The sequence below is a fragment of the Drosophila serrata genome, unplaced genomic scaffold (genome assembly GCF_035046125.1).
Source record: "Drosophila serrata isolate PLE 108 unplaced genomic scaffold, ASM3504612v1 contig_334, whole genome shotgun sequence".
Lineage (NCBI taxonomy): Eukaryota > Metazoa > Arthropoda > Insecta > Diptera > Drosophilidae > Drosophila > Drosophila serrata.
The window spans coordinates 1,375,683-1,653,932 of NW_028257232.1; the positions used below are offsets into that span (position 1 = coordinate 1,375,683).

The following is a 278,250-nucleotide window of genomic DNA, read 5'->3' on the forward strand; positions in this document are numbered from 1 at the left end:
GTGACCTGGTATTTTTATTAACCCTCTGAGGCGGCACTTGGGCAGGGAAGATGACTCGTCCAGGCCATGATGAGGGCATCACTTTCATCTCCAAAAATGTTGGTAATAGCTTTTGAAATGAGGTTTGGAGGGAGGTTTATTAATCCAAAAAAAATAGCAATACAATTAAGAGGGAGCGTTATATAGATATTTAGAGGTTGTAGAGCAACTTATATGCGTTTTGTTTATGTTAAAAATCTAAATTTGACGAGATATATAAATACATTTTGTAACCCTACCAAGCATCGATTAAATTTCTCTCTAACAAAACCTTATATAGGTTAAAAATAAATAAATAAAATAGGTGACAAATATGACCAGTAAGTAACTATGATCAGTAATTAACTCTGATCAGTAAGCATCAATAAACATTAAGTAACTATGATCAGTAAGTATCTATAACCAGTGAGTATGTATAATCAGTTCCTAACTTTGAACACTTATGAACAATGACTTGCAACTTTTGTAACACAACACATATCTGATACTGGGCCGGCAGCAGTCACTTCGTTCCGGGGATGTTTGAACCAGTTGGGAATCATATGTACAGAGAGAGATTTGTTTTGGAACAAATTCAAGAGAAAGCTATTTGAATAAAGCTATGGAGTTATTCTTCTATATAATTTTATTATTATATAGATCGGAGCCTGGCGAATCAGTGGTCTATATATATACATATATATAGCTGCCATAGGAACAATCGGACGATTTATAGATCTATAATCAGTAATCAACTATGATCAGTAATTAACAATGAGCAGTAAGTAACTCTGAACAGTGAGTATCTATGACCAGTAATTAACTCTGATCAGTAAGCATCAATAAACATTAAGTTACTATGATCAGTAAGTATCTATAACCAGTGAGTATGTATAATCAGTTCCTAACTTTGAACACTTATAAACAATGACTTGCAACTTTTGTAACACAACACATATCTGATACTGGGCCGGCAGCAGTCACTTCGTTCCGGGGATGTTTGAACCAGTTGGGAATCATATGTACAGAGAGAGATTTGTTTTGGAACAAATTCAAGAGAAAGCTATTTTATTATTATATAGATCGGAGCATGGCGAATCGGTGGTCTATATATATACAAATATATAGCTGCCATAGGAACAATCGGACGATTTATAGATCTATAATCAGTAATCAACTATGATCAGTAATTAACAATGAGCAGTAAGTAACTCTGAACAGTGAGTATCTAGGACCAGTAATTAACTCTGATCAGTAAGCATCAATAAACATTAAGTAACTATGATCAGTAAGTATCTATAACCAGTGAGTATGTATAATCAGTTCCTAACTTTGAACACTTATAAACAATGACTTGCAACTTTTGTAACACAACACATATCTGATACTGGGCCGGCAGCAGTCACTTCGTTCCGGGGATGTTTGAACCAGTTGGGAATCATATGTACAGAGAGAGATTTGTTTTGGAACAAATGCAAGAGAAGGCTATTTGAATAAAGCTATGGAGTTATTCTTCTATATAATTTTATTATTATATAGATCGGAGCCTGGCGAATCGGTGGTCTATATATATACATATATATAGCTGCCATAGGAACAATCGGACGATTTATAGATCTATGGTTAGTAATCAACTATGATCAATAATTACCTATGAGCAGTAAGTAACTCTGAACAGTGAGTATCTATGGCCGGTCATTAACTATGATCAGTAATTAACTATGAGCAGTAAGTAACTCTGAACAGTGAGTATCAATGACCAGTAGGTAATTATGAACACTAATAAACAATGACTTGCAACTTTTGTAACACAACACTTTACTTTGACTTGGCTGGCAGAAGGCACTTCGTTCCGGGGATGTTAGAACCAGTTGAGAATCATATGTACAGGGAGAGATTTGTTTTGGATCAAAGCTATTTAAAGGAAACTATTCAGTTATTCTTCTATATAATCGAATCGGTGGACTATATATATATACATATATATAGCTGCCATAGGAACGATCGGAAAAGTTTTGAACAGATTTTCATCAAATTTGGTATATAGCTATAATAGAATAATAGAATTTTGCATACAATTTAATGGAAATCGGACTACTATAGTATATAGCTGCCATACAAACGATCGTTTTAAGTAGAGAAAAATGCAAAACAATAAGAGTAAAATAAAATGAAATGAAAGCAGGTATTACTTCATTGTTTTTTAACATAAATATATATAATTTATATTGCATTAATTCTTGGTGATCGAATTTCAATCTGCAGGGGTATATAAACTTTGGCGTTCCGAAGCTATCTTCCTTTCCTATTTACGATTGATATTTATAATATTGTCGGGTATTGAATGTTTCTTAGAATACCCTTTAAGCATATATATTATTGGTCAGCATCATCAGCCGAGTCAATCTTAACACATTGAGCTTGATATGTATTTCCCACATACCCAATGTACGCAATTTCCCAACATGAAACTTATTTTGCCTGCTAAATCTTAAGAAGTGAACATCAAAAGCAGTTGACAGCAGGTCTAATTGATATAAAATCAATATATGCCCCGAGCAGCCGTCCAAGCAAATACAAAATCCAATAATAGCAGATATTTCCCCAACACTCTCTCTGCCTCCCAAGTCCGGAATCGGGGAATTGATTGCCCATCAGGAGGTTAAATTGAATGGGTAAATGCGGTCGTTAGTGCGGGATGAGAGTGGGGAGATGGAAGATGCCAGGATGCCGGGATGCCAGCAAGTTCATAAAGCACCGAAGGCAACTTTAACGATTAGCTAATATACATAACTTATGGTCAGTTGAATCCTTATGTATAAATAATATGTGAAATTTAGCGTGAGGCGCCGCGTCGTTGCGACAAAAGACACCGAAACTCATTCAAGTGTCATCAGCGCATTTAAGCTGGCAGCAGGCTGCCATCGTCGGGATGGTTCAGTTTTTGGTTGCCATATAGAAGCTGGACACGGATCCGGGATAAGTTGTGTGGTTACTCCATTGATTTGCCATTAGAGGAGATGGCAGAATAAAGCAAAATTTTAAGTGTGATAATAGATACTCTATTTTCTATTACCAGATATTATAAAAAAATGTATAACATAAAACTAATGGCTCTTTGATTGATATTTTTCGATACATAGTATATCGAATTATCAAAATATTTTCGATATTTCAGTCGATATATTTCGATATTTCCCCTCGATATGTACTTCCTACTCGTGGACACAGCACTCTCCTTTTGCCCCCTGGGGGGCACTCAACCGGAAGTGATGCTCACACACGCAGAGTGTCGTTCTGCGTCGATGCCTGGGATCCTTATCCTTGACTTTCACCTACGCACTCCACATCATACCTCCACATCTTGGCCTGGCTGCTGGCTCTGCTAATGGTGTTTAGACGGCTTAATGATGTAGAAATGCATCAATGTAATCAAGGTAAGACAGCAGCAGCAGGCAACAGATTTCCCCAAATATGTGTATATGTAGAAGAGTGTACAGTATGCCTGTCTGCAGGCCTTTTTAGCCACACAATTTTGGTTTGTGTGTCGTCGGGTTAACCGAAACTGATGTCCAAATAAATTGCTTACTTCCCTCATCGATAATGGCTTCATGTGTAAAATTATCCATTAGCATTCCCTGACTTTGATTGCCGCCCTGTCCTTTTGTCCTTCCTCCCAAAGTCCTGCTAATTGTTGTCCTTAGATTCGGTTAGTGATTTGTGAGAATGTAAAGGAGAGACACCTGGTAATGCCTTTAAATTAAATTAGTATCTCTAATTGGTAAAATTTTCCTTCTCTTAATTGGATTTGCACTTTTTCATTGTTGAGCCAAATAGACTTTGATATTGAATTACAATTGTATGTTTTCTAGAAGAATTCATTAAAAACTAATGACTTTTAATTGTAATATGATAACATGAAGCTACTGAAAAAGATATGAGTATTTATTTAATAAGAAAGATGCAAATGTTATTCTTCTTTAAACTGATAATATAGTATTCTTTATTTTAAACCTAAAGCTTTCTATTTCTATCTATTTAAATATTTCATAAACCACTTTAAATTTATTATGTTCCACCTTTAATATTCATGCGCCTGCAACAGTGTCTAAAAATGTCTCTATCGCACATTTTCTATTTAACCCATTTATTTTGTGATAAATCTATTATTGCTGTATATACATATCTATATATTTTATCCCCGATCCCTTGCAAATATTTTTAAGCTCTCGACTTAGTCACTATCGACATCGATTTGATCCCAATTTATACATGCAGATTTATGTTTGTTTTTAATTCCGCCCAAAATACGTATCTACACATATATGTTCACTTAGTTAGGCGTCAATTGGGGGGGGGGGGGCATTGCAATGCCATATTTTTATAGGGAGCCATGCATATAAATCGAATTACACGTCATGTTGGCATATTTACGACCCTCCCCTCTCCACACAAAACGTACATATATTTTGTTGGGGAGCGTTAGAATGTCAAATCTACTAAAGTTCTCAATGCCACATAAATTGCTAGAACACACACACACACATGCACCTACACAAATCAAGTATGCAAACGAAGGAGTGTTGGGTGAGAGAAGGGTATTCCCCCCTTTTACTCCAACATCCTGCCGTATCCGTTGCCATTGAATCCTGCCACGCTGGTCATGCAAATAATTTTGAATATTTATCAAGCGCCTCGGCTTGGGGCTTCACTACGTTCACGCTTCTGATGCATACTTTATGGCGTTCTCTATGCGAGTTGCGAGTGTGTGTGTGAGTGTCAGTGTGTGAGTGTGTGTGTGTGTGTGGGTGGAAACTATAGTTGGCATTGTTAGAGAGTCAGCTGAACTTCCACTGACCTGCACAGCAAATACATCATGTGTGAGCGGCATTTAAGCACACGATTCGAATTTATGCACAGAGAAAACAAGGTTTTTGAAGCTTAAAACAATGCATTTCAAAATATTACAAAAAATCGATTTAGATCAATTTAGTGTTTTATATTAAAAGGGTTAAGACAATCCCTTCTTTTGTTTTTTTCAGGACTATGTTTTAGTTGCTTGTCTACAACAAGCACCTAGTTTATTTTTCATTAATTAACATAAATATTTAATATATGTTATTGATTTCTTCTTGTGCACTTTTCTATGTACATTTTATTTTTGTCGAAAATTGTCGCTTTCATACCGACAAATTGATTTTGCCCACAACATTATTTGCGCTATCAAGGATCAGAAAAACTTGAAATCAAATTTTCAGAACACGAAATCAAAGTGATTTGCCTGAGGAGAATACATTTTTGTGTGTAGTTATTCCCCCTTTCATATTTTTCCTAAAATTCAATTTGGAACTGAATGTGTGTTGTTTGCCAAAGAAAATAAAAGATAAAGAGAGCTGAAAAAAGGTGTGTACCATTTTGTCAATTAATTAAATTAAGAGTCTTTCACCTGAAACCGGCAATCGAAAGGCGTTGCATGCTGCTGGCAAACAGGCGTTAAAGGCAAACAGACAAGGCGAATTTATTCTTGGAAATTCCTTAAATGCCAAGTTCTTGGTCTGACTTGAATGTTGGTCGCAGCCAGATGCTGAAAGCAATGCAGCGACATGGAAAATACCACAGCGACGAATGCATAGACACGCACACAGACGCCGGATGCCAGGATGCCAGGGCGAAGGACGAAGGACGAAGGCTGCAGAGTGCAGGACGAGCTGAAAGGCTGGCTGCTGCTGCTGCTGGGGATACTGAGGCTGAAGATGATGGCGCTGCGGGCAAGTCGTTTGTGTGGAGTGTCCTCGTTGCGTCCCAAGCTCAAATCCCGAATGCACAGACAGCTGCTGCTTTTGCTACTCACTGAACAGGATGCACTGGGATATGTCTTGATAATTTTTTGGGTCCTTCATTAGCATATTATTTAAATAATTTGGGAATAAGTAAGCTCTTAAGGATAAGGATTAGTATTTCAAAATATTGAAACTTATTAGTACATCAAGAAAGGATGTTTTCCTACCTATCTAAAGATACACCATAAAATTTTGCTCTATTATATTTCTTATACACTAACTACTAATGGATAATATTTAAACATATTTATTTTATTATATAAATCGAAATATATTCCTAAATTTCTGTCAGTGCATTAGCTACTGCCTGGTGTTTGGACAAAAAAGGCAATTCCAGCCAAGGGAAAGTGGCATGTCGAGGGATTGGTAGAAAGTGGTAAGGGGCCTGGCTTAGACTCTGGCAAGACAAGGCAATCCAAATGCAATTTAGTCTCATTTTAATTGAGCCGCCAGTGGCCAGTGGCCCGAGAACCGCCCCCCCTGAATGCAGTTCCCCGAAAAGGAACTAAACTAATGCATTTCCACCGAGTTATTTATGGTCACTAAATGAAAAGCTATTCGATTTGCATTTAATTTAATAAGTGCCACAAAATTGCCAATTGAAATGCAATTGTTTGGCCATAAATTTGGTCTTGAAATCCGAAAAACAATAAAGGAGAGTTTTCACTGCAGCAAGAAGATTTTCACAACAAATAATGGAAATGGAGTTGCTGTTTCGTGTGGAATTTTCCTAGCTCAAATTGAGTTGGGTGCTGCGGTCGCGGGTTCGTCTATGAGTCTATTTATCATAATTTGCCTGCAAATTACTTTTTAGCCCACACAGACGATGATGATGATGCTGCCAACTCATGTTGCCAATTTCGGGGATCCAGGTAGGAGCAGTCGAGCACAAATATGGCAGCCATTAAAGAGATAAACCCCTGGCACATGCACACACACGGAGGAGCTCCAAGGACGAACTTGGTGTGCGTGCGTGTGGCAGGCATAAGGACACAATTTGTCTAGACAAACTCCAGCAGCATGGCTTTGTTTTTCTTATATATATTTATATTATATATATTTTTTATGCTCCAACTATACCCTGCAATCATTAGCATAGCATCTTTCAGGATTTTGGGCCGGAGATTGAAAGAGAAAGAAAAATAATGTTGTCAAAGGAATATATTTGAATATATTTGGTTTAAGCAACTTAATAACAGGATTTTAAATTCCTCGTTTGTATATATTTTTTATAAACTTAATTATCTCTTGTTGTTTTTAATGGTTATTTCAGATATCATAACCGATAAATGGACTGCTCAATAGAGAGCTTTTTTTAATTGAATTCCCAGTGCTTGTTTATATTTAAATAAAGTGTTTTATTTACCTCTCTCTCTTTATGCATTCATGCAAGTGGAATGTTTGTACATTGCTTTTATTTTGTTTTATAAATTTGATTTAATTGTGGGGATTTTTTTCGTTGAGCAATTTGTTGAATAATTTCGGTTAATTAAATGGGCTTAAGCTGCAGGGTATTCTATGATGGGGGATCCATGATCCATGCCGCCCGCCCTGTTATATGCTGTCATAAAAATTGTGAGATGTCACTGTCATATTCGAGTGTGTTTTGCGCCATTTTTCTGGTGCTTTTGGCCAAATGTGTGATGCCAACCAACCAACACTTTTGTGTATTTGGCCCTGTCACCTTCTATGTCCTGTCGCTCTCCTCTCTTTTCGTCCTTTCAGCGCCATTTGCCATTTTTAATTGTTTACCTGGGAAACAATAGAGAAAGGGACAAAGCCTTTGTTTTCCCCTCCCAATTCAATTCAATGCGAGCGATTCGACGAGAGTGCTTTCCACTCTCAATATAAAAAATGTAAAAAAATTAAACAAAAATCGAAAGTGAACATAAGAATTGGATGGGCAACAGGTTCGAGGACGAAATGGAATTAAAACGAGTCCGACTTTAAGTTTTTTGGGGTGCAAGGAGGCCAAGGACTCTCGGCCTCTTGGAATTTTCGAGTTCGCTGATTTCGGGACGCACATCATTTGTCTGCTGACTGGACAACCATGAATCTGCATTTATTTCTCGCATTTTTTTCGATTCGATTCGCAAAGGAGTCCCTGGGAGGCCATGTGTGCATGAATATAATTTCGGGTTATGGCCTGTTTGTCCATCAGCTTGTAAGGGTAAAATATATGTACATATATATGGTATAAATATATGTACATATATATCGTTGGACATGAAGGAGCTATTAAAAGCGATGCCACCTTCTTCCCCCCCGAACCCCACTCAAAGACCGAGAGCAAACAGTGGCCTGGAGCTGCCTTTGTCTTTGTTTTCAGACTTAATGGTAATCCCAGGAGGAGAGGAGGCTGGTACTTGAAATCCAGATGCTCCTGCTGCTCCTGCCGCTGTCCAGTGGGCGGTGCTGACGTTTGACATTGACTGGCTGATAATATAAATATCATTGTTGCTTGCACATAATTAAGTCGGACAGCCGACGAAGCTCTGCGGCATGTTTACAGTGGAGCAAAATTAATCATGGATAAAACCTAATTGGTTTTCAACGGCCTCATAAATAAATAAATAGAGTTACCTAGCAGTTGTTAGGAGAGCCCCACACAGAGTAGAAGTGATATACATGTGGTTTTAATTAGTACTATTTATAAATAAATAAATAAGTAATTATTATAGTTACTCATTTTAGCTAATAAGTTAATTTTTAAGAATGTATGAGATTTATGAAAAGCCTTGACAGTTATAAATTATATGCTTACACTGCGTATGAGTGATATTTCTTAGAAGCAACAAGCATAATATCACTCATACGCAGTGTTGACTTGGCATTTTCATGTGTATACTTTTTTATACCAAGAAAGTCAGCATAATAAGTTTATAAAAATGCTTAAAATAAACTCTTCGGCAAAAATTAAACAAAAAACTCACTATTTAAAAATTAAAAGTGACAAAAACATTTTAGTTATTCACAAACAACCATGTAGTAAATTATTCCGAAGAATTTATTTATAATTTATTTTACAAAGATTTAAATAAAAAAAAGATTTCAGCAATTGTTTTTCCCCAATTTAAATGACTTAAGTTAATTATGTATTAATAGTTTCCTATTTCCTGTGCTAGTTTCTCTAGGAACCACTGTATACTACTTGATTGTGTTTTTAGTCCTTCTGCCACTGGCCTTAACTTTATTTGTGTGTGTGTTGGTCTTGGTTATAATGCGCCTAGTGCCATTTCCAGTTGGCAGTCTGTTGGCTTTCGGCTTTTGGTCGCTAATTAAGCCTGTTTATCGAAGTAAGTTAGCTGTTCAACTTTCGCAAGCAGCCTTCATCCTATAGGACTCTCTGGCTCTATCTTTTTCCCCGAAAATGTTTAGCTCCAGTTTAGTTTTATCAGCCAACTAAATTTAATGTCACCAGAATGTGTGGCATGAGGTGGTGTATATTTACGAGTATGTATGAACATAGATGTGTGCCTGTGTTGCCACAGCAGAATTCGTGGCACTCTTAAGTGCAATAATAAAGCGATTCTCGTTAATGCCGCAAAAGCCTTAGAGTTCGAGTCCCTAATTGAGTAAATTATCGAGGGAAATGAAAATGGTTAGCCAAATGCGAGCACACACAAACACACACACACACACACAGGATGGTAAGGACACTGTGGAAAAAGAAAAGCCAAGAGTATGCTAATAATACAATAAATGTCTGGAAAATATTAGTAAATAGCATCGTTCCCTTTTAGGAAAGTTATAAAACACAAATAGATAATTATTCAGAAGTAATCATAAAGAAAATCATATCAGTTGGAGGTATGCTTGATAATAATCATAATATATTTGGAATTATTTACATTTTTAAATCATATCTATCACTATTATTAATAGAGCTTTTCACCTTGATAGGATTCTCCGCTCTATAAGCCAAAGCTATGGTATTCATTCAGCACTTAAATTAATAACTCTTTATCTTAATTATTTTATATAAAGTAAATATGATTTTCCCCCTTTTGATTTTCTCCCAGTGTCTTTATTAATTTCCCGTTATGCATTGTGTCTGTGACAGAAATCAGAAATGGGAATCAGTATAAAAAGTGACTTGCGGTTAGATTTGTCCCTGACAATTTATTAGCCACCGCAAGTTAACTTTAGATGGCAACCAGCATTCACAGAAGAAGCCGCAATCAAAGGCAGAGAGATAGAGATAAACCACAAATTTTAGGGGAAAAGATACTTTGGATAAAGTGCTTCTCACAGGTAAGTTAAGGTTATCAGGCATCCAACAGTCAACCTTTTCACCAGTTTTATGGGCACATGTGATGATGCTATATCCTCCCTCGCTCTCCTAAAATGCAGACAAACTTTACAAACATTTTTAACCTCCTTTGGCAACCAATCAGGAACAACTTTTTGCCCTGCATGTGCAGTTTATGTGCTTCGGTTAAATCGAATTTAATCTTTGAACTGCAAAACTATTTTATTCTGTGAAATAAATCGCCGATTGGGCTTAAGTGGAGGAAAGCTTAACTGCAAACTGTGGGAAATTCGAACAAAATCATTTAGTTTGCGCAAAAAATTGTCCTCCATGCTTTATTTTCCATGAATGTTTTTCAAGTATGCATTTTTCCTCATTTTCCCAAAATTTGCAATTTAATCGTAAACAAGAAATAAGGCGAAACAAATAAAAATATATAGAGAGGAGATGCCTGAATAAAACTATTTCCGCTTCATTGACTGGCAAATATTTTCGGGAAAAGATGAGGCAAAGACACACCGAAACTCATGACAAATAGATAAATATGCGTGAGTTCAGCGAAGCAAATGATTATTATTAATAATAAAACAAAGGAATTTTTCAGTTTTTACATTCCCTTGTGCATTTGCGAAAACTCATTCGGACCATTGAACCCAAGCAAAAGTGCTGCCAAGTTCAACTGGAAACTGAAACTGACACTGAATCTCCTTCTTCTCCATCACTGAAATCCTGCCCATGAATCATGCTGAAAACCCAGGGCAAACAAGGACAAATTGGACATTGGACAACGGACTTGGGACATCCCTTCACACATGTGTCCTTCCGCCCACTCCTGATCTCTCTCACTGAAAGTGATTTGCACTCTCGGCCCAGTTGTGGGTCCTGTGGATAAATGTTTGGCCCAGTCCTGACGAACTTGTTGGCCAAAATCCTCCTTCTGTCCCTTCCCATGCTCCTCACCTGTCAGTATCAACTAATAAAGGGAAGAGGGGATAATTCTTCCTCTCATTGCACACATGAACGAAAAGGAGGGGGATGAGGAGGAGCAGCATCAGGTGCATAAGTCATAAGGCATTGGGCTGTGCCCACCTTCACTAATTAGTAACTAATGAAGCGCACAGCAACACGAAGATTATCGGGCAGGTCCTGAAATTATAATCCCTATGCACGACCAATTAAATGAGCACTGAAAGAAAAAATACTAATCATAATTATTACAAATTGATCTGTAGTAAATTTATAAATTTAAATTTTCAAATACTAAACAAGAGAAACCTAAATATACTACAAATCATTGCAGAATAGTCTTTGCTTATTTAAAAATATTTAAAGAGAGATGTTTTATTTAAGATGATATTTCTTTATATGCTTCAATTACGAATTAAATTTGCTCTTTAAGTTAAAGAATGAAAATGATTATTGAAAAACTTAATTCATTTTCTATCCATGGGTACTATATATTATAAAAATAATTTTTGTACAGAAAATTAACTCAAATTATGTCTTACAATAAAGAAAATGTTTCTGACAACATATCGAAAGATAGATTTTCTGGAGTACAAAAACACTTAAGGAAAAAGCTACAAGAATGTAAAACAACCTAAACATTTTCTGTACAATATTTTCCTGCCTTTTTTCCTTATTTTTTTTTTTATCACAACTTGTAGACTTTATACCCAAGTTCCTACACAATGGACTTAACTTGTATGTAGAAAAACGTACATTTCCCTCTGTAAATAAATATTTAGTGCAAAACTTAAGTGGTTGTTTTTTACAGTATTTACAGAAAAAAAAAAAACAGAAAATAGAAAAGAGCTTGTAAAATCAAGCAAAACATTTCCGGTTGTCTGTGTTTATTTTCCGATTCTTTTATTGCGATGTAGAAATGTAATTTATTTATTTATATTTGTATTTTTAAATATCAAACTATTGAGTAAAGCAAAGAAAACATTTCAAAAGAAAGAGAAATGATACCGGTGTAAGTATTTTTAATAACTCCCCGAACAATATGTTTTATTTGCTGTCCGTCTTTATCTTGGCGCTTGTCATTTTTTTAATTTTCCCTCAGCATGTGGGAAGACTTCGATGTTATTCCGGGAAATTTCTCCCCTGCAGGGGGATGTCTTCTCTTTGGCCTGATAAGCGGCATAAGTTGTCCGGACAAATTACGCTAATTGGCAAGTCGATAAGCAAAGTGTCCGGAGCAAAAGGCCTGCATAAAAGCGACTGTTCCCACATGGTTTCAGTCAAATCATCAGTCGAATCACACCCAGACCCGGAAGATGAGGAACTTGAAGACACTCGCCCTCTTGGCCGTAATTTTGGGCATCTTTGCCTGCCATTCCCTGGCCCATCTACCGGTGGCTCAGCCCGACGACTGTCCGCCGAATAACAATAATCATACAAATGGCACTAATGGAGATCGCGAGGATGATGGCCATTTGTGTGCCAACTTCCAGCACATTCGGGATCTTATCGATCAGGAGAAGCTAAGGACCCTGATCCAGCTGCACTATAATTGCGATGCCAAGTTCCGGCGTGCTATGCGTTACTACAAGACCGCCGGATTTGTCAAGGTCACCACCGAACTGACGGAGACGGATGCCTATCAGACCATCTTGAGGGAACTGCGTGCATCCCATGTGGACACGGCGGAGATTGATAATGTGGCCGAGATCTTTTACTGCATTGTCCTGCCTGTGGAGCAACCGGATCGTGAGTGTGACTGCAAGAAGGTCAAGGGTCATACCTTCGTCAACGACCTGCTGTACATAATGCCGCGCGAGGAGATCCATGACTATGTGGCCGAGTCAAAGGAGAATCTAACCAACTTTGGCAACTTTACAATCGCCGTCACCTCGCCGGCATTCCAGGCGACCCTTAAGGCCAGCATTGTGAGTACACAGAGCTTTAACTTTACTGTTTCAATTACAACTCCCTTTAAATCCTCACAGAAAAAGAAGGATGTGGCCAAACCTTTGCGCACTCTGCGCCGCAATGGCTGGGACATCCCGGAGCTTCTACGCGCCATGCTGGTGATTTTGAACTGGTAATTACAAGGGGAATACTTCCTCTGTAAAAGCATATCCTCTGTATATTTTGTATGTAAACCAAATATAGCAACAAGTGAAACGAAACAAAGGCTACCACACTCATTCACTCACTCTGGGACACGCACCGTTGACACCTGTCCTTTTGGGGGAGTGTGAGCAAGTGTCCTCCTGCTGGGCGCGGCAGGACATCAAAAGTTTTCCAGCAGGACCTTTCCGGTTCTCTCTCCCTCTTTGTCTCTGGTGCTGATAATTGCCTTCAATTTGTAACTGCAACGGTGTAGGAGGAAGTGTCGAAGGAAGGAAGGACTCGTGTTGAAGATAATCAATCAACGATGATGTCCTTGGCCTTTGTTCGAGCTCTTCAGCTAATTTTCAATTCAGTTCCAGGAAAATGTATCTGTCAAAGCATTATTTTCGTGAGATTTCCAGAAGCAGAAGCTGGTCTACATTAATTAGGAAAATCGAAAGTAGATAATGAATTTCTAGGAAGTTCAGGTGAAAATGGAAATTTAAAGAGCAGGTAAGAGATACAGAGAAAAAGAAGGAAATTTTCCTATTTAATAATTGAAAATAGTCTATCTAGAAATTCCTCAATAAATTAGGTCAAAAATAATCTTTCTTTGCTTAAACCTACTCGAATGCTCAGTTTTCCCTAAGCTTTATTTAGCTATTCTAATATTTCCTATTCTTTTTAGGTTGTTTAAATCCCCAGTGTGCTGTAATTGAACTTCACTTTCACATTACATAGAGCTCTCATCCGAGAGAGTGAGTGCTAGTCCCAGCTGGGTATTTGATTTGCCATCCATCTTGGCAAACGTATTTTTAGGCATCGATTGAAAGTTGCTTATCGGATGGTTATCAGGATACTCGTTTGGCAAACGAATTAAGACTCGTTACGCTTTCATTGCCTGAGCTCAATTTACGAGTTGCCAGCTGTTGTGGGGATTCATTTCTCCCTCTATGTTATCCTTCCAGGACTACTCCTTCTCGGCAGCCTTACCTATGCAGTCGTGCAATTTGAGCGGCACAAATGCCTGCTCATAGCAATTGATTTATGCCTGCGACGTGACTTCATTTCGGCTTTGGAACCTGGCATCCTGGCATCCTGGCATCGTTGCTCCTGGCTTCTGGTTGGGGTGCAGCACCTGTTGTCGCCATCGTTGTAGTGAGTCCTTCCTCTTATTAAATTAACAAAGTAACAACCTCACTGCTGTGTGTGTGTGTGCAGGCGTGCTTATCCTGGGGCAGGCCAAATCCGATGCCATTATGCATTATAACTGTATAAACAAATCGTGTGCGTGCCACGCCCCTCCGTCTCCCGTGGCAAGTACGTGCCAAAAAAACAAAAACAGTAGAAAAAAATACTCGAGCTGGAGTCCTGCAGGACTCCCTCCAATCTCTGGCTCGTGTGTCAATCAAGTTAAATGTTAATGAATTACTCGGCCTCGGTGTGCCAGGACATGCTGACAGGAGCAAAGCCGACAAGTAGGAGCAGTAGGTTTCTGTTCCTGTTTTGCGGTTGCTTCCTGAGATCCTTTCTGGAGTATTGGGATTTAAGGTAGCTTTAGGTTAAGGTAATAAATTATTATATACTTTACTTTACTGTCTAAACTATAAACTTGAAATATATACAGGAACTGCTTTAAGGGAAAATATATTACAAAAAAAGGAACTTAGTAAATTGAGTCCTTTAGGTAACTACCAAGTCGAAACTTTCACTGCCATTGCCATGGTCAAGGACTGAAGGACCTTTCGCCTATCTGCTTGTGAATCGCCCTTCGCCTTCGTCCCTTCGTCCTGCCTGTCCGTTCGTCCTTCTGACTGTCAGCGAACAGGGGCGAAATAAATCGTTGCATACTTACGTGAGCAAACAATTTTCGCTCCTGCTGCTTACGCTTACGTGGAAATGGAGGAACGCGGGCATTACGTGTCATTGAATTCATTACGCTGTCAGCTCGCTTTCTGGGGCGTGTGCAGTAGATTAAACCCACAAAAAAATACAATAACAATAATGCCAAAGAAAAAATAAAATGGTATATATACATATATATAGAAGAAAAAATCAAATGAAGGCAAGGAAGCAATTTGCATGCTGAAATGAAATAATTAATTAACGCTGTCATTGCCGGAATCGTGATTTGGTTTCCCAAACAAACAAAGAATGCCATATGTGAAGCAAAAGCATTGACCATCAGTCATAAGGTCAAAGAGCATCATGTTAACTTGATTGTTTTTGGCCGCCAATTATGTGAGGCTTAAATCAGGAGAGCGTTAAAAACTAACCAATGTAATTAGGCTTTTTGGCAGTTATCCAATTATAATGGCATTTTAATTAATTATTGATTCCAGCAAGAGCGACAAAAAGTAGTAAATAATTATTGTTAAGACTAACCAGTAATTAATTTTAATAGGATTTCGAATATTATTTCATTGGGAATTGGGTTTTTGTTCAATTTTATGTGAAAGTAGAGATGTATTTAGGCCACAGACCGTACAGATATCTCCCATTATCAAGGCAAGGGTGTAATTGAAGGGGGAATTTGCTACAAATTGTTGGCTTGATTTGTTCGGAAATTTTATTATGGTAACGAATGCGGCTTCTTGTCTTTCTCTCTCTCCCTCTCTCTGCTGCAACGAATGCCATTTGAGTCGATTGATTTCCACTAACGGTTCGATTGCCAAGTGCAATATGCTCGGCTTTCTTCCATTCGAAGGACTCTTCTTGCCAACAAATCGAGTTTTGTTTTGCTTCTTCTGATTTTATTTTTTTGTATTCTACAGAATGGCAATATAATGGCAAGTATTTTGTATTATAAGGGGAGACAAGTATGTGTAATAGTTTAAAAGTACTTTAAGAATGATAAATTACTGAATTATTTCAGTACATAAAATCTACTAGATATTGTAAAAAGGCAATAATAATACCTTAACAAAGTAATTGAAATATCTTAAATATCATAAATTAAATCCATGATATTATTTGCTAACTTGTGCTCCTGGTTTCCTTACAAACCTTGACCTCCTCTTCTGTACGAATCCTATTACCAACTTCTACTCTGCTCTCTCTTTGACTTGCACTATTGGGAATTCGAGCTGTGCTAAAGAAATGTGCTAAAATAATGTGTTTCGTTGATAAAAGTTTTCCCACTCAATGCTCTCATAACACTTCAGATTTATGGTCCATGCTATCGGAGATAGCAGCAGCTCCCTTCGGCAAGTCCTGGACAGGATTCGTTAAGTGAAACCGCTGCAAGGGCCAATGGCCATAAATAAATGAGGAGTATCAGCTAGCAAATCTCATTACTCGGACAACGGTCATCCTTCGGCTCCTTCGCGAGATTGAGATTGTCCAGCTGGGGAAACCGAATCCGCTCCAGAAGCGGCTTATTCATCGGTCGTCAATTGGCCCCCGAAAAGTGCATATATACAAATGAACATATATCTCTGAGATAAATAATACATTTTCCAGCAAAAGATTTCAATGTGGCAATTGGATCGGCTTCGGCTGCGGCACTCTTAGCCGAGCGAGCTTTAAGTGAATTTTGTGGTTTCCAATAATGCATAAATTAATGGCCTCCATGCCGGAAAAAGGACAAGGATGCGAACACAGACAGGATACAGCCATACAGCCATCGTTGGAATTACTTGTCGTTGTCGCCGCCATTGAACAAAGCTGGCCAAATGTTTTCAGTTTAATGAGAATGAAGCTCGAAGAATGGATTTCAGAAGTGTAAAAGAAACCAGAGCGAAGTATGAATGCTCTTGGACATTTTTTGATATTTAAAACTAATATTTTAAAATTACATATATTTTATATACCATATAGAGGCTATTAACCGTATTTAATAATATTTATACTCACTTAATTCTACATTTCCTCTTAATTACCACTTAACCTATGCTGAATTGCATCTCCCATTTAGTCATTCAATTTATTAAAAAATAATTATTTTAAAGGTTGATTCGCACATTAAACCGCTGCTTTACCGTCTTTTTTTTAATGACAATTTATATTAATTAAAGCCTTTAGACGGCAGGACAATAGCTGCGGGCGAAATGCCATCAGTTATTTGCGCAGACCATGCAAAATTGCAGGGCTTAAATTTCCAGCCAAACTTAATGGCCGAGTTAAATTCCATAAATGTTTTACAAGTGAAACAGCAAATAATTGGCAGCACGCCAAACGCGCTTTCCCCAAAAAGAGAGCAGCGGGGAAAAGCGTCGGGGGAAAAGGGAAAAGCTCAGAAACAATGGCTGAAAATAGCTGGTTGTGAGGAAACTATAAGTCCGTTTTTGAACTTGTTCGCAAGGACGCGCGTGCATAAGTAATTATAATGGAATTGGAATCTTTGGCAAATATTCTAATTATCAAAAAATAATAAAAATGAAGTAGAGAGAAAAGCGGGAATACACTTGCTGAACCCATTTGGGGCACTGAAATAGTTTCTGCCCCGGCGCAGTTGTAAGATGAGCTCAAGTTTTGCCAACTCTGGCCACCAGGAATATTATTACAATTTTCTTTTCCTATTTTTTTATTTTTTCTGTTTACTCTTATCTCAGTTCCCAACTATTTCCCCCCCAAAACCTGCCCTCGCCTGTGGCCTCTAAAGTAGTCATGCGGGCGTTGCTTTCCTAACCAGCGCAAATATTTTAACCTACACACAGGACGAGGGACAGGACAGGACAGGACACAGCCAGGACAAAAAACCGGGCTACCAGATACAGGCCAGGCCAGGCCACCACCGAGGATTCCCGGGGTTGGCCAAGTAAATAAATGTTCTCGAGATAAACTGGCGCTTTGTGTGTCGTTTTTCGGGTGATGCTCCCTGCCTGCGACCACTTAAAGTCATCCTTAAAGTGTTCTGAATACACATATTTTTTTGTGCACTCTGCATGCAAATGTTAAAAAGTCCGGCGCAATATGGCAAACTCCGTGGCGGACGGGTCCGGCCCCCGTTTATATGTCGGTACGTGACTTTGGCACGCGTCGCGTTCCGTCTGCCACCGCCGACCCACGGACCCACGGTCATTTTCCATTGTTGGTCATTAATTTGAAGGCAAGTGTGTTTGGGGTTTAACTAGTGAATGCGCGCTCCTTTCGTCACCAAAACCGCACACGTACATCCCTTTTGGGTGGGACACAGGGTGTCCTTAGTGAAGGATTACTTAGTTGGTTGAGAAAGTAAATGAACAAGAATTTAGCAAGATATCTTAATATCTAGGAATACAAAAGAAGTTGATAAAAATCTCTGTTAAGTTAGAACTGGGAATATCTATAATTGTGAACTCTATAGTATATGTAAAGTTCAAGCTACTTATCCTGTAATATTACCCTAGCATAATGGGACTTTTATTGCTTTTAGTACCCAGATAATTTATACATTTGGAAGACTCCAAGGAAGTCAACTAACCACACAAAATCCTCCACCATTTCCCTCTCAAATTGTGAGTTTGTATAAATCATCTGAAGAATGGAGATGGAGACAGGGACTATCGGCTTCACCCTGTATATGTGCATATGCTGCGACCACTTTGTCATCCGACTCACGTACGTGGCTCACGTATGCCGCCCCGAAAAGGATTGTCCATGCTTTCGGTCAAGTTTGGACCCCAACCAGGCCCTTGGTCCTTGGTCCTTGGTCCTTGGCCATCAGCTCGATTAGATGTTGTGGCCTGGCTCCGCCCTTGCGGTCATGTTTTGTGGATTCAACCTAGCTGACCGTCTGGACGGGTTCGGTTTGTTCTGGCCTCTAGTTGAGGGGGAGGAGGATATGGTGGGATATGCTAGGATATGGCAGGATATGGTTGCGAGGTGTCGGGAGAGCCAGCGAGCGTTAAAAAATGTTTTAGCAGCGCATTTTTTGAGGTTAACAGCGTGCACGTGCTTTGGGGGGAAAGGACTTGGCCAAAAGGTGGCGACAATGGTTGGCGCTGAGTGGCGAAAGGACGAAGGACACCGAAAAAGAGATTTATCTAGACTCGCCTCCGTACGTGATGGCAGCAATCGTGTCAACTACTACTGTCCGCCTGCCATGAATTATGACGAATATGTTCGAGGATGGTGCCATATCCTCCGCTTCGAAGGATTTCTTGTAAATCTCGGTTAAATCTGAGGCGTGTGTGTGTGTGTGCTCCTAAGAAAGACAAATAAACTGCAATTGTTGAGGCATAAATCCTAATTCAAGTTTGATTATCTGCCCTTTGGGGAAGACTAAGAGAGAGAGTGGCTTTAAGGCAAGTGCTGCCGTTGCAGCTGCTGTGCTTCTGGCTCTGGCTCTGGCTTTGGGGGCCAAAACAATGGCTTAGTGCCCCATGCCAGGATGGAGGAAGGAGGCCCCAAATTCAAATTCAAATCCCTGGACTGGGGAGCCTAGGTATCCCCAAGTCCCAATTCCCAGGCGAGCATTAACGAATGTTGCCTTTAGAGGCAGAGAGAGAAATATATGTCCTTAAACTATAAATCGAAAGGGGAAAAGCTAAGGAAAAGCTAAAGAGATTAAAAGAGGCTTTTAGTTACAGATATTTAAAGTTATAAATGAAGAGGAATAAGTGTGTAGGAGAGTTTCAAAGTATAACAAATGACTCTCTTCTATGCTTTCTATATATTTAAAATATAATAGTGATTTACTTTAGAACAACTCATAATCCATCAAATAAATTTTCCCCCAGTGCATATACCACTTCGATTCATTCCCAAAACCCTTTGAATACCCCAAAAGTTAAGGCAAGGCAAGGCAATGGCTGCTAGGAGGACATTAAATCCGTGCAGCCATTAACATTTACGATTCGCATCCGGGGGTCAACCACTCACCCGCATGGCAGATGTTTGACTCCGTTGGGGGATTGGGTTTGGGTTTTGGATTGGGATTGGATGTAGCCCGACAGGCTGTCCAAGGAATCCGGATTGGTGGGCGTTTAATGGGCCGACAGCCACTGTCCGGGTGATACATATACAGATGTGTCGAGTGGATGCAATTCTGGGAAAGGGAAATACCAACATGAGGCTGCAAGGACGACCAGGTTGCCCTCTCTATTTGTTTGCAGTTTATCTTGGACTTGGACCGGTTGCATGTGAGTGTGTGTTCGGTGGACCGGAAACTGGCCCAAGATTTGCATCAAGCTTCGAAGTGAACCCCATGACCTAAAGTTTTGCATTTTAATAGCCTCTTAACAGCCGACCATTTGGACAGGGTTTTGTTTACGTTTTCCACAGGAGAAGGAGCAAGAGCAGGAGAAACTAGTTCCTGTTTCCTGGTTCCTGGGGGTTGCGGCTTCCCATTTCCCCACAGAGATTTGCATGGCGATTGCGATTGCGTTGCGATGCGATTTTCAACTTGGGCAATTTTCGGTCCAGTTGCTGGCAATTAAATGCGTTCCAAGTTGCTCGATGAATGCAAATTCACTGCTCCCATTTAAGCTGGAAATTCTTGGTTTAGACCCAACAGCAATTGGGCTAATTGTTTCTGGCCATTAGACGATTATGTTGAAAATGTGCCTGAGTTTTGTGCACCAGCAGGTAAAGTTGAATCCTTGCCAAGTTTTGGCAGACTGTTGGGTAATCAATCGCACTCAATCGAAAGAGATTTAACCAAAGGAGTCGGGCCGGTGTTTGCTTAAAAGTCCATAGCTTGGACGGGGAAGCAATCAAAGCAGATAATCTGTTAAAAATCTTTGTGAAATGAGTGAAAGTTTTAAATGAATTCCATGGAATTCTTTGCAGCTTAAAGTTTAAGAGAAGGTAAAAGTATTTTCCAACCGGATAAACCTGAGTAAATTATTTTAATAATTTTTCAATAAATTTATAATTGAATTTGATTGAGTTCACAGTTTATCTCATTGATATCTTTTAACTCTTTTGACCCCAATCTCTCTCTCTCTATTTGGTTAAATTTTAATGACTCAGCCATTTGGCTTGATGTGTGGCCATCAGCATCACGAGGAGTACCATCATCATCACCATCATCATCAGGGGCACAATGCCAGCGCCAAGTCACGTTCTCGTTCTCTCGGCTTTCCTCGTTTTCTTTTTCCCCTCTGTGTTTTTTTCTTTTTCGTTTGTACCCTGGAAAAGCGAGGGCTCTTTGTTTCGCTGGAGAATCCGTGACGTGACGAGTTGCCACGCTAATGCACTCCCTGCAAAGTATGCAATAAATTTGACGCATGTGTCCGTGTGCGGGCACCTGGATGTCTGTCTGTGTGTGTGTTTTGGGGAGAGAATGGAAGGGAGAAAGGATCCCCTGTCAGCTCAGCCATAAACATTAACAGCTTTCACTTACTTGCTGCACTACGAAAATTAACCCTAGCTTCTGTTGCGGAAAATCCCAGTATTTAAAAAAAAAAAACAATACAAAAAAGGAAACTAACTTTGAGAAGCCGAAGTGTGTATACCCTTGCAGTCACGCCTAGGATCATGGGTTCGAATGGGAAATCGACCGTAGGTAATACAAAGATGCACTAATATAAACGTTGTTTGAAAATTCACTTAAATATTTTGTCGAATTTGCATTCCAAATGCTTTATTTTTTATTGATTACGATTTTAAAGCAAATATAAATATTTTAATATATGACTTTTTGCTTGTAGCCTACAAGAAAAACTAAAAATATTTAAAGTATATTAAGGAAACATTTGTATGTGCACATTTTTGGGTAAAACATTTTTTTCCAAGATCATAATCATAACTAAGCCAAAAATGCATAAATTTCAATTCGGAAAGCTGTTTTGTGCTAGTTTTCATAGGGTTAACAAATCTGCATATTCAGTTTTAAGACTTTATAAATTTCTAATTTTGTCAAATTTAAAATTTTTGATTAATGTAAAACTTGGTCTAAAAAATTATAAAAATATTGAAAAAAATAAATTTCTTCCGAATATAGCTAGATCGACTCGGCTGTTCGTGCTGATCAAGAATATATATGATTTATAGGGTCGGAAATGACTCTTTCACTGTGTATTAAGCTTCCGACTTTAAATATAATACCATTTTTACATATATATCTTATATTTTTATATGACAATTTTTTCAACAAATCAAAGCTTAAAAAACTCATAACTAAGCCAAAAATGCATTAATTTCAATTCGGAAAGCTGTTTTGTGCTAGTTTTCATAGGGTTAACAAATCTGCATATTCAGTTTTAAGACTTTATAAATTTCAAATTTTGTCAAATTTTAAATTTTTGATTAATGTAAAATTTGGCCTAAAAAATTATAAAAATATTGAAAAAAATAAATTTCTTCCGGATATATCTTGATCGACTCGGCTGTTCGTGCTGATCAAGAATATATATGATTTATAGGGTCGGAAATGACTCTTTCACTGTGTATTAAGCCTCCGACTTAAAATATAATACCATTTTTACATATATATCTTATATTTTTATATGACAATTTTATCAACAAATCAAAGCTTAAAAAACTCATAACTAAGCAAAATATCCATTAATTTTAATTTGGAAAGCTGTTTTGAGCTAGTTTTCATAGGGTTAACAAATCTGCATATTCAGTTTTAAAACTTTATAAATTTCAAATTTTGTCAAATTTTAAATATTTGGCCTAAAAAATTATAAAAATATTGAAAAAAATAAATTTCTTCCGGATATATCTTGATCGACTCGGCTGTTCGTGCTGATCAAGAATATATATGATTTATAGGGTCGGAAATGACTCTTTCACTGTGTATTAAGCCTCCGACTTAAAATATAATACCATTTTTACATATATATCTTATATTTTTATATGACAATTTTATCAACAAATCAAAGCTTAAAAAACTCATAGCTAAGCCAAAAATGCATTAATTTCAATTCGGAAAGCTGTTTTGTGCTAGTTTTCATAGGGTTAACAAATCTGCATATTCAGTTTTAAAACTTTATAAATTTCAAATTTTGTCAAATTTTAAATATTTGGCCTAAAAAATTATAAAAATATTGAAAAAAATAAATTTCTTCCGGATATATCTTGATCGACTCGGCTGTTCGTGCTGATCTAGAATATATATGATTTATAGGGTCGGAAATGACTCTTTCACTGTGTATTAAGCCTCCGACTTAAAATATAATACCATTTTTACATATATATCTTATATTTTTATATGACAATTTTATCAACAAATCAAAGCTTAAAAAACTCATAGCTAAGCCAAAAATGCATTAATTTCAATTCGGAAAGCTGTTTTGTGCTAGTTTTCATAGGGTTAACAAATCGGCATATTCAGTTTTAAAACTTTATAAATTTCAAATTTTAAATTTTTGATTAATGTAAAATTTGGCCTACAAAAATATAAAAATATTGAAAAAAATTAATTTCTTCCGAATATAGCTAGATCGACTCGGCTGTTCGTGCTGATCAAGAATATATATGGTTTATAGGGTCAAAAACGACTCCTTCCCTACTTTTTAAGTTCTTGACTGAAATTATAACACCCTGCGAGGGAAGACTATTTCATTAGATGGCACAACTGATTTAAGGCCTCCCTCCTATAGAATCTATATAGATAGTTATCCAGATATGTTGCCCTAAAGGGCAATCACTATCACTTTCACTCTCACCATCACTAAAGATGTATACAGCACGAAGGCCGCGAACCGAATGAGGCCACAGCGATGGCAGTGCCCGTATTTATAGTCTCCGAGTAAAGAGAACAGAGAAAGTGAGAGCGAGAGAGCACGGGAGATCTCTAGAGAAAGGCTGTGGGAGAGAGAGGAAGTGCATCTAGAGATGCACAGAGAAAGATGGACATACCAAAAAAGAGAGAGAGAGACAGAGCTAATAATTATAATGTATATTTTTTCATTAAGAAAAACTTTGAAAAGAAAAGTGGTTTAATGATTTTGCGAGTGTTGGAGTCGCACTTGCACTCACCACAATGGCAAATACGGACATCTAGGCTATAGGGCATGCATGCGATTTTTCATGCGACCCGCGGTGGCACTTGAGGCCTGCGACAAACTGTTTGCTTAATAAGTTCCTGCCGCACACTTTCTGTTTGTTCCCACGCTTCAAGCATCTGGCCTCCGGTAACCAGTTACCAGCTCCGAGCTGCCTGCTATCAACTCCCAACTCCTCCTGGCTATTGCAACCACATGAAAGCCTCCGGGTGGCAAGCAAACAATGAGGCAGCCACTGCCGTCGGCAGTCAGGGGTCAGAGCCGGGTCGCTTTGCAGCTCTTCTGCGGTCACTGGTCCACTCCTTGGGCATGCCTGGCACGTCTCGATTCGTTTAAAAGTTGAACCCAGCACCGGCCGGGGGTAAAAATCAAATTCAATTAGCCCGGACACCGCATGTGCGATGGCAGCGGAAAAAAATGGTTTTTGAATGGGAGTCCTGGGCGTCAGGTAATTCACTTTTTCCCATGACTAAGCTTCAGAGAGGGTGAAAGGAAGAGGTTCTTTAAAAGGAGTATCTATATCCCCTTGGGCACCTAACTTTAATTAATTGAATCAATAGGCTAAGACAAAAATATATTATATCTCAGCTTTTCTTTTAAAAATATATATCCTATACTTTCGATTTATGCAAAGATATTTCTCGGCTATCAACTTTTAGCCATTAAGCTCGAGGAAATTTGCATATATTTATGTCGACAGCGTGGAGAGGTATCTGTATCCGTAACCGGTGGAATTCAATAAATATGAAACTCATTCATCACTGTCAGCTTAAGCTGCACATGGGCTGGATCGGCCTTTAATGCCACCTTAAACGCATTGCCCAGGAAAATGTCAAGTGTTTTTGGGAGTTTTCGTCATGTGTGTTGTCTACTTTTCTGTATGATAATGACATATATAATTCTATAATGATATTCAACATTAAATAACCCTTCTTTAAAATCATAAATTTCAGCCAAAAGTAACATATCTATATGGTATGCCTTGTTCTTTTGTTATAGGTCCTATTAAAAATATTTAAAACCCAATTTTACCATTAATTTTCCTATAGACCACCTCCCTTCCACATCTCCCTAAATATTGCGTATACGCACTGATGGCTCGTGCTAAGTGCGTGGCATCTACTTTTCGATGCTGTCAATGAATTTTCGTAGGCGAGTGTGTGCCTTAAATGAAATTTTCCCGTCGGCCAATTGCAGGCGCCGCCAGTCGTTCACGGTTCAAAATTCAAATTTTTCAGAAGCAATTACGCAGGAGGCTTTGATGTGGCTGCTTAGATGCTTTGAACTCCATTCCACAAGCAAATAAAATATAAAGAAAGAGCAAATAACAAAGCCGGAATGTCTAGAATGCAGGCGAGTCCTTAAAGAAGGATATTTCAAATTTACATATATACCAAATACATACAGACATTGATACCACATTGCCACGAGGCAGTAAACAGTGGCGACAAGGAGCCGGAGCCGGTTTTGCCCCTTTTTAAGCGCCTTTATGGCTAATTAAATGAAATTGAACAGGTCCGCGCTTAATTGCCAGCACAAGCAGGTGTATTAAAAATTAATAAAAATACAACAACAACAGGAAAAATAAAAGAATTTAAGAGGAAAATGCAGAGTGCGGCAGTGTTTTTTATTGACTTTTTTCCCATTTGATTAACTTTGGCAAAAAGGGATTTTATGGCAGAGCTTAGAGACAGAGGAGACATGATAGCTTTTAAAGCGATGAAATTTAAAATTCCTCTCTATTTGTTTTGGGCGCACCACATGGCGTATGATTAATGCGTCGCTCTCTGTGCACATTTCATTAAATAAATTGTAATTTATCAAAAGCAGCGAGGAGACGTCGAGTGAAAGCAAATCAAATAAATTACAGACAAGTTGAAAAACTTTGACCATTAAATGCCCTAAACCAAATACGGCCAATGACGAGGACTTGTTGTTTTTTCTGCTCCCGCTCCTTGTTGTTTTTATTTGCCCAGCATTTCATTGCAATTGATTTTTGGTGTCAGCTGCACGCTCACCCGGAGACAGACATGTCCGAGCTAAAGCCTGGCCCCCGTCCCCCACCGACTTTCCCCCATTGACTTTCTCTTTGGCCACCAAACCCGACAAATGCTGTGGTTGCGGCTTAAGTTTGTCGGCAAATTGAAAACTTTGTTGGTTAACTTGCCAGCGGAACTGAGGGCGCAGGAGCGGGAGCAGCTTGGAGGGCACAAAAAATAGCCGAAAGCCCGTTCACATCAATACCACATTCCTTCGTCGTCATCCCCACAATCATTCCCCCCAAAAAAATAAACATCCCGCCGAAACCAGAAGGCCTGGGTTCGCCAGTTGTGGCTGATTTTCTGGCTGTTGTGCTGATTGCATTAACCCAACCGAGTTGGCGTCGAACAATGTACAGAATCAGAGAAGAATCAATATAGGAATCGACATTCCATATGCTCTGATAACAGTCTTATGAAAATAATTAGTATCCCCCTTAAATTGGATTTAAAATGGAATATATTATAAGTTTAAGATAATATAAGGTGGTCTATATGTATAATAGTTATAAAAATAATAAGTATCCCCCTTAAATTGGATTTAAAAGGCCATATATATAGAAATCAAAGGGGTATAACCTATAGGCTCCTATATATTATGCTAGCTAAGTAAATTATTATAGTTAGCAGAGTATCTCAAATATATAGTTTCTTCACTTTCCAGCTATTCCTAGACCCTTTTTCCCCAACTAAAAACTAAAAATAACTACCTAAGCTTTTAATATAAATAAATAAACAGGACGGCTGACCCAAAATCAAGCCCAATCGAAGCTTGGGATTCAATCTGTTAATGGAAAATACTTGGAAACTTGGAGCTAAGGAAAGCCGCTTAAGGGAACTCAGACACCCAGGCGACAGACGGAACTACACAAGGACGGTGTGAGGAAGCCTCGATGCACCTGGGCCACCGTTATGATCTCATCCTCCAGCTGGACATCGGTGCTGGAGAAGGGCGAGGCTCCGGTGATCTGATTATAGCCCGACTGCATCACCCGAATGGAGGCCACTCGCTCGCGCCAGGTGTGCCAGTAGTGTTGCTTGTAACGATGTCCACCGAACTCAAATATCATGGGCTGCTCCTTGGACATCACAGGCTGACCCGATGGCTGGACAGCGGTGACCATCATGAGGTAACGATTGCTCTTGCGGTAGAAGTGGAAGCGAAGGAACTGCAGCGGCAGGATGCAGGCCAGCTCGAAGGACTCGATCTCATAGTCCAGACCCTTGGCCAGGAGCCAAGACCACCTTCTGCTAGACTCTACAATTTTGTCGCAGCCAAAGAGCAGATGGTTGCAGGTGAGTCCCATTTGGTATTGGCGCAGGCCAATGCCATGGACATCCACCAGGACAATGGGATTCTCCACCAGCAGCGGCTCGTAGATCTCCTCGTACTCGGCCAGCAAGAGTTTCTGCAGGCGAAACATCTCGGCAACGAGTTTGGCTATAATTTAATTGAAATGTCAATCAAAGTTTGCTTGTTTTGTGCGAGACTTGTCGCCGCTCTCTGACGCCTGACAAGTTATCGAAAACTAACCGGCCAAGTCGACCAGATCAGAGTCAGAACTTAGTCACAGCTATAGTCATTGCCGAATGCAAATCACTGGCCATCCGCTGTCATTCCGCAGACTTCAGCTTGGAGTCTGCATTTGAATTTAAATTGGTATTTGCGCGTTAGCAACTGGGGGGCACCGAGTCCTCCAGCATGAAGCGTTGATGAGCGTAATGATGAAGTTGGTCTCATGGAATGCAGTTTGCTCTTCGTTTAAAACCAAAACTTTGAATATTTAACATGAAAAAGGGGATAGCATTGTATCCTCTTAAAATTCACCTTAAATAAGGTTAAATAAAGTTATATATATAGCAGTTTTACATTTCAGGAAAGTGCACGAAATTCCTGGTAATGAATGTTGGTTGGTTTTATCATTTAAACTTGAGCTTTTTCTTAAATTCTCTCTTTAATTTTCAAAGAGAGCCAGCTTTTTCCTGTAACGCTTATCATAGTTTGTTTTTGGGTTGGATTGTTGGGTATTTCCAGGAAATTTAATTTTGATTTTCTATAGTAAAACCTTTTTCAATTTTCCTGTGAATTTATTTTATGGTCTATGGATTTATTAGTGACAATAAATTGTCCAGTTTGTTGAATAAATTTAAATGGATTCTGGGAATTTCTTGAGCTTTTTTTTTAATATATATATAATTAAGTAAAGAGAAATTGCATTGTTTTAACCTATAACCTATATTAAGTACTTTTTTTTAATTATTTGTGTATATTCATATTTTTATATGCTTAAAGAAACCCCAGAAAGTTGGGATCACTTGAATTCAGAATTAAAAGAAACAGGAATAGGCTTTTGTTTATCTTTTTTCCAGCTCTAATATTTGACAATCGACAATCGAGGACTATGAGTTGTACAAACTTTATCAATCGCCGATTTTAATATAATTTTATTTCAATGTTTATTTTCACCCCCTGCCCCTCCTGAGAGAGGGCCGAGAAAGTTCGTTTCCTGCGACATTCTGTGGCATTTTTGTGCTCGCTGTTCGACATGGCTACAAGTTCGCAGCCATAATCTTGGCTTATGACTGCCACAGTTCACCATTTGTGTGTTTTTTTGCTCCTCCTTCTTGTTCTGTCACAGAGCAAACACTTTTAAAATATTCTGATTTATGACAAACTTTCACCGCCCCCCTTCACCACTTTCGAGTTGCCATTTGGCACTTTCTACTTTCCACTTTCCACTTTCGCGTCCATGTCCTGGCCATGTCCTTGCGTTCGTTTCCAGCACAGTTTCACTCGGCTGCCGGTGGCAATTGGTGACAAAATATAAAAGAAAACTCTGGTCCTAGCGGGATGCGGGCTGATGCTGATGCTGCTCACTTTGTCAGCCATTTAATTTAGCCACGTTTGCAATGGCAATGGCAACGGCAACGAGTAGTTGCAGTTTCTGCTTTTCCTTTTACTTTTGCCTCTCCTTGGGGCGGAGGGGAAAAAAAGAGTTACCGCGCCAAGTACTGTGTCAAGTGGCATCTTTACAGTTTTCAAAGCAATTAGTTCCGAGCAAAATTACGAGAACAGACATGGATCCGGATACAGAGATATCCAAAGAGAGATAGAGTTCCACAGACAAATAGTTAAGCATAACTTATGGTTCGCATTATCCGCTTTTCCTGCATTTTCCCTTTCTTGCTAATTTGGGCCAATTCACTTGGCCATATCTGAGGTCCTGGTCCTACATCTGGCAAATCCCCCATTGATTAACTCCGGTGCAAGTTGGAGCTGTCACAAATCACACACACAAAATACAAGATACATGGCAGGCGACATAATGAAATCCCATCCGCATCCGTAATCGTATACAAATGCCGTCTAGAGGGCGAAGGGCAGAGTCCTGCAATTGGGGAATTAATTAAAATTTTCTCGTTTGGCATGTTTATGATGGCACTCTCAATTAATTTCAGGCCTCGTTGAGCAGAGAGCAAAATGTGCTGAGGTTCCTTTTCGAAGGAGCCTCGAATAAGGGGGTTGCACGGTAAATAGGTTACGAATTAATGAATATATATATACTCTACATTATACATATCTCAATTTGTTTGCTTGCAAAGTTCCTTGATATTTAAATTAGTTGCTTATTAAATAAAATAGTATAAATGAGGTCTTGAAGTAGCAATCTAATGCGTTTTAAATCATTATAAAACTCAAGTTGATTGCTAAATAGCTTAGCTAAGAGAATATATATTACAGGAATATAATAATAATAAAACAATAAAATGATTTAGAATCCAAATTTAATCATAGTTTCACCCCGCATAAACCGTGTAATGTGCGAGACAATTAATTTAGTTTCGTGTGAATTGCTCAAGTTGCTTTTCATGTCGGTTTTTGGGGGGCAATTAATGCCGCTTAATGTATTTCATTGTCTCGATCATGGAGTTTTCTGCCAAAACTGTTGCCAACAATTTGCTCATCCAATTTAAGTGCCAACATTTACGGGCTAATGGTCATTGGCTAAAACATTGACCGCCAACTGCATTTCCCCTTGATTTGAATAGTCCTCACACACCTGTGCTCTGCTGTGCTTGAGTGCAGCAATTAGCCAGGAGAAACAAAAGTGTATAAATACGTGTGCACCGAAAGAAAGGAATTATTCAAAACAATAACGAATGAAGCTGCTTTGTGACAGTACTTAATACCCATTCTTTCCCCTACTTTTTCCTCAGTGTAAGCACTAGTCGAGAGTGTGTGTGCTAGGCTTGTTTGCTCACTTTATTACAGCCTTTGCTCTTTTCATTGCAAACGTTTCACGTTTTTATTGTTAAATGCGGCGCAACATAAAACATAAAACACGGCAGAGCTGCTGCTCGCATGCCCGGTGGAAACGGAAGTGGCTACCAATTGTAGTGCGGATGTCGGATTTGGATGTGGGATGTGGAATGTCGGTGGGCTATGAAACAGTATCCTCATCCGGATTCGTAGGCCTCTCCTCTCCTTGTGTAGTGGCTAGGGCCTTTGTGATGTGTGTTTACTTTGTGGCTTAAATTGTAATATCATGCGGTGCCATTACGTTTCTATTCGTTTTTACTTTTTATACATTTGCAGTAAAAGCGCTGCATGACAAAAAATTAAGTATACGCACTTGAAGTGACTTAATTTAATGACTTCATCCCGCTGAGAGGCTTGGTCTTATGCTGATGGGAAAGAAATAAAAGCCAAACTACTTATTACAAAGGCTCATCTCTGGCAGAGACTCATTTGGATTTAAGCCAGAGCCAGGAACAGAGCTCAAAGGTAAGTGGGAAGCGGTAATTGCCACTCTTACTCTGCTTTCTCCCAGGTGCTTTGAATGTTAGTTAAACTTTCACTTACACCGGCACAACCTTTTAGCAGAAGCCCCTCAAAATGGGGGTTTTCTGCATGCTCAGATTTGCTCCTCCAACGACAGGATATAGAGATAAAGCCAAGAATGAAAGTTAACTAATCAGAAAATACTTTATACCTAACAGAATACTGCAATTAAATTATGAATCTATTTTAATCACTCCTGAAACTCCTAATTATCTGGTTTACCTTTCATAATATCTTTTGTCTAGTTTGGTACAGTATTCTTCCTCTTGATTTTGAAAATTTTAGAACTGGCAGCCAAGATGAAGCAATAACTAATTCCCTTCAATCCCCCTGAGTACCTGAGGCACAATTTAGCCTGATTGAACTACTACACATACGTTTGTCTCCCACAAGTTTTGATGTCAGCAAACTTTCGCCTCTTTATCTCACTAGCCATCTCTATAGCCATCTTCATTTCCATCTCCCTCTGTACCTGCAGCTGCAAGGACTCATTCCCATCTCCATTGCCATTCCAGGAGCTTGTGCGCAATTCGAGCATTTGGCGCTTATCGCACATCTCATCCTAAAAATGGTAACCGACACATTTGCACAATTGCTCCTTGTAACTGACACGTCAACCACGTCCAAAAATCCGAACGTAAACGTAAGTTAGAGCAGGAACTGAAGCCGAAGGAAGTGCTGTACTTCCGGCTAGAGATGAGCGACATCCGGTATCTAGGATCCCTTGAGATGCAATAAATCCCATTGTGTTGCATGCTTAGTCAAAGTTTTAGCTTTTCATTTTTAAAACAAGAATATAATGTCTTTACTTTAAAGCTTTAAAACCTTTGTTCTAAAGAGTATTTCCCATCACGAGCTCATCTCTAATGCAAATGTCCTGCCTCAAGTTGCTGTCGCTTTCAGTTCCGGTTCCTGTCAGCCGTGAGTCTGGGATCCTGGCACTGCAGGCAGATTTAGTTTATGTCCTGGCAACTATCTAATGCAATTCACGTGTGCGAATAAATGCAGTTGTGGGTGTGTGTGTGCGTGTGTGGCTGCGTGCGTGGCTCCAAGTGTCGGAGAGCACATTACACACACACACTCACATAAGCGACTTAAAGGTCCTTTCCCACTGGGGCATAAAATTCAATGTCCGTATGAAGTCCATTTGCATTGAATAGGTGAGTAGATAGAAGGTGTCTGCCAGCCCGTTTAGAACCGAAGCTCTCCGTCGAGTTTTGCCCGTGTTTTATATGCACAATAAAAATATTTTCACAAGCTCTGTAGTTGCAGTCTGAAATACCCGCCAGACACCACACACGCACACATTTTGTGTAACAATCCTTGAAATCCTTGATCTGTGCAACATATGCCAAGCTCTCATTCTTTTTCAAAATTCTCCAGCAGCAGGTGAAAGGCTGCTTCACCCTGTTCAAACAATGGAAAGCAATTAAAGTCCATGTTTTAAGTCAACGAATTTGCTGTGAATAGGCTCAACACATCTATATGAATGAATTTGAATTTAAATTAGATTTTTTATTTTGTAGCTGAGGACTTGATTTTGAAAAAGGTCCCATACGTATTCATATTCAATCAAGGGTTTTCAGAGATTTCTTGTGTGTGTAAATAGGTCTTTTAAAGTATTTAATTATATATTTAGGAAGTAACTCTAAAGTGTCAATTTCTTGGGAGAAACGTATTGTTTTTAATTCAGAAAATAAATTCTCATATCAAATAATGGTTTATTTTTGTATACTTAGTATTGAAAAAATAATTGTTTTAATGTTAAAATGCTTAAAAATGTACCATTTTCTTTAGGTATCATTTATGTAGGTTTATCTTGCGGAAAAACCTATTTTTATTAGACCTAAAATTCTAATAACTGCATTTAAATAGTTGTTTCTTGAAAGAAAAACGACTTAAAACTGAAATATTATTAATAAATATGCCAAATAGTCTCATTTCTCTGCTATTAAGTTGCCTAAAAATACAAATGTTTGACAAATCTCTAGGCCCCTATATGTTACCAAAATGGATTCGTCCTTCAGGAGCATATTGTTAGCTCCATGGAGCAAAATAGAAGCAAGTTGTATGCCCATTTAGCCTGCTTTCTGCCGAGGCAGCTGCTGTTAATAAGGTGTTGGCAATTTTATTTTATTGGTTTCTGGCTAACACAAACACATACGCAGAGGCATACCCATACACACCCACATGCCCGTAGGAGGCTCCTTTAATTTTAATTGGCTCCACGCCCAGGAGCACGTGAGCCAACAAGCTGTGTCCTTGCCAGCACAGCCTGCTGCTTGATCGGCAAAGGAAAAGGGACTTCCCCAATTGTTTTTTGGGGGCATGTGTGCTAGATTCCTTTTTTTTATATACAATTTGAAGGCTTGGCAGGTCGTTAACATGTTCTTATTTAATGCCAAAGAAATTGCCATTGGCATTTATTGCCGTAATTAAGAGATGGAAAAAATCCTTGAAATACGCCGTAACGCACTGGCTTTAAACCGGGTTCAAAACAAAGCAAGCTGGCCATCAAAGACCAGCAGCAGCAGTATCGACATGGAAATAAATTTGTGCTGAAGATTTTGCAATTGCCAGACGGCAAGGGAAAAAAAGAGAGCAAAAAGCAATTTGTGTTTTCTGGTAAGTGCCATTTTCTTTGTTTGGAAAACGGCCCGAGCCGGAACTTTGCCTCACCTCGCATCCTGGCATCGCCGCCACATCCTGCCTTCCCTTCAGCAGCGTCACTCAATTCGCTTTGAAATTTATGACCCAGTTTTGGGAGGAGAAAGGAGAAAGTCCTTGCCATCTTCTCCGGCTTTTCGGTGGCCCGGCTTCTGCAACAGGCGTTTAATTAAACGATCCTAATGCCACCCTCGATGGAGTACAAGGCAGCACCGGCCCTTGGTCATTAAATTTTATGAAATTTTCCAGGAATTTCGATCAAAGTTTCCTTAAAGGGGGATTTATTGCCTAAATATTTTTAAATGCAATTTCCCAAGCACTTAATTAAACTAATTTAGATAGTTTTCTGCTGTTTTTTCTGCTTTAAAATATCAAGTTTAAGTACTGAATTGAAATATTTTTAATTGAGAACAGTTTTTCAATTGCTTGTCATCAGGATTTCTTTTATATATTTTACTTTTTTTTGCAGAGCAATTAAATGGAAAGTGGTGAAAGTTGAATGGAAAATATAGCGATTTACAATTGCGCCAATAAATGGCCATTTTTTTCGGACTTTAGTGCCGGGGAAAATAAAAATAAATATAAATCTGTATCACCCTCCAAGCGTAAACAGGCGCGATTACATTGGAGGCAGCCCCATGTCCATCAAGTTGCATTATAATTGCAGTTAATTATTAAAAAAATGTAAGTTCAATTTTGCATCTTATATTTTTAAGTCCCGCTAAGTTAATACCAATTTTAAATGTATTTAAATTTAAATCGGCATTCACTTTAAAAATCGTTAAATCTTCTAGGCCAAACAATACAATATTTGCATTTTGAGTAAAAGGATATCGAAATACATTCAATATAAAAATATAATTAATTTTTCACTTACCCATTTTCTCATTTTTGTTTCTTCTTCGTCTTTTTTTTTTGAATTGGGATTTAAATTACAAAACGATTTTGTCTCTTTCCTTCCTTTCTTTTTGATTTTTGGTGGCTATTAGTAATGTATTAATTTCTTTAAACACTTAAAAAACAAAACAAAAAATTAAAGAAATGGAAGGAACTATTAAATGACACGCACGAAAACACACCTGCGTTTTTGGTATTTTTAAAGCACTTCAATCACTTTCAATTTACATTAGTAGCTTTTAAAACAGTTAATTCAAAAAGCACAGCGAGAAAAAGTTCCTTTGCATTCCCTTTCGCGGTGAGGTTATTGCCGTGCCTGTACACACAAATACCAACATACATACGTACATGTATGCATATTGGCGGCTGCAGCTCCACTTGTTGTCTGCTGGTGTCTCTGTTGTTTTTGTTGCTGGGTTAGTGGATTTAATTCGATATTCACTTGCTAAATAATTTTATAACGTCTACTGTTTATCACTTGTGTAGTTATTAATATAGTTTACTTCGGCACTTGCACAACATACGTTTTTTTCACATTCCCTTTTCCTTTGTCACGCCACCAGTTGGATGCAGAACAGCGCTCACTTCACATTTACATTTTATCTAAAAAACTTTGCTTGTTTTATGTTATTCAACAGTCCCTGCATAAAATGCAGTTGGTTTATTTGATTTAACTGTTTGGTTGGTATTATTAAGCGTTTTATCGAATTAAACAACACTTTTTAGCAGCAGCACATCTTTTACACTTGCAATTTCGATTCTTGTTTTCCTCTTCTATTTGGTAAGTTCGAGCTTTGCGCTCTCCCAAACCTTTCTCTCTCGCTCTCTCGCCACTCTAAAAGCACGGCCAGATCGTTTACCATTCCAGAGCGAGAGAGAGCAGAGCAAAAGAAAAAGGGGAGGAAGAAAAGGTAAATAAAACCGCCGAAGTGAAAAATTTTGCCGCGCTGCTGCTAAAAAAATGTTTTTCGTCTGATAAAATGCTTAATAATACCAACAAAATAATTAAATCAGTTGAACTAAGTGAGTGTTATGCGGGGACACCTAAATTAAACATCAAGCTAGTGAATTTATAAAGATTTGATGCAAAAGTGAAGTGAGCGCTGGTTCCCCCTCCACCAAAAGTTGGGGCAGCTGAAAACGGATTGACAAATACTTGTAAATTGTGCAAATCCCGACTTCAACTTAATAAATAACAACATACGTGATAAAAACAAGACATTTGCAAGGGATTTGGCAAATAAAAGTGTAATTTAAGTATGTAAACTGCAACAAAAACACTTGGGACTCCCGCGGACATATGTTTATGTATGTATGCGTGTGTGGCAGTCACTGCATGTTTGTGTGCTTGTGCATGGCAAAGAACATCTCCATATAAGGAAATGCAAAGTAACTAGCATTCTCGCTCTGTGCTTTGAGTTAACCGTTTTTAAAGCGGTAAATGTAAATAAAAAGCGAATATAAAAGTGGCGCGCTGAATAAAGTGTTTTCGTGTGTGTTATTTTAGAGCTCCTTCCTCTCTTCTAGTCTTTTTTTTAAGTGTAATTTTTGTTTTGTTTTTTAAGTGTTTAACGAAATTAATACGTAAATAATTGTGTGAGTGAAACAAATGAGCCACCAAAATCAAAGAGAAAGGAAGGAAAGAGACCAAATTAGAGCTTTGCGAGACTTTGATGCGTTCCGTTAATTTCAAATTCAACAAAAAAACAGACGAAGAAGAAGAAAAAACAAAAATGACAAAATCGGTAAGTGAGAAATTATATTTTATTTGATATATTTTTATTATATATTTTATATTGAATTATATATTTTTATTGAATTTATTTCGATGTCCTTTTACTTAAAATGCATAAATTTTATTGTTTGGACTACGATATTTCGCGATTTTTAAAGTTGTTTACAGCAAATTTAGTAGGTGAATGGCGATTTCAATATATTATCCAAATCGTGTTGAATTATTCAATAATTTAAAAATATAATATTATAACAATATATATATATTTATTACCAAACAAGAAATTGAAATATAACAGCATTTCAAATTTTAATTAATGCTGTTAACTTAAAATGGCCTAATTTAGTTTCTCGGATAATTAACACAAATTTTGATATTTTAAAGTTTAAAAGATGTGTTCTGTGTGTAATTTACTTTCCAACTCAACAAAAAAACAAACACAAAGAAGAAGAAAAAAGTTAACTAAAAAACAAGTAAGTGAAACATTTAATTTTATTTAATTTTATATTGTTTTTATTTCGATATTCTTTTACTCAAATTCAAAAACTGTATTCTTTGGGGATGTTTTAATTTTTTAAGTTGTTTATAAGAACTTAGAAGAGCTTTCCGAATATGAATTACTGCTATTAACTTAATATTAACTTAGAAAAAGATACAAATAATTAAGTAAATTTGACCGACAATTTTTTTCGCGTATAATTAAAGCATAATTTACGCAAATTGTGGGGCAATGAAAATGTTGATTTTTAAACCTTATGACTTTTTGGCCATAGCGACCCCGCCCGCCCTTAGTTACGCACCTTACCCCCCCCCCATATTTTCCATTTTCCAAGCGCTGGGACATGCGGCTGACACGCATATGCTGAAAGTTTAATTAATGTTGTCACGTGCTGGAACTGCGAAGATGAAATTCGGTTGTAAATTACTCTCAGCAAGGCAGATATATATATATTATATATTTTATATTCCGAAATATTTGGCGTGGTGTAATGATTGAGATTCAATTTAAAGAAAACTCCCAGGACGTGCGGCTCACTTCACTTTCACTTTTCCAAAGCGAGTGCTTAAAATTCAATACACACACGCACACCGCACGCATCCTGGATGTCCTTCGAGCGCCTGATAACACTAATGTCGTCTGCCTGACTGCTGAAGTTTAATTTGATACACAAACAGAAGACAAAACAAAGCAAAATGTAAGGAAAACAAAACAAGTAAGAGGAAAGGATATGGGAAAAGATGCTCGACTAAGGGATACCTGGTACTTAAAAAAGGGATAACGTATAAATACAAAATATACACAATTTTATCTTGCAACCATAATATCAATGTTTACTATCAGATTCTATTCAAATTTATATAGTCAGTAGAAATATATTTATTATATTATATATTTAATGATTAATCAACTCCTTTTGAATTTTTTAAAAGTCAGATTTTGTTGAAAAACTTACTTGTAGATCTGTTGTTTCATAGGTTTATAAATACCCTTCCATTTCTCTGATTACTGGGTAGAAAAACAAACAAAACAACACATCCGATGAGGCCGTAAAACATTTAAATTAACGTCTCCTTCAAAAAGCGGCAACATTCTCGTGTCGAGTTGAAAAGGCATTCCCGGAATGGCAGGCATAAATGGCAAAAAAGGGTCACACGCAGGCATGTCCATAAAGATAAAAACCATAACGTGCTCATAAAGCGCAAAAAGGCGCCAAAACACTTCACACAGGATACACAGGACACAGCAGATACATATGAATAGATACTAGGAGATACTCACCCGAAATGCATGCTTGTACCCCGCTGCGTATACTTAATGAAGTCGTTAGAGAACAACGCAGTCCTTTGTGCTGCTGAAATTTGTAATCAACAAAAGTCGGCGGGTACTCGGTATATAATTCAGTAGATTCGCCATTTATTGGATTGCTTTAAACAAACTTTTTCTCTTGCTTTTTGCCGCACACACGCACAGAGATGTGTGTTTTTCCCAACTCGATAACAGCAACGCTTAACTACATTACATAAATACATCGTACATCATCTGATTTCTCCAAAATTAAATTACAATTCGCATGGGGTGGGCAATTGTTAGCATTGAATCGATGGTGGAGATTATTCATTGTTTTTCTTTATTTGCAGCTCTAAGTGTAGGACAGCTAATTAATGTAGTAGTTAATTGTAGCTATAATTAGGGCTAAACATTATTCACTCACTATATATTTAGGGTTGGAAGGTATAGTGTGAGTTTTTAAAGAGATATGTGTATTTTACAGTTCACATCAACTTTTATTTAATATATATTTTACAGCGTCTCTCTGTGTGTTTTTTGGTGTGTGGTTGGGCTTCCATTTTCAATAGTTCGGCACTTAAACATGACTTAATAAATATAACAGCAAATGCATTTTACCACCATCATTATGAGTATTATCTAAATCATTTTCATGGGAAATGACTCGCTGCAGTTTTCAATTAGTAAGCAATTTAGATTTAATTATCTACATACATACATGGAAATGTAAATTTAATTTAATTCCGGCCGAAAACAAATGACTTTCAGGCAGAATGTTGTTGACTTTAGCCAGTGGGCTGGCGAGCTGCTCTCTGCATGTTTGCCAAATGCAAAATATATTCACAACATATATTCACGGGGCTCATTATAGTTGCAAATGATGATTTCGCTTAGCAATGCAAATTGCAAATCACATTGCACACAGCTCCCCCACTCTTTATTGCCTCAAAACCAGGTGTTTTGGGCCCTAAACTTATACCTATAGTTAGCTAAATCAATCAGTTTATCTATAAATACAATTTAATAAAGTCTTTGGTGATTTTCAACTGGCCTCCTAAGCATAATAAAACTCTTCTCTGGTGAAAATTGTTTAACGATTTTTGTAATTTTAAAGCCGAAACCGAATGGAGAAACTTGGTTTGTCTGTATTTAAAGGTATAAATTCGGGTTGCATTGGGAAACTCATTTCCAAAATTATACCCTTCAACAATGCATATACATATATATATGATATTTGCAAAATTATAAATTCAAGCCTTATACAAATGGGAAATGTGGAAAATTATTGAAAGTATTTACAGTTCTCTGGTTACTTAGAGCTCTTTTAGTTACAGGTTTCCAGCATAATTAATTAACTTAAAGGCTTCGGCACTATTCACTTATTTATTCCGCCTGAAAACAATTTTAAAAATTGAATAACTTTACCTATGAACATCTCCCCTTCCTTACACGGAAACCTCCTTGGTGTATTTGGACCGATCGTTCAGATCCAGGACTAGCTTATCTGGTCTCTTTGGTCTGGAGTTTCCGCCACTGCCACTGGTCTTGTCCGTCTGACTCGTAGAGTTGTTGGAAGCCACAGAAACGTTCCCCAGGGAGGGAGCCGGCACAGGCTCCTCCTCCAGCTGGGATTGGTCCCTCACAGCCTCCTTCAACTCCTTCTCCGAACTGGAGTAAAGAACAATGTCGTCGGTGGAGTGAGCTGCCTTGGTTCGCGACTCCGTCTCCACATCGCTGGCTATGGCTGTACGATCCAGGATCTCGCTGGATCGGGACTGGATCGCCGGTACTCCTGGCAACTGCTGCTGGCAGAGCTGGGCATTCGCCTGGGCCTGGGAGTAGCTGCCGCTTCGCCTTCGACCCGTCAGCTTGTACTTACTTCTACAATTATCACAAATTTGATACGAAATGCTGAGCTCCGTCTCGAGGAGATTCCGTGGAGCCCGCTTGCAGCTGGTTGGGGGAGTATTGGTGGCCGCAGTCCTTACCGTAGGCCTCCTCTGCCGCTGGTCCCCCCGATCCCGATCCTGGTCCAGATCCTCCGACTGGGAGCACATGCACTCCAGCTTAATGTTGGCAAAGCTTAGACTGCCTCCAGCCTCCTGTTGCGGCGACCCCAAGTGGTCGCAGACACTCCTCGGCGGGCAGCAGTAGTAGTGCTCCTTGGACGCATCCAAGCACCTGCTGCAGATGATGTGCCCATCGGCAGTTCGCCTCAGGAGCTGCTCCCGGAAGTCATCTCCACTCAGCTCCGTGTTCATGGCCCGCTCCTCAAAGGCCGTCGACGGCGGTGTCGAGCTTGGAGGCGTTTCCAGCACCATGGTCGGTATACTGGCGCGGGCACTGCTCCTGCCATTCGCATTGTTATTCTGCTGGCTGTACTTTTGCATCTCGGCATTGAGGGCCAGGAGGGGCAAAGCACTCTGACGGCTGGCTGCTGCGGTGGCCGAGTGGCCAGCACCAGCGGCTGCTGCCACCACCATGAGGCCACCAGGTGTCTTCAAGCCATCCAGCAGGCTGGATATGGTCATTACGGCCACACCTTTGGGTGGAGCCATCTCCTGGATGCGCTGCAGCTGCATGCTAAGCTGACGTATCTCCTCCAAAGCCTCCTGATCGGAGAGCTTGTTTTCTGTGGATAAAGAGAGAGTATTTAAGGGAAAAGGTTTATGTTAATTTTTTAAGCAAGATATGGTTATGAGTTTAAAGAGAGAGTAGGAGGTAAATTCTACTGTAATCCAAAGACTTAAGTTTTAGTTTATCTTTTTTTGTATGTTGTAAATGAAAAGGTTAACCAAATGTCGCTAAAAATGCAGGCGAAATAGGATCCCTTTTTCGTTGTACCAAAACTCAACTGAAAGCATCGTTTTTGCTGCCTGTTTTCCGCTGGCCAACTTTTGCACTAAAAAAGTTGCCCGTCCGTGTCAAAAGTTTCGCACTTTCCCTTTCCCTTTCCCCTGCCTGCCTGTCTGTCAGTCCTTAAAAAAAAGGACCTCAAATTTAAATGCGTAATGTTTGTAGCGGCTGTGGATGTGTGGCCAGGAAAGTTGTGGCTTTTAAGACTTCAGATTCGAGACTGGAGACGACTTCCTCGGAATGATAAATGGCCGTTCAATTCGGCTGAAAGCCTGTCGGTATGATTTAAGCCACGTCCACTCAAAGGCAACAGCAACTCACGCTATCAACTTTCAAATAATAAAGAGAGAAAAACAAATAAATTTACAATGAAAAATCGCACACTGAAAGGATGTACACATACATACTGCATGCTTTTGTGTGAAATCTTGACTTGCTCTGAGGGAAATTTCTTCCTGGGGTTCCCCATTTCCGCTCAGTGTATTAGCCGCACAAAGCTTTCTTCCTGTTGTCCGTTGAATTTAGATTTATGGCTGTGAAATTAAGCGGAGCCAAGTGGACCGGAGAGTCGTCGGTGGCCAAAATTGAATTTATTATGTGTGCCCCTCTTAGTATGCAACACAATATTCCTTTTGCGCTTGGGAAATATTTTAAATTCGCCACACAGACGCACAATCGGCATGCGTGTGTGTGTGTGTGTGTGTGTGTGTGTGGGAGTGTTGAGTGTTTGCTACTTTGTGATTGTTCAATTTAAATATGCAAATTGAGAGCCGCTTAAAAAACTGGCCCAGCGACAAGGACGCCGCGCAGCACACAAAAAATGTAAATTTAACGCACAATTTACGCAGCCACAAAAACGCGTTACGTTTTTCTTTTTTTTTGTGTTTTAAAATAGAAATACGAGTAATAAAAATTAAATAAAAAATGAGGGAGCGTCTATAAAGCATTAAAACATAAAGCGTCGCCTTTATGCCATAAACTTCCAAAGGGGAGGCAGAAAATTAAAAAGGTTCGCGAATAGAAAACATTGCGATAACAATGGAAGGTAAAGGCAAAAAAGGATCCACATTTTAGGGAGGTTATAGGGAAGACTGCAGGCCATAATGCTGGCAATTTACTTCCATTCGAAATATATATTTTAATAGCTAATTTTTTTGTGAAGGTGTTTCTGGTTTTTGCCTTAAAAAAGGTACTGCAATTATCTTTTTTATAATGAACACTTTTTATTTATTTATTTCAAGAGAGCCTAAAAAATAGGAAGGCGTTATGCATTTTTTTTTGTATATTTTTTTTAGGTTTCTTTACACACAAAAAATACAAATACAACACTTCCTTAAATTCCACAAATATCCAGTATTTAAATAACAAAATCCTGACTTATTTCATACCTGTGATTTGAAATACTTTCCCATCTCTTTATAAATTGGTTTAGCATTTCTGTGTATACACACATTATTAGCTTTAGCCTTTAGCTAATATTATATTCTCTTTCATGTTCTTGTCTCAATAGAATTTATTATTAGTAATGGTAATGAGGCGAACAATTTTCCGGCATAAGGAAGCGCTGTCCGGGAAACTTTGAGCAATTAGTGGTACTTGAAGCCCGAGCTTCGGCTTGGAATTCTAATCAAAATTGATTGGCCCAACGGTTGCCGTGGCATTTGCGTGAATCTGTAGTTCAATTACAGACTCGGCGCCACTTTAAAGTCAACCGCCCACACCCAATGTAATCCACATTCCTTCTGGGTGGTGTAAGGGCCAAAGGGCAACGCCACCCACCTGACCCCGCAACCCACAACCATCTCTTCACCTCCACCGATGCCCTGGCTTTGGTCTATTTGGATCCTTCGGGGAGTTCGCATAGTTGTTTATTCATCAAAGCCAGCGAAGCGATAAACAAATATGGCGTCGGCGGCAACTTGGCGGAAGTTTGTGCTTTGTAGCTGCTTCCTGCCGTGAAAGCACACTCGCACACACATCCACACACATTTGCTCTCCAAGGTACTCCAAGCCAACCGCAGCCCAGATTGTTTTGGAGCACATAAATCAGCATCCGGTGCTGTCAACCAGATAGGATAGGATGCCATCCGCGGCTCATGTCTAGACAACAGCGATAAGCGTGCCACTGACGCCGCCTGTCCCGCTCATTTTTTAATTTGCCAAATAATACGCCATAAATAAAAGTCAGAGCGGCGAAGAAGACTTAATCGTCAAAGGGCACTGGGAGAAAAAGAAATCTAAATTAAATTCAAGAAAGTCTGGAAATTCAAGACTAAAACAAAGCATATATTTCATACATAAAGAAGGAATTTGTATTATCAAGAATAATCCAAGCAAACTATAGTCTAGTTCATTTGCTTATCCTTAGCATTTCAATTGATTTTCTATACAAATTATTCTATATTTGTCAAATGCTAAACCATTAATAAGAATCAACCATAGTGGGAAAATTTATATGCAGTGCACTGTGAAATAAGAATGGGCTCAAAGTTCTATAAAAGTTCTAAATCATAAACCAACATATGCTCAATGGAAATATTTAAACAATATTCTATAAGGAACTTCATTCTTTTTTCGATTAGAATGGTTCGAAGCAATCTCTGAATTTAATTTGTATGTGTATAAAACATAATATAGATTTATCACAAATGTATAACAACGTTAATGTATCCATTTATATATCAAAGCATTGAATATTGCTATTATCCATGAAAAATCATTCTTAATTATACCTAATTGTTCAAGATTGCTAATATTCTGAAATATATAGCACATAGTTTTCCGCTCAGTGCATTCCAAGGAGAGTTTTTCCTTTTTCTATCTGCCCCCACACCACAGATCATTTGTCAAGTGGACACTGTCGTTTGTCATAAACGTCGATTCGCTGCGACCCATTAGGGCAAATGGACCAATTGCCGGTTTTGGCTATCGCTGGAGGAGCACTCCGCTGGCTAGTCTGTCCTCTACAACACTCACCTGCTGACGTTGTGCCCGCCACTGGGACCGTGGAGGTGGTCACCGAACTGGGATTCGCAAAGGTGCGCACTTGAGGACGAAAATTGAATTTGGCCCCCGATGCCTTGGTGCCCAGGCCGATGTTCTCCTGATGCGATTTGCCACTCCTTAGAACGATGTACACCTGATGTCACAGAGAGAGAAAAATAGAGAGATAATGGTGGAAATGGGAAAAACCAACTAAATGGTGAGGGGGGGAAAGAGGAGAAAGCGGCACTTACCTTGCTGCCAAAGATTAAAGCCAGCAGCAGGGTCACCGTCAACTGGGTGTGGCAGAAGAAGATGATGTAAAGCAAATCTGGATTGGCGGGGGACTGCAGAAAGAGCCTGCAAGGGAAGGGATAAATATAATGATATAATAATTAAGATAACTTTCTCTACATTAAGATATTTCCCATACTTACATAGACACATTGAGGAAGCAGGTGAGGAGGAACTCATTGTAGATGGCCATCGATATGAAGCGGCTCTCGTTGAATTCCGATGGTGCCTTTCGCACCATGATGCACAGGCGAACGCCCCAGGCCAGGAACAGGACCTCCACTGGAAAAGAGCAAAAAAAAGGGGGAAAAAATAAGACAAGGCCAGGGATTACTTCCTTTGTGTGCATTTCGTTGGCTGCCGCAGCTTCACTTTGAAGTTGAATTAACAAACTGGTTGTAATTACATTATGATTTAGTTTCCCAGTCTTTTGGCAAAAATACAAAATGAACTAGTTGCTAGTGGTAGCTTCATTTCAAAAACTTTTATTTTGGCAGCGAAATGAAAATGCATGTACAATATTATTATTTCCTTTTTTTTTGGGTAGGAAAAGTGTTCAGGGTTGCAATTATAAATGTAATACGAGCTCTGGCTTGTTGCAAAGTCAAATGAAGTTATTTAGCATCTGGCAGCTGCAGCGAGAGTGCGTGATGAACGGCGATAATTGTTGTGCAGGATAGAAGGACTCGCAGGAGCACTCGCGATTGCCTCAACTTTTTTAATTAAACGAGCTAGCAAGTGGAACGCAGCGATTCCTTGGAAAAGCCACTCTTCCATGGCTCGAACATGGATTTTGGCACGGACCAATATCTCTGGTAAAGCAGGAAAAAGGCGGGGAAAATCTTTCAATTGTATATATTTGAGAGGACCAAACATTAAGGTGTTTTATAAAGATTTAAAGAGCACTTTACTTTACACTTTAAATATAAGAATATTTACCAGACTTGTATATTTAATATATAATGCAATTTTAAAAGAAAATATCCTCAATTAAACTCTTAAAGGTCCACCCTAAGCGAAAAGATACCTTCAAAACGCAACAGTGGATTTTACTACCCAAAAAAAAGGTGGAAAAAAAGTGAAAATCAAGGAAAAGCTAGTGAAAAGCTAGTGAAAACCACTTGAAGCAGCAGGTGTTCCTTCTCCTTGGTGGTTGGCCAGGCAACGTTTATTTCCCATTGCACTTTTGCATTTCGCCTTTTGGCTCCCTCGAAATTCATATTTTCCCGGCCAACAATGCGTATACGTTACGAGGGTATTGTATTTCGGGCTGCTCTCTCTTTCTTTTGAAAAGGACCCCTGCGGAGGCCAATCAAGCGCCAGACCAGCGATATTGAATTAGATATTTCCCCCAACTTACTCGAGGTGAATGTGTAGTCCCACCAGTCGGTTTTGCAAAGAAACGCCTTCAGGTCATCGGCAGTGCGTCCCACGACCACGTCCGGCGGCGAGACCAGAGTCCTGACCAGCAGACAGGTGCCAATGGCCCCGCAGATGATGCCCAGTCTCTTGAGGAGAGCGGCATCTGTGATTTTCACAGCCTTGGCAGAGCGGACACGGAAAATTACGGATATCCTAGGGGGGAAAATTAGGTAAATTAGGGAAAAATACAGGTATTTAATGGTGTTTTAATGGGTTAACTACAACTCACCGCCAGGTTTTGAGCATCAGAGCTCCATAGGTCAGGGAGAAACCTATTTCGCGGAGCCAAATGCGAGCAGTGCAGGTGTAGAGATTTGGATTGGGATACATCACAATGTTCTGGAAGTAATAAATATATTTATAAATATTTAAAGAGAAAAAATATACCAGAAATATATTTAAGAGAGGGTTCTTATTTAATTTAAAAAGTGTCTTTGTTGTATTTTTGAATACCTAGAGATTATTATTGAGTATTCTCTTCCGTTTTCATTAAATTTCAAACCAATTCTTGTTCTGTGAATGTAAGGCTTCCTTTGACTTAACTTCAATCAAGAATATATACTGAAATCATTGGAAGCCCCTCCTTTTCATATATATTCTTTCTTCAATATATTGCAAGCTTAATACTTTTAAAATATGCTATATTGATATATATAGAACACATTGAAGTACTGTATTTATGACTCATTCTAAGGGAAATAATAGGCATTGGGTAATGATATGGATGATGGCAGACAATCGGGTTCAATGGAATCCAGCCACATGTTTCGTGACAATAGGAGTCGACCTCCTCCTCCCTTCCTCCCTTTCCTTAAATCCTTCATACATATATTGCAGCCTGTCAAGGACAATAGGAAGTGTGGGTTTTGAGGATTTGGCTTCTATTTTTGGAGCTTTCTTTCTTTTCACGCCTTGCACATATTAAAAAATCATAAGGCAAACTCTGCAGACAGCAGGACCCTCGTCGTGTGTGCAGGCAGGATATACTGAATAAATCTGCCACAAATAAATATATGTTATATAGTACATAAATAATCCCCGCCCTCCCCCCTGTAGATTCTCCTAAAGTTGTTTGTTTATTTGGCATCCAGCATCCGCCATGGCAGCCCATTAGTTTGCATTCTCTCTTGGTCTGCGTCTGGGGCCATAAATCAATCAAATTAAATTGTGTAGAAATTGATGGGAATTGGGTTCGAGAGTTCTGTTTGGCAAGCGGTTTGCTATCTCATTTTTCACCGCATGCAAATTGTGCGGCGATTTATGGCTTCAAATGAATGAATGAATCTCACTCACTCCCCGCAGCATGCCATTGAGTTGTAATAATGTTCAACAGACTCTTTGGACTGCCAAAATGTTTCAGTTTTCGGTTTGCATCTATGCGAATGCTCTTAATTAATTCGGCATTGCATTGAAAGCTATCGATTATGCCACTCAATTGGTATCAAATGACTGAAATTACACTGGATAGCAAGTATTATTGTGCAATTTCCTTAAATTTCTTTATACTTCTCCATTAAAATTTAGTTAAGTCAATTTCATTAAACTGTTTTCTATTTCTCTGATAAATCGAAATCCTTAAACACTTATTGAATGCTTATCCTTAAAGATTTACTTACCGTGCAGTAGATAAAGAAGGCGCCCAATGCAATGACCCTTAACAAGGCAGGACTGGCGGCCCTTACAACCTGTAAGAAAATTTCAAAACAAAACAAAACATTTCCAATTAGTTCGTGGACGAAAAAGTTTGTAAATTTAAATTGAAATCGTTTAATCCGCACAATTTCACAGGGTTGAAGAAGGAAGAAAATCACTACAGGACTCTGTTACAAAGTTGGACGTGGACATACACACACACACTCTTGGCAGGATGTCGGGCGGCATGTTTAGCGCCATTTAATTAGTTTGGGCACATACACACATACACATACACACACCAGCAAGGACATTGAAGGGAGGAGAGACACAAATGCGACAGAATCGCATTACGAATGAAAACAGTTTAGTTGGCCAGTTGCCTTGGGACGCGAGAAGCGGGCAAGTGGAACAGGATATAGGATGTGGCTGGGGCCTGAGGATAGGGACAGTAGACAGAACACAAATGTCAGACAGCGACAAGAGAATAGAATAACTCCCTTCCTGCACACTCAAGCTTAGGGACACAGCACAGAGGGAAATTAGAGAGAATTTAGTAAATTAGCAGAGAAAGGAAGTATAAATAAAATTTATTTTTATTAATAGTTTTAAGCGAAAACCGTCCTAGTTAAATTTCTATGAATTTTAATATGGAAAAATGTGTAGTAATATGAATTAGGCACACATTTTAGTTGGTTAATTTTCTCTCAGTGTCTCGCAGTGCACGACAAAGTTGCGAATGGTTTAAATCCCGAGTGCCAGAGACAATTGGACGCCGCCAGCTTGCAGGACTCGCTGCTCTCGTCCTCCTAATGAGCGACTGACACCCTCTGCATGAAGTCAGGACCTGGGACCTTTCCACATGCATCCTGGCGACAGGAAGTTGGCGTGGGTGTGGGTGTGGGCAAGCTGTGCGAATGTTTGCACTTCCGTTTATGCGCGACAACATCCGCTGCCCGCCTGTCATCGGACAGGATGTCCTGTCCGAGCCACGTACAAAATTAACTCGATTCTAACAATGCTAAGCCGCTTAGCGGCTCAATGATGACAACAGCTTAGGTTTTGGCCCGGCCCCAGGATCAGCGGAATTTGACAGAGCCATGAACAAACACGGAAAACAACAAAAAAATGGAATGGAATAAGCAATAAAAAATATACACTGAAAAATAACAAGAGAGCAAGCTGACCGGAGATAATGCCATTATAATGGCTTAACAATTTCGGTTGCCACTGACGGTGATTTATCAGAGCTTTTAATTCCACAACTGTGATTCGGAACTCGTCCTGGCAGTGTGTGGCTTTTCCCAAAGCGGATTAGGATGCCTTTACCTAGACAGACAAGCTCCAACAACATTTTGGCTCTAAAAATAAGTTTTTTTTTAGCCAACGAAATAGTTAAACTTTGGCTTTATTTAGAATAGACCATTAATCGAAATGAACTCAATTTTCTTTGTAAATGTCATTTTATACTCTTGCAAGGAATTAAAATTTAGTCAGAAGCTTAAAAGAAAGTGAAGGAGTCATTTCCGACCCTATAATACATATATTTTCTTGATCAGCATCGAAAGCCGAATCGATCTAGCAGTGTCCGGATGAAATTTATTTTTTCGAATTTTTTTCAATTTTTTTAGTCAAAATTTTATATAAATCAAATATTTAAAATTTGACAAAATTTGAAATTTGTAAACTTTAAAAACTGAATATGCAGATTTATTAACTCTATGAAAACTAGCTCAAAACAGCTTTTCGAATTAAAATTAATGCATTTTTGGCTTAGTTATGAAATTTTTAAAATTTGATCTGTTGAAAAAACGTCATAAAAAAATATAGATAAATATTGGCTAAAAATGGTATTATCATTTTAGTCAGAAGTTTAAAACGCAGTGAAGGAACCATTTCCGACCCTATAAACCATATATATTCTTTATCAGCACTAACAGCCGAATCGATCTAGCTGTGTCCGGAAGAAATTTCATTTTTCAAAATATTTTTCAATTTTTTTAGTCCAAATTGTACACTAATCAAATATTTAAAATTTGACAAAAATTGAAATTTGTAAACTTTAAAAACTGAATATGTAGATTTGTTAACATTATGAATACTAGCACAGAACAGCTTTCCGAATTAAAATAAATGCATTTTTCGCTTAGTAATGAATTTTTTAAACTTTGAATAGTCGAACAAATTTGTACATAAAAAAATATCAAAGTTCGAATTAGTTATTATGGATTTCCGATTCGATCCTATAATATAATATAATTCAATTGCAAAGTGCAATGGTTTGTAAACTTGGGATGCGGAAGCCAATTTCCTTTCTTGTTTTATAAATAAATTTTAAAAGAAAGCACACCTTTTAAACAAACCTTAAGTGAAAATGAACCCAATTTTCGCAGTTTTCTTCCTCGTCAGCAAAAAAATAAAAAGAGAAGCACTGAGCTCTGCTCTAAGCAAATGCTGACTTGATTTCTCGCCCAGATTTCTATCGGGGTGTTGAAATACTTATGGCTCCCCGGGGGGATATTTTCCCGGCGGTACTCACCTTAACCTGCTGGTAGCGGAAGGTGAACCAGGCCGCCGGCGGCAGGAGGCCAATCACGATGCAGGCCAGTGCCAGGATGCTGGTCCGCATCGGCCAGTTGAGGGCGGCTATGCAGGGCGAGGAGTCCTCGCAGGAGTCACATCCTTCGGCGCACGGCAGGCACTCGTACTCGCTGTTGCTATTATACGTCGAGTTCTTGCCCTAATACATATTTAATGAGAATAAGGCTCTTACAGGGGCCACTTGGCTCTGGAGCTGCGACGGAGACTCACCAGCATCAGTTTCTCGTACTCCTCCTCCAGCAGGCTCCCGTTGAAGAACTTGTGCAGCGAGACCACGTCGGGAAAGTAGAATCCCTTGCGGCACAGGCATTTGTAGGAGCCGCGCCGAAAACCCAATCCCATGATGGCCTCGCACTTTGAAAGGAAAGTTGGGGGGGAAAATGTGAAATGAGAGATGAAAATTAAGTGCTGACTGCGGCAGAATTTGAGGGTTTGCACCGCAGAAAAGTTCTGTTTATTTCCTATGATAATCTTTTAAAAAAAAATCCTTGTTATTCTTATATTTCTATGTTATTTTACTTTCATTTTTATTTTCTTTCTTTCTTATTTAAACATTCGCTGAAGCTTGTAGATGCCCAGTATTTTCATGGGTTTTGTGTTCAAATTTTCTACCAACATGCATTCACATATTCTTATAAAATTTATAGATAATCTGTGTAATTTTTCTCTGTGTATTCCCTTACCATTGTGGTCCTCTGCTTGCACTTGTCGGTGCCAGCAAAGATGTTCAGCGGTCGCTTGGTGCCCGGCGTGTGGCGCTGGGGGCACTGGTCGATGTCCACGCGCCGCAAGTCAATATCGATGCCAGATGTGCCCCTGCAACAACAAATACAATACAAATACAAATACAAATACAAAAACAAAACACAGAGTCAGCAGAAGGCGTTAAAAATTTATGTTATTAATTTGTCAGGCCAACAATCAACTGGGCGGCACTTAAGCCAAATGGCGCCATTTATAAGCCCGATTCAATAAAACCTGTGTACCGTCCGAGGGGAATATTTATGGACCCGGGTTCTACAGTCTACAGTCTAGTGTTTAGCTCCACCACTCTTTATTTTCCCCAGTTCCCGGCGATAACAAACAATAAATTCTTACTCTGATTGTGCATATCATATGTCTGAGAGATGGAAGGAGAAAAAAAGGGATAAACTAACATGCGTGCTTGGTTCCGGTTTCCCTTCTCCATTTTGAAAACGAGCTCCGGAAGAAGGCAAAAAAATATATAGGAGAAAATTATTTTCTGGCTATTGCTGATGGGTATAGGAATGGGTAGGGCGTTAAGGTTGGCCTTGTCGTCTTACAAAGACATAAAGCCATGAAAAGGGTGCACTAAGCTGTCGCTGGGGCACCTCCTTCGTCAGGATATACATACATACATAGTTGAAACCCAATATGCCTCCGCAAAGGTCCTGCCAATGGGCAGCCACCCAATTACACGCATACCTAAGCAGAATCCAGAGGAGTCCTGCGGCCAAACAGCTGCCGGTCCTTGCCCGTCCGGAACACATGTAGAATTTTACGCATAATCTCAGCCTGCCCGCTTGTCCGCATTTTCACGCCTCGTCCTTTCGCCAGCTTTCGTCAGCTTTTCCCCCACGCTTTTCTTGTTTTCCTCTTGGTTTTCCTCTTGGTTCTTTTTCATTTTTCCCAGAAGTTAGGGCAAGTTTTGTTGTGCCATGATCCCTTTGGCAGTTGGTTTTGGTGTTTGTTTTGCGTTTCTCTAGTTGCCTTTAAGCCTTTCTAAAGGCAAAAACTATATGCAAAGGAATTTCTCTTTGAGATGATTTTTTACTAGTTTGGTTATATGTATTTTTTAAGAGTTTAAATTTCTGGGTTCTTTAAATTTGAATACATTTCCCTATAAAGGGAAATGAATATGCCATAATTCTGCTACAATCGGTATAGTTTCTTAGGGAAAATCATATAAATTATTATAAACAATCTTTTAAAGTTCAAAATTTCACAGGAAAAATCAATTTCACAAACCCTTTTTGTAATATTTAAAAGTTCAACCTAAAGTGTATATAAAATATTATTGAGAATGGAATAGGATGTAGATTGATTTTCATTTCATTTCTTCAAAGGGACATTCCATTTTCCCTTCCTTGCTTCCTTCCTTCCCTTCCTTTCAATGGCCACCCATGGCGGGGCCTAATGGGTTTGTCCCGGCGATATCCGGTGGCCAATGCCTTGGATTTCGGTTAAGGAATCGAGTTGGGAGTCGAATTCGGGTTCGGAATAATGGTGCATGTGAGAGGGGCGGCTGTCAGTTAATATTGACATATCAGTTTGTATTTATTTGATTGTTTCTGACAACTTATTGATTGCGATTCGGGAAAAAAGGGACTTCGGCCTGGGAAATGCACAGCGACGGGACTGCACAATGGCCATATTACATTATCGTAATGATTATGTTAATTCCCGGCCAGTTGATCCCAACGCCTTTATGTCCGGGACCCGAATGGCCTTTTTTCTTTGCGTCCTTTTGCCCAGGATATACATACATGTGTATATGTGTTTGCTTGTATGTTATTGCCTCATTCTTATTTGGCATTTCTATTTGCTGTGGTTTCAGTTTTCCCAGCTCATGTCTTCATTTTGGCCTTTGTCCGTGTCTGGCTTTGTTGTTGTTGACAGTTTTTGAAGATAATTTGTAAACGGATATTAGAAAATAAGCTGATTGAGCCCCGGACAGAATGAGTTTTGTATACAAACAGAGGGACGTGTGCATATTGATTTATTAGTTTGAGCGCAAAGCCACAAGGATATATGTTCCTTTGCGATGTGACAATGTTTGCCTATCGTCTGGCCGTCACTTGATTTAGATATGATGACAAACGCCTTTTTCTTTGAGGGAGATGGAAGAACTCTGCCTAATGCCTACAAATGAGCCTTAAATGAAGTTAGTTTTTCCCTTAGCCTCGACCTCAGTCCAAAGCCTGTTGAATTCCAATTATGGCCGACATCGTCAAAGGAGAATTTGTAATTTATGGCACTCGTAAGTAAGTAAGTGAAGTGTTCTAACTAAATTTCGAGTGGAATTTAAAGCTTAGTGTTTGCAGCTTGGCATTCGGTGCACGTGCAACAAACACGCACTACGTGAATAAGTGAAATGCATCTTTGAGTAGCTTTTGTTGTGGGAAAGGATTCTCAGGATTTCTGCACACCATATAATACCCGATGCACGTGCCAGCTATTTAAAATTGGTGACACTAGCAGCTACATCAGTGTTCCTCCTCCACCATTTTCGAGGGGGGATTCCCCCTGGTTTAGTGCTGCGTAACCAAAATATGGCAACAACTTTATTGCAACGAGTGGCAACGTAATAGGATGTACCATCCTGAAAACCAAAACCGCCATCACGCACACAGTTTGTAAACAACTCGCTCATATGCGCTGTGCCACATTACGTATACGCCGTGCGTGCCACAATTTTCGGTCGTGGCAGCTAATGCACGTAATCAGTTTTGTAGGTTTTGCACCTCGCAGCAGCAAAGTGAACGGTGGCCAACACACTTCATCTGCCACATTTTAAGGCCTACACGGTACACGGTGCGAAAAATGAGCCATAAAATAATAGTAATGAGCTATATAAAAGAAAGTAATTGCAGGAGAGTATGAAAATGATTCTTAATTTGAAAATTAAAATATAAAAAGATCTGTTTAGTTTCCTTTCTGAATACTTTCTTTCAAAGTTGGTTTATTTCTTATTTTGAGTCAGGTCTCTTTTAAATCTTTGTCCCCACAGTGTAACTGTGTAATTTCCAAACTAATTTCAAATATGTTTCGATGACAGGCCCCGAAATGGATGTCAAACCTTTTTTGGAAGTTTTGGGCGCAATCAGGACTTACTGGGGAGGCCACATTAAAGCAAATATTCAACATTTTCACTTTAATGTTTAGTTAGAGGGAACTTAAAGTAGAGTGTGAGTGAAGTTTGGCAGGTATTCAGCTGCAGGAGATTTGAAATTCATTCGAATGGGGATTTGTTAGAGTAAATGTTTGGTTTTTGCCCGAATACCTATTCTATGCAGGATATAATATACATGTATCTCTGAGGGGGCCGACATGTTGCACATGCAAACTCATAATCAAGCACACATTCAGACCGCTGCAGCAGTTGGGGCCCACAAAGGCTGGCTTATTGCCTGATATTTGAGATTTCCGCTTCCGTTTGCATCATTATGCTGCCGGGACTCCAAGGATACGGGCTTGGGCTTGAGTGGGGCTGAGTGAGCAGCAGCATATTGCAGCTGAAATACTCGTACAATACTCGTAAGTCAAGTAAATACAATGCCGGGATTACGGTTCGCATTTACAGTCGCCCTGCGGCCCGTTTAATATTGAAACTTGCGAACGCAACCCGCAGAGTTGTGAGCGCTAAGCGAAACCTAAATGAAATCAAATAAAATTATTGCCCCAGCAGGAGGTCCTTTTCTGCGCGACGCCGCAGTTCGTCCTTTCGCAGCGGGTGGGTGCCTAATGTGATTTGCTGCCCAGTCTCCTTGGGCCTCCTTGGGCCTGGCCAAATAATTTATAATAAAATTAACTTTAACTTAATGTGAATGCTTATTGTTTCGGCTTGGTAGCTTGATAGCTTGGTAGCTTGATGGCCTTCCCTGCCTGCATATTTCATGCAATTAAGAAAAATGAGGCAGCTACACACACCGCATGGCAAATGAAATTAATTAGCAAGTTTCCGCCACGCTCCGCCGCACCACCGACTCGCTTAGTACCCTCTCTGGCCAGTTTTTTTTCGCTCCTCCGCTTCCGCCACAACGTAAACAAATTAATTTTGCCAACTAATGGGAAACTGATAGCAGCACATTATTAACACGAACCGGACACGGACATGGTCCAGTCTGGTGCGGCATGTGGCCACCAGTTAGCAGCCGGGCGAGAGCAAACTTTCCCGGAAAAATGTTGCCGGAGCTGGATCCAGCCCAACTTGGGCCATTTCTACCCTCGTCCTCCGTCCCCTGTATCCTGCCGTAAGCCGGTGAAACAAATGAGCTTTGTTTGACGTGGTCCTGCTGCCGGAGTGCATTCTATACTGAATATTCTCCACTGTTCCGGTGGCTGAACTAACGAACTTTTAACATTTCCACATTAATTCTACTCGCCAGTCGAGATGAGAAAAGGGGTATCTCAATTAGGCAGCGGGGGCAACTTTTAAAATGAACAGCGAAAAGTTTTAAATATATTCAAGGGATAGCAACTAGGGAATATATAAATGTTTATATATAAATATCTTATTTTTTTAAAGGGTTATTAAGGAAGTCATTACATTTTAAATGTTGCTAATTGTACAATTACCTTACCTTACATATTATTTTGTATTCGCAGTTTTTAGAAAAACTCTGCCTCCCTGACGGAATTTTCAAAACCATACAATAGCTACATTTTCCGCTCAAACCAAGCCCTGGCCTAGACCAAATTTATGTTGCAACTAATTGCAGGCCGAACGAAGCCAGGCAGTCAGTTGGCTTTTTCCCAGAAGGTCCTGCCTCAGATCCTGCCCCCTTTTTGCTCCTCCGCTTCCCACTGGCTGCGTGTGAAATTTATTGAGCGTGGAAAGTCATCGAACGCGTAAGTAGGCATGTGTGAGTGAGGAGGCAGCGGCTGTTTTATAATTGATTGCTTTAATTAAATTTTGAAAACACGATGTCGGGAGCAGAAGAGAGCCCAGACAGCCCACCTGCGATAGAGCATCGCATCGCCTGCCTTTGTGCCTTTCGCGTGTAATTAAATTTTAAACGCTTACTTAGGCTGAAGCGAACTGCTTGCAATAATTACGGAAGCCATTAGGCAGGGCTTTTCCACGGCTCGTAGCAGTTTTCCACACACACAGAGAGATGTTCCTACCCGTGGTACATTTGTTATTCTTTGGCCTGGCCGCCACGTGGGCTTTTCAATGGCAGGACGATTGGCCCCACAGGAACTTGACCTGGTACCAGAGGCAATATTACCAAAGCAGATGTGAGTTCGTAACACGACATTATAAATAAATTAAATAATTATGAATTGTACACTAGAAGTATAGGACCTTAAAATATTCGTATTCTTTGAATATGACAATTTTTGATACAAAACAATTTTTTTAAGAATCATAACTAAGCCAAAAATGCAATAATTTTAATTCGGATAGCTGTTCTGTGCTAGTTTTTTTAATATTAAAAAATCTGCATACTCAGTTTTTAAAGTTTACAAGTTTCAAATTTAGTCAAATTTTAAGAATTTTTTCAATGTAAAATTTGGCCTAAAAAAATTGAACAATTTTTGAAAAAAATAAATTTCTTCCGGACACAGCTAGATCGATTCGATTTTTCATGCTGATCAAGAATATATATGATTTATAGGGTCGGAAATGACTCCTTCACTTTCTTTTAAGCTTCAGACTAATATGATAATACCATTTTGTAAGCCTATATTTATCAATATTTTTATATGACCATTTTTTCAATAAATCAAAGATTATAAAACTCATAAATAAGCAAAAAATCCATTAATTTTAATTCGGATAGTTGAAGTTTACAAATTTCAAATTTTGTCAAATTTTTAAAAATTGATTAATATAAAATTTGGCCTAAAAAAATTGAATAACTTTTGAAAAAAATAAATTTCTTTCGGATATAGCTAGATCGATTCGGCTGTTTGTGCTGATCAAGAATATATATGATTTATAGGGCCGGAAATGATTTCTTCACTGAGTTTTAAGCTTCTGACTGAAAATGATAATACAATTTTTAGCTTATATTTATCAATATTTTTATATGACAATGTTTGCAACAAATCAAAGTTTAAAAAACTCATAACTAAGCAAAAAATCCATTAATTTTAATTTGGAAAGCTGTTTTGAGCTAGTTTTCATAGAGTTAACAAATCTGCATACTCAGTTTTCAAAGTTTACAAATTTCAAATTTTGTCAAATTTTTAAAATTTGATAAATATAAAATTTAGCCTAAGAAAATATAAAAATATTAAAAAAAAATATTTTTTCTGGATATAGCTATATCGACTCGGCTGTTCGTGCTGATCAAGAATATATATGATTTATAAGGTCGGAAATGACTCCTTCACTGCGATTTAAGCTTCTGATTAGAATAATAATACTCGGAGAGTATACAAATTTTAAAAGTGCTTTATAAATGTAGAAAATATTTTCTGAATTGAATATTTGAATTATTTAGAAAACTTGCGATAGAATTATCATCAGATTAATAATAGTGTATTAATATTTTAAATATACTATATTAAACATATAAAAACTAAAAAAAATAGCTAAATGAATATGGTTTTAAAATGTATAGGGTATCAGAGACTACGGTTTACCACAACCCCCAGACCAGGAGCCACTCCTGAACCCTCGGAGGCCCGTATGGTGTATCCTTGCTATTGCTTCAAGCCTAAAGTGGACGGCATGGTTGAACCCTTTGAAAAAAGGATGATAGAGCCCAAGGAACTATTCTTTCTAAATTAAATTATAGTGCGAAATGATCATCAAATGTCTCTAAAATTTAAATTAAGTTAATTTATGGTTTATAGAGCAATTACAATTGTGTTGGATAATTCGTTAAGCGATCTTATATTTTAAAACAATAAATAAAGCTAGTGTCAAGAATATATATTATATCCTAAGGCGTTGCAAACTTTTAACTATAATTATATTTGTAAGAGAAGCTTCACTTCTTTAACAAAATAACTATAAAGTGGTTGTAAAATTTTATAAAATTTAAGGAATAGTTTTAAATCTGTTTTAAGATGAATTTGAAATTTTAAATATTTTTGACTGACTTAATCTGCTAAAAAGCAGGGCTTCAAATCATAGTTACAGCCACTCATTTTAATCTCTGATGATTTTTTAGGGATAACAGACATATAAACATCAGGCTGGCTTTGAAAAACAAGAGCCACGTAATCCTGGCCATCGCCCAACCAGGACACCAACACTCACTGCCTCTCTTAGCCACTAAGTGAAAATAGTTTGTTGGCCAAAACGATGTTCTTGCTATTGCAATCTGCTGTCTGTTCCCTGCTCCTTGTTCCCTGCTCCTTGGTCCTTGGTCCTTGCTGATGTTCAGCTGTTGTCTGCTGCCAGCCAAGTGATAATTGCGAATTATGGATGAAGTAGAGTGGAAGTGCAGACAACAACGATGACAGACTGGCTATGGCATTTTGTGTCATAAATATCAAAGTGGTTTTCAATTAGCTACTATCGTCATCAAGCGAAAGGTACTTAGTACATCGATGCATAAAAGCTTGAATTAATCACAAAACTATAGCTTTAATGGGCTAAAGCATTGCTCTGGTAATTACGCATTCAGAGTGCGAATTAATTAAATATGTTTTCTCGAAATTATGACTCCCCCCGGAAGCAACATCAATGGAGTTCAACTCAAACTACTTAATTGGCTCGCCTCGTTTCCAATTCACTTTTAGAGCTCAACCGAAATTTCAATTGGAAAAGTTCCCGGAAACAGAAAAACTATTTGGGTCAGACAGAGAAAAAAAAAAACATATTTAAAGTGGAGTGAAAAAAATACAGTTGACTGGGGAAAATGGAGATGAAAAGACAGCAGCACGTTATAAAGTTTCATAAGAATGTTTTGCTCTTTTAACGCACTCTCCTTTTTGGCCCGATGCGTGAGCGGAATTTGGTAGCATTCGGTCCTTTCCTTCTCCATCTTCTTGGCCAAAAGTTCGATGGCTGGGAAGTCCTAAAACTAAAACTCAGTCGGTGGCACATTGCACGTGCCGCACCAGAGCCATTCAGCTATTCAATTACTTTTCCCATTCCCATTCCCAGACAAAAGCCAAAAACTGCCACTCGCTCAGTTTTTCCGGCTTTTCCAGCGAGCAGCAGTGGTGCTATAGCAGGAAAACTGCTTCGTTGGCACTTAGCACAGCGCGGCGTCATTGCAGTTTTCTTACAAAATTTCCCAAGCTGCAAATTATTTATAGAATGCTCATCCAATGGCATCCGTCATGTGCATGTTTTCTCATATGCGCCTTTTGTTCCAAATACACAAAGAAAATGAGCACTAAAGTCATTAAAAATGTATTGCTTAAAGAATACTCAACCTTGAAAGGGAAGTAAAAGTCAAAACATTTTATAGAAATATTTGAATATTGAGATTTAAAAAGAAAGAGAGTAGTTCTTGGAGCCTTTATCCCTTTTCTATGGTTTCTATGTTCTAAAGATCTACAATTCTTTTAGTAACCTTTCCTTGTTGGTAATACTTAGGTAATATAGACTTAACATTTTCTTACTTGAAGTGATAGGTTCCATTTTCGTATCCAAAGAATGGCACCGTGTAGGTCAGCATCCAAATGTTGCCGCCACCGCAATCGTAGTAGGGTTTTGACCATCTGCCGTCCTCGTACTTCACAGCCAGCGTGTCGTCCTCGATGCGCTCCTCGGTGCGGTTCGAGTAGAGATGAAAGGCTGCAAGGACAAGGGAGGCAAGGAAAGGGTGTTCAATATCGTAATCCATTATGCAGAATGTAATTAGAGGAACCAGAAATCGATAAGCCAGTAAAGGGATGCACTGCGAGGAAAAAACTGAAGCTTAGAGTTTAGGGATAATTTATTTATACATAGAGAAACCCAGAAAACCCCAGTAAGCTCTTTAAACTAAAACTCTTAACTGTAGAGACTTTGATCCCGACACTCCACACAACAGTTTAGTAATTCATCTGGTAAACAAGTCGAAAATTCAGTAATATATATATTTTATTTACTCTTGAATTTATAAATCCACCTGAAAACTTCTCGAAGCGAGAAAATGAATCCAGATCGGAATCCGAGCCTTAGGAAGATGGAGCCGCTGATGGAACCCGTTTCCGCGGTGCAACGCATGTCCTCCGCTGGCTTCCGTGAGCGCCGCGCCGTTGTGGAAGCCTATCGTGGCCCACAGGTGGCTCCGGATGATGCCATGCTCCCCATGCCGCCACACAATAAGGTCCACGATTTTGGGAAGATGCTGCAGAATTTTCGAGAGCAATTGGCCATGCCGGGACTCTGGCAACGCACATTGCGACTTCTGAAGAAGCGGTTTTAGTACGTTTTAATTGTTATTAATCTTTGGTAGATGATACTCTTCACAAGTCCCCACCACAAAATCATAGGAAACATGTAGTGTGCTCGATTTTAGGCTACGCAAGTAAGGTTGTTTACAAATTGTTTTCTTTTATTGTTCGAACAAAATATATATTAAGAATTAAGGTAGATTATTTCCCAGTGTTTCACTTTCATTGCCTAAGCCAATCCTGCAACTAATGACTTTATAAGTGCAAACACGCGGCCTTCAAGGACTCTTCCTCCCTGATGAATAAACCAAAAATGACAAGGCATTAAAAAGAGATCAGGAAATGCATTCTCGTCCATATAAAAACCCAGCTCGAGTTACGCAGTCACTCTAAAAGTACTTTATCTCCCTCCTTGGAATGAGTAAGCTGCTTTTCGAGCGCCTGGCAGTGGCTCCTCTTGACCAGCGGGTCACATCCTTGGATGCCTGCGCCTACTTCTATCGCTTTGCCACCTGCCTGGGATGGATACCGCCGGTGGAGAGGGGTTGGCTTAGGTGGACATACGCCTTGTGGACAATAACCACCATGCTGATGGGTGTGGTCTATCTGCCCCTGGGCTTGTCCCTCACCTATGTGGTGCACTTTGACCGCTTCACGCCGATGGAGTTCCTCACCTCGCTGCAGGTGGATCTCAATTGTGTGGGAAATGTGATCAAGACGTGTGTGACCTACTCGCAGATGTGGCGGATGCGGCGGATGAATGAGCTGATAGCTCCTCTCGATGACAGATGCCGCACTCCCAGCCAGAGGGAGATCCTACACAAAGTGGTGGCCAGAGTGAATCGTGTGATTATATTCTTCATGTGCACATACTTTTCCTTCAGCATCTTGACGCTCTTCACGAGCATTGCTGTCGGCAAGGCTCCATGGCAGCTGTATAATCCCTTTGTGGATTGGATGATAGGCACCTGGCAACTGTGGGTTGCCTCAATTGTGGAGTTCTTTATGGTTTGGACTGGGGAATCACAGGAGTTGCTAGCGGATACATTCCCCATAGTCTTCATCTCTCTATTTCGTGCACATCTGGCTATACTCAAGGATCGCATAGAGAATTTGCGAAAGGATGAGGAGCTCACTGAGGAGGAGCATTACGAGGAGCTGGTGGCCTGCATTCAGGATCATCGCACAATTATAGAGTGAGCATTAGTTGGGGGATTTCAAATCACAAGTAGCTAATATTATTATATTATTCAGATGCTCCAACATCATCCGTCCCATGTTGTCCTACACCATCTTTGCCCAGTTTATGTTGGTTGGCATCGTCCTGGGCCTGGCAGGCTTTAATATCCTGTTTTTCCCCAACACCATCTGGACGATCCTCTCGAATATCGCCTTCATCATGGCCATTTGCACCGAGACCTTTCCCTGCTGCCTGCTCTGTGAATTCCTCATCGAGGATTGCTCCAAGCTCAGCGATGCCGTCTTCCATTCCAACTGGCTGACGGCCACAAAGCGATATAAATCGGCAGTTATATATTTCCTGCATCGAACTCAGCAGGTCATTGAGTTCAAGGCTGGCTCTATTTTTCCCATTTCCGTGCAGAGCAATATTGCAGTGGCCAAGTTTGCTTTCACCATCATCACAATTGTCAATCAGATGAATCTGGGGGAGAAGTTTAAGAGAAATAGAGAAATGGCAGGAGACCTAGATAGAGTCCTGATGGAGGATAACTAGTGAGAGATTTTCGGAAACAATATTTGCACGAAGGCACTCTAAATAGTTGTACACTCACTAAACTTGCATCCTCAAAAAGTATCCTTCGGGAAATATAATACTAGAGATTTAGAATTGTAGAGCAGATTTCAAATCAATTATCAAATGTTCTCCTAATTGTTGCCCCATTAATTATTGCTATATATAAATATAGTTCACAGGGTTTTCTCACCCCGAATTGAGTTATTAGGAAAATCCATTTAACAATTAATCGTCTAATTGACAGTTGACAGAGCTGCCTGCCTGCCTTCGCCTAAATAAATAAATCCCAGTTCGCACTTTGCCCGATGGTTAACTCTAATTACAGGCCACAAAGCGATGGGGCGTGGCTTTTGGCCGGAAATCGAGCACCTGTCCAATTATCGGTGGGTGACAGTTCGTTCATATATAAAGCCAGTAGTCAGAGCTCTTTGCATAGACGTAGGCCATGGTGCTGTTCCAACTGATTAATCCGGCTCCGCTGGAGCAGAAAGTGCAGTCCCGTGAGGCGAATATATATCTTTATCGGGCCATGTGGCTCATAGGATGGACTCCGCCGAAGGAGGGTCTACTGCGGTATGTGTATCTCTTCTGGACATGTGTACCCTTCGCCTTTGGAGTGTTCTACCTACCCGTGGGCTTCATCATTAGTTATGTGAATGAGTTCAAGAACTTTACGCCTGGGGAGTTCCTCACCTCCCTGCAGGTGTGCATTAATGTGTATGGAGCGTCTGTGAAGTCCACGATTACGTATATATTCCTCTGGAGGCTGAGGAAGACGGAGATGCTGCTGGACAATCTGGACAGGAGGCTGCAGGGTGATGGAGATCGGAAGAAGATCCATGACATGGTGGCCCGCTGCAACTATGCGTTCCTCATCTACAGCTTCATCTACTGCGGCTATGCGGGATCCACTTTCCTCTCTTATGCCCTCAGTGGTCGTCCTCCCTGGTCGGTTTACAATCCTTTTGTGGACTGGCGCGATGGCCTGGGCAGTTTGTGGATTCAGGCCATCTTTGAGTACATAACCATGTCCTTTGCGGTGCTGCAGGATCAGCTATCGGACACGTATCCCCTGATGTTTACTATTATCTTTCGGGCGCACATGGATGTGCTCAAGGATCATGTGAGGAATTTGCGAATGGATCCGGAAAGGAGCGAGGCTGACAACTACCAGGATCTAGTTAATTGTGTGATTGATCACAAGATGATTATACGGCAAGTTTGTGTATTTGTTTAGAAACTAAAAGTAATTTGTATTCTCCAGATGCTGCGATATGATCCGTCCCATGATATCCCGCACCATCTTTGTGCAATTCCTCCTCATTGGTTCTGTGCTGGGTTTGACTTTGATCAATGTGTTCTTCTTTTCGAACTTTTGGAAGGGTGTGGCATCCTTTCTCTTTGTCATCACCATTCTGCTGCAGACATTCCCCTTTTGCTATACCTGCAATCTCCTTCTGGACGATGCCCAGGATTTGGCCAACACCATTTTTCAATCGAATTGGGTCGATGCAGAGCCTCGATACAAGGCCACCCTCGTGCACTTTATGCATCATGTCCAGCAGCCTATAATATTCATTGCAGGGGGAATTTTTCCCATCTCCATGAACAGCAACATAAGCGTGAGTCTGGGATTTATCACAAAAAAGAAAACTCATGTCTCTCCACTCTATTTTAGGTGGCCAAGTTTGCCTTCAGCATCATCACAATAGTGCGGCAAATGAATCTGGCCGATCAGTTTCAGTAAAATTAGCTCAGTTATCCCAAATTATCCTGCCTGCACTCGCCACGAGCACAACTGCGATTCTTTATGTCCGTGATTTGCATAAAATCTGTATATGTTGTGGCTTATCTCATAAGATTTTGGCTGATTTAGTTGGTAAATGGTAATGGCGTTGCCAAAGGATGTGAAAGTCTGACTGAATTTGCAAATTGTGTTAACAGACGGAAATTACAACGGCCGACTCAGGGCTCTGGGAAAATATTTCTGTGGCAAGGAGCAGAGGGAAGAGGCAGCCACAGGAAGTACATATAACCGTTTACATATTGTATGCGATTTTTATTTAAATTTTATGTTAAACACGTGACTTGTAACCAGCGCAAAAGGCAGAGGCGGAAAATAGCACACAGTAAGCTCTTTAAACTAAAACTCTAAACTGTAGAGACTTTGATCCCAACAGTCCACACAACAGTTTAGTAATTCATCTGGTAAACAAGTCGAAAATTCAGTAATATATATATTTTATTAACCCTTGAATTTATAAATCCCCCTGAAAACTTCTCGAAGCAAGAAAATGAATCCAGATCGGAATCCGAGCCTTAGGAAGATGGAGCCGCTGATGGAACCCGTTTCCGCGGTGCAACGCATGTCCTCCGCTGGCTTCCGTGAGCGTCGCGCCGTTGTGGAAGCCTATCGTGGCCCACAGGTGGCTCCGGATGATGCCATGCTCCCCATGCCGCCACACAATAAGGTCCACGATTTCGGCAAGATGCTGCAGAATTTTCGAGAGCAATTGGCCATGCCGGGACTCTGGCAACGCACATTGCGACTTCTGAAGAAGCGGTTTTAGTACGTTTTAATTGTTATTAATCTTTGGTAGAAAATACTCTTCACAAGTCCCCACCACAAAATCATAGGAAACATGTAGTGTGCTCGATTTTAGGCTACGCAAGTAAGGTTGTTTATAAATTGTTTTCTTTTATTGTTTGAACAAAATATATATTAAGAATTAAGGTAGATTATTTCCCAGTGTTTCACTTGCATTGCCTAAGCCAATCCTGCAACTAATGACTTTATAAGTGCAAACACGCGGCCTTCAAGGACTCTTCCTCCCTGATGAATAAACCAAAAATGACAAGGCATTAAAAACAGATCAGGAAATGCATTCTCGTCCATATAAAAACCCAGCTCGAGTTACGCAGTCACTTTAAAAGTACTTTCTCTCCTTGGAAAAGATGAGTAAGCAGCTTTTCGAGCGCCTGGCAGTGGCTCCTCTTGACCAGCGGGTCACATCCTTGGATGCCTGCGCCTACTTCTATCGCTTTGCCACCTGCCTGGGATGGATACCGCCGGTGGAGAGGGGTTGGCTTAGGTGGACATACGCCTTGTGGACAATAACCACCATGCTGATGGGTGTGGTCTATCTGCCCCTGGGCTTGTCCCTCACCTATGTGGTGCACTTTGACCGCTTCACGCCGATGGAGTTCCTCACCTCGCTGCAGGTAGATCTCAATTGTGTGGGAAATGTGATCAAGACGTGTGTGACCTACTCGCAGATGTGGCGGATGCGGCGGATGAATGAGCTGATAGCTCCTCTCGATGACAGATGCCGCACTCCCAGCCAGAGAGAGATCCTACACAAAGTGGTGGCCCGGGTGAATCGTGTCATTATATTCTTCATCACAATTGTCAATCAGATGAATCTCGGGGAGAAGTTTAAGAGAAATAGAGAAATGGCAGGAGGCCTAGATAGAGTCCTCATGGAGGATAACTAGTGAGAGATTTTCGGAACTAATATTTGCACGACGGCACTTTAAGTAGTTTTACACTCACTAAACTTGCATCCTCAAGCAGATTACAAGTATCCTTCGAGGATTATAATACTAGAGATTGTTTCTCCCATTAATTATTTGCTATATATAAAAATAATTCACAGGGCTTTCTCACCCTAAATTGAGTTATTAGGAATATCCATTTAACAATTAATCGTCTAATTGACAGTTGACAGAGCTGCCTGCCTGCCTTCGCCTAAATAAATAAATAATAATTTTGGCCGGAAATCGAGCACCTGTCCAATTATCGGTGGGTGACAGTTCGTTCATATATAAAGCCAGTAGTCAGAGCTCTTTGCATAGACATAGGCCATGGTGCTGTTCCAACTGATTAATCCGGCTCCGCTGGAGCAGAAAGTGCAGTCCCGTGAGGCGAATATATATCTTTATCGGGCCATGTGGCTCATAGGATGGACTCCGCCGAAGGAGGGTCTACTGCGGTATGTGTATCTCTTCTGGACATGTGTACCCTTCGCCTTTGGAGTGTTCTACCTACCCGTGGGCTTCATCATTAGTTATGTGAATGAGTTCAAGAACTTTACGCCTGGGGAGTTCCTCACCTCCCTGCCGGTGTGCATTAATGTGTATGGAGCGTCTGTGAAGTCCACGATTACGTATATATTCCTCTGGAGGCTGAGGAAGACGGAGATGCTGCTGGACAATCTAGACAGGAGGCTGCAGGGTGATGGAGATCGGAAGAAGATCCATGACATGGTGGCCCGCTGCAACTATGCGTTCCTCATCTACAGCTTCATCTACTGCGGCTTTACGGGATCCACTTTCCTCTCTCATGCCCTCAGTGGTCGTCCTCCCTGGTCGGTGTACAATCCTTTTGTGGATTGGCGCGATGGCCTGGGCAGTTTGTGGATTCAGGCCATCTTTGAGTACATAACCATGTCCTTTGCGGTGCTGCAGGATCAGCTATCGGACACGTATCCCCTGATGTTTACTATTATCTTTCGGGCGCACATGGATGTGCTCAAGGATCATGTGAGGAATTTGCGAATGGATCCGGAAAGGAGCGAGGCTGACAACTACCAGGATCTAGTTAATTGTGTGATTGATCACAAGATGATTATACGGCAAGTTTGTGTATTTGTTTAGAAACTAAAAGTAATTTGTATTCTCCAGATGCTGCGATATGATCCGTCCCATGATATCCCGCACCATCTTTGTGCAATTTCTCCTCATTGGTTCTGTGCTGGGTTTGACTCTGATCAATGTGTTCTTCTTTTCGAACTTTTGGAAGGGTGTGGCATCCTTTCTGCTTGTTATCACCATTCTGATGCAGACATTCCCCTTTTGCTATACCTGCAATCTCCTTCTGGACGATGCCCAGGATTTGGCCAACACCATTTTTCAATCGAATTGGGTCGACGCTGAGCCTCGATACAAGGCCACCCTCGTGCACTTTATGCATCATGTCCAGCAGCCTATAATATTCATTGCAGGTGGAATTTTTCCCATCTCTATGAACAGCAACATAAGCGTGAGTCTGGGATCTATCACAAAAAAGAAAACTCATGTCTCTCCACTCCATTTTAGGTGGCCAAGATTGCCTTCAGCATCATCACAATAGTGCGGCAAATGAATCTGGCCGATCACTTTCAGTAAAATTAGCTCAGAGCTCAGTTATCCCAAATTATCCTGCCTGCACTCGCCACGAGCACAACAACTGCGATTCTTTATGTCCGTGATTTGCATAAAATCTGTATATGTTGTGGCTTATCTCATAAGATTTTGGCTGATTTAGTTGGTAAATGGTAATGGCGATGCCAAAGGATGTGAAATTCTGACTGAATTTGCAAATTGTGTTAACAGACGGAAATTACAACGGCCGACTCAGGGCTCTGGAAGAATATTTCTGTGGCAAGGAGCAGAGGGAAGAGGCAACCACAGGAAGTACATATAACCGTTTACATATTGTATGCGATTTTTATTTAAATTTTATGTTAAACACGTGACTTGTAACCAGCGCAAAAGGCAGAGGCGGAATATAATAATATAAAACGGATCGCCCAGTCTGTCTGCCTAGGGAGCTGGAAAAGCTGGAAAAACTGGGGAAACTGGGGAAAGCTGGAAAAACAGGCAACTGGGGGAGGAACTCAGAGGGAAAGCAAATATTATGACATATTTTTGCGGTTTACTTGCCGCACACGCGTCTCCATATGAGTGCTGAGGAGTGTGGGTATGAGTATGAGTATGAGTACGAGTATGAGTGTGAGTTCGAGTACGAGTACATAAACATGTAAAGTGGTTAGTATGAGCCAGAAAAGATGGACACTGATATATGATTTTGCTGGCCGTATGGCAATGTATACCCAAAGCATCGATAGAATCTAACAATAGCAGGAAATAAGAAAAAGAAAAGAATCCTTTGTCATTTTTATCTTGGTCAATCGAGGGGAAAAACTAATATTTTACTAGCAATTTAGTTTAATTTTATATGAATGAAGCTTTAAGCAAACATTTAGCAAGTTAGTTGACAGCTGAAAAGGTTCTCCAAGCATTTAAATAAGAATTTAACTTTGTAGTAAGCAATTTATTTATTTTATTGAATTAAAATGACTATATAATATGTCTTTTTTAAACGTACTCCCCTAAAAACTCATTAAATGTTAATTTCCCACTGGTAAAAGTGCCTCTAAACAATTCACTGCGCATTCGAGTAGCCACAAAAGCCCAAATGATTCCTCCCCCCGAAAAAATCAACAATTAGGCCAAATCATTATATATTGAGTGCACTTAAATCGACATTATTAATCATTTTTTGAATATTACAACCAATAAACCGAACAGGCTATTAAATGCACTCGCATTTCCATTGATTGCTCCATTTGGCGAAATCGGCGAGCAAAAAAATATTATTAATTATGCCATGAAAAGGTAATCACTTCGCGAATTGGCTTTTTCGGCCAAATAAAAAGACACAACATTTGCATTGTGCACCGCAAACATATAATCAAATTAATTGCGCCCGAATTGGCCGCAAATTGGTTGTGGCGTGAAAAGTGTTCGGCAAGGCTTAAACGTTGTCCTTGCGAAAAGTGTGGCAATAATTTAATAAGGCTGCAATGCCACGATTTATGACTCTCTGGGGGAAACTCTTTCCCATAAAAGTTTTTTCCGCTGCGGCAGGACGAACTTTAAAGCCAGGAGCAAATATGCAAATGCAGTTTCAGTTTCAGCACATCGTAAATCATGGTTCGCTGGGGCTTAGGGCGACTTTGGGCCAGTAGATAAATGAGACTTGATGTCAGGACACGAACCCAGCTTTCGTTTATTGTTTGAGCCACAAATATAATTTGGCAACTTGGTTTTTTTATTTGTTTTCCAGTCGTCTTTTCAATTTTGGCGGCCATGGCAAACAAAACGGATGTCCAAAACGGACCTTTATCTATGGCAAATAGTTGGCTCCCAGCCTGCAATCAACTCTTGGCCGGATGCGGCTCCCCCCTGGCCAACGCTCCCAAAAAACGCTATTAGTATGCATGGGCGTCCCAACCCCCCTTTACCGAACAGCTTGTTTGCTTTCGATTCCATTTGTTTTCCCTCGGCATGTCGCGGTGATGGGTGTGTGTTAGTGTGTGTGTACGAGTGTGTGTGGTTGAGTGTCGCAGCCAAAGTCACAGAGTACAATCAAACGCCGCGGCGTATACGTAATATGGCAGTGCGGCCGTTTACGTTACGTATACGTACTGTGCACATTTTTCAACGGCATCTCTCATGCAATTTCCCACATGCAATTTGCAGGCGGCACCAGAGCCTGTGGCCGGTTACAAGGGAGTTGTCACACTGAGAGAAACATATGGTAAAAGTAATAGTTAGTGTAAACTTAAAACCCCTTCTCTCAAACGATTAAGAGCTCTATGCTTTTTATTTAGCGTTGGTCACACTAATTTATAAACCCACTCTCCAGGGGAAAACTGTTATTAGTGTAACCAATGCTTGCTAACCCAAAAAAACCGATTAAAATAATCAATTTTCTTTGCAACATTAAAACACTCTTACATTTTGGTTATCAAAAACTCATCAGAAAATAAAATCTATATCTGAATTGAAATCACCCGAGTATATAATATTTTTTGCTCAGTGTAAATGCCGTGGGAATACCGAAAAAACCCTTGTTCCACGTTTAGTATTAGTTGTAGGCAGGCAAACAAATAATTTGCATGCCAACGTTGCACACGCAAGCCGTCGGACCCGGCATACACGAAGGACACGGAGGAGTCCTGCGGCCAGGGGGTATCCTGCGACGTGGTGTAACCGTAACCTTTAATTTGCAAATTATTTTGAAATGTTGCGGCATGGTCGTGTCAAGTGCATTTGTTCCCGCCGCGGAAAACTATGCAAACAGCCGGTCAAAATCATGTAAGGTTGCTGCCAAAATAAGTTTACATCATTAAAATTAATTTCATGCAACTTAAATTTAGCGAGGGACTAGGACATCAGGAAAAGCAGGGATCAAAGGACACTCGACACAGCTTTGCCAGTAAGTCCTCGAGCTCCACCGGATGTCGAGTCTTGCATAAAATTAGCTCACACGCATCGTTCTTAGGGGAGAAAACGGAAGTCCGGCTAATTACGAACGGAATTGGTAAATTTGCACCAGGTTCAGGTAATTTCCATTTAAAGTGGAGTTCGCTGGGATCCTTAGATTCTGTTTATTTATTATTGCTTAATTGTGGCGCTGTCAGGGGGACATTTTCGGTCATTTGGTCCTTGATAAATCTGGGTAAAATATGCGACTCTCTTTCGCAATTAGGCGAGATGCCCCAACTCTGATTTTTGCCGTCGTCTGGGCGGTGACTAATGAAGTCGCAGATTAAAGCTTGCAAAAATAAATATTTAATGTCCTTTGTATAGTATATGTACAGTTCAGGGTAAAATATAGCAGCAAAGATAGAATGAATACATTAAATATATATTTCTTTAATTAAAGAACCTTAAAGTTAAGGTAATGGGAGAAAAAGAATGAATTTGAACGAATATAATAGGTATTATTTATATTTTACAATTCCTTTCTTAAATTACAATATTTATTAGCAAACTTTTAAGGACATTTTATCTACTTGGAACTGTTATATTGACTGCCACTGTACTGTGTACGTATATGTGGGTCCTGCTATCGGGTCGCCATAAATAAGGAGAGGAGCTTCTGCTTACCCCAGCCGAGAAATAAATCAAGGACATTCCCGAATCCCAAACACAGATTTCAGACGACGAACGTAAGAGCTACCCCGGGATACTTACACTTGAGATACTGCTCATTCCGGGCTATCACCTTCTCGGCGTTCTTGCGGGCCAGAAAGAACCATTCGGAGGTATTGCCCAGATAGTGATACTCCATGGCCAGATCCTTGGCAAAGACCGCGCCCAGATTCGGCGGCGGCAGGCGGTAGGCGAAGGGACAAAAGAGTCCTGGCTGGGCGGGATGCTCGTTCCAGTCGAAGCAATTTCCGGCCGCGAATATATCATCGTCGAACTCCACCATGGACAGGACGGAGGCGTGCAGCAGGTTGACATCCTCCTGCACCGAGCGTCCTGTGGTCTTAAAGATTCTGTTAGAGAGGGGAAAACAGAGAGAGAAGAGGGAAGCATATATCGGATATTAGTTAAAGGTCCTTTGAGCGCACCAAAAAAATATATGTATTTCAATTGAATTTATGATGATGGCCAGTCAGGAAATTGCCTGAAATTGCATTTGAAATGCAGAAAGGAAAAGGTATTGGGGTAAATTTATTAGAAAGATAAAGTCTTTTTTAAATTTACCTATTCAAAATAATATTTTCTATTATTTTTTCAACAATTTCTAGAGATTAAACGAGGTCGTTAACCAATGTCCTTATTATTATGTAAGTGACACGAATATTCTGCTAAAGCTTTAAGTGGCCACACCCCTTTTAATATATACTATGTATTATATATTAATATAATAAAATATAATACAAGAAACTTGGTTGCAACTCAAGCAGAGACCCGAAAGTGGCTCAGTGGACCAGCAAGAGAGCTTCTTTTCTATGTTTTATACTATATATTATATATATACATATATCCCCGAACAGAATCAGGGGGCGGAATACGGTCACAAGTGCATACTTATAGGCGCGGCGCATTCAAGCCTCAGCCTCAAACTGTGCTCAAGTGCGCTCCTGCCTTCCTATTGTCTGCCAGGATGCCAGGATACTAAGGATACTAGGATGCCTTGCCCCTTAGACCTCTTCGCCCCAAAAAAAAAAAAACGAGTAAACGAGAAAATTACATTGAAGATTTCAGAGCAGAGCAGAGAGTGGGGGCCCTGAGATTACCACCTTGTTTTGTCTGTGTAATATTAATTAAATTGTTGCTTTAAGGAGAGGGAGGGTACAACGAAAAAAGAATAGAGAGTGAGAATAAAAGAAAGTCGCAGACATTGGCTTCAATTTCATTTTCCAATACATTAGCCAGGAGCAGAGACATCAGGATAATGGGAGCCTTTTTGGCGGGGGATCCTTGCAACGCTCGAAGCTCTCGCTCATGTGACGCGCTCGCTAATTGGGCGTGGCTCATTAATTCGCTGGCGGGCCTCATTTGTAAATGTCAACGGCATTTTGTCAGCTGAGAGCCAACAGCTAACACACACCACCCACATACCCACAACCAAACACAAATCCCCCTCAGCCTTTGCCAAAACCAAACCAAACCAAAGCAAATCCATGCGAGTGTCCAAGGCCGTGTCAGGGCTCAAAAGTCGCCTAATGATGATGATGACGCCGCCGCCATTCGCCGGCGATAATGCTGACTTAGCTGGGAGCCCGACATGGAGTTGACAGCGTTTCTTTCCAACCAACCAGCCTCCTCATTATTTATGGTAAATGGTTCCGAGTTGAGAGCAAATATATCCATCTCTTTGCTGCATTTAAACAGAAAAAATAGGTCTTTAAAATGTGCTACAAGTTCACTTATAAGATATTTCTCCCAGTGCCTTTTTTCTTCAACTTTTCCCTCGACTTTACCACCCCAAAATTAACATTCTCCTTAGACAACTTGAACTGTTTGCGTGCTTATATAGTTTCGGGATGCCTACAGTTGCAGTCCTCCTCCCGAAACCCTTCCTTTTCCCTGCTAGTCTTCCCTAAAGTGTGTTAAAAACACTTTTCACCACTTGAGTGCTGAAAAAGAGGGGGGGGGGGGGAAGGAGGTGGAAAACAAGCGCCAAACAAGCTTCAGGTGTGCCAGTGGCCAGGACGAGAGGGAGCCAGGAGTAAGTAACTCACTAAGTACTCGAGAGTGCTATCTCACTACCTTTTGTCCTTTGTCTGCTTACATATTGCCTCTTCGAGGGTTAACACTGAGTCTCTGCTGTAAGCAAAAATAAAATACATTTTCTTAAATTCTAGAATTAATTCTATCTGAAATAAGTACTAAACCCATAGGTCATCATGGCGTATACTTAATTTTATTTTTATTCCTAGTTCAGCTATGAACTTCCTTGACAACCCTCGTTGCTGCTGTGGTTACTTGGGAATTTAAGGTAATAAACACCTATGTGTGTTGTGTGTTGTGTGTGCTGAGTATACTATAGGTGTAATTACACAGAAAATGCATTGAAAGTTTTGAGAGCGCGAATCTTTTCTGACATTTAATTAAAATCATGTTTTTTGGCGCCCATCACTGACCGACCGACGGAACGGACAAAAGTTCATTCTGAGACCTTGGCAATTTATATCCGGTGCTTTGTCAAATGCCCATCACAAGGCAGGAAAATCCCACCCACGGCGAGCTGGGCCAGATCCGGGGAAAAATCTCCATGGAGGAGGACTTAAGTCGGCTGTTTCGCTTATTTGTTTAGCACATGATGCCAGTCTTGGCCGTATTAGAAACTCAAGGCGGCCGCCCGCTGGCACTTAAGCCGCTTTTTTCTGTTATTTGACTTGAGAAGGTCGTTGCATGACGAGGATGAGGTCTCTGCCTGCCTCGTCCTGCCCCCCGGGCTCCTTGTTAGCCTCATATTTGCATTCAAGTCGCTGCCAAGGCTGCGATTTATTGATTTCAAAGGCAGAGCAGCGGAGGCGAGAGGCGGAAATCAAGCACGCGAAGAAATCATTTAATTGGCCAGCCATAAACAAGGAAATTAAATTCCATTATAACGCGCAGTGTGAACAAAAAATTAATTATGCAGACTGAAAGTAAAATGAAATTTGTTGAAATTTTAAGGCAAGCACCTGGGTGGGCGCCAAAGGACCCTCAGTATCCTCTGTATCCTCTGGGGAGGCCTCAAGCATCCTGATGCCTGCGTGTCGACATCTTAATTGAAAGCGAAATGCTCCGGTTTAATTATTCAAAGCCAAGACACTTGGCCATACTACTCCTTCATGTCCTGGCCAAACGAAAGAACGAATGAATGAATGAATGGATGAATGGATGGCCATCATGATGGGACAGAATGATGATGCTTTTTGGGGCTGCCTTCGGTCCCTTTTGTGTGTCCCTTATTTTTTGTTTTGTTTGTCGACTGCGCCTTTTAATGGCCCATAACGGTCAAGGCTTTTTGCCAATTTTAATTAGGCCATAATTAAATGATCAAACGGTGAGGCAAAGGCATAACTAACTGGCCAAAATGAAACGAAATTTACAAGATATATATTTAGATATGATTCGTGCTAATTGACTTCTGTGAATTAGGTTTCATGTCAGACGTGGGGGCAGGATATCTCCAAGAAGAAATCCGGTTTTGATGGACAGTTAAATCAGGAAAGGAAGAAGATTTTTTATATATTAAGGAGCCTGCTAATTGACATTTACGAATGGTTTTGAGGGAAATTGTGCGAAAGAAGCTTATCTTAAAGGAGAAATCATTTTCAGGCCTGTTTTGATATATTAATTTTTCAACTTTTGGTTGTCTATAATTTTCCCTTACTTCATTATCAACTTTCCCACTGATTGCTTAACTCTCTATAAATATACAACATATGCTGGCTTAACTTGTTTAATATTTGCAACCTTGTGAAGCAAACAAAACTAAAAAGTTACCAACTTTTAACCAGCCAAGATGTATAAATTAAAAAGTTACCGAGGGAAATTGTGTAACCAAGTTGGCTTATGTCAGAGAAAATTGCCTGACATGACACGCGGCACAAGATCAAAGGGGGGCCGGGAAAATCAATGGCAGAGTTTCCACTCTCCCAGGAAGCTGGAAAAGAGGAGTTCAATTAATTACCAATTCCCTGGCTTCAGCTTGCGGCTAATTGAACCCCCGACACTTGTTGTTGTGTTGACATGCAGCAACTGCCCCGCTCGCTTATTGTTCAAAAAATGCTTTTTGATTTAGTCCATTAATTGCTTTCAACTTGCTAACTTCTTGGCAACGCACTTTGCCAGCCCGATGATTATTATTGCAGGCAGAAGAACAGAGAACCAAGAGCCGAGTCCGCGAGGCTAAAAGTTGCCAAACATTTTCGTGGCCCAAAAAGTTTCCCTTTTGATTTCCTGCCATGGAGCATAATGAGTCGAGAGTCGTGGAAGCCTCGCGCCTTTGGGCCTCCTTGCAAGGACAAACTTTGGCCGCTGCTGTCTGCGGCTCTGGGTCCTGATCCGAATGCTTTTTTTATTGCGCAAAAATAGACTGCGAGTCCGTGGCGAAAAAAGCTGCGGCTGAGGTCGGTTTAAACGTTACGCATACGCCAAGTGGGCCGCCGTCAGCCACTTGAGAGCAGGACGAAAAGGACGAGCAGGAGGAGACCCCCGGGGAGGGGAGCCGGCCTCCTCGTTTTCGGGTATACTCGACAAGTTTGTTAAGCTGTTAAGTTATGGCAACATGTGTTGCACAAAGCGCGCCACAGCAGCAGCAGCAGCAGCAGCAGCAGCAGCAATGCAGCAAATGTGGCAATGTGTAGTTTGTAAAGCCGTTCAAAAGTGCTGGGGAGAGCTGCCACCGCAAAACATTCACAGTCGATCTAACCTAAGCCAAATTTTTCTCTGTTACTCCAAATAGAATTGAGTTGAAAAGGCATTTAGCCACTGAGGTTTTACAGTTGAACTACGAAAATAGGAGGAGAATTCAAAGGATTTGTGAATAAGTATAACAGCGAAGGTGGCGAGGTGCTATTGAAATTAGCAGGCTATCTAAATCCCTTGAAAAGTATTACAAAATTATGCCAAAACATTGTACATATGTTAATACTCTAGACAGTAAAAAAGTGCTTTAGAAATTAATAATAGATTTTAAACCTTTGAAAGAGTGATTAGAATTATGCTATAACATTTCAGATTATAAAGCAATATAATTTTTAACATTTAGAGATGTTTTTTTTTGGGTTTTAGTGATATTTTGAGTACTTTGAAATACATTTGGACTTCTTTATAAGATATAATATGTGTTATAAGAATTCCTACTTCTACTTTCTACTTTTTTAAGTAGTTTTGTTATCCATTGTTTGTGAGGCTTGACTGTACTTTCTGTAAAAACCTGAACTGAAAGGGCGGAGGTAGAACCATATGGAGCAGCCACGAGCAGAACTTGAACTGGAGAACCCCGAGCAGGAACATTTACATCCAACAACGCCAGCAAGCAGGCTGCAGACAAGGGCAGGATACAGCATTCAGGATTCAACATTCAGGATTCTGGCATTCAGCATTCAGGAGTCGTTGGGCACAGGAGTCAAGCCCAGATGTGAGAATCTGAAATAAACCAGCTGGAAAAAAGGTCCGCGGCCGAGTGCTTCCACACATACGGACTCTGTGTGGGGCCTTATGCATGTCCGTGTCAGTTGCAGTTTTCCAGTTGCGGGAAAAGCGGTGCAAAATCCTGTGGCAGCCGAGGGGAAAAGCGTGGCAAATGCGGGGGAAAAATGCACATTAGGATTGCCTCGCTCAGAAATGAAAACAATTTCCATTTCGGGGCTAGACAACTTGCTAGTTGCATTCTGCAGCAACCAAATAAAAACAGCAACAATAAAAATAGCGCAAAGCAAGGGCGTGGTCGGGGCTTGGTGGGCGTGGCAGGGGGCGGTGGGTGGTAGGGAAAAGAGGTGGAAATAGGTTGAAGGGGGCAGCGTTATTAGCACCGCCCGCCGGGCAAAAGTCGAGTCGAGTAAATCAAGCGGCACAAAGTCCCAAAGCCAGAAGCACACATTCAAACACTGAGAGAAATCAAGTGAAAGGCAAGCCACAGAGGGTGGGGAAATGCATTGATTTTCATGGCCTTGTTGGATACACTGAGAAAAATTAATGTGATTTTGGGGATAAATCAAAAGAAGAACAGGTTCTTACTTGAGAAATTCATGTTTTTTGAATACGTTTTGGGTTTCTTTGAGTTTGGGTAAATCAAATTTAAAAACAAACTTGAAAATCTTTAGTTTTTCGTAGGGAAATTTATTTGAAATTTATTTTAAGGCCCTAGCAACCTTTTAAAATGTATTTTTTGTTCGTGGAAATTGTTTATTCATAAAGAACTATACATGAAAATTAAAAATAAGAATTATTTTGCTATAAATTGCTATACGTGAAGCCTGAAAAGATCTTTATATATTCTTTTCTATTTATTTCTGTGTGAAACTATTGCCTGAACATTGACTTGCATATATGGATGTATATATATTTTGTTTGCTTCCTCCGTTTGGAGGAGAACTTTTGAAGGATGTTGACAATGACAACGAGCAGGGTCTGGGAGGCACCTCCTTTGGGAGCGGCAAGTAGTGTCCTTGCCGCTGTCGCGTTTTATTGCCGTTGGCAATTGGAAACTGCATCGCTTATGCAGATTTCAATTTCGATTTGTTGTTTGAACTGAAACCAAACGCAGCAGCAGCAGCAGCAGCAGCAACATCAACAGTAACAGCAGTAAAATTGAAACAAGCAACGGGAGAGGCAATAAATTATTTGCCAAGTTTATCGCCGAGCTTCCGCAGAAAAACAAAATCATTGCCTGGCAAATACCAGCGATGTGCACTCGAAGTTAGCCAGGAAACAAAAGAGTTTGGAAAAGCCGGAAACTCAATTTCGGGGAAAAGCCAAAAAGAGCAGAGCTCGATATTTCTCTCCCTCTTCAACCGCTCTCGACGACAACACATTTAAGTACTTAAAAGTTTTCCGATTCCATCCGCCATGTTGCCACACTCTGGTACTCTGTATGTAGAGTGTGTGTGGAGGGTGTGTAGAGGGTGTGAAAGGAGTCGTCGTCCTTTTTGTTTGCTGTCTACACTTTGGCAACATGGCGTGAACGGAAACTAACGAAAAGTGGCCAAGGCAAGAAAACAATTGAAGCTCGTAATTTCAAGTTGAATTGATATTGTTTTCCTGCCAAGCAAAACCATCCCTTTTTCCACTCACCTCTATAGCAGCCAGCTTTCCCTTTTTCCCCCCAATCCAGAAACCCAGCTCTTTGTTATCCTTAAATGTTATTCTTGTTTTGTTTTGTTTTTGCTTACAAAGTAAACGGGAAATGCCCAAACAAAAAAAAGAAGAGAAAAGTGAGCAGGAACAAGGAGCAGACGCCGCCGGAATCACAGGGAAAGCGATAACAATGTATCACAAAACAATAACTTCAATTAGTATCTATCTTGAGAGGAAACCCTAGCTCCTGCTCCTGCTCCTGCTCCTGCTCCTGCTCCTGCTCCTGCTCCTTGTTAATTTCCTCCCCCTTCGGATAACGCAAAAAGGGAAAAGTTTTTCCCGGCCAGCCTTGATTATGTTAACACAAGCAAAACTGATTAAAACAGGCGCTGTGATTAGCTGTTGGAAATTATGAAGCAGTGAGGCGAGGACTTGCTCCTCTCCCTTGAATTTATGGCTGAGGAGGGAGTGAATAAATCAGTAGGACAGGACCAGGCTTTAGAGCCAGGAAAGTCCCTGTCCCAGGAGTCACATTCGCCCGTATTGAACAAATAATGAAAACAAATGTCTGGCATATGACACTAAATGCAATAATGTTGATCCCAAAACCAGATCCAGAGGCCAGGCGCAATTTAATTTATTGACATTTGACGTTAACAGCTCTGTGTGTTGTGCGACTTTGACATTTTATTGCTCCCCAGGCCAAGTTACACCATCAGCTGCTCCTATTCCTTGTTTTTTGGGGGGGGGGTTTTCGCTGTTTTCCGGCTTTTCCATTTCACCAAATTTCCCCTCCGTCACTTAATTTGTCAAGCTGCTTTCTTCCTCTCTCCCTCTCGGCTGGGTTAATTGTTTATTTGTGCGTTTTATTGACAAGCGGCATTTGTTCATTAGATTTGTCAGCTTGTATTCATGTCCTTGCTTCCTCACTCTCTTACACTTCCTTTATTTTTTGTGGCTTTTAACAAATGAGTTTTCCGTGGACAAATGTCCTTGATTTCCTGCTCACCAATCAGTGCCCCAAAGTTGTTATCTTCTGTTCTTGAAAATTATGTCCAGGGACTAAATCACATCCTTGGCCTGTTGCACGGATCCCACAGCCACACCCAAGCCAGGACTCTAATGTATATATAGAAAATCACCTTCTTTTTGCTCCTCGTTTTTTGTGCTTCGACCAAAACGGAGACGCAGAGAGAGGCATTAAAGAAAAACTGAAAGACATAAATTCCTGCCCTAATGTCTGCGTGAAAGTCCCAAAGACACGGACATTGACATATAGGATGCGTGTATGCAGGCAAGGACATTCGGACCAAGAACAGGACTCTGTGCCCACATATGCGACATCTGATGAAACTTGGTGTTTATTGTTTGTGCTGGGGGGAAAAGCAAAGAACTGAAAGAATGCTGGAACAGATACTGGGTAGATTGCAGCTCCTCGAATGTCCTGGCGATTGTCACTTAGGTCGATGCGATACACTGCCCAAATCGATGAAGGGACGCTCAGCATGGCAGCGGGGAAAACAAAAGACACACATCACATCACATCACACACATCGACGTCGTAGCTGGTGGGAAAAAAGTTTTTCCTTTCCCTCAACAGCCTGAACAGCTGGGAAATTCCAAGAAAAAAAAAGAGAAAACAGAGAAGAGACCCAAATGAATTGCCAGGTAAATCAATGTCCTCTGCTCCTCGTTTTGGCCACAGGAATGCCGCAAACTTTTTGTCCTGGCCAGGCTAAGTAATTGAACTTTTATCAAAAAATTGCACGCAGCCAAGCAGACGCGAAGGGAAATTGGCGGCGGGATGGGAGGGAGGGGGAAAGCCGGAGCCGGAGGAGGAAAATCGTGGCACAAGCTAGTTTTGCCGCAACAAGAAAAGCACATTACGCTCGTTGCCATCGAAGGCCACTTTGCCAGCCAATCTGTATGGCCAGAAATTGGCGACTAACTACTGAAACGTGAGCGATGACCGATGGAGAATGAAAAGTCTTGGTCAAGTCCTGGCCAAGTCCTGGACTCCTCGATGATTGCCTTTGCCATTTTCCAGATGAGAAAATTTATAGAAAATAACCTGAGTTTTCTACTCACATTGCTTTGGTATTATTCTATGAAAATTGTAAGTGAAATGTACTTTCAAAGGGAGCTATGGTAGTTTCGTTTACTTTAATAGAGAGACTATACCTGTCTATAATTGGAATAGTTTGTTTCATTTAAATAGAGATTTTTAAGAAATAAGTTTGAAGGTTTCCTCTGTATTTAAATAATAGAAAATATTATATCTCATAAGTGTTGCTTTCATAAGGTTTATCATAAGTTTAAATAGGATTAATAATATAAACAAATGTGTTCATAGTTAGATTTCACTCTTTCCTCTGCAATATCTATCATTTTCCTTTTGAAATTGTCAAAAATTTCCTTTTTCATATTTACAATTTTGGTATTTGTGGAAATTACTCTTTCAGAGCAGAGGTGGCTAGTAGCAACCATGTCGGTTATCAAGTTGCAATCCTCCGATGGCGAAGTTTTCGAAACTGATGCGGAGACGGCAAAGTGCTCGAAGACCATCAGGGCTTTGCTGGAGGATTGCTGTTTGGAGGCAGAGTCGGCAGAGAATCCGATTATTCCCCTGCCCAATGTGAACTCGATGATACTGAACAAAGTCTTAATTTGGGCCAACCACCACAAGGCCGACCTTGACTTGGACGATGACAATGAGGAGGAGGAGGATGAGCTCAATCCCCTCACAGTGCTGAGTCCCTGGGACGTGGAGTTTCTGGCCGTCGATCAGGGGACACTCTTTGAGCTGATCCTGGCGGCCAACTACCTGGACATCCAAAAGCTGCTGAATGCCACCTGCCAGACAGTGGCCAATATGATCAAGGGACACACGGTCGAGGAGATTCGCCAGACCTTTCACATAGCCAACGATTTCTCGCCCTCCGAGGAGGATCTCCTGCCCAGGGAGGAGTTGGGAGCTGAAGAGGTGGACTTGGTGTCCCTAGATCCATGAACAAGAACCATAAATTACTAAATAAAGTTTGTCCGCAAAAAAAACAAGATTACATTACAAATACAAGGAGATTTTTTCATCCTGTCATCGAAACTTAACTTATTGGGGAACTACTCTCTCAAGGCATTTAAATAAAAATAATTAGTGGGAGTTATAGATCACAAGCAGCTCGAATATATTTATCTCAAAGATATCAATTTATTTTCCTTCACTATTAACCTAACCCCGATTGTGTACATGTATTTCTGAATCCATTTCCATTTCCACTTGCATGTCTGGCCAAAACTTTCGATTGGAAAACTTTTTGCGTGTGAATGAATATGATGTAAAGAAGGCAGATGGAAAGTTGGCCAAGGCAACTCACCTGGTCAGCATATTGGCGCGATTGACGGCCACCTCGGCCTCCACCCGGAACCGGTCCTGGGCATACCGGTCCACCACACCCTCGCCCAGATTCAGCGATGTGCCGGCCACACAGTTGGAGCCCATCAGATGCTGCTGCTCAATGTACTGCAGGAACTTGGACACCAGATCGATCTTGCTATCCCGAGCATTGATCACATCGGCAGTGATCTGGCTGGACTCCATGTTGTCCGCATCCGAATCACTGCCCTCCACATCGCCAATGACCAGCTGCTTGGTCTTGTCATCGATTTGGGCATCTGGAGGATACCCATCGTCCATGGTCACCTCGGATGTGTCCAGCCCGGCATCGGTATCCGAATCCGAATCCGCATCAGAGTCGCTGTCAAAGCTTATCTGCTTGATTTCCATGCTGGCTGCCTGGGATCTGGCCTCCGCTTCGGGCTCTCTCTGGGGGTTCCCCTCCGACCACTCGGTGTCATTGAGTTGCTGCAGATGGTTGAGCGTCTGTTGGCTATCTTCCTCCACATCCAGGTCATTGTTTTCATAGTCTGAGGAGGAATCGCGGAGTGTCTTGCCAGCTCTCTCCCAAGTGCCATTCACGGGCAGCAGGCGGGTTCTGGGTCTGGCTGTGGTGGATAGCTGCTCCTCCTGCTCCTGCTCCTCATCATCATCATCATCATCATCATCGTCATCGTCATCCTCTGGCATTACCTGCCTCTCATGGGTTTGGGTTTCCTCCTGATCCTGGTCCTGGTCCTGGTCCTGGTAATTGGTTTCATCAGCACTGGCACGCACAAATTGACGTGCCTGCTGGACACCGATACTGGGATCGGGGGGCGTGGTCAGTGAGCTCTCCAGCTCCAGTTCATCCGCCAGCTGCATGACCTCACTGAGGGCCCGGTCCTCGCCGGTATCCTCGCTGGCCGGACGCCCCTGCAGGTGCTCGGCCTCGGCCAGGCTGCGATGGTTCTTCGACGGATGCAGCAGGCCCAGGCTCTTGTCCACGCTCTTGCGAATGCTCTCGTTGATTTTCTTCTTGTGCAATTTGCGGATTTTGTGCGTCACCGGTGCGGGGGAGGTGCCGCTCGGCAGCTGGGTGGGAGTGGGCGGCACCAGGAGGAGGCGGGTACTGATGGCATTCCCATTCCCAGTCGCTGTGCCACTGCCATTGCCATGGAGGAGGAAATGCGAGCGAGAGCGCCCGTGGCGTATGTTGAAGCTGTCGCCCGTCATCAGGGTTTCCGTTTCCGCCTTGATGCGACTCCGTGGGGATCCCACTGATGGCTCCTCTGCCTGTGCCAGCACACCCAAGCCCATCCCCAGCAGCAGCCACACCATGCCCCAGCCCAGTTGCATCCGCATCCTCGGGCTGAGGGTCTCTGTGGCCCCCCTTGAGTTCACCCCTGTATCGCCGAGTAACTTGCTCCTCGCCTTGATTGGCTGATCAGCACTTTGTGCCGCCGCGTGTGCTGTGGTTATCGATTTAGTTCTCCGGCTCCCTGCCCGATGCTACCTTTTGGCATTTTCAGTTGTCAAAGGCCGCGGCGAGAACATCACGCATCCGCACCGTGGCCGGCCGCCGATTTGAGGGGAGAAACTGGGGAGCTCCTCCGCTTTCCATTTCCCTTCGTGTCACCCAATGGCCGGACGAAAGTCGTCGTCTCCTGAAAAATAGAGGATACAAAAATCCAATGATTAGTCTTTGAATCACGCTGCATGACGAAAAGAGCTTGGTTGATGGACTCACAGCGAGATGGATTTTTTTAAAAGGCAAAGAAAATGAAGAGTCTTTGGGCCGTCACTTACGACTGGATAAACAAGGCAAAAAAATTGGGGGTTATATACACACGGGAAAATGTTTATAACTTTTTTTTATAAATTTTACTTAAGCTTCGTTAATCTAAGGGTATTTTGATGAATATTTTTAAGAACTCCTTGCTCTAAAATTGGTTTTAAAATGAATTTCCAAGGCCAAGTAATATTAATAATACTGAATCCTTGTACACAGAAATGAATCACTCAGACAGACATTTTCTTATTGTGCATAAATTGAGTTACAAAATAAATATCTAATTTAGAATCTCAGCCGTCGATAGTCGTCCTCCTGTCCTTCTTCACCATAAATTTCCGCTTTTCATCAAATTTTCCCCACTATTTTCCGTAGCTTCTTTCATTACTTTCCCCATTTTCCCTTATGCCCTTTGCTGTGCTCGCTTTTCCGGAATGTAAGCAAAATGTTTTCTTTGAATTATACGATTTTTGTGTTATGGCGACGAAGGTCGCTCGCTTCAAAAAATATAATAATTCAGCATTCGCTCCGGCGACGCCGAGTTAGTGTAATCAGACCAAGACTTTCTTCTGGACTTTCTCTTTCTGCCACTTTCTGCTGGACTCGAAAAGGCACTCACTGAAATTCGCGTTAAGGCGGCAATTAAAAATTTCCGCATTTACGCAGCGGAAAAACAACACAAATAAATAATTGTTTCCCCCAGAGTCGTCGTAGTCGTTGGAAAAGCCAGTGAAAAATTGCGCATACGCCGCGTGGCGCGGCTGCATTGTGCGAAGCGAGACGCAAATTAAACGCAATTCCTTAGAAGTGCGCTTTGATTGTCAGCTGGGGATCGCGCCCCTCCGTAGTCCCATTTCAAGTCCCCTCTTCCAAGGCAGCCAAGTGAACATAAATAAAAGTGTACGGCCACAAGTCGCATAAATATTATGGCGCTAACAAATTATATGCCATTTAAATGTAATACTAATTCTGAAAAGAAAATCCACTTGGCGGCACCAGATTTCCAAATGCTCTCAGGCCCGCATAAACATTTTATACTCAAGGCACAGGCACAAACACATATATATCCTGTGTATCCTGTGTATCTGAGGCACAGGCAGGACCAGTTCTAATTTCGAGTTTTATGAGCCATAAAAATTGCTCCAAGGCGAGACCAAACATCAGCTCAGACAAACACAAACAGCGAGAGAGAAAGCACAATGCCATGGAAGTTGTTGCTAGGACATTCACGCAAGGACACTTCACAGGGGCGGCATCAGGATGTAGTTATAGTAGTAGAACGGCACAATGGCCCTGGTACCCAGTAAGAGTAATTGACACTCCAGTCGCACACCGAGAAGAGGTGCGAGATGCGACTAACTTTTGAGCTCGGGATCATGCGGCACTATATGCGATTAGCCCAGATTCAATTGCAAGTTTATGCCGGGATTTTGAGAGCTTTGCCTTAGGATTTATTATATATATTTATTTATTCCCCCTTTTTGTTCGTGGTGCAACTGAGGTTTAAGTTGTAGGAGTTACAAGTTATCAGAAATTACTTTGAGGTTACATACAACTTGGGATGGGGAAAGGGTTTTTTTATAGAAATATTTATTATGTTTAAGATACATTTTCAAAGCTTCTTATACAAAATAATAGTTAGTTTGGGTTGCATTTAATCACGTCTTATAATATATAAAAAAAAATATTTTAAGTATATGAAATAAAGTGTCCCCTGCTGCTAAATAAAATAAAATAATCTTCAACTTCCTTAACAATTTTTATACCCTCGCTGGGTATTAATTGTAGTCAGACACTTGAAACATAGTGAAGGAGTCATTTCCGACCCTATAATTTATATATATTCTTGATCAGCACGAACAGCCGAATCGATCTAGCAGTGTCCGGAAGAAATTTATTTTTTTCAATATTTTTATAATTTTTTTAAGCCAAATTTTACATGAATCAAATTTTTAAAATTTGACAAAATTTGAAATTAATAAACTTTTAAAACTGAATATGCAGATTTGTTTACCCCATGAAAACTTGCACAAAACAGCTTTCCGAATCAAAATAAATGCATTTTTGGCTTAGTTATGAGTTTTTTAAACTTTGATTTGTTGAAAAAACTGTTATATAAAAATATAAAAAATATATGAAAAGAATGGTATTATAAATTAAGTCAGAAGCTTAAAACGCAGTGAAGGAGTCATTTCCGACCCTATAAATCATATATATTCTTGATCAGCACGAACAGCCGAATCGATCTAGCTATGTCTGACCGAAATCTATTTTTTTCAAAATTTGCACATTTTTATAATCGTTAAAAGAGTCACAAAAAAAGACAATAAATTTAATATTTTTACATTATAAATTAAGTATGAAAACTTATTAATCTATTAAAAACTATCACAGGACTGTTTTCAGAATTAAAATTAATCCTTTTTTGGCTTAGTTATGAGTTTTTTAAATTTTGATTTATCGAAAGAAATCGTAAGTAAAAGTATCGATTAAAATCGGAATCAAGAAATTCAACTATTTGAGGTTTCTTTAAGATCGAATTCCGATTCGATGCTATAATTTAATTACAAACTGCATATATAATATATACACTTAAGCATCCCGAAATTAGTTTCCTTTCTTGTGTGAAATATGAAAGTAGGTTTCCTGTGCCTGCTAAAACCTTGTATGAATTACATTTTCATTCAAGTAATTCCTCGAATTTTTCCGCAAAGTTCCCTAACGCATAAACCCCCGCTTGAAATTTGTATTTTTACTGCTCACAAAACGCAGTGCAAACGCCGATGAATTCTTTATGTGCAAGTGTCGCGGCCTCGGCGGTGGGGACAATCCAATCAGACAATAAATAAACAATTGACATCCGTGGGTGCGAGTAAGGCGTTATCCATTATTCATAAATGCCACGGCAAGTCAACCGGGGGGAGGGAGAGTGCCAAGGCAGAAATAAAAAGGACAACTAAACCCACGGGGTCCTCTGGGGCTCTCGGACAATTGGAAATGGGGAGAGGAGAGCAGCGGAAAAGGGCCACAGTTTTGATTCCGGTTCCGGGTCTCCTCTGACACAGCTAATGCATTACGACAAACGACCCCGGGCAGCAGGGGGTTAAAACGGGATAGTGGCATTCCCGTGCACTTAACCCCGTGACACTCAACCCATTTCCCCACCCAGAACTAGCCCAGCCCAGCCCAGCATGCGGGCTGATGTAAACTCTCTGACAGCTCAACTTTCTCCCTTTTACCAGGTGCCCTGTCGTCACAGGTGAGTGGCTGGTGATGCAGGTAACCCGACCTGTGACCTGCCACCTGCCACCTCCCATCCCTCCCCTTATTCCACACACGTGTCCAGGATGTTTGAAAACTAACAATCCAATTTGAAGCGAAGAGCAATTGCATCTGCGAGTCGTTGGAGCAGGCGAATGTGCTTAGCCTGATTAATGCCAGACAACTTTAAGCTACAACTAGAAGATGGACTCTAGCACTAAAGTACAAGGATATAGAATACTTTTAATACAAATACATATTATTATTTAAACTCCTCACAGAGTTTTCTTTTGCTCCAAGCTAAACCCAAGAAAATGTCTCCTATAATCATATCCTATTTGCTGTTTTCAGTTCCTCCTTCTGTTTTTTTCTTCCTTGAAATTTATGCAAACACATTAACAAACTCAGTACATTTACTTTGCATGTTCGAGACACACACACACAGAGTGTGTTTGTTGTGTCCTTGTTGCTGCCAGTGACAAAGTTCCAGCGTTAAATGAAATTCGGGTAATTTTTCTGTCGTTGCCGGTGAAAAGAATGAAATGTCTTCTGACAGAAGAAGAAGAAACGGAAGCGGAAACGGAAAACCGTCAAACAGGGATTCAGGTAGAGAGGGTTTTGAGTTTTTTACAAGGTTGAAATAAGGAATGCTCTATGAAATGGTATTTAAATTAAAGAATTTATATTACAATAAGGTTTATTAATATGTGTTTTATGTTTTATTATTAAATTCTCTTTTTTTCATATATTCATTTCAATGCAAATGTAAGAGAGAAGCGGAATATGTTATCAAGTTTGACTTTAAATAAATTTTTATATGCGGTCTTACTACTTTTTTGTTTCAAATGTAAAGAGTTTCATTTTAATGCAACCTAAAAACATTTTCCATGAATTTTAAATGATTCTTGAATTTTGTAATATTTGTGAGTTATTTTACTACCTCATGTGGGGAATTCCCAGAAAGCAAACTACCATATATATTTTTTCCTAAAGTAAAGCTACCAAATATATTTCTTCCAAGAATGACACATTTCCCCAACAGATGTATATTTTTCCTTCCCAGAAGGAAAAACCAGCATAGTTTCCACACTTTTTTTTCTTGGCAAGAGCATCCCAAGAGGCTGGAATGAATATGGCGGCGCGACACCTTTTGCCACTTTTTTTCTTGTCCTGAAAGCTAAGTCCTTCGTCTTCGTCCTCGTCGTCGTCCTCGTCGTCAACTCATCAGCAGCACCACCTTTGTTAGGTAATTCACATTATGTGTCGGAAAAGAAAAAATTCACACAGAAGCAACAAACAAAAAGGCATGCCAGGAAAAAAAGAAGGAAGAAGAAATGCGAAAAAATGACATTTGACTTTTAAATTGGATAATTTTTTGTGACTACCTTTGGATGGCTGGTTGCCAATCAACGAAGAAAAAAAGGGAGAGTGTGACGGAGAGTTCTTTTGTCTTTAAAATCATTAAATTTAATTGATTTTGGGTCAAATGTTGACAAACATTAGCGACAAAGATTGATTAAAATTTCAATTTTCAAGCGCTGCAATCGAGTATTCGCGGCGCGCTGAAAAGTATGCTACGAACAAGACGCTTTCAATTTGCATAGAAATGATGCAGAAAGTAAACACACACGCGACACACACACACACACTGTCACTGTCTCATCTGGGGTGTGTTTTTTACCGCCACTAATACTAGCTACAAAAATCACATAAAACGCTAGCAAATTGCTCAGATTATGAGCCACTTGGGCATGGCTTTCCCGGCTTTTCCTCGAAGTGGAAAAGCCAAGCAAAAAACAGGGGCGGCATGGCATGTGCGCTGCGTTTTTATGAGCAGGCAAAACATGCTTTTGAGAATTTATGAAAAATAAAAATTGCAAAAGGCAGCCAGCGGAAGCTCTGTTTTTTAGCCGTTTTTCTTGCTATTTTTTCGCTCCCCTTCTGCGGCTTGCAAATGTTTCCTTCATTAGCTTCTATTTGTGGACTGCACCCGTAGGTCCTGGCCTGCCACGAGTTGAGTTCGGATGTATTTATTTATTTATTTGTTTGTTTGTCTATCTGTCTGTCTGATATTTTGTCGGGTTTCGTGTGTTATTTAAGCATTGGATATTTAATGAGGCGCCGCCTACACATGTTTTTCCAGTGACTAGGATTATCGCAGGCAGCTAAGGGATTTCGGATTCATATACATATTTTTGCTGAAGGTATTTTTAAGCAAAGATTAGTTTCTTAGAAAAAAAACTATTTCTATAAGCTTTCCGGGGTATTTTTATAATCAGAAGCTAGTAATTCTGTGAAGGAGTCATTTCCGACCCTATAAATCATATATATTCTTGATCAGCATGAACAGCCGAATCGATCTAGCTGGGTCCGGAAGAAATTTATTTTTTTCAAAATTTTTATATTATTTTAGGATAAATTTTACATTTATTAAATTTTTAAAATTTGATAAAATTTTAAATTTGTTAACTTCAAAAACGGAGTATGCAGATTTGTTAACCGTATAAAAACTAGCACAGAACAACTTTCAGAATTAAAATTAATGCATTTTTAGCTTAGTTATGAGTTTTTGAAACATTAATTTGTTAAAAAAAATTTTTCTATAAAAATATTGATAAATATAGGCTTAAAAAATGCTATTATCATATAAGTCAGAAGCTTAAAAGAAAGTGAAGGAGTCATTTCCGACCCTATGAATCATATATATTCTTGATCAGCACGAACAGCCGAGTCGATCTGGCTATATCCGGAAGAACATTTTTTTTTCAATATTTTTACAATTTTTTTAGGCCAAATTTTTCATTAATCAAAAGTTTTAAAATTTGTCAAAATTTGAAATTTGTAAACTTTAAAAACTGAGTATGCAGATTTGTTAACCCTATGAAAACTAGCACATAACAGCTTTCCGAATTAAAATTAATGCATTTTTAGCTTAGTTATGAGTTTTGAAACTTTGATTTGTTAGAACTTATTATTGTTATAATTTGTATTCTTTAAACCTTTTTTAATTGCGTTTCCTACCTAAAAAACCACAAAACTCAGCTAAAGTTGTTTTTATAAATTTACTCATATTTTTGTATATTTTATTTCATACACAAAATACCCACAAATAAAATTTTCACCTAAAAATGATATAAGAACCTGCTAACTTTAAATACATTTTCTAGTTTTCACCATTTTTTTGTTTAACTTTTTTCTCAAGCCTTGCTAAGTTGGTTACTTAAATATTATAACCATTTTTCACAATTTTTATATTGGTCTTTAATACTTTGCTTTTGGCTTTAACCAGAATTGTTCTACTTGGAAAATGAATAAATTTTTAAAAACATTTAACGAAACTTTCGGAAACTCAAACTTTAACGTGTTCCTCGAATTTCCTACTAAGTAGTCTTGGTTTTATAACTTTTACTGTAGCTTCTCCACCTGTTAGTAGGAAAAGTGTGAAAAAGATTACAGATTCATGGAAAATAGCGCAATATTCGATGGAAGAAAACTGATTATTGTTTACGAAACACGCGTCGAGAGGATATATACCCCAGGGATTAATTTCGCCCTTTTAATCAGATTCAAGTATAAAAAACGAAAATAAACCCAACAAAAACAACAGAAAACCAATGTAGAATAGTAGCAAGAACAAATGTTTTAACGTGTTATTCCAACATAATTGTTTTTTGTTTTTTGCTCCTTTTTTTTCGCTGAATTCAAGTACTTGCTATATATTGCATATATCCTTGTTGTGTGTACTTTCCCATTGTTTACCCAAGTTTCCTCTCGCATAATGGAATCCCCATGAAAATGGATTCGGATTTGCACGCAGCTTAAAGACACGGCGATAAGGATATGTGAGGCAAAAGGATCTGCAGGAGTGAGGAACCTCGCGTACGTGATGGCAGGGAAGCGAGTGCCAAATGGCAGATTATGTCGCCAGACATTAAATCACCGGCAGCAGGTAAAATATATATGCGATGCTTAAGCAAAATCAATTCTATTTATACGTGAGCGCATAAATTGCACAGTAACAGACTCGGCAAAACTCTGACGTGTGCCAGATGCCCGAAGCAATAGTCCGAGAGTGATGCGAAAGTGTCCTTTTTTTAGGGGGAAATTCAGTTCGATTGTATATTTAAGGAAATTCTTTAATAAATAGATTACTTTTTAAATACGATTTTAACCAGAAAGTAGTACAATATTAAATTAAATGGCTCAGAAAACCATAGATAATACGAAATGCATTGCATTCATATTCTTTTATTTATTTATTTATTTTTGTAACAGCATATTATTACATATTTATGCTATATATTTATATATAATAATATGTATCCCTTCTAATTTTGTTATATTTTGTTAAACTATCATTTAAAAAACATTATATTGATTGAAAATAGTCTAATGTTCTTCGTTTTAGAACATCTTCTCTGATTTGTAAAACCCAAACCCAAAATCCAACTTATTGCCATCACTTATAGCCAGGGCATTCAGCAATCGGGGCAGACAAACGCTACCATAATAAAATGGAGCTGTAGTCCTAATCCTGGCTTACAGGAGCAAAAGAATACACCTTGGGAACGGGACTAATACAGAGACCCATGGCGCAACTGTTTATTTCGAGGAGAATTTATAACCGGAATTATGTGCTCAGGAGGCGAATGCAAACAAAACTTTACACACACACACAACACATGGCAAATCAAAGTGAGTTTGTGTGTGTATGGAAAATGGGAAATTGCCAACACATTAGCTTGGTTTTGCATATATATATATACATATATACATATGTATATTAGAGCCTGGCAGGACATTTATAAATTTAATAAGCCCCCAAGCCTTTCCCAGAACGACTTATCCCAGGATTATGCTAATTATGAGTTTCGATTCCTTTGAAATGCATATTTAATGTGTGGAAACATATCCTCGGGGACTCGGGGGCAAAAAATAAAGCTATATTAATTGGGTTTTTGGAAATTTTTATGCGGTTGAAAATTAATTAAATGTAAAGCTAAATTTTAAAGCGCGAATTGAGGGTGAAAATAATCAACTTTAAAGCCTAGTTTTGTTTGGATTAATGCCCAAAGTTAAGCCCAACTAATTCCTTGGCTTAATATTCCAAACAATTCGCATTGACCTTGGCTCGATTTGGTCAATAAATTCGAAAGCCAGACTATGTCTAGCCAAAGGGAAAATGCCATATAACTCATACGCCCCGTGGAACGCTGCTTTAACTTGTGCCTATTGTTAATGGACTGCCTTGAAAGTTTGGCCTTTAAACCGAATCCTAATGGACAAAGTGTGTAGCCATAAATTGGCCAAAAGGAACTTTTTGTGCCGAATAAAAATAAAGAGCGCATAAAATATAAATATAAAATAAATACAAAAAAAAAAATGCAAAATAAACGAAGAAAGGCAAATGGCAGCGTGGCCCAAAGTGAAAGCCAAAGCTCAGTCAAATGGAATTTGCCCTAATTTATGGGCCTCGAAAAACATGAGAGCCAATATAAAACATGACGTTGCCCTTTTATTGACCAAACAGACGGCCAGAAAGGCAAATCGTCAGCATCAGGCCTAAAGAGGAGATTTCCTCAAATCCCATTTCCATCCGTCCCCATTCAAAGCAATTCGCTGGCGTTGCCAAAATAAAGTATATATATATAGAAAGAGCGGAATTGTACTAAAACTATTAACTAAATTATCGACAAGCGAAAAAAAGGGGGTTCGAAGTCAAGTATCGTAAAGATACCCAAGGATGACGCCATCGTTGGCCAAAAGTTTAAAGCCAACGCTGAGCGGAAATAACAAATGTTAAAAGCTCATCAATAACACTTCCTCTCTCTCTGGCGGGGATTTCCCTTTTTTGTATCGCCACCGAATTCTTTGGTATTTGTTCTCGTCTCTCGTTGTGTGTAATGTGATTTATGACATCGTTCTTTTTTCTTCTTTTATTTTTTGTGGCCGATCACGCTGCTTCCTCATGTATAAATAATCAAATCCAATTTTGTTAATGGCTCCGGGGACTGCTATCTGTTTAACCGAAAGAAAATTCACTTGATTTGGTCGCCGGGAATGGGAAACTTAAAGCCTTATAGGTACCCCGTAGCGTACCTATTTTAATTTCCTGCCCATGTCAATCAATTTGCGCCAGGACCTTGAACATGAAATGTCTCCTGTCTGGCGATGAAAGGAGTAAAGTGATGCTACACGTGCTGGTTTCCCAGAAAGACAGAGAGAGAAAGGCAGGTGAAAGGCAGCAGGGGAAGGACTTGTTTCCATCTGTTACATAACTTTCGGTTAACGCACTACCATCTACCATCTACCATCTAGATCAAGTGTCCTTCAGGCCTTTTTCCAAGGGTCATTTTCATTTGGTTTCGCTTTTATCGCAGCTCGTAAATTAATAAAAGCGGCGAACAAGTGAAGCAGCAATCAACGCATCAGGACAGGAGCAGAACAGAGCAGACGAACTGACGACAATGGCCACATTAAATAATACAGGCGAAAGGATACGAGTGTCCTTAAGCAGATGTGCCTGTGTGTGAGTACTTGAGCAGAAATAAACACAGACAGGCAGGACGCAAGACTTAAGAAAGAATGCAGAGAAAAAAGTCCTTCCAAAATAAAGGATAGTCTTTAATAGCTCTATTTATATCTAAAGAAAAAAGGTATAATTATTCACCAGAGCATTTTCTACAAGATATATATCTTATATATATACATACCTCTGAAACTAAAAGATTTCTTTCATAAATAATTTTTCCTTCAACTCTTCTCGATTGTCGTTTCCAGGAATACAATTCCGGCACCCACACACACACACTGTGTGTCTCCTGAAATAACCGTTGCTAAAGGTGGCAAGGATATTGGGGCGGGGGCGGTGGCGGTGGCGGGACCACGCCCACACGCACGACTTGTCAGTCAAGTGACGGTAAAACGCTTGTCTTTGCAGCCGCCTCCATGGCATTGTCCTTTGTGCCAGGACAATACGGCACTGTGACTGCGGGTGACTCTGGGTCACACACAAATGACAATTTAAGAGGACAATTTTCGCGCTCGCGCGTGTCCTTGGTGGGTAGAAAGTCTGCCTTCAGCCATCAACCTTGACACCTGACTTGACTGTTGCCGAGCCGAGCTTCAATTGGAGCCAAAGTTACGCCAAGCCAAGGAAGTTGCCAGTTGGTGGGGGGTCAGGTTTTAAAACCTGACAAATGATACGCCTGGCAGTGAAAGTTTTGCACTTTACCAGTTTTCCACTGGCCCAGGTTCCCCCGTTTTCCACATTTCCCTCCCATGTAACTAAGTGCAGCCTTGCCTCTTGCCTTTGTCTTGGCCGCTTCATAGGCAGCTTAAAAGTTGCCGCTGACAACTGTCGCCATAATTCACTTTTACAGGACCACCGAGCAACCCTTTTTGCCACAGGACCACAGGGAATAAAAACTAGTGACAGTGCTGCACTTTAAATAAATCGATCAATTTAAAGGGATTTCGTTTCCTAAAATATATCTACAACTCTTTGAAAAGCCTTGCCAAAAGTATCGGGGATATTTTCACTCTCAAATTTGTAGAAGAAGATTAATCACCATCTCCACCACTATCGATGTTAACACTAGGTACCCCTAGGACAGACTGAGGTCGCGGCGATCGGAGCACCTCTATTTATACTTCCCCATCAATGATACCAGAGAAAGAGAGCGAGAGGGAAAGAGCTACCTCTGCAGCTGCAACAGAGAGAGATAGAGCGTAAGCGCCATCTCTAGAGCTGCAACAGAGGGAGGCAGACATACCAAGTGTTACTGTGAGTAAGAAAGAGAGCGAGAGGCAGAGGCTTACAGAGGCATATAAAAAGAGAAGGCGAGAGTAAGCTATTCACTGCCAGTACAATATTATATTATTATAATTAATTTATTATTATTTTATAAAATATTAATATACATATTCTTGAAATCGAAATTTTTATATGTTATTATTAATTATTATTATAATTATATATGATAATATATATACAAATTTCGATTGCAGAGGAATATGTAATTTGTATCAATGAAGGAGCCGTTTCCTATAGGGTCGGAAATAGAAATTCATATTTATTCTTGATCAGCATTAACTGGCGAATCTTTCCAATTTTCGAATTTGTGGAATTTAAAATCTCTTCAAAATCAGGAAATTGTTGATTTAGACCTTTTCTTAAATCAACTTGCAATTGTCGAGAGATTTTCCCTGTCAAGATACAAAATATTTCTAGTAAGCCGAGTTCCGCTTTGGAATATTTGTTCTTAACTTTTCCTTCTCGGTGTGTAGGGCTGGAGAAAGTTGGTAACGACACTTGGCCAAACAAGTTCTTGGGAAAACGTCTGGGGAGGTGAGCAATAAAACTTTCCCCTCTCCGCCTTCATCCTGCCTTTTGGCCATTTGTTATTTAGAGAGACCGCAGCAATTGTTGCCATTTGCAAGCGTTTCAATCACGGCCAGGCAAAAAGGGAAACCTTGGCTCAAAGCACCTGCTGCCTATGGCCAGAACAAAAAAAAAGAACATGAAAGGAGAGAAAAATATAGCAGAGAAAGGCGCTGAAAGAAAGGCACAAATCATCTGCAGGGACAGCAGGAAAACTGGCTGGGAAAGCCTCGACTCAACTTTGGCATTCGATGGCAATTAATCTGTCATTCGAATGTTGTTTTTTGTTCGTTTTTACTTCTCCCTTTGTTGTTAACTTGCCCCCAAAGGATTGGCATTCTTGTGGCCCAAATCATATATCGAGATATCTATTGACCAATCCTGGCACTGGGTCAAAGGATACTCAATCAGAGTCGGAGCTAAATAACCTTTTACCTACGAATTCAGAGACCTTAATTGGTGCTCAAAGCAAAGGCAAATCGTAAAAGCTAAATGCCATTAATGAGTTGACCTGTGTCTGTGTGGAGGCGTGATTTTCAGGCATTTAAAATCGCTTAAATAATTGATTTGTAATGGGCACACCGCAATCAAGGCCATTTAATTAATGCTTAACACGCCACAATCATAACTAATTTAATGGAAACGTCGGTGGAAGTCAAAAACAACAAGAATAACAAGAATTACAACTAAGTTGTTTAACAATTGGGCGTGCTGCTGGTGTCAACGCCTAGTTTAGTAGGCCTAAAAGATCAACATTTTGCGGGCCATTTTAATTGGTTCGCTGTCTGGTCAATTAGATTGATTGCCCCAGGGTTTGAGCTTAATTAATTGGTTGCATGTCACAAACACAATTGGAAACTAAATACTATTGGAGTAGTTTTCCCGAAAAGTATGCGCTTAAGTTTCCACACAACACACGTTGCCAGTGCATAATTAATAATTTCTACCCAGTTTGGCCAAAAGCCACTGACTGATTTAAGCCGATTTGGCGAGGCTTGCGAAAACACACACAAATCTGTATGCTTTAGGCTTAAATGCGAGTTTAGTCCATCAAATGAAGGCTTAAAGACAGACAGCTTAGGGTTCTTTTCCCATCCCTTCTCCCTCCCTCCGCAGTTGAGTTAATTTAATTTTTAATTACATTCTCGACAGCTTCTGTAACTGGTCAAATGCATCATCTGTGGGGTGAGATTAGGTGAAATCATAATTAAATAATATGTACACAGCCTCGGAGCTAAATGTATTGGCTGGCAACGCACGACGCATTTATAATTATAATGCCGAAAGGGGGATTAAGTCGGCGAATCGCAGAAATTATGCAAACTCAGTCGACTCACACACTCAGTCGACTCAGTTGACTCAGTCGACTCACTCACTCGCCGTTTGACCAATGTGGGAAGCCACAAGGATGTTTGCCCCATGGGAATTTTGTTTAAACGAATCTCTTCTATGTAACTTGAGCCCCGACACGTGTTTGCCTTTTTGATCAAAGTTTTTTTGTAGGCCATATTTTTATATCCTTTGCAGCTTGCTGGCTCTGCCTTATTTACATTAAATTCGTTGTCCGCGTCTGGAATATCTTGTAACTCCTAGAAGGGACTCAAAATACCAAGGAAAGCAAAAGGAAGCGTTAAATAAAAGCCGAATAAGTGGAGGCCAAAACAGCTGCCAACGGCCAACAGTGGGTGTAACTATTTGCCAGATGCTTTTGTTTTTGTTTGCCATTGTTGACAAGTACGCACTGGGAGAAAGGATACTGAAAGGATACCGAAATCTTTCAAATTCTGTGTTCTTTAAATTATATTTTTCAAACCTTTACTGAAAGTATAAAATATGCCTGCATAAATAGTTGTAATTCTCTTCCAAATAGATAGCAAACTTTTCTAAAAAACTTCAAAGTCTGTTAAGTTATCTGCCATAATGCACACACAGAGGAGCCACAGAGAAAGCAGAAATAATTCAAGTTACTCGCCTGAGGCCAAACTCAAACTGCTCTTTTTTCACATAGTTTTCAACCAGATGAGGGTATAGTTTTCTCCGACTGTATGCAAATAGGTTGGAGTAACTGAAACTGGCAGGGACACCCCTGGCAGGAGCACAGTATCCAGATCCGGAGTCGCATCCTTCGCAGCATGGGTCAATGGCAAACTGCAGGCATCAGCAGGAGGCTGGGCAAATTTGCATTCATAAAGCAGAAGCGCCCAGTTAGCCCATTTGTATGCAAAGTGAAGTCTAAACGGATGAACTGAGCTGGGGCAAGTAAACAGCAAGTGCCACAACCTGCCACGAATTAAAACAATGTCCTGGAAAAGGATTCTCGGGAATTAACTCGAACGAAGAAGCGTTTCATCTGAATCTGCTGACAGCAGCAGCAAAGGAGGTATAATTTCTTCATTTGTGGCAAAAAGGGGAACCAAAATTAATTGGTGCCACCATCAAAAAAGAACTTTTTTCTGGATTGAAGCCTTGGAAATACAATTTCACACTTGGCCTGGCAGCGAGCACACGGCGTATGAGTGATATGGAAGGCCTCCTAATTAATTGACTTCTGTGTGTGTATGAACTCGCAGTGCCCAGTGCCCAGTGCCCAGTAGGATGTGGAAAGAATGGAATTCATTATTTACTTTCACTCTCACACAGCACCCGTGGAGTCCTTTGTTATTGGTCCTTTTCGTTGCATCCCAAGGCAGCAGTATTTTTCAAGCTGAAAGCGCTCTCACTGCAGGCAGATGATAATTTTATTTTATTTTATTTTATTTTATATACTATATTTTTTTGGGCTCGTCTACCCAACACATGTCCTGGCATTTAAGCCCTTAACGCCGCCATGAATGCAGGCGGACAATTGAATGGAACTGCAAAGGGGATTGGCATAAGCTGTTGTCTGGACAATGGCATTACGTATACGCCCCGTCGGCAGGCATTCGCTTAAACAATTAGCCAAGCATTTAAAGTCAAGCTCTGAATGCATTTGGAATTTGAATTCAATTTGAATTTCATGTGGTTTCCAAAGTAATTATTAGTTTTTGGAACAGCTGTTATTATCAAAAGCATATGATAACAATGAAGAAATCACCAAAAATATTCCATGGAATAGCACATTTATTCAAAGGTATTTCCACTTACCCTTGGGGTGTAGTCCAAATATTATTCTTTGTGCCAAACCGAACTGGTTTCTGAGTATTATTTTTTCTGGGTTTTTTTTGGTAAGCTCTCACGGTTGTATTGATTTATTTTCTGCAAATTGTCACTGCTGTCATTTTGCACAGATTTTTCGGTTTCGCAAAGATTCACTTCGCTCGCGATCTGTAACTCGAAGATGGATTCAAACCGGAATGTGGTCCTCAAGAGTATATTCCTGGTTTATCTCGGATGGGCAGACACAACCACAACCACGCCGCGACGCGATTCAGAACGAACTGCGGCTCCGAAGCGCAGATCCTACGTCAACTTCGGCCATTCGGAAACTCACCTCAATACGACCCGAAGTCCGAATCCGAAGTCCGAATCCGAAATCCGAATCCGAATCCGAGTTTGATTCCAAGTCCGAGGCGTGGCGATGCTCGGCGTGCCCCTTTGTGGGTCTGTGGAGCAGCAGGGAAAAGTGAAAGCTGTTGAGGCAGGTTAGTGTTCCGCTCTCTCCGTGGAAAAGAGAGAGAGAGAGAGACAGAGAGAGAGAGAGAGCATTGTGTCGCCTTCCAGCGATGTTTCTGATTAGACTGGAAGCGGCGGTTGATAAGCCTCAAAGGCAAAGGATAACTGTTGCATGTAACTTCGAGGGAAGAGAGTATATTGAGTTTGAAGTTGGAATTGAGAGTTGTGATAAGAAAATCATAAATAAAGGGGAAATATAAGCCTTATGATATATGATTAATGATTATGATGAGTCAAAGAACCCAATTTTAAAGGAAAATAAATAAATAAACATTTTACATTGAAAGCTAAATGAAAAGAATTATAAGCAATAAAAATGTATAATGTATTTTCTAATAATTTTATAATTTATTTTAGAATTTATTTTATAATTATATAAAAAAAAGTTATATAAAAACAATTTTAATACAATTTGTGTACTTGCGGGGTATTATATAGTCAAAAGCTTAAAACTCAGTGAAGGACTCATTTCTGACCCTATAAATCATATATATTCTTGGTCAGCACGAGCAGCCGAATTGATCTAGCCATATTCGGAAGAAATTTATTTTTTTTCGAGAATTTTATAATTTTTTTAGGTCAAATTTTACATTAATAAAATTTTTAAAATTTGTCAAAAATTGAAATTTGTAAACTTTTAAAACTGAAGATGCAGATTTGTTAACCTCGTAAAAACTAGCACAGAACAGCAATCCGAATTGAAATTAATGCAGTTTTGGCTGTTATCGAGTTTTTTAAACTTTAATTTGTTGAAAAATTTGTCATATAATAAAATAACAAATATATGCAAAGAATGGTATTATCATTTTAGTCTGAAGCTTAAAATGCAGTGAAGGAATCATTTCCGACCCTATAAATCATATATTTTATTGATCAGCACGAACAGTCGAGTAGATCTAGATATATCCGAAAGAAATTTATTTATTTTCAAAATTTTCACATTTAGTTACTGGCTGCTCATAGTCAATTACTGGTCATAGTTAATTACTGATCATAGTTCTATAAATCGTCCGATTGTTCCTATGGCAGTTATATATGTGTATATATATATAGTCAACCGATTCGCCATTCTTCGACTTATATACTAGTAAAATTATGAAGAAGAATAACTCCATAGTTTTAGTTAAATAGCTTAAATTTGTTCCAAAACAAATCTCGCACATCTGTGCATAAAATTCCCAACTGGTTCTAACATCCCCGGAACGAAGTGACTTCTACCAGCCAGGTCCCAGATATGTGTTGTGTTACAAAAGTTGCAAGTCATTGTTTATTAGTGTTCAAAGTGAGTAACTGATCATACAGTCTTACTAGTCAAAGATACTTACTGATTAGAGTTACTTATGATACTTGCTAGATAAAGTAAAAATAGTCTTCGATTGAAGAACAATCTAGCATACATGGCGTATACTTAACGTGAAAACCCTTAAATTAAGTATACGCAATGTGTGCCTTAAGGAAGAATAGATTAGAAACTTATAAAGATGACTAAATTCTGTTAAAAAACAGGTTTAGCAATTAAACTATAGTTATAATTATAATTATAAGATCGAAAAATTGGTCGAAACGTTGAACAAAATTTAAAATTTTTACTTGTTAAACTGAGTACGTATTAATCTAATAAAAACTACCATAAGGCTGCTTTCCGAATTAAAACTAATGCTTTTTTGGCAAAGTTGTGATCGATTCTGTCCTCTGATCCAATTATTATAAACTGGAAGAGTATACAAGCTTCGGCTTTCCAAAGTTTGCTGCTATGCTTAAAGTAAAATAATGTAAATTAATTGTTTATTGCTTTTATAAATGTGCTTTTTAATACAATAAATACCAATTTCTTTTTTGCTTGAATTAAAATTGAATCAAATTGATTACTTGTTACTTCCACACTTAAATTATTTAAATTCCAATCTAGTTAATTTTCCATTCAATATAAACTTTAAAAAATCTTTATAAATTAAAACTCTAGTTTGTATTTTTTTGAAATGTATTTATTAAATTCAATTCCTGTCAAATTTCGATGTTTTCTTCGTCCAAGCAAGGACATGCGCACTAGCACAAAGGACTCTCCTCTGTGTCACAGCTGTTCAACAGTGTCCGGCATTCCGGTGAAATCGTGGTGAGTTCGGCTTCTGGAATTGCCACTGATAAGAATCGCTGATAAGAATGCATTACGGCAACTGAAGCCGCAACAAAAGCAACACGTTTCTTTTGCCATTGCAATTGCATAAGGGTTCTGTCATCATTATCATCTTGTGGTCTCTGCGGATGGAGGATGCTGCAGGAAGGGAAGGGACGGATGGGAAAACTAGTAAATCCAATGGAGACGTTCGTACGTAGTTAAACCACAAAATGAGCAACGCTGCAGACGCAATTAATGCGCAACGTTTTACAATTAGCGAACTGGCCCAATTATGCAGCTTTTCCCCGGCATTAACCCCTTGGATGCAACCTGCACAGCCGCCGTCGTCGTGAATCTTGCTTGATGCTTTTTCGCACACTTTTGCCACGGGGGAATGGGATTTTAATAGGAAATTCATGGCCGTCGTGACCGCTTGTGGAACCTGAATGCTGGGATGCTGGGATGCTGTGGTACTGGGGTGCCTTTTAATTATGATAATTACATTGTTGTCGTTCTCATTTGCTGACAGCAGCTGGGCCTCCGCCGCAGCGCTGCGATCTCAGTCGTTAGACAAGAGCGGTCCCCCGAAAATACATTTCCCGGAAAGAGTGCATGTTTAATGAAAACTGCACATGATGGTCGCCGTCAGGCTAAAACATAAATTATGGAGTCAGTTTTAGGGGAGGACAAATCTAAAAATGCTCAATTTGGAACACATTTTGGGTCTTTAGAAAGTTGTTAAAGGTTTAGTTGCATTTAAAACCTTACTCTTTGAGTCATTTCGATTCATGACAATGCTAAAAATATTGTTGATTTCTTTTGATTTTAAATATTGAACAAGTTGTACAACTTCCTTTAATTATTCAAAAATAATAATAATAATAACAATAATAATATATCTGACAATTTTGTAGGTAATGATAATTATTATTTTTAATATTTTTTTCAATTATTGTCAACTGAAAAATTTCTTGTCTCCATTTATTTTTATATTATAAAATTCATTTTGTTTTTATACCCTTACGGGGTAAAAGTATTAATTTTGATCAGAAGCTTGTAACGCAGTGAAGGAACCATTTCCGACCCTATAAATCATATATATTCTTGATCAGCACGAACAGCCAAATCGATCTAGCTGGGTCCGGAAGAAAATTTAATTTTTCAAAATATTTTTCAATTTTTTAGTCCAAATTTTACATTAATCAAATATTTGAAATTTGACAAAATTTGAAATTTGTAAACTTTAAAAATTGAATATGCAGATTTGTTAACCCTATGAAAACTAGCTCAAAACAGCTTTCCGAATTAAAATTAATGCATTTTTTGGCTTAGTTATGAAATTTTTAAAATTTGATTTGTTGAAAAAATTGTCATATAAAAATATAGGCTAAAAAATGGTATTATCATTTTAGTCAGAAGCTTAAAACGCAGTGAAGAAACCATTTTCGACCCTATAAATCATATATATTCTTGATCAGCACGAACAGCCGAATCGATCTAGCTGGGTCCGGAAGAAAATTTAATTTTTCAAAATATTTTCCAATTTTTTAGTCCAAATCTTACATTAATCAAAGATTTGAAATTTGACAAAATTTGAAATTTGTAAACTTTAAAAACTGAGTATGCAGATTTGTTAACCCTATGAAAACTAGCACAGAACAACTTTCCGAATTAAAATAAACGCATTTTTGGTTTAGTTATGAAATTTTTAAAATTTGATTTGTTGAAATAACTGTCATATAAAAATATTGATAAATAGGCTAAAAAATGGTATTGTAATTTTAGTCAAATTTGAAACACAGTGAAGGAACCAATTAAATAACTTTAAAACAATACGCAAGTGTATAAAAACTTCTACTACTTCTACTACTTTAGTTTCCTTTCTGTCTTTTCAAATAAACAAAAGCTAGTTTCCCCCGACTGCCGTCATGGCATTATTTTCCCACTAAATCAACTTTGTCGCGTTGAGTGGTAATTATGTTTCCGCTGAATTTCGGATCTAAATCTCTCAACATTAATTAAGTTATGGCAACCAAAATTCGAATACATTCTAGAGGGAAAGGACGAATTTCGTGGCGAAAAATAAAATGTGGAAATATTCAGCAATTAAGACTTTAGCGAGCTGTGCGATGCGTTTAGATGCGTTTTGCGCATGTTTGCAAATATTTGCAATGCCAGCGGCAGCGTTGAGTTTGTTTTGGCCCCATTTTAGCGTCGGATTTTTCCGGAATTTCCCTGCCATTTGGATGCCGTCGACATCGTCGCATGCAACAATTTATGGGGCTGTCAACAATATGGCAACATGTTTTTTGCCCAGCGCCTGGACATGCTAATTGCATGCACCATGTGGAAATATCAAGTGAGTCGCGTTGAAATTTTTACGAAGCGAATAATTTAATGCGCCATAAATTCGCATGGAGTGTGTGTTAGTGTTAGTGTGAGTGTAAGTGTGTGTCTGTGTAGGCTTGTAAAATTGACAGCGAGTGAGCCATAAATTCTGTAGCATACTTTTTAGCACACAAATTTTGACAGAAAAACCGCTGACAAAAGCAGACAGAGGACACAGAGCAAATGCAAATGCAAAATGAGCCATGAGACGAGGACCATACAGATTTTTGTGTGTCAGTTTTATTAATTATAAAACCAGCGGCCGCGTAACATGAGAGCTTTGCTCAAAAGTATAGAATGACATCTGCATTACTTTGCAATTCATTTGCACATTTTTCGCTGAAATTCACGGGTAGTGAAAATTGTTGGTCAACAAAAGTAGTGAATGTGAGCTGGGAAAATTATCCATTTTTGCAGAATTATTATTCACTTTTTGTTCTTTACCTTAAACAGTTTTAGTACATACTTTTGGGAAATATTAATTTCATTTGAAATTTTCTTTAACAATATTGGGTCTGATTCAATGAGCTTTTCCCACGAATTCTACGTTTGACGAGTGCTTGCTTTGACTACCCATTGAAGAGTGTTCGTCTGACCTCAAATTGAGTTCAATTTTAATTGAAATTTCACGAAGCTCGAAGTGGGAAGCCCCTTTGGTACCTTTGGCAGGTGGTTGTCATAATTCCTAATTGTTGTGACCACGCAAGCCTAATTATATAATTAAACAATCAGCCGCAATTAGGGTAACACCAAGGAGGACTATTTAAGGGGCAGCCCCCATAAGTTTGAAAGGTAACAAGTCAAGGAGACATGGCCGAGGTCACAGTCAACAGTCTAGAGTTCTTTGGCAGCCACTGGACAGCCTGGCGGGTCCTGGGAGTGGCCCCGCACCGCATCGGGTCCTGGAGGAACCTCTACCTCTGCTACAGTGTCCTGCTCAACCTGCTGGTCACCCTGTGCTATCCCCTGCACCTGGGCATGTCGCTCTTTCGGAACAGAACCCTCACCGAGGACATCCTCAACCTGACCACTTTTGCCACCTGCACGGCCTGTTCGGTGAAGTGTTTGATCTACGCCTGGAACATCAAGGATGTGGCGGAAATGGAGCGCCTGCTGCTGCTGCTGGACAATAGGGTTGCGGGTCCAGAGCAGAAGCGGGTCTACGGAGAGGTCAGAGTGCAGCTCCGCAATGTCCTGTACGTCTTCATTGGCATCTACCTGCCCTGCGCCCTCTTTGCGGAGCTCTCGTTCGTGTTCAAGGAGGAGCGGGGTCTGATGTATCCTGCGTGGTTTCCCTTCGATTGGCTGAACTCCACGCGGAATTACTATATAGCAAATGTGTATCAGATTGTGGGCATATCCTACCAGCTTTTGCAGAACTATGTCAGCGACTGCTTTCCGGCTGTCGTCCTTTGCCTGATTTCCTCGCACATTAAGATGCTGTACAAACGATTCGAGGAGGTTGGCATGGATCCGGAAAGGAATTCAGAGAAGGATCTGGAGGAATGCATCACGGATCACAAGCGATTGCTAGAGTGAGCTGAATAGGGAAAACTTTTTATAATTAATACTATATAGTTTGTTGTACATTTCCCAGACTTTTTCGTCGTATTGAGACCTTCATATCCTTGCCCATGTTCATTCAGTTCGCGGTAACCGCCTTGAATGTCTGCATTGGCATTGCCGGTTTGGTTTTCTTCGTAACTGAACCCATGGCCAGGATGTATTTTATCTTTTACTCCATGGCCATGCCCCTACAGATATTCCCATCATGCTACTTTGGCACAGACAATGAATATTGGTTCGGAAAACTTCATTATGCAGCTTTTAGTTGCAATTGGCATACTCAGAACCGAAGTTTTAAGAGGAAAATGATGCTTTTTGTGGAGCAATCCTTGAAGAAAAGCACAGCCGTGGCTGGTGGCATGTTTCGCATCCATCTGGACACATTTTTCTCGACCCTAAAGGGAGCATACTCCTTGTTCACCATTATTATAAGGATGCGGAAGTAAGGATGCTTATTGCCATATTTAAATTTGGTATCAATAGAAGATCAATAAATGTTTACCATACTTAAATTTAAAGTACCTCTAACCTATATTCTCAATATAAAAATAGAGTGAAATTAATTACTAGAACCACGCACACTCATTTCTAAAATTGGCAACTAAAAAATAGTATTTAAGCAAAGAACCCGGCAATGTTAGAGCTGAGAAATCGACGAAACATGGCCGAGGAGACAGTCAACAGTCTGATATTCCTAAGAAGCCACTGGACAGCCTGGCGGGTCCTTGGAGTAGCCCATCAACGCATCGAGTCCTGGAGGAACCTGTACATCGGCTATGGGATCATTCTGAACCTGCTGGTCACTCTGTGCTATCCCTTTCACCTGGGCATGTCGCTCTTTCAAAACCGTACCCTCACCGAAGACATCCTCAATTTGACCACCTTTGTGACCTGCACTGCCTGCTCATTAAAGTGCTTGATCTATGCCTATAATCTCAAGGATGTGATGGAAATGGAACGACTCTTAAGTCTCCTGGATGAACGGGTAAAAGGTCCTGGACAGAGAGCGATTTATGGCAAGGTCAAGGTGCAACTACGCAATGTCCTGTACATTTTCATTGGCATTTACCTGCCCATCGCCTTTTTCGCCGAACTCTCCTTTCTCCGCAAGGAGGAGCGGGGATTGATGTATCCCGCCTGGTTTCCCTTCGACTGGATGAACTCCACGAGGAACTTTTGCATAGCAAATGTGTATCAAATTGTGGGGATATCCTTTCAGCTTTTACAGAATTATGTCAGCGATTGCTTTCCGGCTGTGGTCCTTTGCCTGATTTCCTCGCACATTAAAATGTTGTATAAGAGACTCGAAGACGTTGGCATGGATCCCGAGGAAGACCCTGAAAAGGAGCTGGAAGCGTGCATCACGGATCACAAGAGATTAATTAAGTAAGTGACATTTTGTGGAGCTTTTGAACGAATGTGAACATTCTGAAATATTTCCCAGACTCTTTCGGTGCCTTGAGGCCTTCATATCCTTGCCCATGTTCATTCAGTTTACGGTGACAGCTTTGAATGTCTGCATTGGCATTGCAGCTTTGGTTTTCTTTGTCTCCGAACCCATGGCCAGGATTTATCTTATATTCTACTCGATGGCCATGCCCCTTCAGATATTCCCATCCTGCTATTTTGGCACAGACAATGAATATTGGTTCGGAAAACTCCATTATGCAGCTTTTAGTTGCAATTGGCACTCTCAGAATCGGAGTTTCAAGAGGAAAATGATGCTCTTCGTTGAGCAATCGCTGAGAAAGATCACAGCTATGGCTGGGGGCATGCTTCGCGTTCATCTAGACACATTTTTCTCGACCCTCAAAGGAGCTTACTCTCTATTTACACTCATTATTCGGTTGAGGAAGTAGTAAACTCTTCCTATGAAGACTTTAAGATCCCATTCCGAGATGCTGTATTGCTGGATATAAATATAAAATATATATATAAATGCTTTACTTTACAGGATGAGTAAATATATATCCTTCAGTCGCTTAGGAAACTGTATTAAGTGTAACTACCATGATCTTTCCAAACAAACTTCCCCTCCCCAAGACTCTAATGGACTGTCTTTGTAACCGTAAGCCATTTGTCATATTTTCCTTCAAAATGGCGGCCTTGCTACTTCCGTTGTAGCACTCAAAACGGAAGTCACAGAATTGACCGTAATGGGAGTTAATAGAACGTTTATTGGTAATTGATTTTAGGACAGAAATGCTACAGATTTTTACTAAAATTCTCTTCTCCTCGTTACGTATACGCCACGTGTGCCAGATGGACCGACCTACTAACTGGTCTCCGTCGCTAATTGAATCACTCTGAGAAAATTTACATAAGACAGTCGTCAGTCGACAAGTAAATCAATTGCTCAACCAGGATAACAAGACTTGAGCCGAACGCCATTGCCCGCTTATTTATTTGCACAAGCGATAAGACATTAAAAGACTTTTGCCTTTGCCTTTGCCTTTCGAATCGCAGGAAATCGTAGCCAGAGTCGGTAATGCGCTTAAGTCCAGGCAAAGACCGTCTTGGATCTGCTGTAAAATGGACCCAGGAAGAGTCCAATGCAAAGGAGAAAAAGGGAACCAGAATTTATAGCTGGCAAAAAGGAACTAAAGAGCAGCCTGGGTGTGACTTTGTATTCCAATCGATTTGATGACCATGTAGTTGGGGCCGCATCTAAAGTTGATTTGAATTTATTACGGAACGCATTTTCCTCTGTTTGCCGCCTAATTCCCCAAGCCGAGCACGTACTGTATTCCCAGGATTCTCGGGATGGCTAAGCCCAAACCCAAACCCAAACCCTAAACTCCTGCTCATGCTTAATTTTTAATCAAAACAAGCAACAACTCAAACTGCCAAAGCCGTTTTGTGTTCCAGTTTTAGCCTCACTCTCTTGGCCAGCATTTAGCAGACTCAGCTGTTTGCCGACAGCCGGAAATTGTATTTGGTCACTTGGCTCATTTCGTGAGGACCTCGTCACCGCCATCATCATTATCATCATCATTTCCCGTACTTATCATCTCCCCCTAGCTGAGTCCATTGCACTTGGCGGGGGGAAGGAAAGATGACTTAAGTTAGTTGGAAAAGCAGACCTGTGCACTTGGAAAAAGAGAAAAGAAGTCTCTGTGGAAAAGCAGGACTATTATTCTAAGAAACTAATGAATGTGTTCAGCTGAAACTACATCTTCTCCCTGTGTAACCGAAACCCAAATTCAAATGTATTCATATCTACCAGAAAAACCAGTATTTTCCCCGCCGTGCAGAGCACTCAGCTGGAGTGGCTCATTGGCCACTTTCCCGGCAACCGAATGTAATTTGTTGTTAAGCAGAATGTAATACGGTTGCAATGGCAGTTCCTGCTCCTCCACATTCGTTGCCCTGACATCCTTAAGTAGTCAAAGGATGAGCATGGCTCATGACCATGGCTTCGTCCTTGAGCGAGAAGTGGTTACATACGTGAGGCACTCGTGTTGAGGAACCACAGAGCCCAACAGGTGCGGCAAATCAATTTCCTTCGACTAAACCTATTGGTTGGCAAACTTTTCATTTAATTAGCAACAATCGGTGGACGGACGGAGGAGGCAGTAACTAAATCCCAACTTCAGTGGCTTTGACTCGAAATTAATAGTTGGCACACTCGAAAGTCTGTCTGTGGGCCTCTCCTCCAAGTTTCAAATTCTGCAAAGTAAATCAAAAGAAAAATTGCCCGAAAACTTTTGTCAATGGCTTAACTTGGCCAACAGCCACATGCGACCGTAGGATGGAGTGGCGCAGGGGAAAGTGGGGGCAACAGGACATCTGCAGCACGGTGTACTCAAGTAAATTACAAGCTTTCATAGTCCTGGCATATTTAACCACAGCTATGTATGTCGTAGTAGTGTTGTTCTCTCACACATGGGCCTGCACTGGGGGAAATCGGGGAAAAATACTATTTGATTATTATTTAGAGTTTAGGATTTGCTAACTTTTTAAGAATATATAAAACATATTGAATATATTAATGCAGGAAATGAAATATTTGTTGAAAAAACTTTAGGTTACTTCCAGGATATTATAATTTTAGTCAGAAGCTTGTAAAAATGTGAAGGAATCATTTCCGACCCTATAATTCATATATATTATTGATCAGCATCAACAGCCAAATCGATCTAGCTATGTCCGACAAAAATTTAATTTTTTCAAAATTTTCACATTTTTATAAAATGAAAATTGTCAACAAAAAATTTAAGAAAAATATAAATTTTTTACATTTTAAATTGGGTATGCAGTTTTAATAATCGATTAAAACCTAGCATAATGCTGCTTTCCGAAATAAAATTAATGCATTTTTGGCTTAGTTATGAGTTTTTTAAACTTTGATTTGTTGCAAAAATTGTCATATAAAAATATAAATAAATAACAGGTTAAAAAAATGGTATTTTAAATTTAGTCAGAGGCTTGAAACTTGATGAAGGAATCATTTCCGACCCTATAAATCATATATATTCTTGATCAGCATCAACAGCAGAATCGATCTAGCTATGTTCAACCAAAAACTATTTTTTTCAAAATTTTATAAATTTTTTTCGTTAAAATTGTGAAAATTTTGAAGAAAAAAAATAGGATTTTTTACATTTTAAAATAAGAATGCAAATTTGTTAATCTAACAAAAACTAACATAGGACTGCTTTCCGAATTAAAATTAATGAATTTTGGGCCTAGTTATGAGTTTCTTAAGCATTGCTTTTTGCAACAAAAAAATGGTCATTTAAAAATATCGATAGATTTTCGGTTTCTTCTTATTGAAATAAATTCCCATGAAAACTCTTGTCTTGTTATAATTTTCCGAGTGCACCGAAAAGCAGGATAATAGTGGCAAAAACGAAATCCATATGGTCCCATATAAAGAGGAGAATTTTACAACCGGCATAAGAAAGTCACTTAACGTGGCCAATGGCACATTAAGTGAGCGATGTGGGTGTGATGTGGCGACCGAGTGAAAGTTAATTTTTGGGCCCCGGAAAATGTGAAAATGTGTGTCGAAAGAAAATATGTGTATATGTATGCACCCACACAGGGTTCCGAAGATATTCTGGAGATACTGTGTGGAGTGGGAAAAGTGGAGGCGTTAGTATAAACATTTTGCCTAAACTATGCCATTAACATACAAAAACTTTCCCAGCAGCCGGCCTGTCCCAGTGACTCCTCCAGCTCTGCGTCGCTCCAAACAACTCTTTGGAGCACGTAAATACTTGCCAGAAACTTGCACGAATTAACAACAAAAAGTTTGTCCTTCTTGTGTGACGGAAAACTTGGCTAGAATAACACAGGACTGCCGCTGGCAAGTGACAATAACACACACAGCAAGTTGAAAGGACGAGAGACTTAGAGTGTGGAATGGATGCTTCGTCAGCGGCAAGAGTTATAGAACATTACTCGGTTTCAGGAAAAGGATTTTTCGGGAGGGAGGCCAGTGCCAAATGTCAAACAATTTGTGGTTTCCTTAGCCACACAGCAAGAAAACGGGGGAAGGGGATGTTGTAATAAATACTTGATGATTTTTATAGTAATTTTCAACGGGGTAGTGAGAGTTTGGCAAGATTAAATAATTAATTACAAGACATTAGAAAATATGAAGGAGGTATGCATTTTAAAACGTTACTGAAATATACTTTGATATAATCAAAAAGATCGCTCATAAGAAATGGAATCCATAACTATACTTTGCACTTAACCTTTGTTTTTGTCTTATTATAAAAATTTGTAATATTTTTCTGTCTCTTATCGGTTAATTTCTAAAATTATTATATTTTTCAAAGTTCTACCAATATTTTCTGTGTCATTTCCGAAAGAGTTCCCCATCCATCTCCATCTTTTAACTCTGACTTTCCTCAAATCCCTCCTCTCTCAGTCTCCACTTAAAGGGACCAGCCTAAAGGCCTTTTTGCCAAAGTATTTATAGCTCAAAACTTTACGACTACCAGGCCCATAAAAAGCCAAGTCCTGGCCGTATTCCGTCCCAGAGCCCTTTCCAGCATAATTGCCGCTAAAGATTGTTTGGCGTCCGATGTGGATTGTAGTCCAACTATAACTCATTACGGCTAATGAGCGTTATTCGTGCCCCGACGCCCACTCAACTTCATTCCGCATTTTGAATGGCCCAAGGACGAAAATTAGTTTGACTTGTGACACGAGCGAGAAAGAGAGCTCACGAGCAAGGACGAGGACGGGTGGACTTTAACTCTGCCAAAGGGATTACGCTTAATTGACAGCGACAACAAGTGACAGATACTGTCTACGGCTATATAGAGGAGAGAGAGTTAAAGGAACTTAAATAGTGGAAGGAGCAAGAAAGGAACACTCTTTAAGCCTAGACCAGACAGTCGCCAAATATCTATAATTATTATTTAAATATAAATATTCTACACAAAAATGTAGTATTGTAACTGAAGCCTAACAAAGTCTGTCAATTAGTACAGATGAAGAAGTTTTGCCAGCAAAGAAAAATTATATAAAACTCTTAAAAGAAACCCCATACAGGCTTAAACATGTAACTTACCATTTAAAGTGTTACCTGTGTATTACCTGTGAACTCTCTGGTAAATCGAAGTGAGCTCTCTGGCAAAAGTCCCCTTTTTTTGCCCACAAATTGTGGGTTAAACGATCGCCATAAATCTGGCAACTGGGACTCTTGCTCTCGAATGAGCTGGTTACGAGTTGGTCCCTGCAGTTGAGTTGCGGGTTTAATCACAGGTAACTCGCAAGCGTTTAAATGCAAATGATGCGACGACTCTGGTCGGTGGCAATAAACGTGGCCAAAAGGCATTTCGTTTACGCATATGCGGAAAATGTGAACGGAAATGCGAATAAGCAGGGCAAACATGTGTAACCAAGGAGGAGTAGCTACACGGGAAGAAAAGTTTATAAATTTAAATGGAAAATGGAAATATTCAAATTAAATACTATATTCTATATACTATATATAAAGTGATAAGTCTGGAGTGGTTTTTAAATTTATTGCTTTATTATTTTACTGTAAATATCTGTACAATAATTTTCTTCAAGTGCACCTTAGCTCTTATTACAGCTTGTTCATGGAGGCAGGCATGGGCGTGGGCCTTGGGGGCGGTTGTGGGTGTGGGCGTGGCCGCGACACGTGTACACTGTACACCCCAGGATTGAGAGGATTTGGCGGGACAATTGAAATTTTAAATGCCGCCGAATGTCAGTGGCAATAATGAGCATGATGATGCCGGGGAATGGCAACAATTATGCTGATTCTGATGCTGATTCTGATGCTGATGATGTGTGTGCATACTACAGGCACTCACTGTGGTAGTGGGTGTAATCCGATTGTTTACCCTCCGAAAAAAAACACACACTTATCCACGTGGCTGTATTTATTTATTATTATTTTCTTTGCTTTATTTTTCTTTGAGGGGCTTGACTGATACCGATGCCGAGTGATTAAATGTATTTCTGAACGGGTTTTAATGCGTTTTCATGTTTAATGAGCCGTTTCATAGCCATGTTTGTTGCCACTTAACGTTTTTGATATATTATCTTGGCTAGAATTAAACTTTTTTATGGGTAAATTTTTGGTTGCCAGGCTTAAAGAGAAAGGGAATCATAAGATAAAGCTATTACTAAACTATTTTTGACAAAATGTAGTAGTAATTTTAATTCATAAATATTTAAGTTTCTTATTGATTTGTTTTTAGAAATAATAACTTTATTTACATCTGTTAGTTTGGCCCTTGAGTTCAACAAACTTTGCTTAAACTTATATGTTTGGCTAAGCAAAAATATATTTAAATGCGGAAAATCGCAAAGGAAAATTTCCTCATCGTGTACGCAAACTGTTAGTTGTTGAAGGCAACAAAAACGTAGTGGAAACCTTTGAACCTTGTTCTGCATTACCGAATTTCATACAATTCATTGGACATAATCGGCTTACAGATTTGTACAAGAAGAAAGTGGATTCTGGCAGTTGCAGAAATAGTGCAAAACTTTGGAAACCGATGCAATTGGCCTTTGAGTTTTTGTCATTTGTGTATTCAGTTGTATAGTATTTATTTTATGTATATGTTTTGTTTGATATCTATGGCGACCTTGACATGTTTTGCTTTAGTGACTTGCTCACGATTAGAGTCCGCAGCAGATAAACATTTGTTAAAATGACATCAAATTATAGTACACGAATGTCGGCTGACTAGCGGCAATTTAAAAGTAATTTTGCGATCATCACAGACGAGGCACATGAAATAATTGCAGAGATACAAAGATAGAAGAGGGACCAGAGCACAATCCATAGTTTTAGGAAAGAGAAAAAAAAAACTGGACTTCAATTTGTACTACTGTTTACTTTACTTTAAATATAAATACCCCTAAGCACATTTAATTGTTAACAAATCCGTACTGCCTTAAACTTAAGCCCCATTATTATGCAAACACATCTGGTCATTATTTATTAATCACCTAATCAAAAGGCTTATAGTGGTGACCTATAATCCCCTCGCTCAATGTTAATCAAATCTCACCTGTTGCCATTGACATCAGCAGTCTCGCTGCCTTATTTGCACTTCATTTAATGCAATCAATCAGAAATTATTCATAAGAGTTGGCACAGGAAAAGTAATTAAATGGCGAAACTTACTTAATCGATTCTATAGAGGTCTCTCCCCACAATTGTGTCACTTTTGTTTGCTGGAAGTAAACCCATCAATGCCACCGCCCAAGACAAACCCATCTCCACACGTAACCCAGACCCAGACCCAGACTCTGGCAATGTTTAAGGTCACCGCTGGCTGTGATTAAAAACTGCGTGCTGTAAAATAAACTTGAAGCGTAATGTTTCGAGTGTGCACTACGAGATTCGCATAATTGCAACCGCAGAAGCTGAGCAAAGCAAGGCAAAAATAAATTGCAAGAAATACATTGCAAACAAAAAAATGAAAACAAAAATCGGAAAAGAAACAGCTGCGAAATCATGTCGAAATTCGATTCAAAATCTTGGCACAATTTCCGCTATTCCAGTGACCAGAAAATGTGGGAGATTTAAGGGGTACGAAAGGTAAACAATATCAGGCATCACTCAGAGCAAATTATAATTATTTATTTAACTGACTTAACTAAATATTAAACTCACAACCGTATTAAGTTATTTTCAAGAAACAGAACACATAGTAAACTTAGAAGTTGAATATATTTTACTATTTAGAAAGAGTATTCTCTAGTCTTTATTGTCTCCCATTAGTATTCTCTCTGACCACAATATTTTGGGGGGGATAAAGATGATGCTGATGCTGGGTGCTCCAGCTGCTGGAGTGCATTCATTTGAGATAACCTTGCTGATTGTGGTCAGGATGGAGGCGTAGATACAGGAGACAGGATATGGAGAGGGTCTAAAAATGGGGGAACCATAATTGAGATGCCAAATGGAATTCACGTGTGTGTGCCCAGCATGGCTACCAATCTCATTGAATCCATCTCCCAGTTCTGGGAAATCTTTCGCTTATTCAAACACTTTCCAAAAGACCCGGAAGCTCGGACCTAATTCGCAATAGAATCACGTACGCATCCAGGACCAATTATTGTCCTCCGAAATTCCGTATGCTGCAGGATGTCTGGGGTGCGAATTAAACTCAAATTTGATTTCGTAGCTGCCGTGGCATCTCTCTCTCCCGAAATCATTAGCGATTGGTTTTTGGCCAGCCATTCGTCACGCTCTGATTCATAACAGAGTTGGCCGCACAGCAATTAAAACTGCTTCAATAAATATCAATACATTTCGCCAGCATATAGCATATATATATTATTTCTTTTTATACATATTTTTGGCATAAATAACAATTGTTAGCTGCGGGCGTGCGTTAGTTGAGAGCGGACTTTCTAGACCAGTAAAACGAACAGGTCAAATATCGATCAAATTGTCCGGCAAGCAAATCAAGTGTAAACGAATTGCAAATAGCCAGGTAAAGTACAAATATTCGCACCCATTCCCTTCGTGGACCACGCGGCGTATGAGTGATGCACTTGCCATCTGACTCATATTCATCATACGCCGCGTAGGCCAGGTGAAAGTTTACTCTAGCCCAGGTTTTGCATTTACAATTGCAAATGCCTGTGCATATTTTTTATTTTTTATTTTGGCCTAAGCTAAGTTTACTTGCGGAGTGCATGGCGAATTGATTGCCGCATATGCGGAAAAGAAAGTGTTCACAACTGGCTGCCAAACTCAAATACACGTCAATGCCCGCGCCGTGGAAAGACCAAGCCAAGTTACACAGAGCGAAAAATTAGGCTTCGTACAGATATTTGCAGAGAAACAAAAATAATATGTTTTGGATCTTTTTATTTATGCCTTGAGTTGATAGTTTCCAAATACTTAAAGTTCTATGATCAATTTTGTTTGCATTAAATGTTCGGCACATCAAAGACTCGCTTCCTATTTAATTAAGAGGTTTAACTGTCAAAACCCATAACAATTTTCTCCTTGTGTAATCCACTCCGTACCAAGTGCTTGTACAAAAAATAACAATTATTTGAACAACAGAGGCAGAGGCAGCAGGCCCCTTCAGTTTTTTTAGTTATCCGAACGGCAAACGCCAAAAACGGCAACTAATCAGTTAGCCACTCATTCAGGCCTGACTGTTGCCTTTTCGCACCACTCGATAAAAAGTAAACGAAAAAAACGTGAAATGAAACAAAAAACTATAGAGAATGCATATAGATGGGATGACGTATACCTTCGAGAGCTAACTGACCCATTGATCCACTTGGAAAATTAACCTTTTCAACTTTATTTAAATCATCATGTCTTACATCGTGCTCTGAGTAGTTCAAATAATAATAAATAATCACTGACTAAACATTTAAACTATAAATTCAAAAAGCTTGGGTTGTGGCAGTGTGCTTTTTCTAATTTTGTTTGGTTTAATGTTAATGAAATCTTGTTTCATATAGTGAGTTTTTATTAGTTAATGAAGTTAAATTTCATAGAAAGCTCTATAAAAATGTTAGGTGTGGGATAAAACCACACATTATGTGATGCATTTTCTGGGGTAATCAATTTCGGCAAACTTTTACATATGATATTTATTTTAAAGAGTATCCGAAATTCGCTTTCCCCCCACAAATCCAACTCTGTCGCACGTCTACACCGAGCGAAATGGTTGAGCTTCGGGCTTGAGGATTGAGCTGCGCACGCGCAACGCTGCTGGCGAACAGCTGAGCTACGTGCTCGCCCGCTTAACTGCCGGCCAAGCCAGACTTAAGACTCGAGACTCAAGACTGGAGACTTAGACCCTCCCTCAGGTCCCTTCACTCAGGCCCACAGCAAACACGTTAGGCGCCAACCGAGCTGCGAAACCCGCCTGGGAACCCGCTCGCAGCTCCACCCTCCCGCTCCGTCCATCCCGAAAAGCTGAACAAAAATTGAAATAAAAATAAAAACAACGCAAACGAAAAGAAAACAAAACGTGAGACGCTTCGTTGCCGGCTTTAGTTGAGCTGGCCAGAAAGAGCGTCAGAGCCAGGCTTGTGCACTCAAAGAAAAAAGGTAGCGATTTTGAATAGGAAATATAAAGTTTAAAGTGATCAAAAATGTATGAACTTTATGTGGAAATAAGGTAAAGGAAAGTGAAAAGAAACCTCTTGAAACTAAAGTATAAATTATTCAAGTTCAGTGGGAAATATTCTATTTACTATACATAAAATATATATAATAGGATTTCACAAAAACATCTCAAGCTTAGCTTAAATTAAAGCCTTGTAATCCCTCTAGAAACTTCAAAATTGATATTTTTAATTTCTCACAATTCCCGATCGTAATTTTCAGTGCAACTTTGAGACTTGGGGGCTTGGGGCTTGAGGCTTTGAGTGTCGGGTAAGAGACTCTTAAGTGCTTAGCTCAGTTCAGTTGCGAATTTCATACAACACGAGACGGTTGTTGCCTTTCGAGCGATGCGGCTTTATTCTGTCCAACACCGGAGATCTTAAATAGCCACTCCATATACCTTCCTATAGCAACAAAACTCCACTTCAATTCCGCAACAGAGTTTGCCAAAAAAAAAATTGAAAAACTCATAAATAAGTTTCGCGATTAGGCGGAAATTAGTCGAGCAAATAATTATTTACTCGCGAGTGTATCTGTGTTCGTGTTTCTGCAATTCGCCAGTGGAAAGTGGGTTTAAATTCCCCGATTTGAGGTGTACATAAAACCCAAGTGGCCATAATGATTGAGAGGCGCAGTCAATTGGATAAGGTAATATATCAACTAAAGAACTTTTCTATTAGGTTCTAGCTTTAATAATTTGTGGTCTAGACTACAGTTTTTTTTTTTGTGGGAAATTCTATTATTACTTATGAAAGTTTTTGCCAAAACGTGAGAGTGTTTCGAATGAGCAAACCAAAGTTTGGAAACTCATTAAATGCTGGCTAACAATATGCCAGAAAAAGTTGATAACTTAAGGCAAAAACAGCAAAGATGTAATACAAACTAAAAGTAAAATCTCTTTAAATATCTTTCAATAGATTTAAAGCCATATAAAACCTTTTAGTGGACATGCATTATCAATTTATTCGGTAATTTGTTAAATTTATCTAACTAACTTAATTTATAAAGCCATAATTAAATTAGTAACCTATTATCACTGTCCATGCTAATTAAATTAGAAAGGAAAGTCAAATAAGCTTAAAGTAAAACCGAAAGTCAATGGCTAGAAATAAGAGTATTCACTTCTTCGACTTTTTAGGCAGTAAACTCTTCTGGTTAATGACTGTTCAAACAGTTTGATGTATAGTTTCAATGATACAAGGCACAGAACATATTTATTTTTCTGATTGCGATCACTAAAGACCTCAGAAGAGTTGTCCGGAGTCCGGAGCCACAGCGATTCAGGTTTCAGCTCAGCTTTTCTTTCAGGTTCTAAGCTTCTGGTTGGAGATCGTGTTCTGTATTCTTCGCTACGATCTCATGTCTCTGGCTTATCTAAATATTTGCAAAAAGCAGAAACAGATAAAGCTGAAATTCACATAAAAACCCAACTGGGAAATGACTCAGGCCAGACCGAGTCTCTTGACTCATTTGCATTTGTTTGGCTGTTAACAAACTTTTGCTTTTGTTTGGGCCGCTAGTCTGAGAAATGTTTGAAATTCTTATTAATTATGTGCGTATAATGTTACGTAAGAAGATGTTCCCTCGATTCGATTCGAAGCGAAAGTAAATGCTCAAAATGTCTAATTTATGCGGCTTCAAGCGAATCGTTTCGATTACAAAGTATTTAAAGCGCGAATCGTCATCGACGATCCTTAATATTCAGCGGAAATACATACGTCTGTATTTTTGGCCAACTGAACGATATAATATTATTTTTAGATACGTATATAGTATATAGTATATATACGTCAGCTTCAGATCTGCGTCACTGCGCATGCCCAGCTGCATTCATATCGGGCTTTAACTTGGTTCTGAATGACTGTGGATTAGTTTTACTGATTCTTGGTCGTGTTCTTTGTCACGTAGCCTTCACTATGGTGATATATACTTTATATAATAAGCTCTCTTTAGGAACCCCCTTCCCATACATCAATCTTCAAGCGAAAAGAAGATTAAATTCTATTATTAATGAGACTTATCTGACGTCTGAGCAATTAGGCAAAAAAAAAAGGTAGAAACAAATATAAAAAAAGAGCTAGAAATTCAAGAAAATATAAAGACAGACAGCGGCGGATAAGAAAAGAGACAGGAAAACTTGCACAAATAGAGGTAATTAGGAACCAACAGGAAAAACTGAAATGAGCAAAGGAGCAACAGGAGTTTCAAGTCTCTTTTTACTTAACTTTCACGAATTTTAAATGGAAAATTTCAAGAAAATCCGCTCAACAAACCTAAGCACTTACAGGTTCATAAAAAGCTTTTAACTATTTAACTTTAATTACTCAAAAGGGAATAGCTACTCTTTTTATGACAACTTGAACAAGTTTATTAGTTTAAATAAATCTATATGCATAGGAAGCTAAGCTTAAATTTTATTATCTGTTAATATCAAGCTCATTAAATATGTCAATATACAATAATATTAATTTTTCCCATCGAACAAGAATCTAAAATTAGGAATTTGAATTTATTTTCCATATTTCTAGCGACGCATTAAATGTGTGTAAAAGCTGCACAATATTAAAATAAAACGGAAAGAAAAAATAATTTCGGGATGCGGAAATTTATATACCCTTCCAAATTGGCTTAAGATTGAATTGGAAATCTATTAAAATTAAGCCTTAAATATTCTTTGAGTCGATATTTATGGATATTTTTATGACAATTTTTTCAACAAATCAATCTTTAAAAAACTCATAAGTAGGATAAAACAGGATTAATTTTAATTCGAAAAACAGCTTTATGTTTGTTTTTATTAGATTAATAATTCTGCATAGTCAACTTAAAATGTAAAAAATTCAATTTATTTTCGATGGTATTTTTTGTTGTCAATTTTAACGTTTTAAAGATGTGAAAATTAAAAAAGAAATGAAACTTTTGTGAGACATAGCTAGATCGATTCAATCAAGAATATATATGATTTATAGGATTGGAAATTGGATTGGATTCACTATGTTATATGATTTTGACTGAAATTATGATACCCTGTAAGGGTATTTAAAAAAAAAGACAAAACAATAAAAACAAATCGTGTGCACGCTTAATCAGATTAGCGGGTGGGTTTTAAATTAATCAATGAATTACCATTATGCACTCCTCACGCTCATGTCACTTTATTTTTAACGCTTTTATAGAATTTATATTTTTATTCAGAGCTGATTCACAGATAACGATGGAATTCAATTTTATTAATCACCCCCAATTCAGAGAATATATTTTGTGCCTTTATTAACATATCGAAAGCATATTTTACGCATTTTAATCAATTAATTTGTAGGCTTAATTGAGTGGGAGAATCTGTTTAGTGAACTCTCTTGGAAGGAAGCAGGAATTGGTACCAAATTTAAAATATTATTTATAATGTCATGTAACATACTTCGGCTACAACAAATTTTAAGAGCATAAACAAGATATTTTACTTCCTCTTCTTAAATAAGTATTTGTTTGAATAGTTTTAAATGCGTTTTTGTGTCAACCTTTATATCCAACCTTTACTGTACCTCTTCGCGTCCCACTGCAGTTCGTTGGTTAAATGCAAATTAATTTCGTTCTAAGAAGTAAATGAAATAAACAAACGGTCAGCTCTTTTCCCCCGATATAATTGAAATCCAGAGGGAATTAATTAAATTGATTTTACTGCCCCGATACTCCTGCGGCCGGATACCGATGCCGTGTGGGAGACCTGATGCCATTAATTAGCTGCATGATTAACGATAGTACCGCCCCCTGGTCCCCCCTCCGACTCTTGGCCAAAACCCGCTTTAATTGTAGTTTAACTTCTGCCATTGAACTTGTGCTCGTATGTGCCATATATTATTTCGCCCAGAGCACTTGAAACAATAACAATAGCAACGCTGGGCGGTAATTAAATCAAATCCGCTAAGAAGAAGAAATCGTTAACATAACAAATAGCACATGTGCGAACATATAAACAACAACACAGCACAGGGAAAAACAATAACAAAAGCCAAACAGAACAACAAACGCGAAAAGCCGCCAAGTAAATACAATCGAAGCGAAGCTTGGCCAGGAAAAATGTGAAACGTCAAATAGTTATCGTTACTTTTTGTTGCCAACATTTATCTGCACGTGTTTCCCCATGACTGGTGGGTGTACGGTAAAGATATAGAGGGGAATATCAACCGATTCTTTCCACCCAAAGAGGTCACGTACAAAAACAAGCTCAAAACTCGACGCCAAATAAAGTGAAAAGCGAAAAACGAATAATGAAAACTCTAAAGAAGCGATTCAAACAAAAGTGTAAAGAGTGTAATGAAATTAAAGCAAAAATCTGGCAATCAAGCTTACAAAATGGTTAATGCTTTTTTTATGTACATGCGAGAGTGTCGGTAACCCCTATGCAAAGTCAAGGGCCTTCCCCTTTCTTTCGCTCTCGCTCTTTTGCATTGCCAATTAGCCTAGGTTTTTACAGTTACTCCATGACCCTGACCAATGTCAGGCAGGGGCTTAGACAGAAGGGGGTTTGGGTTTAAATTATAATGGGAATTAAAATTTGTTGATCAATTTGTAAAATGAAGTAAGGTTTGAGCTTAATTTGTATCTACTAATGTTTTTTTTTTTATTCAACCTTTAATTCACGTTTCACTGCATAGTAATCTTAAACTATTCCCATACTTTGAATTGATATTTATTTATATTTTTATATGACTGTTTTATCAACAAATCAAAGTTTAAAAAACTCAAAACTCAGCCTAAAATGTATTAATTTTAATTCGGAAAGCTGTTTTGTGCTAGTTTTTATAGGGTTAACAAATCTTCATATTCAGTTTTTAAAGTTTACAAATTTCAAATTTTGTCAAATTTTAAAACTTTGATTAATGTAAAATTTTGCCTACAAAAATTGAAAAATTTTGAAAAAAAATACATTTCATCCGGATATAGCTAGATCGATCCAGCTCTTCGTGCTGATCAAGAATATATATGATTTATGGGGTCGAAAATGGTTCCTTCAATGCGTTTTAAGCTTCTGACTAAAATGATAATACCATTTTTTAGCCTATATTTGGCAATATTTTTATATGACCATTTTTTCAACAAGTCACACTCATAATTAAGCCAAAAATGCATTAATTTTAATTCGGATTGCTGTTCTGTGCTAGTTTTTACGAGATTAACAAATCTGCATATTCAGTTTTTAAAGTTTACAAATTTCAAATTTTGTCAAATTTCTAAAATTTTAATAATTTGGTCTAAAAAAATTATAAAAATTTTGAAAAAAATAAATTTCTTCCAAATATAGCTAGATCGATCCGGCTGTTCGTGCTGATCAAGAATATATATGATTTATAGGGTCGGAAATGGTTCCTTCACTGTGTTTTAAGCTTCTGACTAAAATGATAATACCATTTTTTAGGCAATATTTATCTATATTTTTATATGACAATTTTTTCAACAAATCAGTTTAAAAAACTCATAACTAAGCCAAAAATGCATTAATTTTAATTCGGAAAGCTGTTTTGTACTAGTTTTCATAGGGTTAACAAATCTGAAGTCAAAGTCACAGAATTACTAGCTTCCGACTAAAACTTAATTACCCTACGAAGCTAAAAAATTGTATAATTTTGTAACATCAAATATAAAAAAGTTTTCTCAGATATTATTTATTTTGAGTATGCAAATTCTTTTTTATAGTCTTTTACAAACTCCTTCTAAAAATTGTGAACTATGGCACTGAAAGGACTGCAAGGACTGCTCCTGTACTTCTTCTACACACACACAGACACACACACAAGTCTGAGAAGCTATAAAAAATAGGTGTAAAAATAGTTGAATGGCAAATTTGAAGCATTTGTTGATTGTTGTTGCCTTTGTTTGCCATCTATTTGTTGGCTATTCAAATTTTATGCATTGTCAGCGGACAACAACTCGAAATGGTAACTGGTAAAAAAATATTAAGTGGGAGCGGCAGCACAGTGGTCGAACATACAATTCAATTTAACGCCAAACTGCTGGCCCGATTATTGGGTTTTCTAGTTCAAGTTGAGGGTCAATAGCTGCTTTTTTTCGGCTTGCATTTTGGCCCGGCTTTGGCTTTGTCTGGCTGTGTGTCTGTCTGAGTTGGTTTGTTTGTTTGTTTGCAATTTGTAAAATTGCCAAACAAATATTGAATGGCGAGTGGAGACTGAAAGAGAGAGAGGGAGTAAAAAAGGCAAATGCAAACAGACGCATCTGTTTATCGGCAGCGTTAAAAAACTTTAGAGTAAAGGGTCCCGTATCCCAAAAACATTTAATACTCGATGTTTATATTTAGCCAGAGGGGGAAAGGATGGGCCGAAGGGCGTAGCTAGGGTTCAACGTGATTCATTGCACTGAGAAAAATGCATCCCCACCTAGACCTACTTACCTAGACTCCATTAATGAGAAGTAATTTGCATTACATACAATGCTCGCTCTAAACATATAAATATTCATAAGTACAAGTGCTTTGCAGACACTATTTAACACATTTGCAGGTGTTAATGGAACTAATAAATCATTTGATGTTGTAATAGAAAAATATAATAATATAATAATATAATAATATAATAATATAATAATATAATAATATAATAATATAATAATATAATAATATAATAATATAATAATATAATAATATAATAATATAATAATATAATAATATAATAATATAATAATATAATAATATAATAATATAATAATATAATAATATAATAATATAATAATATAATAATATAATAATATAATAATATAATAATATAATAATATAATAATATAATAATATAATAATATAATAATATAATAATATAATAATATAATAATATAATAATATAATAATATAATAATATAATAATATAATAATATAATAATATAATAATATAATAATATAATAATATAATAATATAATAATATAATAATACCATAATATAATAATACCATAATACATATAATGATATAATAAAATAATATATTTATAATAATAAAATATTATAATAGTATTTGGAAATCTGTGAAGTTATCTCCCTTATAACCTATGAAACCAATTAAGTACCAATTGAACAACTTTGAAGATTTATTATTTATTATATATTATCAAATAATGAGACTCTTTTTTTTGATCAGTGCATTGGAATTGAAATCAGTTTCACCCAAAGGGAGCCTAGGTTAAAGTCACAAACCACATAAAGCCCCTCCTTTATCCCCCTATACAAAGTGGAATATGGGAGTGTAAGTTAATAAAACAAGGTGGGAAAGTGGGTACACGTGACTGGCTTTACGGCAGATCAGTTAATTATAATAAATGCATTATGGGGGACCAGGCGGTAAGCAATTAATCGAATGACTGACATGACATTCAATTTAGTCATCCCATAAGGGCTAAAGGTTCTCTACGAATATTAATTGGCCAATTGGGGTGATCACTAAGCACTAAGCACTAAGCAGATGATTGATCAGTCATCTAATTGATTTGTATTGGGGTAGATCAGGTCATCGCAATAAAACGAGTTCTAAACGTTCAGTTTAAACGGATTTTGATCAGAGGGCTTAAAGCTCATTAGCCGTTGGGTTATAGGGTTTAATGATGTATATAAATTATTTAACAGAAAACTAGTTAATCGGTTAGAAAATGATATAATAGTAGTTAATGAAGTAATTTGTTAAATTAAAGAAAGAAATGTTGTATATATTTATGGGATTAGTAACTATATAAATATAAATATTTTTATAGACAAAATGCCAGACATATTTCAAGTTAGTTAGGAGCAAACATGTTTTATTGAAAACAATTAACTTGTTTCCAGCTTAAAAACCGCTTTTATTTATAACCAAAAATTTTGTCTTATGAGACCCAAGTTTTTTAATAGTTCTTCGATTTTCTTTTTCGCAAAATTCGTAGTGTCTAAATTCAGGTTTTAAAAAAATTCTATTTCTGGATTAGGCGTGAGTTCAAGGTGGTTCCGTTCGATTCCAGCTGCATTTTCGTTGTGCAGTATCAGGTATCAGGTATCATTATCATCATCATCATCCGTCGTCGGCTTAAAGCTATATAATTTTTATGGTAGAATAACGAAACCCGGTATATCGCACCGAAACTCGGTCAGACAGATGAGGTGAGCCACTTGCGGTGTCTATATACATTGTGGCTATATTGTGGCCATATATATTTGTTGGCTTTTCGGAGATCCAAAAGTTCACTGAACTGCAGTTCAAGCTTGGCTTGGCTTGGCATTGGGAGCGAGCGAGAAAAGCGATCGATGGGCATTGGTGTGGAGAGTGTGGCACTGGCGGCTTGGAAGTGTGTCAAGCCGACCAACAATTACACTGAAAGTAGATGGTCCACTTTCCTGAAACCCGTTTACAGTGGCCAGAAGCAGTGGCTGAGAAAGCTGGCTAAATGATGGGATCTAAAGAGGTGGCTCTTACCCTGTAGCAATAGCAATGCTCTTATTTTTTTCATTACATGGAAAGGAATATTTTAGTATTACTTTAATCAAATCGTATTATTTCTTTCTATATTTTAGTTTAAATATTAACTTCACATATTTTCTTGTTTAACATGTACACCCCTTTAAATGCATTTTAAATTTAACGATTACCCAAAATGAAACTGTTATTAAACATTTATTTCAAATGTTGTTAAGCCACCTTATCTGGAATGCAAGCCTCTCTAAAACTCTCATTGCATTTCGTGTAATTTCCCTCTGAATTTAGCTCACTCTCTAGATAACTCTAGCTTCTAGCTTCTCTATGTTAAGCCCAGCTCACTCTCATCCACTCTCCCCATGCAGTTACACATGTGAAGTTGAGTGTTCGCTGTTGCAGTTTCCAGCTTCTGTGAGTTAAGCCTAGCTCACTCTCTTTTACTCTCTCCCTTCATTTACATGTGTGCGATTGTGTGTTCGCTGTTGCTGATTCCAGCTGCTCTGAGTTAAGCCTTGCTCACTCTCTTCTACTCTCACCGTGCAGTTGTTTGTTCGCTGTCGCCGTTGTAAAACTGCAACAGTCACTCTCTCTGCTTCGCTCTGGCCTGCTTACAGACTTTCACACAGTGATAAGGCTGAGCTGCTCTCTCTTGTAAGCGAAAAAATATAAAAGGGGGCGCATGCGCCGCCCGCTCCCTCATTCGCGCAGCTGCACTTGGATTGAACACATCGAGCTCTGGTACGGATTCCGACTGGCGGGTGCTTGGCGCTTCCTCCTCCTCTTCCAGCCGAATTCATTCGAATTACTGTCTAAAATGACGGCCAACAGAACAACAACAACAACAGCTCAGCGTGGCGTCTATATCACAAACGAGGTGAGTTCCTGCTTTGCCAAAAAAATTAGAAAATAATAATAATAATAAGGCAAAGCTCGGAAAGGAACGCGAACGTGAATACAAACACAAGCCGGGCTGAAATAATTTATGGAGGTTGCCTCGGGCACTTTTGATTCTGATACTTATGCTGATTTTCGGTTCTGATTCTGATTCTGATTCTGACGATGATGAGTGGCACTCCGAAACTGGCTGCTAATTAGTGCTGCCTCATTAAAAGCGAACGAAACTGTTGCTCGGACACTCGACACCAAGCGCTCTTCGCAGTACGCAGAATAAACACACAGAAACAGGAACAAGGGAGCTCGAAAAGTGGGGTCAAAACAAGATTCCAAAGCCAACTTGTGATTGCCAGACAAAGCCGGAGCCCTTTGCCAAATTTAAATAACCAAATTAATAATCAATGAAAACAATTAGAGCGGGAAAACTCGACGCCGCCGCCTTACTTTTCCTTTCTTGGGGCAAGCCTTTATCCCGCAATATTGGATTCCGAGTGATTTGAATAAATTAGTATTCGTTTTTGGCAAACAGCTGGCGGGCAGCAACTTGAAAGAAAGCAACAGTAAAAAGCAAATATCAAAAATATCCAAAGAGAGAGACGAGAAAAACAGAAGCAAAATCAAATGCAAATTATAAAGAAATAATGATAATAATGTGGCTAATTATGAGTGAAATTTGAGGAAATCAAATAAATACGAAAGGCAAAAAAACAGAATAAAGAGACGGCGGCGGTCATTGTGAAGCGAAGTGGAAAATCGTGTTGAAAGCGAACTTAAAGTCGGGGAAAACAAAGCAAGGGAAATGTAGAGTTTTTCAATTCAAAATCACTTCCTATTGAAATCGAACTTCAATTAAATTCAATTATGAGAAATTCAATCCTTTTTAATAATCAGTCCAAGAATTGAAGCATAAACTTTAACTTTCCTTTTGGCCTAAAATAGAAGTAAGAGTCAAGCAGGTGAGCTGCTGCGGTTAGCTCATTAGCAAAGTTAAATGAGATTGTGTTACACCTTCGCCCACTAATATGCAAACCGAAACTATAATTAAGCTTAAGCGGCCCAAGAAGAGGCCAATTCAGTGGCCCAAAACCCCCTCTCCCTCCCCCCTCTTGGCCCTGGTTTGTTGCCAAAGTAATTAACGTTTATTGGCTGCGGACAAACAAGAAGTTCGTGGGCGGAGGCTTCGCTCCCAGTTGATGTACATTGCTTACACACTCTGCTTATTTTCGTAAATTCAATCTCCTTTCGTTGAATATATATATATAGTTACATACATATATATGTATGTATTCATATGTGTATCCTGGCATTATCTGCCCACAAAATGGTAGCGTTGCTCTCCTCTCCTCTGTCTGTTTGTTTGCCTCGCGTTTAGACTTTTGTTTGCTCGACCAATATTTGCCACAAATTTTGAGTAAGAATAACAAAAAGATTTTTGCGCGACCGAGTCAACAAAGTGAGACGGTAAGCCCCCCCACACACACGCACACTCTATCTCTTATATATGTAAATGTACATAGATTCAAGTGCTGTCAATCGATGGCAACAATTACCAGGCCAACAACTACGGCAACTGGGCGTATGCGTGATATGTGCCACACAGCAGCATCACGCATACGCCCCGTATGCCAAAGGAAACAACTTGGACCTCACAAGTTTCGGCCAAGTCTTGTGCACAGACAATCTGACCGTAATTTAACTTGGCCAACAACTGCAAACAGATTCAATTTGCATTGCGACATGCAAATGCCTCAGCTCAAGATATTACACAGTTGGAAACGAAAGAACATATTCTAGAAGCATATACATTGAATCAAATATTTCGATTTATTAAAAAAGGGAAAGCCTCTCTCTCAGTGCATGGAAAAGGCTAAAGTGAAATCCCATATTCAGATGGCTTTAAACAACTTCTTATTATTCTCTGGCGTCCCTTTCATTTTGTGGTGCCTGTGGGATTTTTGTCATGCAAATGGAATCTCACATTCTCTACGCACAATTCACAAAGTAAAAGAACTCTCTCTCACACACACACATTCCATTTTTGATGGCTTTTCCAGGGAACCCTTCTCCTGTAATTTATATTTGTTGGAAATAGTTTTTATGTATTTTTAATTACACATTCACAAGTTTTTCACCCGAGAGCAGGATGGACAGGCAGTTGAGATAAATGTGTTGGATATTTATGAAACTTTCAATCAACTCTTTTCACCCGAGACACTCGATTTAAATAATTCTGGATAAATTCGTGTGTGCATTTAGGGAAAATAAATCAGTGAAAGAAAACCTAAACCAATTGATATGCGCATGATTATGCTAACGGTTTCTTAGCCAGAATCAAATGGAATACGAAATTGTTTTTCTATTCGGAAATCAAAACAGCAGCTCTATTTTTATTTTATTTCAAGTCCAGCAAACATCTGGAAAGCCAAGTTAAAATGTATTTTAATTTGTTTTTGCTTAACGTTTTCAAGTACACCCAGCATTGAGGCGGCAGAATCTTTTTGGCCAGCTTAGGGTCAGGGCTGAGATTTGTTTAATTATTTGTTTAATTAAGCGGCAACATGCGGCTGCATTCGTGTCAGGGCTACCGCAGAATCTCCGTCTCGAGAGAAAAAAAAGCCCGCTTAAATGCCTTTTGAGTAACAATTAGACAATTGCAGGGTTAACTGCCTAGCCCCCCTCCCGGCCCCTTGTTTCGGGCCAAAGTCATGGTTTGTCATGGCCCGCTGGAGATACCACTCCCCTCCCTCGAAGCTTGACCTGCTCTGCACTGGTGTTTTATGTTTTATAATAGGTAAACGTGGCTATTTTGGGGTATATTCAGCTTTTAATTTATAACTAAAGCTGGGGGGAATTAGCTGAAGCCAGTTTAGTTTATGTTTGAGTTTCATTTTTGAGCAAATATTCAACTTTACTAATAGTATAGTGATTTATTGCAAAGTATCTTCTAGTCTTGACCCTCTTGCCTACGAAAATCTTTCTTTTTATGTTTCGATTTATATTTTACAAAGCCAGACTACAGACAAGTAGCAAACAGAGACCTTTGATGGATACTTGGCCATATTTTCGTTACTAAATGCGGGCTCAAAGTTCGCCAGATTGTGAACCTTTCGACTTGGAAGGCTTTCGAAATATTTCAAATCCGTTTGGGAGGGGGGCGGGAAAATTCACTCACTTGTGTGGAAAAACTAGTTGCTTGGCTGGTTGCAGGCTGGCCTTGGTCTAATCCACATTTTTAGAATCCCCGAAGCAAAGCAACAGGCGGCTAGCGGGCGGTGGCGGGCGGATTCTGTGGCCAAACATGATACTCGATTGTTTGGCCTACGTTTTAGCCATGATGGCAGCCGTTGGCCAGAACGAGCATGGCTCATAGCTGCGTAGTTGCATAGTTGCATAGCTGCAACTTGACTTTGCAATCACACCGTTTTGGACCGTCTCGCGCCAAACAAGTGCCATTTCAAGTGCGGATTGCCAAGATCAATGTGCGGCGGCAATGAGTTTCAACAATGACGTACGGATATGCATACATACATGGATGTTGCCTTGATGACTCTCCTTTCAATGGTTTTCCTTGCAGATAATCATCACGGCCATGGACCGATTTGTGTGGTTTGTCCTCCTGGTGGTCATGTCGCACCTGGTCACCGAGTTCACCCGCGTTTCTGGCTATGCCCGTGGCCAGCGCCAAGAGCTGGTGCTGCTCAATGATGTAAGTAGGGCTAGATGCATCTTTAAATCCATGCTAAAACTTGTCTCAAACTCTTACAGACTCTGCTGCAACCCATGCCCGTTCAGAATATGGTTTTGTATCCCAACCAGGAGTATGGCCAGTACCAGCAGCCGCGTCCCTCCTCCGCGGGCTCTGTGCATAGCCTGCAGCAGAATGCCGCCTTGCTGCTGAGTAGCCTGGCGGCCCAGGCTGCCCAGGCAGCGGGAGCAGCTGCAGCTGGACCCACATCGGTGGCCGGCAGCAATGGGGCCCTCCTGTCCCTGGGCAATGTGCCCCCACAGCCAGCCCACACGGCGGAGAACACATATCCCATGTTCAGTCTGCGCCCGCTGATCGACAGCATTTTCGAGGTGGGTTTTCCGCGATGCGATTGCAGTAAAGTAAAGTCGCTCAACCGAATTTTCCGCCCCCACAGATTCCGATTTCGACACTGCGCGCTGTCAACAATCTGGTGGGTCGTCTGACCGGAAGCTATCGTCAGGCTGGTGCCACGACGGAACTATCACAGAAATCTGTGGCCGCCGGCACAGCTCTGCCCTCGGGCAGGCCCAGTCCTTCGCCCAGCCTCCTGCCTCGTCCTGGCCATCCGGATGCAGAGCGTCATCAAATGCGCGAGGAGATGGCGTAATTTTAGGAAACCCCCCACTTTTAGCTCGTAATTTGTGCGTGTGAATGTATTTGTCATTTCTGTCAGTGTATGTGTCAAGTGTGCGTGTTGATTTTCTGTGCATTTAATGCGTTTCATTGTGTACCTTTTGTGATATATGTATGTGACCTTGTTGTAAGGCTAGCCTAAGGATATTTATGTCCAAAAATGAACAAACAAACAAAACAAAACAAACAAAACACAAAAACAACCCCAAAAAATTAAGTCTAAAGAAATAAATGTAGAAAAAACATGATATATTACTATGGAGGATATTAGAGGGTGAAATTTAAGTTTTTAATAATATATAAAATTATGTAGATATTTTATAAAGTTATAGTTTAGAGAGTCTTTCAAGATAAATTAAAGATTATTTTTGGTTTACTCCAATTTATTCACTTAGTTTTGTTTGCACACATTTTTCTAAATGAAAATTAAGCCAAACAAGAAAAGAAAGTAACTTCGGCATGCCGAATTTTATGTACCCTTGCAGATAAAACTTCGATCAGTAGGAATTAAGATAATATATATTATATATGTTTATGTTTAAAAACAAATTTTTAAGGCCTGCTTTCATTTGATATAAAATTGTACAAAAACTTCTATATTAATATTTAATGGATATGTATCAAATTTGATGAAAATCTGTAGAAAACTTGAAAAGTTATAATTTTTTTTTCTTAAAATTTTCCAATCGTTCCTATGGCAACTATATATCTATGTATATATAGTCCACCGATTTGCCATGCTTCGATTTATATACTAGTAAAATTATATAGAAGAATAACTCCATAGTTTCCTTTAAATAGCTTGCTCTTGAATTTGTTCCAAAACAAATCTCTCTCCGTACATATGATTCTCAACTGGTTCAAACATCCCCGGAACGAAGTGCCTTCTGCCAGCCAAGTCAAAGTAAAGTGTTGTGTTACAAAAGTGCAAGTCATTGTTTATCAGTGTTCAGAGTTACTTACTCCTCATAGATACTTACTGGTCACTCACTGTTCAGAGTTACTTACTGGTCATTGTTAATTACTGATTATAGTTAATTACTGCCCATAGATACTCACTGTTCAGAGTTACTTACTGCCCATAGATACTCACTGTTCAGAGTTACTTACTGCTCATAAGTAATTATTGATCATAGTTGATTACTGACTATAGATCTATAAATCGTCCGATTGTTCCTTTGGCAGCTATATATATGTATATATATAGTCCACCGATTCTCCATGCTCCGATTTATATACTAGTAAAATTATATAGAAGAACTACTGCATAGTTTCATTTTAATAGCTTGCTTTTAAATTTACCCCAAAACAAATCTCTCTCTATACATATGATTCTCAACTGGTTCAAACATCCCCGGAACGAAGTGCCTTCTGCCAGCCAAGTCAAAGTAAAGTGTTGTGTTACAAAAGTGCAAGTCATTGTTTATTAGTGTTCAGAGTTACTTATTACTCATAGATACTTACTGGTCACTCACTGTTCAGAGTTACTTACTGGTCATTGTTAATTACTGCCCATAGCTACTCACTGTTCAGAGTTATTTACTGGTCATTGTTAATTACTGATCATTGTTAATTACTGGTCATAGATACTCACTGTTCATTGATAGGTACTGATCAGAGTTAATTACTGATCATAGTTACTGGTCCTAGCAACTTACTGGCCATAGTTACTTACTGGTCATAGTTACTTACTGGTCAAAGTTACTTAATGTTCATTGATACTTACTGATCATAGTTACTTAATACTTACTTACTTACTTACTTACTTACTTAATACTTCTTGATACTTACTGCTCATTGATACTTACTGATCATACATACGACTCAGCTGTTGAAGCTGATCAAGAATATATATAATTTATATGGTCAGAGATGACTTCTTCATTACATCGCAAACTTCTGACTGAAATTTAAATAACCTGCAAGGGTATAAAAATATTGTGGAACTTAAAATAATTTTCAAACATATTTAAATATAATTTTAAATCAATTTTAATGCAAATTTAAATAGCAAGGTATATTCTAGATATCCATATAGATAGATATTTAATCAAACTATGATAAGAAGTTTAGAGTAAACAATAATAATTTTAGATAGCCTAGGTCTTTATTTTACTATTTTAGCTAGCAAAATAACTTAAGGGTAAAATTTAAGCCTTTAAGTAATATATATCAGTGCAAATAATTTAAACTTAATATGTTTTTAATTTGAAAGGCAAAATTAATTAATATTTACTTTTTATAACCAGAAAAATGCAGTAAAAATTCCACCACACTAAATTCCACATCTGAGCAGGAAAAATACTTATTAAAATTTAAATAAAATCAAATTTTTTTGGTAGTTCCATTCCATTGTGAATCGTAAACTAATTTTACACGAATCGAATAAATATATCCCTCCCCAAAGTATGCCACTCAATCCGAATTATTCCTCGGTTTACTCGCATATTATTGTAAAAATCCAAGCATATTTTAAACTGCATAAATGCAGCTGTGGTTTATACAAAAAAACATGGATTAATTCGTCAATTAAATAATATTTATATATTTTTTTCGGCAGTGAGTAAATATTATGAACCATTGACGAGTCAATAATCGCATATATGTTATATATATATATATGAACAGATTGGCGCACACAAAAAACACTTCCCCGTAGATTAATCAGAGTTGGAAATAAAAAATACAATCGCTTATCAATAGCAGTGGCACTTCCTGGCAATCAAAATACTGCAAACATTGTTCCACTCATGTCATTGATTTGTGCAACACAAATAGACGCAGCCAAAGAAAATTAATTAATTTTAATGAGATTTTCATTTCCAATGCGCTGTATAAATAAAACACAACGTAATTAATGGGGGGAAGGGAAGGAGAGAAGGACGATAAAAGAAACAGTTTTTTATCCAGGATAAAGTGTCCCTTTTTTGTGTGTGTTGTTGGCCAGTCAAGGTAATCATGCGTGATGCAAAAGGACCCAAACCATCCGAAAAACGAATCGCCAATGAATTGAATTTAATTATATATTTTCTTGTTGGACCCTTTTGGGTGGCATTTGATTTTTTTTCTTTCGGCCATTCCCCCTTCCGACTTTGGCCATCTTTCCAATCATTATCTAGCACGTGGCTAGAAATTGGGAGCCAGAAAACAGAATTCAGCATTAGCACAGGCGGCTTTGTTTTGTCATTTGAATACCTAATGAGCATAAGATAGATAGAGCCAGAGAGAGAGAGTCAAGAAACCCCAAAAGCAAAATAGATTCACCATTGAATTCAATGGAAACTTTAGCGAAAATAAAAACAATACAGACTGAAAACCGCGGCTTATTAATTTGTCCAACTGCAATTGGCAATTGGCAATCGGAATTTTTTCTGCAGCTTCGCTGAAGCGTGAAACGAAAAGCGAAACCAAAAACCCCAAAAACCGAAAACCAAAACTGTTTATGGCCAAATGCAACCGAACCGCAGACGTCCGAATTGCCAAAGGCTTTAAAGTCAGCAAAAACCTGCAACAGGGGGGGCAGTGAGAAACTCCCAAAAGTGACGTTTCATATTGGCCATAAACCGGTTTTTTTTTCTCAGTGCTAGCCAAAATGGTTGTAGTTTAATGGGGCGTATGAGTAATGTCATGGATTTACGTGATATTGTTTTTTACGATTCTATATGTGTAGTTCATGTAAGCATTGGCAAATCCAAGATGAAAATATATTTAATTAAAACTCAGGGTTAATTGTTTACTTTAGTTTACAGTCTTAAATGTAGATTTCTTGGAAAAAATCCCAAATGGAAAGTTAGGCAAGAATATATTTATATTCCATATGTGGTAAAATATTCTTTAATGCTAAAATGTATCTAATTTTAAGTCACAATTTCCCTCAATTCGTAGATAGACATTTTACTATTAAGTGTATTATTTTAATAAGCTCATTAAATAATTTTCAAGCCTCGAAATAAGTCCTTACACATAATTATATTCAAGTTTAAATGGACTTACTGACCTTTAAAAATGCCTTAAAACTGCTGCTAATTAAATATTTAAAACAAGCAACTATACCCTGCATATTTCAGGGACTGAAAAGGTAAATAAATAAATACTACTTTAATCAATATATACATTTTACAACTAATGAAAAATACATTTACATTTCCATCAAAATAATTATTATTTTTTAGGCATGTATAAACCTTTTAATTAGCTAAATAACACATTAAACCAAGTTAAAACTTTTTTCCCCATAGAAGGAACAGCAGAATAGAACTTTGAACAAAATATAGCTTTGTCATTCGGCAGACACACTTGTCTGAGATGATGGTCTGCGATGTTTCCAAATTCTCACCCAGTTGTTAGGACAGGTGCCGGATTGGACTGCCAAGGTGCTAATAGGTCGCCAAAAAAATAAAATTCAGTATACATAACTCGGAAATTCTTGCATCATCATCTTCATCGCTGCACCCAGCGGCAGTCGGAAGATAATAAAATATATATATAATAAACAAAAGTGAGGAGGAAGACGATAGAACAAAAGCCGGGCTCCTATATAAACAAGTGAGTGCTCACTTAATTGCGCCACAATTCCAGTTTGCAAAGGCATTACAAGCCAGAGACCGGAGAAGACTCGGCCAGAAGACTGTGTACAGTAGACAGTAGGAGACTTCAAGCCCCCTTGGCTGAATTCAAGTTTAAGCCCGGCTCAAAGCAGCCGCTCAGCCACTCGGCCACTCGACCACTCAGTGCAAATCGAAACCGCGACGCGACAACAACGAACCGCTCACTCTGAAAAAGAGTATTAAAATAAATTAATAGAAATACAACAAAAACAAAGTCAAGCGGCAGAAGATCTACAACAAAAGGTATACCCTCGTTAATTAATCAGAAAACTTGGAATCGCCGCAAAATTATGCTGAGCCGCTCCCCCCAGACCAAGTGCGAGGAAGAATTCTCGGGGAGAAACGCGATTCGCATACGAAACGAGCCTGGAATTGATGCCAACTTCTGGATTTTCTTGTCTTTTAGCCACAACAATGAACGCCTTACTGGGAGTGCTCTGCCTGCTGCAGACGGCCAGCCTGGTTCCCGCCCAGGTGAGTCCATCTCCTGTCCCATTTCCATGTCCTTACCCCCTACCCAGTACCGGAAAATTAATTAAAAGCATCCAGTCGACTGACACCTGCCATCGCGCACACTCCGGCGCCAAGTGTCGGGCCAGGACGAGCTTTTGTACCAAAAACCAGTCAGTCAGTCAGTCAGTGAGTCAGTGCGGTTCGAAAATATTTTAATTACAACGCAGTCAACTTGCTATTTATTTTTGCATTGCCACTGCCACTGCCACTGCCACTGCCACGTTTATGTGGTAAACGAGTCCCAGGCTTCAGTCTCATCTTCTCGGAGCCTTGAAAAGTTGCCAGTTGCCTCAGCTGACTCATATTCCCCTCAGAGAGAGAGATAAATGTCTCTGCCCTAATTGACACTGAATTCATTAACTTTGATTAATGGATCAATCAATGAAATGCATTTCCCGTTTGTCAACAGTGAGTTTGTTTGGTTTTTAGTTAATATGCACAGAGAGAAAGTAAGGTCTAAAGACTTAATGCTACTTTTATGATCGAGAAAAGATTAACAAGTATTGCTCTTAGGAAAATGTACTAGAATTATATTACCAACTTAACAAACAAAATAACTACAAACACTGCAATTTAAATGGAAATGAGAAAGGAAACTAACTTTAAGGTGCTGATGTTTAAATACCTATGCAGTTTGCAAATAAACTATAAAATAGTACCAAAAAACACATCATAACTAAAATGTAACTAAAATTATAATACCATTCTTTGAGCGGTTATTTATTTATACTTTATATGACATTTTTTTCAACAAATCAATGTTTATAAACTTCATAACTAAGCCAAAAATGCATTAATTTTAATTCGGAAAGTTGTTCTGTGCTAGTTTTCATAGGGTTAACAAATCTGCATACTCATTTTTTAAAGTTTACAAATTTCAATTTTTGTTAATTTTTTAAAATTTGATTAATGTAAAATTTAGCCTAAAAAAATTATGAAAATTTTGAAAAAATAAATTTCTGCCAGACATAGCTAGATCGATTTGGCTGTTCATGCTGATCAAGAATATATATGATTTATAGGGTCGGAAATGACTCCTTCACTGCGTTTTTGCTAAACGAATTTACTATTGATGAGAAAATTCATACATTAAGAATTTCTTCAAAAATCCTTCACTAAAATTCCTCAAATTTAACCAATATAAATTCCTGAACTAACTTTACCGCATAAACTATTTAATCAATATAAATCTGCATCGGAAAACCGAGAGCAATCAATGCAGGCAGCACAGATCAAAGCCAGTGAGTCGTGATGATTTTATTTTGTGGTTCGTGGCCACTTAATTAATGTGAAAGGCGAAAGTGCAAAATTCGATTCGAATTTGTTTTTAGCCAAAGTGCAGGGTGAACTTTTTGGCCAGGTCTTATGACCGTTGCACAATGTCCGTGTGTCCGGTAACGGAGCTGTAATTACAGGCCAAGGTGTGCTTAATTTTCTTACCTGCCTGGGCCTGGATAGCAATTACCTCTGTGAGTTGGCTTGGCTCACTGGCTTATCATTAATCTTGGACCTTAACAATTATACATCATTTTAATAACTACTGCCTTGAACTTTGGCCTGCCTTAGCTAACTAATATCAATTTAATTGCATTTTTTAATGCTGATTACTCATACGCAGTGTTGCGCATTAGTTGAAGTTGGGAAACTACAGACTTAAAAGGAAATACTAGGAGCCCAAGTATAAATTGTATTTAATACTTAACTATATCTAAAATCTTACAAAACATCAAATTTTCAAAAGGCTTTAGTTTTTGTGTTTTCTTCATTGTTGAGTAAGTTATTTATAAACAGATTCCGACTCAGTTCTTGTCACTTAATCTCTTTAAGATGGCTTTAAGGTAATCTGACCCGGTTGACCAAAGGAATTTTCACACATTCTTCTCTCTGGCGGAACACTTTTTACACCCTTTATCACCTTTTTCCATTGCCTGGCTTTCTTTTTCTGGGAAAAGTTTATTTCTGTTTGCGGCTCGGGGGCAACAAGAAATTAGATTTTAATCAAAGCATGCATGAAATTTGCATTTGCCAGGGACAACAGGAAAAACCCAAATAATTTTTTTCTTAAGGGTCGTGAGAATTGAAATTAGGTGGAGTCCTGGGAAAGGTTTTCCCCTCAACCATTTGCGGCAGCAATTCCGTGGAATTCATGCAAATTGCCATGCCATATCTGAATGAACAAGAAATCCAAGAAATCCTTTTAGTTCTTTCTTCGAGTTGTAATATTTTTGGTTCGGGTCATGACCCCAGCTTATGAATTTCAGCTGGCAATCTTTAATCTGCCGCTGGCCATTACCCTAAATTAGCCAAACACAATTGTGGCAGTTTGGTTGTCAACTCTGGGCTACATATCGGGGATCCTTATCCTTATCTGGGGGGAAGGGAGGATTGGTTGCTCTGCAAATATGGCAATTGTATAAATTTACTCTCGACCTGGGACAGGTGAAAACATTTAAATTATTCTCCGCAAATATTGAACAATGGGCCTTGGCATAGCAAATAAAAGTTTTCCTCTTTGTTTGACTAAATAAATGTTGCAGTATTTTATTTAATGCAAATATTTCATTAATTTAACTGACTTTGTGAGTAGTTACAACTTGTTGTTTGCTTTTCAGTATAAAAAGAGATAAATTTAATGGGTTGGGAAACTTTTTGATATGCAATTACATTTTTATGAAGTAATAGAAGTCTTGGTAAATAGTTAAATTAGTTTGTTTATCATTGCTGCAATTTTTAACAATGACTTTAGGTCTTAATTATCTTTGATTCTTTTATACGTCATTGTAAAGAAAACAAATATTGAATTTTTAATTTAGCTTACAAAGTTAAGCTGCTCATATTATTATTCCATATTATTATTTCATAAACCAGACAGCCTTCGTGTCAGCCTTAGCGAGACATAAAAACATTATGACATTTGGCAACTTTTCAGTTGTAATTTAATTTTGTAGTTTTAATGTCAGTAGCAAAGTTTACAGTCGAAAGATTAACCATTTCCCCATATCAAAGTACAAACTTAAGTTTTTAATGATTCAAACTTATTCCCCTAATATACAAAAAAAATACTATATTCAAGTTTTTAATAATAAAAATGCATTACATACTTACCTTTTACCTAAGCTAATAAATTTTCTATTGATTACTTTGAGAAATAAGATTGTTGGCAGTCATTTCATTGACAATCTTGTTGACTTTTTTAACTGGAAATTCTTGTTAATATGTGATATGTGTTTATTGAACGAGATAAATTCCACGAGGGGGAAAACCAGATCAGTTTTTATAGGCTTTGTAGGAGAAGTTCTGTTACCAAGTTTCTTCATCTAATTTATTGCCTTAGATATATGCATATATAGTGCTTTCAGAGTTTAATTAACTAAATGAAAATAAATAGAAAATCTTATATAAATCTGACATTAAAAATAGCAAGTAAAGACTAATAAAGGCTATAATAAATTGAAATGCAGAAATGTAGGTAATTTTTTTAGTCTGCACCTCCCTCAATGCTGTTATCTTTTCCCCACAATTTTCTACACTAATTGTTATTTACAACTTTTGAGTTCACGAAGAGTGCTTAGTCCCGTAACACACAACAATACACACACATTGCTGTATTTATTGCAAGTCCAGGCCATAGATGGCCACTTCCAGATGAGCTGGATGCCCAGTGGTCCACGACTGGTTCCTCTGGCAACGCAAGACCACAAACTTCTGGCCAATGCCGCCGGCGGTGAGGTGTGCCTCGGCTCCACTGTCGTTCAGGTCCTCTACATGGATACCCGTAATCCGGTAGTTATCGCTGGCATTCTGCCGGAGATTCCCAAGGAGATTAAGCAATTTGCTGGCATCGTATGCTCTCGATATAAGTCTCACCTGCGAGCCGTAGACGAGATCCCAGCCGGGGGCCGATGGCGTCAGGTAAACATCCTCGGTGAGCAGCGGGCTGGCATATTTGCCGACATGGCCCCAGGTGACCGAGGCGGTGTCCCCTTCCCTCATCCGGGACAGGAGCAGTAGCAGTAGCAGGCACAGCGCCATCATTGACGCCCACTCCCTTGCACTGGTTGTCAACATGACAACATGTGTCTCGGAATACGTTTCTGTCTCTGGACTGGGATTCTGGCTACCGGGTACTCCGCCTCCTACTCCTACGCTTCCTCTAGCTGGTTCTGTCGGCGCGTGAAACCCAAATGAGCCGCCGTCAGGAGGCCAAGTTAAATATTGTGATGGCGTTGGCCCAGCAAGACTCTTATCAGCTTTTAGTTAGAGACATTAGCATTATTGTAGCTAAGTGGATACCTTTACTATTAGGGGAATGATTCGTATTATATATAACCAAAAGAATACATTCAAATTTGGTAAACTTTCAACTTTAAACTGGTAACTTTTACTCTTCAATCTTGGATAGTGAATATAAACTAAATAGTTCAATGAAGAAAGAAGCTTAATGAAGGGTTAGAACTCTAGAATAGAGTATTTCTGGGTCACATAATTTCATAAAAATAACTACTCCGTATCGTTATGTTTGTTTTGGGTTTGTTGTGCTAGCTGTTAAGGTGTCATAATTATTGATAATATGTGGAACGCTCTCGGCACTCTCATTAACCGAGTTTCCACAATCTAACACACAAAAACACACCCACACTCTGGCTCCCTTCACTCTCTGGAAAATGTTCTTATCTGCGGATCGAACTTGGGCTGGCAGCTTATCTTCACTTCTAGACATTTTAATTATTCTCTATGCCATATAAATATAACCAGACAAAACGAACTGTGCAAATGTTTACGAAAAACAAAACATTTCCAGGGCGGAACTTCAGCGACCTTCACCAACGATTTGAGGCGTTGAGAAATTCCGCTTAAATTGATTAACGCAATGCTTTGGGCCAAGGAAACCTTATAAACTTACTTAACCGGGGCACAAAGGGTGTTTGCCTGTTTTATTTTGCTGGGCTTTTGGCCGGAAAGTTGTGCCGTAACTTTACAACTATATTGCTGAAAAGCAGACCAACATCTTTAGGGCCGAAAAGTTTTTCTAGGGCAGAATGCGAACTTTGAATAGCATTAAGTATACGCAACGTGCGCCGAACGAAATTTGTGTTAAAATTCCTACATCTTCCCGTGTTCTCTCTTTTCCCCTCCCATTGTCAGCTGATTACCCTGCGCGATGGCAAGGTGGGCGTGAACTTTGCCGGATACCATGCGGATGCCGGACTGGGCGGCCTGCTCACGGGCAACGCGGCCCACGGCGGACTCAGTGCCTCCGCCGGAACTCCATGGGGCCCCCGGGCAGCAGCCGGTCTCGGTGGCAATCTGAATGGTGAGTCTCGCAGTTAGCATAATTGATTCGATTTAACACACCCTCCTCCATCCTTCCCGCAGGACGCACCTCCGGTGTGGGCTATGCCGTCGCCGAGGCTAATCCCTCGGTGGGTGCCAGTGCCCTGCTGGGCGGCAGTGCCGGAGAACATGGTTATATTGGAGCGGAAGCCCACAGACCGGGCAAGACGGTGGTGTCATCCAAGCAGCACAGTGTCCAGCCAGCATATCCTTCCGATCCTGGCAATCCTTCATTGCCCACCCTGGCACCCGTGACTCCACAACCAACTGGAAGCAATCACATACAGAGGGTGAAGCCTCCCAAGAAGTACTCGCTGATCAGTCAAGAGGTGAGTAGAATTCATATTTGAGACTTAAATAAGGTAGGAATGGGTCGGTAAAGCAATTTCCAGTTCCATTTCAACATTTAAGTGTTTAAAATTCGTTGAAACAATTGAGTACGAGTGCGATAAAGTTGTCATCAAACGAAGGACTTACTTAACTCATTACACAACTAAGCTTAACAGGACTTTTCCTGTAATTCACACACAGGGTTTTCCAATCAAGTTTTTCCCGGAAAAGTAATTCCATCTCTTGTCATAAACTTGTTTGCGTTTCATTTACGAGACTCTTAACATTCCGTCACTTGGAAAAGTATCCAACATAATCGATAGATTGTAAAATTCGCAGAAGTTATTTAACGTTTATTGGTCGCTTGCTAAATAAAGCTTAAGCGGTAGTTTAAGTTGCTCTTTCGCAGTAAAATTAAGCCCTAATATGGCTTTTCAATAGTGCAATTTCTGGGAAACAAAACAGCAGGCAGGCGGGTAATAAATCCTTGCTAGTATTGAATATTGATCAATATGGGAATGACAAGCCGGTAAGCAATCAATCTATCGGCATCTCTCCACCACGCCGCCTTTCATGTTTTAGCCGGACCGCAGCGGAATCAATGAAAATGATGTTAAAGCGGTCGCCGATGCTGTTGCGGTGGATAAACACCCGTCCGCCTCGTTGATAATTGTCAAGCGACCACGCCTACGCGCCAAGCACATACGCCCACGTCCTGTGCGGCAACGGACCGTATACGTGATGCAGCAGCAACAGCAGCAGGAGCAGGACGTGGAGGAGAAGCAAATTCCCCAGGAGGAGGCACAACAGGACGAGCAACAGTCGCCCGTTGAGGTAACCGTAGCAACAACATCCAATGCGGTGCGGCAACAGATACAAATACACCATGCGGCTACAGATACAGATACACAACCTCACAGATACACGAGGAGAATAGCAATTTAAGCGCTCGAAAATCTTGGCTTTAAGACAGCATAAGCACGCTTGATTAGGATTAAGTTTAAGACTTTAGGGTTAATTTGGATTTATCTATTTAAAGTTTTTAGTTTCTAATGATTTCTAATTACTTATAAGCGAAATCTTTAGTATTTTTGTTGCAGTGCATCCACAATCACAGCCACATACTCACATACACTCACCTCAGTCCAAAATACACAAATTGTTGGCTTTTTGGCGGAGCTCTCTGGACACAAAACTTTCGCTTTGAAGCGAAATAACATTTTGGGCAGTAATTTTATTTGAAAACATTTGCGGACAATGTGGACAGAAGAGGGGTCTGACTGTTACTATTGCGTTCTGGTTTTATTACTTCAGTGAAATTTATTTTAATACAATTTTAATTTCTTCTCCCAAACCCCCCAAACTGGCTTTCTTGTTGCTTTATGCATGTGCTGCTCGCTGGCCTTTGAAAGCATTTTCCTTGGTGAATAACTTATGAATATATATCTGTATCCTTACACACAGGTGCCGGTGAAGGGCGAGGCCAAGGTGGTCCAGACCCACAAGTACAAGTCCGTGCAGCGACCTCAGGCCGTGAACAATCGCTTTATAGCACCTCAATCCCAGGGAACCGTGGGACTGGCTTTGGATGTAAGTTCAAACGGGGAAAGAGTTCTTTAACATTGAATTACAAAATATATATAAGGTTACTAAATGTATAAAATGTAATACCAAATATTTAATCCTCAACAGATTCCCATTGGCATCCTGCGCTCCTTGCAGCAATCTTTGGGAGCCCTCACCGGCGGAGTAGCTCCTCCGCAGCATGCTGCTCCTGTCCAGCCTCACTAAGCTAAGCTCTTCGACAAGGTCCTAGAAATCCAGTTAACGGTATTTGTAAGCCCTTCTTTAAACACCTCCACCCCGTCCTTAACCCGGTGAAAATCAATACGCCCAAGACAAAGCCAATTGTATTCAATAAAGATGAGTGACAAAGAAAATCGGACATAATGGAGTTTTTCGAAACAATGTCTTGGCTTTAAAGTACAGTACATACTCGTTAAAAAATGTATATTTTATGAATACAGTTAATAATTTGTATATAATTTGTAGTTTGGCAAAGGCTAAACTATCGTTATAAAAGGGCTTGCTTACCTTATATACAAATACAAAAAAAAAACCTATTAAACTCCTTGTTGGATTTACACTGTCTAAGTAAGGGGGAATTCCCAGGAATTCTCTTTGCTTATAGAACAAACTGTTAAAATTAATTGAAAGTGTTGCAAGTGCTGGACACGTGCTCAACCATCAACTATTTGAGCTGGACAAGTGATTCCCAGGAAATTCAAATAGAAAATCAAGCCTATGTAGACTTGACCACCTACTAAGTAGGAAACCTTGGTCAAAGCACTTAACTCTTGGTTAAGTATAAAGTGCTTGCCAGTCAGTAGTCATGTTTGTTGTTGATTAAAAAGGGTCTCGTCTCTCACGCCATTAAATCAAATGCCACAACACACAATGCAGGGAAATGAATTGAAATGGCATCCGCATATGAGGACGAGCAGCATATTGCCTGGGAAAATTCGCTGGAAATTCAACTTGAAAGCTTGCTGGCAAAATACCCAAGCTTGTTTATTTAGGGGACCTGTGTGTGTGTGTGTGTGTGGGTGTGTGTGGAGGAGATCCAGACCTCAGACAAGATATGGCACACACACACGCCACACTATCACCATTAAGTGTGAGGCAGCAAAATATTTCACACTCCGCAACCGCAGGCACTTGGGTGCCCCAAATTTACAAGAAGGGTAGTGTAAATGGAGGGTATGAATGCACAACAACAACAACAAAAACAACAGCACCAACGAGGACATGCATTGTGTAAATGTGCTTAAATACTCGAAGGACTTTCATGCTTTTAACCCCCTGAGTCACGAGCCGGCACAAGGGTCGGTCAGCGTTTGTTTTGGGCCTGGCTCGTGTAGTGGCCGCTATTTAAATTTCTTAATTAGTGCTTGACCGGGAATTTATAGCCCGTTAGTCGGTGTACTAAACATCCAATGGGGCATCCTTTTACAGTCCTTTTTTACACGGAAATGAATGTGCAACAGGCTTTTAAGGCACTTGTTCTCCTTGCATTTGGGTAAACATTGAGGCTCGGCTGGAATTAAAAGAAAACATGATTTATGGTATGCAAAATTGGAAGATATAGTCATTCATGTCTTTTCATTTTTCCAAAGAACTTTGAGTGAATTGGAGAGATAATAGAAACCTAACAGGGATTGGTTTTCATTTTATTTCATTAATTTCTGAATGAATTCCTGCTTTGGGTTTACTTTTATATCAGTTCTTCAGGAGTCACTTAAATTTAAATTCTTCCAAAAATGTATGTTTGTTTAGAATTAACCTTTAATATATTGTACCATTTAATGTAAGAGTTATTGCTCTCATTCTTTTTTACTAAGCAATTTGTAGTTTATCATTTTTTGTATTTGCTATTCTGAAAGAAAAGCAAGAACTCGCATAATAATGACCTCTTAATTGAAATTAATGCATTTCCAACTGAACACACATGCATAATTTTCCTAAAAATATAAATCCTTATGATAGAGCACAATATTTCTGGTCATTTTTCAGGGAGGTAAGGCCAGAGAAAATTATTCTTTGACCATAATTTAAATTTTCTTTAGGAGGAAACAAATACATATATTTTCAATAATTTCCGACATAGTTAAGGTCGCCCGAAACCCACAGGGCAGCTTTTGTGTGTTTTTTGTTAGTCTTTTTTCTCCCGAAGGAGAAACAGGAGCAGCTCACAGGACCACAGGAAATCGGTGGCCCCGGTGGAAGGTCAAAGGCGCCGCAACGCGAAGCTCGGTTCGTGGGTCGCGGCTTGCCTCATTAAATTTAACGCACGTGCCGCACAAATTATGTTTACACACAGGCACACACAGCATACACACTCTCTCCGTCCGAGTGGGCATACATTTAAACATTTTCGTAATTTAGAGTTTCAGTACAAAGGGAAATGCTAGTGGAGAAATTGAAAAGGTTTTCTTTCGGTCTACAATTTACGTGGGACGATAGAACGAATGAATAGCTGCCGGTCTAAGTTAAATCATTCAACAAATGTGTGGCGCTCTCCAGCAAACCGCACACACATGTCCTTATTAAGTTGCCTTCTTTAGGGAGCCTGCCCCAAAAGGTAGGCAACATAAAATTTCAGTAATTTGCTGACGAGACCGCACTCAAGAATTGAGCTGTTAAAGGTGCTTAAAGTTCGTAAGTTCAGCAAAACGAATCGAATTTTCCACAATTATATTGCTTTACTTTGCACTCTGCCTAATTGTGGAACAGTAATTTACTCTTATTTAATTTCCTTTCCGAAAAACAAAGCTTTTGGCTTGCTTTGCACATGTTTAAGGCCTCAAATTGCATTATGCCTTAAAGATAATGGGTGAAAGTCGCTTTAAAATGAAATGAATAAATGGGAGAAAATGCGTTTTCTTCTATGAAGTTATGTTGTTTACGCTAAGGTTGATCAGAATTCTGAAAAGTATAAATTAACTTTATAATAAACATTTTCTAATGTATAGGAAAGGAATACTTTCTCAGGTTTTAAGTCTTTTAATTAGATCTTCTTTGAACTCAAATATTATAACTTGTATCTTAAAGTACTAGTAGGATGTTTTAAATATTTATTTTTCTTGGAAATAACATAGATTTTAATGTAATTTTGGTTTATTTATATCATTTTATATAATTTTTCATGAATCTTAGCGGTTACTTTAAGGAATGTATTTTCACTTTAAAACCTTTTAATGCTGGAAATCATCTTGAAACGTGCAAGTGTGTGAAATTGTGTAAAATTTTCGCTTAATGTTCAGCGTGGCAGAGACTTTGGTAAATCGTTGCCGGGCCAACGCTGCGTATGCTTAATATCCCGATTCCTCCATCGCCAGGTAACTAACTGTGGCACTTATAAATATTCATTGCTCCTCGGCCCAGCTTACGCAGATCGAGTGCAAACAGCTCGAGCATAAATATTCATAAATTCAGCGGTATGTAGAGATCTGGACTTGCACAAGAAAATAAATGGTGAAAAACTTTCCATTCGCCGCTTTGTCGCTCTTCATTAAAGTTTTCCCTGTACACACGTGCAGTTGCCTTACGATATACATATAAATATGACATCCAAATATGCGCTGTCTGCATTATTAATGAGTCGCCTCCATTTAATTGAAGCAATGTGATTGTGGCCATTGCGACAGGTGGTGGGTGTTCGCAAGGTGCGTTGATCCGAGCGGCCGTGAACACCTGTCGTGTCTGGGCATATGCAAATTCGACTTTGCCACGTGCTCCGGCGTCTCCGGTTTTTCTCCGGCTCCTGATTCCTGTTATCCCGGAATTCGGTCTACGTTTTCTGCTTTAGTCGCCGCCGCCTGGCTGCCACGTAAAAGTGTCAACACACTCAGTTCGTGGAATTATAATCCTTTGCAGTCGACATTGCTTCCAAAACGTACGATTCCACCGCAGAGAAATGGTAAATATTTATAATTAAAGGGAATTTTGGATGGAAAGTAATAAAAAACAAATAAATAATTAAATTCGAAGAACCTTACCTAGGGAAATATTTTAAGATAAAGTCAATTTACTTCAGAGATTCTTTATGTACTTAAGCATTTCTGCAAATGAAATAACTACATCTTCAAAATATATATTATGTGTAAAGTTATCATTATTCAACATCTAATTCTGTATTTTTATTCAGAAAATTAAATTAAAATAGGTTTAAACTCCCAAAGCTTATATATATCCTGCAATGGGTATTCTAAAATTCACCTCCCAACCTCAAAGCACTTTAAATATTTTATGTTGAACACGTAAATAACACAAAACCCCAAAACTAAAGCGCGCAAGGGGAACTCTTTATTTTTCGGGTAAAAGCAATGAATAAGAAGAAAGCTGTTGCCAAATATACAACTCAATAAATCGTGTACGTTAACCATGAGAATCGTAAACTTGGCCAGGTTTAAGTTAACCGCAAATATTCAGGATCTCTGTCAACAGGTCCTGGTTCGTTCTATATACTTAATGTACATTTTCGGTGGAAAATTTTATTGAAACTTGCCATAAGGCCATAAAGGTGAAAAGCAACAGATGCCACGGGATTTGTGGCGGCGAAAATAGAAGAAAATTATGAAAAGCTTGCGATAAACCACAAAACAAAGACCGCAAAATCTGTTTGAGCTCAAAATATACACCTTAAGTCTGGGAAATATTTTAAGCGATCAAATTGCAACAGTTCGGTGTGCCACCTTGCCAAACAAATAAAAAATCGAATAAAAATGAACCCAAGTTGAGTTGGAAAAATGGCAGAGCCAAAAAGTGCTTCCGCCTTCCGAGTTTTGTGCGGTGCAATGCCTTTTTGCCATTTGGTAATAAAATCATAAATCCCCAGTTAAAAGTAAAAGGGAGAAAGGAAAAGCAGAGAGCAAAAAAGGAAAGGAGTTGCCGAAAAATACGAACTCCGGGGCCAGGAAGCGGAAATTACGTTGGCCTGTCTTGGGCTTAACCTTTGTCTTCGCCGCTTTTCCCGTTGCCGTTTGAGGATTCGCGCTCCGGCCATGAATGATTGCAGTTTAAACTCGTCGCCGCCGCCGGAGTCTGCTGTTCCAGCAGAGGCTTCTCCCTTTTTGCGGAGCACCTTGTGCCGGGTCCGCGGGTCTTTATGAAGCTCCATTCTGCTTGGTTACATTTTTATAGCTGCAACAGCAGCAGCATAATTAATTCCATTTTACGACGACAACGGGGCGCGGCGGAGTTGCAAAAATGCAGAAAGTCAATTAACTGAAAAAGCAGCCGGCAAAGAACAAGGGCCAGCAGCAGCAGCAGGACCGAAAGGATACTCGGAGCTGGCAGGATGCTGATGAGGTTGTAGTGGCTTAACTGAGCATGCTGTAAATAAATCAACGGGTGAAGTTGGTGTCGGGGCATAAATTCTGGGCTTCCTCCTCGGCCAAAGGGCAGTCCATTATCCGAATGTTAACTTTTTTATAAGTGCTGCCGGGGTTTCTCAGATTTCACTTAATTTTTTCAGCGGCGAGCAAATGGATTCAAATGGGAATGAATTGGTTCCTTGAATGGAATGGAGATTTACTGCGGAAATATTTTTATTTAATTGATATTAAAATAACGATAAGTGATTTAAAGAGTGGGAAACGTAATTCAATTGTTTAGATTGGAGCAGCAGTGTGTTAGTTTAGTGTTAGTTTCTTGGGTAATAATCATTATTTGACATTTATTCTTTGTAAAATAATTCGAAATATAAGGGTCTAAGTAAGTAAACAGCTTTTTTACGTATTATCTGTATATTTAAAAGTCTCACCTTTAAGTATATTTTAAAGTATAAGATTTATTTATTTATTTATTTATATAAAGCTAGCGGTTGGTTGAAAACTAAAGGCTAACATAGGATATTGAGCATTGGCTGTTGTGGCCTACCGCTCGATTAAATGTATACAGATTTTAGTATTATACAAAGGACTTAAAGGCTAGATTTTGCGGGTGAGGTTGGCTTTATGGAGAAAGGAGAGGATTTTCATTGAGTTTTCTGTTGTTGGGTTTGCGAGGAGTTAGGTTGGGTTTTCGTGGGAGAAGGATGAGGTAAACAGCTTTTTTACGTATTATCTTCATATTTAGAAGTCTCACCTTTAAGTATATTTTAAAGCATAAGATTATATTACGTTTATTTTTCAAATTTCAAATCCCCAAGAAACCGTTACGACAGGGCTGCCATCATTCCTGAAGACACCCCCACAGTTGGTATTTTCCTCACATGGCCCATTGGTATATTTTTAAGCTCGCGCCGCGGTCACACTGGCCCATCAACCAAAACAAAACCTCACCAACCGGCGTTTATTTTATTTATTTTGCAATAATTTCCCCGATTTTGCCCGCTTAAAGAGCTTTTCGCACGAAAAGTCAACTAACCCAACAGGCTTCCTGCATCGCCACATCCTTGAAATGAGCTAGCACGCAGTGGTCAGCGATTCCGGAGTAAACAAGGAAAACGTGAGTAGTTAGATGGTGGCCAACGAGGGTGGAAAAGCGCAAGGAAACGCGGCAATGTTCAAACCCAGGCGTCGCGACATCGGCTCCTCCATTCGAGTGGCAGCCGAGCAGCAGAAAGGACACGCGCCGCGCACAACGTTGGGGAAAGTCGTCGCGACTTGGGGGCCCAAACAAACCATAAATCTATTGGCTACATAAGTTGTGTTTCTGCACTTTTCAGCACCCAATCATGGAGGACTTTGCCAGCATAAAGCCAAACAGTTCCGTGGTCAAGCTGGCCGCCTGCCTGGAGAAGATCTACACAAAAATCGTGGAGAGTCGGGACAAGCAAGTGCCGGAGCACCAGATCAAGGAAATCGAGTTCCTCAAGTCGCAATGCAAGCACGAACACATGCAATTGAGCCTGATGAGCTGTCAGACCCTGGTGCGGCTGGTGGACGAGGGTGCCTTGGAGGCCAATGGAGTTCAGAACAGCCTGCTCTCCATGCTGGCCAGTGCGGGGTAAGTGGATGTATCTGCATGTCTATATCTATGTCTAGCTGGAAACACGCCCACGACCCACATAGCACAATTCCGCAGGGGCGCACCTTTGAACTTCCGGCAGCAGCTGGAGGTGCAGTCTAAGTGGAGCGCAGCGATTCCATTTTGCAAAATTGCCCACATAAAGGTGCATAAATTATCGAAGCAGTCAGCCAGGCAGACCCACTGCAGCCACTTAATTAACGCGCCATTTAACGCCTGCCACCGACTGCTTCCAAAACATTGTTGTCCCTTCGTCAGCACGCAATCTCTCGCATTTCCGCTGGACGCGTGCCCCAAATTAATTGCCCCCAGCACTTGGCACGTCATGTAACAAATGCGCAAATGAATTATGACTCGCCGCGGTGTTTCTGCCAAAGCCCAGTTCTTTTTTGGCATTGACTTGATTTCCGCTTGGCCGCAATCCCAAGTCGTCAATCTTCTGGCCCTAAGCGATTATGCAGGCGGCGCCATAAAAACTATTAGCCACTTCCAGCCACGCACATGTACAAAGTCCGCTTCCCCATATCATATACAGCGTCCTTGGCTACCAAATATTTGATTTGATTTGTATGCAAAAGGCGTTGGCATAGCGTCTGCCATTGAACTTGAAATGTTTGCTGACGAAGGACGAACAAGCGGTCATGTAAGGCCGGAATTAACCTTGATAAGGCGGGCTGCAAGTGCACCAGAAGCTAGTGCCGGCGCAGGTGCAGGTGCAGGTAAAAAGGATTGAATATTAATTGGCCCGCAAGGGAGCAGCGGCCAGCGGGCAGACCACCGCGTGAATAATAATTACCCCGTCAAACGCAAAGCGATTTGCTCCACCTCCTAATCCTTGACTGCTTATTTTCTGCTGCACAACTCCTGGTCCCCCGGAAGTGGGTGCTAAACGCCAGTTCCACCTTAATGATGGCTTACATTGTACTTTTATCTGGAATTTAACACTGATTACTGGTTTTTTTTGGGGCGCTGTTTCAAATTTGTTGATCAAGTTACCTATTTTTCGTGTAGCTTAATATTTAAATGGATTAAGCCTTTACATATATTACAATTAATCTTTCTTATTAAACTACAATGAGAAGTGTAAGAAATTCAGAATCAGGCCTATAGTGTTTATAATTTATGCCCTTGCAGGAAATTATAAATTCAGTCAGAAGCTTTAAAAGCAGTGAAGGAACCAGTTCCGACCCTATAAATCATATATATTCTTGATCAGCACGAACAGCCGAATCGATCTAGCTGTGTCCGGAAGAAATTTATTTTTGTCAATATTTTTATATATTTTTTAGGCCAAAATTTACATTAATCAAATTTTAAAAATTTGACAAAATTTGAAATTTGTAAACTTAAAAAACTGAATATGCAGATTTGTTAACCCTATGAAAACTAGCACAGAACAGCTATCCGAATTAAAATTAATGCATTTTTGCCTTAGTATTCATCGATTTCACATTCGACCCCAAGACCCTACAAGGGTAGACTTTGGCTTCTAAAAGTTAGCTTCTCTTCATTCATGATTTTCATTCTTTTAATAGCATTTTACACTTTTCCTTTAAGACCTCTTCACTTTTCCATAATCACGGAAAGCGTTCTGGGCTTGCAACTGCTTAACTTGAAGCGCAAGACGTCGCTGCTTAAGGATCAGGAGTCCTACCAGTGCTCCTATGGCCTGAAGACGCAGCAACATCCTCTGATCTCGCTCCTCCAGCACTCGAGTGTCAACATGCACGATGTGAGCAACAAGATCATTGGCATCTGTCAGCACCACGACAAGGGGTAAGTACTGCCTCGCTTTCGTATCAAATTAACTCAATTATTCCCTTTAAATAAACAGCATTCGGGACTATAGCATTGAATACCTACGACCCGTTTTCCTTTACATACTTTGCAATCCGCAAACCATGCACGATGTGAAGCCCATTTGGACATGTCTGCTGAATCTGAGTGGCAGTCAGCCGGAAGCAAGGGCTTTAATGCAGGAGTTGCTGGCTTGGAGCAAGTTCAACAACGCCAGCACGTGCTTATGCACCAGCATCCTGGTCATTGAGGCCATCGATCACTTCCTGCAGCGCGAGGACCACGCTCAGTCTATTGACTTTGCCATCTATCAGGCTTGCCTGATCAAGCAGCTGGCCAACTACGGCATCGATCCGCGTCCCAGCCTGCAGTGCTTGCTGCGAGTACTCCATGCAACACGGGAACACACTAAGGATCACTACCATGTCCTGCTGGTGCTCCTATCGGAGGTGCTGCATGTTCTATCGCCTTTCTATCTGGCGGATCTGCTGCGCATCATCGTTTTCGTGGTGGTGCAGGAGCGCTGTGGCCATGAATACATTCTGAACATGTGTCTGGACGGCATAATCCAGTGGATGTCTCAGACTGCATTCATACCCGCAGAGGGCTTGGTTTTGGCCCACCAAATAGTGGACAGGATACTGGATACAAAGCGATCGGAGCAGGATGGAGAGAGAATCGCCACCAAGCTGTTGAGGCCCGCTCACATGCGAAATTATCATCCGGACATTGCGATCGCCTTTGATCTGGCCACTCTGGTGGAATCCTTTGATGCCTCCGACAACCAGGATGTGTTTGCCTTTGTGGATGCCTTGAATGTCAAGGCTAATACGGCCTTCTGTCAGCGGCTGCACCTGTTCCTTAGGGCTCTCTTCTTGTCGAGAGAGCCACCCGTGGATTGCTGGTTTAAGATCTATGAGGTTATCCTGCAGATCATTAAGGTGAACGAGGGCATTGCCTATGATTTTCTGATGACGTATATATTTAAACTGGCCCACGAAAACAATCCGGAGTTGCAGCTTGAACTGCTCAGAGGATTACCAAGCTTTGCAGTGTCCAAGGTAAGGGTCATAAGTCTTTAAAGTTCCTAAATAAAAGATTTGTTTCAGGACAATGTACCCATGATACTCAACACCATAAGGAACTTGTCTGCTGAGAACGGGACCTTCTGCGTTGATCTGTATCTGCGTTTGTGGCGCGTGGAGACGCGTACTTATCCCTTCTTGTTGAAGCAGATAGCTCAGCCTCTGCCGGATGGTGAGAAGCGCTGGGAACTGCAAATAGCACGCACACATGCCATGAGGGAAATCTGCCAGGAGAAGTAATTAAGAAATTTGTAATCCTCCACATTAAGCTCTTTCTTAACTATCCCCCTTTTATTCCAGACCCTCTTTACATGGCTCGGAGCTGCTGCCGCACCTGAGCAACACCCTCAACAACTGCTCCGACGAGGCAGGCGATCTGGCCACAGCTCTGGCTCTGGATGCTATCTATGCTCTGTGTGATAGCCACACCGTAAACATTGCCTCCACCTGGCAGGCTCTGGGCAGTAAATTCCGGAGTGAACAGCGCCCACAAACCCTCAAGTCTCTATATAGATTTTTTGGCCTAGTTCCGCTCCTGCAGACGCCCACATTGGAGTACGAGAAGCTGGCGGACGATGCCCTGGAGCAGCTGTGGCAGGCCATCAGTCGACCGGGCACAGATGCCGCACAAGTCCGGAATTCTCTGGCTGCCTTGAAGAACTATGAACCGGGAACTACACTCAATCTTCGCCACATACCGGCACAGTTTCGATTTGAGATCGTGGGAGGAGGTGTCGGAGTCGGTGGTCGAGAAGTTCTCGATCTGCAGCAGGAGACGGTACCGGGTGAGGTGTGGGTGCAGCTACTGCAGAAGATACGACCCGAGTGTGGAGATGCTGCTGCCGATCTTATTTCCCATCACATTGGCAGTGAGATTGATGGCTTTCGGAGCGGAGTGTATCGCCTTCCCGAGGGAAAACCAGAGCCACGAAAGCTGGTGGGATTATTTGCTACCAGTCCACTTCGAGCTGTTACCAATTATGTGGTGAGCCAGGCTCGCTTCGGGGACTACGTACCCGAGCCCTATGCCGTGACCTTTGCGCTGCGTTCGCTATCTAAGAAGTTCTCGAAACCCATTCCACCACTCGACTGGAGCTGCCTGACGAGCTTCTTCCACCTGTCCTTTGATGCCCGGAAATACTGCATCATGATAGCCAAGAATCAAGCGCTGAACTCTGGAACGGCCAAGCGACTCCTGGAGAACTTCCTCGTGGACTTTGAGCCCAACTGCTTTGAGGAGGATCTCCTGCTGCTCTTCTCGCTGCTGCCGGAGATTGCCAACAGCGTAAGCCTGCAGATCCTGAAGAACTTTGCCGAGAAAGTGGCCGTCTATTGCTTCAAGGAGTCCCAGCTCAATGACTTTGCCGAAGGCTGCCTCTTTGAAAAGTTCCTGGAGAGCGTTAAGTACATTTTCACTGGAAAGTGCGACATACCCGAGGTGCTGGATGTCTTCACGCTAATAGTGGAGCGATACATGGACTCTATGAATCTTGATTCGAGGCTCTTTGAACGCTACACCGAGGTGGTGGCTACCTTGCATCCCAATGCCATCGACGGGCTCACTACGCCTGCTAACTGGTGGGAGACACCAGCTGGCAAGCTCAAGAAGGCCACCATCATCCGCTGCTATCTGGTGCTGTACAACGAGAAGGTGCCGAATCCCCTGAAGTGGCTAACTCCCATCATAGATGCCTACGAAAAGCGGGAGGAGGAGCGAACGTTCTTCTATCGTCACTTAGCCGCCACACTGTATGCCTTTGGCAGTGACGAACACGCTTGCAACTGGATATCGGAGATGTTCCTGGAGATCCAGATGCTGCTGGCCGAGGCCTCCAACAAGGAGAAGGTCAACCGAGCACTTTACCTGCTGGACATCTTCATGCTGGCGGTGGATGTGCTCTCCGGCTGTGCGGTGCTGCTGGGAAGTGTGGATGTGGTGGCCACCGACGCCAAGCAGCGACTGTCGCTGTTTCCGGAGAGCATGCAGTACCTGTGCGATCACATTTTCTGGAAGGATCAGGAGGCGAAGGTAGAAAACTTACTAGAATCACTTCAGGATGCATGTTTAATGGTTGTTATCCCTTTTAGATTTACGAATTCCTCTTCAATCTGTACAAGCACACTTCTATGCCCTCGTCCTATGCCGATGTGTTCAGGGAGGCCATTATATGCTCCCGGAATAAGCCATATTTTGACAACAAGGGCGTCTGGACCAAATACGTAGGCCTGCGTAAATGAGCACCAGGACGAACACACTCACCGCCTTTAACCCCTATGCCCACGCCTGAAGTGCACTTGAAGGGTTAAGAACCCAAGCCCACACAATACCGTCAATGTTAGTCAATTTTTGATAGCAAAACGCAATCTTTGTTATTTATATGTGTTTCAGATTTGAACTATTGTATTAAATGCATTTTTGCGCACAAGTTTTACAATTTCTAATGTAATATTCAATTTAATAATATATATTTTTCAGTGTATTCCAGCGAACCCAGCAAAAAGCTTTGATATAACCGTTACATTGGCAATTTAAGTTAATGATAGTTAAACAAATGAATCTGGCCACTCTTATTTGTGGTATATTTCCAATATTAACTGCCATGTGCGGAGTGGACAGTTCCATGGTATATTTTAACGGTCCAAGCACGGTCACACCAAATGGCAGAATTATTATTATTTATCAAAAATGCAAATTAAATAGAAAAGTGCATCGACAATTAAACCATTATACCAAAGCTCTCGTCGCGTGTGCTTCTAAAACCGGTGTCAACAAAAGCCGGATTGTGATTCCTCACCGCGCGGTCTTCATCGCAGGCAACAGGAAAACCCAATCAGAACGTAAACAATGGACGAAATAAAGCTCGCCAAGGTTAGTTCCCAGCTTAATCAATGCCAAATTGTGCGATAGGGTTAAGTGCAGTCATGGTTGTTATGTGGGGAGCACCTGGATGCCCCAAAAGGGTTGTGAGTCATCCACCTAGATTGCTTGAAAATCGATGGCGAAGACGAGCGGTCAGGTGTTGACCTGTGCTGGGCGGAAGGAGCGACCGGCTGGCGGTTCCACGCCCTCCTCCCGCAGCGTGGGAAGCGTTTCCCAGAAAGCAACAAGAAACAATTTCATATCTATTAATATATGACCGTAAAACATGCGCATAGAAAGTAAATAGGCGGTGGTGACCTCTCTCCAATGAATCCACATCCACAACATCCCACACAGGCGCAATTTGAGGGGCCAATTTTTAACCGTGAAAATGTAACTTCTCGAAAATAATACCCTCAGCATCCGTGGGGGACGTTCCCAATCTTGGCCTTCGAAGGCTCATTCATAAGCTAAGAATATGCAAATATTTGGATTAAACGGTACAATTCCAGGGAAAAATATTCCACAGGGTGTGTAATCGGTAATAATCTAATCACTGAAATTTAATTACAGAAATTGCGATTGATTAAAAGTCAATAGGTGTTAAATTTTCATTACAAAGTTGGTTTTCTAGGGCTATATATATTTTTAGGAAAACATTTAACGGACTTTAGTATCTCTCAAAATAAATTAGCATTCAAATCAGTTTTTTTTTATTTTAACTAAAAATGCAACAAAGTTAAATTTGGTTAGTGAACTAACAATAGACTTGTTTTTGAGCATGACATTTATTTTCTAGTCTTATATTAAATATTTCCTAAACTATACAAACAACATTTTCAAACTTTCCCTTACCTTTCATTGAACAAAACATATAACCCTTGCAGGGTATGCAAATGTAGTCTTAAAATTTCCCATTTCAAAGAGAGCATTTCCCTTATTGGCGAATTTCCCCAACACAAATCGTAGCACGCTTTTAAGCGCGCGCCTTGCTCGCAGGCAGCTGAGTTAACTTTCAACGCTCGACGGGAGCACTTCGCTGCTTTCGCTTTCTCCCAAAGGCACTCACACACACACACACTCGCACACAAAGAAAGCCAATAGAAAATCGCACAGCGATTTGCAGTGTACATTTCGAGTTTTGCCGTTCGTGCGGCAGGCGAAAAGTGAAAGTCTCAAGAGTTATTACCGCCCACCCAGAGCAAATTCATTCCGTTTGATTTGCGAGCGCCCTCCTCCTGTTATTATTGTTTTTGTTACTGTCCTAAAATCAATAAAATCCGGCTGGCTCTTGCACAATGGACTTCACCCGTTTCATGAACAAGTTCAACGAGATCGAGCGCCAACTGTCCCCCACCTCAGCGCTGCGCCTGAGCTTCGACAACATCTCGCCGGAGACGGAGGAGCCGCCGGACGGAAATAAGCGGCTATGGGGTGTGCCCGTGCCGCCCTTCGTGTCCGACAAAGTCGTATCCTGGATCGAGGAGGAGTTCAACGAGGCGCCCGTCTTCTACAATGGCAACAGTGTGCTCAAGAAGGTAACTGCCTTGCGGCCCATTTCTATGCAAATCTCCACGATGTACAGAGAGAAATCCAACTAATTTTCCGTTTTACGCATTGCCACCGGCTAGTGGCCGGAAAATATGCAAATCACCAACGGGGCGGGCGGACGCTCGGGCAATATGTTCGGGGACCGGCCGCCCTTCCCAAATAAGTTCCCCAACTATTTGGGTCACTTGGTTTGGAGGGACTGTGCAGTTGGACTATATACATCCTGAACTGCATCCGAGGCGCCTTGTGCGTCACTCCCTGCCACAAGCACGTACAAATTGTTGAATTGTTGCATTGTCAGCAGGACACTAGAGTCCGGGATGTAATGGGTTTTCAATCAAAGTCAGAGATAGAATTGCTGCCTCCCGGTTGGAGCAAATTGCACTCGTTCATCTAGTGTTGTCGCCACCGTGGTGGCAACAGGCTGACATCTGTCAAGGTCTCCCGGGGTCTGGGTTTAATTAACCCTCCTCTATTTGCAGTTGTGTTGTTTCAGGTTTAATGGCAGCCGGCGTGTGTTTCCAATTCTATGTTCGATTTATGGATGTCGGCACACATTTCTTCATTGTTTCGAATTCGTTTAGCAAGAATGGAATATATAGGATTACTTGTTTCATTTTTTTGGCTTAGTTATGGGATATTTAAACATTGACAATGTAACATTGTAAAAGTTTTTTTTCCGATCAGTCCTTTGGCAGCTATATATATGTATATATATAGTCCACCGATTCTCCATGCTCCGATTTACATACTAGTAAAATTATATAGAAGAACAACTGCATAGTTTCATTTCAATAGCTTGCTTTTAAATTTGCTCCAAAACAAATTTCTCTCTGTACATATGATTCTCAACTGGTTCAAACATCCCCGGAACGAAGTGCCTTCTGCCAGCCAAGTCAAAGTAAAGTGTTGTGTTACAAAAGTGCAAGTCATTGTTTATTAGTGTTCAGAGTTACTTACTCCTCATAGATACTTACTGGTCACTCACTGTTCAGAGTTACTTACTGGTCATTGTTAATTACTGATCATAGTTAATTACTGGCCATAGATACTCACTGTTCAGAGTTACTTACTGGCCATAGATACTCACTGTTCAGAGTTACTTACTGCCCTTAGATACTCACTGTTCGGAGTTACTTACTGCTCATAGGTAATTATTGATCATAGTTGATTACTGACTATCCGATTGTTCCTATGGCAGCTATATATAAAGTCCACCGATTCTCCATGCTCCGATTTATATACTAGTAAAATTATATAGAAGAACAACTGCATAGTTTCATTTCAATAGCTTGCTTTTAAATTTGCTCCAAAACAAATCTCTCTCTGTACATATGATTCTCAACTGGTTCAAACATCCCCGGAACGAAGTGCCTTCTGCCAGCCAAGTCAAAGTAAAGTGTTGTGTTACAAAAGTGCAAGTCATTGTTTATTAGTGTTCAGAGTTACTTACTCCTCATAGATACTTACTGGTCACTCACTGTTCAGAGTTACTTACTGCCCATAGATACTCACTGTTCAGAGTTACTTACTGCTCATAGGTAATTATTGATCATAGTTGATTACTGACTTTAGATCTATAAATCGTCCGATTGTTCCTATGGCAGCTATATATATGTATATATATAGTCCACCGATTCTCCATGCTCCGATTTACATACTAGTAAAATTATATAGAAAAACAACTGCATAGTTTCATTTCAATAGCTTGCTTTTAAATTTGCTCCAAAACAAACTTCTCTCTGTACATATGATTCTCAACTGGTTCAAACATCCCCGGAACGAAGTGCCTTCTGCCAGCCAAGTCAAAGTAAAGTGTTGTGTTACAAAAGTGCAAGTCATTGTTTATTTGTGTTCAGAGTTACTTACTCCTCATAGATACTTACTGGTCACTCACTGTTCAGAGTTACTTACTGCCCATAGATACTCACTGTTCAGAGTTACTGCTCATAGGTAATTATTGATCATAGGTGATTACTGACTATAGATATATAAATCGTCCGATTGTTCCTATGGCAGCTATATATATGTATATATATAGTCCACCAATTCGCCATGGTCCGATTTATATACTAGTAAAATTATATAGAAGAACAACTGCATAGTTTCATTTCAATAGCTTGCTTTTAAATTTGCTCCAAAACAAATTTCTCTCTGTACATATGATTCTCAACTGGTTCAAACATCCCCGGAACGAAGTGCCTTCTGCCAGCCAAGTCAAAGTAAAATTTTGTGTTACAAAAGTGCAAGTCATTGTTTATTAGTGTTCAGAGTTACTTACTCCTCATAGATACTTACTGGTCACTCACTGTTCAGAGTTACTTACTGGTCATTGTTAATTACTGATCATAGTTAATTACTGGCCATAGATACTCACTGTTCAGAGTTACTTACTGGCCATAGATACTCACTGTTCAGAGTTACTTACTGCCCATAGATACTCACTGTTCAGAGTTACTTACTGCTCATAGGTAATTATTGATCATAGTTGATTACTGACTATAGATCTATAAATCGTCCGATTGTTCCTATGGCAGCTATATATATGTATATATATAGTCCACCGATTCGCCATGGTCCGATTTATATACTAGTAAAATTATATAGAAGAACAACTGCATAGTTTCATTTCAATAGCTTGCTTTTAAATTTGCTCCAAAACAAATTTCTCTCTGTACATATGATTCTCAACTGGTTCAAACATCCCCGGAACGAAGTGCCTTCTGCCAGCCAAGTCAAAGTAAAATTTTGTGTTACAAAAGTGCAAGTCATTGTTTATTAGTGTTCAGAGTTACTTACTCCTCATAGATACTTACTGGTCACTCACTGTTCAGAGTTACTTACTGCCCATAGATACTCACTGTTCAGAGTTACTGCTCATAGGTAATTATTGATCATAGGTGATTACTGACTATAGATATATAAATCGTCCGATTGTTCCTATGGCAGCTATATATATGTATATATATAGTCCACCAATTCGCCATGGTCCGATTTATATACTAGTAAAATTATATAGAAGAACAACTGCATAGTTTCATTTCAATAGCTTGCTTTTAAATTTGCTCCAAAACAAATTTCTCTCTGTACATATGATTCTCAACTGGTTCAAACATCCCCGGAACGAAGTGCCTTCTGCCAGCCAAGTCAAAGTAAAATTTTGTGTTACAAAAGTGCAAGTCATTGTTTATTAGTGTTCAGAGTTACTTACTCCTCATAGATACTTACTGGTCACTCACTGTTCAGAGTTACTTACTGGTCATTGTTAATTACTGATCATAGTTAATTACTGGCCATAGATACTCACTGTTCAGAGTTACTTACTGGCCATAGATACTCACTGTTCAGAGTTACTTACTGCCCATAGATACTCACTGTTCAGAGTTACTTACTGCTCATAGGTAATTATTGATCACAGGATTACTGACTATAGATCTATAAATCGTCCGATTGTTCCTATGGCAGCTATATATATGTATATATATAGTCCACCGATTCTCCATGCTCCGATTTATATACTAGTAAAATTATATAGAAGAACAACTGCATAGTTTCATTTCAATAGCTTGCTTTTAAATTTGCTCCAAAACAAATTTCTCTCTGTACATATGATTCTCAACTGGTTCAAACATCCCCGGAACGAAGTGCCTTCTGCCAGCCAAGTCAAAGTAAAATTTTGTGTTACAAAAGTGCAAGTCATTGTTTATTAGTGTTCAGAGTTACTTACTCCTCATAGATACTTACTGGTCACTCACTGTTCAGAGTTACTTACTGGTAATTGTTAATTACTGATCATAGTTAATTACTGGCCATAGATACTCACTGTTCAGAGTTACTTACTGCCCATAGATACTCACTGTTCAGAGTTACTTACTGCCCATAGATACTCACTGTTCAGAGTTACTTACTGCTCATAGGTAATTATTGATCACAGGATTACTGACTATAGATCTATAAATCGTCCGATTGTTCCTATGGCAGCTATATATATGTATATATATAGTCCACCGATTCTCCATGCTCCGATTTATATACTAGTAAAATTATATAGAAGAACAACTGCATAGTTTCATTTCAATAGCTTGCTTTTAAATTTGCTCTAAAACAAATTTCTCTCTGTACATATGATTCTCAACTGGTTCAAACATCCCCGGAACGAAGTGCCTTCTGCCAGCCAAGTCAAAGTAAAATTTTGTGTTACAAAAGTGCAAGTCATTGTTTATTAGTGTTCAGAGTTACTTACTCCTCATAGATACTTACTGGTCACTCACTGTTCAGAGTTACTTACTGGTAATTGTTAATTACTGATCATAGTTAATTACTGGCCATAGATACTCACTGTTCAGAGTTACTTACTGCCCATAGATACTCACTGTTCAGAGTTACTTACTGCCCATAGATACTCACTGTTCAGAGTTACTTACTGCTCATAGGTAATTATTGATCACAGGATTACTGACTATAGATCTATAAATCGTCCGATTGTTCCTATGGCAGCTATATATATGTATATATATAGTCCACCGATTCTCCATGCTCCGATTTATATACTAGTAAAATTATATAGAAGAACAACTGCATAGTTTCATTTCAATAGCTTGCTTTTAAATTTGCTCCAAAACAAATCTCTCTCTGTACATATGATTCTCAACTGGTTCAAACATCCCCGGAACGAAGTGCCTTCTGCCAGCCAAGTCAAAGTAAAATTTTGTGTTACAAAAGTGCAAGTCATTGTTTATTAGTGTTCAAAGTTACTTACTCCTCATAGATACTTACTGGTCACTCACCGTCAGAGTTACTTACTGGTCATTGTTAATTACTGATCATAGTTAATTACTGGCCATAGGTACTCACTGTTCAGAGTTACTTACTGCCCATAGATACTCACTGTTCAGAGTTACTTACTGCTCATAGGTAATTATTGATCATAGTTGATTACTGACTATAGATCTATAAATCGTCCGATTGTTCCTATGGCAGCTATATATATGTATATATATAGTCCACCGATTCGCCATGGTCCGATTTATATACTAGTAAAATTATATAGAAGAACAACTGCATAGTTTCATTTCAATAGCTTGCTTTTAAATTTGCTCCAAAACAAATTTCTCTCTGTACATATGATTCTCAACTGGTTCAAACATCCCCGGAACGAAGTGCCTTCTGCCAGCCAAGTCAAAGTAAAATTTTGTGTTACAAAAGTGCAAGTCATTGTTTATTAGTGTTCAGAGTTACTTACTCCTCATAGATACTTACTGGTCACTCACTGTTCAGAGTTACTTACTGGTAATTGTTAATTACTGATCATAGTTAATTACTGGCCATAGATACTCACTGTTCAGAGTTACTTACTGCCCATAGATACTCACTGTTCAGAGTTACTTACTGCCCATAGATACTCACTGTTCAGAGTTACTTACTGCTCATAGGTAATTATTGATCATAGTTGATTACTGACTATAGATCTATAAATCGTCCGATTGTTCCTATGGCAGCTATATATATGTATATATATAGTCCACCGATTCGCCATGGTCCGATTTATATACTAGTAAAATTATATAGAAGAACAACTGCATAGTTTCATTTCAATAGCTTGCTTTTAAATTTGCTCCAAAACAAATTTCTCTCTGTACATATGATTCTCAACTGGTTCAAACATCCCCGGAACGAAGTGCCTTCTGCCAGCCAAGTCAAAGTAAAGTGTTGTGTTACAAAAGTGCAAGTCATTGTTTATTAGTGTTCAGAGTTACTTACTCCTCATAGATACTTACTGGTCATAGATACTCACTGTTCAGAGTTACTTAGTGCTCATAGTTGCTTAATGTTCATTGATACTTCCTGATCATATATTCGACTCGACTGTTGATGTTGATCAATGATGCGTTGTAAACTTCTGACTGAAATTAGAATACCCTGAGAGAGAGGAGAAAATAAAATTGTAATCAATGATTAATAACATTACCCTATAAATGCAATACCCCATGGAGTGATTATAAAACCTCCTAATGTTGCTACACGAGTATCTCTGAGCCAATCATCCGGCCGTGAAGCCTCTAAATATTTTACATGTTAAATTGAATTGTCCGCCCCGCCGGGCGAGAGTAATGAACTCCCACTGACTAAATCAGACAATTAACTAACCTTATCTATCCAACATGGACCCGGCTCAAACAAAGGCCTCAATCTGAATGACATGAAAGGAAATTAGTCCGATGATGAACAGCTCCCGGGACATGCAATATGTAAGCCTCCAGGGCAATAAAAACTGACCTCCTCCCGGGAGGCAAAAGAACAAAAAGGGATGAGCTGGGATGGGAGTAGAAGGAGGAAGCAGGACCTGAAGGACCATCAAAGGAATTAATGTGTCGGCTGCTGGCTGCCCGGAGGCTTTATTTAATGGCTGAATACCAACTAACCGCAAAAGGGCAGCGAGGATGTCCATATTTATTTGATGCTTTAAAGTAAACCTACATATCCCGAGTTCCTGATGAATGTTTGATAAACTTCTGAGGATTCGCTGAAAAGTTGATTGAAAAACTTTCCTTTCGTCCTCTTGGTCTCAATGCAGTTTGTCCAAATCCTTGGACTGGGGATAACTATGTGGACTCCACTGACGTCAGTGCGGAGCAGCAGCAGCAGCAGCGGCAGCTGAAACAAAGCACCAGAAATTCAGCGGGCCAAAAAACAGAGGAATTTAAATCAAAGTGTAACCGATTTTTCTCTCCTCTCTTTACAGGTGGAAAACGTGCGGATGATAGATCGCTACAACACCAAGAATCCCACGGTGGGTACCCTATATCTGACCGCCACCCATTTGATTTTCGTGGAGCCCGACAGCAACAAGGAGACCTGGGTAAGTGAATGATGACATCATCAATTTCTTCAACTAAAAACGCTGGCATTGTGTGTGCGAGAAGAACTTTTTCAGTTTGAGCCAGAGTGCTGAATGATTATTTGCTTCGCCTTAAAAAAAGAAAAGAAATGAGAAAAACAACAAACAGTTTAGTGAGTCACCTTAGTAGGCTCTGGCTCTGGGTACGTGCTTAAATGGGTTTTTTCGGTGCATAACACACCTCCTCGCAGCTGTCAAAATGTTTACAAAAAGAAAAACCCCAACTGGCACGGCCTAAGATCCACTGCATTTCCGCCAAGGCTTATGCTTAGGATGAGTGTCGTGCCGCGGAAAAGTTTCATTTCCAACAAGTTTCTGCAACTTGTTTCGGTTGCTTTAAGTTCTGCCTGTTTAACAAAGGAATTTAATTCAGCAAATTGCATTCTTCGACGCAGAAAAGAAAGTTTGCATAAGCGTGTTGCGTATACGCCCCATTCGCACGCACAAGCAGAAATGGGATTTGCTCAGCCATTGTGTGTATTAATTGCACAGCCAAACAGCAGCATATTTTCTTGTTTCAACCGGGGGAAACTCTTTTAATGCAATGCCAGAAGAGGAAGGAGGAGGAGGAGGGAACTAGCAAAAGCTGTTTCAGCTTAGCGCCTCGGCATTGTCCCGGGCAACGCGATTTGTTAGCTGAGGGGTTCTCCTTGCTGCTATATGTCAAAAGGACAATGGCTCAGCGCCAAGTTAGCTAGCAGTAGTAGTATCCTTTGATGTTTGCTCGTTTTCACTGCAGGAAATGCCCACATCACTAAATGTGCTTAATTATTCCATCTGAAAATTTCCCTCCCTGCGTATACGTAATATTTTTGTTCCTGTACCAAAATCACGCATGCATCGCATTTTAATTGCCAAGCCAAAAATTGTATTAATTATGCACTCGTCGCCACCGACGCTGCTCCTGGTGCAAGTTGGCGAACACAAGTGCCACAAGTGGCCCCAGGGGAAGCCCCCGCACTATCCCGGACGAGTCGCCCACTCACTAAGTGGTTAATTAAAACTTGAAACCGAGTCCAGAAGAGTGGCCTGGCATTTAAGGAGAGCAGCGACGGAGATATCGATTTTCTTTGCCATTGAAAATTGCCTGCTTTTAGTTCCTCATAATCCGGCAGCTGCCTTGTCCCGCTTCCCCTGGCTCCCTTACCCCGCTGCTGTTTCCTTTTTTTACTGCCCGCCACTGGGGCGCATCAATTATTTAGTGGCGAAAGCAGTTCCTGGCCAGGCACGTAGTCGGTCTCCCCCAAAAGGCGGGGGGAAGTAAGTAGAGTTACATTGAGGTTTTCAGTGCTTTTTTTCCTTTTTTTGGACAAGCAGTTGCATAATAGCAACCCTGGACGAAGTCAGGGCCATTAGCAATATTTTTTGAGGAAAGTAACAGGCAGTATAAGCTTGTATGATTGGTATTAACTATCGTATGAGTTTGATTTTCCCAAGTATGGCTTCTAGAATGGCTTCTTCCTGGCTATATAATTCACTTTTAGATATCTATAATATATTATTCTTATTGGTACTTTGGAAAAACAGAGGATTCAAACCCTAGTTTTCACTTAGGGGTACTTTTTGAGACCTATTACACCTTACCCCCTTATACCCTTCAGATCCTTCACATGCACGTGGCCAGCATTGAAAAGCTTCCATTGAGCACCACAGGATCGCCCCTGCTCATCCGTTGCAAGACCTTCTTGTCGGTGACATTCGTCATACCCAAGGACTCTGAGTGCCACGATGTATACACCTCGCTTCTGAAGCTCTTCCAACCGGGTAAGGGTCCACATCAGAGTCCAAGAAAATCATGCAAATAATGAAATTATTTCCCGGGGGTCTCAGTGTCCATCAACAAATTATATTGCTTCAATTACCAACCGGCCAAGGATGATTTCCCCAAGAACGCCGGCTGGGACTTCTTTAAGCTGGAGGCCGAGTTCAAGCATATGTTGGTGCCCAACGAGAACTGGACGCTGTGCTCCATGAACGAGAAGTACGAGCTGTGCGACACCTATCCTCGTCAGATTTACGTGCCCAAGGAGGCCACAACATTAATGCTCATCAGCAGCTCACGATTTCGTTCGAAGGGTCGCCTGCCAGCGCTCACGTATCTGCACAACAACAAGGTGAATATTCACATAAATCCTTTAATATCTTTGGGAAACTATCAAAGGACTCTCTCTAATGACATTAACTTATCCATTTAGGCCTCCATTTGCCGGTGCAGTCAACCCCTGTCCGGCTTCAGTGCCCGTTGTCTGGAGGATGAGCAAATGCTGGAGGCCATACGTAAGACAAATCCAAACACAGACTACATGTACGTGGTGGACACGAGACCGCGGGTGAGTTCCTCCGAATGCCTAGCATATGTAAATAAATCCTATTACACTCGGTTTCGGTTCACAGATAAATGCGATGGCCAACAGAGCTGCCGGCAAGGGATACGAGAACGAGGCCTTCTACGAAAACATCAAGTTCCATTTCCTTGGCATCGAGAACATCCACGTGCAACGCGCCAGCTTGCAGAAAGTGCTGGAGGCCTGCGAACAGAAGTCGCCGACGATGAGCGCATTTCTGAATGCCCTCGAGTCATCCGGCTGGCTGAAGCACATACGCTCCATATTGGACACGTCGAGGTGAGCAAACAAGCGAGGGAAGGGTGAGGTATTTACTCCCTATCTTCCTACATTTTCTCCTCTCCCTTCACAGCTTCATTGCCAACGCTGTGGACAAGGGAGTATCCGTGGTGGTGCATTGCTCCGATGGCTGGGACCGCACCGCCCAGGTGTGCTCGCTGGCCCAGCTAATGCTGAATCCCTACTACCGGACTATCAAGGGCTTCCAGGCGCTAATCGAGAAGGACTGGCTGGCCTTCGGGCACAAGTTTAGCGAGCGTTGTGGTCACATTCAGACGGATGCACGGGAGGTTTCACCGATTTTTACTCAGTTCCTGGACTGCACCTGGCAGCTGATGTCGCAGCGCAGCGAGTCATTCGAGTTTAACGAACGCTTCCTGCTTATCCTGCACGACCATGTACATTCCTGTCAGTTCGGGACCTTTGTTGGTAACTGTGAGAAGGATCGCCTGGACTTGAAGCTGGCGGAACGCACATTCTCCCTCTGGGGCTTCATGGCCAACCACCTGAACGAGTATATCAATCCGCTGTACAAGCCCAATGTGGATGAGTCCATCAAGGCCAACCTGGCCCCGCAGTGCATTAAGTATGTATAACTTCAGGTGCCTTTAGACATGCTTTAAGCTTTTGTTTTTATTTTTATAGATTCTGGCGAGGAATGTACAGTCGTTTTGAGAGTGGCATCCATCCCCGAGAACCGCTGGGTGATCTGCTGCTCGATAGTAAGGAGCACTGCAATTCCTTGGAGGATCACGTGCAGCATCTGACCAAGCGCATCGCCAGCTTTAAGAACTACATCTCAAAGTCGGCTAAGAAGCTGCAAGATGCCACCAGCACCACCGCTAAGGTTACCAAGGAGCCGGCCAGCGCAGAGATCAATGATAACAAGTAAGTAATCTACTCCTAGATCGAAACATACGCAGTATAATATATGTATATTCCCTACCAGATACAATTATGACAAAAAGCTGAGCGAGCTTTCGGCTGCCGATGACGATCATCCGCTGAAGGCCAGCAACATGTCCTTTGCCAACCTGTCGCTGAATGCCGAGCAAGCCAGTCCGCCGCAAACCTTGCCTGAAGAGATCAATTCTGTGGCAGTGGACTGGAAGCCCATGCGTAATGTCACCACCTGCTCCTGCTCCACACCCTTCGATCAGTTTACGAAAAAGGTAACAACCTTGGAACCTTGCCTTGTAATCCATTCTAACCCAAACCTCCGACAGACACATTGCTGGCGCTGCGGGGACATCTTCTGCGAGCGCTGCATAGACAAGAACGTGGCTCTGCCCGGACACGACAGTGGCAAGGCGGTGCCCGTGTGCCGCGGCTGCTTCCGGCAAATGCAGATGCAAAAGCAAAGTCCGTAGTAAGGGAAGGCATTCAGTGATTGGAAATGGAAACTCTATTAAATTATATTGTATTGTATGTATTTATTGTTGCATTTGTAGCCTGTAGCTGCTTATAGAAGCTCTCATTCAAGTTGTTGCAAATGGATATCCCTTTCCCCAAGTAGACCCCAACAATCCGCTTCCATGGAACGGTCCTAGTCTATAAGTCGAGCACAAAACTGTATTTTGTTGTTAGAATTTAGAGCTACTCCCCGAAGCACACACATCCCCAAGCAAGAAAACAAGTACAATCGAGTGCAAATTATGAATGTAAAATACAAGTGAGGGCCAAGTACGAGAAAGGGATCCGCTCTTCATCAAGAGATCCTTTCCCAAAGATATTCCTGAGCCAAGATGTACAGACATTGGGCGGCACCAACTAACTAATACATATATATTCCACTAGCATTAACCGGCGAGACGCGATAAGGACACCCGCAAACTTGTTTATCGATTTGATCAAAAGTGTAATAAAAATTATTTATTCAACAATTCTCCTCCTGCAGCTAGTAGCCAATGTCCGGCTTGATGCGAAGAATAACAGGAACACTGGTGCAAGGCAGGATGGCCACCTCGGTGACCACGGCATTCACCAGTTCCGGTGGAGTTATATCGTAGTTGAGGTTGAGTGGCATCAGCTTGCCCTTGGTCGCCCAATTGATCAGCTGACACTTATCGCCACGCACCAGCTGGTTGGGATCGCTCAGCTCATTGTACACGATGGCGTCCGTCTGGAAGCGCTCACTAAACTTGTGCGTCTCACAGCAGACCAGCACTGGGACATTGTTGGCATTGGCCACTAGTGCCACCTGAGCAGTGCCCGTCCGGGCCATCACATAGCCGTTGGCTAGCAAGGCATGGGCTCCCAGCAGCACCTTGGTGGCCTCTGCCATTACATAGCCCACTGCATTGATGAGAACATAGGTGCAAGGGATACCGTAGGCATGCAGCCGGCGCAGCATCTCCTGGCCCTCGCAGCCGGGACGGGAATCGACGACAATGACGCGGAAGGATACCTGTCGCCGCTTGGCCTCCTCACAGATGAACTGGATAAGGGAAGAACAGGCAAAGGTGAGAAGGACGTCGCCATCCGTGATCTTTTCTTGGAGGAAGCCGCTAATCGCTTGAGCTGCTTTGCCTATTTGATTCTCGATGTATGTGTCAATGAAGTGGTCAAGAAGTTCCTTTAGCTGAGAAAGGAATTTAAATATGTATTATTAGGAATATATAGAAGGAGCTTTTCTCCAGAACTCACCTCTGTTTCGGGCATATCCGCAGGCAGTTGGGTGAGCTGGTTCTTAAACTGCTTGTAGGCATTGGAGACGGACACGGCCAGAGGTCGGCACTTGTGCAGATGATCCACGTGATGCTTTACAGCCGCATCTAAGCTTCGTCCAAACTCCTTCTTCGGTGGCGTCTCAAAGTCATGGACCACTTGTCTCAACGCATGAAGAAAAGCGATGCAGCGCGCATTTGAGCCCACAACCGTTCTCTTGGCGTATTGGACACCCAATCGAGCTATGCTCGGATGCACGAGGGGATCGTTGATGAATTGGCTGTCTCCCTTGGCGCAAACCAGGTGATTGAAGAGCCTGACCCGGCACTCTCCCTGCGGAACTCCGGCTGCTGAAGCTTTGCTGGGCGAGCTACTTGTCGCTGCTTTGGCTGGAGACGAGCTCTCCCGTTTAAGTTCCTTGCTGGGCAGAGCAGCAGCGGGCGCCTTGCCACCAGGCTGCGGTTTCTTGGCCTGTCCCTGGGCCTTGGCTGCACGCTGGGCTTCCTGGATGGCCCGGCGTTCTGCCTTTGTGAGTGCTGGTTTTTTCTGTGGGAGAGAAACCCAATTAATTTCAGGATCAAGAGGATAGTGAAGTGAAATGCCACCTGATCTGTTTCGTTGGAGGTGGGAGGCTGTGCAGCTGCTGCTGGAGCCTTTTCTGACACCTTTAGGTTCGATAACTGCTGGGTGGCGGACTCAACCTTATCTCCCGTCGTTTTGCCTGCCTTTTTGGCCGCTTTCTTGGCCTCCCTTTCGGCCTTGATCTGCTCTCGGGTCCTCTCTTCCGTCGCCTGCGCTTGCTTGCCGTTCTCCACGGGGACTGGGGCTGTTTTTTGAGGGGCCGAATCCGCCTTCTTTTCTAATAACTCCAACTTCTCCTTCGCCGTAGTTGTGGTGGTTGTCGTCAGCTTGGTAGTTATGGTGGTTTGCTCTACTTCCGTGATGATTGTGGTGGCCGGGACGGCAGGAGCAGCCGCGGTGGGGTTCTTCTGTTTCTTAGCCTGTTTGGCCAGCTTCTTGGCCTCCCGCTCGGCCATTATCTGCTCCCGCGTTTTCTCCGAAACCACTGCATCCGTTTTTTCCCTCTTATCGCCCGGCATTGCACTTGCAGAATCGATGGCTGCGCTTTCGGTTCCTGGTGTGTAGTTTAGATTGTGGTCTTCGTGGCGATTTCGTTTGTTTCGAGGTCGATTGCGTTGCCTTTGCTTCTTCTGCTTTGTCTTCGCGCCCTGAGTGTCAGTCTGTGGGGATGAAATAGTGGAATTAGTTGAGGTTTTAAGGAGCTTAAAGGTTCAGTAATCTATCGAGAATATAACCAATTATGCATGAAATCAACAGCCATGCAAAACCAAAGTCTTAATTTCGGTACTCGGGAAAATCGAACAAAAGTTAATTGTATACAAGTATGTGTTTAGCTAGATACCTGTAGCACCTGTTCGCTGGCTACAACCATTGCAAAAGAAAGCTTAATAATAGAGAAAGGCTATTTGTTAATGAAAGTAAGGACGCGTGAAAGGTGGCAGGCTCAAACTTCAGTAGCAGCGGGAATAGCGTCCAGGCGCAGCTTTAGGAGTTTTTGTCAGCTTATTTAGAGCTCGAATTAATCACAGTTTTAAATATATTCACCCATTTACCTTACAATTTGTGTTATATTTTATATTAGCGTCAAAAGTTTGCTCACGATGGCAAAAAGTCTACCAGCTGATATTGAGCCCAGTGGTACCAAAGATTTTGTTATAAAATTATATCAAAAAATAATAAAAATACTGCCACCGATAACTATTTCGATAGGCAAAGCCATTTTTAGTGCTCGCTACCCCAAACAAGTTGGCATTCCCATAGCTGTCTTTTTGTGAGGTACGTACGTTCGGCTGCCGCTGCTGAAAATTACATAATTTTTGCATAAATTGAAAATCCATCGATCTGATTTCCGCAGCATCCAAATCTTCAACTACCATGGCCGACAAAGCTGCAGCTGAGAAGCCCGCTGGGCGCCCCATGCGCTACCCGTACACATTCTCGGCAAAGATTGCCCAGTTCCCCATCAAGCACTACGTGAAGAACCAGTGGATCTGGCGCTACTACTTCATTGCGGCCGTCGCCTGCGTTCCCGTGTTCTACAAGATCAGCAAATTGGGTGGGTTTTTTCCGGAATATCTATTATTTAATCATTGTGCTAAGCTTTATTTTGCCACCTTGCAGCCAACTCGGAGGGAAACAAGAAGGCATGGGCCGAGTCCCAGGCTAAGGAGCACGCCGAGCACCACTAAACGGCCAGTCACTTAGTTTTAATAGTTGCATCAACATTTCAGAGCTGTTTGTGTTTGGTTTAACGTGATTCGGCGAATAAAATCAGTTGAAAACGAATATAAAATTACTTTAATAATTTTAATGAAAATATAAAATGGCTTTAAGATATTTCTAAGAATGGTATTTTTATTGTACTGAAAATATACCGAAAACATATCGATAACTTAGTTCTGGGTCAACCTATCGCGGCGGTCACATCTCTAACGGAAATGTTTTGGTGACCGGCTGCAGAAAAACGCGGATTATTGTTTTAGTTTTCTGTTTTGCTTGTGAAATCAGTTAACCCACCGCCACAAACTTTAAAACTCCAGCTGCAATCGCAGTCTATAAAGAGAAATGCATTCACCTTTGCCTTTCCACACGGTGTAACCCCGGTGCGACGCGCAATATCGCGACCACGTGAAATACCGCAGCCATGGATCTGTCTGAGTTTCCAGACATCGATATTGACCACCTTTTGGACGCCACGACTGCGCTGGAAGATAGCTTCCTGACGCCCTACAAGCAAGTTTCGATACCCAAGGTTAACACGCGGATCAGGGAGAAGCGCATTCGGCTGGCCGAACGGATTACCCAGGGCGACGAATTGATCCGGCAGGTCAAGCAGCTTCAGGTGCAAAACAAGCAGCTGGCTGACCTGCAGCGTACCGCCCAGGAGGTAACGGATCTGTACCAGAAGGAAAAACAGCAGCGCCTCGAGCTCCAGAAGCAATCCCAACAGCTCGGCGAGCGGTTCGCGGAACTTGAGAAGGAGTTTGATGCCCAAGTCATACAATGCGAGAATCTGCAAGAGAACCTGGAGACTCGGGCTCTGCCAGTGGATGCCAAAGAAGTGTTGGGAATCCTCCTACAGCTGGAACAGCGGTTGGGCGACGATGCCGGTTTGGTGCGCCGTGACCAGAACATTGTGAAAAAGCTGAAGGACTACTGCAAGACGGTCAACATAAGCATACCCACGCCAAAGAGTCCCAGTCCGCGGAACAAACGGCGAAGCCAAGTTACGCTAACTGACACGGAGCATGTTCCGGAGAAACCAACTCTGTGCTCTGTGGCCGTGCAGGTGGAGAATCTTAAACAGACCCGCGACCAGGGAACGCAGCACAAAAACACTACTACCACCAGGGGTACCACGACGGCCTCGTTCATTAAAAAGCACGATGTGGGCACCAGCTACCCTGAACCAAAGCCCCTCCCCAATGTTCGGCAGATCCTTGACGAAATGCTGTCCTGGCGAGATGAACCACTGAGACCGCTGAGTCCCCTGTGTGATCTGCTCCCCGAAATGGAGAATATTCCCGCCACCGTCAGTGTGGCCACCTGCACCACTCTATGTAACATACACCGGGAGATTGACTTCATGTCGGAGTTGCCGCCGCAAATCAAGGTGTCCGCTTCCCGGCCGCCCTCGCGAACCATGTTGGATAACGTGAAGGAGGAGGCCCGGTCCTCCAGGGAGCTCGCCAAGGAGCTGCTAAACTTTCTACCTCAAAACCAAACCTGCCTGGCCAATCTGCCGCCACAGGCCTTCGAGGAGCTGTGGCAGGTATTTGGTCAAATGGTGCTGGGACTTCTGCAGCGGCGCTCCACTCCGCCCACTGTAAGTCAGGCGGACTTCACCAACTGGCTGTACGAGCTCTATGAGGGCACGCAGGGTCAGCCAGTGCAGACCGCCAGCAAGGACGCCTGCCAGAAAGGTAAAACCCCAAACAAATCAGTGAGTGGAATAATCCAGACCTTGTTCCTTTTAGATTTCTCAGGCAGCACGGAGTGTATGGACGTTGGGACAGATCCCATCATTGCATCGCCGAACATCAGTCACGGCGGAGACGTCACTCCCATACGCCTTCCAGCGAAACCTAGAGAACGGAGGCACAAGTCCAAGAAGCGCAAAGCAGCTGCTTCCACTAAAAAACCCATTGCCAAAAGAACGTGCCAGGAAATGGAGCCTGCAGAGGATAACTCAGAGAGCACACAGAAATCTAAGAGTTTAGAACAAGAACAAGAGCCAGAAACGGCGATCCAATTCTTAAGCAACTTGAATACTTTTAACATGGCCAACTGTGATAATCTCGACATGGAATTGGATGAGGAGGAAATGTACTTGCTTCAGTTGACTTCCAAGCCAACAGTTCAGGAAGAACAGGAGCAAGCCCAAGAGGCGGAGTGCGTAAGCCAATTCCTACCCTTGCCTGAAGACCAAGAGAGTCAGTCGTCTTTAAAAGATGACATAGAACTGGAGCACACCGAAAATGCTGAAAACCCAGAGATCCCTGATGGGATTACCTGCAAGGAAAAAGATTCGGAAAACCGTTCAACCCTACCAGATTTATTTCAAGAAAAGGCGAGGGAAACTGAAAACATTACTTACTTACCAGATTTATGTCCAGATGAAGTACATCCTTTAGAGGCACCACTCAACAGTGCTGGTATGCAGCTGGATCAGAATGAGGAAAAGGCGAACATAACCAACTTAATAGATGCACCGCCAACTGTTACGGATACGACTTTTAATGAAAGTGATTCCGGCAAAGAATGCAATCTAAGTGAAAAGCAGTTGGCCATTGAAGAGATTGATTCTTTTAAAGAGCTTTTAGACGAGCCTGCTTCTACAGAAAAAACTCTAAAGGAAGCCGATCATTATTTATACTCCAGCGATTCCGATTCCGAGGACAACACCATACAGAGCATAAAAGGAACTACATTAAATATAAGTACCCCCTGCAAGTCCATTAAGAGCAAAGTGGATAATATGTCCTACCTTTTTGGCAGTGATTCTGATTTGGAATCCGAAGCAAGCGAAGAACAGCTATCTAAAGAAGACATTGAGGTGGAGCCAATTGAAAAGGAGAAAGAGGCAACCTCAAGTGATGCTGAATCCTGTACCCAAAAGCTCCTTAAGGAAGAAACCAAACGAAGTCTCAAAGAATCGGAGGAAGGGTGTAACACAAGTGGATCCGTTTCCAGCGAATTAAATACAGTAGACTCTGAGGAAGACCTAAACGAAAGTGAGTCGGAAACTAGTAATCAACAGGAGGAAACCAAATCGAGTTCCATTGCGTCAGAATGTGAGATCTACGACAATGAAGCAGGATCCTGCAGAAAGCTGTTGTATAAAGAAACTGAATTGGAATCAACGGATTTAGTTCCTAGTCTCCCTAACCTCATTGAGGATTCCACCTCAGATTTGGAAAATAATGTGAAGCTGATTCACACTCAACTAACGAGTCCCACCCTGAGCTCCAGTGACGATTCCGAAGACGATAGCAAGCTGATCATTGATGTCGAAATGCCTCCCAGCATAGTGCTGCCTTTAGCAAGCCCCAAGCGAAGTAGAACTCTATCCGAGCTCAGGAGTCCAACCCCAACCCAAGGCGAAGGTCGGCTAACTCGCCAGAGAGCCAAACAACTGTTACTAGAACAACACCCCAGCACAGAGGACGCAAAACAGCTTATAGAGGAAATCAAACGGCAGTTGAAGCAAGCGCAAAACAAATCAGAGATCTGTAATCCTGCTCCTGTTACGTCTGCGGAGCAGAATAGGAAAAACCCTGAAGACTTGCAACCTGATCAAAGTTATAAATGCAATGAAGAGTCGCCAGCGTCTCCCCGTCCCGAGCCCATGGAGGAGTTGGTCGATTCCTATACAGAAATCCCCCTGGAACAAGCTGATGACATGCAATACGATGGCCAACCAAAGTCGATTATCCAGCATGTAATTGATCACTACAAAGCCGATCCGAAGCTCAACCAACTGCGAAGGAAAACGCTAGGAAAGTCACAGCAAAGACTTTGCGCTTCCATAGGTAAATACCTAGAGGAGAGCTTGGCACTAGAAAGCTTGTCCCTGGAGGTCTACAAGCTGACCAAGGATGAGGCTGTGATCGTTAACGCCATGGTAGTTGTAGTCACCAAGATCGGCCTCGAAGGAAATAATCTCGAGCGCCTGCTCAGTGCCCTAAATTACTTTGGTTTCACGCAGAGATTTCTGGCTGAACTGGAGGAGCGCCTGTTTCGGAACACCAAGGAACGACCGCCCACTGAGTTGGCTATGAAGTACGTAAAGCTCTACTTAGCGGTGGTGTCTCACAAGGCGAGTGTTACACAAGAATACGCGAATCCGGCGAGGCTGCTACTGGCCAAGCTGCTCTATCACTACGAACAGGATATGCCGCGGACGGTATTGGCGGTCCTCCGCCACTTTCCAATCGTGCTACCCCATCGCGAGGAGCGGCAGTACGATCACTCGGACCCCCTGATCACAGTGTTGAAGCATTTGCTAATGAGCCGGACGTACGACATGCAGGATCCGGAAGGCGCCGAACGATTGCTGCTCTCCAAGCTGCGCTTTAAGTACCACTACCAGCCTTTTGAACCGAACAAAGAGCAGGTACTGGAGAACCTGGTGGAGAAGCTAAAGGCGGGCCGCAGCCTGGACCAGCTTGGCTACGCCTTTGCCCTTTTCTGCCGGCGCAGTCCACAGATCAAAGCCGTTGACTTAGTGGTCACGGAGCACCTAATGCCGCTCGCCACCAGCTACTGTGATCTGGCCGCTGCCCAGGATGAGTCCTACGATGACCGCCTCGTGGTTGTGCTGCAGTGCATCTCGATGGTTCTGAAGCCACTACCTCTTGAAACGGATATCTCCGCCTTTGTGGGACTCGTCAAGCGGTTGATCGTGGCCGTGCCACGTCCCGGTGTCCAGCAGGCAGCTGTACAGGCCTGCTTGCGTCTGCAACGCTTCGGGTTCCAGACGATACGAGATGCCCTGCAAAACTACAGGCCCAACTATCCGTTGGATCCGCTCACGCGGAGCATGCTGCGTTGCTTTGCGGAGCGGCGGAAGCGATACCACATCATAGCGCCCAAAGGAAAGGCCGCCAGAACGTAGGCGCTGTTCCCTTGTATAATTTTCAACTATTTATTTATGAATGTAATTATATAGAATTTGAAATTAACTAAATGCCAACTGCGCGGATCTTTACAAATTTCAACTTAAAACTAAAATACACAAATCGATTGCACTTGGGTTATGCAGACGGCGCCATGCGGATGCGGAAACATTGGAGAGCTTAATGAAAATATACAAATTTGGACATATAAGTATAGAAGCTATAGTTAATCAGTGGACTGTACAAATATAACATTGAACTAGCTTGCGGGTTCACATTGCTCTTACAACTCGAGTCAACTAGGGTCAGCCGGAATCATCCATGCAGGAGGTATAAGGTACTTGTTGTGATATCGGGCCAATCATTCCGACTTCATTTGCGGGGGCAGGGCTCCCAATTCCATTCGCTGTCGTAGAGAGCCATCAGTTCGTGCTAGATTATTTTGTTCAGCTTCAATGCAATAATAGAGTTAAGTTAGGGATGGATAAGCTAATCATTGAGTTAACTTCTTACCAGCGATCTGCGCTGATGCTCCTTTTCCAAGGCAACTTGGGCCTGCTGTGGAGAGAACTTCAGCACCGCCGATATCACCTTGACCAGGGTTTCGTTATTCGTGTTGCCCGTGAGATACTGCAATTAAGTTGAGTTTGATTTGAGTTAAATTCATGTTAAAATACGGATACAATAATAATATATCAAACTTTTTCTCTCCATGTCTCTCTCACCTGGAACATGATATTGCGCAAGTACTCGAACTCCGTGTTGGCCGGAACGCTCTCGCTATGCTGCATGGATACCTGGCCGAGAAATACAGACATCAGTTAGGAATCAACAAGCAACCACAAGAATCTTCAACTCACCAGTGTTTCATCCAGTTGGCGCGACAGTTTCGCGTTCTGCAGCTTGAGCCGCTCGTTTGACTGCTCGAGTATGAGAAAGTTTTCACACTTTTGCTCCAGGAACAGGTTACGATTCGTGACATCCTGCACCTCGTTCATAATCTCCTTAAGCTTGGCCTCCAGTTCAGCTTTCTCGGCTGCGACAGGGTCCTCATGCTGCAGGCTTTTCGGTGCCATGCTGGCGAGGAGTTGCTGAGCCTGAATACCAGCCCGCAGAGTTTCCAGCTCATTGATGCGTTCGGCCATTTGCTGGTTGTTTGCTTGCAGCTCTTCGATCTCCTGCTGCATATTTGACTCAGCGCCGTCACTCTTGTGCTTAAGGTCCTCCAATTCCCGCTGCAGTCGCTCGTTAAGACTCCGCAGGCCATCTGAGTCTGAGATGGCAGCTGCCTGCTCCTTTAGTGTGGTCACCTCCAGGCTAAGGCCGTCAATGGTGGCCCTGAGACTGGCCTGTTCTTCGTGGCTCTTTGCCAATTCGGTCTGTTTCTCCTGGAGCTGGTGCTGCGCCTGCAGGAGATCCTTTTGGACCGCATCGCTCTGCTCGGTGACAAAACTGGCGTGCTCCTTCTGACGGGTCAGCTCCACGGCCTGTTCCTCAATGGCTTGCCTGAGCTCGATAGCCTCGGCCTTGGCGGCTGCACTCTGGGTTTCCTTTTCGGCCACTTGGACGGCATGCTGTTCAGCCTTTTCCTGCAGGACATAGAGCTCACACTGCAAGGACTTGAGCTTCTCCTTGACCTCTGCACTCTCGGCTAGCTCTCGTTCCAACTGTTTGGTATGCTTGTTCAGATACTCGTTCTCCACCTGAAGCTCCTCGAATTGGACCAGCTTTTGGGTATTATCTACCTTTTCCTCCAGCTCGCGATCCCTGAGGGCAAGCTTTTCCTGGAGCTCGACCACCTGCCTGTTTTTCTGCGCTATCGACTCCTTAACCTCCTCCCTGTCCTGACTGTGCCTGCTCCTCAGCTGCTCCATTTCCAGTTGCAGAGCGTCGTTAGCTTCGTGCAGACGCTCCACATCCGCATTGGCAGCACTCCAGCGTGCCTCCAAGGTTTCGATCTGCGTGGCATGCGATGCAGTGGCAGCCTGGATCTTCTCTTGGACGCACTGCTCCGCTTGGCGCTGCGAGTCTGCCAATTGCTCGCGAAGACGGCTGATCGTGGCCTGCAGTTCAGACTCGCTTGCAGAATTCCTGGTTTCAAGCTCAGAGCAGCGTTCGGCCTGGTCCCGCAGCTGCTGCTCCTGTTCCCGCTGACGCTCCTTCAGTTCCATCAATTGCTGCTGCTGCTCCTCGAGGTCCCTCTCAAGGCTCGCCTTGGTCTGCTGCAGCTCCTCGCTGGCCACCTGCAGGCAGTCGAGTGTGTCCTTAGTCAGAAGCTTCTCCTTCTCGTACGCATCGCACTTGTCCTGCAGAGTTCGGTGGTCGTGATCCATCAACTCTTGGGCGTTCTGCAGTTTCGAGTGTTCATCGAGGACCTGTTGCAACTTCATTTGAATCTTGCCCATCTCTTCCTGCTTCGCCTGCAGCTGGGACTCCAAGTGATTCGCCTGCTCCTCCAGGAGGCAATTCCTTTCGGCCAGCTTGGTGTTTTCGCTTTGGATCTCCTCGAGCTTCGCTGAAGTACGTTCATCCTGGGCACTGCTGTCCACCTGCTCCTGCTGCAGCGACTCGATCCGGGACTCCAGCTTGCGTTTCTCCCGCTCAAGTTCGCTGTGGGAGGCCTGCACCTGCTGCATTTGGGTCTGCATGGTCGTGATCTCCTCCAGTATTCCCGTAACGCGTGCCTGCAGCTCTTCCTTCTCGTTTTCCACCTGGCGGGAGTGATTCTGTCGTTCTGTCAAGTCCCTTTGGAGCTGCTCCAAGCGGGCGGCGTGCTCGTTGGACTTGGTCTGGTGCTGGTCGTGCTGCTTCTTCATCTTGTTCAATTTATTCCCACTGGCCTTTAGTTCTTTTTCTTTAGCCAGGAGACTCGCCTGACTGGTGGCCAAATCCTGACTAAGAGTCTCTAGCTGGGCCTTCAAAGCAGTCACAGTGTCGCTCTCTGAATTGGCATGCTGATCCCGAAGGATTTGGATTTCGCGCTGCAGCTGCTCCAGTTTAAGCCGGTGTTGTTCCTCCAGGGCGGCCTTCTCGGAACTCAAAGCGGCTGAAGTTTCACGTTCCATCTCTAGGCTCTTCTCCAGTTCGAGGGTGCGCTGTTCCCGCTGCGCCTGCAGGGCGGCTAGCTCTTCTCTGGCCACCGCAAGCTGGTTTTCCCAGTCGTTTTGCTGATGTCGCTGGACAATCTCCAGCAACTGATCGTTGTGCAGTCGCAAATCCTGCAGGCTCTGTTCGCTGTCGGTCTTGAGGGAATTCAGCTGGTGCTCCAAGGAGGCAGCCAGTTCCTCCTTGTTAGAGAGAGCGGCCTGAAGAGCATTTACACTAAGTTCCATAGACCGGAGTTTTTCCTCAGCTTCTTCGTTGGATGCCTGTAGTTTCCTTTGCTGCTCCTGAGCTTCGGTTGTTTGTGACTCGCGATCTTGGTTGTTTTGCCGCAATTTCTCCAAGTTCTTTTCGTTTTCCACGGTCAGAGCTTTGAGGTTCTCTTGTAGTTTGGTGAGCTCTTCTTCTTTGGACTTGTGCTCGCTTCGGAGAGAGTTAAGCAGCTCCTCTGTGACCAATAGCTTAGATTCAACTTCCTCCTTGGCGGCTTGTATATTCATTTTGTTTTCCTGGGCCTGGTTGATTAGGGACATGCTATCTTCGCTAGTTTGGCGAAGTTTAGCCAAGTTCTGTTCGTTTTCTACTCTCAAATTAGCAAGTTCTTCTGTCAGTTCCTTAATTTGTGCCTCCTTAGCTGCCTGTACGCTTTCCAGAGATTCGAGGAGCTTGCCCTTCGTCAACAGACTCGCTTCAGCTTCTTCCTTTTCCAATTGGAGTTGCTTCAGTTGCTTACTGGAGTCGATGTCCTGGTTCTGCTTGTGAAGAGCTTTCAGCTTCTGATCGTTTTCCGTTTTAAGTGTTTCGAGTTGCTTTTCGAGAGTGGCCACCTGTTGCTCTTTGGACGCATAGTTGCCCTTCAGAGTGCTTAGCAGATGCTCGGTGGAGATGAGTTTGGCATCCACTTCCTTTTTGGTAGCCTGCAACTTCTTGAACTGCTCTTTGGCGTCGTTGGTGTGCGACTCCCGTTGCGATTCCAGTTGTTTCAGTTTCTCCTGGAGTTGACGAACCTCGGAGTCCTTGTGCTCCAGCTCTGTGTGTATGGCCTGCTTGGTCTGGGCTAGGAGCAGGACATTCTCCTCCTCTTGTTTGCGCAAGGCTTCGTATTTCTCAGTCACGTCCTGGAGTTGAGTCTCGCGGTCTTTGACTAATTGCTGCAAACTGGACAGATCCTCAGTGGGAGCCCCATTCGTAGCAGCAGATGGTGACTTGCCCGACGACTCCTCCAGGTCAATTAGCTTGTCCGAGTCCTGCGACTGAACGCTGCGCTCTAGAGCCGCCGCAATGTTATCCGGATTCTCGCCCAGCAGCTTGAGCTTCGTCTGATACGCCTGCATCTTGCAGCTCATGTCGTCCATTTCGATGCGTAGGGCCTCCTCCAAGTGGGCCTTCGCCTGCTGCTCCAGCGTGCACTGTTCTCGCAGTTCGCTGATTCGTCGCAGCGCCTTGTCCTGCGTTTCTACCAGCACTGACTGAAAAAAAAAAACAGATAAGTAAACATCCGTATCATGTGCTATAAGATATAATTACCCTGGCCTTAGAACTGTCACGCTCTAAATCCTTGTACTTTTTCGCCAGATCCGTGTAGCGACAGCGGTACTTGTGGTAGCGATCCAGAGACTTCTTGTAGGCATCGTAAAGCTGGTCCTTGGTGATCACGTCCAGCCGGGCCGTCGAAGCCGAGTCGTCGAACTCGCTGCTGGTCTCATCCAGATCGGATTGAAGGTGATACACCTGGCAAACAACTTTATAACTTATACATTTCTTTAACGATCTAAGTACTTACCGCTGGAGCATCGTAGGAGGGCAGGCGGAAAGAAACATCGCTCGCCATAGACGAGTTGGACAGCTTTCGTGTCCTTGGAGTGGCTCCACCGCCCAAACCCACTCCGTTGAGGGACTGCGTGGAGGAACGTCCCCGCAGAGAAGATGCACTGGTGGCAGGCAGTTTCTGAATGCGATAAGGCGAGTTCTGAGGCGTGTCTGCAAGATAAAAGCCCGATAAGAAATCAGAATTGAGTCACCGGGAAAACGCAAGGAAAAGAAATGCCTTACCTTCCTCTGTGATGCTGAAAAAGTTCTCATTGTTGCTGCTTGTGTTCGTCTCCGAAGTCGGTGTTGTGCTCGACGATGAGCTCACGGCGGCCTAAAAAGATTGCCAAATTGTGAGTGTGTATTTGCGACAGCTGGCTTGTTCCCTGGCGTTTCTTTCGATATGGGTCACAGTTGCACCTATTTCAATCATTTTCCCAGCTCCACACGCACACACACAAGCACTCACATACCACGATTTGCATATGTTTTCTTTAATTTGCAATTGCACACCCTCCACCCTCCACCCTACACCCACAAACTGCAGTACCTGTGCAGCATTCGCAAATTGCTGGAACTTGGACGGCGACGCCTTCACCTCCTCGATCAGCTTGTTCTTCAGGTTAGCAAACATGACGAGGCACTGTCTGTGATACGTTTAATTGGCCTGCGCTGCCTGGTTTTAACAACAATTTAATTTTTAATTAAAAAACATTGAAAATACGTGTCTGCAGGACAGTGTGGCCGCAACTACATAATAGCAAAAAACCAAAAGACCAAAAACGAAAATTCAACAAGTAGGCCACACTGCTTTGCAAATGTTGTGTGTATCGAATTCAATACCAATCGGTAATCAGTAGGTGGCGCCACATTTCCCTAAGAAATATCAAACTCCGTTAAATTCAATTATATTTATTCATGAAAATAGAAATATAATAAAAAGCTACATTTATTCACCAGCCCTTCAGTTTTATGGTGTAGAAAGTCTTAAAATATGCATAAACGTGTAAAAAACACAGGCTGACAAAATCTGAATGAAAGCTGAACAAGTTTGCTAATTAAGACATGATTTTTATGAGCCCCGGCTTGTGTTTGAGGAATTTATCAGCATTGGATACGCCACCCATAACTATTTTATATGATTGTGACTTAAAAAATTTAACAGTTGTAAATGCGTGCTTCAAATTAAAATTTTTAAGTTGGGATAAAAAATGTAAATGTATAAACCTGATCAAACTATTTTTAATTCCCAAATTTAAAATGTACATTTAATTTATTAAGCTCTGCCTTCCCAAGTCCAGACATCTAGCCATGTCTACGATCGGTAACCTGTTAACCTGTTGTTAGCACGCGCCACCAATATGCTTCCGAGCTAACCCAACCCATCAAGCGAGATTTATGTTCAATTAAAGCCTTTAAAATATTGTTTTATTCATGTGATTTTTAGAATACAATGAACGTTTCTTCTTTGAGTTATTTTTAATCGAGCGAGTGGGGACATCTTGTAGTGTGCACATTGGGAACAAGTATTACAAATAGAGCGTGAAATGCCATTAAGTAAATGTCTCGAGTAAACACCTTGCTGCCACCGGGCGGACAGCAGCTCACTTGTGCAGGTTGTTGAGGAACTCCTTGTGGCGCTGAATGGCTTCCTCGTGCTCCTTGATCTGCTGGTGGTGGAACTCAGCCTGGTGGATCTGGTCGTTCTTCAGGCGATCCAGCTGCTCCCTTTGCTGCAACGAAAAAATTCTTGATAAGCGCATGTCGTGAAGAAGAGTAATAACGTTTTGCAAATTCATTTGGAGAGTCGTAAAAAACTAATTACTGGTTAGCTAAGCCGGCCCCCCTAGGAGAGACTCATCAATAATGGATGCTAATTATTATACATCAGTATACCATATAAAGAGGCTTCAGCTTGAGCCGTTCCAGACCGCAAACACATCACCATTGCCCCTTTGTCAACGTTCAAGAGACAATATTTGGTTAACAATTTTTAGCACGAACTTGTCTTGGCCACCAAAAACCCGGCAGCATATCAGCGAAACACTGCCTGTAAGTAGGGGTAAAAAAAGATCAGGGGGAAAACCAGCAGCAACCTGCCAATGAACCTGAATCAGCCTCTACTATACCTACAAGCAGAGGCTGCTGTTTCCGTTCTGCGCGCTCTCGGCTCATCTTCGCTGCCTTGCCCTGCCCAAAGCCTGTTTTCAGTCGATAGTTGGCTTCTGACGACGAAGAAAGTGCTGGCAGATTGGGGTCACCGTATATTATTATTGCGCATTTCAGGCCGCATCTGGCCAAATATCAATATCGTGGAATACTAATCCCACTAATACTCTTCTTAATTGCCAGTCAACAAACTAGACAAAGCTCAACCGCGATCCACTCTCTTCAATCAGCGCCGCCAGCCTCTCGTCGCTCTTTGGTTATCAGCCGAGTCGCGTTTAGTTGATAAGCAGCCGCTCATAGTTGGACCGGAACATTTCCTCTCCGACACTTCAGTGGAATGGATCATCTCCGGATACTGCTGATTGCCATCTCTCTGGCCGTCGTGCAGGGCTATGGAGCTGGCATACCCGGCACGGGAGGATCCCGACCCGTGCGCACCGTTGAGACCTTGACGCAGTGGCGGCAGCTGGAGTATGGTTTCCCCACAGCGCAGGATCGTGAGAATGCCCAGGCAGCTGGAAATTTGGTGCCGGAGAACGGCACGCCCATCGATGTGCAGGCCCAATACCAGCAGAATGGCCAAACTAGGGTCTTCACCACCATACCACGTTTTGCAACTGGCATACCCTACACCCTGGCTATCGTTACCGAGACGCAGGCCAGGAATGGCCCGTTGCTGCAGCCGTATCCCAGCTACTCCTGGCACAATGCCAACGGCGAAAACTGCGACAAGATCACCTCCGCCTTTCGAGTGGCCGTAAGTGAAAGTTTAAGAGGCTTCTAAGTGTATTCTCTTCAAGATTCCGCTTTTTTCAGATCACGGAATGCAACCAAATGTGGGTCATCGATTCGGGTGTCATTGGCACTACTCAGCACTGTCCGCCGCAGCTGCTCCAGTTTGATCTTAGCACCGATCGGCTGCTGCATCGCTACCGGTTCCCGAACAACACCTACATTCCTAGTGGCTCGCTCTTCATCACCCCAAATGTGCTGGTCCAGGATCCTCCACCCAGGGGAAGCTGCAGTCGCACCATGATCTATGTGGCCGACGTGAGCTACCACGGTCTGGTGGTGTACGATCACCAGGCGCAGACGTCTTGGCGTGCCGAGAACCGCTTCATGTACCCTGATCCCGACTACGGCCAACACACCATTGCCGGAACGAGCTTTATTCTGATGGACGGCATGTTTGCCCTAAACAACGATAAGCGTAATCTGTACTTCCACCCGCTGGCCAGTGTGAGTGAGTACTCCGTGCCACTGAGTGCCCTGAACAGGCAGGAGAATTGGGCCAATGGTCCAGAAGCGGTGCCTGAGCAGTTCACCCTTTTGGGCAGGCGGAAGAGCGAGTGTGCTGCCTCCGCCATCGATAGCCGGAACAATGTCTACTGTGTCACCTTCAATCCCATCAAGCTATTCGTGTGGAATGTGAATACGCCGTATGCCTCGCGCAGCTTTGGCACCTTGCCAGCCAAGTCCGATGAGCTGCAGTTCGTCAGCGGCATGAAAATAGTCCGGAACGCCAGCGGACAAGAAGAATTATGGCTGCTCTCCAACCGGTACCAGGTGAGTTTGATTAGAAAAGATTTGTCAGATATTGGATACTATAATAATCCACTTTTTCTGCAGAAAATCGCCGCTGGCACTTTGAAATCGGACGAGGTGAATTTCCGCATTTTGCGACGCAAGCTTGACGATGTACAGGGCGGTGTTTTCTTTGCCAACGACGATGACCTAACCAATCGTCTAGTGTTTAACTAAGTAATTAACTAAGCTAAACTAATATCTAAATTTGTAAATATTAACTCAGTTCAAGCGGCGGAGAAAGGGCTTTCGTCTGGGGAACTTTATCGCGATAAGTTCTAATAGGAAAGTGCTCTCAGAGATGTAAGTTAGTGTGCAGATTAATGAATCTAATAAAAACTAGCACAGAACTGCTTTCCAAATTAAAATTAACTTAACTTTTTGACTTAGTAATGAGTTTTTTAAACATTAATTTGTTGAAAAAAATAATCATTCAAAGAATGGTATTATAATTTTAGCCAGAAGCTTGAAACGCAGTGAAGGAACCATTTCCGACCCTATAAATCATATATATTATTAATCAGTGTCAAAATCCGAATCGATGAAGCTATGTTTGGAAGAATAATTTTTTTAGATTTTTTTTTGTAAATTTTATAAGGGGTTATACATCGTTAAAATGATCAAAAATTGACAAAAAATTTAGTTTTTTTAATGCCAGTATGCAGATTTGTTAAATTAAGATAAACAAGCACAGAAAAGCTTTCCGAATTGAAATTAATGCATTTTTGGGTTAGTTATGATCGATTTCAAATGCTGCCCCGAGATTTATATCTACCTACCATTAGGTAAACCCCCGTGAATCTATGTACAAATCCCCGCTAGCAATCTTAGTTTGGGAATCGGAAATAGGAACCACTATTCACGACTTGTTTTCTTTTAAGCTCTTACATCATTTCAAGCTTTACTGTACGACGTGCCCAATTATTTGCCGTTTCCGAATCGCTCTTGTGGCATCGGGCACAGTTCAGGGTCACTGTTATCGCCAGATGATTGGGCAACACGTCCACTTTGGATTGAGAAACTTAAGAAGCTCCAGATTAGACCCTCACTCCGCCACTGACCTTAACCGTTTGGAGGCTTTCCAAACAGGAGCAGGCGGCTATTAGTTACCATCAACATCAAGGCCTGGAACTGGATTGGGAGCGGATAATTGATAACAATTAATGGGGCGATGAACCATCACCAGCGTTTGGACCAATTGGGTGGCGTGCATAATTAGCTACCGCCGGAGACTTGTTTTCGCGGTGGTGTCCACCAAGTAAGCTCAACGAGAATTCGAGTGCACACACACCGTTTGGGTGTGTTTTGTGTGTGCAATTTGAAACCAGTTACAAAAGCTGACCCGCTTAGCCTGCTGGATTAGAAAGACATGGGCCAGCTGCAAGTGGCGCATGTTCAGTATCCGTTTGGACTCTAAGTGGAGCAGACCGTGCGAAAGTGAAAGGATTACAGCATGCAAACTACTTTGGGAGCCTGTCTTGGCTGCTGCCTCTGGCTGCTTGCATCCGTGCAGGCCTTGGAGAGTGTCTTTGGCTCATTTAACCTGGAGCTGGAGTTCCCGTCGCCCCAGGAAAGGGAACGCACACTGAGGGAGGGCCTGTACGATCCGAGCAGCGTCATACCCGTCGATGTGGATGTATACTACAAGCGTGAGACTCGCTCGAAATGTTCTCTCCGAAATTCTCCTTCACCTACATCTTACTTCCAGATGGCGACGCCACACCCTCCATTTTTGTGACCATTCCTCGCTTTGCCAAGGGTGTTCCTTATTCCCTGGCCTATGTGACTAACGAGATGCGACCGAATGGAACGCTTCTGCAGGCCTATCCCAGCTACGAGTGGCACAAGACCCACGGTGCGGACTGCAATGGTCTAACCTCTGTGTACAGGACTCAAATAGACGAATGCGGCAGGATGTGGATCCTGGACAGTGGCGAGATCGATTTCATTCAGCTTTGCCCGCCGCAGCTGTACGCCATCGACTTGGAAAACGGCAAGATCGTGCATCAGTACAAGATGCCGAAGCGACTGTACAAGGAGGGCGTGAGCCGCTTCGTCACCCCCACTGTGGATCTGCATCCCGAGAATTGTGACGTAGCCTTCGTGTACATGGCGGACTCTATTGGGGACGGCATCGTGGTGTACGATGTGGCAGCTCAGCAGTCGTGGCGGATTGAGAACAAGTTCACGTATCCACATCCAGACTTTGGCACCTTCACCATAGCCGGCGAAAGCTTCCAGCTGTGGGACGGCACGGTATCCACCACGCTCACCCCTCATGGCCTTGGCGGTCGGCGGATGCTGTACTTCCACTCGCTGTCCAGCGAATGGCAGATGGGCATACCCCTGGACGTGGTCAACAACGGCAGCAATTGGAAGCTAAACGATATCAGTGCCGCCTTGGATCAGTTCCAGCTGCTGGGCAAGCGGGGCAGTCAGTGTGTGGGCACGGCCATGAGTGAGACTGGTTTCCTGCTCTGCGGTTTGGTCAAGCCGTCGAGTATTCTGGCCTGGAACATTCGTGAGCCCTACAGCCATCAGAATCTGGTGATGTTAGTAGAAGACGAGGAGCGGCTGCAGTTCACCAGCGGCCTGAAGATCGTGCGGAATCACGAGGGCAAGGAGGAGCTATGGGCCCTGTCTAACCGGCTGCAGAAAGCCTTCGGAGCGGGATTAAACTACAAGGAGGTCAACTTTCGCATTCTGAAGTGCGGCGTTCAGGAGCTGCTCAGCGGTAGACCGTGCTATTGACTTTGAATCTAACCAATAAAGCTAGTGTATGGCCATCACTCACCTTCTTGTAGAAGTACTCCTCCTCGCGGGCAGCCTCCAGTTTGCCGAAGGCACCGCCGGCCTCACGGATGGAGCCACCGCCGCCGCCTCCCTTGCCGGCGCCACTGCCCAGGTCACCCACCTGGCTGCCACTCATCTTGGCCAGCCTGCGGAGCAAAAAAAAGAAAGCAAAACTTTTAGAATCTTCTTTCAAGTCTCACGTTACGCAACAAAGAAGTCAGCATAGAATCCACACCCGGCACACACACACACACACACTCGCATGGGGGACTGGCGAAAGCGATTTGGAATGGATCGAAATTGTTTATCTTATCGCCAATGGAGGAAAGGTGGCATACATAACACTCTTGGTAATTGGGGGACGGGTAATTTCTTGTTCAAGTCACAAATTAGCAGGTTAGCTTGAATATAAGCCTAATTATACATATAGAATACTCACTGGACTCCAGCGGGGTACAGGCGGGCTGCGCTACGACGAACCACGAACATTTTGCTTGCTTTTTAAGTAGTCACAACTGCAAGGAGACAAGCAGATGAAGTCGAAGTTAATTATTAATCCCAATGAATTGCAGTAACTGTAAGCGGCCGCCATAAAAATAAACCGGGTGCATTAAACTTTCGAAAAGACAAAGGCGCAATAAGTTCGCCACCCATCACCCAGGCAGCCAATACATAGCCGCGTCTTTGTTTGTTGTTTGCATAAAATATACAAGTAAACACAATCTGTGAGGTATATCCAAGGAATACTTGATTTACTTATATGTTTAAATGCCGGGAAAACTGCGGCGTAGCTTTTTACTCACTTTTCTTCAAACGACGACAAAAATTTAAGCTGACCGTGTGTGTGGCACCTAAAAATACCCCTAATAGTATCGATACTATCGATTCGATAGTATTGGTATTTTTACCGCCATTTAAGCTCAGTTAAGTCTGGCAACGCCTTGCAATTGCATGCTCTGGGCACTCTACCGGCACACTTGACGCCAACTCGTTTCTTTTTCGGGAAATAAATACAAATCTATTCAGCAGTTAATTTAACTTAACCACTATTACTAATTAGACTGTAAACATGGCCGAGGTAGACGACGGTTCCGAGTTGTTGTTTTTCGACACCTTCTCACACGAGGAAGTGACAGTAAGTTCCCGCAGCCGCAGTTCTTCAGTTATTCCGTTCTCATCCATTCTCTCTTGTTTTGTAGGACATCAACTTGGATTTGGTGCAATTTCCCAAGCCGGTATTCATCACACAGGTGCGGATTATTCCGCTGGGAGCTCGTGTGCAGGCGGATTTCCCCGGCGGCGTTCGTCTCGGCGCAACGAATCCCTCCAAGTTTGACCTGGAGTTCTTTGTAAACGATTTGGGAATGCCGGGTGCCTCGGCTTTTGAGAATCTCGGCCTGTTGCGGTACAATCAGAACGATTGCATCCACCTGGACTGCTCGCAGGAGAAGATACCCACAGATGGACTGGTGCTGCGCGGGTGGTACAGCACCATTACCTTGGCGGTCTATGGAATTCTCACAAATTCAGTAACGGAGCCCATTGCCAGTCCCACGATGCCCTGCGAACCTGTCGGTGCGGAGATGTGCAACCTAAGTGGAGAGGTCATGCTGCAGGAGGATGTACTCAAGGATGAGTGGCAGGAACCCATGCAGGCAGAGATGCTGACTGCCCTCAAAGGCAACGTCAGCGATTATGATCCGGAGGAGATGGATTATGCTTTGACCCGGGAACACTACCACCAGCAGCAGCAAGCTGAGGAGCAGGAGCAGAGGGAGATGCGGCGCCTGCGACGCTCCACGCATTCCACGGACCAATCGCCGCCGCCACCGCCAAGAAGGTCACACACGCACTCTGAGAGCAACGACAGGGAGTACATTAGGCAGTAAGGCAGAGTAATTGGTTGTCCATTTTAAAATTATTAATATCAGACTCTTCTTTCAGTTCCCGCGACAAGGGCTCCAGGGACTGGTCGCGCTCTCCGGAATACTCCAGCCATCGGTCCCGACGTAAGCGTTCTGAGCGGTCCCGCTCTGATGTGGACGAGCACAAGTGGCCCAGAACGCCGCCGGCGTCAATAGATTCGCCGACAAGGCCACGCTCTCCTGACACTATGGACTATGATGACGATGACTCACGTTCCCATTATAAAATGCAGTCCTCGCATTACCGCCACTCCTCGGAGTCGCTGCATCGTGGCGAAAGAGATCGGGACGATGAGGAGCGCTCGTGCACGCCGCAGGAACAGTTCGAGCCCATTCTTAGTGATGATGAAATCATTGGCGACGAGGAAGAGGACGATGGCGTGGATGCGGCAGCCATTGCAGAGTACGAAAGGGAACTGGACTTGGCAGCGGCCTCAGCTCCGCCTGCAATCGATGCTTTTGAACCCTGGCAGAAGCCCCTGCTGTTCTATGAAGGCGACCTCTCCGCGCACTTCAGCAAGGAGCTGGAAACCCTTCGGCTGCTCTTCAAGAAACTTGCCCTGCAGACCCGTTGCGAGAATGTGGCTGCATTCGGCGAGGAGCATGGCGCCAGTGTGGACGAAAGGGAACAGTTTGTGTACCTGGGTGAGCAACTAAATAACCAGTTGGCCTATTTGGCGCAACACTTTAAGCGGCGCAACTTTGTCCTGCAGCAGTTCTTTGGCAACGATGACGTGCATCTGCGTCAGGCGGCGAATGTCTTGCAGATTGCACTGAGCTTTCAGGCAGCCTGCATGCAGCCCCAGCCCGCCTTCAAGATCCGTCACATTAAACTGGGCGCCCGAATGGCAGAGCTTTTGGGCAGCAGCGAAGATCTCTTCCAGCATCTGCTTAAGGAGCACCACTTTGATCCCTTTGACGCGGTGTTTCGACTGTACAACGAACCCTATATGGCCCTGTCCATTAAGTTGCAACTGCTGAAAGCAATCTACGCCTTGCTGGACTCCCGGCTGGGTATCCAACATTTCCTAGCCTCCAAGAGCAACGGCTACCAGGTGGTTATGGAATCCCTCAAGGCGGCCAAGCTAACCAGGACTAAGTTCGCCCTGCAGGCCATTATCAAAAAGCTACATCTGTGGGAAGGCTTGGAGAGCATCAAGACCTGGTGTCGGCGCCTCTTTGTGGACCGGAATGTAGCAAAGTCAGAGGATCAGGAGTCCAAGGAGGAGCCCACGCATCTACAGATTTGCCAGCAGATCGAGTTCACCTTTGAAATGCTTATGGATGCACTGACCACCAGCCAGTTAAGCTACCAGCAGCCGCGCCGCTTTCTCCCCGTTTCAAAGAAGTTCGAGGTGGTCACCGATCCCACAGCTCAGCGTAGCTTCGGGAATGCCCTACAGTCGTACTTGGGACAGCACAGCTTGGCGGAGTGCCTGCTGCTAATGCTGGGTAATTGCAAGGAGCTGCCCGCCAAGACTTACCTGTGCATGCTGGATCTAATGCATACACTGCTTCGTTCCCATGTGGGCATCGATTACTTTGTGGATGATGCCTTTGATGTAACTCAGGCAATTGTGGCCATATTGTTGGGCCTAGAGGATGTGCCCAGGCAGCCTAAAGTGGAGGAGACGAAGGTGGAAAAATCAGAGGTGGAGGAGAAGCCGGTTGCAGATGCTACAGAGGGAGAAGATATAGAGAAATCGAGTGAAACTGCCGAGGAAACAGAGATAAAACCACCTGCTGTTGCCTCTCCTCCAACTCCCACTCCCGCTCCCATACCTGCTATTCAAGCTCTGAGACCCCGACCCATTCTGCGTCCCGTACTGCCACGACTTGCAAGACTGGGCATTGAGATGTCGTACAAGGTGCAAACACGCTACCACTTGGACGCCATTGTTTACGCGGCCGCAGCCCCGGAGTACGATGCTGTGAAGATTGCCACTCATATGCACGCCATTTACTCGCAGACCTGCGATCCCGCCGGTCGCCAACACACCGTAGAGGTACTCGGCCTGAACAACAATCTTAAGATCTTTATGGACCTTATCAAGAAAGAACAACGCCTGCAGACGCAGCGTCAGCTGAGCTCTCCGGGCATGAAGTACAAGAGTCCAGTGCTAAGCTACGCCGTGGATATGGTGGATGCTTGTGTCCGATACTGCGAGCAGTTGGACTACCTCATCGAACACGGGGCGGTGATCTTGGAGCTGGCCAAGAACCATGAAACCTTCGAGCCATCGGTGTCGGCAGTGCTGCAGGAAATGTACGTGTACATGAAACCCCTGGAGGCCATTAATGTGTTCGTTTACGACGATATCATGCCCCTAGTGGAGGTGATAGGCCGGTCTCTGGACTACCTGACCACTTTTCCAGGGGATTTGATTATGGCTTTGAGGATCTTGCGATATCTTTCCATTAGCAAGCCGATCTTAGGACAGAAGCCACCTGCAGTGACTGAGGAGCTGAAGCATCGGTTTGTGGCTTTGCAGTTGTACGCGGCGGATGGTGTTCAGCTCTGCATCCAGATTATGGAACGTTTGTGCGCCTACTTTGAGCAACCGGGAGCTCACGCTCCGGCCTTGATGACCATTCAGGGAGTGCACTGCTGCCAGATCATGCTGCCCACGCTGCAGATCCTCAGGGAGCTGCTCACCTATGCGATTTTGTGCCGGGATGGCACGTACAAGGACCTTACCGCTATCGATCACATTGTTAAGGTGTACTATCTGCTCTACTACTATCCCACGCGCTGCCAGGCAGGCGTTGAGGTGGAGCAGTGCAAGATGGAGGTGGTCCAGACCCTGCTCGCCTATACACAGCCCAATGAACAGGATGAGGAGTCGCTGCACAAGTCCCTGTGGACGCTAATGATCAGGGAAGTACTAAAGAACATCGACGGACCAGCACACTTCATTCCAGGTGAGTAGGGCAGAGGACAAAATTACATAGTTTTTGGGAATCTCCTAATTTTATATTTTCGCAGGACTAAAGCTTCTGGCAGAGCTGCTGCCTTTGCCACTGCCCATGCCCCAACCACTGTGCGACCAGCTGAAGCAGCAGCACAAGCAGCGTTTGATCACTGAGCGTAAGCTATGGTCCGCGCACCTGCATCCGCAGAGTGGACAGATTGCCAAGCTGGTGGAGGCACTTGCTCCTTCCAGCTTCCCCCAGCTGTCGGAGATGCTGCAGCGGGTGTGCATGCAGCTGTCGGACCTGGCGCCGAACATGACTCTTCTCATTGCCAAGACCATCACGGAGCTTTTGTGCAGCGAATACCTCACCTCTAACTGCATTCCGACCACAAATCTAGAACGGCTCCTGCGATTCTCAACCCGCCTGTGTGCTTTTGCTCCTCTGAAAAGCTCTATGCTGTCCATCTTGTCGGGCAAGTTCTGGGAACTCTTCCAGTCGCTACTTGCTCTCAATGAGTTCAACGAGGTGGTCTCCAACTGCCAGGAGGCAGTGCATCGCATCTTAGACAGCTTCCTGGACTCTGGCATATCACTAATCTCGCACAAATCGACGGCTTTGCCTGCCCTCAATCTGTCGGCGGCTCTGCCTCCGAAAGAACTGATTCCGCGGATAATCGATGCTGTGTTTAGTAACCTAACCAGCGTGGAGGTAACACATGGCATCTCCATTCTGGCTGTTCGTAATCTGGTGATTCTCACAGAGCACGAGTAAGTCCCTAAAATTCTACGTTTTTGCTTTAATTATAATGATTCCACTACACAGCTTCACCTTCTACCACCTGGCTCAGCTGCTAAAGCAAAAAATTACCGAGTTTCAGGCATGGATGGAGCGCGTGATCCTTCACAATGAGACGGTGGAGTACAATGCCAACATTGAGTCGCTGATCCTTCTTTTACGATCCTTGACGCAAATTGAACCACCGCCCGCCATGACTGCCATGCCGCATCGCACTCTGAAGCTGGGCGCCATGGAGCTTGCTCAGCTGGTGGAATTCCAGGATATTGAACTGGCCAAGCCCCCAGTTCTGAGTCGCATCCTCAAGGTGATGGAGAAGTATAAGGCGGTGGCCAACGAGGCGGCCCTGTGTGACCTTAAGCAGCTGATACTACTCCAGGCTTCCAAGCAGGAAATTATTGCTGGAGCGAGTACCGAAGGCCCTGCCGACAGTGAGGGAGGTGTAGAGGCTAATCTATCTTCTAACGCCGGCAGCTTGGCGCTGAGCGTAGAGCCCTACCTGCCCCAGGCCGAGGGCATAGTAAGCCAGTACGAGGCGCGTCCTATCTTCACGAGATTCTGTGCCACCGCCGAGAATCCTCAACTCACGGCGCGATACTGGCTGGAGCCGCTGCCCATTGAAATGATCGAGGATATGAACGAGCCGCTCTACGAACGCATCGCATGCGATCTTACCGATCTGGCTAACGTGTGTCTTAATCCCGATCTGAATACCGCTGGGGATACCAAGAGGACTTTGAATTTGTCCGGTTCGCCGCAATCCAATCGTGAAATGACCCCGACGGCACCTTGTTTCCGCACCCGACGCGTGGAAGTGGAGCCCGCTACTGGGCGGCCCGAGAAAAAAATGTTTGTGTCCTCTGTAAGGGGACGTGGCTTTGCTCGCCCTCCACCTTCCAGAGGGGATCTGTTCCGCTCTCGTCCACCAAACACTTCGAGACCCCCTTCTCTGCACGTAGACGATTTTTTGGCTTTGGAGACGTGTGGGGCCCAGCCAACTGGACCTACGGGCTACAACAAAATACCATCCATGTTGAGGGGCTCCCGGGTGGGCCGTAACCGCGGTTCACGAATTTCGGCAGCGGCTGCTTTTAGGCAAAAGAAGCTAATGCGCATTGGTTCGCCCTCCAGTTGGGCCGAGTCAACAGGATCATATCGCTCGGGCAACTCGGAGTCACATTTTAGCGGCAGCGATTCGCACTACTCATCGCCTCACTACAGTGGCCGTTCCCGCGGACGTGGTCTACGCTCCCGACCCTCCTACCTGCGTTAGGAAGATACTTTATAGTTTTAGGTATTAGTTTTAGTTTCCTTTTTGCTGTATTTTGTAAATAAGCTAAAAGTTAATTTTCGGTAATTATACTCTGCAAACGGACGTCGTGCGCATCCATGGGCAGATCCTCGCTGTTGACGATCTGCTCGTTAAGGGCCAGCGCCATCAACGTGACCTTCTTGTGCGGATACTTCTCGGCATGTTGGCGCAAGAACTTATCATAGAAACCCATTCCGTGGCCCAGACGAGCTCCGCAGCGGCTGAAGGCCACGCCGGGCATAATGAAGAGATCGATGCCGTGACCTGAGAAAGCGAAAGATCCATTTCTTTATAGCAGATGCCATTATTACATAATCAATAATACCGTTGGTCATGGCATCTTCACGGGCCTCTTTGAAGTCCGGCTGCTTGATGTTCCACTTGGTCAACGGAAGGTTCTCGTACTCGTCCATGCAGCGCAACCGCACCATCTTCATCTTGGAGCCCTCATACGTGGGCACAAAGACCATCTTGTCCAAGCGGAACATCTCGCATAGCAGCGCCGTGGTGTCCAGTTCGCTGCTAGTGCTCAGGTAGATGCTAATCCGCTGCGCCTGCCGGAATACTTCGCTTTGGAGCACCTGTTTGGGGTGATTTCTGTGATTACTGATAACCCTTCACCCGGGTAAGACTTCACCTTGGTTGTCACCGCCTTGGATTGCCGGGCAATAGCCTCCGCATCCAGACCCTTGAGGGCATCCTTCATGGTCTTCCTTAGTGCCACTTTAAGGCTGTTTTGAATCGTGGCCGCCATCTGTGCTTCTGAACACTCGTACGATCCGGTGAGAACTGTCTCCATCCGCTTGTCCGGAACGGGCATCTGTAGGTCTCCCGTCTCCCGAGTTCTTATCAGCTTTACACTGCCTCAGCTTTATCAGTTGGTATTCCCTTTTGAGATCGGTGTTCGTAAACAAAGTGCAGGAGAGTAGAATGAGATATCCAGGGAGTCACGATCAGCTGATCAGGGATGAGAGTTGGGGAGTTATTACCCGAAGAAATTATTATAAAAATAACTATTAGTTTCGAATTTTATAAGAGGTTTGCCAATTTAATAGATACTTTATTAAAATATGAAGTGGCTTGTCGATTAACCAGTCCTATATCTACATTTTTAATAGAGCCTAATGCATATACATATTTTATTTCAAAAAACATTGTTTATAAATACAAATCAGACTGTAAAATAATGTGTTACTAAGCTGAATCTACATTTAAAACAATTCACTTCTTGGGAGCCTCAGGTGCCTTGGTATCTGTTTTGGTCTTCAGATTCTTCAGCTGTTCTTTTTGCTGTACAATTTATATTTTTAATATTAGGATCAGAATCAAATAATGTTTAAAAACTAACCTGCTTATAGAAGAATTCCTCCTCGCGTGCAGCCTCCATTTTTCCAAAGGAACCTCCTGCCTCGCGAATAGAACCACCGCCACCACCTCCTTTGCCTGCTCCACTTCCCAGTTCACCGACATGTGACATTTTCAAGTGCCTATAATATTGGAACAATTGGAAATAGTTCTAGAATACTTATGCAATTTTGTCCCAATTTATGAAAAACTTACTGAATTTGTTTTGGGTACAAACGCTGACTGAACCGGCGCAGTGTAAACATGTTTCTCTTTTATAGCTGCGATTTATATAGTATAGTTAAGCTATATATAAGGGGGTGATTTGTTGCTATGACTTTCGAAGACTTGTGAAAACAGAATATTTGAAAGGAGACATGAGCGTGCTTAAGAACAACGAGAGGGCTTCACCGCCAAATCTAATTGGATATTTGTCAAATAGTGAAATGTCATAAAATTAAAATTAAACAATAACGTATATAAATAACCATAATTAATCTATAAAAAAGACGATAAATTTAAATTTAATTCAATTTATTCAATATTATTGCCTTGGGGAGGTCACCATTCCCCATGTCCCTCTAGCTGCACCCCTGCAGTGTGAGCTGCCAACCCGCTGTAAAATAAACGAACTCTGAAATAAATTTTGAACAAGAAACTAGTATGTGTATTTTGCCAATTAATTTTTTAACCAATAACTTAAAATTTGACTACGTTGAATTCGTTTCTGAGAACCAATCGATGTTAACTTATAAACAGAACAATTAATTATTTGAATCAGATTTTAGTTCATCCAATATATTGATAGTCTTGACGCCTTCTGGCTCTTCTTGCACACGATCATGTAATATTTTCATGTTATCCGCGGTCTGAAATTAAAAGATGACATTAAACAGTGAAAGTAAAGGCTATAAGATCTCGTCACCTCATTTAGGAAAAAAGCTTCCTCAAGTGCATTCTTGTGTTTGTTCATGCACGACGAGCTGCAAAGGGAGGCATTGTCCAGTGTCTTCTGAAACTCATCCCAGTTAGGCAGTCCTGCGTCGTCCTTCTTGGTTCCCATCTTGAACATGAGGTTTTGGGTTAGCGAAGTAAAATACTCCTCTTCCTTCAGACCACCTTGCAGCTTCTCAAGCCCCCCGCCCCAAAAGAAAAGAGCTGGAGGTTTCTTCTCCTCAGAATAAGACATCTTGTGAATCTTGAAGCGCCTTTGTAGATATATGTTTAGGGATATACACGAAGTTCCACGGTTGACAAATACTACTCACCGGTACACTAGGCAGAGTCTACGCGGTAAAATTCCAACACAAAACATTTTAGCTTATGAACATATATGAAAAGTTGATAGATTTTTTTAAAAAGTTAGGTAAATCAGGCGAAGCCACAGGCTGAGACTAGTAGAATGACTAGGAAGGTTTCGGAAAACTCTCGCAGTGCCTGCTTTTTAAAAATATTGCTTGATATCAAATGTTGACAGGTAATAGTTCAATTTATTATTTATTTTATTTACAATAATATTTAATTTGCAGTTAAAAAATATATTAAATCGGAAGTGAAGTACTTCCAAACATCTTAGTTTAAAACATTAAAAACACACTGGTTAAGCAAGCATATTTATAGATTTTAAATTGGCGCCAATAATGCAGAATACATCGATAGTGATATCGCAGTTCTTGCAGGTTTATTTTGCATCGCTAAATTTAATAATTTTGTATAACAAGTTTGAATTTCCTTCAATGCCGCCAAGAAGTCGCAACATGTACAATTCTGATCTAAAATGTTGAATATAAAAACAAATATTTAAATCATCGATAGTGCAAACAAATCGATATTTTGAAAACTGTATCCAAACATCGATGCATCGATGTTCTCATCGATGTTTTTACACCTCTAAAAGAAAATGTTGTGTTGTGAAAACGCTGTTTTTCCCCTGCTGGCGATCTAGTTTTGGCCAAAACGGAAGTGCTAACAGTGCGGGCGAAATAATGCCGATTGAGTGAGGCTAAAACACTAAACGGGCAGAGCGACCGCGCCGCGTGCGGCCCGCTCCTGCATTTGTGTGTGTATCATGGACAAGCTACGAAACAACAACAAGGAGAATGCACCCATTGAGTACCCCTACCCGCAGCCACCACCCCCCGGCCATCACCCCAGCTCCGCTGACGCCTCCACTCCGCTGGAGGGCTGCGAGGATGCGGAGAGCAATAAGAGCACGCCCTACTTCACGCCTCTCGAGTTCCTGCAGACCTCCTTTGAGTTTCCCTCGCCCACAGGTGATGGCGGCGGTGGAATTCTGGGTATACCCGAGTCGTCAGCTGAGGAAGAGGACTCGGCGCGGGCCTACACTCCCAAGCAGTTCACCGTCGCCAGTCCTCACCTGCCCCTAGTCCACCAGCACTCCCATCCACACCCACTTCCAGCCAGTTCGCAGTCCCCCACTTTGAGCCGCAAGTTCAAGCGGTTCTCGCTGTACGACCGCCGATCCTGCTCGCCGCACATCAGCAGCTCCGGTGCTGAGGAGCGGGGCAGCGGGGGGCGTGGCACCGACAAGGAGAACACCATTCCCAAAGGCGGAGGCACCTGCGACGACCAGGACCTGGAAAACACATTGTACTTGTCGAAAAGCGAACACAACTCTCCCACCATAATCTTCAAAGACGAATCGTCGACGACGCCGGGCCTAGAGGCCAGTCGCCTGACCTATTCCCCAAAACTGCTCTCCTCCATAAACAATCTCAACGTGTCCGGCTCCCCTCTGAACATCATCAACTCGGCTGGCTACAAGAACGGTAACTTCTTCCGCTTCCCGGAGATCGATCATGTGGTGCCGGAGGCGCATATGGAAACAACCGTCTTTGAGGAGACTCAGCGTCGGGACAGGAGTCCAGCGATCACCGAACCACCGGTGGAGCAGCAGCAGCAACAGATACAGCAGAAGTCCGAGGGCCGCAAGAATCGCAAGAATAAGAACAATCTCACCATTCGGATCACGGATGTACCTATTAGAAACTCCAGCCAGGCTTCGCCGTTGCCCAAGCCCAAGACGCCGACCATCAAGAGCACCAAGGAGAAGGCCCGCTCTCTAGACTCAGCGGCCAATGAGTCGGAGCTGTCGATCGTTGTGCACAACATAACCGAATCTCATGGTAGTTGCGATGACATGGAAACGGGGGCCCATGGCCAATTGAAGCCATCCGCAGGCGTTATCCATCACAACCACCATCATCTTCAGCAGCCCACTTCCGCAATCCATTCGACATCGCTCTCGCGGCTCGATAGCCACCTGAGTCTGGCCAACCAGCGGCGCACGCCGCGCCGGAAGTCGCCGGGCATCAACACCTCCGACTGGCTGATGTACCACCGCAAGCAGAACCCATATCAGGTGCCAACGCCGCATTGCAGCAGCACAGCCCAGAGCTCCTTGGATTCGGAGGCCAGTCTGACCCCCAGCTTGGGTGAAACGGAGCTTAAGTCCGCCTGCAGCGTGGACAGCAGCACTAAGTTTGGATTGGGCGCCAATCTTGCGCCGAGGAGCGCCCACAAGCACAATCAGCTGCTGCATTCGTCCAGCACGAACTTGAAGACGTTGCCTGAGTGCCTCACTCTGGTCGAGTTCTCCTCCTCCTCTGGCGGAGGCAGTGGTCCGAAGGAGTCTCCCTTCAAGCAGAAGTCCATGGACTTGCCGATGCCAACACTGCAGAGCAAGGCCGCCGTCACCACGTCATCGATGAATCTGCTGCAGCGCCGAGGTTCCAACCACAGCCTTACTCTCAACCTGCACAGCTCCTGCGGCAACCTGATGAACAGCGGCCTAAGCCTGTCCAACTACAGCCTGGGATCTATACTCAACTCCAAGTCCAGCTGCAATCTGGATGCTGGAACGGCCAACCCAATAAGATCGGATCAGAACCAGCAGACACATTTGTTGGCCAGCAGCCAGGGCAGCCGCCAGGGTTTGTTCAGGAGGCGAGGATCCAATCACAGCATAACCTTAAAGGCTGGACACACGACAACCTCATGCGGGGACTTGAACTCCATGCAGCAGCAGCAGGCGATGCTGACGGCGGAAAAGTACAATCGGCTGGGCATGCGGACAAACTCCACAGGCTCGGGCTCGGGGTCAGGTTCGAATGTGCCTACTCCGAAGAGAGGATTGCTGGAACGACGTGGATCCAATCAGAGTCTTACCCTCAACATGGGCAGCATACTGGGCGTTGGAGCAAGCACAGAGATCCAGATCCAGGATATGGGGCAACCAAAGGTTACCGTTTGTAGTTGTGCCGCAGCCAACCAGGCGCCGCATCAGCGCAAGTTTTTTAGTACAGAGAACCTGAACAGCAGCAAGGCCGTCAGCCAGCAGTTCTTCGGCCAGGTAAGCTATGGCTCTGCCTCTGACCTGCAGCCCAATCCTCAGCAGGAGTCGACGGGAGCGGATCAGGGCATTGGGGCCACTTGCACCTGTGCCGGAACCGTGCGCAACATTATGACGCGACCCCTGTCGCCGCAGACGACCAGCGAGGAGTTCAAGATCTACTTGGCCAGCATCCAGATGCTGCAGAGCGCCTCCAACCCGCTCAACCAGTTCGACTTGATCCGTCTGAACTACGTCTTCGATCACAGCTACCAGACAAACAGGAGCATTATCGAGCAGCCGCCCATACTGGGTGCCAACGGACGGGACTTGGAAACGCCCACCGACGTGGTGGCGCCAAGCTCGGAGGATAGTGAACTGCTCGCCTGCTACCAGGCGGTGGTTAAAAGGATTGTGCAGTCGTTGCCCCAACTGGAAGAATCGGAGCAGAAGCGTATCTTTCGGGACCTGCACAAGGAGTTCTGGGATCTGCCACTCAATCACCAGGAGAAGCCCATGGTCTTTGGTTCTCAGACAAAGAATCGTTATAAGACGATCCTGCCTAACGAGCACTCCCGCGTGCTGCTCGAAACTGAGTCCAGCGAACTGATTGGCCTTCAAGAGGAGGTCCAGAGGTCCGGCTCCTCCGACGACATGCCCTACATCAATGCCAATTACATAAAGGTAAACTGAATTTAATTAATTAAGGATTTATTTTAATGTTTTCCGGTTAAACCGGTTTTTTAGGGACCCGACTACGTGTCCAAGTGCTATGTGGCCACCCAGGGACCGCTGCCCAACACAATCTTCGAGTTCTGGCTGATGATCTACCAAAACACTCAGCGTTACATCCGTCGGTGCATCGATGGCGGTAGCAGCAGCAGTCCGCATATGGACCGGGCGCAGGTCCTCCAGCAGTACTTCCAGAAGATCGTCATGCTCACCAACTTTACGGAAGCGAATCGACAAAAATGCGCCATCTATTTTCCCATCGAGCTAAACGAAATATTCGCGGTGGCCGCCAAGTGCGAGGTATTCCAGCTGAGCGTGGCTGCCCGGGAATATTTCGATCGGCATTTGACGCCCACATTTGTGCCGGACACAGTGGTGCCGTCTTCTACGACGGATGCTAATTATGACGAGCTAGGTGGCCGGCACATTGGCGTGGAGTCGGTGAAGGTGACGCTGGAAGCTGATCTGCTTGAGGCCCTGCCCGCCCAGACCAGCTTCTTTTTGGTCAAGAACGTGGGTATTGTACGCCGAAATGGCTATTCCGTGAGGAAGCTCGTTCTTCTTTACTGCATCCACGTGCCGCAAAGTGCGAGCTATCACCTGCAGAAGATATGTTGCTACCACTACTGGTATCCGGACTGGCCGGACCACCATTCGCCGCGGGACATCAACACGCTGCTGGACACTTGCCTGCATGTCCTGAACCTGGGCAAGTGCGAGTCGGAGTTTGATAACTACGATGAGAGCCGGAACGTAAGGAATGCCCACTTGGCGGCTCAGCGTCTTGAGATCTACCAGCAGGACATCTTTAATGCGGTGCAGCCACTGCCCGTGATCCATTGCTCGGCTGGGATAGGACGCACTGGTTGCTTCACGGCCATTCTGAACGCAGTGCGGCAGTTGCGGCAATCGCTGGCCTACTCACTGACGGGAATGCTCACCAAATCGTTGACCAGCAGCACGGCAGAGGAGTTCCAGTTCCCGTCGGACAGTGACAGCAGCTTCACCTGCAACACCATAAGGCACATTAAGCACATTCTGGGTCACCAGGAATCTGAGACGGAGGAGGAGGCGCTTGAGACGCCACCATCCTTCGATAGGCTGCCCAAGATGCCGGACATATTCGTGGACGTGCTGGGCATAGTGTGTAACCTGCGCCTTCAGCGGGGCGGCATGGTACAGAACTCTGAGCAATACGAGCTGATCCATCGCTCCATCTGTCTCTACCTAAAGCGCACGCTGGCCTTGCGGCGATTTTAAGCGATGACGAACGAGAAATGCAAGAACAAACACCAATTTACCAATTTTTGTGAACCCTATTTTAATGAAAGCAACCCCGACAAGCAAATAGCAACCATAAGTAACCATGGCTAAAAGAGTCTCGAAACACTTACATAGGATGACATTTTTCGAACGAAAGAACCCCAATTCGACGAGATGCTCTCATTGTTTGCTAAATATTACTATTACCGCATATTCTATATATATATATACATATAAATGTTAATAAGTGTTGGATGTATGTGTGTGTTAAGTGTGTGCATGTAACGTGTACATAAGTGTAAATGTTTCCGACTTTTGGTGTGAACTATGCTTAAACTAAAGTTAATTAACAATTATTATATACCATACCTTACCCTACCTTACCATACCATACCATACCTTACCTAATACCAAAGACCTTATAATAACGAGATGAGTAACGCCATTCAGATGTTAGGGTCTTACGCATCCTATTGTTATAAAGTCGTGGCTTATAATAATACCAAAGCCATACCCGGAAGGAACCCCCACTTCTTGGAGCTCGAGAGCCGTGCGGCCACGCCCCTCGGTGAGTTGGCTACCCGGCTTGGCGGCGGGGAAAGCTCAAACCTTTTTTAAGTTGGAACCCCCACACAGGGATCCATCTGACTAAAACACCAATTTCCCCAAAACCCAAGCGGCCAGCTCCGACCATCGGACGTTGGCCAAAGTTTACGGAACGAGAGTTCTCATCTTAGAAATACAAGAGGAAAACTCGAAATGGAAACACAAACCATAAACGAACAACTTGTATTAATGTTTATGCAATGAAACTAGTCAAATAAAACTTAGAATCATTTTAAATGTAACTTTAAATGTGTGAAATCGAAGGTGTTATTAATGGCGGGCTATTATTTGATTTTTGTTTATATTTATTTGATTTTTGTGATGTCCAGGTACAAAAGACCAATATTCCAAAATAATCTATAATCAAATATAGTGAATTAACATTTATAAAAATAAAGGAAACAACCTTTCTTTCCCCTTTTTTCATACCCTTGCAGGGTATTATAATTTTAATCAGAATCTTTTGTCAATGTGCAGGAGTCTTTTTCGACCCTATAAATCATATATATAATTTAATTTCTTCAAAATTTTTCATTTTTGAAAATATAAAAGGTTACATCGTTAAAATTGGCAATAATTAAAAAAAAAAATTACTTATTAAACTGAGTATGCAGATTTTTATTAATATAATAAAAACTAACATGGGACTGCTATCCGAAGTAAAATTAATGCAGTTTTGGCTCAGTTTTAAAACTTTGGTTTGAAATAAAAATTTTATTGTTCAATTTTATATTTATTATTTTAAAGTCTTTTTTTTTAAATTAATTTTATGAAAAGAGAAGAACATCTAAAAATATTTTCGAATATAGACACCGAAAACCACACCAGCACCATCTAAGGGTTAAGCCCAGTCAGCTGTGTCGCACGAACAAAGTCCAGCGGGAAGGAGGTTTTTGTTGTTTTCTGTTTATTGCCGAATAATTGCGAGCTTGTAAGATTAGATTTGTTTGGAATCTCTGCTGACGGATAACTAATTTCGCCATGCTCCGCTCGCCCGCCAGATCAATTTTTACGAGGCTCTACAGCAGCATGAAGGTAAATCTACGATCTCAAAGGAAATAATAATACAAATAATTTTCTGAATTGCCAGGTGAAAGTGCCAGTGAAGCAAGGTGTTGTGGTGGGGCAACAGAAGACGCTGGCCAGCGGGCTGAAGTACAACAGCTTTCTAGGCGTTCCCTATGCGGAGCCACCTGTAGGAGAGCTCCGTTTCCTGGTAAGAAGTCTAAAAATTCAACTATTTCCCTAGGTATGTACATACATAGCCATTATTTAGAGTCCGCTGCCCCTGCAAAGCTTCGATGTGCCTGAATTGGACTGCAGCAAGGAGAGGGACATGGCCCATCAGCGTGATCCCTTCACCATGGAGGTGGCAGGTTCCGAAAACTGCCTGTTTCTCAATGTATACGCTCCCAAGGTCAAGAAACCGGGCGTCCCTCTGCCCGTAATGGTGTGGATTCATGGCGGTGGCTACTTCTTTGGCAACGGCAACAGTGATTTGTGAGTGTCATTGCTTACTATCCAATTGAAAGATCTAATCTAATCATCTCATTAGCCACTTTCCCGGCAAGCTTCTGGAGCAGGACGTAATTGTCGTCACCCTGAATTACCGACTGGGAGCCCTGGGCTTTCTCAGCCTGCCCGAGGAGGGTATCCATGGCAACATGGGTCTCAAGGATCAGCGTCTAGCCTTGCAGTGGGTTCAGGAGAACATAGCCAGCTTTAATGGTGACCCCAAAAACGTAACCCTGTTCGGTGAGAGTGCTGGAGGGGCGTCAGTCCATCTGCACACATATGCCCGGCATGCCAACCGCTTGTTCCACAAGGCAATCATGCAGAGCGGAACGGGCAACATGGAGTGGGTGTTCCAGTACGATGCGGCTATCAAAACCCGTAAGCTGGCGGAGCTCCTCGGCGGCGGGGACTTCGGTGGTGATACCAAGGCGCTCTTGAAATTCTTAAGGTCGGAGAAGGCCACTCCCATCGGCATTTTGTCCAACACCTTGAAGGTTCTAACGGCCGACGAGCGGCGGCGTCACCTGCCCTTTGCCTTTAAGCCAGTTATCGAAGACCGCAGCAGTCCGGACAGCTTCCTGGACCAAAACATCTTTGATTTGATGCACAAAAAGGAGTCACTAGGTGGAATGCCTACTATTATGGGCTACAACTCCGCCGAAGGACTGGCCATGATTGTGAAGGCCAAGCAGAAACTGGAGGCCTATGAAGATGATTTGGCTAGGATGGTGCCAAAGAACCTAGTGCTGGATCCTCAGTCTCCAGAGGCCCTGGAAGCGGCTTTCGATCTGCGGGCATTCTTCTTTAATGGTCAGGCTATAACCAAGGATAACATGGACAATCTGGTGGACCTGTTCACCGACTACCACTTTAACATGGACCTCCAGCACGCTGCGGAGATCCATGCCAGTTGCCAAACACAGGCTCCCCTGTATTTTTATCGCCTGGATTACGTGGGCGGGCGCAATATGTACAAGAAAATTTTCCAAAACGAGGATCTGCGGGGCGTGGCCCATGCCGACGACATTTGCTACATCTTCCAGATGGCCGGAGACGAGTCCAAGATGAGAGAAGATGACCTGCTGGTCACCGAGCGCTTGTGCAAGATGTGGGCAAACTTTGCGCGTGATGGAAAGCCGTCAGACAGCTGGCTGCCTGTACAAAAACCTCATCCTGGGAAGCCCTTCCAGCTGGACTGCCTGCTCATCGACCGGGAGCTGAAGATGTGCGTCAATCCGGATGGTGAGCGGATGGATTTCTGGCGCAGCATGTACAGGAGATACAGGAGCAAGTGCTACGAGGCTCTGAGAGCGAAGCTTTGATAAATCGAAGACTCAATTTTATTTAAATATAATTAACCAAAAAATTATTTAAAAGCTGCAACCGTTTTAAGGTAAACGGTATATTTTTTCATAAAATTGGTCACACTAGCTTGGACAAAACTTGAAAAATACTAAAAACATCGATTTATCGATATGTCGATAATGTCATCGATTGCTTCGCAGCTATAATTTGACGCGGACTTTTTTTTAGCAAAGGACGCCAAGAACTGCGTATTGTTTTGGTAAAAATGTACGTGAAGAGGCTCGTGCTCGATGGCTTCAAGTCCTACGGCCGGCGCACGGAAATTGAAGGCTTTGATCCGGAGTTCACGGCCATCACGGGATTAAACGGCTCCGGAAAGTCAAACATATTGGATAGCATCTGCTTCGTGCTGGGCATCAGCAATCTGCAGAATGTAAGTGTACTTCGTGCCGTGCAAGGACATTTGTAATATATTCCTTTCAACCAAGGTGCGAGCTTCTGCTCTCCAAGACTTGGTGTACAAGAATGGACAGGCGGGCATCACCAAGGCCACAGTGACCATTGTTTTCGACAACACCAATGCCGCCCAGTGTCCGCAAGGCTACGAGAAGTGTCGGGAAATCTCAGTGACCCGACAGGTGGCCGTCGGTGGCAAGAACAAGTTTCTGATCAACGGTAAACTGGTGCAGAACAAGAAGGTGCAGGACTTCTTCTGCTCCATCCAGCTCAACGTGAACAATCCAAATTTCCTTATAATGCAGGGCAAGATCCAGCAAGTGCTTAACATGAAGCCCAAGGAGGTAGGTGCTAAGAGATTTTACCGATTCAATTAATTCATGCATTTCCCCCAAGGTTCTCTCCATGGTGGAAGAGGCAGCGGGCACCAGTCAGTATAAATCAAAGCGAGACGCCACCAAGACACTTATAGAAAAGAAGGAGACCAAGGTGAGGGAAACGAAGGTCCTTCTCGATGAAGAGGTGCTGCCAAAGCTGGTGAAACTTCGTCAGGAGCGCTCCGCGTACCAGGAGTATCAGAAGATCTGTCGCGACATTGACTTTCTCGTCAGGATTCACATCTCGGCAAAGTATCGCAAGCAAAGCGAGACCTTGAAGTCAGTGGAAGCCAATGAGCAGAAAATCGAGGATCGCATTAAAAAGGATCAGGCCACGCATGCCAAGAACATAGAGGATATCGAGGAGATTGACAACACCGTACAGATCATGCAGAAGCAGATCGACGATGAGATGGGTGGCTCCCTCAACGAACTGGAGGCCCAGCTAAAGGCCAAGCGGGCCATAGAGGCCACCGCATCGGGCAGCTTGAAGGCCGCACAAGGAACCATACAGCAGGACGAGAAAAAGATCAAAATGGCTGCTAAAAATATAGAAGATGATACGCGGGCGCTGGCAAAAAAGAAAGAAGACATGGCAAAGGTTCAGGGCGAGTTTGAGAGCCTTAAGGAAGCAGATGCTACGGATTCTAAGGCGTATGAGGATGCTCAACGCAAGCTGGAGGCGGTGTCCCAGGGTCTGTCCACCAACGAAGATGGTCAGGCCACCACACTGCAAGATCAGTTAATAGGTTAGTCACACGATGTCCTCTATATATATTCAAACTAATTTTCCACCTGTTTCAGTGGCAAAGGAGCAGTTCAGCGAAGCACAAACCACGATTAAAACCTCAGAGATGGAACTTCGTCACACACGCGGCGTGTTGAAGCAACGGGAAGGCGAGACGCAGACTAACGACGCAGCTTACACAAAGGATAAAGGCCTTCACGATCAGTTGGTGGCGGAAATAAAGAACTTGGAGCGCCAGCTGCAAGGCATTAACTACGAAGGGGGCCAGTTCGAGCAGCTCCGGGAGCGAAGAAACGAGCTGCACAACCGCAAACGTGAGCTCAAGCGACAATTGGACCGCTGCAATGCCGCTCGATATGATCTCCAGTACCAGGACCCGGAGCCCAGCTTTGATCGGCGTAAAGTTCGCGGTATGGTAGGCAAGTTATTCCAGGTGAATGACATGCAAAACTCCATGGCCTTAGTGACAACTGCAGGCGGAAACGTAAGTTACCTTTTGATGCTTCTAGGGATTTTTATTTTAACGTAAATTTCTGTTTCAGTTATATAGCTATGTAACGGACGATGATGTGACCTGTAAAAAGATTCTCCAGAGGGGACAGCTGCAGCGCCGCGTCACCTTTATACCCATCAACAAGATCCAGTCTGGATCGCTCCAGAGACAGGTCGTAGACTATGCCCAGAACAAGGTGGGCGCGGAGAACGTGCAGTGGGCCATGTCGCTGGTAAACTACGACCGATACTACGAGCCCGTAATTAGGTATCTCTTTGGGTCAACCCTAATATGCAGAGATCTGGATATAGCTAAGGAGGTAGGTGGACTATAGAGCGGTGCCACTGCGAGACTTAACTTGTTCATATTTTAAAGATCAGCTACGATCCGCGCATCAACTGTCGTTCGGTGACTTTGGAGGGTGATGTGGTGGATCCCCATGGCACTGTGTCCGGCGGCGCTCCTCCCAAGGGAGCTAACGTTCTAGAGGAGTTGTACTCGATCAGAAAACTGGAAAAGGAATACCGAGAGATCGATGCTGAGATCGCGGCAGTGGAACAGCAAATGGCGTAGGTTAAAACGCCACTTCCTTAAACCGAAATCTTAACCCAAAATGTTTTAATTCTAGATCCATTGAGAACGTGGCCCACTCGTTCAACAAGATGAAAGAGAACCTAGAGCTGCGTCAGCACGAGCTTACCATGTGCCAGAATAGGTTGGCCCAAACCACCTTCCAGCAGAACCAAGCCGAAATAGAAGAAATGCGGGAGAGGGTCAAAACGCTCGAACAGCAAAACGTAGATGCGCGTGAAAAGCAGAAGAGCTCGCAGGCCAAAATCAAGGACATCGAGGCCAAGCTGGCTGATGCCAAGGGCTATCGAGAACGCGAACTCAAGGCAGCCACCAACGAGGTGAAGGCGTCTAAGCAACGGGCGGAGAAGTCACGTGCCAACTGGAAGAAGCGCGAGCAGGAATACGAAACCCTGCAACTGGAGATCACAGAGCTGCAGAAGACAATTGAAACGGCCAAGCAGCAGCACCAGGAAATGGTAGATAATCTGGAGAAATTCAAGGCCGAGCTGGTCGCACTAAAGGAAAATAGCTCCAGCGCAGCGTCCGAAGTTACAGAGCTGGAGCGAGCCATCAAGGATCAGAAGGACAAACTAAACGCCCAGAACAAAGAAATGCACAATCTGATGGTGAAGAAGGACAGAATGCTGAAGCAAAACCAGGAAATCGAGCTAGAGGTTAAGAAGAAGGAGAACGAGAAGAAGAAGATCAGCTCGGCGGCTCAGCAGGCCAAGAACCAGATGGAGGAATTGGAAGTCAAGTATCCTTGGATACCAGAGGAGAAAAATTTCTTTGGCATGACGAATACTCGCTACGATTACAAGAGGCAGGATCCCGTAGAGGCGGGCAACAAGCTAACCAAACTGATGGAGAGCAAGAGTAAGATGGAGCGCAACCTAAACATGAATGCCATCATGGTGCTGGACCGCGAGGAGGAGAACTTCAAGGAAACCGAGCGCCGGCGATCTATTGTGGCAATGGACAAGGAGAAGATCAAGAAGATCATCGTCAAAATGGACGAAGAGGAGCAGGCCCAGCTGAACCGAGCTGCCGAAGAGGTGAACAAGAACTTCAGCGGCATCTTCAGTTCCCTTCTGCCGGGTGCCGATGCGAAGCTCAATCCTGTTATGACCACGGGCTGTCTCACCGGCCTGGAGATTAAAGTGGGTTTCAACGGCAAGTGGAAGGAGAGTCTTGGTGAGTTGTCAGGAGGCCAGAAATCACTGGTGGCTCTCTCACTTGTTCTGGCCATGCTCAAGTTCTCACCGGCTCCCTTGTACATCCTGGACGAGGTGGACGCCGCGCTGGACATGTCGCACACGCAGAATATCGGCAGCATGTTGAAGCAGCACTTCACCAGCTCCCAGTTCTTGATCGTGTCCCTCAAGGACGGCCTCTTTAACCATGCCAATGTCTTGTTCCGGACACTGTTTGAGGAGGGTGTGTCCACCATTACCAGGCAGGTCAGCCGTCAGGCTACGACCAGTCGGCGCTGATTTTTACAGTTTTGCTTCAGAATTATAATCTCATTTGTATTTTCAACCAAGTTTCACGCATTTATGTTTTGGATATTAGTATTAACACAAAATGTATAAATCTCTTCTTAAAAATAAATTAAGAATACGGCTTTTGATTATACATATTTATTTATATTTGGATAATTAAAAATTTAATTTAAAAAGTAGTACATTTTGATAAAAAATATTTGCAATTTACCGTAAATCAAATAAAGTAACGGTTTTCCGCCCATCAGCTGATTTCCAAACCGGTAGCTCGGGCAGCAAACGTCAATCTGACGGACCGACAGAGACGAAGCGACTGACGACTGTGCATCGCACGTGCCGAAAAGAGACGGAACGCTGGTGAGACCGTCGAACGCGCACACACACTCACGCACGCAACAAGAAGACGAAGAAGAAGAAGCAGATTAGGCAGCAACACAATGTTTGAGAAGTGAAAAAAACTCGAATTAAATAATAAATCTACGAACTACAATAAGCAAAGGCGGGCGAAAAGGAAAACATCAAGATTTCGAGCACACGCAGATTCCTCCAGAAGCTCACAATGGTAATTGTAAATGTCTTGACTGGGGGAATCGTTCGATTCTCTGGTCATGTGTATGCATGTGCATCCGCGCGGGCGTGTGTGTGTATGTGCGTGTGTGGGGAACAGCGAAAAGTTGTAGACACCGCTGACATTTGGATAAACAATGGCAACAATTTAGTGTTTTCCAGCAAGGAATTACGGATACTCATTCACAGAAATATTGCGTTGACTAAAGTGTTAGGAATTTTATGCTGTGTTTTATTAATTTACAATATTAACTCCTAGCTTTTCGTCTTCTTTTTTCCAGGATCGAGTGACGAAGCCCCAGAAAAAGATGCTCATCACGTTGCTGCGAGAGACCAAGTACATGGAGGGCAAGAAGGAGAAGGAGTGGTATTGGGAAAAGATCCAGGCAGCCCTGAACACCATTGGTCCCAAAAAGACCATTATCCAGTGGAAGAAGGTACATATATTGTTGCCATCACAAAGAGCCCAATTTCTAATGTGTATGCCCTGTAGTGCTGGCGGGACATGCGGCTGACTACTAGGAAGAAACTGGCGGAGCTAAAGCGCTGTCAACTTTCTGGGGGATCGCCTCCACCAGGAATTGAGCTCAATCAGGAGGACAACGATATTATCGACATAGTAGGCACCGAGTACTTCTACGAGGAAATGAACGGCGAACTAAAGCCAGAGAACTTTATGTCCGGTTTTGACTATGCGCCAGAGCACCTCTGTGATGCCATTCTAACGGCGGCCGTGGGCCACCATCAGCAGCACCTGCAGCACCAGAAGGATCCACAGGCCCACGCTGTACAGCCGCAACAGCAGGATCATCACACCAATGATGGGGAGACCAACGATGCGCCTGGTTCCTCCAATGGCGGATCCTATCAAGGGCAGCCCGTGCCCCAGCTGCAAACGCACAATGGCGGAGGCGCAGGTGGCGGCGGTGGAGGAGGAGAGCATGGAGGTGGCAGTGGGCAGTTGCACTCGGCTCCACAGCATCCGGCTTTTCACGGGAGCCTGCATCCGCACCTGTTGAGGCGTCAGCACGGCAGTGGCTCGGTGCCCAGGGAGTCGCCCTTCGAGGAAAAGCTGCTGCAGTTTATGCAGGATGCCTTTCCGAAGAAAAGCAAGAAGCGCAAGAACCGAGATCCGGACAAGCTATTTCTTCTATCCCTGTACGAAGAGATCAAGCGGGTGCCTGAGGAGATACGCCTAGATGTGAAGTCCGAACTAATGCAGATATTGAAGAAGTACCAAAAGAAGTCGCCTGTCAAGGCGGAAAAGTCCACGGCATCATCCGCGTCGACCTCCTCAAAGCAGAGCTCCAGCAGCAGTAGCAGCGGTTCGGTGGCTGCCCACCTATCACACAGCATGTATCAGTTGCAGAAGAAGTACGAGAAAGGCGATCGCGAGCCTTCGCCACAGTCGCAAGTCGAGCGAGTTAGTGCTGCCGGAGCAGTGGCCGTGCCCTTACACGCCTCCCAGCAACTCCCGCACTTTCAGTTGCAGAAGAAGTATGAGGAGAGCGCCGTGGAGAAGGCCCACCAGCAGCAACAGCAGCAGCAGAGCGAGCAGCGCAAGCATGTGGAGGCCGCTCAGGCGCACCACGCTGCCCACCAGCAACCGCCGCCGCCACCGCCCAATGAGCAGCATCTACACCACCCTCAGATGACACACAACATCATGTTCCCGCTGGGCCAACTGCGCAACGAGCAGCCGCCGGCACAGCAGCACCAGCACGCTCACAATCCCCACCAGCAACAGCAACAACATACCCATCAGCAGCAACAGCAAGCGCAGCAACACCACCCGCCCACAATTTTTGGCTCGAGCGCCAGTGAACGCCCGGCAATGTCCTACGAGAACGTCGGATGAGTGCTGAGCCGTCTGTGGGAAGCCACTTGTGGAGCACCACGCCCTGCGACGGTGTCCCCCACGACGGCAGACGCGCATCCCTGTTAGCCCTCGATCCAGACACCCTATCCTAGCCGTATGCTAGCCAAACCTAAGTTTGCATTGATCTCTTGCTACGAGGCTGTTTATAATTCTATGGCGAAAATAAGCTCGGAATGAGGCCAGCTATATAAAATATTACTGCTTCATGTTCTTCGAAATTATGTCTGTGGAATTATGAGAGCCTGGTGGTAAGAGATCTCGCCATGATCCTCATGTAAATGTTCCAGTGGCAATACAAGCACAGATTAACTGTGACTCAAGTTCTCAATAAGTCGCGACGCGTGAATTTATCGATGTAAACAGAAATATAAAACATATATCTTTAAGTGATACTTGTTCCATATTTGAATATTATTAAGTTCTTTAGTATCTTAAAGAACTCTTTAAGGTTTTCTGACTTGGTACATTGCCAGACAAATGAACTCTCATATCCACATTCTATTTATTTGCCAAACTTTATGGCTTCTACTCTCCAATCTCGCAAGAAATCTTCGTTTGTTTGGACTTTACCAAGACTGTAAATCCCCGAGCGCGGCGTACCATTAAACTGTCTCCTGGTATATCTTGCCTCCAGTTCTCGTTACGCGACAACTGAACCCGAGGCGGGAGCACGCCATGTCATAAAGATAGCCGAACAGCTGACTGATCCGATCTGCCTAAATGCGAACTTTATCTGAGCGGGGCCGATCGCCGAACTCGTCTGTCGTCTGCCGTCGCATGCAGGTTGATGATGATCACGAGCCGAGCTGCAGCATAATCCGCCAGATCTGTGGCGCTTATCAGTTGCGTGAGACTTGGATACAGGCGCAGATGCGCAAAGCTACCGGCAGATCGGATTGGATCGGTTGGGAGCCGTGTGGGGCTGGCATTCTATTCCGGCAGCGGTCCGCAGCAGTTGATCGTTGGATAGGCTTGTCCCAACCAGACTCGTCCAGACCCAGGATCCCGATTTCGGCAACCAAATTTAAGTGGAATCCCGCGCGTACTAACTAACCATTCGCCATGGCTGCAGGTACCTGTCTTACCTCGCTCAAGATCTGGCTCAAGATCTCTCCAAACGTGAAACTTAACCACAATTTGTGGCTTTGCTTTTCAATATGTTTCGTCTCTCCTCTCGATTTCTTCCAGTCGAGGCGCGCACGGTGCTGTGGTACATGACATTCATGGGCTTTATTGTCAACTACATGATCCGGATCAATCTGAACATCACCATTGTGGACATGGTGGCCAAAAAGGTGGTTCCCTCGCTTCTCGCCAACGCTACGCTTGAAGGAAACTCCACTGCCCTTCCGGTGGAGGAATTGCATAAGGGATTCTCGCTGGAGCGTTGGTTTTTGAACTGGGCGAATGTGAGTAGCATTGGATCACTGATTCATCTCTGATTAAGTGCTTAATGAAGCCACTAAGTGATGCAACACCGGGGCGTATGAGTAATGTTTACCCTATATATATTGCCTGCAGATTCCGTATGAGAGGGAGGGCTTCCACTGGGATGAAAAGCAGCAGGCTGCCCTCCTAGGATCCTTCTTCTGGGCCCACTGGACCCTCCAGATTCCCGGCGGCATCCTGGCCACCAAATACGGCACCAAATTGGTCTTTGGCTGGGCCAATGGAATCGGTGTCTTCTGCTGTTTCGTTATTCCCCTGATTTCCTATTGGAGCTACACAGGCTTGATTGCAATTCGCGTGTTCCAGGGTTGGATAACGGTGGGTACAACACCTCTGTTAAGGACAATAAGGACAATATTTTGAGTCTTTCTTTATTTAGGGCCTGGCCTGGCCATCGATGCACGTTCTCACGGCCAAATGGATACCGCCCAATGAGCGCAGCAAGTTTGTTAGCGCCTATTTGGGAAGCTCGGTCGGAGTGGCTCTGTTCTATCCAATATTTGGCTTCATCATCGACTGGACTAGCTGGGAGTGGGTGTACTACATCTGTGGCATTGTGGGTACCCTGTGGTTCATAGCTTGGCAGTTCCTTGTCTTCGACAGTCCCGCTCAACACCCTCGCATTGCCGACTCAGAAAGGAGGTATATCGAAAAATCCCTGGGCGCCTCGGTTCAGACTGCTAAGCCGGGACCCACACCCTGGCGAGCTATAGCCACTTCTCGACCGGTGTGGCTAAATGTGGTTGCTCAGTGGGGCGGCATCTGGGGCCTATTCACCCTGATGACCCATGCGCCTACCTACTTCCGTCTGATCCATCACTGGAATATGAGAGCCGTGAGTGGGGGACTGGTTAAATCTTTGGACGGGAGTAATTTGTATTTTTTTATGTATAGACGGGTTTCTTGTCGGGCTTGCCACATCTTATGCGGATGCTCTTCGCCTATGTCTTTTCCATGTTCGCCGATTATCTGCTGCGAACGGATCGCCTGAGTCGCACAAATGTCCGCAAGCTGGCCACTTTTGTCTGTGAGTATCAGTATCAGGATTCTTGATATTTCAGAGGAATACTTTAATTATAATCCTACTTGCAGGCTGCGGTGTCAAGGGTCTTATAGTCCTAGCATTGGCTTACTTTGGTTACAATGCCACAGCTGCCATTCTGTTGGTCACCTTGGCCACCATGTTCCATGGTGCCGTGTCCTCAGGACCCTTGGCTTCCATGGTGGATTTATCGCCCAACTATGCTGGCATTGTGCTTGGAGTAAGTGGAATGATTGGAGGAATGCCGGGTTTTATTTCGCCCTTAATAGTGGGTTACCTAACCCAGGGAAATGTGAGTTTAGAGAAGTTATTAGGAAATGATCTTATTTATAATCTTTATAGCAAACGATTGAGGCCTGGAAGCAGGTCTTCCTGCTTAGTTCAGCCATGCTAACGGGCAGTGGCATTCTATACGTGCTCTTTTCGGAGTCCACATTGCAGCCTTGGAACAGTGGCTGCCACCCGTTGCCCGATCCTGGTCTCAAGGAACTGCAATCTTTGACACTCCAAAAGGAAGATGAGGAGGAGAAGAAGCCCCTCAAGGCTGAACACGATCAGGAAACAGATTACAACTTGCCCGAAAGGGAGACCAAAACAAAATCTGAGGGCAATGATGAAAAGTGACAAGACAGGGGGCTGCGTCACTCTCCTTTATTGGCATAATACCGTGTTAGTTATGGCACCTCCGCCATACGTCCTCTGATAACGCCTATCGCGCTATTCTCTGTAAATAATTACCCATCGGATTAGGCGGGTTTAGCATCTTCAACCTCTAGATTTAAGCGAGTTGTTTACTATAACATGGGATTCTTTTCCCGGGATTGTGTTTGGTCAGTGTGTGTTTTTTGTGTGCTTTTACTAAAAGAAAACCTAAAAATGATTTAGTGACCATTGTTTTCTCTATATAATACGAAACCCCCAAAAGTCATTTGAAATAGATCACTTGGGGTCTGCATGGCTTTGCCTGGCATCAGTTAGATAAAAGTATTTTATGATTTCGGAAGCTGAAAGCGATCAGCTACTGTCTGGGAAAGTTTTCTTTAAGGTGGTTCAGTTAAGCCCAAAGCAAGATTACGATTCTTTTCAGAAGGATGAACAGAGGTCACTATCTTGTGTGATATCTGAAATTGTGAGCTTATTTTTAGACAGATTACAATCTGATAGTTATCAAGCTGGATATAGGAACTAAAAATAAACAGCTGGGAAATACATATATAATTTTATGTTAATAACATAGACCGATTCGTTTCATCTAAAAAAAATTATAATTGCATACATTAATTCGTCGACGAGCTCTTTTTTTCGTTAAGGAGTTATATCAAGGAGATATCAGACACTCCTTCCAATCAATTTCCTAGCTAATGAGAAACCCAATTTACCCTTCGAACAAATGATTTGCCAAACTCAAGTTAATAATTGCAATTTAAATCAAAACTGATTGAACCGGAAAATCGTTTTCCCTTTTTGGCTGCCGTTTCTCTCATTACTCATACCACGCGTTGCACAATTGGAAGTTTCAAGAAGAGAGGGAAGCTGGAATCGAGAGGTGAACGATGGTTTTGGGCAATGTCAGAGGTTGAGCAACCTTTGGTCCTCGACTTTTTTACGTGCCTGCATTTGTTTCATTGGCGTCCATTTCCGATTGCACTCCAGGGAGTCGTAGATGTCAGTCCCCGTCTCCAACTCCATAGCATCTAGCAACATCTACCCCCAAATCCTCCTGGTCGGTCCACTTCGCTCTTCGTCCGCTAAGCCAGTCGATGTCTTGTCACTTGATCCTTGAGCTTGAGCCTGCAAAGTCCGGGGCATTGATAGAGATTAATTGGTTTCCCGTTACGTTTGGGCAAAAGGCTGATAAATACGTGAAGGATGTAGTTTGACGAAGAGGAGTTCCCTAACAAGATTATATCGTTGATTTGCCGTCATCATCCTGAAATTGAGAAATTGTAAAGTAATGGACGGGTTGGGTTATGGAGGTTTTACCAAAAGGAACTGCATAACTATACACTCCTCCTGGGTACTTATCATTCCAGTCGGAAGCTTGCAACGCGCTGAAGGAGACATCCTTGATCAGCATCAATAGGCGAATCTTTCTAGGTATAAAAGAGAGAAACAAATTTTTGGTCAATTTTATCAAAAATAATAAAGGTTACATCGTTAAAATATGCAAAATTCGACAAAAAACTGATTTTTAAAATTAAACGCAGTATGCAGATTTGTTAGCGCTTTCAAAACGAACACAGAACACATTTCCGAATTGAAATTAATGCATTTTTGGCCTAATTATGATGTTTGGAAAACACTGATTATTTAAAAAAATAGTCTGTTTTTATACCTTTTTTCAGGTTATTATAATTTTATTCAAAATCATTTAACAGCATCAACAAACGCAGTATGCAGATTTGTTAGCGCTTTAAAAACAAACACAGAACACATTTCCGAATTGAAATTAATGCATTTTTGGCCTAATTATGATGTTTGGAAAACACTGATTATTTAAAAAAATTTTCTGTTTTTATACCTTTTTTCAGGTAATTATAATTTTTTTCAAAATCTTTTAACAGCATCAACAAACGCAGTATGCAGATTTGTTAGCGCTTTAAAAACGAACCCAGAACAGCTTTCCGAATTGAAATTAATGCATTTTTGGCCTTATTATGATGTTTGGAAAACACTGATTATTTAAAAAAATTGCCTGTTTTTATACCTTTTTGCAGGGTGTTAGTATTGTTCAGAAGCTTATAAAACAATGAAGGAATCATTTCCGACCCTATAATTCATATATATTCTTGATCAGAATGAACAGCTGAATCGTTCTAGCCATGTCTAGTGGAAAAATAAAATTTTTCATTTTTATCGAAATATGAAAAAAAAAGATAAGGGGTTACATCATTAAAATTTGCAAAATTCGACAAAAAATTGAATTTTTAAAATTGCAAAACGCAGTATGCAGATTTGTTAGCGCTTTAAAAACTAACACAGAACACATTTCCGAATTGAAATTAATGCATTTTTGGCCTAATTATGATGTTTGGAAAACACTGATTATTCAAAAAAATTGCCTGTTTTTATACCTTTTTTCAGGTTATTATAATTTTATTCAAAATCTTTTAACAGCATCAACAAACGCAGTATGCAGATTTGTTAGCGCCTTAAAAACGAACATAGAACAGCTTTCCGAATTGAAATGAATGCATTTTTGGCCTAATTATGATGTTTGGAAAACACTGATTATTTAAAAAAATTGCCAGTTTTAGTATGCATATTTAATAGCGCTTTAAAAACTAGCACAGAACACATTTCCGAATTGAAATTAATGCATTTTTAGCCTAATTATGATGTTTGGAAAACACTGATTATTCAAAAAAATTGCCTGTTTTTATACCTTTTTTCAGGTTATTATAATTTTATTCAAAATCTTTTAACAGCATCAACAAACGCAGTATGCAGATTTGTTAGCGCTTTAAAAACGAACACAGAACACATTTTCAATTTGAAATTAATGCATTTTTGGCCTAATTATGATGTTTGGAAAACACTGATTATTTAAAAAAATTGCCTGTTTTTATACCTTTTTGCAGGGTGTTAGTATTGTTCAGAAGCTCATAAAACAATGAAGGAATCATTTCCGACCCTATAATTCATATATATTCTTGATCAGAATGAACAGCTGAATCGTTCTAGCCATGTCTAGTGGAAAAATAAAATTTTTCATTTTTATCGAAATATGAAAAAAAAAGATAAGGGGTTACATCATTAAAATTTGCAAAATTCGAAAAAAAATTGAATTTTTAAAATTGCAAAACGCAGTATGCAGATTTGTTAGCGCTTTAAAAACGAACACAGAACACATTTTCAATTTGAAATTAATGCATTTTTGGCCTAATTATGATGTTTGGAAAACACTGATTATTTAAAAAAATTGCCTGTTTTTATACCTTTTTTCAGGTAATTATAATTTTATTCAAAATCATTTAACAGCATCAACAAACGCAGTATGCAGATTTGTTAGCGCTTTAAAAACTAGCACAGAACACATTTCCGAATTTAAATGAATGCATTTTTGGCCTAATTATGATGTTTGGAAAACACTGATTATTTAAAAAAATTGCCTGTTTTTATACCTTTTTTCAGGTAATTATAATTTTATTCAAAATCTTTTAACAGCATCAACAAACGCAGTATGCAGATTTATTAGCAATTTAAAAACGAACACAGAACATCTTTCCGAATTAAAATTAATGCATTTTTGGCCTAATTATGATGTTTGGAAAACACTGATTATTTAAAAAAATTGCCTGTTTTATACCTTTTTGTAGGGTGTTAGTATTATTCAGAAGCTTATAAAACAATGAAGGAATCATTTCCGACCCTATAATTCATATATATTCTTGATCAGAATGAACAGCTGAATCGATCTAGCCATGTCTAGTGGAAAAATAAAATTTTTCATTTTTATCGAAATATGAAAAAAAAGATAAGGGGTTACATCATTAAAATTTGCAAAATTCGACAAAAAATTGAATTTTTAAAATTGCAAAACGCAGTATGCAGATTTAATAGCGCTTTAAAAACTAGCACAGAACACATTTCCGAATTGAAATTAATGCATTTTGGCCTAATTATGATGTTTGGAAAACACTGATTATTAAAAAAAAAAAACTGTTTTTATACCTTTTTTCAGGTTATTATAATTTTATTCAAAATCTTTTAACAGCATCAACAAACGTAGTATGCAGATTTGTTAGCGCTTTAAAAACGAACACAGAACACATTTTCAATTTGAAATTAATGCATTTTTGGCATAATTATGATGTTTGGAAAACACTGATTATTTAAAAAAATTGCCTGTTTTTATACCTTTTTTCAGGTAATTATAATTTTATTCAAAATCATTTAACAGCATCAACAAACGCAGTATGCAGATTTGTTAGCGCGTTAAAAAACGAACACAAAACAGCTTTCCGAATTGAAATTAATGCATTTTTGGCCTAATTATGATGTTCGGAAAACACTGATTATTTAAAAAAATTGCCTGTTTTTATACCTTTTTTCAGGTTATTATAATTTTATTCAAAATCTTTTAACAGCATCAACAAACGCAGTATGCAGATTTGTTAGCGCTTAAAAAACGAACACAGAACACATTTTCAATTTGAAATTTATGCATTTTTGGCCTAATTATGATGTTTGGAAAACACTGATTATTTAAAAAAATTGCCTGTTTTTATACCTTTTTGCAGGGTGTTAGTATTATTCAGAAGCTTATAAAACAATGAAGGAATCATTTCCGACCTTATAATTCATATATATTCTTGGTCAGAATGAACAGCTGAATCGATCTAGCCATGTCTAGTGGAAAAATAAAATTTTTCGTTTTTATCGAAATATAAAAAAAAAGATAAGGGGTTACATCATTAAAATTTGCGAAATTCGACAAAAAATTGAATTTTTTAAATTGCAAAACGCAGTATGCAGATTTGTTAGCGCTTTAAAAACTAGCACAGAACACTTTTCCGAATTGAAATTAATGCATTTTTGGCCTAATTATGATGTTTGGAAAACACTGAGTATTTAAAAAAATTGCCTGTTTTTATACCTTTTTTCAGGTTATTATAATTTTATTCAAAATCTTTTAACAGCATCAACAAACGCAGTATGCAGATTTGTTAGCGCTTTAAAAACGAACACAGAACAGCTTTCCGAATTAAAATTAATGCATATTTGGCTTAATTATGATGTTTGTAAAACACTGATTATTTAAAAAAATTGCCTGTTTTTATACCTTTTTGCAGGGTGTTAGTATTATTCAGAAGCTTATAAAACAATGAAGGAATCATTTCCGACCCTATAATTCATACATATTCTTGATCAGAATGAACAGCTGAATCGATCTAGCCATGTCTAGTGGAAAAATAAAATTTTTCATTTTTATCGAAATATGAAAAAAAAGATAAGGGGTTACATCATTAAAATTTGCAAAATTCGACAAAAAATTGAATTTTTAAAATTGCAAAACGCAGTATGCAGATTTAATAGCGCTTTAAAAACTAGCACAGAACACATTTCCGAATTGAAATTAATGCATTTTTAGCCTAATTATGATGTTTGGAAAACACTGATTATTAAAAAAAATTGCCTGTTTTTATACCTTTCTTCAGGTTATTATAATTTTATTCAAAATCTTTTAACAGCATCAAAAACTCAGTATGCTTTTTTATTAGCGCTTTAAAAACGAACACAGAACAGCTTTCCGAATTAAAATTAGTGCATTTTTGGCCTAATTATGATGTTTGGAAAACACTGATTATTTAAAAAAATTGCCTGTTTCTATATACCTTTTCGTAGGATGTTAGTATTATTCAGAAGCTTATAAAACAATGAAGGAATCATTTCCGACCTTATAATTCATATATATTCTTGGTCAGAATGAACAGCTGAATCGATCTAGCCATGTCTAGTGGAAAAATAAAATTTTTCGTTTTTATCGAAATATAAAAAAAAAGATAAGGGGTTACATCATTAAAATTTGCGAAATTCGACAAAAAATTGAATTTTTTAAATTGCAAAACGCAGTATGCAGATTTGTTAGCGCTTTAAAAACTAGCACAGAACACATTTCCGAATTGAAATTAATGCATTTTTGGCCTAATTATGATGTTTGGAAAACACTGATTATTTAAAAAAATTGCCTGTTTTTATACCTTTTTTCAGGTTATTATAATTTTATTCAAAATCTTTTAACAGCATCAACAAACGCAGTATGCAGATTTGTTAGCGCTTTAAAAACGAACACAGAACAGCTTTCCGAATTAAAATTAGTGCATATTTGGCTTAATTATGATGTTTGGAAAACACTGATTATTTAAAAAAATTGCCTGTTTTTATACCTTTTTGCAGGGTGTTAGTATTATTTAGAAGCTTATAAAACAATGAAGGAAACATTTCCGACCCTATAATTCATACATATTCTTGATCAGAATGAACAGCTGAATCGATCTAGCCATGTCTAGTGGAAAAATAAAATTTTTCATTTTTATCGAAATATGAAAAAAAAGATAAGGGGTTACATCATTAAAATTTGCAAAATTCGACAATAAATTGAATTTTTAAAATTGCAAAACGCAGTATGCAGATTTGTTAGCGCTTTAAAAACTAGCACAGAACACATTTCCAAATTAAAATGAATGCATTTTTGGCCTAATTATGATGTTTGGAAAACACTGATTATTTAAAAAAATTGCCTGTTTTTATACCTTTTTCCAGGTTATTATAATTTTATTCAAAATCTTTTAACAGCATCAACAAACGCAGTATGCAGATTTGTTAGCGCTTTAAAAACGAACACAGAACAGCTTTCCGAATTAAAATTAGTGCATATTTGGCTTAATTATGATGTTTGGAAAACACTGATTATTTAAAAAAATTGCCTGTTTTTATACCTTTTTGCAGGGTGTTAGTATTATTCAGAAGCTTATAAAACAATGAAGGAAACATTTCCGACCCTATAATTCATACATATTCTTGATCAGAATGAACAGCTGAATCGATCTAGCCATGTCTAGTGGAAAAATAAAATTTTTCATTTTTATCGAAATATGAAAAAAAAGATAAGGGGTTACATCATTAAAATTTGCAAAATTCGACAAAAAATTGAATTTTTTAAATTGCAAAACGCAGTATGCAGATTTGTTAGCGCTTTAAAAACTAACACAGAACACATTTCCGAATTGAAATTAATGCATTTTTGGCCTAATTATGATGTTTGGAAAACACTGATTATTTAAAAAAATTGCCTGTTTTTATACCTTTTTTCAGGTTATTATAATTTTATTCAAAATCTTTTAACAGCATCAACAAACGCAGTATGCAGATTTGTTAGCGCTTTAAAAACTAACACAGAACACATTTCCGAATTGAAATTAATGCATTTTTGGCCTAATTATGATGTTTGGAAAACACTGATTATTTAAAAAAATTGCCTGTTTTTATACCTTTTTCCAGGTTATTATAATTTTATTCAAAATCTTTTAACAGCATCAACAAACGCAGTATGCAGATTTGTTAGCGCTTTAAAAACGAACACAGAACAGCTTTCCGAATTAAAATTAGTGCATATTTGGCTTAATTATGATGTTTGGAAAACACTGATTATTTAAAAAAATTGCCTGTTTTTATACCTTTTTGCAGGGTGTTAGTATTATTCAGAAGCTTATAAAACAATGAAGGAAACATTTCCGACCCTATAATTCATACATATTCTTGATCAAAATGAACAGCTGAATCGATCTAGCCATGTCTAGTGGAAAAATAAAATTTTTCATTTTTATCGAAATATGAAAAAAAAGATAAGGGGTTACATCATTAAAATTTGCAAAATTCGACAATAAATTGAATTTTTTAAATTGCAAAACGCAGTATGCAGATTTGTTAGCGCTTTAAAAACTAGCACAGAACACATTTCCAAATTAAAATGAATGCATTTTTGGCCTAATTATGATGTTTGGAACACACTGATTATTTAAAAAAATTGTCTGTTTTTATACCTTTTTTCAGGTTATTATAATTTTATTCAAAATCTTTTAACAGCATAAACAAACGCAGTATGCAGATTTGTTAGCGCTTTAAAAACGAACACAGAACAGCTTTCCGAATTAAAATTAGTGCATATTTGGCTTAATTATGATGTTTGGAAAACACTGATTATTTAAAAAAATTGCCTGTTTTTATACCTTTTTGCAGGGTGTTAGTATTATTCAGAAGCTTATAAAACAATGAAGGAAACATTTCCGACCCTATAATTCATACATATTCTTGATCAGAATGAACAGCTGAATCGATCTAGCCATGTCTAGTGGAAAAATAAAATTTTTCATTTTTATCGAAATATGAAAAAAAAGATAAGGGGTTACATCATTAAAATTTGCAAAATTCGACAATAAATTGAATTTTTAAAATTGCAAAACGCAGTATGCAGATTTGTTAGCGCTTTAAAAACTAGCACAGAACACATTTCCAAATTAAAATGAATGCATTTTTGGCCTAATTATGATGTTTGGAAAACACTGATTATTTAAAAAAATTGCCTGTTTTTATACCTTTTTCCAGGTTATTATAATTTTATTCAAAATCTTTTAACAGCATCAACAAACGCAGTATGCAGATTTGTTAGCGCTTTAAAAACTAGCACAGAACACATTTCCAAATTAAAATGAATGCATTTTTGGCCTAATTATGATGTTTGGAACACACTGATTATTTAAAAAAATTGTCTGTTTTTATACCTTTTTTCAGGTTATTATAATTTTATTCAAAATCTTTTAACAGCATAAACAAACGCAGTATGCAGATTTGTTAGCGCTTTAAAAACGAACACAGAACAGCTTTCCGAATTAAAATTAGTGCATATTTGGCTTAATTATGATGTTTGGAAAACACTGATTATTTAAAAAAATTGCCTGTTTTTATACCTTTTTGCAGGGTGTTAGTATTATTCAGAAGCTTATAAAACAATGAAGGAAACATTTCCGACCCTATAATTCATACATATTCTTGATTAGAATGAACAGCTGAATCGATCTAGCCATGTCTAGTGGAAAAATAAAATTTTTCATTTTTATCGAAATATGAAAAAAAAGATAAGGGGTTACATCATTAAAATTTGCAAAATTCGACAATAAATTGAATTTTTAAAATTGCAAAACGCAGTATGCAGATTTGTTAGCGCTTTAAAAACTAGCACAGAACACATTTCCAAATTAAAATGAATGCATTTTTGGCCTAATTATGATGTTTGGAAAACACTGATTATTTAAAAAAATTGCCTGTTTTTATACCTTTTTCCAGGTTATTATAATTTTATTCAAAATCTTTTAACAGCATCAACAAACGCAGTATGCAGATTTGTTAGCGCTTTAAAAACTAACACAGAACACATTTCCGAATTGAAATTAATGCATTTTTGGCCTAATTATGATGTTTGGAAAACACTGATTATTAAAAAAAATTGCCTGTTTTTATACCTTTTTTCAGGTTATTATAATTTTATTCAAAATCTTTTAACAGCATCAACAAACGCAGTATGCAGATTTGTTAGCGCTTTAAAAACGAACACAGAACAGCTTTCCGAATTAAAATTAATGCATATTTGGCTTAATTATGATGTTTGGAAAACACTGATTATTTTAAAAAATTGCCTGTTTTTATACCTTTTTGCAGGGTGTTAGTATTATTCAGAAGCTTATAAAACAATGAAGGAAACATTTCCGACCCTATAATTCATACATATTCTTGATCAGAATGAACAGCTGAATCGATCTAGCCATGTCTAGTGGAAAAATAAAATTTTTCATTTTTATCGAAATATGAAAAAAAAGATAAGGGGTTACATCATTAAAATTTGCAAAATTCGACAATAAATTGAATTTTTTAAATTGCAAAACGCAGTATGCAGATTTGTTAGCGCTTTAAAAACTAGCACAGAACACATTTCCAAATTAAAATGAATGCATTTTTGGCCTAATTATGATGTTTGGAAAACACTGATTATTTAAAAAAATTGCCTGTTTTTATACCTTTTTCCAGGTTATTATAATTTTATTCAAAATCTTTTAACAGCATCAACAAACGCAGTATGCAGATTTGTTAGCGCTTTAAAAACTAACACAGAACACATTTCCGAATTGAAATTAATGCATTTTTGGCCTAATTATGATGTTTGGAAAACACTGATTATTTAAAAAAATTGCCTGTTTTTATACCTTTTTTCAGGTTATTATAATTTTATTCAAAATCTTTTAACAGCATCAACAAACGCAGTATGCAGATTTGTTAGCGCTTTAAAAACGAACACAGAACAGCTTTCCGAATTAAAATTAATGCATATTTGGCTTAATTATGATGTTTGGAAAACACTGATTATTTTAAAAAATTGCCTGTTTTTATACCTTTTTGCAGGGTGTTAGTATTATTCAGAAGCTTATAAAACAATGAAGGAAACATTTCCGACCCTATAATTCATACATATTCTTGATCAGAATGAACAGCTGAATCGATCTAGCCATGTCTAGTGGAAAAATAAAATTTTTCATTTTTATCGAAATATGAAAAAAAAGATAAGGGGTTACATCATTAAAATTTGCAAAATTCGACAATAAATTGAATTTTTTAAATTGCAAAACGCAGTATGCAGATTTGTTAGCGCTTTAAAAACTAGCACAGAACACATTTCCAAATTAAAATGAATGCATTTTTGGCCTAATTATGATGTTTGGAACACACTGATTATTTAAAAAAATTGCCTGTTTTTATACCTTTTTTCAGGTTATTATAATTTTATTCAAAATCTTTTAACAGCATAAACAAACGCAGTATGCAGATTTGTTAGCGCTTTAAAAACGAACACAGAACAGCTTTCCGAATTAAAATTAGTGCATATTTGGCTTAATTATGATGTTTGGAAAACACTGATTATTTAAAAAAATTGCCTGTTTTTATACCTTTTTGCAGGGTGTTAGTATTATTCAGAAGCTTATAAAACAATGAAGGAAACATTTCCGACCCTATAATTCATACATATTCTTGATTAGAATGAACAGCTGAATCGATCTAGCCATGTCTAGTGGAAAAATAAAATTTTTCATTTTTATCGAAATATGAAAAAAAAGATAAGGGGTTACATCATTAAAATTTGCAAAATTCGACAATAAATTGAATTTTTAAAATTGCAAAACGCAGTATGCAGATTTGTTAGCGCTTTAAAAACTAGCACAGAACACATTTCCAAATTAAAATGAATGCATTTTTGGCCTAATTATGATGTTTGGAAAACACTGATTATTTAAAAAAATTGCCTGTTTTTATACCTTTTTCCAGGTTATTATAATTTTATTCAAAATCTTTTAACAGCATCAACAAACGCAGTATGCAGATTTGTTAGCGCTTTAAAAACTAACACAGAACACATTTCCGAATTGAAATTAATGCATTTTTGGCCTAATTATGATGTTTGGAAAACACTGATTATTTAAAAAAATTGCCTGTTTTTATACCTTTTTTCAGGTTATTATAATTTTATTCAAAATCTTTTAACAGCATCAACAAACGCAGTATGCAGATTTGTTAGCGCTTTAAAAACGAACACAGAACAGCTTTCCGAATTAAAATTAATGCATATTTGGCTTAATTATGATGTTTGGAAAACACTGATTATTTTAAAAAATTGCCTGTTTTTATACCTTTTTGCAGGGTGTTAGTATTATTCAGAAGCTTATAAAACAATGAAGGAAACATTTCCGACCCTATAATTCATACATATTCTTGATCAGAATGAACAGCTGAATCGATCTAGCCATGTCTAGTGGAAAAATAAAATTTTTCATTTTTATCGAAATATGAAAAAAAAGATAAGGGGTTACATCATTAAAATTTGCAAAATTTGACAAAAAATTGAATTTTTTAAATTACAAAACGCAGTATGCAGATTTGTTAGCGCTTTAAAAACTAGCACAGAACACATTTCCGAATTGAAATTAATGCATTTTTGGCCTAATTATGATGTTTGGAAAACACTGATTATTTAAAAAAATTGCCTGTTTTTATACCTTTTTTCAGGTTATTATAATTTTATTCAAAATCTTTTAACAGCATCAACAAACGCAGTATGCAGATTTGTTAGCGCTTTAAAAACTAACACAGAACACATTTCCGAATTGAAATTAATGCATTTTTGGCCTAATTATGATGTTTGGAAAACACTGATTATTTAAAAAAATTGCCTGTTTTTATACCTTTTTTCAGGTTATTATAATTTTATTCAAAATCTTTTAACAGCATCAACAAACGCAGTATGCAGATTTGTTAGCGCTTTAAAAACGAACATAGAACAGCTTTCCGAATTAAAATTAATGCATATTTGGCTTAATTATGATGTTTGGAAAACACTGATTATTTTAAAAAATTGCCTGTTTTTATACCTTTTTGCAGGGTGTTAGTATTATTCAGAAGCTTATAAAACAATGAAGGAAACATTTCCGACCCTATAATTCATACATATTCTTGATCAGAATGAACAGCTGAATCGATCTAGCCATGTCTAGTGGAAAAATAAAATTTTTCATTTTTATCGAAATATGAAAAAAAAGATAAGGGGTTACATCATTAAAATTTGCAAAATTTGACAAAAAATTGAATTTTTAAAATTGCAAAACGCAGTATGCAGATTTGTTAGCGCTTTAAAAACTAGCACAGAACACATTTCCAAATTAAAATGAATGCATTTTTGGCCTAATTATGATGTTTGGAAAACACTGATTATTTAAAAAAATTGCCTGTTTTTATACCTTTTTCCAGGTTATTATAATTTTATTCAAAATCTTTTAACAGCATCAACAAACGCAGTGTGCAGATTTGTTAGCGCTTTAAAAACTAGCACAGAACACATTTCCGAATTGAAATGAATGCATTTTTGGCCTAATTATGGTGTTTGGAAAACACTGATTATTTAAAAAAATTGCCTGTTTTTATACCTTTTTTCAGGTTATTATAATTTTATTCAAAATCTTTTAACAGCATCAAAAACACAGTATGCAGATTTGTTAGCGCTTTAAAAACGAACACAGAACAGCTTTCCGAATTAAAATTAGTGCATATTTGGCTTAATTATGATGTTTGGAAAGCACTGATTATTTTAAAAAATTGCCTGTTTTTATACCTTTTTGCAGGGTGTTAGTATTATTCAGAAGCTTATAAAACAATGAAGGAAACATTTCCGACCCTATAATTCATACATATTCTTGATCAGAATGAACAGCTGAATCGATCTAGCCATGTCTAGTGGAAAAATAAAATTTTTCATTTTTATCGAAATATGAAAAAAAGATAAGGGGTTACATCATTAAAATTTGCAAAATTCGACAAAAAATTGAATTTTTAAAATTGCAAAACGCAGTATGCAGATTTGTTAGCGCTTTAAAAACTAACACAGAACACATTTCCGAATTGAAATTAATGCATTTTTGGCCTAATTATGATGTTTGGAAAACACTGATTATTTAAAAAAATTGCCTGTTTTTATACCTTTTTTCAGGTTATTATAATTTTATTCAAAATCTTTTAACAGCATCAACAAACGCAGTATGCAGATTTGTTAGCGCTTTAAAAACTAGCACAGAACACATTTTTGAATTTAAATGAATGCATTTTTGGCCTAATTATGATGTTTGGAAAACACTGATTATTTAAAAAAATTGCCTGTTTTTATACCTTTTTGCAGGGTGTTAGTATTATTCAGAAGCTTATAAAACAATGAAGGAAACATTTCCGACCCTATAATTCATACATATTCTTGATCAGAATGAACAGCTGAATCGATCTAGCCATGTCTAGTGGAAAAATAAAATTTTTCATTTTTATCGAAATATGAAAAAAAAGATAAGGGGTTACATCATTAAAATTTGCAAAATTTGACAAAAAATAGAATTTTTAAAATTGCAAAACGCAGTATGCAGATTTGTTAGCGCTTTAAAAACTAGCACAGAACACATTTCCAAATTAAAATGAATGCATTTTTGGCCTAATTATGATGTTTGGAAAACACTGATTATTTAAAAAAATTGCCTGTTTTTATACCTTTTTTCAGGTTATTATAATTTTATTCAAAATCTTTTAACAGCATCAACAAACGCAGTGTGCAGATTTGTAAGCGCTTTAAAAACGAACACAGAACAGCTTTCCGAATTAAAATTAATGCATATTTGGCTTAATTATGATGTTTGGAAAACACTGATTATTTTAAAAAATTGCCTGTTTTTATAAATATGAAAAAAAAGATAAAATTTGCAAAATTCGACAAAAAATTGAATTTTTAAAATTGCAAAACGCAGTATGCAGATTTGTTAGCGCTTTAAAAACTAACACAGAACACATTTCCGAATTGAAATTAATGCATTTTTGGCCTAATTATGATGTTTGGAAAACACTGATTATTTAAAAAAATTTCCTGTTTTTATACCTTTTTTCAGGTTATTATAACTTTATTCAAAATCTTTAAACAGCATCAACAAACGCAGTATGCAGATTTGTTAGCGCTTTAAAAACTAGCACAGAACACATTTCCGAATTGAAATGAATGCATTTTTGGCCTAATTATGGTGTTTGGAAAACACTGATTATTTAAAAAAATTGCCTGTTTTTATACCTTTTTTCAGGTTATTATAATTTTATTCAAAATCTTTTAACAGCATCAACAAACGCAGTATGCAGATTTGTTAGCGCTTTAAAAACGAACATAGAACAGCTTTCCGAATTAAAATTAATGCATATTTGGCTTAATTATGATGTTTGGAAAGCACTGATTATTTTAAAAAATTGCCTGTTTTTATACCTTTTTGCAGGGTGTTAGTATTATTCAGAAGCTTATAAAACAATGAAGGAAACATTTCCGACCCTATAATTCATACATATTCTTGATCAGAATGAACAGCTGAATCGATCTAGCCATGTCTAGTGAAAAAATAAAATTTTTCATTTTTATCGAAATATGAAAAAAAGATAAGGGGTTACATCATTAAAATTTGCAAAATTCGACAAAAAATTGAATTTTTAAAATTGCAAAACGCAGTATGCAGATTTGTTAGCGCTTTAAAAACTAACACAGAACACATTTCCGAATTGAAATTAATGCATTTTTGGCCTAATTATGATGTTTGGAAAACACTGATTATTTAAAAAAATTGCCTGTTTTTATACCTTTTTTCAGGTTATTATAATTTTATTCAAAATCTTTTAACAGCATCAACAAACGCAGTATGCAGATTTGTTAGCGCTTTAAAAACTAGCACAGAACACATTTTTGAATTTAAATGAATGCATTTTTGGCCTAATTATGATGTTTGGAAAACACTGATTATTTAAAAAAATTGCCTGTTTTTATACCTTTTTGCAGGGTGTTAGTATTATTCAGAAGCTTATAAAACAATGAAGGAAACATTTCCGACCCTATAATTCATACATATTCTTGATCAGAATGAACAGCTGAATCGATCTAGCCATGTCTAGTGGAAAAATAAAATGTTTCATTTTTATCGAAATATGAAAAAAAAGATAAGGGGTTACATCATTAAAATTTGCAAAATTCGACAAAAAATTGAATTTTTAAAATTGCAAAACGCAGTATGCAGATTTGTTAGCGCTTTAAAAACTAGCACAGAACACATTTCCAAATTAAAATGAATGCATTTTTGGCCTAATTATGATGTTTGGAAAACACTGATTATTTAAAAAAATTGCCTGTTTTTATACCTTTTTTCAGGTTATTATAATTTTATTCAAAATCTTTTAACAGCATCAACAAACGCAGTATGCAGATTTAAAAACGAACACAGAACAGCTTTCCGAATTAAAATTAGTGCATATTTGGCTTAATTATGGTGTTTGGAAAACACTGATTATTTAAAAAAATTGCCTGTTTTTATACCTTTTTGCAGGGTGTTAGTATTATTCAGAAGCTTATAAAACAATGAAGGAAACATTTCCGACCCTATAATTCATACATATTCTTGATCAGAATGAACAGCTGAATCGATCTAGCCATGTCTAGTGGAAAAATAAAATTTTTCATTTTTATCGAAATATGAAAAAAAAGATAAGGGGTTACATCATTAAAATTTGCAAAATTCGACAATAAATTGAATTTTTAAAATTGCAAAACGCAGTATGCAGATTTGTTAGCGCTTTAAAAACTAGCACAGAACACATTTCCAAATTAAAATGAATGCATTTTTGGCCTAATTATGATGTTTGGAAAACACTGATTATTTAAAAAAATTGCCTGTTTTTATACCTTTTTCCAGGTTATTATAATTTTATTCAAAATCTTTTAACAGCATCAACAAACGCAGTATGCAGATTTGTTAGCGCTTTAAAAACAAACACAGAACAGCTTTCCGAATTAAAATTAGTGCATATTTGGGTTAATTATGATGTTTGGAAAACACTGATTATTTAAAAAAATTGCCTGTTTTTATACCTTTTTGCAGGGTGTTAGTATTATTCAGAAGCTTATAAAACAATGAAGGAAACATTTCCGACCCTATAATTTATACATACTCTTGATCAGAATCAACAGCTGAATCGATCTAGCCATGTCTAGTGGAAAAATAAAATTTTTCATTTTTATCGAAATATGAAAAAAAAGATAAGGGGTTACATCATTAAAATTTGCAAAAATTCGACGAAAAATTGAATTTTTTAAATTGCAAAACGCAGTATGCAGATTTGTTAGCGCTTTAAAAACTAACACAGAACACATTTCCGAATTGAAATTAATGCATTTTTGGCCTAATTATGATGTTTGGAAAACACTGATTATTTAAAAAAATTGCCTGTTTTTATACCTTTTTTCAGGTTATTATAATTTTATTCAAAATCTTTTAACAGCATCAACAAACGCAGTGTGCAGATTTGTTAGCGCTTTAAAAACGAACACAGAACACATTTCCGAATTGAAATTAATGCATTTTTGGCCTAATTATGATGTTTGGAAAACACTGATTATTTAAAAAAATTTCCTGTTTTTATACCTTTCTTCAGGTTATTATAATTTTATTCAAAATCTTTTAACAGCATCAACAAACGCAGTATGCAGATTTGTTAGCGCTTTAAAACCGAACACAGAACAGCTTTCCGAATTAAAATTAATGCATATTTGGCTTAATTATGATGTTTGGAAAACACTGATTATTTTAAAAATTGCCTGTTTTTATACCTTTTTGCAGGGTGTTAGTATTATTCAGAAGCTTATAAAACAATGAAGGAAACATTTCCGACCCTATAATTTATACATACTCTTGATCAGAATGAACAGCTGAATCGATCTAGCCATGTCTAGTGGAAAAATAAAATTTTTCATTTTTATCGAAATATGAAAAAAAAGATAAGGGGTTACATCATTAAAATTTGCAAAATTTGACAAAAAATTGAATTTTTAAAATTGCAAAACGAGGAATGCAGATTTGTTAGCGCTTTAAAAACTAGCACAGAACACATTTCCAAATTAAAATGAATGCATTTTTGGCCTAATTATGATGTTTGGAAAACACTGATTATTTAAAAAAATTGCCTGTTTTTATACCTTTTTTCAGGTTATTATAATTTTATTCAAAATCTTTTAACAGCATCAACAAACGCAGTATGCAGATTTGTTAGCGCTTTAAAAACGAACACAGAACAGCTTTCCGAATTAAAATTAGTGCATATTTGGCTTAATTATGATGTTTGGAAAACACTGATTATTTAAAAAAATTGCCTGTTTTTATACCTTTTTGCAGGGTGTTAGTATTATTCAGAAGCTTATAAAACAATGAAGGAAACATTTCCGACCCTATAATTCATACATATTCTTGATCAGAATGAACAGCTGAATCGATCTAGCCATGTCTAGTGGAAAAATAAAATTTTTCATTTTTATCGAAATATGAAAAAAAAGATAAGGGGTTACATCATTAAAATTTGCAAAATTCGACAATAAATTGAATTTTTAAAATTGCAAAACGCAGTATGCAGATTTGTTAGCGCTTTAAAAACTAGCACAAAACACATTTCCAAATTAAAATGAATGCATTTTTGGCCTAATTATGATGTTTGGAAAACACTGATTATTTAAAAAAATTGCCTGTTTTTATACCTTTTTCCAGGTTATTATAATTTTATTCAAAATCTTTTAACAGCATCAACAAACGCAGTATGCAGATTTGTTAGCGCTTTAAAAACAAACACAGAACAGCTTTCCGAATTAAAATTAGTGCATATTTGGCTTAATTATGATGTTTGGAAAACACTGATTATTTAAAAAAATTGCCTGTTTTTATACCTTTTTGCAGGGTGTTAGTATTATTCAGAAGCTTATAAAACAATGAAGGAAACATTTCCGACCCTATAATTTATACATACTCTTGATCAGAATCAACAGCTGAATCGATCTAGCCATGTCTAGTGGAAAAATAAAATTTTTCATTTTTATCGAAATATGAAAAAAAAGATAAGGGGTTACATCATTAAAATTTGCAAAAATTCGACGAAAAATTGAATTTTTTAAATTGCAAAACGCAGTATGCAGATTTGTTAGCGCTTTAAAACCTAACACAGAACACATTTCCGAATTGAAATTAATGCATTTTTGGCCTAATTATGATGTTTGGAAAACACTGATTATTTAAAAAAATTTCCTGTTTTTATACATTTTTTCAGGTTATTATAATTTTATTCAAAATCTTTTAACAGCATCAACAAACGCAGTATGCAGATTTGTTAGCGCTTTAAAAACGAACACAGAACAGCTTTCCGAATTAAAATTAATGCATATTTGGCTTAATTATGATGTTTGGAAAACACTGATTATTTTAAAAAATTGCCTGTTTTTATACCTTTTTGCAGGGTGTTAGTATTATTCAGAAGCTTATAAAACAATGAAGGAAACATTTCCGACCCTATAATTCATACATATTCTTGATCAGAATGAACAGCTGAATCGATCTAGCCATGTCTAGTGGAAAAATAAAATTTTTCATTTTTATCGAAATATGAAAAAAAAGATAAGGGGTTACATCATTAAAATTTGCAAAATTTGACAAAAAATTGAATTTTTAAAATTGCAAAACGAGGAATGCAGATTTGTTAGCGCTTTAAAAACTAGCACAGAACACATTTCCAAATTAAAATGAATGCATTTTTGGCCTAATTATGATGTTTGGAAAACACTGATTATTTAAAAAAATTGCCTGTTTTTATACCTTTTTTCAGGTTATTATAATTTTATTCAAAATCTTTTAACAGCATCAACAAACGCAGTGTGCAGATTTGTTAGCGCTTTAAAAACGAACACAGAACACATTTCCGAATTGAAATTAATGCATTTTTGGCCTAATTATGATGTTTGGAAAACACTGATTATTTAAAAAAATTTCCTGTTTTTATACCTTTTTTCAGGTTATTATAATTTTATTCAAAATCTTTTAACAGCATCAACAAACGCAGTATGCAGATTTGTTAGCGCTTTAAAAACGAACACAGAACAGCTTTCCGAATTAAAATTAATGCATATTTGGCTTAATTATGATGTTTGGAAAACACTGATTATTTTAAAAAATTGCCTGTTTTTATACCTTTTTGCAGGGTGTTAGTATTATTCAGAAGCTTATAAAACAATGAAGGAAACATTTCCGACCCTATAATTCATACATATTCTTGATCAGAATGAACAGCTGAATCGATCTAGCCATGTCTAGTGGAAAAATAAAATTTTTCATTTTTATCGAAATATGAAAAAAAAGATAAGGGGTTACATCATTAAAATTTGCAAAAATTTGACAAAAAATTGAATTTTTAAAATTGCAAAACGAGGAATGCAGATTTGTTAGCGCTTTAAAAACTAGCACAGAACACATTTCCAAATTAAAATGAATGCATTTTTGGCCTAATTATGATGTTTGGAAAACACTGATTATTTAAAAAAATTGCCTGTTTTTATACCTTTTTTCAGGTTATTATAATTTTATTCAAAATCTTTTAACAGCATCAACAAACGCAGTATGCAGATTTGTTAGCGCTTTAAAAACGAACACAGAACACATTTCCGAATTAAAATTAATGCATATTTGGCTTAATTATGATGTTTGGAAAACACTGATTATTTTAAAAAATTGCCTGTTTTTATACCTTTTTGCAGGGTGTTAGTATTATTCAGAAGCTTATAAAACAATGAAGGAAACATTTCCGACCCTATAATTCATACATATTCTTGATCAGAATGAACAGCTGAATCGATCTAGCCATGTCTAGTGGAAAAATAAAATTTTTCATTTTTATCGAAATATGAAAAAAAAGATAAGGGGTTACATCATTAAAATTTGCAAAATTTGACAAAAAATGGATTTTTTAAAATTGCAAAACGAGGAATGCAGATTTGTTAGCGCTTTAAAAACTAGCACAGAACACATTTCCAAATTAAAATGAATGCATTTTTGGCCTAATTATGATGTTTGGAAAACACTGATTATTTAAAAAAATTGCCTGTTTTTATACCTTTTTTCAGGTTATTATAATTTTATTCAAAATCTTTTAACAGCATCAACAAACGCAGTGTGCAGATTTGTTAGCGCTTTAAAAACGAACACAGAACACATTTCCGAATTGAAATTAATGCATTTTTGGCCTAATTATGATGTTTGGAAAACACTGATTATTTAAAAAAATTTCCTGTTTTTATACCTTTTTTCAGGTTATTATAATTTTATTCAAAATCTTTTAACAGCATCAACAAACGCAGTATGCAGATTTGTTAGCGCTTTAAAAACGAACACAGAACACATTTCCGAATTAAAATTAATGCATATTTGGCTTAATTATGATGTTTGGAAAACACTGATTATTTTAAAAAATTGCCTGTTTTTATACCTTTTTGCAGGGTGTTAGTATTATTCAGAAGCTTATAAAACAATGAAGGAAACATTTCCGACCCTATAATTCATACATATTCTTGATCAGAATGAACAGCTGAATCGATCTAGCCATGTCTAGTGGAAAAATAAAATTTTTCATTTTTATCGAAATATGAAAAAAAAGATAAGGGGTTACATCATTAAAATTTGCAAAATTCGACAAAAAATTGAATTTTTTAAATTGCAAAACGCAGTATGCAGATTTGTTAGCGCTTTAAAAACTAACACAGAACACATTTCCGAATTGAAATTAATGCATTTTTGGCCTAATTATGATGTTTGGAAAACACTGATTATTTAAAAAAATTGCCTGTTTTTATACCTTTTTTCAGGTTATTATAATTTTATTCAAAATCTTTTAACAGCATCAACAAACGCAGTGTGCAGATTTGTTAGCGCTTTAAAAACGAACACAGAACACATTTCCGAATTGAAATTAATGCATTTTTGGCCTAATTATGATGTTTGGAAAACACTGATTATTTAAAAAAATTTCCTGTTTTTATACCTTTTTTCAGGTTATTATAATTTTATTCAAAATCTTTTAACAGCATCAACAAACGCAGTATGCAGATTTGTTAGCGCTTTAAAAACGAACACAGAACAGCTTTCCGAATTAAAATTAATGCATATTTGGCTTAATTATGATGTTTGGAAAACACTGATTATTTTAAAAAATTGCCTGTTTTTATACCTTTTTGCAGGGTGTTAGTATTATTCAGAAGCTTATAAAACAATGAAGGAAACATTTCCGACCCTATAATTTATACATACTCTTGATCAGAATGAACAGCTGAATCGATCTAGCCATGTCTAGTGGAAAAATAAAATTTTTCATTTTTATCGAAATATGAAAAAAAAGATAAGGGGTTACATCATTAAAATTTGCAAAATTTGACAAAAAATTGAATTTTTAAAATTGCAAAACGAGGAATGCAGATTTGTTAGCGCTTTAAAAACTAGCACAGAACACATTTCCAAATTAAAATGAATGCATTTTTGGCCTAATTATGATGTTTGGAAAACACTGATTATTTAAAAAAATTGCCTGTTTTTATACCTTTTTTCAGGTTATTATAATTTTATTCAAAATCTTTTAACAGCATCAACAAACGCAGTGTGCAGATTTGTTAGCGCTTTAAAAACGAACACAGAACACATTTCCGAATTAAAATTAATGCATATTTGGCTTAATTATGATGTTTGGAAAACACTGATTATTTTAAAAAATTGCCTGTTTTTATACCTTTTTGCAGGGTGTTAGTATTATTCAGAAGCTTATAAAACAATGAAGGAAACATTTCCGACCCTATAATTCATACATATTCTTGATCAGAATGAACAGCTGAATCGATCTAGCCATGTCTAGTGGAAAAATAAAATTTTTCATTTTTATCGAAATATGAAAAAAAAGATAAGGGGTTACATCATTAAAATTTGCAAAATTTGACAAAAAATTGAATTTTTAAAATTGCAAAACGAGGAATGCAGATTTGTTAGCGCTTTAAAAACTAGCACAGAACACATTTCCAAATTAAAATGAATGCATTTTTGGCCTAATTATGATGTTTGGAAAACACTGATTATTTAAAAAAATTGCCTGTTTTTATACCTTTTTTCAGGTTATTATAATTTTATTCAAAATCTTTTAACAGCATCAACAAACGCAGTGTGCAGATTTGTTAGCGCTTTAAAAACGAACACAGAACACATTTCCGAATTGAAATTAATGCATTTTTGGCCTAATTATGATGTTTGGAAAACACTGATTATTTAAAAAAATTTCCTGTTTTTATACCTTTTTTCAGGTTATTATAATTTTATTCAAAATCTTTTAACAGCATCAACAAACGCAGTGTGCAGATTTGTTAGCGCTTTAAAAACGAACACAGAACACATTTCCGAATTAAAATTAATGCATATTTGGCTTAATTATGATGTTTGGAAAACACTGATTATTTTAAAAAATTGCCTGTTTTTATACCTTTTTGCAGGGTGTTAGTATTATTCAGAAGCTTATAAAACAATGAAGGAAACATTTCCGACCCTATAATTCATACATATTCTTGATCAGAATGAACAGCTGAATCGATCTAGCCATGTCTAGTGGAAAAATAAAATTTTTCATTTTTATCGAAATATGAAAAAAAAGATAAGGGGTTACATCATTAAAATTTGCAAAATTCGACAAAAAATTGAATTTTTTAAATTGCAAAACGCAGTATGCAGATTTGTTAGCGCTTTAAAAACTAACACAGAACACATTTCCGAATTGAAATTAATGCATTTTTGGCCTAATTATGATGTTTGGAAAACACTGATTATTTAAAAAAAATTCCTGTTTTTATACCTTTTTTCAGGTTATTATAATTTTATTCAAAATCTTTTAACAGCATCAACAAACGCAGTATGCAGATTTGTTAGCGCTTTAAAAACTAACACAGAACACATTTCCGAATTAAAATTAATGCATATTTGGCTTAATTATGATGTTTGGAAAACACTGATTATTTAAAAAAATTGCCTGTTTTTATACCTTTTTGCAGGGTGTTAGTATTATTCAGAAGCTTATAAAACAATGAAGGAAACATTTCCGACCCTATAATTTATACATACTCTTGATCAGAATGAACAGCTGAATCGATCTAGCCATGTCTAGTGGAAAAATAAAATTTTTCATTTTTATCGAAATATGAAAAAAAAGATAAGGGGTTACATCATTAAAATTTGCAAAATTCGACAAAAAATTGAATTTTTTAAATTGCAAAACGCAGTATGCAGATTTGTTAGCGCTTTAAAAACGAACACAGAACACATTTCCGAATTGAAATTAATGCATTTTTGGCCTAATTATGATGTTTGGAAAACACTGATTATTTAAAAAAATTTCCTGTTTTTATACCTTTTTTCAGGTTATTATAATTTTATTCAAAATCTTTTAACAGCATCAACAAACGCAGTATGCAGATTTGTTAGCGCTTTAAAAACGAACACAGAACAGCTTTCCGAATTAAAATTAATGCATATTTGGCTTAATTATGATGTTTGGAAAACACTGATTATTTTAAAAAATTGCCTGTTTTTATACCTTTTTGCAGGGTGTTAGTATTATTCAGAAGCTTATAAAACAATGAAGGAAACATTTCCGACCCTATAATTTATACATACTCTTGATCAGAATGAACAGCTGAATCGATCTAGCCATGTCTAGTGGAAAAATAAAATTTTTCATTTTTATCGAAATATGAAAAAAAAGATAAGGGGTTACATCATTAAAATTTGCAAAATTTGACAAAAAATTGAATTTTTAAAATTGCAAAACGAGGAATGCAGATTTGTTAGCGCTTTAAAAACGAACACAGAACACATTTCCGAATTGAAATTAATGCATTTTTGGCCTAATTATGATGTTTGGAAAACACTGATTATTTAAAAAAATTTCCTGTTTTTATACCTTTATTCAGGTTATTATAATTTTATTCAAAATCTTTTAACAGCATCAACAAACGCAGTATGCAGATTTGTTAGCGCTTTAAAAACGAACACAGAACAGCTTTCCGAATTAAAATTAATGCATATTTGGCTTAATTATGATGTTTGGAAAACACTGATTATTTTAAAAAATTGCCTGTTTTTATACCTTTTTGCAGGGTGTTAGTATTATTCAGAAGCTTATAAAACAATGAAGGAAACATTTCCGACCCTATAATTTATACATACTCTTGATCAGAATGAACAGCTGAATCGATCTAGCCATGTCTAGTGGAAAAATAAAATTTTTCATTTTTATCGAAATATGAAAAAAAAGATAAGGGGTTACATCATTAAAATTTGCAAAATTTGACAAAAAATTGAATTTTTAAAATTGCAAAACGAGGAATGCAGATTTGTTAGCGCTTTAAAAACTAGCACAGAACACATTTCCAAATTAAAATGAATGCATTTTTGGCCTAATTATGATGTTTGGAAAACACTGATTATTTAAAAAAATTGCCTGTTTTTATACCTTTTTTCAGGTTATTATAATTTTATTCAAAATCTTTTAACAGCATCAACAAACGCAGTGTGCAGATTTGTTAGCGCTTTAAAAACGAACACAGAACACATTTCCGAATTGAAATTAATGCATTTTTGGCCTAATTATGATGTTTGGAAAACACTGATTATTTAAAAAAATTTCCTGTTTTTATACCTTTTTTCAGGTTATTATAATTTTATTCAAAATCTTTTAACAGCATCAACAAACGCAGTATGCAGATTTGTTAGCGCTTTAAAAACGAACACAGAACAGCTTTCCGAATTAAAATTAATGCATATTTGGCTTAATTATGATGTTTGGAAAACACTGATTATTTTAAAAAATTGCCTGTTTTTATACCTTTTTGCAGGGTGTTAGTATTATTCAGAAGCTTATAAAACAATGAAGGAAACATTTCCGACCCTATAATTCATACATATTCTTGATCAGAATGAACAGCTGAATCGATCTAGCCATGTCTAGTGGAAAAATAAAATTTTTCATTTTTATCGAAATATGAAAAAAAAGATAAGGGGTTACATCATTAAAATTTGCAAAATTCGACAAAAAATTGAATTTTTTAAATTGCAAAACGCAGTATGCAGATTTGTTAGCGCTTTAAAAACTAACACAGAACACATTTCCGAATTGAAATTAATGCATTTTTGGCCTAATTATGATGTTTGGAAAACACTGATTATTTAAAAAAATTGCCTGTTTTTATACCTTTTTTCAGGTTATTATAATTTTATTCAAAATCTTTTAACAGCATCAACAAACGCAGTATGCAGATTTGTTAGCGCTTTAAAAACTAACACAGAACACATTTCCGAATTAAAATTAATGCATATTTGGCTTAATTATGATGTTTGGAAAACACTGATTATTTAAAAAAATTGCCTGTTTTTATACCTTTTTGCAGGGTGTTAGTATTATTCAGAAGCTTATAAAACAATGAAGGAAACATTTCCGACCCTATAATTTATACATACTCTTGATCAGAATGAACAGCTGAATCGATCTAGCCATGTCTAGTGGAAAAATAAAATTTTTCATTTTTATCGAAATATGAAAAAAAAGATAAGGGGTTACATCATTAAAATTTGCAAAATTCGACAAAAAATTGAATTTTTTAAATTACAAAACGCAGTATGCAGATTTGTTAGCGCTTTAAAAACTAGCACAGAACACATTTCCTAATTGAAATTATTGCATTTTTGGCCTAATTATGATGTTTGGAAAACACTGATTATTTAAAAAAATTTCCTGTTTTTATACCTTTTTTCAGGTTATTATAATTTTATTCAAAATCTTTTAACAGCATCAACAAACGCAGTATGCAGATTTGTTAGCGCTTTAAAAACGAACACAGAACAGCTTTCCGAATTAAAATTAATGCATATTTGGCTTAATTATGATGTTTGGAAAACACTGATTATTTTAAAAAATTGCCTGTTTTTATACCTTTTTGCAGGGTGTTAGTATTATTCAGAAGCTTATAAAACAATGAAGGAAACATTTCCGACCCTATAATTCATACATATTCTTGATCAGAATGAACAGCTGAATCGATCTAGCCATGTCTAGTGGAAAAATAAAATTTTTCATTTTTATCGAAATATGAAAAAAAAGATAAGGGGTTACATCATTAAAATTTGCAAAATTTGACAAAAAATTGAATTTTTAAAATTGCAAAACGAGGAATGCAGATTTGTTAGCGCTTTAAAAACTAGCACAGAACACATTTCCAAATTAAAATGAATGCATTTTTGGCCTAATTATGATGTTTGGAAAACACTGATTATTTAAAAAAATTGCCTGTTTTTATACCTTTTTTCAGGTTATTATAATTTTATTCAAAATCTTTTAACAGCATCAACAAACGCAGTATGCAGATTTGTTAGCGCTTTAAAAACTAACACAGAACACATTTCCGAATTGAAATTAATGCATTTTTGGCCTAATTATGATGTTTGGAAAACACTGATTATTTAAAAAAATTGCCTGTTTTTATACCTTTTTTCAGGTTATTATAATTTTATTCAAAATCTTTTAACAGCATCAACAAACGCAGTATGCAGATTTGTTAGCGCTTTAAAAACTAACACAGAACACATTTCCGAATTAAAATTAATGCATATTTGGCTTAATTATGATGTTTGGAAAACACTGATTATTTAAAAAAATTGCCTGTTTTTATACCTTTTTGCAGGGTGTTAGTATTATTCAGAAGCTTATAAAACAATGAAGGAAACATTTCCGACCCTATAATTTATACATACTCTTGATCAGAATGAACAGCTGAATCGATCTAGCCATGTCTAGTGGAAAAATAAAATTTTTCATTTTTATCGAAATATGAAAAAAAAGATAAGGGGTTACATCATTAAAATTTGCAAAATTCGACAAAAAATTGAATTTTTTAAATTGCAAAACGCAGTATGCAGATTTGTTAGCGCTTTAAAAACTAGCACAGAACACATTTCCTAATTGAAATTAATGCATTTTTGGCCTAATTATGATGTTTGGAAAACACTGATTATTTAAAAAAATTTCCTGTTTTTATACCTTTTTTCAGGTTATTATAATTTTATTCAAAATCTTTTAACAGCATCAACAAACGCAGTATGCAGATTTGTTAGCGCTTTAAAAACGAACACAGAACAGCTTTCCGAATTAAAATTAATGCATATTTGGCTTAATTATGATGTTTGGAAAACACTGATTATTTTAAAAAATTGCCTGTTTTTATACCTTTTTGCAGGGTGTTAGTATTATTCAGAAGCTTATAAAACAATGAAGGAAACATTTCCGACCCTATAATTCATACATATTCTTGATCAGAATGAACAGCTGAATCGATCTAGCCATGTCTAGTGGAAAAATAAAATTTTTCATTTTTATCGAAATATGAAAAAAAAGATAAGGGGTTACATCATTAAAATTTGCAAAATTCGACAAAAAATTGAATTTTTTAAATTGCAAAACGCAGTATGCAGATTTGTTAGCGCTTTAAAAACTAACACAGAACACATTTCCGAATTGAAATTAATGCATTTTTGGCCTAATTATGATGTTTGGAAAACACTGATTATTTAAAAAAATTGCCTGTTTTTATACCTTTTTTCAGGTTATTATAATTTTATTCAAAATCTTTTAACAGCATCAACAAACGCAGTATGCAGATTTGTTAGCGCTTTAAAAACTAACACAGAACACATTTCCGAATTAAAATTAATGCATATTTGGCTTAATTATGATGTTTGGAAAACACTGATTATTTAAAAAAATTGCCTGTTTTTATACCTTTTTGCAGGGTGTTAGTATTATTCAGAAGCTTATAAAACAATGAAGGAAACATTTCCGACCCTATAATTTATACATACTCTTGATCAGAATGAACAGCTGAATCGATCTAGCCATGTCTAGTGGAAAAATAAAATTTTTCATTTTTATCGAAATATGAAAAAAAAGATAAGGGGTTACATCATTAAAATTTGCAAAATTCGACAAAAAATTGAATTTTTTAAATTACAAAACGCAGTATGCAGATTTGTTAGCGCTTTAAAAACTAGCACAGAACACATTTCCTAATTGAAATTAATGCATTTTTGGCCTAATTATGATGTTTGGAAAACACTGATTATTTAAAAAAATTTCCTGTTTTTATACCTTTTTTCAGGTTATTATAATTTTATTCAAAATCTTTTAACAGCATCAACAAACGCAGTATGCAGATTTGTTAGCGCTTTAAAAACTAACACAGAACACATTTCCGAATTGAAATTAATGCATTTTTGGCCTAATTATGATGTTTGGAAAACACTGATTATTTTAAAAAATTGCCTGTTTTTATACCTTTTTGCAGGGTGTTAGTATTATTCAGAAGCTTATAAAACAATGAAGGAAACATTTCCGACCCTATAATTCATACATATTCTTGATCAGAATGAACAGCTGAATCGATCTAGCCATGTCTAGTGGAAAAATAAAATTTTTCATTTTTATCGAAATATGAAAAAAAAGATAAGGGGTTACATCATTAAAATTTGCAAAATTCGACAAAAAATTGAATTTTTTAAATTGCAAAACGCAGTATGCAGATTTGTTAGCGCTTTAAAAACTAACACAGAACACATTTCCGAATTGAAATTAATGCATTTTTGGCCTAATTATGATGTTTGGAAAACACTGATTATTTAAAAAAATTGCCTGTTTTTATACCTTTTTTCAGGTTATTATAATTTTATTCAAAATCTTTTAACAGCATCAACAAACGCAGTATGCAGATTTGTTAGCGCTTTAAAAACGAACACAGAACACATTTCCGAATTGAAATTAATGCATTTTTGGACTAATTATGATGTTTGGAAAACACTGATTATTTAAAAAAATTGCCTGTTTTTATACCTTTTTGCAGGGTGTTAGTATTATTCAGAAGCTTATAAAACAATGAAGGAAACATTTCCGACCCTATAATTCATACATATTCTTGATCAGAATGAACAGCTGAATCGATCTAGCCATGTCTAGTGGAAAAATAAAATTTTTCATTTTTATCGAAATATGAAAAAAAAGATAAGGGGTTACATCATTAAAATTTGCAAAATTCGACAAAAAATTGAATTTTTAAAATTGCAAAACGCAGTATGCAGATTTGTTAGCGCTTTAAAAACTAGCACAGAACACATTTCCAAATTAAAATGAATGCATTTTTGGCCTAATTATGATGTTTGGAAAACACTGATTATTTAAAAAAATTGCCTGTTTTTATACCTTTTTTCAGGTTATTATAATTTTATTCAAAATCTTTTAACAGCATCAACAAACGCAGTATGCAGATTTGTTAGCGCTTTAAAAACTAACACAGAACACATTTCCGAATTGAAATTAATGCATTTTTGGCCTAATTATGATGTTTGGAAAACACTGATTATTTAAAAAAATTTCCTGTTTTTATACCTTTTTTCAGGTTATTATAATTTTATTCAAAATCTTTTAACAGCATCAACAAACGCAGTATGCAGATTTGTTAGCGCTTTAAAAACTAGCACAGAACACATTTCCAAATTAAAATGAATACATTTTTGGCCTAATTATGATGTTTGGAAAACACTGATTATTTAAAAAAATTGCCTGTTTTTATACCTTTTTTCAGGTTATTATAATTTTATTCAAAATCTTTTAACAGCATCAACAAACGCAGTATGCAGATTTGTTAGCGCTTTAAAAACTAACACAGAACACATTTCCGAATTGAAATTAATGCATTTTTGGCCTAATTATGATGTTTGGAAAACACTGATTATTTAAAAAAATTTCCTGTTTTTATACCTTTTTTCAGGTTATTATAATTTTATTCAAAATCTTTTAACAGCATCAACAAACGCAGTATGCAGATTTGTTAGCGCTTTAAAAACTAACACAGAACACATTTCCGAATTAAAATTAATGCATATTTGGCTTAATTATGATGTTTGGAAAACACTGATTATTTAAAAAAATTGCCTGTTTTTATACCTTTTTGCAGGGTGTTAGTATTATTCAGAAGCTTATAAAACAATGAAGGAAACATTTCCGACCCTATAATTCATACATATTCTTGATCAGAATGAACAGCTGAATCGATCTAGCCATGTCTAGTGGAAAAATAAAATTTTTCATTTTTATCGAAATATGAAAAAAAAGATAAGGGGTTACATCATTAAAATTTGCAAAATTCGACAAAAAATTGAATTTTTAAAATTGCAAAACGCAGTATGCAGATTTGTTAGCGCTTTAAAAACTAGCACAGAACACATTTCCAAATTAAAATGAATGCATTTTTGGCCTAATTATGATGTTTGGAAAACACTGATTATTTAAAAAAATTGCCTGTTTTTATACCTTTTTTCAGGTTATTATAATTTTATTCAAAATCTTTTAACAGCATCAACAAACGCAGTGTGCAGATTTGTTAGCGCTTTAAAAACGAACACAGAACACATTTCCGAATTGAAATTAATGCATTTTTGGCCTAATTATGATGTTTGGAAAACACTGATTATTTTAAAAAATTGCCTGTTTTTATAAATATGAAAAAAAAGATAAGGGGTTACATCATTAAAATTTGCAAAATTCGACAAAAAATTGAATTTTTTAAATTACAAAACGCAGTATGCAGATTTGTTAGCGCTTTAAAAACTAGCACAGAACACATTTCCAAATTAAAATGAATGCATTTTTGGCCTAATTATGATGTTTGGAAAACACTGATTATTTAAAAAAATTGCCTGTTTTTATACCTTTTTTCAGGTTATTATAATTTTATTCAAAATCTTTTAACAGCATCAACAAACGCAGTGTGCAGATTTGTTAGCGCTTTAAAAACGAACACAGAACAGCTTTCCGAATTAAAATTAATGCATATTTGGCTTAATTATGATGTTTGGAAAACACTGATTATTTTAAAAAATTGCCTGTTTTTATAAATATGAAAAAAAAGATAAGGGGTTACATCATTAAAATTTGCAAAATTCGACAAAAAATTGAATTTTTAAAATTGCAAAACGCAGTATGCAGATTTGTTAGCGCTTTAAAAACTAGCACAGAACACATTTCCAAATTAAAATGAATGCATTTTTGGCCTAATTATGATGTTTGGAAAACACTGATTATTTAAAAAAATTGCCTGTTTTTATACCTTTTTTCAGGTTATTATAATTTTATTCAAAATCTTTTAACAGCATCAACAAACGCAGTGTGCAGATTTGTTAGCGCTTTAAAAACGAACACAGAACAGCTTTCCGAATTAAAATTAATGCATATTTGGCTTAATTATGATGTTTGGAAAACACTGATTATTTTAAAAAATTGCCTGTTTTTATAAATATGAAAAAAAAGATAAGGGGTTACATCATTAAAATTTGCAAAATTCGACAAAAAATTGAATTTTTAAAATTGCAAAACGCAGTATGCAGATTTGTTAGCGCTTTAAAAACTAACACAGAACACATTTCCGAATTGAAATTAATGCATTTTTGGCCTAATTATGATGTTTGGAAAACACTGATTATTTAAAAAAATTTCCTGTTTTTATACCTTTTTTCAGGTTATTATAACTTTATTCAAAATCTTTAAACAGCATCAACAAACGCAGTATGCAGATTTGTTAGCGCTTTAAAAACTAGCACAGAACACATTTCCGAATTGAAATGAATGCATTTTTGGCCTAATTATGATGTTTGGAAAACACTGATTATTTAAAAAAATTGCCTGTTTTTATACCTTTTTTCAGGTTATTATAATTTTATTCAAAATCTTTTAACAGCATCAACAAACGCAGTATGCAGATTTGTTAGCGCTTTAAAAACGAACATAGAACAGCTTTCCGAATTAAAATTAATGCATTTTTGGCCTAATTATGATGTTTGGAACACACTGATTATTTAAAAAAATTTCCTGTTTTTATACCTTTTTTCAGGTTATTATAATTTTATTCAAAATCTTTTAACAGCATCAACAAACGCAGTATGCAGATTTGTTAGCGCTTTAAAAACTAGCACAGAACACATTTCTGAATTTAAATGAATGCATTTTTGGCCTAATTATGATGTTTGGAAAACACTGATTATTTTAAAAAATTGCCTGTTTTTATACCTTTTTGCAGGGTGTTAGTATTATTCAGAAGCTTATAAAACAATGAAGGAAACATTTCCGACCCTATAATTCATACATATTCTTGATCAGAATGAACAGCTGAATCGATCTAGCCATGTCTAGTGGAAAAATAAAATTTTTCATTTTTATCGAAATATGAAAAAAAAGATAAGGGGTTACATCATTAAAATTTGCAAAATTCGACAAAAAATTGAATTTTTAAAATTGCAAAACGCAGTATGCAGATTTGTTAGCGCTTTAAAAACTAACACAGAACACATTTCCGAATTGAAATTAATGCATTTTTGGCCTAATTATGATGTTTGGAAAACACTGATTATTTAAAAAAATTTCCTGTTTTTATACCTTTTTTCAGGTTATTATAATTTTATTCAAAATCTTTAAACAGCATCAACAAACGCAGTATGCAGATTTGTTAGCGCTTTAAAAACTAGCACAGAACACATTTCCGAATTGAAATGAATGCATTTTTGGCCTAATTATGATGTTTGGAAAACACTGATTATTTAAAAAAATTGCCTGTTTTTATACCTTTTTTCAGGTTATTATAATTTTATTCAAAATCTTTTAACAGCATCAACAAACGCAGTATGCAGATTTGTTAGCGCTTTAAAAACGAACACAGAACAGCTTTCCGAATTAAAATTAATGCATATTTAGCTTAATTATGATGTTTGGAAAACACTGATTATTTAAAAAAATTGCCTGTTTTTATACCTTTTTGCAGGGTGTTAGTATTATTCAGAAGCTTATAAAACAATGAAGGAATCATTTCCGACCCTATAATTCATATATATTCTTGATCAGAATGAACAGCTGAATCGATCTAGCCATGTCTAGTGGAAAAATAAAATTTTTCATTTTTATCGAAATATGAAAAAAAAGATAAGGGGTTACATCATTAAAATTTGCAAAATTCGACAAAAAATTGAATTTTTAAAATTGCAAAACGCAGTATGCAGATTTGTTAGCGCTTTAAAAACTAGCACAGAACACATTTCCGAATTGAAATTAATGCATTTTTGGCCTAATTATGATGTTTGGAAAACACTGATTATTTAAAAAAATTGCCTGTTTTTATACCTTTTTTCAGGTTATTATAATTTTATTCAAAATCTTTTAACAGCATCAACAAACGCAGTATGCAGATTTGTTAGCGCTTTAAAAACTAACACAGAACACATTTCCGAATTGAAATTAATGCATTTTTGGCCTAATTATGATGTTTGGAAAACACTGATTATTTAAAAAAATTTCCTGTTTTTATACCTTTTTTCAGGTTATTATAATTTTATTCAAAATCTTTTAACAGCATCAACAAACGCAGTATGCAGATTTGTTAGCGCTTTAAAAACGAACACAGAACAGCTTTCCGAATTAAAATTAATGCATTTTTGGCCTAATTATGATGTTTGGAAAACACTGATTATTTAAAAAAATTGCCTGTTTTTATACCTTTTTTCAGGTTATTATAATTTTATTCAAAATCTTTTAACAGCATCAACAAACGCAGTATGCAGATTTGTTAGCGCTTTAAAAACGAGCACAGAACACATTTCTGAATTTAAATGAATGCATTTTTGGCCTAATTATGATGTTTGGAAAACACTGATTATTTTAAAAAATTGCCTGTTTTTATACCTTTTTGCAGGGTGTTAGTATTATTCAGAAGCTTATAAAACAATGAAGGAAACATTTCCGACCCTATAATTCATACATATTCTTGATCAGAATGAACAGCTGAATCGATCTAGCCATGTCTAGTGGAAAAATAAAATTTTTCATTTTTATCGAAATATGAAAAAAAAGATAAGGGGTTACATCATTAAAATTTGCAAAATTCGACAAAAAATTGAATTTTTAAAATTGCAAAACGCAGTATGCAGATTTGTTAGCGCTTTAAAAACTAGCACAGAACACATTTCCAAATTAAAATGAATGCATTTTTGGCCTAATTATGATGTTTGGAAAACACTGATTATTTAAAAAAATTTCCTGTTTTTATACCTTTTTTCAGGTTATTATAATTTTATTCAAAATCTTTTAACAGCATCAACAAACGCAGTATGCAGATTTGTTAGCGCTTTAAAAACGAACACAGAACAGCTTTCCGAATTGAAATTAATGCATTTTTGGCCTAATTATGATGTTTGGAAAACACTGATTATTTAAAAAAATTGCCTGTTTTTATACCTTTTTGCAGGGTGTTAGTATTATTCAGAAGCTTATAAAACAATGAAGGAAACATTTCCGACCCTATAATTCATACATATTCTTGATCAGAATGAACAGCTGAATCGATCTAGCCATGTCTAGTGGAAAAATAAAATTTTTCATTTTTATCGAAATATGAAAAAAAAGATAAGGGGTTACATCATTAAAATTTGCAAAATTCGACAAAAAATTGAATTTTTAAAATTGCAAAACGCAGTATGCAGATTTGTTAGCGCTTTAAAAACTAGCACAGAACACATTTCCAAATTAAAATGAATGCATTTTTGGCCTAATTATGATGTTTGGAAAACACTGATTATTTAAAAAAATTGCCTGTTTTTATACCTTTTTTCAGGTTATTATAATTTTATTCAAAATCATTTAACAGCATCAACAAACGCAGTATGCAGATTTGTTAGCGCTTTAAAAACAAACACAGAACAGCTTTCCGAATTAAAATTAATGCATATTTGGCTTAATTATGATGTTTGGAAAACACTGATTATTTAAAAAAATTGCCTGTTTTTATACCTTTTTGCAGGGTGTTAGTATTATTCAGAAGCTTATAAAACAATGAAGGAAACATTTCCGACCCTATAATTCATACATATTCTTGATCAGAATGAACAGCTGAATCGATCTAGCCATGTCTAGTGGAAAAATAAAATTTTTCATTTTTATCGAAATATGAAAAAAAAGATAAGGGGTTACATCATTAAAATTTGCAAAATTCGACAAAAAATTGAATTTTTTAAATTGCAAAACGCAGTATGCAGATTTGTTAGCGCTTTAAAAACTAACACAGAACACATTTCCGAATTGAAATTAATGCATTTTTGGCCTAATTATGATGTTTGGAAAACACTGATTATTTAAAAAAATTGCCTGTTTTTATACCTTTTTTCAGGTTATTATAATTTTATTCAAAATCTTTTAACAGCATCAACAAACGCAGTATGCAGATTTGTTAGCGCTTTAAAAACTAACACAGAACACATTTCCAAATTAAAATGAATGCATTTTTGGCCTAATTATGATGTTTGGAACACACTGATTATTTAAAAAAATTTCCTGTTTTTATACCTTTTTTCAGGTTATTATAATTTTATTCAAAATCTTTTAACAGCATCAACAAACGCAGTATGCAGATTTGTTAGCGCTTTAAAAACGAACACAGAACAGCTTTCCGAATTAAAATTAGTGCATATTTGGCTTAATTATGATGTTTGGAAAACACTGATTATTTAAAAAAATTGCCTGTTTTTATACCTTTTTGCAGGGTGTTAGTATTATTCAGAAGCTTATAAAACAATGAAGGAAACATTTCCGACCCTATAATTCATACATATTCTTGATCAGAATGAACAGCTGAATCGATCTAGCCATGTCTAGTGGAAAAATAAAATTTTTCATTTTTATCGAAATATGAAAAAAAAGATAAGGGGTTACATCATTAAAATTTGCAAAATTCGACAAAAAATTGAATTTTTAAAATTGCAAAACGCAGTATGCAGATTTGTTAGCGCTTTAAAAACTAGCACAGAACACATTTCCAAATTAAAATGAATGCATTTTTGGCCTAATTATGATGTTTGGAAAACACTGATTATTTAAAAAAATTTCCTGTTTTTATACCTTTTTTCAGGTTATTATAATTTTATTCAAAATCTTTTAACAGCATCAACAAACGCAGTATGCAGATTTGTTAGCGCTTTAAAAACGAACACAGAACAGCTTTCCGAATTAAAATTAATGCATATTTGGCTTAATTATGATGTTTGGAAAACACTGATTATTTAAAAAAATTGCCTGTTTTTATACCTTTTTGCAGGGTGTTAGTATTATTCAGAAGCTTATAAAACAATGAAGGAAACATTTCCGACCCTATAATTCATACATATTCTTGATCAGAATGAACAGCTGAATCGATCTAGCCATGTCTAGTGGAAAAATAAAATTTTTCATTTTTATCGAAATATGAAAAAAAAGATAAGGGGTTACATCATTAAAATTTGCAAAATTCGACAAAAAATTGAATTTTTAAAATTGCAAAACGCAGTATGCAGATTTGTTAGCGCTTTAAAAACTAACACAGAACACATTTCCGAATTGAAATTAATGCATTTTTGGCCTAATTATGATGTTTGGAAAACACTGATTATTTAAAAAAATTTCCTGTTTTTATACCTTTTTTCAGGTTATTATAATTTTATTCAAAATCTTTTAACAGCATCAACAAACGCAGTATGCAGATTTGTTAGCGCTTTAAAAACGAACACAGAACAGCTTTCCGAATTAAAATTAATGCATATTTGGCTTAATTATGATGTTTGGAAAACACTGATTATTTAAAAAAATTGCCTGTTTTTATACCTTTTTGCAGGGTGTTAGTATTATTCAGAAGCTTATAAAACAATGAAGGAAACATTTCCGACCCTATAATTCATACATATTCTTGATCAGAATGAACAGCTGAATCGATCTAGCCATGTCTAGTGGAAAAATAAAATTTTTCATTTTTATCGAAATATGAAAAAAAAGATAAGGGGTTACATCATTAAAATTTGCAAAATTCGACAAAAAATTGAATTTTTAAAATTGCAAAACGCAGTATGCAGATTTGTTAGCGCTTTAAAAACTAGCACAGAACACATTTCCGAATTGAAATTAATGCATTTTTGGCCTAATTATGATGTTTGGAAAACACTGATTATTTAAAAAAATTGCCTGTTTTTATACCTTTTTTCAGGTTATTATAATTTTATTCAAAATCTTTTAACAGCATCAACAAACGCAGTATGCAGATTTGTTAGCGCTTTAAAAACTAACACAGAACACATTTCCGAATTAAAATTAATGCATTTTTGGCCTAATTATGATGTTTGGAAAACACTGATTATTTAAAAAAATTTCCTGTTTTTATACCTTTTTTCAGGTTATTATAATTTTATTCAAAATCTTTTAACAGCATCAACAAACGCAGTATGCAGATTTGTTAGCGCTTTAAAAACGAACACAGAACAGCTTTCCGAATTAAAATTAATGCATATTTGGCTTAATTATGATGTTTGGAAAACACTGATTATTTAAAAAAATTGCCTGTTTTTATACCTTTTTGCAGGGTGTTAGTATTATTCAGAAGCTTATAAAACAATGAAGGAATCATTTCCGACCCTATAATTCATACATATTCTTGATCAGAATGAACAGCTGAATCGATCTAGCCATGTCTAGTGGAAAAATAAAATTTTTCATTTTTATCGAAATATGAAAAAAAAGATAAGGGGTTACATCATTAAAATTTGCAAAATTCGACAAAAAATTGAATTTTTAAAATTGCAAAACGCAGTATGCAGATTTGTTAGCGCTTTAAAAACTAACACAGAACACATTTCCGAATTGAAATTAATGCATTTTTGGCCTAATTATGATGTTTGGAAAACACTGATTATTTAAAAAAATTGCCTGTTTTTATACCTTTTTTCAGGTTATTATAATTTTATTCAAAATCTTTTAACAGCATCAACAAACGCAGTATGCAGATTTGTTAGCGCTTTAAAAACGAACACAGAACACATTTCCGAATTAAAATTAATGCATTTTTGGCCTAATTATGATGTTTGGAAAACACTGATTATTTAAAAAAATTGCCTGTTTTTATACCTTTTTTCAGGTTATTATAATTTTATTCAAAATCTTTTAACAGCATCAACAAACGCAGTATGCAGATTTGTTAGCGCTTTAAAAACGAACACAGAACAGCTTTCCGAATTAAAATTAATGCATATTTGGCTTAATTATGATGTTTGGAAAACACTGATTATTTAAAAAAATTGCCTGTTTTTATACCTTTTTGCAGGGTGTTAGTATTATTCAGAAGCTTATAAAACAATGAAGGAAACATTTCCGACCCTATAATTCATACATATTCTTGATCAGAATGAACAGCTGAATCGATCTAGCCATGTCTAGTGGAAAAATAAAATTTTTCATTTTTATCGAAATATGAAAAAAAAGATAAGGGGTTACATCATTAAAATTTGCAAAATTCGACAAAAAATTGAATTTTTAAAATTGCAAAACGCAGTATGCAGATTTGTTAGCGCTTTAAAAACTAGCACAGAACACATTTCCAAATTAAAATGAATGCATTTTTGGCCTAATTATGATGTTTGGAAAACACTGATTATTTAAAAAAATTGCCTGTTTTTATACCTTTTTTCAGGTTATTATAATTTTATTCAAAATCTTTTAACAGCATCAACAAACGCAGTATGCAGATTTGTTAGCGCTTTAAAAACGAACACAGAACAGCTTTCCGAATTAAAATTAATGCATATTTGGCTTAATTATGATGTTTGGAAAACACTGATTATTTAAAAAAATTGCCTGTTTTTATACCTTTTTGCAGGGTGTTAGTATTATTCAGAAGCTTATAAAACAATGAAGGAAACATTTCCGACCCTATAATTCATACATATTCTTGATCAGAATGAACAGCTGAATCGATCTAGCCATGTCTAGTGGAAAAATAAAATTTTTCATTTTTATCGAAATATGAAAAAAAAGATAAGGGGTTACATCATTAAAATTTGCAAAATTCGACAAAAAATTGAATTTTTAAAATTGCAAAACGCAGTATGCAGATTTGTTAGCGCTTTAAAAACTAACACAGAACACATTTCCGAATTGAAATTAATGCATTTTTGGCCTAATTATGATGTTTGGAAAACACTGATTATTTAAAAAAATTGCCTGTTTTTATACCTTTTTTCAGGTTATTATAATTTTATTCAAAATCTTTTAACAGCATCAACAAACGCAGTATGCAGATTTGTTAGCGCTTTAAAAACGAACACAGAACACATTTCCGAATTGAAATTAATGCATTTTTGGCCTAATTATGATGTTTGGAAAACACTGATTATTTAAAAAAATTTCCTGTTTTTATACCTTTTTTCAGGTTATTATAATTTTATTCAAAATCTTTTAACAGCATCAACAAACGCAGTATGCAGATTTGTTAGCGCTTTAAAAACGAACACAGAACAGCTTTCCGAATTAAAATTAATGCATATTTGGCTTAATTATGATGTTTGGAAAACACTGATTATTTAAAAAAATTGCCTGTTTTTATACCTTTTTGCAGGGTGTTAGTATTATTCAGAAGCTTATAAAACAATGAAGGAAACATTTCCGACCCTATAATTCATACATATTCTTGATCAGAATGAACAGCTGAATCGATCTAGCCATGTCTAGTGGAAAAATAAAATTTTTCATTTTTATCGAAATATGAAAAAAAAGATAAGGGGTTACATCATTAAAATTTGCAAAATTTGACAAAAAATTGAATTTTTAAAATTGCAAAACGCAGTATGCAGATTTGTTAGCGCTTTAAAAACTAGCACAGAACACATTTCCGAATTGAAATTAATGCATTTTTGGCCTAATTATGATGTTTGGAAAACACTGATTATTTAAAAAAATTGCCTGTTTTTATACCTTTTTTCAGGTTATTATAATTTTATTCAAAATCTTTTAACAGCATCAACAAACGCAGTATGCAGATTTGTTAGCGCTTTAAAAACGAACACAGAACAGCTTTCCGAATTAAAATTAATGCATATTTGGCTTAATTATGATGTTTGGAAAACACTGATTATTTAAAAAAATTGCCTGTTTTTATACCTTTTTGCAGGGTGTTAGTATTATTCAGAAGCTTATAAAACAATGAAGGAAACATTTCCGACCCTATAATTCATACATATTCTTGATCAGAATGAACAGCTGAATCGATCTAGCCATGTCTAGTGGAAAAATAAAATTTTTCATTTTTATCGAAATATGAAAAAAAAGATAAGGGGTTACATCATTAAAATTTGCAAAATTTGACAAAAAATTGAATTTTTAAAATTGCAAAACGCAGTATGCAGATTTGTTAGCGCTTTAAAAACTAGCACAGAACACATTTCCGAATTGAAATTAATGCATTTTTGGCCTAATTATGATGTTTGGAAAACACTGATTATTTAAAAAAATTGCCTGTTTTTATACCTTTTTTCAGGTTATTATAATTTTATTCAAAATCTTTTAACAGCATCAACAAACGCAGTGTGCAGATTTGTTAGCGCTTTAAAAACGAACACAGAACACATTTCCGAATTGAAATTAATGCATTTTTGGCCTAATTATGATGTTTGGAAAACACTGATTATTTAAAAAAATTTCCTGTTTTTATACCTTTTTTCAGGTTATTATAATTTTATTTAAAATCTTTTAACAGCATCAACAAACGCAGTATGCAGATTTGTTAGCGCTTTAAAAACGAACACAGAACAGCTTTCCGAATTAAAATTAATGCATATTTGGCTTAATTATGATGTTTGGAAAACACTGATTATTTAAAAAAATTGCCTGTTTTTATACCTTTTTGCAGGGTGTTAGTATTATTCAGAAGCTTATAAAACAATGAAGGAAACATTTCCGACCCTATAATTCATACATATTCTTGATCAGAATGAACAGCTGAATCGATCTAGCCATGTCTAGTGGAAAAATAAAATTTTTCATTTTTATCGAAATATGAAAAAAAAGATAAGGGGTTACATCATTAAAATTTGCAAAATTTGACAAAAAATTGAATTTTTAAAATTGCAAAACGCAGTATGCAGATTTGTTAGCGCTTTAAAAACTAGCACAGAACACATTTCCAAATTAAAATAAATGCATTTTTGGCCTAATTATGATGTTTGGAAAACACTGATTATTTAAAAAAATTGCCTGTTTTTATACCTTTTTTCAGGTTATTATAATTTTATTCAAAATCTTTTAACAGCATCAACAAACGCAGTATGCAGATTTGTTAGCGCTTTAAAAACGAACACAGAACAGCTTTCCGAATTAAAATTAATGCATATTTGGCTTAATTATGATGTTTGGAAAACACTGATTATTTAAAAAAATTGCCTGTTTTTATACCTTTTTGCAGGGTGTTAGTATTATTCAGAAGCTTATAAAACAATGAAGGAATCATTTCCGACCCTATAATTCATATATATTCTTGATCAGAATGAACAGCTGAATCGATCTAGCCATGTCTAGTGGAAAAATAAAATTTTTCATTTTTATCGAAATATGAAAAAAAAGATAAGGGGTTACATCATTAAAATTTGCAAAATTTGACAAAAAATTGAATTTTTAAAATTGCAAAACGCAGTATGCAGATTTGTTAGCGCTTTAAAAACTAGCACAGAACACATTTCCGAATTGAAATTAATGCATTTTTGGCCTAATTATGATGTTTGGAAAACACTGATTATTTAAAAAAATTGCCTGTTTTTATACCTTTTTTCAGGTTATTATAATTTTATTCAAAATCTTTTAACAGCATCAACAAACGCAGTATGCAGATTTGTTAGCGCTTTAAAAACGAACACAGAACAGCTTTCCGAATTAAAATTAATGCATATTTGGCTTAATTATGATGTTTGGAAAACACTGATTATTTAAAAAAATTGCCTGTTTTTATACCTTTTTGCAGGGTGTTAGTATTATTCAGAAGCTTATAAAACAATGAAGGAAACATTTCCGACCCTATAATTCATATATATTCTTGATCAGAATGAACAGCTGAATCGATCTAGCCATGTCTAGTGGAAAAATAAAATTTTTCATTTTTATCGAAATATGAAAAAAAAGATAAGGGGTTACATCATTAAAATTTGCAAAATTCGACAAAAAATTGAATTTTTAAAATTGCAAAACGCAGTATGCAGATTTGTTAGCGCTTTAAAAACTAGCACAGAACACATTTCCGAATTGAAATTAATGCATTTTTGGCCTAATTATGATGTTTGGAAAACACTGATTATTTAAAAAAATTGCCTGTTTTTATACCTTTTTTCAGGTTATTATAATTTTATTCAAAATCTTTTAACAGCATCAACAAACGCAGTATGCAGATTTGTTAGCGCTTTAAAAACGAACACAGAACACATTTCCGAATTGAAATTAATGCATTTTTGGCCTAATTATGATGTTTGGAAAACACTGATTATTTAAAAAAATTGCCTGTTTTTATACCTTTTTTCAGGTTATTATAATTTTATTCAAAATCTTTTAACAGCATCAACAAACGCAGTATGCAGATTTGTTAGCGCTTTAAAAACGAACACAGAACACATTTCCGAATTGAAATTAATGCATTTTTGGCCTAATTATGATGTTTGGAAAACACTGATTATTTAAAAAAATTTCCTGTTTTTATACCTTTTTTCAGGTTATTATAATTTTATTCAAAATCTTTTAACAGCATCAACAAACGCAGTATGCAGATTTGTTAGCGCTTTAAAAACGAACACAGAACAGCTTTCCGAATTAAAATTAATGCATATTTGGCTTAATTATGATGTTTGGAAAACACTGATTATTTAAAAAAATTGCCTGTTTTTATACCTTTTTGCAGGGTGTTAGTATTATTCAGAAGCTTATAAAACAATGAAGGAAACATTTCCGACCCTATAATTCATACATATTCTTGATCAGAATGAACAGCTGAATCGATCTAGCCATGTCTAGTGGAAAAATAAAATTTTTCATTTTTATCGAAATATGAAAAAAAAGATAAGGGGTTACATCATTAAAATTTGCAAAATTTGACAAAAAATTGAATTTTTAAAATTGCAAAACGCAGTATGCAGATTTGTTAGCGCTTTAAAAACTAGCACAGAACACATTTCCGAATTGAAATTAATGCATTTTTGGCCTAATTATGATGTTTGGAAAACACTGATTATTTAAAAAAATTGCCTGTTTTTATACCTTTTTTCAGGTTATTATAATTTTATTCAAAATCTTTTAACAGCATCAACAAACGCAGTATGCAGATTTGTTAGCGCTTTAAAAACGAACACAGAACACATTTCCGAATTGAAATTAATGCATTTTTGGCCTAATTATGATGTTTGGAAAACACTGATTATTTAAAAAAATTTCCTGTTTTTATACCTTTTTTCAGGTTATTATAATTTTATTCAAAATCTTTTAACAGCATCAACAAACGCAGTATGCAGATTTGTTAGCGCTTTAAAAACGAACACAGAACAGCTTTCCGAATTGAAATTAATGCATTTTTGGCCTAATTATGATGTTTGGAAAACACTGATTATTTAAAAAAATTGCCTGTTTTTATACCTTTTTGCAGGGTGTTAGTATTATTCAGAAGCTTATAAAACAATGAAGGAAACATTTCCGACCCTATAATTCATACATATTCTTGATCAGAATGAACAGCTGAATCGATCTAGCCATGTCTAGTGGAAAAATAAAATTTTTCATTTTTATCGAAATATGAAAAAAAAGATAAGGGGTTACATCATTAAAATTTGCAAAATTCGACAAAAAATTGAATTTTTAAAATTGCAAAACGCAGTATGCAGATTTGTTAGCGCTTTAAAAACTAGCACAGAACACATTTCCGAATTGAAATGAATGCATTTTTGGCCTAATTATGATGTTTGGAAAACACTGATTATTTAAAAAAATTGCCTGTTTTTATACCTTTTTTCAGGTTATTATAATTTTATTCAAAATCTTTTAACAGCATCAACAAACGCAGTATGCAGATTTGTTAGCGCTTTAAAAACGAACACAGAACACATTTCCGAATTGAAATTAATGCATTTTTGGCCTAATTAAGATGTTTGGAAAACACTGATTATTTAAAAAAATTGCCTGTTTTTATACCTTTTTTCAGGTTATTATAATTTTATTCAAAATCTTTTAACAGCATCAACAAACGCAGTATGCAGATTTGTTAGCGCTTTAAAAACGAACATAGAACAGCTTTCCGAATTAAAATTAATGCATATTTGGCTTAATAATGATGTTTGGAAAACACTGATTATTTTAAAAAATTGCCTGTTTTTATACCTTTTTGCAGGGTGTTAGTATTATTCAGAAGCTTATAAAACAATGAAGGAAACATTTCCGACCCTATAATTCATACATATTCTTGATCAGAATGAACAGCTGAATCGATCTAGCCATGTCTAGTGGAAAAATAAAATTTTTCATTTTTATCGAAATATGAAAAAAAAGATAAGGGGTTACATCATTAAAATTTGCAAAATTCGACAAAAAATTGAATTTTTTAAATTGCAAAACGCAGTATGCAGATTTGTTAGCGCTTTAAAAACTAGCACAGAACACATTTCCGAATTGAAATTAATGCATTTTTGGCCTAATTATGATGTTTGGAAAACACTGATTATTTAAAAAAATTGCCTGTTTTTATACCTTTTGCAGGGTGTTAGTATTATTCAGAAGCTTATAAAACAATGAAGGAATCTTTTCCGACCCTATAATTCATATATATTCTTGATCAGAATGAACAGCTGAATATATATATATTTATAGGAAGGTCCTATAATTGGCATATTTTGGGTCTCCGTGCTGAAGGATAGTTGTTTTTTTTTACTAATACTGTTCGCTGCCATTTCTTTTCCTTACTCATATCAGAAATGATCGCTTATTTAATCGCATTTCCCTGACTCCTCCCCCCGCCTTAATGCTCATTGAATGTGAAAAGAAGTGTTTAAGGAGATTTCCACGCCCCAAAACAGACACTTTTCCATTGCCATTTGCATTATCTCCTCGGATCTGGTCGGGGGAAGGCGGTGGGAAAACTCTCCTTGGAGAATCTGGTAAGCTGTAAACAAGAGTTAACGTCAATAAGAAAGACACAACTCCAGCAAACATAAAAAATTTAGCACGGATTTGCGAATTCCGCGAGAGTTGAAGTTACGCAAAATTTATGCTCACTTCCTATAGGGAAAACATATCCAAAAAAGGGACGAGAAGCCAAGAACACAAGCAAACAAAACAAAGCGATGGAAAAAAATAATTCCCTGGCAGGAAGTAAATTCAATCGTAAACAACGCAATCAAAAATTCATTCAAACGAAGCATTAACGCTTATTCCGTTTAGTCTGCGGTGGAAGGAGGTCCTGTTACGGTGGAAGGAGGACCTGCTTTTGGGTGGAGGTACTCCTGCGCTCCTGGCGGCAGGAGCTCCCTTCTGATGAGGCGGAGGTGGAGGACCTGTCTCATTGTCAGCCGAGTGCAACAACATACCGAGGGGGGAGGAGGCCCAAAAAGCGTGCAACTGCCTCCCTGCTTTTTTAATTTTCAATTTTTATTCCTGCCTGAGTTTGTGTCGTTTTTTATTTTGGCTCACTTAGCCGGGATGTACATTTATTATGTGGGCACGGAATCTCGACACAAAAAAAAGCAACAGTAGCAGCAGCTACAGTAGGAATTTTGCAGTTCCGGGCACGTCGCTTCATAATTTTCCATTTCCATCTGTTAAATGGAAAGCGCCACGGAAAAGCCGCGAATAAATTTGTGGGTGGATTCACGGGTGTATTCATGCTCACATATATGTACCTGGGAAAGGTACTCCCGAACAATGGGCACACACTCACACGGATAAGTATCCGCGGCAATAAATTTAATTTGCACAGCGAAAACATCGCAAATCCATTTTTTATACCATAAATTCCTCGGCTCCCCAGTGACTAGCATTCGGGTTCAGGTTCAGGTTCCTCCTGCCCTCCATCACTCCAGTTCCGTTTCCAACCCCCGGACTTGCCCCTTGTGTCACTTTTTCCGTTGTGTGTTTCAGGAAGGGATTAATGGATGTGCCAACATGCATGCGGAGGTGAATTACGCACAGATACTCCAAGGAGCAAGGAAGCAGCCTTAAAGTGAACCCCTTTTCAATTTTATAACTTTGGGAAATCACCTCTTATTCAGAATGTATTGAAAAAACTATCTTAAATAGTATCTTATTAAAAGTTCTTGTATAAAATCCAACTAAACATAAAACTCTACTTTTAAGCCAATTTGCCCCTTCTGACACCCAGATTATGACCTTCTTATTGAACCCTACCCTTGACTTGAACTTGTTCATTAGCATTAAATATTCAGACCTGGCCGAAATCTTTAATTTACACTTTGGCTACCCCATCCGTCTTGGCAAGAGCATCCTCCTTGAAATAGACTGTATTAGCCCATCCCTCGTCCAGTCACTCAATCATAAATATTATTAATAATGTGTGGCTGCGGTCTCCGGGAAGTGGCAAGTTCCCTGGTATGAAAGTCTGCCAGGGCCTTTGGCTAATTTATTTAGTTTAGTCCGGGACACACAAGTAAGTTTGCCATTGCCAGAAAGTTCGGGGAGCGCACATACGAGTACAATCCAAATGGGATTAGACCTGAGGAGAGCAGGGGAAACTTTCTGTTTGAATTGGCCAAAAACTATAGTCGTTGTTGAATTTCCAGCGGAAAAGTTTCTGCCAATTCGAGGTTAGCCCCTCATCCTACATGTGAATCCCCTTCCTTATCAAAATATTAAATATGAAAGCCACTTAAAGGAGGCCAAATTAAAGTTGTCACATTAGGTAAATGAACGGGAATAAGGGATGGCCTCGATGGTGGAGTGTCAGTTGAAAGCATCGCTCCTTGTTTTAATCTTGAAGATATAACTTTGGCCTCGGCGATGATAAATCATAAGCGGACCTGCGAAACAAGGAAGAACCCAACAACCAACCGAAAAAACCACACTCCCAGGACCACCAGGACTCAGACGAACAGCCGGAAGGGAGCCCAGGGTGGGCGGTATTTCACAACAATATGTGAATATGTTATTTGTTCTGGGAATTGTGAAAATCTCAACAGGTCCCCGCACTTTGCATATTATTTTTAATACGCAAGACGCAGTATCCGGGAGGCAGGACGACGCTCTCAGGTCAGAGTTTGGCCAATTTCCTGGCTGGCCACAAGCAGCCCTCCCATTTTGGATACTTGTGTTTGCCAAGACATTAAGAAGGACAGGCCACAGTTGACAGGACCTGTCCCTTCTGGTTGCAGGAATCAAGCGGGTCTATAGCTAATATTTACATAAATTCCCCGATATTTGAGGGCTCTTTGCAATTTAAAGTCTTCGCTTGATTAAGTTCTTTGTTATTGTGAGTAAGTTTGGTTAGAAGAAAGTCTATTGAGGATATGGTTCCTTGGAGTTATTGGAAACCTGTTTCAGAAAAGAGTTTAATAATTATTAGTTTTCTGCTTTCCTACATTATGTGTCAAGGAGTTTAATCAGAAATTGTCCTTCCTTTTTGGGCCTTTTATGAAAGCTTTATAAAACCCTCAAAACCTGTACTTTGCACTGCGTTCTTTTCGTTTCACTGATGTTTTATTTTATAAATATTTCAGGCAAAGTCCATTAGAATTATTTGGATGTTTGGCTGGCTGCATTATTCATGAGTGCATGCAAATTGAATTGGACACAAAGCCAGGAATGCCAGGGGGTTGAGGAGAGAACACACTGTGGCAGGTGAACAGGAGCAGGAGTTGTGTCAGAACGAATTGGCCATGTCTCTGGGTTGCTCCTTCAACTACCACTCGCAACTCAGCAATTCCCCGGGTGAACATTCATTCTGATTATGCACACACATCGATATGAATAACACATTCCAATCCAACAGGACCCCATGTCTCCACCTCGATTGAGGCGAGTCCTTCCTTCGTCTTTGAGGCGCAGGGCAAAACCGACGGCGAGGATTCAATTAAACGACCACAATTCAAATGTTGACGTCACGGTTTTTGGGCCTTATTAAATTATCATTCGATTATGCCATTATGTTTTGCCCCCGATTGCCCCCGGAATCGACCCCGGCTAATGGCACATCCGGCGGAAGTTTAACGATTCCGTGGCCCCGGGGTTGTTGCCAACTCTAACTTATGTTGTCTTCTCTTGCCAACGCTTGGAGCTGGGAAACCCTTTTCCTTGAAATATATCTCCTTTATGCAGCGAAAATTGCTCGGTGCTGAAAGTATCTTGGATGCGAAATACATATATCTGATGCAGCAGGAGCACTAGCATGAGAAGGTCCTGGCATCCCATTAAATGTAACGATTATTATCTCACGTAGCACCATTTTGGGAATTTTAAATATGAAAACGGCTCAAATTGTCCTCGGAATGGGCATCGAAGAGTGTGCCAAAAAAGTGGGTTGGCAATTTTAAACAGGTGAAAAGAAAGAAAAAGACCTAAAGGGGGACAAGATGAATGCTATGGGTTTGAAATTATATATGAAAGGAGGCTAAGTGGTTACATTGTTAAAATTTACAAAAATTGATAAAAATTCCTAATTTTTACATTTTAAATTAAGTATCCAGATATATTAACCTATTCAAAACTAGCACTGGCGTAGTTATGAGACTTTTAGGTTGAATAGGTTGAATATCTTTACTTGTGCCCAAATTATATATCTTATTTTCGCTTCTATAATATTGCTTGTAAAACCATTAAATCCTTTCTTTTATCTAACTTCTTGGATAGTAAAAATCTCTGTTTGTTTGTAGTTCTCCGTGTTATGCTTCTTTTTATGGTCAAGCCCTCAGGTGTCTTGAATTTTTCTCCAAATGGAAATCACTTTCCCACCGGGCCAGCGTAAACTTCAAATGTCCTTTTCTCCACCCTGACACTTTTATTTGCTTACTTTCTCCAGCTCCTGCTGCGACGGCGACACATTTAGCACATCAGCCGTCAGGATCCTGGAACCACATCCACCCGCATCAATTGCCGCAATTTGCCAATGAATGGACACTTTGCAACTTCATCCCAATTCCATGGCCTTGGGGCGAAACTTTCTGACCGCAACCCTTTTTTCTCTCTACAAACGTGCCATGTCCTTTGGCCAGTGTCCGGCGTGTCCTTTTGTCCCAAGTCCGTCACTTTTGTATACCGCTGGGTGTTTATCCGGGTGCTTCGGAGCGCCAATCAAGCGCAAAACCGTTTTTGACATGTCCGGGACGGACACACACGAGTATCGAACGGCCAACCAACCAGGAGGAGGACCAACCAGGGGCTGGTCCTGGGAGTCACTGGTTAGCTGCGTGGCCGAACGGACAATGACAATTCAATTACAGAAATGGAAATAGCGGCTGGCATAAAAATCAAATAAAAGCTTCATAAAGTGCTCCGGATGAGCAAATAAAATCAGTGGGCAATGTCAGGCTCGGTGTTTTTCTTTTTTTTTGGTTATGGGAGCTGCGAGCTGGGAGGTCCTTCCGCCAGGAGTTTTGTTTTTGATTAAGTTTCAGGATTACACGGAGAGATATTTTTGAATAGTTATTACAATGTTCGTTAAGTAAAATAAAGCAAAATGCTATTTATGTATAAAATGTAATTTATATAGTAATAAAATCACCTTATATTTTAAACCCCTTAAAAATGTTCTTCAAAGAATAAAATACAATTATTGTGGTACAGAAATTATTGTACATTTTATTTATGAAATATTCTACGGGTTGTCTAAAGCTTTCCAAAATTATATATCTAGATCTTTGTTAATTTCAGATTATATTTGCTATTGAAAATGTATATTAATGTTAGAACATATAGCTTTTTCTCTGTGCAAAATCAAATAGCATTTATTGGGGGTCCTTCTATGGCCTGACCCCCGGATCCTTTGCGGTCATTTGGAAATTGGCATCATACGCACGCACCCACTCCCACTTGGTGCCAGGACTCACTCCATGCTCCTAAGGGGGGGGCCACAGAATCGTAAAGTTCCCACGCGTTGGGAGTTGGAATCTGCCCCCAGCGGAAGCGGAAGTGAAAATCGAAATGAATTCGATAGCCACCCGCCTGACCCCCTTTCGGCTCAATGTCTGCGGTTGCTGCGGTGACTCACCTGGACACCTAATGCTCCACGAAACTTGAAACTCTCACCTGCCAGCAGCTTGACACTCTTAAAGTCGTGGAACAAATTGGAAATGTAGTTGCAGGGGAAGAGAACTGCCGCCTATTGAAAATTCATAGCCAAAAATTTATTCATGGCCTGCCCCACAGACTCTCAAGGCATTAATATTTAAGCAGCGTCGTTCTCGGCCGGCCTGTGCCTTTGGACTTTCCCGAGATCCTGGCCTGCTTGGGGTCACGAGTTCCCAGTTTTTTTTTTCTGTCGCAAAGTTTGTGTTTCTGGCCCTCATCCTGTACCTGTTCCCGTGGCTGTTGCTGCGGCTGTCAGTAACAACGTCTCGAGGACATGAGGGCAGCATTTTTTATGGACCAACAGTTGGCCATGCCTAAGGACACAGTGGGCGGAAAGGCTTTGTAATTGGATTTCTTTTTTAGAAGGATCTATAGAATCCTTCAAATCATTTAAAATCAAGTGAAGTTATGTTTGAAATCCTTAAGAATCTAAGTGCTTATGGTATTATTATAAACAAAAGATATATTTCTAAATCCTTTTTATATTTTAATAATATAATAATTCTTCTTACAAGTTGTGTACTCTTTTCTAATGCTTTTCCGCCCAAGGTGCTGGATTTTCTTGGTATAATATCCACCCCTCCGGCAGGGGCCAACCCTCAATATCCTCAGTATCCTCAGTACCTGGCCGTAGTTGTTGTCTTTGAACAATTTGTAACCCTTTAAACCGTCTGACACGCGTATAATGTGACAGAATGTTCCAAACTACACATTAATTTTTGATCAAATGGCTTTCGACTGGTCCCGGCCAGGATCTTTGCCTGAATCCTTGAACGACTCACGGAAGGCGAAGGGTGGAGCCTGTCAAATGTCATTCGGCGGGCAAAATGTTTCATCCAAATAAAGTTAAGTTATCAAGTTGCCGTGGCGGTTAGCCAGCAAAAGCTGGAAATTAATGAAATTTTTTTATATTTTGGCCAACAGGCCAGCACACAAAAATTCATTTATTTTCATTTATTGTTTCACATTTCCCCGAGGACAGCGAGACGTTGCAATTACCGCAGAAAAGAGAAAGAAAACTCACAAAAAAAGGGCGGCTTCTGTCGCCGAGAAAAGTTTGAAAAATAAATGTATATAAATTTTTTTCTTCTTGTCGGATTTTTATTTTATTTACTTTTTACTGGCCGGGCGTGTTCATAATTCCGCTGACTTGTCCCGTGTCCTGTGGAGTAATTTTTACTGCAGGACAAGCGCAAATACATAATTGAATAACCCAAGGAAGCGCAGGGAAAGGAGAAACGTAGGGGAAAGGGTGAATCGCGGGCCAGAAAAGTTTTAATTCAATTCCTTGTGCGTTGTTAACTCGAGACGTCGTCGTCGTCCTGCTGAAGTTGATTAATTTCGCATTTTTACGCTTGATTATACGAGAGCCAAAGAAGTTCTCTTGCATTACTATCCTTGTGCGTGCTACCGCAGGACTTTTCTTGGGAGTTTTCCTCCTTTTTTCGCCTTGCACACACACATAGGAGCGGCGAACGAAGAAAGGAATCTTTTTCCGTGGCTGTGGCAAAAATATGGCGTTGAATCCTTTGGGAAATTTCGATATCACACTTTGTTCAGCGTTCTCGTCATGCCCGCAAGTTCATTACACATTCGCCAGAGTCGAAATGAGCAAAAGTAATGGGAAATGCACTGCCATGGGGGTTGGGGTTGGGAGATGCTGGTTCTGGGCAGGATTGGGGGTTGGGATGCCACCAGCATCACCAGCAGCAGCAGCAGGTTGATTAACCAGACTTAGAGACACAACCCCCAGCACAAGACATACATATATGCTGATTGTGTGTGGCATAAAAATCTCAATTATTATCTTCGCCATTACTTCGCCTCTGATTTGTGGAGTCGAGTGGAAAGTATCTGACAGTTTGCCATGATTCCAATTTCCATCTACTAATTATTATGAGTGATCAATTATTTATCATTCAAAGGCTATCATTAATCGGGTTTTGGATAGTAGAAAAAGTAAAGAACGTTTTCTGGAGAAAGCTCTGCTGAATTGGCAAAGAAAGCTGTCTGCCAGCTGAAGAATAGAATTGAAGAATCTACAACACAAAGGGAGGCCAGACTCTGAGAAGACACAAAGGCAAACGACACTTGGAAAGACTTGACAATATTGGCAAGAAAGCCGTCGAAAGGGGAACGCCATAAATCAAATGTATCTGCGTATCTCAGAGCCATGTATCCAAGTATCTTTTGTCGAATGCGCCGTATGTAAATGCCAGACAATAGTTATAACTTATATATATAGATGATCATAGATGTGGCTAATTATAAGCAACACCCCAGTCGACGGGGGGATTAGCATATGACAAGCCCGGTTAACAGCCACAAAACAGTTAACCCAACTTTGGAGATGGAGTCAGAGATGAAGATAGCTGCGATGTAATTACCAGGTGTCGGAGTGGAGTCGGCGTTGGAAAAACCCACCAATTATGGGCGTAAATTCTTCAAGCGATGACTCAAAGGCGGACTCAGAGTCCGGGGCTAAATTTAGACATGGGTTTATTGCGGCCATTAGCGTTTATAATTCATAATTTATAATTATTTCTACGATTAGAGTTAAGCTTTGACTATAGTTTAAGGAGATTAAAGGAGGATCACCGGGCACCGATTAACTCAAAACGCTGATCCCTGCCAATGGGCTCCGCCTTGCTCTTCACCAGATACTTGGAGAACTCGGCCGGCGAGCGGAAGGCCTTGACGGGGAACTTGCCAAAGCGACCGTTGCTCCTCGACAGCACATAGTATATGGGATAGGGGCCCGGCGTCATCTGGACGGGCACAGACCGGGACTCCGCCTGATTCCCATCCAGGGACAGACGGACCTGGACACCGTCACCCTTAGCGTCCAAGTTGAGCTGCTTCTGCTGCTTGAGTTTCTGCTTGGGAAAGGCTTTTAGTTCGTATTTCAAGGCTCGGAGCGTCGCATCTTCACCACTGGTGGCCATCACCTGGTCCACTGCCTTCACTGGGGGCCGGGGTCGACGCTTTCGCATCTGTTTTGAGTCCAAATACTGGCGTTTACCGTTGTCGGTTGCGGATGCTGGAGGGGATCCTGCTCCATAACTACTGCCTGGTCTCAGGGTCTGGATCTGGAAGAAGGCCGAGTTCATTTGGCTGCCGGTGCTGTCCTTTTTGGGTGGCAAGTCATGCGGATGGACACGGATCACCTTCTGGGTTTGGTTAGCAATGCTGATCACATCCTCCTCTATGTCTGTGGACTCCTCCAGGGCCAGGGAAGCGACTAGCAGGGATACCAAGCAGAAGCAGAAGAGCTGCAACAGATGGGTATATTATTATTTAAGGATTTACACTCATTTTTAAGTTTAAACAAATATTTTTATATTATATTTGTACAAGTTTCCGAGCTGATCTATCATTCCCATTCACTGTGGGCGATCAATCACAATTACCATAATCCGTTGATGGCCAAACATCGTGTAAGATCAGCTAAGATTGCTCAGTGAAGTGATGCTAAGATAGTTTTTTCTATGAAGCTTCTGTGGATTCCGCAACTGTGCGACTTGTGTTGGATGCTGTCGTCTGACGACTGAAAACCCAGCTGGAACCCAGCGATCGCTGTAAGCTTTTGGAGTCTGAGATCCCACCTGAGCCCCTCCGCCTCCGTTCATAATGAAGTGTTTGGCAGAGAGACGCCAGAACAAATAATGAGCCAAAAATTGGTTAGTTTTGTTGCGTCTTTTGTCATCTGTCTGTGGGTACCCCTTTCCCCGGATCTGGAACGGCACACTGGGTTCGGGTATTGCAAAAAACTCCACAGATATAGATGAAAATAAATCAATTTAGTGTTTACTTACCGATAAGCTATGGTTGATTACCTCATTGATTAATTTGTTTACGACTGGGATCCTCCTTATCGATTGACGTTGTCTGATTGTGACTGTTTTGTTCATTGTTTTCGATATTTATTCAGAAATCTACCAAGTAATAGGAGTTAGAAAAGTTGGCTGATGTTGAAAGACAAATAGTTTTTTAACTACTGCTAATGGCTTTATTTTTCTTTCATCTCTGAATGTTTATGACAATAATAAATGAATAAATTCTATTTCAAAAAGTTATAACAGAAAGACAATATCTATTTTGAGCTATTTCTCAAGCTTATTAAACCTCTAATCTAACTTTATCTTAGCATAAGTCAATGTTAATTATAAAAAGCAAACAAACGTCTTACTTAACATAAACATAAATTTATTTGTACCATGGTTTAGAAAAGAGTATTTGGTAAATAGAAATCCGCCAAGTAATTTTTTATCAACCGATCATTAAGCGTGCATCACTAATTATTGTAATGAATTTATTTATGATAATTGTCAAAGTCTCAGACACTGCACATTGTTGGCCATTCGGCGTGTGCACAAACAATTTACAAATAACAAAAATAATAATAAAGCACAATGGGATAAAATCTAAATAATTTAAACGATTCGGTAATATTGAGAAATAGAGTACAATTTGTATTCTTGAATAAACTAATGAACAAGTGTTTTCTTATGTAGTTTGAGTACCTATAAAAAGTGTACCCGAGGTAATTATACATTTATGTAGGAACACTTTAATAGTCTCGAAGCCATAATTTTAGTTAAATAACAACCTTAATTTCCATTTCATTGGAAATAACATGAAATTAGTAAATATTAGTAAATAACAACCATATTTTTGATGCCCTTCGAGAGTATTATAACTTTAGTCAGAAGCTTGAAACGCAGTAAAGCCTATAAATCATATATATTCTTGATCAGCATTTTAAGCCGAGTTGATCTAGACATGTTCGGGAGAAAAGAAAACTTTTCAATTTTTTTAAATTTGTATAAGGGATTATATAAATCATCATTAAAATTGCCAAAAAATTGAAAAATGTTTAAAATTTGTACTCTTTAAACTAAGTAAGCAGATTTGTTAACATTATAAAAACTAGCATAGAAATGTTTCCCGATTGGAAATTGATTCATTTTTAGCTTAGTTATGATCGATTTTCATTGCACGTATATCGAAATTTCGGGTTCCCAGAACTAGCTTCCCTTTTTGTTATTTACTTGTTTTTCCAATGCAATATTATTAAATTTAAAGATTTCTTTAGTAAGTAACCCCGACCATTTCCCATAGTCCAACAAAGCTTAGACAATTATAATTCAATTGTATTCAGATGGAAGATATAGAAGTCATGAAGCCGCCGATGACGATGACTCAATGTGGTTCTGTTCCTAGTTGGGGTTTCTGGTTTTTGGTCTGAACAAGCAACTTAACACGAGATTGGAGATTCGATTCGCGGGTAGGGGAAATAGCGCTCAATGGAATTAGAGATCTTGAAATTAAGGCCCCGAACAAGGTTAACATTTGTTGCGGATTATAATCTGTTAATTGAAGTTGTGCGCACGAGCTTACTACACATATAAAAGACTAAAGTACCAGAAGACTCTGCTTCAAAACTAAGGCAAGTTATTAACTCGCTTGATTATGTCACCTGATTTTGGCAGCAGCTCATTAGTTATGCCCAACGAAATGGGTTTAATGAGAATTCATTGACCCAGTCAGCAGCGATTCGATGCGATTGAATAACTCTCCATCGATCAAGCCAAGAACAAATCATCGATGACGCTGATGATGATTATGCTAATGATGTTTTGCGGCTGAAAGGGGTCAGCGATTTTTATGGCCAAAAAATGTGAGATCTTCGTATATATGTATATATATTGCCATCGTAAAAATTCACTTTGCTAGCGCAGTAGTAGAGATGACAAAAACCATTTATAGCCCTTTGGAACATCAGAGAAAAATCGGAAAGCCACTCTGCCAGACGGTAATAAAATGCGAGGATGCCAGCAGGCCAGGATACCAAGACAATGGATGTATAGATTCGTATATAGACTTGAACAGATTCCTTTCCTTTCTCCCATCCTCCATCAATGTCTCGCGCCATCGATTGTTATTCAAAGCAGCCATAATCTGTGCCAAGACGTCGTCTTCGCAACGAGACAAAGTGAATTGGCAGCAGGGAGAAAGCCAAGAAGAAAGGGTTTCGGGTATGAGGGGCTCTTTGGCTTTTTAGTTAGCCAAGTGTTTGGGGAATTGAGTTGTAACTCAACAGGTTTTAGCTTTTAAGTCTCTCACTCCTTGGCCATGGCTAATGGATTATTTAAAGTGTCCTTAAAGTTGTAGGAAAAATATCTGAAACCGGGTATCATATGTTATGTTATGTTGGGCGAGTGCCCAAAGGCTGTCCTTTGTAATTAGATTGCAAAAAGGACCTGCTTCCACCAGAGGTGACCAGTAACCCTTTGCCACACCCAGCGGCTAATGGACAGCAAATCCGTGGACATTTGTTAGCAAAGTTTGTCCTTTTTTTATGTGGGTTTTGTGTTTTTGCGGTCAGCACATAAATTACCTATTAGCTATAGGGATCACATATAATTTACGAGTGGCCCAAGGACCGCCTTAATTATGTTACACAGGTGATATGAGGAGCTATGAAAAAGAGCGGGGTAGATAAGCCCAGCCACTCCCCCTGGCCTCTGACCTTTTTGAAAAATTTTGTGCTGACTCAAATAGTTGTCTTCGGGGGTGGAAATTATCACACTCTTCTTGGGAGATGATTCCGGTTTTTATTACATGACAATTACCACAATCAGGGGAGCATATGGGAGCCACATTCACACCGCAACATGAGCTGTCGTAAAAAAGAATGGCCGAAAGCGGCACTTGGCCGGGCCAATAATCGTTCTGTCGAAAGTTGCAATGGAAGCAAGAGTTGGAATTGGAGTTGGAGTTGGGGTCTCCTTGGCAGACATTACAAACCCAAAATGGTTATGTCTCCGTCGAGTTATCAGCTTGCAAATAGCAACTAGAAATGCCACTTCCCAGGCCAAACAAATGTCAAAGGCAGACATAACAGTTAAGGAAAGATTTTTGTAGAGATGGAGGTCATTTTCTTAGCGTTTTCGATGTTCAAGAACAATGAGAACCAGGCTGATTAAACTTGATATAATTTTTGTTAAGGAAGTTAAAAAATATTGCCATAGGAGTATGTGAAAAAGATAGTTTCTTTTAATATGTTTAATGTATGTTTAATGTTAGGCTTTCGAACAACTTTAAGCTGGAATTTAATAGGAAAATACAAATACGATATGTCTAGAGACCATTATTTACACAAATAGATATATTCTATATAATTAATTTGTCTGTTTTTTGATTATATTGATTGGATTTATTATTATTTATGGGATTTTTGTACAATGCAATGTTTAAATATCAATTTATTTATTGAATTAATTTCTTGAGCAGTATAATACACATTTCTTAAGAAGTAAGTAATATATTGCATTGTCCTTCCCCTACCTCGGTCTTCATTAATTTGTGCAATTCTTTTAGGGAGAATATAAATTTAAGGTCTTGGAACTCGAGTAAATATTTGCCTTGGTATCATCATAAATTCGTTGCGAAAAACGCTTTTGTTAGCCATTAAAATATTTAACGGATTGCCGCTGATGGACTGGGCGGCCCAACTTTCCCAGGACATGGCCAGGCAGCGGCAAATGATGGGTGGAAGCCAAAGGATCGAGGGAAGGACACCAGCAGCATGTACATAATCTCTACGTGCACCTAAATCCCGACAAGGTGCCCGCCAATGCCGCGATGACTCCGCCCTGAAACGTTTGGGGTTCCAACTTGGAAGTTAGACGCAGTCCTTCACTGCGCAGCTGCAGGACTTTCGCCTCGTCCAGTTGGTGCAAATCGTTTGGGAGGAGGCAGTCGGCCTTCGGGGGTGGCACTGGGAGTGGGAATGGGAGGTCCTTGGAGCCGCATTCAAGACTGTTCCGATTCCAAAATGTTTCTGAATCCCGAGTTCAAGTCCCGAGAATAGCAGCTAGCCCGAAGGGGGAGCTGAAGCTGGAGAAGGCAAAGTGGAAGCAGGACACTCTCCTGTGATTTTATAGCAAAATGAAGAAAATACTACAATTTCCGTGGATTCCATGACAGATTTAAAATCCTTCGTTTTATGCCGCCTTTCACCAGCAGATACGTAGGTAATCCTGGCCAGGCATCACGTCCTGAGTGCCTCCCTCACGCAGCGCCAATTAACGCTAATGCAGGACTCATAATTTAACGCCTTACGGTGCCACATTAACCCAAACCCCATGGAACTCAGGTGTGTGTGCGAGTGTGCGAGTGTGTGTGGAGAGGTGAGTTTGCCATGCAAATGAACTGGCAAATGGAGCTTGTCAAAATGGCAGATGCAAATGCAAATGTCCACCTACTTTTACACATAAAGAAAATTAAAGGAATTTATCAAAACTACAATCTTGGTATGCAGGGAATGTTAAATGGAAAAAAAGTTATCTTATTCCTTCAACTTCCATAATATAGATAATTTTCAAATAAATGGTAACTCCTTTAAATGGGAAAGGTCTTTTCAAGTTTCAAATTCTCTTCTAAGGCAGCAAATAATGAGAATTGTGCAGTGTTCTGCAAAAAAGGGCTTAAATGAAAAGTGACATTTTATTGATATCATTTTTGTGTGGAAATCAATATTTAAAAATACAAAAATTATGTCAAAAATCATTGTTTTTAAAATTTAAAAATGTCACAACTAAGTCAATAAAGCAACAATTTCAATTCGGACAACTTTTCTATGTTAGTTTTTATTAGATTAATAAATCTGCATACTCAGTTTAAAATGTAATGTAATGTAATGATGTAACCCCTTATAACCCCTTCAAAATTTTGAAAAAATTAAATTTTTGTCAGACATATGTAGCTAGATTGAATCGCCAGTTGATGCTGATCAAGAATATATATGGTTTATAGGGTCGGAAATGGTTTCCTCACTGAGTTTTATGCTTCTGACTGAAACTATAATACCCTGAAAGGGTCTGTAGGATAATTTTGTTGTAATTTTGAACAGTGTACCCATATGACCTCCTCTTCCCTCGCTGCAAGGGAGAACACCATAAAAAGCTGTGTGTCCGTCCATACACATGTATATGAAGGTGTATGCTTGGACCTTGCTCCGAACTGTTTTGCAAGGTGTTGATTATGGCCTTTGATATGCAAATGAACTGGTTTTACAGTCGCCGCCGCTCCGCCCCCTTTTCTGGGATTCCCCCATAATTCGTGGCCGACGACCTGCTGCTGCTGCTGCTTAGCACTCCGCTGGGCGAGCACAAATGGCGCTAATGATGGGCCAAGATGACACCTTGTGGAGGAGTATATCACCATATCATGGATGTATCACCACTCGGATGGAATGGCCGGCTAAAGACTCGACCCCGGAAAGGGTTCCTTAAGTGCGTGAGCCGCATTTTCGGGGCAGTTTCAACCCCAATTAGACTCATTAGGCAAAACGGGAACTACAATGGATGCCTCACACTACCCGGGAAAACCTTTTGGAAAAACGTACGGAAAAGCCCCCGGAAAAGCCTCCCGCTGACGACGAGGTGCGAAACGTGGGCGCTGACTTTGGAGTGATTTACGACACAAATTACGGGCTTAAATGGACAAACATGCCTAGTTTTAATCATAGGTGGGATGTGTCCATTAAGGACACAGGGGGATGTGGAGGATATAGTGCGACGGAGGAGGTCCCCGAATGGGCATTAAGCATGTGCGACATAAATTAATTAACCTTTTCTCACATTCCCTTCACGCAATGCTGGGGCCAACATGTTTATGCAAAACTATTGTCCTCGTTTCGGGAATATACTATATGAAAAGAGCCTCAAAACTACTCTGTTGGGGAGTATTACGCGGGATCGTATAAAAATTCATATAAACTTGGGCTTAATGCTGAAATCTTGTTGCTTTTGGAGTTAATGAACTTTTGCATTTGGTGGGTCTAAGTTCGGACAGCGAACTGAACTTTGCTGGATATTAAAGTTGGAGTAACATTCTTTAAAGTACTTATAAGTTAAAGTTATAAAACTAAAGTGTGTTGAATAAATGTAGGAAATATTTGCTGAAAGTATAAGGAAATTAATTATTGAGTCTATAAGTGAAGATAATATTATTTCAAATTAATTCTCCAACTATTAACGTGGCAAAGAAACTTGTATTTATTTACTATAAATAAGAAAGGCGTCATCTTAGACAGCACTTAACTTTCCTCGAAACAAAGAAACTAGTATTTAAATTATGCAATTTTAATTAAGAGACAAATATCTATGCACAAAGATATTTATTATTTACATACTATTCTCCCTAAAAAAACAGTAATATAATATTACTAAGTAAGAATCCAGTTATCAAGGGGCTCAATTAATATTATTTTTAAACATTTCTGAGCATCTGCTGCTTTCTTCGAAGCTTTCAAGCTACGATTTCTTTAGTTCTTTGTTCTCTATAATTATTCATCGGGGAGCATTATTTCCATATTTTTTTCGTCTTCCCGATTGTTGTTAAATATTTTTAAACTGATTACCATATTCTTATCGACAAACTTATGCCATGCATGTGGGTCAAGATAAATAAATAGCGCCTTAAACAGCTTTTCTTATTAGTTGAAGTGCTCGAAATAAATACGCATAAAAACCCAACAAATTGGGTGAGAAATAGCAACTTTGGGGACAAGGACCGGTCCGGAGCAGCGATGTTTGTTTAGAAATGGCCCTCTCGGGAAATTATACAAATATATATGTATATAAGCCACGAATATATACAAAAAAAAGAACTTTTCAACACGCAAAATATTTAAAAGTGGCATGGGGTTTTAGGAAAAAGTTGCGCCTAATTGTAAACGGCCCGGCAGCGGATGACACTTTATGAGTACTCAGGGCCACTCCACTCTACACTCCATGAAATTGAATTAAAAACTGGGAAACAGGAGAAGGGGAAACAGCAGGAGCAGGAGCAGGAGCAGGATCAGGGGATGGGTTCCGGTGGCCAATGCAATCCTGGCGGAGTTCAAAATGTTTTCCTCGCCACCCGGGGCAATGGAACACGGGGACTTAAGCGGCATTAATTATGAGGCAGTGAATGGGGGGAAATGTGCCATGAAAAAGGCCTCCTGCAGGACCCATATGTGTGTGTACTAGCACTGTCAACCTGGCAAAATTTAATTGACCAGACACCTCTGCCCTCGCAGAGCACGAGGACCTCCAAAGGACTTGCCACAACTGACACAGTGAACGGGTGAATTGGGTGGCAAATGCATATGGCATAACGATAATTCCACTGCCATTCCATGACGGCTTGTACCTGGTCCTGGTCCTGATCCTTCCTCCCCGATCCTCCTGCGTCCCCGAGTTGGGTCCCACCTGGGAGTGCACATTAAATAATTACCGCAAATGGGCTTGGCGATAATTTTTGCACCAAAGACCCAGGGCTGACCAGTGGCAACAACGGCAGCACAGTTGAAAAAAATAAAAATTGTAATTGTAATTGCGAAAACAATAAACAAATGTGGCATACCGAGGAGTGCATCCATAGTTGCACTCGGGGAATACAATTTTCCACTCCAGCATTAAAGCAGAAAAAATATGTCTGTTGTAAGGGTCTTATAATAGGTTAAATACCCTATAAAACCATTTGCTTTTTCTATATATCTATTATGAAAATTAATATTATGTAAATAACTAATAAGGGAATAAAACATAAATTAAAAGCTTTATAAACATTGAACAAAACTATATATTGCATACTTTTAGACACATTTCAAGGGCCTTATAACATTTAAAGATTTCTTTAGCACCTATATGATTAATGTTCTTATAGTTTCAATGTTTAATTTGAATTACTATATATATATATATATATATATTGTGTTTAAAGGACTTTTGCAAATTCGGACACATCCCAGTTATACCCGCTTGTTCACCTGCTTTTTCAGGGTATTAAAAATTGTATTTAATTAACGCCGCCGGCTGCGCTTCGATTCTGTTGCATTCCTGGCCGGCTTATATGAATCCTGGCCAGAGGAGGAGGAGCAGAAGGACATTTGGGTTGGCCATTTAATTTGCATTCGGCGACAGTGCCAGTTGATTGAACAATCGTTTTAAAGGGAATCAACCCTCTGGAAATGGCAATCCACATTCCCAGGCGGGCACTTCTTTCAAGGACCAAGTCCAGGGCCAAGTCCCAAGGCGTACTCCTTAGACCAAGGCGGTGGCTACTTAAAAATTCATGTCCAAGGATGCTCCTGCTCCTGCTCCTGCCTTTGGCTCAACCCCTTCGCACCTAGCGACAGTTGCTTGTTCCATCATTTACCAATTAGTTAATTTTTATGACGGCGCTCATGCTGCGAAATCTTTCCAAAAATTCCAAAAGCAAACCCGAGTACAAGTGTCTTTTAATTTCTTATTAGCGGTTTATTATCCCCGCGGACATTCGGCCCATTAATATGCACAGAAAGAGGTCCAGGAGCAGGAACAGGAACAAGCCGAGGACCAGGCGGCAGCTCGTCTGAAATCATTAATTTTAATGAGCCAACAACAGTTGCCAGTGAAGGTTGGCCCGAAAGGATTATGATAGGCTGAGTATTCGGTTAATTACTTAATAATTTGGGCAGGTGTTATTTTTGGAAAGTCAATTCAAAGGGCGCCCAGAGACCGAAGGCGAAGGTAATTGGATGCTGTGAAAGTAATTAGAAGTTTGGAAAGGCAGGAAGGGATTTGCTTTTTTCCTGAGAATATTCTAATCAAATCTATGAGTAACTCTCAGCTTTAAGCAGATTTAAATAAATGTTGAAGTAACTAAAGCCCCCCCCCACTAAAGAAGTTCCTTATTCAGCTAAGTATCCCCTTAAATCGATAATCTAAATCGAAAGTGCAACCAAACTCGTTTCCACACATTCAATTTAAAGGCAGATCACGAACAGATATCCAGAGGATAAAGAGGTTTTCAGGGGGCTAAGATCGACGGTGTCCACTAATCCGTAAGGCGACTAAGTAATAATTTTTAATAGGAAGCCCATGCCTTATACGGTCAATAGTTGCGCCTCAGTTTTTGTGCCCAGCCTCAGGTATATATATATATCACTTCTGTTGGATTTAGTAAGTTGATGTTTAAGCCTGATCCCTGACAAAAGACGGGATCTGATTTTGGATTTGATGGAATGCCAAAATCGATTCGGAAATTCGCGGCACGTGCACAGCAAAAGAGATCGAGCCAAGAGTTGAG

The 278,250-nt window shown here is 39.6% G+C and overlaps 34 protein-coding genes and 1 long non-coding RNA gene across 60 annotated transcripts; 25 read left to right on the top strand and 10 right to left on the bottom strand.

Moving 5' to 3' along the window:
* The first annotated feature begins 12,337 nt into the window (after positions 1-12,337).
* Positions 12,338-13,251, top strand: LOC110178489 (uncharacterized). The gene is made up of 2 exons (XM_020945634.2): positions 12,338-13,004; positions 13,065-13,251. The coding sequence occupies exons 1-2, from the start codon at positions 12,393-12,395 to the stop codon at positions 13,161-13,163; spliced, it is 711 nt and encodes a 236-aa protein (XP_020801293.2). The 5' UTR covers positions 12,338-12,392; the 3' UTR covers positions 13,164-13,251.
* Positions 13,252-13,543: 292 nt separating this feature from the next.
* LOC147642904 (uncharacterized) lies at positions 13,544-14,370 on the top strand. The gene is made up of 2 exons (XR_015272812.1): positions 13,544-13,683; positions 13,859-14,370. It is a non-coding gene; the product is annotated as an uncharacterized LOC147642904 (long non-coding RNA).
* Positions 14,371-26,792: 12,422 nt separating this feature from the next.
* Positions 26,793-27,617, bottom strand: LOC110178502 (uncharacterized). Its single transcript, XM_020945652.2, has one exon. The coding sequence runs from the start codon at positions 27,511-27,513 to the stop codon at positions 26,929-26,931; it is 585 nt and encodes a 194-aa protein (XP_020801311.1). The 5' UTR covers positions 27,514-27,617; the 3' UTR covers positions 26,793-26,928.
* A 10,498-nt stretch (positions 27,618-38,115) lies between these two features.
* LOC110178455 (uncharacterized) lies at positions 38,116-100,505 on the bottom strand. Its single transcript, XM_086837791.1, has 14 exons — positions 97,392-100,505; positions 80,831-82,496; positions 70,401-70,708; positions 59,081-59,255; positions 50,491-50,623; positions 50,018-50,161; positions 49,746-49,946; positions 47,191-47,259; positions 45,804-45,913; positions 45,513-45,727; positions 44,296-44,434; positions 44,113-44,218; positions 43,853-44,015; positions 38,116-40,652 (listed from the first exon to the last, which is right to left on the bottom strand). Exons 2-14 carry the CDS (start codon positions 82,192-82,194, stop codon positions 39,466-39,468), a joined length of 4,314 nt encoding a protein of 1,437 aa, XP_086693917.1. The 5' UTR covers positions 82,195-82,496; positions 97,392-100,505; the 3' UTR covers positions 38,116-39,465.
* Positions 55,612-57,440, top strand: LOC110178453 (uncharacterized). The gene is made up of 2 exons (XM_020945587.2): positions 55,612-55,789; positions 57,121-57,440. Exons 1-2 carry the CDS (start codon positions 55,666-55,668, stop codon positions 57,288-57,290), a joined length of 294 nt encoding a protein of 97 aa, XP_020801246.2. The 5' UTR covers positions 55,612-55,665; the 3' UTR covers positions 57,291-57,440.
* Positions 59,596-60,043, top strand: LOC110178454 (uncharacterized). Its single transcript, XM_020945589.2, has one exon. It carries the CDS (start codon positions 59,596-59,598, stop codon positions 59,869-59,871), a length of 276 nt encoding a protein of 91 aa, XP_020801248.2. The 3' UTR covers positions 59,872-60,043.
* Or59c (Odorant receptor 59c) lies at positions 60,043-61,808 on the top strand. Its single transcript, XM_020945584.2, has 2 exons — positions 60,043-61,035; positions 61,094-61,808. Exons 1-2 carry the CDS (start codon positions 60,257-60,259, stop codon positions 61,572-61,574), a joined length of 1,260 nt encoding a protein of 419 aa, XP_020801243.2. The 5' UTR covers positions 60,043-60,256; the 3' UTR covers positions 61,575-61,808.
* Positions 61,839-64,337, top strand: LOC110178456 (odorant receptor 59b). Of its 6 annotated transcripts, none has more exons than XR_015272815.1 (4): positions 62,025-62,810; positions 62,860-63,217; positions 63,274-63,474; positions 63,540-64,337. XR_015272815.1 is itself a non-coding variant. In XM_086837793.1 (3 exons), exons 2-3 carry the CDS (start codon positions 62,041-62,043, stop codon positions 63,305-63,307), a joined length of 1,218 nt encoding a protein of 405 aa, XP_086693919.1. In that variant the 5' UTR covers positions 61,839-61,978; positions 62,032-62,040; the 3' UTR covers positions 63,308-64,337. The 6 variants fall into 6 exon arrangements, 2 of the variants coding, with proteins under 2 accessions (XP_086693919.1, XP_020801250.2); XR_015272816.1 differs by having other exon boundaries at positions 62,041-62,810; positions 63,274-63,481; XM_086837793.1 differs by adding an exon at positions 61,839-61,978 and having other exon boundaries at positions 62,032-62,810; positions 62,860-64,337.
* LOC147642905 (uncharacterized) lies at positions 63,890-64,337 on the top strand. The gene has a single exon (XM_086837797.1). The coding sequence runs from the start codon at positions 63,890-63,892 to the stop codon at positions 64,163-64,165; it is 276 nt and encodes a 91-aa protein (XP_086693923.1). The 3' UTR covers positions 64,166-64,337.
* LOC110178450 (odorant receptor 59b-like) lies at positions 65,264-67,161 on the top strand. 5 transcript variants are annotated; one of them, XM_086837794.1, is made up of 4 exons: positions 65,264-65,397; positions 65,451-66,229; positions 66,279-66,636; positions 66,693-67,161. In XM_086837794.1, exons 2-4 carry the CDS (start codon positions 65,460-65,462, stop codon positions 66,759-66,761), a joined length of 1,197 nt encoding a protein of 398 aa, XP_086693920.1. In that variant the 5' UTR covers positions 65,264-65,397; positions 65,451-65,459; the 3' UTR covers positions 66,762-67,161. The 5 variants fall into 5 exon arrangements, 3 of the variants coding, with proteins under 3 accessions (XP_086693920.1, XP_086693921.1, XP_020801244.2); XR_002319340.2 differs by lacking the exon at positions 65,264-65,397 and having other exon boundaries at positions 65,449-66,229; positions 66,693-66,910; positions 66,969-67,161; XR_002319341.2 differs by lacking the exon at positions 65,264-65,397 and having other exon boundaries at positions 65,449-66,229; positions 66,693-66,903; positions 66,969-67,161.
* SkpF (SKP1-related F) lies at positions 72,701-80,527 on the top strand. The gene has a single exon (XM_086837796.1). It carries the CDS (start codon positions 79,942-79,944, stop codon positions 80,464-80,466), a length of 525 nt encoding a protein of 174 aa, XP_086693922.1. The 5' UTR covers positions 72,701-79,941; the 3' UTR covers positions 80,467-80,527.
* A 2,728-nt stretch (positions 100,506-103,233) lies between the features above and the next one.
* LOC110178495 (odorant receptor 59a) lies at positions 103,234-104,501 on the top strand. Its single transcript, XM_020945643.2, has 2 exons — positions 103,234-103,958; positions 104,021-104,501. Exons 1-2 carry the CDS (start codon positions 103,234-103,236, stop codon positions 104,433-104,435), a joined length of 1,140 nt encoding a protein of 379 aa, XP_020801302.2. The 3' UTR covers positions 104,436-104,501.
* A 149-nt stretch (positions 104,502-104,650) lies between these two features.
* Positions 104,651-105,848, top strand: LOC110178494 (odorant receptor 59a-like). The gene is made up of 2 exons (XM_020945642.2): positions 104,651-105,375; positions 105,434-105,848. The coding sequence occupies exons 1-2, from the start codon at positions 104,651-104,653 to the stop codon at positions 105,846-105,848; spliced, it is 1,140 nt and encodes a 379-aa protein (XP_020801301.2).
* A 10,018-nt stretch (positions 105,849-115,866) lies between these two features.
* LOC110178470 (uncharacterized) lies at positions 115,867-129,541 on the top strand. Of its 4 annotated transcripts, XM_086837799.1 has the most exons (5): positions 115,892-116,224; positions 124,514-124,892; positions 128,487-128,618; positions 128,678-128,989; positions 129,055-129,541. In XM_086837799.1, exons 2-5 carry the CDS (start codon positions 124,698-124,700, stop codon positions 129,265-129,267), a joined length of 852 nt encoding a protein of 283 aa, XP_086693925.1. In that variant the 5' UTR covers positions 115,892-116,224; positions 124,514-124,697; the 3' UTR covers positions 129,268-129,541. The 4 variants fall into 4 exon arrangements, with proteins under 4 accessions (XP_020801269.1, XP_086693925.1, XP_020801268.2 ...); XM_020945610.2 differs by lacking the exon at positions 124,514-124,892 and having other exon boundaries at positions 115,867-116,224; XM_020945609.2 differs by lacking the exon at positions 115,892-116,224 and having other exon boundaries at positions 124,380-124,892.
* Positions 129,542-133,856: 4,315 nt separating this feature from the next.
* Positions 133,857-142,205, top strand: LOC110178463 (uncharacterized). 2 transcript variants are annotated; one of them, XM_086837801.1, is made up of 7 exons: positions 133,857-134,143; positions 134,307-134,374; positions 139,559-139,727; positions 139,790-140,076; positions 140,660-140,911; positions 141,542-141,667; positions 141,770-142,205. In XM_086837801.1, exons 2-7 carry the CDS (start codon positions 134,315-134,317, stop codon positions 141,866-141,868), a joined length of 993 nt encoding a protein of 330 aa, XP_086693927.1. In that variant the 5' UTR covers positions 133,857-134,143; positions 134,307-134,314; the 3' UTR covers positions 141,869-142,205. The 2 variants fall into 2 exon arrangements, with proteins under 2 accessions (XP_086693927.1, XP_020801261.2); XM_020945602.2 differs by lacking the exon at positions 140,660-140,911.
* LOC110178464 (uncharacterized) lies at positions 137,215-139,536 on the bottom strand. The gene is made up of 2 exons (XM_020945604.2): positions 138,281-139,536; positions 137,215-138,214 (listed from the first exon to the last, which is right to left on the bottom strand). Exons 1-2 carry the CDS (start codon positions 138,479-138,481, stop codon positions 138,023-138,025), a joined length of 393 nt encoding a protein of 130 aa, XP_020801263.2. The 5' UTR covers positions 138,482-139,536; the 3' UTR covers positions 137,215-138,022.
* Positions 142,206-147,858: 5,653 nt separating the features above from the next.
* LOC110178462 (focadhesin) lies at positions 147,859-153,917 on the top strand. Of its 2 annotated transcripts, XM_020945601.2 has the most exons (7): positions 147,859-148,087; positions 148,308-148,588; positions 150,167-150,385; positions 150,444-151,467; positions 151,516-151,727; positions 151,792-153,520; positions 153,580-153,917. In XM_020945601.2, exons 2-7 carry the CDS (start codon positions 148,317-148,319, stop codon positions 153,727-153,729), a joined length of 3,606 nt encoding a protein of 1,201 aa, XP_020801260.2. In that variant the 5' UTR covers positions 147,859-148,087; positions 148,308-148,316; the 3' UTR covers positions 153,730-153,917. The 2 variants fall into 2 exon arrangements, with proteins under 2 accessions (XP_020801260.2, XP_086693928.1); XM_086837802.1 differs by lacking the exon at positions 147,859-148,087 and having other exon boundaries at positions 148,090-148,588.
* A 146-nt stretch (positions 153,918-154,063) lies between these two features.
* Mtmr6 (Myotubularin related protein 6) lies at positions 154,064-167,307 on the top strand. Of its 3 annotated transcripts, none has more exons than XM_020945581.2 (10): positions 154,064-154,360; positions 162,645-162,761; positions 164,402-164,564; positions 164,631-164,914; positions 164,996-165,130; positions 165,195-165,424; positions 165,498-166,010; positions 166,070-166,312; positions 166,374-166,596; positions 166,651-167,307. In XM_020945581.2, the coding sequence occupies exons 1-10, from the start codon at positions 154,337-154,339 to the stop codon at positions 166,792-166,794; spliced, it is 2,076 nt and encodes a 691-aa protein (XP_020801240.1). In that variant the 5' UTR covers positions 154,064-154,336; the 3' UTR covers positions 166,795-167,307. The 3 variants fall into 3 exon arrangements, with proteins under 3 accessions (XP_020801240.1, XP_020801239.1, XP_086693931.1); XM_020945580.2 differs by lacking the exon at positions 154,064-154,360 and adding an exon at positions 154,889-155,889; XM_086837805.1 differs by lacking the exon at positions 154,064-154,360 and adding an exon at positions 161,310-161,334.
* On the bottom strand, positions 167,270-170,092 carry eIF2Bdelta (eukaryotic translation initiation factor 2B subunit delta). Of its 3 annotated transcripts, none has more exons than XM_086837806.1 (4): positions 169,957-170,092; positions 168,697-169,332; positions 168,071-168,637; positions 167,270-168,005 (listed from the first exon to the last, which is right to left on the bottom strand). In XM_086837806.1, exons 1-4 carry the CDS (start codon positions 170,089-170,091, stop codon positions 167,322-167,324), a joined length of 2,022 nt encoding a protein of 673 aa, XP_086693932.1. In that variant the 5' UTR covers position 170,092; the 3' UTR covers positions 167,270-167,321. The 3 variants fall into 3 exon arrangements, with proteins under 3 accessions (XP_086693932.1, XP_020801241.2, XP_086693933.1); XM_020945582.2 differs by having other exon boundaries at positions 169,515-170,030; XM_086837807.1 differs by lacking the exon at positions 169,957-170,092 and adding an exon at positions 169,726-169,864.
* roh (reduction of Rh1) lies at positions 170,035-170,465 on the top strand. The gene is made up of 2 exons (XM_020945583.2): positions 170,035-170,228; positions 170,294-170,465. Exons 1-2 carry the CDS (start codon positions 170,048-170,050, stop codon positions 170,359-170,361), a joined length of 249 nt encoding a protein of 82 aa, XP_020801242.1. The 5' UTR covers positions 170,035-170,047; the 3' UTR covers positions 170,362-170,465.
* A 97-nt stretch (positions 170,466-170,562) lies between these two features.
* On the top strand, positions 170,563-175,678 carry Ice1 (interactor of little elongation complex ELL subunit 1). The gene is made up of 2 exons (XM_020945691.2): positions 170,563-172,095; positions 172,150-175,678. Exons 1-2 carry the CDS (start codon positions 170,817-170,819, stop codon positions 175,287-175,289), a joined length of 4,419 nt encoding a protein of 1,472 aa, XP_020801350.2. The 5' UTR covers positions 170,563-170,816; the 3' UTR covers positions 175,290-175,678.
* Positions 175,296-180,992, bottom strand: Golgin245 (golgin subfamily A member Golgin-245). The gene is made up of 8 exons (XM_020945690.2): positions 180,752-180,992; positions 180,445-180,535; positions 180,176-180,372; positions 179,920-180,123; positions 176,151-179,861; positions 176,016-176,087; positions 175,804-175,920; positions 175,296-175,740 (listed from the first exon to the last, which is right to left on the bottom strand). Exons 1-8 carry the CDS (start codon positions 180,833-180,835, stop codon positions 175,723-175,725), a joined length of 4,494 nt encoding a protein of 1,497 aa, XP_020801349.2. The 5' UTR covers positions 180,836-180,992; the 3' UTR covers positions 175,296-175,722.
* A 615-nt stretch (positions 180,993-181,607) lies between these two features.
* On the bottom strand, positions 181,608-187,638 carry LOC110178511 (ATPase inhibitor mai-2, mitochondrial). Of its 3 annotated transcripts, none has more exons than XM_020945662.2 (4): positions 187,551-187,638; positions 187,187-187,262; positions 186,749-186,893; positions 181,608-181,934 (listed from the first exon to the last, which is right to left on the bottom strand). In XM_020945662.2, the coding sequence occupies exons 2-4, from the start codon at positions 187,234-187,236 to the stop codon at positions 181,806-181,808; spliced, it is 324 nt and encodes a 107-aa protein (XP_020801321.1). In that variant the 5' UTR covers positions 187,237-187,262; positions 187,551-187,638; the 3' UTR covers positions 181,608-181,805. The 3 variants fall into 3 exon arrangements, with proteins under 3 accessions (XP_020801321.1, XP_086693935.1, XP_086693936.1); XM_086837809.1 differs by having other exon boundaries at positions 187,504-187,610; XM_086837810.1 differs by lacking the exon at positions 187,551-187,638 and adding an exon at positions 187,458-187,517.
* On the top strand, positions 182,078-184,322 carry yellow-d (L-dopachrome tautomerase yellow-d). The gene is made up of 4 exons (XM_020945657.2): positions 182,078-182,253; positions 182,554-183,127; positions 183,187-183,936; positions 184,000-184,322. Exons 2-4 carry the CDS (start codon positions 182,708-182,710, stop codon positions 184,129-184,131), a joined length of 1,302 nt encoding a protein of 433 aa, XP_020801316.1. The 5' UTR covers positions 182,078-182,253; positions 182,554-182,707; the 3' UTR covers positions 184,132-184,322.
* yellow-d2 (L-dopachrome tautomerase yellow-d2) lies at positions 184,000-186,743 on the top strand. The gene is made up of 2 exons (XM_020945659.2): positions 184,000-185,603; positions 185,663-186,743. Exons 1-2 carry the CDS (start codon positions 185,408-185,410, stop codon positions 186,703-186,705), a joined length of 1,239 nt encoding a protein of 412 aa, XP_020801318.2. The 5' UTR covers positions 184,000-185,407; the 3' UTR covers positions 186,706-186,743.
* Positions 187,639-187,669: 31 nt separating the features above from the next.
* Positions 187,670-193,758, top strand: vir (VIR_N domain-containing protein). Of its 3 annotated transcripts, XM_086837803.1 has the most exons (6): positions 187,676-187,882; positions 187,947-188,632; positions 188,692-189,317; positions 189,386-191,594; positions 191,659-192,355; positions 192,411-193,758. In XM_086837803.1, exons 3-6 carry the CDS (start codon positions 188,868-188,870, stop codon positions 193,654-193,656), a joined length of 4,602 nt encoding a protein of 1,533 aa, XP_086693929.1. In that variant the 5' UTR covers positions 187,676-187,882; positions 187,947-188,632; positions 188,692-188,867; the 3' UTR covers positions 193,657-193,758. The 3 variants fall into 3 exon arrangements, with proteins under 3 accessions (XP_020801315.2, XP_086693929.1, XP_086693930.1); XM_020945656.2 differs by having other exon boundaries at positions 187,670-187,882; positions 188,692-191,594; XM_086837804.1 differs by lacking the exons at positions 187,676-187,882; positions 187,947-188,632 and having other exon boundaries at positions 188,962-189,317.
* Mthfs (methenyltetrahydrofolate synthetase) lies at positions 193,672-194,576 on the bottom strand. The gene is made up of 3 exons (XM_020945660.2): positions 194,333-194,576; positions 194,021-194,276; positions 193,672-193,959 (listed from the first exon to the last, which is right to left on the bottom strand). The coding sequence occupies exons 1-3, from the start codon at positions 194,513-194,515 to the stop codon at positions 193,727-193,729; spliced, it is 672 nt and encodes a 223-aa protein (XP_020801319.1). The 5' UTR covers positions 194,516-194,576; the 3' UTR covers positions 193,672-193,726.
* Positions 194,577-194,715: 139 nt separating this feature from the next.
* On the bottom strand, positions 194,716-195,622 carry LOC110178512 (ATPase inhibitor mai-2, mitochondrial). The gene is made up of 3 exons (XM_020945663.2): positions 195,256-195,622; positions 195,044-195,182; positions 194,716-194,985 (listed from the first exon to the last, which is right to left on the bottom strand). Exons 1-3 carry the CDS (start codon positions 195,303-195,305, stop codon positions 194,917-194,919), a joined length of 258 nt encoding a protein of 85 aa, XP_020801322.1. The 5' UTR covers positions 195,306-195,622; the 3' UTR covers positions 194,716-194,916.
* A 57-nt stretch (positions 195,623-195,679) lies between these two features.
* On the bottom strand, positions 195,680-196,479 carry LOC110178503 (uncharacterized). The gene is made up of 3 exons (XM_020945653.2): positions 196,308-196,479; positions 195,965-196,247; positions 195,680-195,908 (listed from the first exon to the last, which is right to left on the bottom strand). The coding sequence occupies exons 1-3, from the start codon at positions 196,352-196,354 to the stop codon at positions 195,804-195,806; spliced, it is 435 nt and encodes a 144-aa protein (XP_020801312.1). The 5' UTR covers positions 196,355-196,479; the 3' UTR covers positions 195,680-195,803.
* A 397-nt stretch (positions 196,480-196,876) lies between these two features.
* Positions 196,877-202,249, top strand: PTP-ER (Protein tyrosine phosphatase-ERK/Enhancer of Ras1). Its single transcript, XM_020945641.2, has 2 exons — positions 196,877-200,074; positions 200,138-202,249. The coding sequence occupies exons 1-2, from the start codon at positions 197,108-197,110 to the stop codon at positions 201,380-201,382; spliced, it is 4,212 nt and encodes a 1,403-aa protein (XP_020801300.2). The 5' UTR covers positions 196,877-197,107; the 3' UTR covers positions 201,383-202,249.
* A 568-nt stretch (positions 202,250-202,817) lies between these two features.
* Positions 202,818-204,882, top strand: clt (cricklet). The gene is made up of 4 exons (XM_020945633.2): positions 202,818-203,026; positions 203,082-203,207; positions 203,268-203,491; positions 203,547-204,882. Exons 1-4 carry the CDS (start codon positions 202,973-202,975, stop codon positions 204,826-204,828), a joined length of 1,686 nt encoding a protein of 561 aa, XP_020801292.2. The 5' UTR covers positions 202,818-202,972; the 3' UTR covers positions 204,829-204,882.
* A 77-nt stretch (positions 204,883-204,959) lies between these two features.
* On the top strand, positions 204,960-209,093 carry SMC2 (structural maintenance of chromosomes 2). The gene is made up of 7 exons (XM_020945616.2): positions 204,960-205,244; positions 205,300-205,611; positions 205,664-206,393; positions 206,449-206,876; positions 206,935-207,204; positions 207,261-207,454; positions 207,514-209,093. The coding sequence occupies exons 1-7, from the start codon at positions 205,077-205,079 to the stop codon at positions 208,949-208,951; spliced, it is 3,540 nt and encodes a 1,179-aa protein (XP_020801275.2). The 5' UTR covers positions 204,960-205,076; the 3' UTR covers positions 208,952-209,093.
* Positions 209,094-209,264: 171 nt separating this feature from the next.
* LOC110178475 (uncharacterized) lies at positions 209,265-211,792 on the top strand. Of its 2 annotated transcripts, none has more exons than XM_020945617.2 (3): positions 209,265-209,522; positions 209,809-209,964; positions 210,021-211,792. In XM_020945617.2, the coding sequence occupies exons 1-3, from the start codon at positions 209,520-209,522 to the stop codon at positions 211,383-211,385; spliced, it is 1,524 nt and encodes a 507-aa protein (XP_020801276.1). In that variant the 5' UTR covers positions 209,265-209,519; the 3' UTR covers positions 211,386-211,792. The 2 variants fall into 2 exon arrangements, with proteins under 2 accessions (XP_020801276.1, XP_086693934.1); XM_086837808.1 differs by having other exon boundaries at positions 209,339-209,737.
* A 134-nt stretch (positions 211,793-211,926) lies between these two features.
* Positions 211,927-214,881, top strand: NaPi-T (Na[+]-dependent inorganic phosphate cotransporter). Its single transcript, XM_020945624.2, has 7 exons — positions 211,927-212,478; positions 212,595-212,815; positions 212,928-213,173; positions 213,235-213,690; positions 213,750-213,882; positions 213,948-214,189; positions 214,240-214,881. The coding sequence occupies exons 1-7, from the start codon at positions 212,469-212,471 to the stop codon at positions 214,519-214,521; spliced, it is 1,590 nt and encodes a 529-aa protein (XP_020801283.2). The 5' UTR covers positions 211,927-212,468; the 3' UTR covers positions 214,522-214,881.
* A 52,726-nt stretch (positions 214,882-267,607) lies between these two features.
* On the bottom strand, positions 267,608-269,090 carry LOC110178498 (uncharacterized). Of its 3 annotated transcripts, none has more exons than XM_086837812.1 (4): positions 268,941-269,090; positions 268,536-268,872; positions 268,074-268,397; positions 267,608-268,001 (listed from the first exon to the last, which is right to left on the bottom strand). In XM_086837812.1, the coding sequence occupies exons 2-4, from the start codon at positions 268,557-268,559 to the stop codon at positions 267,720-267,722; spliced, it is 630 nt and encodes a 209-aa protein (XP_086693938.1). In that variant the 5' UTR covers positions 268,560-268,872; positions 268,941-269,090; the 3' UTR covers positions 267,608-267,719. The 3 variants fall into 3 exon arrangements, with proteins under 3 accessions (XP_086693938.1, XP_086693939.1, XP_086693937.1); XM_086837813.1 differs by having other exon boundaries at positions 268,058-268,397; XM_086837811.1 differs by having other exon boundaries at positions 267,608-268,397.
* Positions 269,091-278,250: the final 9,160 nt, after the last annotated feature.

Excerpts from the sequence above, each read along its gene's own strand:
- LOC110178503 (XM_020945653.2), bottom strand. The coding sequence starts at position 196,354 with ATGTTTTGTGTTGGAATTTTACCGCGTAGACTCTGCCTAGTGTACCG. Across the intron at positions 196,248-196,307 it reads AGACTCTGCCTAGTGTACCG|GCGCTTCAAGATTCACAAGA; the intron begins GTGAGTAGTATT and ends ATATCTACAAAG. Across the intron at positions 195,909-195,964 it reads AAGCTTTTTTCCTAAATGAG|ACCGCGGATAACATGAAAAT; the intron begins GTGACGAGATCT and ends TTTTAATTTCAG.
- yellow-d (XM_020945657.2), top strand. The coding sequence starts at position 182,708 with ATGGATCATCTCCGGATACTGCTGATTGCCATCTCTCTGGCCGTCGTG. Across the intron at positions 183,128-183,186 it reads CCTCCGCCTTTCGAGTGGCC|ATCACGGAATGCAACCAAAT; the intron begins GTAAGTGAAAGT and ends CGCTTTTTTCAG. Across the intron at positions 183,937-183,999 it reads TGCTCTCCAACCGGTACCAG|AAAATCGCCGCTGGCACTTT; the intron begins GTGAGTTTGATT and ends CTTTTTCTGCAG.
- LOC110178470 (XM_086837799.1), top strand. The coding sequence starts at position 124,698 with ATGCGCCGCCCGCTCCCTCATTCGCGCAGCTGCACTTGGATTGAACAC. Across the intron at positions 124,893-128,486 it reads GCGTCTATATCACAAACGAG|ATAATCATCACGGCCATGGA; the intron begins GTGAGTTCCTGC and ends TTTTCCTTGCAG. Across the intron at positions 128,619-128,677 it reads AGCTGGTGCTGCTCAATGAT|ACTCTGCTGCAACCCATGCC; the intron begins GTAAGTAGGGCT and ends AAACTCTTACAG.
- yellow-d2 (XM_020945659.2), top strand. The coding sequence starts at position 185,408 with ATGCAAACTACTTTGGGAGCCTGTCTTGGCTGCTGCCTCTGGCTGCTT. Across the intron at positions 185,604-185,662 it reads TGTGGATGTATACTACAAGC|ATGGCGACGCCACACCCTCC; the intron begins GTGAGACTCGCT and ends TCTTACTTCCAG.
- Or59c (XM_020945584.2), top strand. The coding sequence starts at position 60,257 with ATGAGTAAGCTGCTTTTCGAGCGCCTGGCAGTGGCTCCTCTTGACCAG. Across the intron at positions 61,036-61,093 it reads GATCATCGCACAATTATAGA|ATGCTCCAACATCATCCGTC; the intron begins GTGAGCATTAGT and ends TATATTATTCAG.
- LOC110178456 (XM_086837793.1), top strand. The coding sequence starts at position 62,041 with ATGGTGCTGTTCCAACTGATTAATCCGGCTCCGCTGGAGCAGAAAGTG. Across the intron at positions 62,811-62,859 it reads GATCACAAGATGATTATACG|ATGCTGCGATATGATCCGTC; the intron begins GCAAGTTTGTGT and ends TGTATTCTCCAG.
- PTP-ER (XM_020945641.2), top strand. The coding sequence starts at position 197,108 with ATGGACAAGCTACGAAACAACAACAAGGAGAATGCACCCATTGAGTAC. Across the intron at positions 200,075-200,137 it reads TCAATGCCAATTACATAAAG|GGACCCGACTACGTGTCCAA; the intron begins GTAAACTGAATT and ends CCGGTTTTTTAG.
- LOC110178498 (XM_086837811.1), bottom strand. The coding sequence starts at position 268,559 with ATGTTTGGCCATCAACGGATTATG. Across the intron at positions 268,398-268,535 it reads TTGGCCATCAACGGATTATG|CTCTTCTGCTTCTGCTTGGT; the intron begins GTAATTGTGATT and ends CATCTGTTGCAG.
- SMC2 (XM_020945616.2), top strand. The coding sequence starts at position 205,077 with ATGTACGTGAAGAGGCTCGTGCTCGATGGCTTCAAGTCCTACGGCCGG. Across the intron at positions 205,245-205,299 it reads GCATCAGCAATCTGCAGAAT|GTGCGAGCTTCTGCTCTCCA; the intron begins GTAAGTGTACTT and ends CTTTCAACCAAG. Across the intron at positions 207,455-207,513 it reads GCAGTGGAACAGCAAATGGC|ATCCATTGAGAACGTGGCCC; the intron begins GTAGGTTAAAAC and ends TTTTAATTCTAG.
- LOC110178475 (XM_020945617.2), top strand. Across the intron at positions 209,965-210,020 it reads CCATTATCCAGTGGAAGAAG|TGCTGGCGGGACATGCGGCT; the intron begins GTACATATATTG and ends TATGCCCTGTAG.
- Ice1 (XM_020945691.2), top strand. The coding sequence starts at position 170,817 with ATGGATCTGTCTGAGTTTCCAGACATCGATATTGACCACCTTTTGGAC. Across the intron at positions 172,096-172,149 it reads CAAGGACGCCTGCCAGAAAG|ATTTCTCAGGCAGCACGGAG; the intron begins GTAAAACCCCAA and ends TGTTCCTTTTAG.
- Mthfs (XM_020945660.2), bottom strand. The coding sequence starts at position 194,515 with ATGCCCGTTCCGGACAAGCGGATGGAGACAGTTCTCACCGGATCGTAC. Across the intron at positions 194,277-194,332 it reads CCAAGGCGGTGACAACCAAG|GTGCTCCAAAGCGAAGTATT; the intron begins GTGAAGTCTTAC and ends CACCCCAAACAG. Across the intron at positions 193,960-194,020 it reads TGAAGATGCCATGACCAACG|GTCACGGCATCGATCTCTTC; the intron begins GTATTATTGATT and ends TCGCTTTCTCAG.
- LOC147642905 (XM_086837797.1), top strand. The coding sequence starts at position 63,890 with ATGAATCCAGATCGGAATCCGAGCCTTAGGAAGATGGAGCCGCTGATG.
- eIF2Bdelta (XM_086837806.1), bottom strand. The coding sequence starts at position 170,091 with ATGGGGCGCCCAGCGGGCTTCTCAGCTGCAGCTTTGTCGGCCATGGTA. Across the intron at positions 169,333-169,956 it reads TTCAGCAGCGGCAGCCGAAC|ACTGACACTCAGGGCGCGAA; the intron begins GTACGTACCTCA and ends TCATCCCCACAG. Across the intron at positions 168,006-168,070 it reads CGGATATGCCCGAAACAGAG|CTAAAGGAACTTCTTGACCA; the intron begins GTGAGTTCTGGA and ends TTCCTTTCTCAG.
- LOC110178454 (XM_020945589.2), top strand. The coding sequence starts at position 59,596 with ATGAATCCAGATCGGAATCCGAGCCTTAGGAAGATGGAGCCGCTGATG.
- SkpF (XM_086837796.1), top strand. The coding sequence starts at position 79,942 with ATGTCGGTTATCAAGTTGCAATCCTCCGATGGCGAAGTTTTCGAAACT.
- roh (XM_020945583.2), top strand. The coding sequence starts at position 170,048 with ATGGCCGACAAAGCTGCAGCTGAGAAGCCCGCTGGGCGCCCCATGCGC. Across the intron at positions 170,229-170,293 it reads CTACAAGATCAGCAAATTGG|CCAACTCGGAGGGAAACAAG; the intron begins GTGGGTTTTTTC and ends GCCACCTTGCAG.
- Mtmr6 (XM_020945580.2), top strand. The coding sequence starts at position 155,650 with ATGGACTTCACCCGTTTCATGAACAAGTTCAACGAGATCGAGCGCCAA. Across the intron at positions 164,915-164,995 it reads CGTATCTGCACAACAACAAG|GCCTCCATTTGCCGGTGCAG; the intron begins GTGAATATTCAC and ends TTATCCATTTAG. Across the intron at positions 166,313-166,373 it reads GCAGAGATCAATGATAACAA|ATACAATTATGACAAAAAGC; the intron begins GTAAGTAATCTA and ends ATTCCCTACCAG.
- clt (XM_020945633.2), top strand. The coding sequence starts at position 202,973 with ATGCTCCGCTCGCCCGCCAGATCAATTTTTACGAGGCTCTACAGCAGC. Across the intron at positions 203,208-203,267 it reads TAGGAGAGCTCCGTTTCCTG|AGTCCGCTGCCCCTGCAAAG; the intron begins GTAAGAAGTCTA and ends GCCATTATTTAG. Across the intron at positions 203,492-203,546 it reads GGCAACGGCAACAGTGATTT|CCACTTTCCCGGCAAGCTTC; the intron begins GTGAGTGTCATT and ends TCATCTCATTAG.
- LOC110178511 (XM_020945662.2), bottom strand. The coding sequence starts at position 187,236 with ATGTTCGTGGTTCGTCGTAGCGCAGCCCGCCTGTACCCCGCTGGAGTC. Across the intron at positions 186,894-187,186 it reads CTGTACCCCGCTGGAGTCCA|GCTGGCCAAGATGAGTGGCA; the intron begins GTGAGTATTCTA and ends TTTGCTCCGCAG. Across the intron at positions 181,935-186,748 it reads AGGAGTACTTCTACAAGAAG|CAAAGGGAGCAGCTGGATCG; the intron begins GTGAGTGATGGC and ends TTTTCGTTGCAG.
- LOC110178450 (XM_086837794.1), top strand. The coding sequence starts at position 65,460 with ATGGTGCTGTTCCAACTGATTAATCCGGCTCCGCTGGAGCAGAAAGTG. Across the intron at positions 66,230-66,278 it reads GATCACAAGATGATTATACG|ATGCTGCGATATGATCCGTC; the intron begins GCAAGTTTGTGT and ends TGTATTCTCCAG. Across the intron at positions 66,637-66,692 it reads CTATGAACAGCAACATAAGC|GTGGCCAAGATTGCCTTCAG; the intron begins GTGAGTCTGGGA and ends ACTCCATTTTAG.
- LOC110178502 (XM_020945652.2), bottom strand. The coding sequence starts at position 27,513 with ATGTTTCGCCTGCAGAAACTCTTGCTGGCCGAGTACGAGGAGATCTAC.
- LOC110178489 (XM_020945634.2), top strand. The coding sequence starts at position 12,393 with ATGAGGAACTTGAAGACACTCGCCCTCTTGGCCGTAATTTTGGGCATC. Across the intron at positions 13,005-13,064 it reads CGACCCTTAAGGCCAGCATT|AAAAAGAAGGATGTGGCCAA; the intron begins GTGAGTACACAG and ends AAATCCTCACAG.
- LOC110178453 (XM_020945587.2), top strand. The coding sequence starts at position 55,666 with ATGTTCCTACCCGTGGTACATTTGTTATTCTTTGGCCTGGCCGCCACG. Across the intron at positions 55,790-57,120 it reads GCAATATTACCAAAGCAGAT|GGTATCAGAGACTACGGTTT; the intron begins GTGAGTTCGTAA and ends TAAAATGTATAG.
- vir (XM_020945656.2), top strand. The coding sequence starts at position 187,817 with ATGGCCGAGGTAGACGACGGTTCCGAGTTGTTGTTTTTCGACACCTTC. Across the intron at positions 187,883-187,946 it reads TCTCACACGAGGAAGTGACA|GACATCAACTTGGATTTGGT; the intron begins GTAAGTTCCCGC and ends CTTGTTTTGTAG. Across the intron at positions 191,595-191,658 it reads ACCAGCACACTTCATTCCAG|GACTAAAGCTTCTGGCAGAG; the intron begins GTGAGTAGGGCA and ends ATATTTTCGCAG.
- LOC110178463 (XM_086837801.1), top strand. The coding sequence starts at position 134,315 with ATGAACGCCTTACTGGGAGTGCTCTGCCTGCTGCAGACGGCCAGCCTG. Across the intron at positions 139,728-139,789 it reads TCTCGGTGGCAATCTGAATG|GACGCACCTCCGGTGTGGGC; the intron begins GTGAGTCTCGCA and ends TCCTTCCCGCAG. Across the intron at positions 141,668-141,769 it reads CCGTGGGACTGGCTTTGGAT|ATTCCCATTGGCATCCTGCG; the intron begins GTAAGTTCAAAC and ends AATCCTCAACAG.
- Golgin245 (XM_020945690.2), bottom strand. The coding sequence starts at position 180,835 with ATGTTTGCTAACCTGAAGAACAAGCTGATCGAGGAGGTGAAGGCGTCG. Across the intron at positions 180,536-180,751 it reads AATTTGCGAATGCTGCACAG|GCCGCCGTGAGCTCATCGTC; the intron begins GTACTGCAGTTT and ends CAATCTTTTTAG. Across the intron at positions 180,373-180,444 it reads TTTCAGCATCACAGAGGAAG|ACACGCCTCAGAACTCGCCT; the intron begins GTAAGGCATTTC and ends TTTATCTTGCAG.
- LOC110178464 (XM_020945604.2), bottom strand. The coding sequence starts at position 138,481 with ATGTTGACAACCAGTGCAAGGGAGTGGGCGTCAATGATGGCGCTGTGC. Across the intron at positions 138,215-138,280 it reads ATCTCGTCTACGGCTCGCAG|AATGCCAGCGATAACTACCG; the intron begins GTGAGACTTATA and ends AATCTCCGGCAG.
- NaPi-T (XM_020945624.2), top strand. Across the intron at positions 213,174-213,234 it reads TGTTCCAGGGTTGGATAACG|GGCCTGGCCTGGCCATCGAT; the intron begins GTGGGTACAACA and ends TTCTTTATTTAG. Across the intron at positions 213,883-213,947 it reads CAAGCTGGCCACTTTTGTCT|GCTGCGGTGTCAAGGGTCTT; the intron begins GTGAGTATCAGT and ends TCCTACTTGCAG.
- LOC110178462 (XM_020945601.2), top strand. The coding sequence starts at position 148,317 with ATGGAGGACTTTGCCAGCATAAAGCCAAACAGTTCCGTGGTCAAGCTG. Across the intron at positions 148,589-150,166 it reads TCCATGCTGGCCAGTGCGGG|ACCTCTTCACTTTTCCATAA; the intron begins GTAAGTGGATGT and ends TTTTCCTTTAAG. Across the intron at positions 150,386-150,443 it reads TGTCAGCACCACGACAAGGG|CATTCGGGACTATAGCATTG; the intron begins GTAAGTACTGCC and ends TTAAATAAACAG.
- LOC110178494 (XM_020945642.2), top strand. The coding sequence starts at position 104,651 with ATGGCCGAGGAGACAGTCAACAGTCTGATATTCCTAAGAAGCCACTGG. Across the intron at positions 105,376-105,433 it reads GATCACAAGAGATTAATTAA|ACTCTTTCGGTGCCTTGAGG; the intron begins GTAAGTGACATT and ends AATATTTCCCAG.
- LOC110178512 (XM_020945663.2), bottom strand. The coding sequence starts at position 195,305 with ATGTTTACACTGCGCCGGTTCAGTCAGCGTTTGTACCCAAAACAAATT. Across the intron at positions 195,183-195,255 it reads TTGTACCCAAAACAAATTCA|GCACTTGAAAATGTCACATG; the intron begins GTAAGTTTTTCA and ends CCAATATTATAG. Across the intron at positions 194,986-195,043 it reads AGGAATTCTTCTATAAGCAG|CAAAAAGAACAGCTGAAGAA; the intron begins GTTAGTTTTTAA and ends TAAATTGTACAG.
- LOC110178495 (XM_020945643.2), top strand. The coding sequence starts at position 103,234 with ATGGCCGAGGTCACAGTCAACAGTCTAGAGTTCTTTGGCAGCCACTGG. Across the intron at positions 103,959-104,020 it reads GATCACAAGCGATTGCTAGA|ACTTTTTCGTCGTATTGAGA; the intron begins GTGAGCTGAATA and ends TACATTTCCCAG.
- LOC110178455 (XM_086837791.1), bottom strand. The coding sequence starts at position 82,194 with ATGCGGATGCAACTGGGCTGGGGCATGGTGTGGCTGCTGCTGGGGATG. Across the intron at positions 59,256-70,400 it reads GAATGAGCAGTATCTCAAGT|CCTTTCATCTCTACTCGAAC; the intron begins GTAAGTATCCCG and ends TTGTCCTTGCAG. Across the intron at positions 50,624-59,080 it reads AATGGAACCTATCACTTCAA|GGGCACATCTGGCATCGATA; the intron begins GTAAGAAAATGT and ends TTGTTGTTGCAG.